This window comes from Medicago sativa, chromosome 1 (genome assembly GCF_051527215.1).
Source record: "Medicago sativa cultivar Bolivia chromosome 1, Bolivia_mono, whole genome shotgun sequence".
In the NCBI taxonomy this organism is placed as follows: Eukaryota; Viridiplantae; Streptophyta; class Magnoliopsida; order Fabales; family Fabaceae; genus Medicago; species Medicago sativa.
In genome coordinates, this window is record NC_140749.1 from 28,554,990 (window position 1) to 28,843,347 (window position 288,358).

A 288,358-nucleotide genomic window follows, 5' to 3' on the forward strand; every position below is an offset into this window, starting at 1 on the left:
GCTTCAATTTGTTGATTTCTTTTGCTCTTTATTTGTTCTTCAGTACCAATTAATGATGTAAAAATTTAACTATGGTCCTGTACACTTGAACAAATATTAGCTAGTCCAATTTACAATTTTTAATAACTTGTTATCATCAAAACTCATTAAGGTTCATTGTTAAACACATTTTGTTCCAACATAATAAAGGTGTTATGTAAACGATAATAATTTTTCCATTGAAATCAATTCAACTAATGATTTTGTTAAAAACCGCGTACAATTTAAAAACGACAATTAAAATAAGACGAAGTGAGTACTAAATTACTCTTTGTTATTAAATGTTGATATTTCATATATCAAGACAAATTGATACAAGTAATAAGAGATAATTTTGAAAAAAGAGTAATAAATGCACCTTAAAATTTATACATAGTTTTATTTTTAAGGATAAATTTTAACTTTTTTTCGAAAAAGATCTTACAATTAGGAATGGATGAATAAATATCTAATGTTTTGAGTCGTTTTAAAACGGTCATTTAAAAAATAATATCACGAATATGCCATATTTTTTTGAGATTTTTTTTTTAAGAAAAAAGAGATACTAAATCAACAAGTACACCACATGTAAAAGAGCTACATGTAAAAAAACAAGGGTTAATAGCGCTTTACCCCCTGTAATATAGGTCATTTTCGGTTTTCCCCCTGTAAAATATTTTTTTTGGATTTCGTCCTTTTAATTTGAAGATTTTTTGGTTTTGGACCTTCATGAAAAATTTCACCCCGTGTAATTTGAGCAAATTTAGGTTTATCCCTTGTTAATTTGAGCAAATTTCGGTTTACCCCCTACCATATCTTCGATTTTGTACAGTCAATATTCATGAAGGTCCAAAACAAAATATCTTCAAATTACAAGGACGAAATCCAAAAAAAATATTTTACAGAGGGTAAAACCGAAAATGACCTATATTGCAGGGGGGTAAAACACTATTAACCCAAAAAACAAACATGTAGAAAAAACTAGAACATAAGAGAGGATACTCCTCAATTTTAAAATAAATTGGGTCTTATTTATCCAACAAATGGGCAGCAAATTAAATTTTACTCTTTTGAATTAATCCCTAAATCCACTCGATGTCGCAGAAGTTAACTCACGTTGCTTTCTATTTACATCAGAACATCAACCGCTTCTGCAATTGTGTTTCAAAGGCCAAGCAAATCGAATGCGAATTTCATCAAACTCAACTAAACCAACTTCAACTTCTACTTCAATTACAAATACGTGCTTATGATCCTTTTGCATTACCTTTTTTTTTGTTTAAATGCTTGATTTTTTCGATAAAAGTTGTGAAATGTTAGGTTTTTAGGGTTGATGAAATTGTTTGATTTTTTGCATCTTAATGATGAAATTACTTAGAAATTGAATTCTTAATGTTGATTAGAGTAAGTTTGAGTGCAATGTGGTAGTTTAAAGATTGAAATAACACAATGAACTCATAATATTTATATTGAACTCTAGGAGTTTGATAAAATGTCTCAATGAAAAATTGATTTATTTTTTGCATGTTAGTGATGAAATTACTTATAAATTGGATTGTTAAGGTTAATAATAGTAAGTTTGAGTGAAATGTGGTACTTTAGAGATTGAAATGACACAATGAACTCATAATGTTTATGTTGCACTCTAAGTGTTTGATAAAATGTCTCAATGAAAAAAATTAATTTGTTTTTCATTGTTTTATGTTGTGTAGATTTGTCTGACAACCCAAACAGGATAAGACTATATAAGGAGACCATGGCCACCAGTGCACGGGAAGATAGACAAGTTGCGCGCCCTTTTACCAGATAGTGAACCCTACACAACATTATGCGGAGGACCCTCGCTAGTACGCTGCTCAGGAGCACTACTACGAGCAATCTCGGTATGAGCAGTCGGCTCCAGAGGAGGGAGAGGCTGACCCTAAGCAGCATGAGGTACCAGAGGTTGCACGTGGACCAGATGGTTTTCCCGAAAATTGCAGTGACATGTCGCTTCTACCGTCGTTCGGTACACATGTGGCGTGCTTGCTTTGGAACGACGTCGAAGTAAGTATAATTGTTTAATTTTATTTAATCAATGTTTTTTACGATTTAATAAAATAAAATAATTTATCTATTAATTTAACAACCAACTATAAGGTGAGTAGCTGAATTAAAAGTTTAAAATAGTATAATGTTATTTGTCAAAGGTGTAAACCCTTAAAATGTTAACATAATAATTAACATATTAATATTTATTATTAAAAAAATTATAATAGTTCACCCTCTGTGTCAACTAATTCAATTTCATTTAGAGTTAATAAAATATATTTGGATGAGACTAGTTCACCCTCCTCAAAAAGACTTAACCGGACTTTGATTTTTCAATTATAGCATAGATTGATTAATGGACTCCTTCACCACCACATACCAACCCAGTCTTATTTTCTACCAAAAAAAAAAAAAATCCAGTCTTATTAGTCATCGTCGTATACTCACTAGAGTTTACCTACGGTACTCTAGCAACGATTACGTGAAAAGATATGATAGTGGTATTATTAGAAAGGGAGAAGGATCGATGGGTGGTGAATGGTGATATATTTGGAAAATGCTAATAAATGTGGACAAGTATTCTTCTAATTAAGCGCTGGCATTGAAAATGAAGGAAACGGGAAAGAACCGTAGGAGGATGTTTCCTTTGACACACTAGTACTCCTTCATTCCAAATTGGTTTAAATGTGTAATTGGTCCCTGCACTTTTAACAGATTTTGGCATTGGTCCCTGCACTTTTTTTTTGTTTGGCATTGGTCCCTGCACTTTGTAAAAATATTGGCATTGGTCCCTGCACTTTTTTTTGTCTGGCATTGGTCCCTGCACTTTGTAAAAATATTGGTATTGGTCCCTGCACTTTGAAAAAATATTGGTATTGGTGCCACGTGGCATGAAATGATTGGGACCAATACCAATATTTTTCCAAAGTGCAGGGACCAACACCAATATTTTTACAAAGTGCAGGGACCAATGCCAAACAAAAAAAAGTACAGGGACCAATGCCAATAATTTTACAAAGTGCAGGGACCAATGCCAAACAAAAAAAAGTGCAGGGACCAATGCCAAAATCTGTTGAAAGTGCAGGGACCAATTACACATTTAAACCTTCCAAATTATACAATGTTTAGCATTTCCTTTCTTTTTTATATAAAAATAAACGATATTCATTCATTCAAATTGATAGAGTACATCGATACAATGAAAATTCGCTAAAAACAAAAAGGATGAACTTGTGAACAAACTCACAGCATGCATGTTAATATATAGCATAAAACGGAAAAGTACTAAAGTCTACACATATGACTATATTTAAGTCTCCGGAATACCCATGTCTCCGGATCTGCAACGTTGACGACTTCAAAGTCATTGATTTGATCTGCACTGGATCGAAGCCGATCTGACAATCTGAATTGAATAAATACCTAAATGAAACAAGAAAGACAAAAAAACGTCGCACAAAGACGACGAACAAAACAACTTCGCACTAAGACGACGAAATCACAATAGAAAAAACGAAATAGATATGAAAATCACTTATTTCAATAAAAGGAAAATAGAAAAACGAGATAGAGGGGTGATTTTGGGTCAAAAACCCTAAATCACCCCTCTTTGGTGGATGAAGGAGAATAAACTAGGGCTTTGTTGACAACTCACAATAGAGAACGGGAAGAGAGAGCAGGTTTTGAGGACACAATACTTCATGTAGCATTTCCCTTTTATAAATTAAGAAATGTAATTAATCTTTTATGAAAAAGAAATTATAAGTAATTTTATAAAAAAGTTTTTCTATCATGTGCAAATTTTAGAAAGTTAAAATAGCTAGTAACCAGTAAGTTTGTATTGCAAAGTACGCATTTTATATTAATAATATAACTTTTTAATAACATGTGTGATATTGCACATGTTAAACAAACTCTTAATAAAATTATCTTTCATTGATGGTATATGAAATATAAATTAAAGAATTGAAAGAAGTTGGAGTATTAAATATTTGACGGTATAGTAGGATAAATAGTATTTAATGTTTCATTGCTATTGTAAAGCGACTTATAATTTGAGACAAATTTTTCCTCCGAATGATATATAATTTGGTACAGAAGGAGTATTAATTATTGGGATAATTATATTGACCTCCCCTGAGGTTAATGTAAATACAACAAACACCCCCTCTATTTTCCGAAAAATCATTCACCTCCCTTACTGTAAGAACCATCCAACTTCCGTTAGAGAGAAATGGTTAAACATGTTGTTCTGGAAATGGTATTCCTCACTCTTCGAATGGAAAACCCAAAGGAAGTGAATCAATAAACACTCGAGTATATGGAACCAGGTCATCAAAAGCAATCTTTCATCCTTTTTCTCAAAAAACCAATCTTTAATCCTCTCAAATCAATCAACTGAAACAACCGAATCCACACTACCATTCACATCAATTGCTAAATTGAGTTGGAGCATAACATCTCAGATCACTGCAATTCAAAAAATTAATAGACAAACCAGTAATTCTTGCAAGATTCGCAGCCCTGTTAAGCTGATATTGGTAGATTTGAATAAAAGGATATTCAAATAATACTTGATTGAAATATGTAGATGATTTATATAAGATCTTAAACCTAAGGGCAGTCACTGTTAAGCAAATTAATTACTCAACAATTGAAAGAACACAACAATCTGTTCAATTCAAGTCGAATAACAATTCAAATTTTCCTTTTGTTAGTTTTCTAAGGAACCAACGGAAATAGGAATGCAGAAAAGGAACAACAACACAACCGTTCTTAGGAGCCAAGATCATACCTCTTTACATTGAGAAAAAGTATAATGGCAGTCAATTAACGGTGTTAGGCAAAGGGGGTCTCTCACATGATTTATCAAATAATAAGGGAGGTTTGTGCATAGTGAAAAAATAGAGGGGGTGTTTCTTACATTTGCATAAACTTTAGGGGAGGTTGATGTAATTTTCCCTTAATTATTTGTAGCCTAAATACTATATATTTTGGTCCCTTATTTTGATAAAACCACAATTTTGATCGCTTTAATTTTCAATTGCACAATTTTAATTTGGTCTCCAATTTCAATTTTCAACTAATCCATGATTTTGACAATCCAATCTTACTTACTAAAGTTTGTCAGGTCAAGCTAAACCTAACCCTAACCCTAAAGCTAGCATTTTCCCACTCATTTTAAAGCATTTATGTCGACGCTTGACCTCTCCACCTTTAATACACGACATAAAGTCAATTCATTACAGGCTGTAGTAGCTGCCATTTATAACATGATTGCATATTATTTTAATTTTTGAAATAGAATAACACACGATTGTTGTATTAATTGTCATCTCAAATTAGACCCGTGAATTTCGTACAAAATTGTATAATGGAAATAAAATAAGACACAATCAATTGTATATTGATTAGCATTAAAACCATACGTTTGAAAAGAAAAAAAAATAAAAACAAAAGAGGCCACACGGTTGCATTGTATAATGGAAATAAAATAAGACACAATCAATTGTATATTGATTAGCATTTAAACCACAAGGTTGAATTTTTTATAAAAAAAAACAAAAGAGGCCACACGGTTGCCTTGTATAATGGAAATAAAATAAGACACAGTCAATTGTATATTGATTAGCATTTAAACCACAAGGTTGAATTTTTTTAAAAAAAAACAAAAGAGGCCATACGGTTGCATTGTATAATGGAAATAAAATAAGACACAATCAATTGTATATTGATTAACATTAAAACCACAAGGTTGAATTTTTTTTAAAAAAACAAAAGAGGCCATACGGTTGCATTGTATAATGGAAATAAAATAAGACACAATCAATTGTATATTGATTAACATTAAAATCACAAGGTTGAATTTTTTTTTTAGAAAAACAAAAGAGGCCACACAGTTGCATATTTTAAAAAGCAGCACCTTTTGCATATTAAAAGAAAAGCACACGGTTTGCATAATGGAAATAAAATAACACCCAATGATCAATTGTACATTAACCAGCATTAAAACCACACGGTTGAAAATTTCTTTCAAAAAAAAAAGGGCCACACGGTTGCATATTATATAAAAAAAAAAGGTCTTGTTAACGAGTGCCCCCGGGGCATTCTTTAAGCATCCTATATTTAGAAATTATTCTTTAAAAAGTCAACTATTACAATTTCCAATGCATTCAATACACAACTTTTCATTAAAAACTTACTATATAAAGTGCTTAAAGAGTGCCCCGGGGCACTTGTTAACATTTTCCAAAAAAAAAAAACAGCACTGTTTGCAAGTTAAAAAAAAACACACAGTTTGCATATTAAAATCAGTCTATAAAATCAGTCTCCTTTCTCCTTCCATTATTCTATCGTTAATTCAAATGGAGAGCCGTGGTATTGAAACTCTGTTGTCCTATCACTGCTTGACAGGTAACTCTGCTGTCCATTAGCAAATAAAACAAGTACCGATGCAGTGGACGATGTTCACACACCTGAATTTCTCAACACAATAGTTGCGTCTGGACTTCCAAATCACAAGTTGCACTTAAAAGTAGGAGTTTCAGTGATGTTGTTGAGAAATATAGATCAGAGTTTGGGATTGTGCAACGGAACTAGGTTGGTCATTACAAGGATGGGTAAGTTTGTGCTTGAAGGACAAGTCATATCCGGCTCTAACATAAGTGATAAAGTTTTTATTCCAAGAATATCTTTGATACCGTATGATACTATAATTCCTTTCAAGTTTCAACAAAAGCAATTTCCGCTTACCATTTCTTTTGCAATGACTATAAACAAAAGCCAAGATCAATCTTTGAAACATGTTGGCGTATATTTTCCATCACCTATCTTCTCTCATGGTCAATTGTACGTGACTTTGTCAAGGGTTACTTCAAGAGAAGGTTTGAAGATATTAATATCTGATGATGATGGTGAAGACACTGATGTAACTTCTAATGTAGTTTATCACGAAGTTTTTCGCAATGTATCCTAAATTGTGTACTTGGAATGATTGACCAAAATTAAACTTCTTCATTGTTAATTATTTATGCTTGACAATTTTCCCTAGGTTGTGTACTTTCTATTATTTAACAAAATTAAAGTTATTCTATTCCTATGATTCATGGCTTGGAATGTATCATAAATTTTGTACCCTCTATATTTTACGACTTATTGTTATAATTATTATGACTTATTCTACTATGGTATGATATTGACTTAGGTAACATTGTGAGTTTCTACTTGAAAATAAGACCCGTGCGTCAGCACGGGTCATGGTTCTAGTTAATAATAAATTGTTCACTCTCAACTCCTATCATTTAATCTACGTTCTTTTAACTTTGTATGCTTGGCCACAACTCAATTTAACACCTAATATTTTGTTTCGTAATCAAATTATTTGATCAAAATTATGGATTGATCAATTTTTTTTAAATATGAGACTAATTTTGCGCAATTAAAAATATGGGGACAAATTTACGATTTTGGCAAAATTAAGGACCAAACTCGTGAGTCAATATTGCGTAGACATAGGAGCTAAATTGGTTTTTTTCTTTCTGAAATATAAGAATATTTACATTTAGTAACGTGGCATGTATTCTCCTCAGTCAAAAAGTGCAATTTGTTTGTCTGGTTTATAATAATATATCACGGGGTGCTTTTGAATTTTCTACTTGTGACACAGTTGAAGTTGCTAGCTACCAAGAAAACTCAGTCAACCAAGTCAATATTCTACAAGACTAAGACTAGTACAAAATTCCACAAGTAGAAAATGCTCCTCCCTCCGTCACGGAATATCTGACCCATTTACTAAAAAAAAGTGTCCTAAAATCACTGACTTATTTCAATTTTCAATACAACTTTCATCATTCTCAATACAATATAACTCTAATTAATACTACTTTCATCATTCCCAATACAATATATTCCACTTTTCCCTTTATTTATACATTTTTCTTAATCTGCGTAAAAAACCAAATTGGGCCAGATATTCTGGGACGGAGGGAGTATTGGTTAACGGAACAGAAGAAGATTTGTCAATTGAAATAGAAATACTTTTGGAAGGAACTTAAGATACATAAAAAGTCTTTTCTGTATTATTGTGTGGAATTTTTTTTATAACGTAACTCTGAAAATTGTCTTTTGATGTGTTTTATTAGCATTAATGGAGACAAACTTGCCAAACTATCTAGGCTCTAGCCGTGTATCGTGTATTTACAACGATAACCATTGATAAATAATACATTTATCTTATTTTTTTACAAGATAATGCATTTATTTTGGTCCCTAAGAAATACTCCTCACAATTCTTTTGATTTTTAAAAGATGAAAAATACCCCTTAAGAAATAAAAAAAAAATATCTCGTCAACAGAAGAAGACTTGGGTCCTTTGCAAACAAGTAGAAGACTTACGACGTCATAAAAAATACGTCACAAAAAAGAAAACTAAGGCGACGACAAAAGAAAAAAGAGAAGACTTATAGTCAACAAAAATAAAATAAAAAATACACGGAAATGCAAAAGGGAGAAACACACAGCAGTCCCTCAAAAATAAAAATAAAAAACTACGATATACACGTATCATCCATTTGAGCTGCAAGAGAGCAAGTATTTGATTAACAATGGACAAAACAAACAAAATAAGGTGAATTTAGAACCGCCTTTATTATTCTAAAAGTTAATATAAGAGAGGTAGGAGAGAGAGAGAGCGTGCAATGAGCGGGAGAGGAGAGAGATATAAAATATTGAAGACAATAGGAATTAGGTCAACTAGATCTTCTACCTGTGCTGCCGCACGGGCCATATATGTCTACCAATATACTTGAATAGATATATGTAATATACGTAAATGAAGTTGTCTACTCTATGAATGAATTAAGTCTAATCTATTATACGCTAAGGACGTATACGTAATGTAACGATATCACGGACAAAAAACATTAAACCTAAAATTGAAGATGGAGTAAGCAATAGTAGTGAACAACAATTAGCATTCTCAATTGCTACATATCAGACACAAAAACGTTGAACAAAAATTGAAGATGGTTTAAGCAATAGTAGTTATCAGCATTCTCAATTGCTACATACAAATGAAATGCAGCAAGAATAAAATAGGGCAGCTTCTTAATATAATCCTTGCCAACATAGATAGAATAAAGGACGTAGATGGGTCAGTATAATTGAAAACCTATGACAGACAGAAATACAGGAGATATTAAATCACGACAACCCACATGTTCAACGTTAAACTTCACCACGTAAGTCCTATACTTAATACGTAGCTCGATAACAATTTTGCCAATCTCTGAAGTTGGATTGGGATCCAACGGGGTTGGTACACAAACAATACAAAAGTGAGTCAGATAACGAAAAAAATAGAAGAAAGGAAAAACACAAATAGAGAGAGGTTATTACATATACATACTCACCAATCAAGCAGTGGTATGACAACAGTGCCTCGACGTTATTGACGTCCATTGATATTATGTGTGAGCTGAACTTAGTGTGAATGGCAAAAGCCATGAAGGACAGTAAATATATAGGCAGAAATGTGGAATACACACGGTCACAAAAGCATGGGAAATATTTTTCACATTAGCCAATGTATTATTTATGAGAGGTTACACTATCCATACATAATGATAGCAACAAAGGAGGGAGAAATGCATTTCAAATTTGAAACTAAACTTTTCATTGTGACTTGTGCACATTTGTTATGGCAAATTAAACCTAATTAGGTGGACCCACAATTGATTAGTGTTTTGGCGCCCTTGTAAGTATGATTAGGGTTGTGCAATTAAGCTAACAATGTATGTTAGGATTAGATATAAGTAAGATAAGGACCATGACATGGACACATCCCTTGACTGCGTTGGCTTGTAAGAAGAAAGTTGACTTGAGTGTTGGAGTGTCCTTATATGTACCACTCCCGTCATCCAAGAAGAAGGTTGTTTATGAAAGTTCTCCTTTCAAAGGTTATTCAACACCACCATTAAGAGATCTCATGCCCAGTATGATTAATGGCAACTTCAATGGGGATTGAAACTCAAACTAAGTTTTCCATTCCTTTTCAAACGAGATTCATGGTTAAAACAAGCCTTCATTCAACAGCCACTCGCAACCACCCCTTCCCTAATACCAATATGAGGGATGGAACTAGCACATCCCCCTCTCCTCCTGTTCCAAATCAGTGAAATCCTAGCAACATGATGATGTTCCAACCGCATCGCTCATTCCTAATTGTCGCCTGAACATCTGTGATACCCCCAAAAAATTTTCTTTATGTCCATAATGCCAAATTATGTGAACTCCATGACAACTCCCACCACCCCGAATTGGAACGCGGAAAGAGCAACGGGTGACCTCCTCTGTAACTTGATCGTTGTGTTCAAGAATCTGTCATAACTCAACGTGGCCCAAGGCAAGCGCATATCCCATGTTGAATCCGGTCAGTCCAGATTTAACCACATGAGAGATTCAAAACAACAGTCTCCTTCAGAACACATCCCTTAGGAGGTAAACTCAACCATCCTAATCCCCCTTAAGTTTGGGATCCATGCCTCACTACATCATGATGAAGAAAATTTACACTTTCAAAGGTCCCCTTCCAGGTCTGGTGGGAGAATATGAAACTAGGGAAATTGAGGTTGTGGGGGAAATGGAGGCCATGGGGACGTGGTTTAGGACACAACCGCGGGTTTTCCTCTCCTTTACCGCATATAGAAATGAGTTGGAACAACGGATTTCCCGTGTAACGACATCACTGATGAGGTAGTCCCAAGGAACTCATTCATGATGAGGATCAACAATTATATTGTATCTCGGTCCCTCCAGAAGTCGTTAGCTTTCCAAATTGGACAAAACATCAGACCCCGATGATTACAATAAAAAGGTCAACGCCTTACTCTCCTTTAGGGATGCTTGTGTTGACACTAGCTTAAAAAGTCATGAAGTGGTACAAAAACCTAACTTATCCATTGATTCTTGGACTGGAATTTGCATGAACGAGGTTCACATCCTACTTCACAACTTCTTGTAAACAACCCAACTTCGTTAACAACCTTGGAGCTTTTTGGCAAGGGAAGGGGAAAACAGAGAAGCAATCTAGGTGAAGGGGGAAGATAAAAAAATGAATACGTATTCGCTAAGGAAACGGTTGGAATGCATCAACGTGAAATTTAGGAGGAAGGTATCGAGTATCCATGTAAAGGCCACGATCGCCCCCAAAGTTATAAGATTTTTTTTTTGTTGCTCCCACTGTTGCCATTGGAACGTTACTGAATAATGTATCCATCTAAAGGTTGAGAAGATTTGAGTCATGTGATAATTAGCGAGGAACACGTGAAAAGAAACTATACCATCAATCCCTCCAAAGCAATTGGCCCGGCAGAAAATGTGGAGACTTCCATCGACAAAAAACAATCCCTTTCAGCTGTTGTGATAGACCAATGGGAAGATGTGCCTAAGACAACTATCATAGCAAAAGAACTATACCCGACATGCGAAAAGCTATCGGCGGTGTCCACGACCATTGAGGCATTCGTCACGAAATGGGATAATTTCTTGGTTGTAACTCCATCATTGGGAGTTTCCTTAAATTTGAAGGACCCACATCAAACTCTATCAAGAGGAAGTTGATGGAGATATTGGCCCCAACAGAGTGTAGCTCCGTGAACATCATCAAAAAGAAGAATTTTATTCTCACATCCCTACATATCATCTAATAGCAATGTTAATCAATCATAGCTTATTCACTTTACAAGGTTCATTCATTTCTCAAAATTTGTAAAGTTCGTCTCATTTTTACTTCATTTTCTAAACCAATTCATATTCAAAGTAAAACCGTATTAAATCACTCTTAGAAGTCTAATTACACTCTATCTAATTAGGTTTAGGTGTTTGGGAACCATTGATATACTTAAAAGTAGTCAAAACACGAAAAATCAGATTTTCCGAACATAGAAGGGCTAGCACGGCCGTGCCAATAGAGAACACGGTCGTGCCACCCAACCACGTGAAAACACGCATGACCGTGCCATAGGGGCTCATGCTCGTGCCACTCTAACATGCACAAAATTCTGATTTTTCGTTTTTTGTGTTTTCGTACGTACAATTCCAATTTTTGATCCGTTTTCGTCAAACGTTTCCCAAACACTTAGAACATTGATACACACTCAAAAACATAGTTTTACAACCCAAACCAACTTAATTTAACTCACCCCAAACACTTATTTCAAAAAAGTGCTTAAAACGACTTTTGACACAAAAACTCGATTTTCTCCCAAACGATTTCTCACCAAAACACATTGATTGAAAACATAAATTCCTCTCAAGTCAATTCATCATAACAACTTCATTAATCCATTCAAATTCATCAAAATCAAACTTCTCCACTTTTAACCTTTTTTCACAAAAGTGATAAAAACACAACAACTTAACCACAACAACACATTTAACATCACCCAATGCATGAATTATCATTGCCAACATATACCCAACAATATTCATAACGTATAATCATGAATTCATCAACAATTAACAACTACATCATTTTTATCATTTTAATCTAAATTCTCAAAGTATTCGCTTCAACTTATATCAATAATGAAAATTAAGCATCAACAACAAGTTTACCACAAATTTCACATACCCAAAATCATCAATCATTTGTGAGCACGAAAATTAACATTTCAAATCCTAAAAATCATAATTCATTCAAATCAATTATGACAGATAAGTGAAAAGTAGATTATAGCTTATTTAGTATAGCAAACCTAACCTAAGCTAATTCTTCAAGAATCTTCACCATTTGCAAGAATCCTAGCTTCCTCTTCAATTTTCTTCAAATGGGTTCTCCCTCTTCTCTTCTATTCTTCTCCTCTCTCTCAAATATATCTAGCCTCTCTATTGTGAAAGTGATCAATGTTCTAACTCTAATTTCCTCTCATGAGTTATCTTTTTATACTTCATTAATGGGCTAGGGTAACTATATTCATAATAGGCTTAACAATTCTCACCAATTAATTATAAAAAGTTACTACACATTTAATCTTTAAAACAACCCATTATTTTACCATCTCAAAATAATTACCACTAGTTACCTCTAACTTAGTAAAAATGAATATTCTCCCAAAATACTAAAAATAATCTTCCTACTAAAAATACTAGTTTACTCTTGCTCACCAAATGACCAAAATACCCTTAGTCCTAAAATGACTAAAATATCTTTCTAGGCTAAAAATCCACTAATCTCAAATCAAATACACCAACAAGCAATTAAACATGATGTTACAACTAACTCGACTCTATACGCATGTGGTACCAGTTTTTTGGATATTAGAGTTATGTTACTGATTAATCCCACATCGTCATATTAAATTGGGTATCAGAAGTATGTTACTGATTTTTGTCCCCATTGTCAAATCAGACTAACCATGAATGCATGGACACCAAGTAAAACTCGACAATTCACATTCACATATGACTCGATAATCAAGTTATATCATCACATTGTCATATCATCATATTGTTATATCATCACATATTTATAACAACACATTTTTATATCAACACATTGTCATATCAACACATCTTTATATCTACACGTCTTCATATATCGCAATTTCATATACGACAACTTTACATACACATTTCCAATTTCCACATCTTACAACTATCCATCATATTCACATCATTAAATATACATCATCAAATAACCATCACAATCCATCATTTACTGATTCGCCAATTCAATTCCTCATCTAATTTCCAACATTCACATTTGTCAAGTTTCCATGTTTGCACATACCCATTAACCATATACAATATTCATATATCCATTATCTTACTAGTTTTTCAATCACTATTATCAATCAAAAACCTTCCATGTTTATTCATCTTGATGTACTAGTTTAATCTAACAATTCAAGTCCATTTTCAAGTTTCATACCAACCTCAAAGTAACTATATATGATCAATTCATTGCAAGCACTCATCACTCATTATTAAATCATAAAAAAAGCAACAAAACAATGTCAAAGGAAGCCCAAGAATGCTTGAAACCCACCCCCTAAGCATCAAAACACACAAAACGGCTTAAGTTGTTACTCCCTTGGGCGCTAGGCGCCAAGAATTGACATTCTGGGGGGCCAGCTCACTGTAAGCAGGGAGTTGGGTGCCCCAGTTGCAGCGTAGCGTTGCGACTGTCACTAAAACCATGATTTTGGCCTCGGAAACACTCCAAAATCACCCCAAAATCCCAATTTTTGACCTCTTTCAACCTAAAAATGATAGATGAACATTACTCAATAGTTATTACACTTTAATTAAGCACTTATAACACATCAAAACATCAATCATGCATCAAATTTCATGAATTCCACTCATTTTAACATAAAACTCAAAAACACAACATCGACACAATTAAATCATGGATTTAGCATATTAACATCATGGATTCACAAATAATTACATACCCAACATCACACAGCAAAATAGAGCATGAATTTAACATTAATTCATCATAAGAACATGAAAATAAAAAGAATTACACAAACTCTTTTACTACCCATTTGATCATATAACCCATATGTGAATAGAAACTCCAACCTTTTGAGACACGCACATTATGGATTGGTGAAATATCATGTTAGGACAGAACATGCACAACCTAAACATCACCATCAAACGACACCATCCTTCAACATCCATCTCACATCACAAAATAAAATAATACAGATTAGGCCCTACCAAGTGGATGTTAAGTCTACCAAAAAAAAAAATGAATCATACACTCAAATTTCCTTTGAGTCCCTAATTTTACTTAGTGATGTTTTTACAAGGGCAGAACAAAGGTAAATATGATATATCGCATCTGGAGAAATGTGAACGGGACATAGCGCACAAAATCAAGCTATCACGCAAGCCAAACATCCTCTGGATACGCAAGTTGATCCCATACGGTCTCTTAAACGGGCCACAACTCCTTAACGAATCCTATTGCATTTAAGCCACGTAAAGGTCAGATCTCACATCATGGACCCATGCCGCACGGACCAACGATACCGATCACAACACAAATTTAAAGGCTTGATGATTAGAACAACACTTGGACAGCTTATACAGGCTGCACCTCATATGCCGAAAGCTCTGGAAGAAAGCTATTGCTTGACTACATCAACTAATAGCTTAGAGGCAACGACTCCAGTCTATGCAAAGGCCCAAACAAAGGTTGATTCCAAATTTCCATCAACATAGGTCTAGAAGAACCCTGAAATGGACATGTCCCTTGACCGCACTGGGATATTGATCCTCTTGGAACAATCTGGGTCGTCCAAAACAGATTCAAAGATGTCTCTTGTGATCTTATTATAGTTGTCCTTCAGGTAAAGGTTCATGGGGCCAAGACTCCAAACCTACACTATAAATACTAACTTAGGAGCATTGGTCCAATTTCACACACATTTTATCCTAAAACTAATTAATATATGCACGACGCTTACTCCCTTGAGTCTTGGAGTGTCTTTACAAGTACCACCCTCCTTCGTCCAAGAAGAAGGTTGTTGACGAAGGTCCACAACTTAAAGGCCACTCAAGACCACCATCCAGAGATATCAGGTCTAACATGATCAATTAGGTTGCACATCTAAACAACCTGAACTTTTGAAATTTACACCTATTATTAAATTTTATTCTATGTTGCACATCGTAAAAATTTTAAGAAGTCAAGTTTTGCATTAAAATTAACACTTTTTTAACTTTTAAAAAGTAGAATACACAATTTTCAATAGAATATTTCCTTTTATAATTACTTAACAAATGAGAAATGTCAACGTAATCTTTAAAAGCACATGTTAAAAAACTCAAATAATTTATCAAAAAATTTGAATATTTATTTTTAAAAAATTTTAAAATTGTTTCTTCAATATTTTGTCTTTCCCTTATTATTAAAACCTTCAACAAAAATTATGGTATTGTGAAAAATAATTGTTATAATAAATTTGTTAAAAAACTATGTTACTTTTTCATATTTATCCATAAAATTATTAATAGCATGAGAGAAACACAATATACGTTTTTTAAATGAATACTTCAAAAAGTTTTAGAAATAGTTTGATATCTTTATACTAACAATTTAGAGTTTTTCTAAATGCACTATTTCAAGAATCCTCTTCTCAAAGGATGTCCACATCATCAAAATATGACTTGACATTTGTTCCAAAAATTTCTCCTAATTTTTAATACATGTTTAATAATAATTATGATTAAAAAACCGTTTTTTATTTAAAATTAAATCGTGCATAAGATACATAGTCAGTTATAATCAAATAATTATTAATATAATTAGTGTTTCGATTAATATTTATATGATACATTAAAAATTTGGTAGGTTACAAAGTTGCAATAAATAATATAAAAACATTGTGTTTGGATTTTTGGTCTGTTAGACAACTTTTTTTGGTCCGTTACACAATTACAATAATATACTAATTAATTTTTTTAATGTTTTTTTAAAGAAATATATTTTGAACGGTTACAAACATATAATAATATTATAATTAATAATTTGTAGGTTAATATAAAAGATATATTTTTGAGAAAATAATATTAAAGATATTAACAATGTTGATTTTAAAACATTTAAATCAATAATTAATAGAAAATAAACGTTATGATATTATTTTTGTAGATAAATAGTAACATTTTGGGGTACAATGAATTCACAATCACAACAATTTTCTTATTCATCTATTTTATGGGTTTCTGTTGCAAAAAAAATGTCTATAAGACACGACTTCATTTCTGATATGTCACCTAAAAAACTATCCTGGACATTGGTTATGAGGGTTGTTCATGCTTGGTTGTAAGAAACTTCCATTTTCCATGAAGTTAGTTCTAATGGATCAAGAGGTATTTTTATTCATATCGTTTTAGTTTTTTGTATTTTTTTAATTTGAAATAGGAATTTTTTATCTGTTATGTAGGGTAACCAAAATAATGCTACTATAAGAAGAACATTGATTTACAAGTTCAAGAAGCAACTTCAAGAGGGAATGATGTACACAATTTTATCATTTGATGTTGGTTCCAACAATGGTTCGTATAGAACATCACGTAACAAATACAAACTGAATTTCACAATCAATAACAAAGTCAAAATATCTAAAACTATTTTAGTCCCTACAAACATGTATTCGTTTAGACTAACGTCTGATATTTTCATTGATTCTTACGACGACAACTATTTAGTTGGTAAGTGACTACCACTTTTTTCTTATCATTTTGATTATATATATTTACCCAAATACAATAATATATTACTTATTTTTTTTTGAAAATATTTTTTTAATATCATTTTTTTTTCATTGTGCTAATAGATTTCTGCTTATATAAATGAATGATTCTCCAAAAAAACTCAGTAGTATATTGATTAGAAATTGGGAACTATTATTATTCCGAAAACAATATATAAGTCGTATTTTTTAACATCATCCTATGTCATGTTCTCATTTTTCTCCATCAAATTTGTCATACACAACAACAATATTGAGCAAAGATAACTTCGAAAGTAGGAAGTGGCATATAAATTAGTTGTAAGTCTAACTATATTGCGTTCCAAAAATAAATATACAGTAACAAAATCAAATTTCAATTAAGTCAATTGTGTACAACTGATTTTAATTACGTTTTTGAAGAAGTCAAATTAACCCACCGAAATTGTCTCGAGGAGAATTGATTCTGAGAACTTGATAAAAGCACAATCCAAGGTCACAAACCAACACCATCAGACCAACCCAAGTGGGTTCTAATTTTTTTCTTAAAACCTTTTTCTATGTATAATTTTAATTCGGGGTCGATCCTTTGAATTTGGATGCCTTGGATAAATCATGAAATGGTGGCCCAATAAAAAAATTAACAAAAAATATACAAGGATAAAAGAATTGAACTTGGAGATTTGCACATTTTCATTTGACATTGTGCAAAAAGAACACGAGTATGGATCTTTGAAATGTGAACCAAGTGACTCTAAACTAGATTCATGCTCCAATAGCACATATGAATCATAATCTAATGTTTATATTCTTCATCCTCCTCCTTCTCTAAGAAATCGTTTGATTTTACTATTATATCATAAAAAAGAATTATATGAGTATTTAATAAATAAATAGATAATTTAAAACCTACTCTTAAGAGACCATTGTATCTTTACGACACTGACACTTATGTCCCGGCCCATGCTCAGGGCCACCCCTGTTTTAACTGACATGTGCTATGTGGCAAAATTTTCATCAAACCTTGAAAATATTTATTATTTACATGAAAATAATAATTATTAAGAAAACATTTCATTTATAAGTAAATAAATCTTACTTTAAAAACTTAGTTGGTTACAACCCAAGAACAATAAATATTCTAAACGGTTTCTTAAACTGTTGAATTAATAATTAATAAAAAAATAACTGTTACGTTATGATTTCAATATCAATAAATTGTGTTGTTGCATATAAATAATAGAGTTTTTGGGAGACTAAAATTCAATAACAAAATCATTTTTAAATTCATATATTCTTTGATATTTCCATACCTTTTTTTTAAAAAATGTATCTGAAACACGATTTCATTTCTGATGCATCTCTTGGAAAAATAATCATGGATATTGGTTCTGAGAGTTGTGCATGCATGCTTATTTTATTCATGACTACGAAAATAAGAAACTTCCATTTTTCATGGGGTCTGTTGTAATGGATCGAAAGATATTTTCTTTCATATCGTTTTGGTTTTTGTATTTTTTGTTTAAAATATGATGTTCGAATCTTTGCTATTTAGGGAGACCAAATTGATGCTTTTATATGAATAACATTGATCTACAAGTTTAAGAATCAACTCTAAGAGGAAATTGTGTACGAAATTTTCTCTTTTGATGTATTCATAAGGATATAATAGAGATTATATATATATATATATATATATATATATATATATATGAATTCTCCAGAGAAACCCGTGGAGATATGCAAGGACGGGGACAAGAGTGAAAATCTTCCTAACCCACTTGGGTTGACCTGGTGGTATTGGCTTGGGTCTTGGGAGTGTGCTCCTCCGCAAGGTCTCAGGTTCAATTCTTTCCGGTGCCAATTTAGGTGGGCTATTTAGCTTCTTCAAAAAAAAAAAGTGAAAATCTTCCTGTGGTGGAGAATGGGAGTGAAAAATATTTTGAAGGATTGCGATGGAGAGCGAGGATCACTCTCAATCTAGCCCTGTCAAACAACACAATTTGAATTTATTATCCGAAGTCAGTTTTCAAAATATTTTCTAGCACCGTTGATAATTGAAGCAAATAATTTTTACAGTTATATATATTGAATAAATTTATAATTTTTTGATAAATACTATACACATTATATATAAATATATGAAGAATATCAATCATTTTAACTTTCATCGTAAAAATAAACAAACTATATCATATGATACTTTAAAATAAACAAATTATTAAAAATATTAAAAATAAAAAATTATCCCGCGCATGGCGCGGGAACACACACTAGTTAAAAGACAAAGAAAAGTTTAAAAAGAATCTTATAATTAATGAAGGAGGGAAAACAAAATTTCTACGTTTGGATTATTTAAGAGGTACGTACACTTAGAAGTGAGAACACAAGTTAGCAACACTTTTTTCTATTTTCCCCATTAACTCCTCATATATCTTTAGGCAGCTCCCATTTTTTCCATGCCGGGAATGACTAGCGATGCAGAAAGAGACTTGACTGTCTTTTTCTAACGTGTTTCCCTGCCTGTAATTTTCCTCGAAGCCAAAAATGTCTTCCAAGGTTGACTCAAGTTTTGAGTTTATTACAAAATACTGCCAGTATGCCACTAAGCCATATTTTTGCATTGTGACCGTTTGATACGGATTAAAATAAAAGTGATTTTGACATAAAATAATTTAGAGATTATATTTTAGAGATTTTATGAAAAATCAGAATCTATTTTGCGTTTGTTTACCGTAATAAAAATCACTTTTTTTAAACAAATAATCTAGTTTGTTTGGATACAACTATATAAAAGGGATTTTTTGTTACAAAATTAGCTCATTCTTTTAAACAATATTTTCTCTCTCCTCTAAAAAAAATCTATTTTTTGAAAAGCTGCTCTTAACAGCTTCTCATTTGAAGCTGTTTTTAGATTTTTTTTTTTTTGGATTCTGATTTTTTTAAAAAGCTGTAACAAACGGATGCAAAACTCTTAAAAGTGATTATTTTTTTAAAATAAGTGATTTTTTTCTTAAAAAAGCTATAACAAACGGGCTATTATACTGTTTGTAAAAAAGAAATTCATAGTCTCTATTTCACAACGAGTGTCAATTTAATAAAAAAAAAATTAAAATAGATTTTGTTTATATTTTTTCATCAAAAAAATTAAAATGAATTTTATTTTCAGTATTCACTATAATATCATTTTCTTCTTTTCTTAAAAAAAAAAAAATTCTTCAATTAGATCCTTTAACTAATGCAACTTGCTTTACTTCCAAAGGAACATTGTATTTCACTTTGCATTTATAACAGAAAGAAACATACTAATAATCAATAAGATAGCTTGTACAATATTTCCCTTTTTTCTAATAATATATTTATATGAGTGAGTGGCAAATGATGGAAGTTTACGCTTCTCATTGATGTTCTTCTCACTCTTAGTTCACAAAAAATTTGTAAAATTACTATTCTTTTTTTTTTTGTCAAACTCTTTCCTCTATCTATTACAGTTATTAATATATGTGTAAAAATCATAAACAACATGTGTTTTGAAACAAAATGAGTATTTTTTTTTTACAAATTTCATTTCTCTTCCTTTCTTCTTTACTTTTTATCATACTTTAACAAGAATGTCGAAATTGTTGGGCTGAAAGTTGTGATCGACCTTCAAACTTCAGTTCCTCCACTTGTGTATGTGATTTTTTAGTGATTATTGTCATTTCGTTTATTTAAAAGAAATAGAAATATTAATTCCTTGTTAAAAAAAAGTTATTCTATTCTGATGAAAACATTTTTTAGTGATTATTTCACAATATTTTATAAAAAATTATTGCGAAAACTATTTATATTTGTCAAAAAAAAAATATTGATGTTGACTACATTCCATAAAATGAAATTTATTTGCCCCCTAGAACACGGAGTCATCTCTATAAATTAGTATAGTTCATTTGATGGATAACACAAATATATTTGCTTTGTTGAGGCTCCTAAAAAAAAATATTATGGCAATGGAAGAAGGCATGATTGGAAATGAGTACACAAAAGATGGAACTATTGATCTTAAAGGAAAATCTGTTCTCAGATCCAAGACAGGTGGTTGGAAAGCTTGCTCATTTCTTGTTGGTAACATTTCTCTCTCACACACTTTATGGTCATGATTTTCACTAGAAAAATGTTATTCGGACACTCATGCATCCACAGTACAATTTAATCTACCTATATATATTGTTCAATTATTCCTTAGTACAATTAACATATTTTTCTCTCAAAATAAGTACAATTAACATATTTTTCTCTCAAAAAAAAAATTAACATATTTTATTCACATGTCCTGTCCTAACTCAACCGAAAAAAATGCCAAAATTGTTTGGTCGGTCATATCGATATGACCGTGGATTATTTATAATCTTTACAATAAAAAATAAGAGACATTATGGTCATGATATAATATATATCAATTTTTTTAATTTGTAAGCAAAAACCTTAAGGAGACATTTGAGGATGGGTAGAATAAAAGAGAATAAGTTTACCATTTACTCTTATAGAGTGTAATTTAGAATATAAAATTAATATCTAATAAAATATAATGGTCACTTAGAGCAGTTGTGTCTCCTCTAATCTAAAATTTTATCTTTACCAACAAAGAAAATAATGGTCATTCAGTATAGAGCTCCAACTTTGCTTAAGATGATCAAAGCATGCTCATTAGGAAGTAAACCTTATATGTTGTTGATAAGCTTCTCATGCATTCAAACCATATTACCCATTGAATTGAATTGTTAATTTTGCTTGAATGAATTCATGTCTACTGCAGTGTATGGGATATTTGAAAGAATTGCTTATTTTGGAATATCATCAAATTTGTTTGTGTATTTGACAAAGAAGCTTCACCAAGGCACTGTCATCTCTTCCAACAATGTCAACAATTGGGTTGGCACTGTTTTTATGACTCCCATATTAGGTGCTTACATTGCTGATGCTCATCTTGGACGCTATTGGACTTTTGTCATTTCTGCCTTTGTTTATTTATCGGTATGTATGTCTCTTGATTACATTTCAATTTTAAACTACTATATTTTTTTTTTTTGTGTTAACCTCCCGATTTTATAAGAAAATGATCCTTATAATCCTGAGTTCGACGATGAGGTAAATATAATCTCACTAAAAATGTAATTTGTTTTTTCAATGAGCAAAATATATTGAAACGCCTAAGCCAATGGAGAAGGCGTGCCCGGATAAAGGGTAATAACTAAATTTTTAAAAGAAAAAGGTTAAACTATGTAATTATTATTTTATTATAATAATAACAATTATTATTATTATTATTGTTTCAAAAAAAAATTATTATTATTATTATTATTATTATTATTATTATTATTATTATTATATATCTACATCTAATCTTGTAAAGAAAAAATATATATCCACATCTAAATTCTATCACACTATATTTGTGCATGTTAGTCCTTTATTGTTAGGATATAAGACTTTTTTTGTAAATATCAAGTTTTCCAAATATAAAGCATATTTGATATATCTGGTATTTCAATACAAAACTAATTGTAATTAGAGAATCACCTAAATCATAAACTAATTTCACTTTTGTAAAATAACAATGAGAGAATGGGGAGTACAAAGGACAGAACTCTTGATTTGTGTTTATTTGTAGTTAAAACATATCTTGCTTCCTTTCAAAAAAAAAAAAAAAAACATATCTTGCTTAGTATATTGGATAAGGTCTTATAATAAGGGTTTTTTGGTGATGGTCGGGGTTTGAACCCTAGACCTTGCATATTTTATGCATTATCCATACCAACTGAGCTAAGCTCACGAGAACATAATAATAAGGGTTTTGCTAACGAGTGTTGTAAGGAAAATATTTAAGAATTTCAAATAAAAAAAAATTGTTCCAATACATTTAATTAAAAAGTCAAATATTTCAACCTTCAATACATTAAATACACACATTTATATAAAATCTTACTATTAAAAAATCTAAAAGTGCCTATTTCCTTTATAATACATTAAATACACACATTTGTATAAAATCTTACTATTTAAAAATCTAAAAGTGCCTATTTCCTTTATAATAATTTATTAGTTTTGGTTATTGGCAGGGTATGTGTCTACTTACACTATCTGTTTCCCTACCAAGCCTAAAGCCACCTAAATGCCATGAAATGGATGTTACAAAATGCAAGGAAGCTTCCACACAAACACTATTTGTGTTCTACACTGCCCTCTACATTATAGCAGTGGGAACAGGTGGGACCAAACCCAACATTTCAACCATTGGTGCTGACCAGTTTGACGATTTTGACCCTAAAGAAAAATCACTTAAGCTCTCATTCTTCAACTGGTGGATGTCTTGCATTGTCTTTGGGTCATTATTTGCATTCACAGTTATAGTGTATGTACAAGATAATGTGGGTTGGACTCTTGGATATGCTCTTCCAACTCTTGGACTTGCAATATCAATCATCACATTCTTGGCAGGCACACCTTTTTATAGACACAAATTGATTAAAGGGAGTCCATTTATTAGCATGGCTAAGGTCATTGTGGCAGCTATAAGGAAATTTGATGTAGTTGTTCCTGATGACCCTAAAGAATTATATGAGCTTAGTTTGGAAGAGTATACAAAGAAAGGCAAATTCAGGATTGATCTCACTCAAACATTCAAGTATATAAATCCTACCGTACTCACTTTTACTTGATCATTTGATTTTACAAGGAACACTCTTTCAAAAACTATAGGGTTAAATATGTTTTTGGTCCCTATAAATATGTCAATTTTTCGTTTTAGTCCCTCTAAATTTTTCCTTCAACATTTAGTCCCTATAAAATTTTCAATCACTACTTTTGGTCCCTATTTTTAATTTAATTTTTGTATTTTTAATGAAATTGTTCAGAAATGTGTAAAATATTCTAAAAAAAATTTCCTTAAAAAAATTATAATTTTTTAACATAACACAAATTAAATATGAATTTTTAACCGTAAAAAATATAAAAAATCATATTAAATTCATGTTTTGTTAAAAAATTCTGAATTTTTTTTGGAGTGATTCTTATAATATTTTTAACTTTTCTGGAAAATTTTATTAAATAATATGAATTCTACATATGAGTTTACTTTAAAAGAGGGACCAAAAGTGAATATTGAAAATTTTATAGGGACTAAAAGTTGAAGGAAAATTTTAGAGGGACTAAAACGAAAAGTTGACATATTTATAGGGACCAAAAACATATTTAACCCAAAACTATATATCTCTTTTACCGAGTGAAACTCATGTTTGTCACGTCACTTTAATATACGGTCCATTCCCAAAATAGTGGGACATGCATGAATTTCATTCTGAGTGTTAAAAACTACTACACAAACATAAATATAACCAAAAAAGAACATCTACCATTTTGCTTGGTCGAAAACGTGTCTTATATCCTGATACTTGATTACACTAAATTAATTCATTTTCGCAAACTACTGCTAGTGTCGACGTGTTAGTGTCAATGCCGTTCTCGGTGTTCGTGTTAGTATTAGAATTAATGCTTCATAAGTTAGAAAGAGAGTGTTAGACTAAGTATTGTATACATGTGCAGGTTCCTTAACAAGGCATGTGTGGACACTGGTTCAAGTACTAGTAACGAATGGATGTTATGCACAATAACACAAGTAGAGGAAACCAAACAAATCCTTAGCTTAATCCCTATTTGGGTTGCTACATTTATTCCAAGTGCAATGATTGCTCAAATAAATACCCTTTTCATAAAGCAAGGAACAACTCTTAACAGATCCCTTGGCAGCTTAAAAATTCCTCCAGCAAGTTTAACTGCATGTACAGTTTTGACCATGATTTTCACTTACATAATCTATGAAAGATTCATTGTCAAGATTATGCAAAAGTTGACCAAGAATCCTAGAGGTATTACACTTCTTCAAAGAATGAGTGTAGGGTTCATAATCCACATAGTGATAATGACAGTTGCATCCATGATTGAAAGACATAGACTTAGTGTGGCCAAAAAACATGAAGTTCCATTGAGCATATTCATTTTGCTTCCACAATTTATCCTTATGGGAGTGGCTGAAGCACTTTTGGAGGGTGCAAAAATGGAGTTTTTCTATGATCAAGCACCAGAAAGCATGAAGAGCCTTGGAACATCATACTCATTAACTACTACTGGAATTGGTAGTTTTCTCAGCACTTTTCTTCTTTCAACAGTTTCACATGTCACTGAGAAGCATGGTGGTCGAGGGTGGATTTTGAATAACTTGAATGCTTCTCATCTTGATTACTACTATGCATTTTTGGCCATACTAAATGTCTTGAACTTTGTCTTCTTTGTGGTTGTTTCCAAGTTCTATGTTTCCAGAGCTGAAGTTTCTAACTCTCTAAAAGTTCTTGGAACAAAACTTACAGAGAAGAAAGCAGGTATCAATTGATCGGAAATCAGAAACGAGAAGATTATACTACATCTTTGATGAGTGGCGGAGCTGGACGGAATTTAACGAAGGGGTAAAATATAAATATGAAATAAAATAAAATTTTAGGACTCTTAGGTTGACAATTTTCGTTGTCGACAAAATTATCTCTGGAGTAAGTTACTATAGATATTGAAAGTATCAAAATAAGGTTGACAATTTTCGTTGTCAACAAAATTATCTTGTAGTTACTATAGATATTCAAAGTATCAAAATAGAAAAAATAAATTTATCTATCAAGTGATAATTTTTTTGTCTTGTTTCTACATATTTTTAACAAATAGATTTATTAACTAAATATATTAAAAAATAAGTTTAAATAGCAAATGGTCCGTGCAAATATGGCTTGGTTGGATGTACTTTCTTGATGATATGGCAAATTTTTTACGATGTGCCATACGTATATTGGTTAAGTAGCATTTGACTCATTTCTACAATTAAAAAAATTGCATTATATCAAAATATAATTGTTTAATTTAATTGTTTTTCTCATATTTACATACAAAATATTTTAATTAAAACATCAAACCCTAAAAAGTATTCCCTTCTTTAACCTTCATCTTCAACACCAAATTCCTAATTTGCCAACAATTCATCACTCGTAAAAATTCATCAAACTCATATTTTCATTAACTCGTCTATGTTCTTTTCAATCCCAAACAACATATACACACCACATTAATCAATGTCATAATTTTAACTCCAGCTCCATATACATTTCATTAAAAAAAGAAAAAAAAAATCACAAAGAACTCATCCACCACCATCACGTTAGAATCCTTCTCTCATTTTACTTCCTCCATTCAAAAAAATTTCTCCAAAACCAAAACTATTCAACGCAACAAATTCATGTTTCTTGCTGATACGTTTTGTTTTAGTATTTACATACCACGTACTGCAATCATATATTATTCCTAGCCTATGGTTTATTTGGTTTTGTTAATTTCCTTCATTGCATTTTAACTTAGAACCGAAGATAGATTTGGTGAGGTGTCATTTGTGAGTGGATATAGTTGTAGAATTTTCCAATGGATCATTTTGTAACTACCTCAACTATATAATTAGGCCAATCAACTTGAATGGAACAACTCATATATTTCATAAAACTTATCTTCTTCTCTATAAACATTCTCTCTAGTAATTTTATGGTTGTTTCAAAGTTCTGTGTCCGGAGCTAAAGTTTATAATGAATCTTTTGCAACAAAAAATATAAAAAGAGAGATGTACTAATAATTAAAATGGCACACTTTATTTATTCTTCCAGGGCAACAAAAAATTTAGGACCGGCCTTGCGCCCCCGACTTTAAGTGTCATGGCTTGTACAAAGTCTCCGATTGTTTGACTGAATGGAAGCCAAATTAGGTGAAAAATAAATTTCTTGTGGTATATTCATTTAAAATGGTTTTCAATTTTCAACTAGTGTGAAGAAGTTTTTTATTCTTCATTTTAAATGTTTTTTTTAAGGAAGACTTCATTTTAAATGTTGAATGTCTTATCACCGATTATGAACATTTTTGCAAAGATGATGAACGAACATTGATTTATAAAATAAGAGGTTCAGCTAAATCAACATTTTAAGCTAAATGAATTGTTGGTTCTAACGAGACAATTTGGAAGCTCTAAATATTTTTTTTTAGATATACAAAATAGCAATAACCATTTGAAAACTCACATATATAAGTGAGTGAGATGTCATTCAAACCCCAGTTACTATAATAATATTTCTTCAATTTAACTAGTAAACTATGACCTATGGACAAAACCCTAGAGAATTTACCCTACACAAATAAAACTAACAAACTATGAAAGCATAACACCTCTAAGACTAGGCGTGTTTTGGTGTCCGACGTCAGTCAAAATTCATACAAATGTCCAATTTTGTTATTTTCTTAGCTTTGATTTCCATAGATCGGTGTTCGAACCCGTATCAGACAACTCAGACAAGTTTAAAAAATAATAATTTGCTTAGAGACTTGTTAAACATATCTCAACCACATCTATAAAGATTAAAAATGTTGATTGTTTAGTGATTAAAGATATTAAATTTAGCGATCAAAGATATTAAAATTGATTACAATATTTTTAGGTTTTTCAATTGTAGATGGGCAAATAAAAGGTCAAACACACTTGACTAGATCCACATACCCGTCACAGTCTACACATAGACGGACTATAACATGGACTCACCCTAGTCCGCACCAGAATAATGACCCCTCAGAGAGAACCATGTCGTTTATGATGGATCCAATTATAACTTTTTTTTAATCTACTTTTACGTGTCCCTTGAGAGTCATAGACCATTCACAAGGTAAAGACCCAATTAGACCCAACTCTTATCTCCATGGTATGCCTCATTCTAACACTAGCTACTCATCTCAATCACATATTGACTTGTGTGTTGGAGGTATGTCCCCCTTCATTCATCCATGGACCTCGGTCAAGCACCATCAACATATCATCATTCTTTCAACGGTTCCTCGTCTTTAGGTCTCACCGAATCTGATAAGATAAACATCTTGTTTTAATTTTTCTTTTAAATGAAATAAATTGTTCAAATATTTTGATTCTCAATTTTGATCTTTTATAAATTAATATATATGTAGAGGTGTCGGTGTCCAATGTTTTTTAAGTTAGCAATGTCGATGTGTCGGTGTCCATGTAAGAATCAAACAAGTGTCACACCAAATATGCACATCGGAAAAACTCATGTAAATCTGACATGGATATAACTCTTGTTCGACATATATATGATTCAAACCCCTGCCACAAGTGTCACACCAAATATGCACATCAGAAAACTCATACAAGTTCATATTGTGGGATTTACTTTCATGTCTTTCTCGTCCAAGTAAATAAAAAAAAAGTTAATAACTAATAAGCAAAAAAATGAGAAATTAATTTTTATTTTTTTATCGTTTTACACTCTTTTTTCATTTATTATTTTCTTAGTTCACTTTTAAATAGTTTCCAAATAGTACTTTTATAAAATAAAATATAAAGTAGACACAAATGCACAAACGATGTAATGTAAATTTCTTATGTCCAAAAAAGATGTATGTGAATTTCTATGATAGAAACCTGCATTTAAAGGTGGTCAGCTACAAAACTTCTTTAAAGAAAAAGTTATTCAATTTTCTTTTTTTTGTAGTTATTCCATTCTGGTGAAAACTTTTGTTAGTATAGTTGATTATATAACAATATTTTATAAAAACTTTTTATAAAAATTGATTACAGATACTTTTTATATTTGGCAACAAAAAAAAAAACAGTATTTTATTATTGTTGATTAGATCAAATATAAATTGACAGTTAATTGGCCTAAAGAACCTCAATCTATCTCTATAAATTAGTGTGGTTCCTTTGTTAGAGAAAACAAATTTATATTTGCTTTGTTGATGCTCCAAAATATTATTATGCCAATGGAAGAAGGCATTGCAACTGAGTACACACAAGATGGGACTATTGATCTTAATGGAAAACCTGTTCTAAGATCCAAGACAGGTCGTTGGAAAGCTTGCTCATTCCTTGTTGGTATACCATCTCTCTCTCTCTCTCACACACTTTTATGTTCATGATTTTCATTATGTCTTGTCAAATTATTTTCTTCATTGCATAACTTTTTCCCTTATTTTATTTCAAAACAATGAGAGTTAAGAAATTACAATCTAATCTACCTTTACAAGTTTTTTTTTTTTATTATACCTTGATATAATTAAGATGGTTTTTTACGAGATTGTTTGGAATGGAGTATTTATAATCTTTCTAATGAAAATAAGAGACTTCATGGTCATGATAAAAATATACATCAAATTTTTAATAGATAGATTTGAAGTTTGAACACTTTAATGGTAAGATTTTTTTCATTTCTATGAAAAACCTTAAGGATACGTTTGATGGTCGAGATAAAAGAAACATGTTTCAATCATGTCAATTAATCTATCATGTCTCTTTACTTAAACTAATGTGATAGAATGAAAAAACAATTCACCATTTACTCTTATAGAATATAATATAAAATATAAAATTTAATATCTTTTTTGGTGGCGGTCAGGGTTCGAACATATATTATGCATTGTTCATAACAACGGAGCTAAGCTCACGAGGACATAAAATTTAATATCTAATAAAATTTAATATATTTTAAATGAAAAATAAATGATTTTGGAGTAAAGAGAATACATGATTTTGGAGTAGCTTTTTCACTTCCAGATATACCTTTAAATAAAAAAAAATTAAAACACTATTAAATATAATTGAAAATAATCTATGAATTATAATATTTAAAACAAAAGAAAAATGTAATGAAATCTTATAATTTTAATTTGATATTTTTACAAATTAAATATAATTTTGTCACACATTGTAATTTTTCCATTTACATATCTATAATTATTTGTTTACGTAAAATATCTAATAGAACATTATATGGTATATTCTAATTTATCATCAGATACACATGAAAACATTAAGATAAGATAAAACATTGGATATAAACATTATATGTTTATATTATATCATTATCGCTAAAACATTTGTAAATGACTTTTAATAAAACTATATATGAAATTAATTATTATTTTTTTGAAAGATGAAATTAATTATTTAAATTGGTCATATTGGCATTATTTTTATAAAACAAATCTATAATTCACTTTCAAAAGACACAAAACATTTTCAAAAGACTTGTAATAAAATTAAATATAGTTTATATTATTTAAATAGGTAGTATGGACATTAACTTTTATGCTATTTTTTGACCAAATAAATTAGTGTTGTTTTTTACCAAATATACTAATCCCATTGTTCACATTCTTTTTGAGAAATCTATTAATGACTTTCCAAAGGTTAAAAAATTATTGTTTTTAGAATTTTATGCTTTCTTTACAATGATTCTTCAAAAGAAAGAACATGGTCAGCAACAAATAATAGAAAACATGACTATATTTCTTGTTCAAAAAAGAAAATATGACTATATTTTCTTGGAGAGAGAGAAGAGAGAGGAAAGGACAAATATAGAGGGAGGAGATTGATTTAGAGTTTCGTTAAAAAGCCCTTCCAACCCTAGATGTACACGAGATGTATTAGAAACAGTCTTCAAGAGTCAAACAACTATAATAGTTATGAGAAATAAAGCAGAAAAACTAAACATAGACATGCAATACAATTGCAACTAAGAAACAGAAGCTAGACACTGAAGAGGATGAGTCCTCCAGTTGTGGTAGTTGAAAACGAAAGTTGGGTATGTCGCTTTCAACCACCAGAACTCCTGAAGCTTAATTTTATCGCTTAAGGTTTGCATGCACTCCTCTTTGTGCTGAAAAATTCGCTTGTTTCTTTCTTTCTAAATAATCCAAACACTACTCAAGCCAAATAATATCAAAACCTCTCAGGATATTCTTAGAGAAACATGCTATAGAAGTGAAATGTCGAAACATCGAGCCCTTGATGCTCATAAACCTTATTTCCCAAATCATATATGGTCACATTCATCTTTAAATTTGCACCATCATATATTGTTTTTTTCCATAATTCACTATCATATATTGGTGATACGCTTCTCATATGTTCAAACCTTATTGGCATTGCCCATTGAATTGAATTGTTGTGGTTGAATAAATTCATGGCATGTCTCATGCAGTGTATGGCATATTTGAAAGAATGGCTTACTATGGAATATCATCAAATTTGTTCGTTTATTTGACAAAGAAGCTTCATCAAGGCACTGTCACCTCTTCTAACAATGTCACCAATTGGATTGGCACCATTTTTATATATGACTCCCATATTAGGTGCTTACATTGCTGATGCTCATCTTGGCCGCTATTGGACTTTTGTCATTTCCGCCCTTATCTATTTATCGGTACGTCGTTCGATTACAGTTGATGAATACAACAATGTGTTACAACTCATTAATCATCTACCGAGTACAATTTAGTATGATTTTGGCTGTCATTAACTAAAATGTTTTTTTTTTACCGAAACAAAGTTAACTATTATCATTAATCATCCAATGTTCAATACAAGAAGGATAAGAATCAAAAATACGGTGACTAGTCCAAGAACATCATTAACTAAAATGTTAGGTGTTCAAATATACATGTATTTATGAACCATTCAAAGTGTGTTCAAGTATACATGATTTTTAGGTTTTCAAATATACATGATACTTATTAACAATGTTTTTATTCAAATATACACTTGAAAATTATGGTTAATAGTATGAATTGTGGTTAATTGTGTGCTTGTGTTAAGTGAGTGTTAATGAATTATGATAGCTTGTTATATTAATTAATCATATACTTCAAGTAATCAACCAAATTTTTGTCAAATTTGTGTGTTCTTAGTATAAAGCATATTCGATATATGTGGTAGTCTTAGTATAAAACGAATTACTTAATGGAGAGTTACAAGTAAATCATAAAATTTACTTTGGAAAACTAACATGTGGTTGGTTTGAGTGTAAAGGATTCAGATACCTTAAGTAAATGGTCAAATGTTTGATCTCTGGCTCTAACATACGGAGAAAATAATCTAGTTAAGAAGAAAGGACACACTTTGTGTTCCCATCAGATTTTCAACGAAGATTAGTCACGAATAAACAAAGGCGAATATTTTGTACTTATCATTACTTTTGATGATTGGCAGGGTATGTGTCTGCTTACACTATCAGTTTCCCTTCCAAGCCTAAAGCCAGCTGAATGCCATGAAATGGATGTTACAAAATGCAATGAAGCTTCCACACAAACACTAGTTGTGTTCTATGCTGCACTCTACATTTTAGCAGTGGGAACAGGTGGAACCAAACCCAACATTTCCACAATTGGTGCTGACCAATTTGATGATTTTGACCCTAAAGAAAAAGCACTTAAGCTCTCATTCTTCAATTGGTGGATGTCCTACATTGTAATGGGGTCACTATTTGCATTTACAGTTATAGTGTATATACAAGATAATGTGAGTTGGAGTCTTGGTTATGCTGTTCCAACAATTGGCCTGGCAATATCAATCATCACATTCTTGATAGGAACACCTTTTTATAGACACAAATTGATTAAAGGGAGTCCTTTCATTAGCATGGCTAAGGTATTTGTGGCAGCTATAAGAAAATTTGATGTAGTTGTTCCTAATGACCCTAAAGAATTATTTGAGCTTAGTTTGGAAGAGTATACAAAGAAAGGGAAATTCAAGATTGATCTCACTCAAACATTCAGGTATAAATTCTAGCATACTTTCTCATCACTTGTTATATAGTGTGATTTTACTGCTAGCAACACCTACTCATGAACACTCTTTTCAATCATCTCTTTTAATGTGAGAAGTTTGTGTAGGCCTCATCACATTGTGTGAGAATGATTTCCAAAGTAGTGGGACTTACATGAATTTGACATATAATGTTAGAAATTATGAAGCACGGATACGGACAAGGACATCGGACATGACACGAACACTAAAACGCCGACAACGCTAATAGTTTGAGAAAATTACATAATTCGGTATAATCATGTGTGTCAGTGTCTTGTCGGTGTCGAACACCAACACGTGTCCAACACCAGGACACACCTAATCCGAGGAGTGTTCGTGCTTCATAGGTTCAAAACACACTATCTCTCTTACTGCGTAATTTATGTAGGTCTCATCTCATTATGTGAGAACGATTTCAAAAATAATTGGACCTACATGAATTTTATCCGGAATGTTAGAAACTTAATAGCACAAACACTTATGATCAAAGGCTTGTCTGATGTCCAAAATGTGTCGCAACAAGGCTTGTGTGGACATTGGTTCAAGTACTAGTCGTGTTAATGTCAATGTTCACATATTAGAGAGTGTTAGAGTGAGTGTTATTGTCACTCTTCTTACTATGAAATATTGATTCTTGTGTTTAGAATGCATATGCAGATTCCTTAACAAGGCATGTGTGGACACTGGTTCAACTTCAAGTGATAGTGATGAGTGGATGTTATGCACAATAACACAAGTGGAAGAAACCAAACAAATCCTTAGCTTAGTCCCTATTTGGATTGCAACATTTATTCCAAGTGCAATGATAGCTCAAATAAATACCCTTTTTGTAAAACAAGGAACTACTCTTAACAGATCAATTGGCAACTTCCATATTCCACCATCAAGTTTAGCTGCATTTACAATTTTGACCATGATTATCACTTACATACTCTATGAAAGTTTCATTGTCAAGATTATGCAAAAGTTTACTAAGAACCCTAGAGGTATTACACTTCTTCAAAGAATGAGCATAGGGTTCATAATCCACATAGTGATAATGATAGTTGCATTCATGATTGAAAGAAATAGACTTAGTGTGGTCAAAAAACATGAAGTTCCATTAAGCATATTCATTTTGCTGCCACAATTTATACTTATGGGAGTGGCTGAAGCACTTTTAGAGGGTGCAAAAATGGAGTTTTTCTATGATCAAGCACCAGAAAGCATGAAGAGCCTTGGAACATCGTATTCATTAACGACTACTGGAATTGGTAGTTTTCTCAGCACTTTTCTTCTCGCAACAGTTTCACATGTCACCGAGAAACATGGTCACCGAGGGTGGATTTTGAATAACTTGAATGCTTCTCATCTTGATTACTACTATGCATTTTTGGCTATACTAAATGTCATAAACTTTGTCTTCTTTGTGGTTGTTTCAAAGTTCTATGTGCATAGAGCTGAAGTTTCAAATTCTCTTAAAGTCCTTGAAGCGAAACTAACAGAGAAGAAAGCAAATTTCAATTGATTGGAAATCAGAAACAAGAGTATATACTGCAGCTTTAAGCAGTGGTGGAGCTAGCTGAAGTTTTACAAAGGGGTCAAATATAAAGTAAATACAAATTATATTTTTAGGAATCATATGTTGATAAATTGTTTTCCAAGATTCTATATGCATCTTATATCATTATGTATAAATTGACTCCTTCTGGTCATAGTTATTTTATTACTCTTGTTAATGATTTTAGTAGACCTTACTATCTGAAAGATTTTCATTGTGATCTCTTCAATGTCCCGAATGATTATCTTCGTTATTTGATGTGAATTTTTTCCAGTTCTTCACTAACCATAGATGGAGTAGATGCAATTTCATTACAAAGAGTGCGAAAAAGGAGATTTACCCTCTAAGTCGGATTACAATGATTCTACCATTTATTTCGTTAATAGCTGTAAGATATCAAACCATATTTTACCATGAAAAAGTTGCAATGGTTCCATCCATCGTGGATGTCTTCTATATCATATGCTACACTATTTAAGCACACTCCGATGTGATGTTCAATATCCATTTAACAAAAGATAGACATTTCGTACCCATCAAAATATAACTCAACCAACGTTATATAAATGACATTCATCCGTAGAACGACATTTTGATTTAATAAATAAAAGAAAAACATAACCAGAGAAAAGGAAATTTTTTAAATCAAAAATAAACCAAATTTTTTTTCTACATTAAGTCTAGTCATTTGGCAGTCTTAGAACACAGTTCTCAAGTAAGGCAAGAGAAGCATTAATACATTCAAAACCAATTTGATTACAAAAGTCAGAAACTCCATGATGACAGATAGGCAGGTAGCTTACAAAATTACCACTATTGACCTCTACTCTTTAACTTAACCAAGTGGCTTGCAAACATTTAGCTGACACTGCCATCTCCAATCAAATGTTTTTCTTCTTGTACTAAAACTGCATTCCCATGATCTGAACAGTGATGATGCAGCATTGATTTGCCTTTTGTTCGAGCACTGCGGCAAGGATTGAAAGGATCTTTGTGTGTCTGGATGCCTTTCTTTTTTTGTCTCTTTTGTACATGCAGGTATTCATTTGCTATACATTCCAATGCTCTAACTGTCAACGGTCTGTTTCTAGTGCTTTGTCTCCTAGGATTTATGTCAGGCTGAGGCTGTTTTTCCAAATAACCAACAGGCTCCTCAACTACTTCCTGAGTGGCATCTGTTAGACATGGATCTTTTGCCTTTAGGTGTTGCCCGCCTTCCTCCGCCATTGCCATCATTTTGCTATTTTCAGAAATCGACAGAACCTGAGGTATGTTGAAACTAAAAGATTCACATTTCGCAACTTTAGCACAAGAAACACTCACGCGTTGAGTACTGTCGTTGTGAATGCTTTCTTCATTATCCTCCTCTGCCAAGCTTCTGTCTGCTGAAGAAGCAGGTGAACTTCGATTCTGCTGATGACTAATTGGATCACAAACAATTGGGTTGGCAACTCGAAAGCTAGAAGACGGAGAAAATCCTAGATTATCTGATCCCAAACCTCCTGAAGAATTCTCAACAATGCGGCTTTTCTCTTCCTTGGCACAAGCAGTCAATCTCCTCCTTTTAATAGGAACAACTGTATGATTAGAGTCACCTGATCTTACTCTCCGATTGAACTGATGCTTTATGATCCTCTTCGGTCGATTATCATCGAACACACAGGCGTGTTGATTTCTCTGGTTTTCAACCATCTTATTTGCATCATTATCATATGCTTGTATTTTACTAGTAGCACCGCTGTTAGATACACCTCTGTGACTGTCGGTTTTATTGATTTTCTTTTTGCCACATATCAGCATTTTAGGTTCCACCATCTTTGGTGAATCATAAGTTGAAGAGCCACCCTTACTTTCTCTCCGAAGACCAGTAGTCGTTGTGGGAGCATCTTCTAATTCAACTGGCGGACTTTTCAGTTGTTTCAATTTAACCTTCAATACTTTTCCGTCAGAAAGTCGATTGGTATCAATAACTGTCAACGTTGTTGCATTCTGTTTAGGGCTTTTAGACATATCCGTGCTATGGTTTACTTTCCTCATATATTTTCGCCCTTTATATTTTTTACCAGCAGCATCTACATCAACTTTACTCACTGAATTAACAGGCATAGATTTCAATTCCCTTAGATCAGATGGCTTTCCACCATGTACCAAACTGGTATCAATAACCATGAACTTTATACAATCTTTATTGTAGGAAGAAGATCGGGGCTTGAGGTAACATTGACGATGATCGTCAGATACATCATCTTCATTTGATCCCTTTTCTGGCCCTTCCTCATTACAGCTACCAACTTTAGCTTCTTCCTCGAGCACGAGAATATTCGGTTCAGCTACTACTTTGCTCAAGACATCACTAACAGAATCAAAGTAATGATGACCTTTCACAAGTTTCCTCCTCGAAAACTTCTCAACGCCGGGAATAAGAAAAACCAAATAATCTTTGGAGGTAACATAGCCTCGATTCTTTGGTTGCTCAGAGTGCCAACCTCTTGCCAGTAAGCGGGGCCAAACAGCTTCCCAGAAGAGATCATTACATTTGGTTTTGCTCAGCCGAAACCCTCCAGTCAAAGATTGTATTATATCACTAAGTCCAAGAGAAGACAAACCTTTGCAAGTTGGTGCTAAAAACACCTTACGACTGTTCTTCACAGGCTCGATACCAAGCCTAGTAAGGTCTCCCTTCTCCTTACCAATACCTACTGCTTCCACAAGAACACCAACTCCAACAAAAGACTTCAAAGAAGATATGTATTCTTCTAGAGAAGTTCTTCCCTCCACATATGACTTAGAAACCTGAGTATAAATATATGCAAAGTGAGGACTGGAGCAAATGATATATATATATATATATATATATATATATATATATATATATATATATATATATATATATATATATATATAGCTGGTGTGATGTAATGAAAAAAAGGTACTGGCGTGGGCATAGAGGTTCAAATAATCATGATACATCACAATAAGATGCTTCAAAAATTAGTGAAGCTTTGACTTCGTATAAATGAAGGACTACACATGAGATGTAACAGTTGACTACCTGTAACAAAGCATCTTGTGATTCTTCAGAGACATGAGTAATCAAGCGGGACAAAAGTTCATGTTGCCTCGGTCCACTAAAAAGTTTCTGTCCTATCATACGTTTCCCCCCCTTTTTTTTCCTGCACTCTGACCATCTACGATATCCATCAGTTTTGTAAAACTTTCCATAGTAAAATGAGAGTATTTCCCCCATCCGTTTGTTATCTAAGAATCTTTTTATCTGCGTAAAATTCTTCCCAAAAATAAACAAACCAAGTAGAAAACTTTTTGTATCCACATCAGTCCAGGAGCTACTCAATCGGCCAGGGGCCAATTGACATGAATTGATGTCTCCATGATATCCACACTCTTCATCATGTATCCATGTGACTGCGATGGGTAAACCAATTGCAAAGGAAAGTGATTTATCATGCACAGATTCTGAATCACCAGGGTTCGTGCTAAGTGAAAGCTGCTCCGATTTCTTAAGCATGGAAGGAATTTCAGCTTGGTACTCATGACCTATTCTAGGATTCAAATCAAGGCCTTCGTGAGAAACGTGCTTCATGAAAATATCATCATCATTCTCCTCAAAGGACAACATCTGCCAAAAATATATATGGAAACAAAATCTGATAACTATAAACTCAAATCATGGCTTAAGAATAAATAAATTTTATAAAGAAAATGAGTGTTACTAAGAATAAATGTTATCTAATCATGGCAGTGAGTGTACAAAAGCTTTGCGGTTTCAATCAAATAAACGCCCTATATGTCACCAAACTACTGAGCAACTTATATAGATCAAGATAAACAATGGTGACCAATGACATCATTTTTCCCTGAAGGCAAGCTAAAGTACATAACTTTATTTTTACTTTTTTCACTTTATGTAAAGTGTAGTCAATAATCTGTTTATAGTTCATATGTATTGTAATCATTAATCAATAGAAAGTTAGATTCTGTGGTTTTCCTGCTGTTGACTGATATTGTACAGGTGATAATTGTGTTTTGGTCTGTGAGTGAAATTTAAGAGAGGATCATATGTATTGTAGATCTGGTTTGGTCACTGGAAAACCTCTTTGTATCACAAGATTATTAAAACATAAATGAACAAGTTTTACTTGTATCTTAGAGCATTCAATTGCTGCAATGTTCAGAAGTCTGTATTGCAAGGTTTTGTAATCAAATTAGTATACAGAAACTGCTTGTTTTTCATAACTTTACATGGATCGCTAAATAGCCAGAGTGAAATATTGAGGATACCATTACCAAACATGTGAATCATTCTATCATAAACATAGCCATAAACAAGTGATACTGATTTAATTACCTTTACCAAATGTTCGGTAGGATCACCTCAGCTTACCGCAGTAGTGCTGGTTTAGCTTTACCTCATTTGTTAATTGTTCCTACATAGATCACAATTCACAACAAACTCAGTAAGTGTTAGGAATTTGTTGAAAAAGTGTGATAGACGACAAGATTACAATGTTTGCATTAATTTTTGCACCTCGTCTATAACTGAAGAAAATTTGTGAATGATTGGAGAAATAAGTTTATTCCAAAACCTTACAACAATCAGCAAAATAGGGGATAATCTAGAATCTGGAATTGTGAATTAATGCACTTAAACCAAGAGAAAAGGTATTTAATCTGCAAATTATAATTTATACAGAAATGGAAGGCAAGCGGGCAACAAAATGCGCGCTAATCCTTTTTGAATGACAAAACCAATCCTCTTAAAAACAACTTCTCTAGACCTAGGTGACACAACATTGCTATGCATAACCCTATAAACTCTTTATAGAATGCTACCAAGGAGATATTATCAAATAATATCGTTACTAACATTTATTTGGATAATATCTTCATTGTATATTTCTAACATAATATCTTTACTAAGATTTATTTGGATAATATCTTTACTATATTTTTCTAATATAATATCTTTACTGAGATTTATTTAGAGGATATCTTATTCCTCTCTCCCTACCTCTTTCGCTCATAAAACCTCCAAATCTTGGGTCTCTCATCATTCATGGTCACTAAGACCTCCTCTTCATTACGATTCGGTCCACCTACTGCCCTATCTAAGTGTCAAACGCAGATGGTATAAACACAAATTGTGAGTGAATGATTGAATTGGTTAGTTTCAAATCAGAAGATTGTGCATCTGAGATGCAATTAGGGTTCCAAGATTAAAAGAAAAACTGATAGTGTGTCGAATCGCTGAAGCTAAAGGTTCACACTCGAAATGGTCCGCCGTCTCTTGATCTTATAACACATTATTTGTTAAGCCATGATTAGATAACCAACTAACTCAAATCATGTAGATTAGATAACATCATCAAGAAGCATACTTCAAACATGAGTTATTAATATAACTATGCCACTGGTTTCTCAAAGCATCATACTGATTGAAAGTAATTCAGAATAATAGCTATCCCTAAGGAATCTCTATATTATTATGACACGCAGATATAGGATAACAAAAACATGCAAGTTGAAGATGTTAAAGATTGTTGATAAGAGAGAAACGTGAATGAATGAATGAATATTTGTGTTGTTGAATGCTCTAAGGTTTTGTTTTCAAAGGGTGGGTGCATAGTAGTAACAAAGATAAATAAATAAACAAGACAATAAATAAATGGCTGAATATTTGAACGTAGGTGGAGAAAGGAAAAGGGAAAGAAAGAGAACCTGGTTATGTTTTATGACGAGAATGAATGAAACGACGAAGTGAATTTGCAAAACCATATGAAGAAAGCAACACAATACTTCTACTTATTTTATTTGCTTACTTTTTTATAACCAAGTCCGTGTGTTGTGGGTTAGACCCAAATTGAAACAAGAGTTTCTTCTTCTTTACTTTTTTTTTTTCTTTTATAATCAAAGGTTTAGGTTTAGGTGAGTTAAATTTTGGGACTCACCGGTTAAGATGGACCTCGAGGTTCAACGATTGTTTATAAATGTACTTATAGATTATTCATCAAAGGGGTCATCATATTGGCAATGAGAGTTGAATGTAAAATCTTGCATATCAGTTAACTTCTTACCAACTAAGTTGATTTTCATTGGTTAAACAAAAATTACTTATCACACCATGCTTCTCACATGCCCGTTGGTTTTCTCATTTTGTACTAGGTCAAATTCTATAATATGAAACTTAAGAATATGTTTCGGATTATAGAATCTGAATCGTACCAATATATATAGACACACTACTTAGCTACTTTTCGTTGTGTTCTACTCCCTCCGTTTCAAAATGAGTGTCACTTTAGCCAAAAAAAAATTGTTTCAAAATGAATGTCACTTTACATTTCCAATACAACTTTAATTTTTTTTCTTCCAACTTTACCCTCAATAAATACTCAAACTTTTCTCTCACACAATTTTCAATACAACTTTAAGTTTGTCTTTTTCTTATAAAGTAAGGGCAATTTAGTAAAAGTGTTATGTCTGATGATTATTTCATTTCATTCCTTAATCTGTGTGCAATTGGCTAAAGCGACACTCATTTTAAAACGGATGGAGTATTTTTTAAATTTAATCTAAAAAATTAAATAGTCCCTCATTGTGTCAAATTTTAACTAAATGTGGTCGAATCCTTTGAAGTTTAGATGTAACTACACAAGATCGGTTAGTGCACATTTTCTCAACATTTTGTGGGTTTGATTTTTTTTTTCCTTGTGGATTATTCATCATTCCAGTTTCAATAATTCAAAATGAGTTAAAATATGTTAATTTCTCTTTGATTTTGTCATTCTTTTAATGTGTTTGCCTTTGAGCTACATGATAATACCAAGATGACCCATGTATGAAGAGAACGAAGTCTACTACTCGTCATCATCTAGTGAAGAGCAGTGGCGGAGGACAACATGGGCAGAGGTGGGCCACGGCCCACCCCCAAAAAAAATCAAAAAAAATTTCTAGAGGGAAATTACAAAAATACCCTTGATTTGTTTTGTTTTTTTCCAACTGGCCCACCCAACCTCTTCAGTTCCTCTGTTAGATAACTAAACTACTCATTCTCTTCACACTCTTTCATTATTTTCTCATTCTCTTGTTTGTTGATCGTTGGTAATTGATAACTAAACTTCTCATTCTCTTCACTTCCTCTGTTTGATAACTAAACTTCTTTCATTATGCATATTGTAGTTCAATTTTTCTTCATTTTAGAAGTAGTTTATGTTTATGTTTAACTTCTGCATATAAGAAGGCTTTTTTTCAACTTATGCATATTGTAGTTTATGTTTAACTACGAAGGCTTTTCTTTATACTTGTTAGTTTTTTTTTTCCTTCTATAAACTTTTAATAATGTTTAATTTCTTTAATTTAGATTGTTATTGACTTGTTGAATTATTTGATTTTTTGAAAAAATCGATCATTTTTTAAGAGGAAAGTTTGTGGGAGTGAAAGAGATGAACAAGGAATAACTTATACATCTCAACCTGTTAAAGTTTCAAAAATTGAAGAAGTGGTAACTTCTACACCTAAAGGAACTAAGATCATGTTTGGTTGTAACTAAGATGAATAAAATTTACTTTTTGATTGAACAATTTTGTGCTTAGCGTTTATTACAACATAAATTTAATGTTTATCATATATTAGAGTTAATTTTGTTGGCCCACCCCAGATATATTTTCTGGCTCCGTCACTGGTGAAGAGGAATCCATTGTTTTCTTTTTTTTAATGGAAAATGTCAGTAATTAGTTTGTTATAATAATTTATCATATATTAGAGTTAATTTTGTTGGCCCACCCCAGATATATTTTCTGGCTCCGTCACTGGTGAAGAGGAATCCATTGTTTTCTTTTTTTTTAATGGAAAATGTCAGTAATTAGTTTGTTATAATAATTTTTCTCCTTCGTCCGGGTTTGAATCCAAGACCTCCAACTCTTTATCCCTTAGCTCAAATAAATTCAGCTTCTCCACTGTTATGTTGAATAAAGATGTTAGATCAAGAAAGGAATGTGTATAAGTTTTGAGATATCTTGCCAATCGCCTCCTCAAATAAAGGTTATTGTCCATATGAGATCACCACATACATTGACCATACTTCCTTTGACGGATCTTTCATCGCCTCTTTAAGATGAATATGAAGATGCAAGACTTCCTAAAGGTATATCTTTGAGTGGGTTCTCTCTGTCATAGGCATTTATTTTATTTTAATTATCTTGTTCTTCCTTCACAAGCACTCCATCAATTGAAGAAACTTGAGCAGTGTATATAAATCTTCTATGATATCGCCAACCTCAACAGAATCAATGGAAGAAGGCACACGATTTTAATAAGCCTTTTCTAGATCATAAACCTTATTTTAACAGCCAAAAATTAGCTAGGAGAGCCCTCCTCCTCGCTCAGTGAAAATGACAAAATTTTGAATATTGACGATTCTAGAACTTTCTACCTTGCTTTGGTCATCTAGCTCAAAAACCTATATAATTGAATGAAATTAGGCCAAAATAGATTTAAATGGCATCGTAAGTATAAGGAGTTTGTATCTGCATGATTTATGGGGTTTTGTTTGGTATTACTTATAAAACAAGTTAACAAGTGTCATGGATAGATATGTAAAAATAACTGAAATTTGGTACTTACCAGTAACCTTGCCCAGTCGTGGCAATTTGGAAAGTCATGAGTGACTATAAGTAGTCAGGGTAGTCTGCATAGACTCTAAAGACTAGAGCTCACTAGATGTGACAATACACAAGAAACTTATAAGTCTGGAGCATTACAATGGTAAAAGCACTCTGGATAAGGTGGACTGGAGTAGCTAGCAGGTTGATAGTGAACTAGGATAAATCAATCTCTCTCTCTCTCTCTCTCTCTCTCTCTCTCTCTCTCTCTCTCTCTCTCTCTCTCTCTCTCTCTCTCTCTCTCTCTCTCTCTCTCTCTCTCTCTCTCTCTCACACAAATTCACCTTGAAGTTAAATGTTTTGATTACAAACTATTGTGTTTAACCTTTTCTAAACTGGTTGCCTTAATGAAATCTACCTAGTTAAATAAATTGGCATTATCAATGGAGTGCTTGTAATTGTCTTTAACCAAATTAAAGCATATTTTTATGTCTTAAATATATTTTGGAATGATGAATATTTTAAAAGGAAAAGGAAATGTCTTATCATGATTCATTGACCCTAGTTGTATATTCTTATTTGATGTCTTAATTTATTATTGATTTTATTTCTTTGGTGTAGAAGATTAACCCTTACACTAAAATTTTAGGTATGGACGATTATGCCCAAATTTGATGTTAATTCGATGCGCTTGGAAATAAATCCATGGAATTTTAGGTCTTGAATGTTTTACAGTTGTAACATTGCATATTCTTCTTATTAAACTTCTTTCTTTCGTTCTTGTGACTTCCACCTTCATTCCTGCTTGTTCCTTCACCATGATTCTTTGAACCTTTGTTGGAAATTTTTGCATAACCCTTATTTTTACTCCATTTTTCTTTGCTATTATTTTATTGGCTTAATAGCAGTTTTGGCCCTCTATGTTTACAGAAGTTACGATTTTGGCCCCCTAACTAAAATAATTCGGTTTTGGCCCCCTATGTGTTTTCCCCCTTTGCCCTTTTGGCCCCCAAGGCCAATTTTGACCAAGTCAATGCTGACGTGGCGTGACATGTGTAAATTTTTTATTTTATATTTATATTTTTTTAATTAAAAAATTTTTAAAAATATATTTTTTAATTAAAAATTTAAAAAAAAAAGTTTTTTAATTAAAAAATAAAAAATACTTTTTTTATTTTTTTAATTAAAAAAGTTTTTTTAATAAATAAAAAAATTACACACGTGGCGCCACGTCAGCATTTACTTGGTCAAAATTGGCATGTGGGGCAAAACATAGGGGGCCAAAATCGAATTATTTTAGTTAGGGGGCCAAAATCGTAACTTCTTGAAATATAGGGGGCCAAAACTGCTATTAAGCCTATTTTATTTTACCTCCCTTCATCACCATTCACTTTCTTGTGCACTTTTGCTTGATTTGCTTGTTTGGTCACTCTCTTTTAGCTTATTTGCTTGACTCTCTATTCGCCTGCTTCCAAAGATCCTCCATTGTGTTTGTGCAAGATTCCTCAATTGCCACCACAATATGATCAAAAATATAATTCAAGGTTCTGAAAACCTTCTCTATGTTTATCACCTCGGTGATAGTTGCTCCACAAGATTTCATTTGATTCTTGTTTTGACATTTGAAGCATATCATATTGGCGACATAAAAGCTTGTAAATTTACCTTCTTTAGTTTGTCATCACCAATATACACTTTCTCAAGAGTATCCCAAAGTTGTTACCTCCTCAATGACCTTCTGAAAGATGTTTGGATCAACACAATGATGGGTTAGGAGTAGACCTTTTCCATCTTTCTTCCATTGCTCCCGCTTAATAGTTCTTTGCACCTCAATTTCATCTTTTGCAAACCCTCGAACAACATCATTCACAATTTCAAGCACATCTTGAAATCACAATATCACCTTCATTTGGGCGCACCAACGATAGTAGTTGTAACCTTTGGATATATGGGTAGTTATTTCAATTCTATTACTATTTACATGGGAACCTTTTATTCCACCCACTTCCATTGGGAATAAAATCATGGGTAAGTGGAAGTTATTATTTTCTTAAGAGTTTTTTATTCTTGTGAGTTAATTTTTTAACTTTGAAACGAACATAGGAGTCTATCATTGCAACCTCCACATTCCTGAAAATAATTTTTTAAACCAGGAAACAAACACCTCCATAGGAATATATCTTTTATGCTATCATATTTCCAGAAATCTCCAAATATGACTTGAAACAAACGCCCCCTAACTTTAACAAACTCATTACAACTAACTAACTAATACCTTACTTGATTGGCAAGTAAATTAATAAATATAACTTACATTGATTACTTGCCCTAGAATCAAAATAACAAACTAACTACTCCCTCCGTTCCTTTTTAAGTGTCTTTTTAGAAAATTAACATCAAAATAGCGATGTTTATTTTTCACATTTTCTTGCTATTATACTCTCATTTTTTTTTGTTTGACAAAAAGAAATTTTTATATATATACCCTCATTTTAGGCAAAGGCTACGGTAGGCAACCTCTTTAGGTCTCCTACCGTAGGAGACTTGACTCTTTTTTTTTTTTTTACAAAATTGATGTCAATCATTGGATGTACTTAAAAACTTTTGAAGACTATAGTATTATCATATTCTCTAAACATTAGATTATTTTTACACTATGTTCCATCATCTTTCTCTTTCCCCTCCATGTCTCTTACTCGCCCACCACCTCCACCACCACCAACAACAACATCAATCTCTTGTTCTTACTCCCACCATCATAATTCTCCTGACATATATGGAGTTACTTAATCTAAATTGAAATTGGGTTAATGATTTTCTGCAAGATTTAAATTTAATTACACTCTTTCATTTCTAATTTAATGTTTCCCTGGAGAAGAATCTAGCATGTGTTAGTCACATTTTTGGTTAGAATACAATAAATAAATAAATAAATAAATAAATGGGGATGGAAGGTTGGTTGGTGTCTTGAAGGAGGTTTGAAAATCCTTCTGTTTGGGTTCTCAAACAATGGAGGCTCTTTCTTCATTTTTCTCTTTTGAGTTTTTGCAAATAATTGAGATTGTACTTGTATATTCATATTATATTGGATTTTTAATCTTCAATCATTGTTCCTTAAGGGTTAATTGTTCTCCATTAAATTACAATGAGAAGAGCAACAACAACCAAATTGATACAGTACACGTCTCTCTCTTAGATCTACCAAATGAAAAAAATCTAGTGTGAAGAGATTATGATAAGATCGGTGTTCTTCGTCAATCTAACGGCAACACATGTCATTTTTTATTATAAAAAAAAATCAGTTTTTTTTAATGTCTCCTACGGCCGGAAACGGCACCCTCATTTTAACCCACCAATAAATTCCTATTTTTTTACACATATTTTATCTTTCTAATAAATTTAATATATTATCTTTCTCTCGTAACAATTGTAGTTATTATCTTTTTCTCCAACAAATTCCTTTTTTTTTTGCGCAGTCTCTCTCTCATAAACAAACAATTGTCAATTCTCTAAATATTGTGCACATTTTTTTTATTATTTTAAGTCAATATAAAAATTATTCCAATTTCACATTAATCAAAAGTTAAGCAAAAATTAACTTTCTTCCAACTCCTTTAATTAAAGTTAAGGCTTCAACTATGACTTCAACCAATGCTAGAGTCACACTTGAAATTTTTAACAATTGCGACTCATTTTATTTATAGAATTTTACCTCTTCTTGGAACCATTGTTTGGAATAAAATTTTGTTTAAATTTGAAGATAACAAGAAACAAACTTTGTTTAAAAAAAACCAACTTTGTTTAAAAAAAAAAAACAAACTTTAGTTTTCCAAATAGATAGCATTAATTAGTTTTATTGAAAAGGATAAAAGTAATTGACAAACAGTATAATTGACGAATCGTACCCTTAAAATACCAAAAAGACAGTTAAATAGGAACGAAAAACTCACCCTAAAAAAACACTTAAAAAGGAACGGATGGAGTAATTATCATCATTAACGAACTAACTTACTTAGTAGAAAAAAAAGTCAGATTTAAGAATATAAATAAACCTATGAGAGACCATAGGTTTTGGACTTTTTGACCACACAAAAGTCTTGCAAAATCTTAATCGGTCTAATTAATACTCACCTCTAATGATATTACTCATTGGGAAAAAAAAATTACTCTCTCCATTTTAAAATACATGTTGCAGTCAACCACTTCACACATGTCAATACACAACTATGATAGTTGATATCTTTAAGTACCAATAGTAAAAATTATAAAAAAAATTTAATATTATAAAAAAATATTTATCAAGACAAATCGAACAACATTTTACATGCTAACATTTGTATTTACATATAAGTTAAAAGATAGAGTCAAAGAAAGATATGTGAATAGTATACACTACACATTGTAAAAATGCGACATGTATTTTAGAACATAATGATTAATATACTTTGTCAAGAGCACGTGGATGTTATTGAAATAGCTATCATTACTCTCTAAAATGTATTTATATTTCATAGTTAACCACAATAAATATTTTTATATTTTAGCTTGTAAAAATTTCTCATAACATATATAGATTTTTTCCATTTAATCCTTTTAATAAGCCCCTCGATACAATGATAAGCCAAACACTAAATTTTATTGATTTTTTCTTGCTGACCAAATTTTATTGATGTTAATTAATAGATTCAAGATTGTCATTTGGCCTCTGGAACATGAAACCGTCGTATAAATATTATTACCATATATAGTTTTATTAATGGGAAAAAAAATGTAATAATTGGTTTGTTTGGTGATCCTCGAAAAAATTAATATGCCATTGGAGGAGAATATTGAGTACACACAAGATGGAACTGTTGATCTTAAAGGAAAACCTGTTCTCAGATCAAAAACAGGTGGCTGGAAAGCTTGCTCTTTCCTTGTTGGTAGCCTCTAGCTCTCTCTCTCTCTCTCATACACACTTTTAAAATTACATCACTTGTATATTAAGGAATTTTTATAAGAAAAATATGGATTTTTTATGACCATATATATAACTTAATTAGGATTGATCCGAGAGAATTCTCAAATGTTTTCACAAAAGTTTAGAACTAATCATGTCGGACCTGAGTACGGCACCTCTGTTGACAGTTGTCTTCTTCTCCGGACGAATGGGGGTGGTGTATATACATACACTCCGACGGTCAAGTCATTATAAGTGGCGTGGAACGATAGGTATATGTGAGTAAAGTGAGCGTACATGACCCAATATCTATGAGCTAGTATTTCTAGAGTAGGTTTAAAGGTTTTGATCCTTGTAACTTTACTCGGGCAGTAGTTCATGAAGGAAAATCGTTGTCCTTGAGAGACACTTATGAGTGTCTGGTCCCATGAGAGATTAATGTCGCGGACTAGGTTAGTTGTTCACTCTCGGCCTCATGTGTTGCATGTGCCACGGCCCCCAACAGCTCCTTGTGCGAGAGGCCCTTTGAGAAATGTGTGGTTGGGGTCGGCCCATATTGGAACAAGAACATTGTAAATATTTTTTTATCACGTATCTTATTGACTAGAATTTCGTGAATAAATGGGGGATTTGAGTTTCGAACTTCTACTGAGTTATGCTTAATCCATATAATAAATAATTACAATTATTACGAGTTTAAAATTGTAATCATTGTTTTATTTTTGTAAATTTTATTTAGTATTTGAGTAATTGAGATGACTTTGATAGGCTTAAAAGAAAATCATCGTGTATTTTTGGTCAGACTTAATCATCTTTTAAACCTTTTTGAGAGCTATCATCTCTTCAACTTAATCCCTAATATCAAATACTTTTTTTTTTGAAGGACCCTAATATCAAAACTTAAAATAAGTTTTTTTTTTTTTCTAGAATATTTTTAACGTGTTTTGTTCTTACTACATGTTTTTCGGGACACTTATCAAAAGCTCTCATCACATATTCACAGAGTTCTTTTAGCATGTTTTGTTCTTGTTTGCATGTTTTTCAAAACGCTTTCATCACATTAGTAACTCTAAGTAAAACACACTTAATTATGAAGTTCTTTTGTTTTATGCTCCCAAGATAAGATGCATATTAATATCATCAATTTTTATAGGCAATCCACATACACAACCTTAAGATCCCTATCATTTAGATTTTAAGTTCAATTCATCCATGGACCTATTCGCTTAAAAGTCAGCCAAGAGCCACTTTTATCAGCGTCTCGTGTTGCGACGATCACTTCTCATCCACCTCAGTCTTAGACATCATAATTTCACTATGACTATCCTTTTTTTTAAAAGCAATGATATTTAGACAAAAAAAACTGACATATACTCCTCCTCATCAAAATAAGAGCATATAGAGTTGTCTTATTTTTATTGTCTTATCGACAATATGCTCCTCCTCATCAAAATAAATCAACAATCTCATCAACAATGACTTTAATATCTTATTTTTATTTACACGACATATGCTCTTAGTAGTATGTATAAGAGATAGTGATATGCTCTTACTATTTTTTAATAAACATTTTTTCATATATACTCGACAGAGAATGTCTCTATCTCTTATACACATTACTAAGAGTATATGTTGTGCCCTAATTTAGTTGTGCTCTAATTTAGTTGTGAACTTGTGGGGTGCCCTTAATATGGTCCCTATTTTTAAGGGTGCATCCATGGTCCCCTCAAAATGACCTTCAATAGTAGGTAGCACAAAAAAATAATTGTTTTTTGTCCCACATAATAAAAAATTATATTTTAAAATAAGTTGAGTAATTACTTTTACGCCCTTTGATGTAAAGCCTTAAAATTCCAAGTGTAGAACAAAACCATTTTCCTCCTCTAGTCTCTATCTTCATCGCCCAAGAGCATTTTCTTCCTTCCACTCTCTATGTTAATTGCCAAACTCATCGGTCATGGCTATTTCTTCTATCAAATATTCACCTTCACCAATCACCACCCACACTACACCATTTAACCCATAACCCATATATTATTATTATATGAATTTCTTGTTGTACCTTTGTTGTTTTTTGTTCTATGTTTTTGATACTACTACTTATTGAGTTTGATTTTGGGAAATGATGAATAGGAAGATAAAGTGTCTACGGTTTGTTGGATATATGATACCATCATACCATGTACTTCATTGAAAAATGTTGACAACAAACTCAATAATTTTGATATTAAGTGGACATGTCCCTTTCCAATATAACTTGAATTGTTTTAAAGTAAAGAAACACGAATTGCAGAAGCACTGATAAGAAAAGAAACTTAATCCAGATGAATCAACTTGAAGAGAGAGAGGAGGAAAAAGCATCTTCACTTGGGGATTTTTTGCTTATACTAAAGGGTTTAAAAGTAATTATTCAAGTTCACTTTAAAAAATTAATTTTATGCTATGTGGGACCATAAAACAATCTTGTTTGTATAACCTGCTATTGAAGGTCATTTTGAAGGGACCATGGGTGGACCCTTAAAAATAGGGATCATATTAGGGGCACCCGAACTTGTGATATTCGATAGTTGTGTTTTTTAGGTTTCATTTGGATGATTTTGAGTTTTTATGATATTGTTGATTTTATCATGTCTCTCCTAACCAATCATTCTTTCTCTAATCAAAATAATTGATTTTGATCATTTATCTATCATTTTTTTTCATCAAAATACATTAAAATAATCAAAGTCATCGAAACTCAAAGTCATCCAAGTGTCTCGAAAAACGTACAAGTAAGAACAAAGCACGCTAAAAAATCTTTCAATGAAATGTTTTTTGAAATTATCGAATCAAAAGTTGGTAGGCATGTCACACTTGAGGGACATAAGTGGTCGTCCATGCATGCGACTCCTAGAATGCTTTTAGGTAAAGGGACATTTGAAGGAGGGCTTATCATAAATGATTGATACTACTTATGTCAACAAGATGCATTGTTTTAAGAAGGAAAAAAAAAACTTAGAAAGTAAGAATCGTATGGTTAAGTGTGTTTGATTTGGAGCACTTGTGCGATGGATGACCTTTTAAAAAGCTTCTTAGAAAACGTTTAGGTGAGGACAAAGTTTACTAAAACGATTCGTGCTCATTTATTGTGACAGACAACAATTTTAAAATTAGATTGAGATGTTATAGCACTCATCGAATGGAGAAAACTATTATCCCTAGGAAAACTATTATCCCCTATATATATACACACACAACATATGGATAAAATTTCAAATTATATGAAATTAGTCCTTCAAAATAAAAGTAATATGAAATGAGTAAGGTTTTCTTTATTTTTCATCAAAATATTGCAAAGATCTTGTTCCAAACTAGGCAAAATGATAGAGAAAAATTCCAACTTTCACATGACTAAAGCATCTGGTTAATACTCGTTAGGAAGTAAACTTACATATGGACACATTCATGCATAAATTAACACTGTCATGTATATGGACACATTCATGCATAAATTAACAATGTCATGTACTCCCTCCGTCTCATAAAAAGTGTCACATTTGCATTTTTTTCTGCCTCAATAATCATCACTTTATAATATCAATGCAACATTTTTTTTTCTCGTTAATCCACTCTAATTTATTGAGTTTCATTTCCCTTAACTACTTCAGTCACTATAATATTAATGCTAACATACTCTGATTTATTGAATTTTATCATTGAAATCAATCTAATTAATCAATTCCTTAAAAACCTTGATATGGTTGTGATATGTATAAACCTTGTTACACATTGAATTCAACTGTTTTGATCTAATGAGTTCATGACATGTGTCATGCAGTGTATGGGACATTTGAAAGAATGGCTTACTATGGGATATCATCAAATTTGATCCTATATCTGACGAAGAAACTTCACCAGGGCACTGTCACCTCTTCCAACAATGTCAACAATTGGGTTGGCACTGTTTTTATCACTCCCATATTAGGTGCTTACATTGCTGATGCTCACCTTGGCCGCTATTGGACTTTTGTCATTGCCTCACTTATATATTTATTGGTATGCCTTTCATTTACATTATTATGTGGAGGTTATAACTTTATTGATAGAACAAATTAGTTTTAGATCAAGCCTTGCTACTTGTTAGTATTTCTCTGATTCTTCTGGGTTGTTCATAATTCATGAGTTTTGGTGAATGGCAGGGTATGTGTCTACTTACACTATCAGTTTCTCTACCAAGCCTAAAGCCACCAGATTGCCATGAAATGGATGTGACAAAATGCAAAGAAGCTTCCACACTACAGCTAGTTGTGTTCTATGTTGCCCTCTACATTATAGCAGTGGGAACAGGTGGAACCAAACCCAACATTTCCACAATTGGTGCTGACCAGTTTGATGATTTTGACCCAAAACAGAAGGGACTTAAGCTCTCATTCTTCAATTGGTGGATGTCCTGCATTGTCTTTGGGTCACTATTTGCATTCACAGTTATAGTGTATATACAAGATAATGTGAGTTGGACTCTTGGTTATGCTCTTCAAACTGCTGGGTTTGCAATATCAATCATCACATTCTTGGCAGGCACACCTTTCTATAGACACAAATTGCTCTCAGGGAGTCCCATTAATAGAATGGTTAAGGTCATTGTGGCAGCTATAAGGAAATGGGGTGTAACTGTTCCTGAAGATCCAGAAGAACTATATGAGCTTAGTTTGGAAGAGTATACCAATAAAGGGAAGTTCAAGATTGATTCCACTCCAACATTCAGGTATAAGTTCTAGCCTACTTTCTCATACTTCTGATGTTTTACTAGGAAATGGTGATTCTTGTATTTACAAATGCATGTGCAGGTTCCTTAATAAGGCTTGTGTGGACAATGGTTCAGGTACTAGTAGTGAGTGGATGATATGCCCTATAACACAAGTAGAGGAGACCAAACAAATCCTAAGCTTAATCCCTATTTGGGTTGCTACATTTATTCCTAGTGCAATGATTGCTCAGATAAATACCCTGTTTGTAAAGCAAGGATCTACACTTGACAGAGCCATTGGCAACTTCGATATTCCTCCATCAAGCTTAATTGCAGTTACAATTTTGACAATGATTATCACGTATATAATCTATGAACGTTTCTTTGTCAAGATTATGCAGAGGTTGACTAAGAACCCTAGAGGGATTACTCTCCTTCAAAGAATGAGCATAGGATTCATAATCCATATAGTGATAATGATAGTTGCATATTTGGCTGAAAGACATAGACTATGTGTGGCCAAAGAATATGGGGTAATTGAAAATGGAGGACAAGTTCCATTGAGTATATTCATTTTGGCTCCACAATTTGTACTTATGGGAATAGCAGAAGCCCTCTTAGAGGGTGCCAAAATTGAGTTTTTCTATGACCAAGCCCCAGAAAGCATGAAGAGCCTTGGGAGTTCGTATTCCTTAACGACCACGGGCATTGGTAGTTACCTTAGCACTTTTCTTCTCTCAACAGTATCACATATCACAAAGAAACATAGTCACCAAGGGTGGATTTTGAACAACCTTAATGCCTCTCATCTTGATTACTACTACGCATTTTTGGCAATACTAAATGCCCTGAACTTCATCTTCTTCATGATTGTCTCAAAACTCTACGTCTACAGAGCTGAAGTTTCAGATTCTCTAAAAGTGCTTGAAACAGAGCTTAAAGAGAGGACAGCAGCTTTAAGTGTCAAAACAGATATTAGAAGATAATTTTGTGTTGTTAGTATATGAAGGGCAATAGGGTGTTTTAAACGTCACATTCATAAGAACAAATTTTGAAAATGTTATATAGCTTAACGATCATGTCTCTGATTATTTTTTATTTTCAACTGTAGTGTAAAAGTTTATTATCCTTCATCTGAACAATGTATTGATAATAGGGAATGTCCTATCGCTAATAATGAATACATTTTAGCTTATAGATTAATAGACTTCATAAAAGCAAGTTAAGATTGGTTGTTGAACATTGACATGCAAATAAACAAATAGTCAATCCAAATGAACAAGTTAAATCCCAAATCAAAGCCATTGCTATCCAGTGGACATTATCCCTCATCATTCATTGATAAATAACATACATAGACATGATATGCTTCTCAAAATTAATGACAGTATACAGATATTATTAACAAATTACATGAAAATGTGCCAAATGACAAGTTTAGGTAGCATAGTTTATACCTACCCAGATGATTCTCTGGTATTATCCAGCCATAATTGCTACGCAATAAAAGTAAAAAGAAGTAGCAATAAAGCCAAAGGAACCTGAGCCACCTATCTTTCGAAAATGACTGGCACTGCTTTATTTTGATTTTAGCTATCACCAGTACAGTCACACCCCTACACATAATACAGTACAAATGAAAAGAAAAATCAGGCATCAAACAAGCAGATCTTCCCTAGGAAAGATGAAATTTCCAGCATAATTGGTATTCAAATATAAAATTTTCTTTCAGATTTGAACATTTAGATGGATCAATCTGACCCAATAACAAAAATGGCAACATATTAAGAGAGAAAAACTATATCTATGAACCTGGCATTTAACCTAGCATTTTTCAGGCTAAAATTTTTGGTCAATAGCTAGAGTTTTGACACATGACAAAATTAAACAACCTAATAAACTACCAACAATGAACTCTAGCACAGCAAAAGATAGAAATCATTACATACTATATCTCAAAAAGGCCTAGCTTTTTTGGGTCAAAAGCTACTTTATAATTACTGCTAAAACAAGAGCTACTTTATAATTAATGCGAAAACAAGAACTGTAGAAACAAAGCCAATGTTTTGGTAAGTGTTATGTAGTTTTTTTTTTTTTTACAGTTGGAACTTTAGCTAAATAAAAAAATAGATAAGGTTATAAAAGGTCTCCTACTTGATTTGAAAAGCTCCTTTCAACTGATTTCTGAAAAAGTTCTTCACATCTAGTTTTTATACTTAAAAGAAAACCTCCTTTTATAATTAAGGATCTTTCAAAAATACAGTTTGGCCTAACTTTTTATTTTAAGGAGAGGAGAATTCAAAAATAGGTCAGGTCAAACACAATATTTCTTATCCACAAATATCTTTTTATATTAGAACATGTATTCCTATTAAAGCATGCCAAACAAACATGAATATATGAACAGCATGAGAAGTGAATGTTAAACAAATCAAAGCTATGAAAAGAGAATATCCAATTCAGCCAGCAGTATACGAATTTCTAAAACAATTCCAAATGAATAGAAATACAAGCCTCTAAACAAAAGAAATGTGTTTTTTTTTTTTTTTTTTTGGTTTTTGAACAAAAGAAATGTGTTACTAAGCTAAAATAGATCAATGGAATTTCATGTTATAATTTATTAAAAGCAGCTCTCCTAACAAAGCAAGACACAGTAAAAAAGTTCCAGGAACTACTTTCCACTCTTTCTCTCAAATCTTTGATTTTTTTTAAACTAACTTCCCAAAAAATTAACCAAACCCTTAAAACTTCCACTAAGCAGTCAAATTTAACAAGCTACATCCTTTTCTTTGACGGAACAAGTTGCACCCTTAAAATGAGATTTCAACACTAAATAAATTGTTGAGACTCAAGAGTCTCACGTTAGATGTGATATTGCCTAAACAATGTTTATAAGTGGGAGGCATCCCTTCCATTACTACTCGGGTTTGTGTGGTTGAGTTGAACTCGAGAGTCTGTCCTAAATCCATTCGGTCACCCGTTATCGGGCTACAAGGATCACGCTCTGGATGCGCAGACATGGTCGTGAGGGATGGTTTTGTTGAAAGTCCTGCATTGGATGTGATATGGCTTGAAAAGGTATTTATAAGGGGGAGACATATTTCACCTTACCAGCCGGCTTTGTGTGATTGTTAGGCCTAACCTAAATTTTAAGATACACATTCAACAGCTATGGTGTTTGTAAGGGGGAGAAATATTTCACCTTACCAGCCAGCTTTGTGTGATTGTTAGACCTAACCCAAATTCTAAGATAAATATTCAACAGCTATCACTTCATAGGAATAACATACTACCATAGTAACAAGCTCTCACATTTAAGTTTTCCAAAGGCATCTCTCATACCTATCTAAACAACTAACATATCAGTGTCTGATTCTTCAATTTAAGCTAAATATATTTTTTCATCTATATACCCATGTGTTTATTTATCAGCTACTTCTGTAAATGGGATTAAAAGCAAAATGAGGGTAAATAATTTAGTGAACAACCTTGGTCTAGGCCTCTAACCAGTGGCCTGCAGCAACTCCCTCTGTGCATTCTCTTTAATCCTTCTCTCAAGCTCGGGCCTGAAATGCCTGATAAGTCCCTGCACTGGCCATGCAGCAGCGTCACCCAAGGCACAAATAGTGTGCCCTTCAATTTGCTTAGTCACCTCCTGAAGCATATCAATTTCTTCTAGCTTGGCATTGCCAACTTTCATTCTTTCCATGATCATCCAAAGCCATCCTGTTCCCTCCCTGCATGGTGTGCACTGCCCACAGCTTTCATGCTTGTAGAAGTACGAGAGCCTTGCAATGGCATCCACAACATCAGTAGACTTATCCATCACAATCACAGCCGCAGTCCCCAAACCAGACCCGACAGCCTTCAACGCATCATAATCCATCAGAACATCATCACATACATGTTTTGGAATCAGTGGAACAGATGATCCTCCTGGAATAATAGCAAGTAAATTGTCCCATCCTCCTCTAACACCTCCACAGTGCCTCTCAATCAATTCCTTCAGTGGCATACTCATTTCCTCCTCAACAGTGCAAGGCTTGTTCACATGTCCAGACACACAATACAACTTCGTCCCAGCGTTGTTCTTCCTACCAAAACTGGCAAACCATTCTGGCCCACGCCTTAAAATGGTTGGAGAGACAGCTACGGTTTCCACATTTGTGACAGTGGTGGGACAACCATACAACCCTGCATTGGCTGGGAAAGGAGGCTTCAATCTTGGTTTACCTTGTTTCCCTTCAAGGCTCTCCAAGAGAGCTGTTTCCTCACCACAAATATAAGCTCCGGCACCATAATGGATATGAACATCAAAATCGTAGCCTGAGCCACAAGCATTCTTACCCAAAAGACCAGCTGCATATGCCTCTTTCCTAGCCTTTTCAAGATTTAAACGTTCATTCACATATTCACCCCTGATGTAGATGTAAGCAGCAGTAGCCCTCATTCCCACTCCAGCAATTAAGCAACCTTCTAACAACTTATGTGGGTCGTGGCGCATGATTTCCCTGTCTTTGCAAGTACCAGGTTCACTTTCATCAGCATTAACAACAAGGTAAGAAGGACGACCATCAGATACTTTTGGCATAAATGACCATTTAAGGCCAGAAGGAAAACCGGCACCACCACGCCCGCGGAGACCAGACTTCTTCATTTCATTAACGATCCAATCAGTACCCTTAATTACCAAATCTTTAGTGCGATGCCAGTCACCACGTTTCATGGCGCCTTTCAGGAAAGGATCATGCAGCCCATACAAGTTGGTAAAAATCCTGTCCTCATCCTTAAGTCCACCAAAATGGGTTTTCTCTGGAGGTGGAGGTGGTGGTGGAGGCTGCGGAGTACTTGCAGTTGAAGCACCCTGAGTGCTAAATAATCTAACACCAAGACCCAACTTTTCGCTATGTTGTCGAACCAACACTGCCCTCTTTAAAGAAAGAATGCCCCTCATGGTTATCCCACCTGAAAATAATTTCAAGTTTCCAAACAAAACATTTATGTTAACCAATGCAAACCAAATTGTCCAGAGCTAAAGATAGTCAAATAAAATAATGCTATAAAAATTGGCTATCAACTTTTGGGCTAACCAATAAAATCAGAGCATGTGAGTCAAAAAAACAAGTTTTCAAATAACCACTTAGGCCCTGTTTGGATAAAAAGTTTATAGCACAAGCACTTATCATGATAAGCGCTTATGTATATGCTATTTCTATAGCAAAAGATAAAATAAAGTTAAATTGTTTTCATATACGCTATCTTGGAGACCTTGCGAAAATAACTTTTGAACAATGTCATAAGTTCTCCCAAACAGTCTCACAAAACTTATGTCAGTGGATAAGCTCAAATAAGTCAATCCAAATAGGCCCTTAATCAATCCAAACCAAATAGTCCAAAGCTAAAGATAGTCAAACAAAACAACACTATTAAAATTGGGCTAGCCAGTAAAACCAAAGCACATGAATCAAACCTCAAAAGACAACCATTCAAATTACAAGCTATAAGTTGTTTTCATAAGCTATCTTGCACAATTTACAGACGTGTCATAAATTGTTTCGATAAGCTCACAAAATAGTCTCACAAGTTTTTTATGTTCGTAAATAAGCTCAAATAAGTCAATCCAAACCAGACCCAATTGAAAAAAAATTCAAAAGCATACAATCAAATCAGAAAATCCAATAAAACAAAACCCAATCCCAGTTCAATCAAATATAAAAAATTAAAAAAAAAAATACAATTTTGCAACTATGAATATTTCAACAAAATAATGTACACACAAAATTGAAAAATGAATACAAAAAATGGATTTTGGGAAAATTACTGAAACCCTAAAAAGAACAAAAAGCGTTATGGGTAATCTGTATCTACAAATCTAGGAAGAAATAAATTGTGGGTCAGATTGAAATGCATATGAATTGCAAGCTTAAGTGTTTTTAAACCAAAAATTGAATCAAAACTAAATTAAAATTATAACATAGATTTGAGTTTAAGCTTAAAAATAAAGAATTAGCGTAAATTAAGATAAGGATAAATGGATTAAGAATAAGATGAACAAAAGAATGTGAAGATATGAAATTGAAGATGAAGGATGTACCTGTGGAGATATGGTGGATCAGTTCAGTGGGATCTCGGAAGTGTTGGAAATGGAGAACCTTGTTGTTCTTCTTCTTCTTGTTTTGTTTTTTCGATTTAGCTTTTTTTTTGGTAGAAAGAAAGAAATAACACGAGTTGGGTTGTTTGAACTTTGGGCTTTTGTTTAGCCACGTTGCATACTTAGAAAAGAGGTTGTGGAGGTTTAAATTATGAAAGAGACATAAGCTTTTTGATTAGCAACCAACCACCAAAACAATTGATTAAGGGTCTGTTTGCTAAGGCCAACAAATTAGCTTATAGCGGATAGCGGATAGCTTATAAACTCATATGTCCAAAAAAGCTATGTTTTGTAAGCTTATAAGTTATTTTTCAGACGTTATTTCAAGTAGCGTTTGAGCTTATAGAATCAACTGTCGTTGTTTATAAGTTATTTTCAGCTTATTTTCATAAGTTATTTAAGATCATTTATGAGAATTGTTTAAGCTTATACGAAAAATAATTTAACTTTATTTTAGTAAAGAGTGCTAGCAATACTTTCTCTCACACTCATTTTCTTATTGGATGAAATGAGTCAATTAGTTTAAAAATGGGACTCGCAAAATGGTAAAACCAACATTGATTTCATATAATAAGAGAGTGACTGTTAAAAAGAATGTTGAAAAGAGTGTTGCTAACACTACTCTTAATTTAGTTTTTGTTATAAAAATAGTGTATATGTAAGTGTTAATACTGGTGTCAATTTCATCTTTGAATGTGGATCCCGCGGAGACTGTCCTATTTAGGGATCTGCAGGTGAAGAACTTTTCTTATAGTGCGGGGATGGGGACAAGGATCATACCCTTTGTCCTATGGGGATTTGCCCTCCAGCAATTCACTATAATACACATTTTATATTTGTATACATACATATTTCTTATGCTATATTTATTTGTCTTTTAAGACAATATGTGTAGAAAATTCTTTTAAATGTAAAGTTTATTATAATGTCTTAATAATATATTTGTTTTATGGTTAAATTTTAATTTTCTTAACCAATTACTGATTAAAATAATACAAATTTAATTATTTTTTATGTTGGTAGAGCTTCATTGGGATGAGGAGGAAAAATGGAGATGGTGAATAAAACTTAAAAACATGATGAAGATAAAATCAAAGGTTGTGGAAGGCCAATAATTAATTTTATTTGAACTCACGATCTCCATCCCCACCCTCTCTCTTCTCAATCATAGGAATATATCTCCCTCAATTGTTTACATTTGTTGTCATCGTGCTGAAGAAACCTTTCTTCATTGTGTGCAAGATTGTTCCTTCTCTATAGGTATCTGGCAGATTGTTGTTTTAATTATCTGGATATTTTCACCAGCATGGATGTGTGTGATTGTCTCAATGTTAGTTCTCTGGGTTCCCAAACCTTCTTATTCATTGCTTGCACTTGGTGAGCATGGCGTCATCCTAATTTTAATAATGAAACTTGATATCTTTCGCATATTCTTCAAAATTTAAAGTATGGGGATAGCCTCAAAATTTCCTTTTATGTTAATTCCAATCATATGTCTGGTGAAAGACTCGTTAAGTGGGACAATAGTAATCATTATTGCACCATTCTTAACACTGATGGTATGGTGGGGTTGTTAGAAATAGTGTTAGTTATTATTTATCGGGTTTTTTAGAATATAATCAATGCTCTCTTGACATCCTTCATGCTGAGTTATTTGCTATTTATCACGATCTCTTATCGGCATAAAATATGGGGATTGAAGAACTAGTCTGCTATTTCGACTCTCTTCATTGTACTAACCTTATCAAGGTCCCAACTTCCAAGTTTCATGTTTATGCCGTTAATGTTACTTCGCTTCAAATATTTTAAGAAAATTTAAAGAGGAAAATTCAAAATAGATGTTTTATATGGTATATTATTGTGTATCTCAAATTATTCCCTTCCAATTTAATGTTTTATTCCTGTTTTGTTTAACCTGCAGTTATACAATGTATTATTTGTAAGAGTTGTTGACATTCTTCTTGAAGTTGTGAAAATTACACCAATTTGATATGGAAAGAAATCGTGTACAAACATTGTGTTAGCTGATAAAAATTAATTAATTTTTCAAAGGATTAACTGTTTCAAGGAGTATTCTTAAAATAAAAATAAATTCATCACAACAAAGATAACCGAAAGGGCATTTAACAATAGAAATGTCTAAAAAAAAACCCAACAAAATAACACAAAGTAGTTTTTCTTTAGCGAAGAAAATACAACAGATAAGCAAACTTAAATACAAATCCAAAACAAAGGAATATATATATATATATATATATATATATATATATATATATATATATATAGTTTGCAAGCTGAGAAGCCTTCCTGGTCATCCACCCAACCAAACAAATCGTAAATAAGAAGCATCACAAAATCCCAATAAGGTAGTAAACATCAGTATCAAACAACACAAACAGAGCATCCCAATCTCCTTCATTGACACTCAAGGTAACTTTATACCTATAGGAATAACTTGATAAACATGTTTGTCACAACCTAAACAATAATAGGATCTAGAATCAGAAGTTACTTTTCGGTTACATTTGCAAGCAGAATAGCAAAACTCTCCACCATCCTCCAAAGCACGAACAATAACATATACAATAAACACACCATCTTCCATGCATTCTTTCAATCCAACTACAGTCTTTCTATGATACATCTTCAAAAAAATCATCCTCTTCTGAAATTCTAGCCCTAGGTTGAATGAGAACCACCTGATGTGTAGACTCAATTCCATGAACAACAATCCTAATGAATTAAAAAACACATCATCTTTCATCTCTCATCAAGACAATGTGACAAATACATGAATTTAGAACTCACCCATTTTTTAACTCAGCAACCTCAGGAATTTCTGGATTAATTAAAATCCTTGTAGTATTCATAACGTTTTGAGTAGATGCATTCTCTAAAGATTAAATTTTAGAAAGTTAGACAACATTATAAAATCTAAAACACAAAATATAAAATATTTAAAAAACTTAAATACAGATTATGATAACATTGGAATAGAATGAGTACATACCCCTAAAAACCTTAATCTTAGCAAATTGGACAACAATCACGGGCATTCCTTCTCTAGCATTCTCCATCAGCTTCTTCATGATATCCATGTAACACCCCGTTCTCCCAACAACGTAATATTAGTTAACTTAATCAGAGTAACCACACAACGGAGTGTCACACTACTAATCAAAAATTCATAAATAGGAAATATCTATTTATTCAAAATCAACGTTTAGAATATCTTAATAAACTGCAGCGGAATAATTCTTTAAAAATATAGTTTCAACCAAATTCAACCTCAATGAAAATCTTGGCACAAAGGCCTCAACATAATTCAACTTTATTTTCAACAACAGTAAGCTCCAATAACAAGTCTTTTCCAAAATATGTTATACATAAAAGAAATGAAGAAGACATTCGCGACGATCCCCATCCTAATATGTATCAGAGCCCTAGACACTTGAGCCAATCAACCTACAAGCCATCATTACCTGCACATTACCCACGGTCGAGGCAACATATACGCAGAAGGGGTGAGAAACTTATCCAATAATAATATATAATTCATCGAATTAATGAAAACAACAACATATCACAACATGCATCATTAATAAAGTATATAAATAAATACATGAGCAACAACATAATTATTTTCAGCAACAAGGTACAACAACAACAACAACATTATCCACAACGACACTGACAACTCGACAATTCGACAACGACAACAACTCGACAATGCTACAACGACAACAACGACTCAACAATGCTACGACAACAACAACTATGCATCATGTAGGTGGTACCAATCTACGCGCGTTGAATGCTAAGCATTCCAGGGCATAAGCCCCCAACAATTTGGATGGTTAAAGCATCCCAGGGCATAAGCCCCCAACAGGTGAATGATAAACATTCCAGGGCATAAGCCCCCAACGGTTTGAATGATGAACATTCCAGGGCATAAGCCCCCAACGAAACATGAGTATGCATATGGACTCGACTTGTGTAATCAACATACAACTCCAACAACGACTACAACAACAACATATGTGCCTACAACAATTATGACACACTCCCCAACTTCGACATTAGATGATACAACAACGTCAACAACGGAAAACAACAACATTAGCATATATATAAAATCAATTACATTCATCTCAAGGTTCAACACATCCTTCAAAAGCAATTAAGTTTGGATCAATAGAACATAAGCCAAATACCCATAAAACATCTCAACTAAATCCCTAACACTTAACTTTGAAGTTGGGAAACCAACCATAAGTTTTGAACCAACTTGGGAATAGTTATGCTAAGTTTTCTTAAATTTTTCTAAAGACCCACCTGGACTATTTTTATCATAACTCAAAATCTACAAATAATTTTCTAGTCACTCCGAAGCCATTAGAAAGCTAACTCAATTATCTACAACTTTCATGTTTACACCGAAGGCTAATTCAAAACAGAAACGGGCGAAAAAGTGAGTGTTTTCCAGTTTTGGCTGATAGGAAATCGGGGCCCGATTTCGGTAGTTCGGGGCCCGATTTTTCTCGAACCAAAGCTGAACAATCAGCTCAGAATTCGGGGCCCGATTTCGGCAGTTCGGGGCCCGATTTTGGACATTCACAGCTTACGGGAAAGACCAGTTTTCACTCCAAAAACCCAATTTTTGATCCCCCAATCACCCAAAATGAATTAGAACAATGTTTACAGGTTCTATATACAACATAACAACCAAAACCACATAGAAACATGCATCAAACAACACAGTCCATCATATTTTCCTCAATTAACCTAAAACTTCTAAACCTAAACCAAGAACACAACAATTCAGCAAATTTTCAGAATTATACATATCATTAGTGAAAGGAATCCCACCCTTACCTTATCTCAGCAAATTCTACAGCAAAAATTGGTTGGATCCTCTCTTCCTAGCTCTTCTCCTAGCTTTCTCTTCCTTCTCTCCAAAACCAGTTTTTCTAGAGTTTTCACGTGAAAATGTTTTTGTTTCTGACTTTCTGTTTTTACTGTAAACTAAAACCTCTCTTTTCTCTTAACTCCCTTAATTTCTATTAATTCCTCATTATTCCCCTTAAACCAAAATAAACACTATTTCTATATTATTTCTATTTCTCTTACTATCTTATCAAATAATAAAACAATATTCATTCAAATAAAACACAACTCCATAAATCATATAATAAAATAGCATCACAACATATATCACATAAAAATCATATAAAATATATATTTCACATAAAATCATATGTATAACAAATAAAGTCATATAAAAATATTCACACATCTACTAAAAATAATAGAATTAAAATGGGGTGTTACAATCCACGTATTCACCAAATAATGCACAATCAAACTTGCCACTGAAAAATAAACCATTCAAGACGACAATACAAACAATAAATCAACAAGTAAAAGAGGAACTCATGGTATTTTATATCAATCGAAACAACCTAACGATAATTGCTAAATACAACTGAAACTACAAAGAAAATAACTAGTATTTATAGCCATAAGTTATCTATAATCTATAACTTACAATAAAGACGTCCAGCTTCCGCATTAGATGTAATAACGACGCACAGACAATAAGACAAAAAAATCCACATCAGTTTCTCTCTTACATTAAGAAAAATCAAACCCTATAAGTTAACAAAGGCATAGACAAAACAATAAAATAAGATGTAGACATGACAAGAGTAAGTACATTATTAACATCGGTGTACAACAACCTCTTCACTCTAAGGCCAAAAGTGCCATCTAAATGGGTCTAACAAATCATCATTATAGTCTAAAATACTACGAAATCTTATCTTCCTCCTACCTATTAACCGCCTAAATGAACACCTAGGAACAGTACGACATTAATTACCCTACATTAGATGTCTAGTGAAGAGTTTAATTGGGCCACTCCCTAGTAAAAATTTCGGTAATTATTATAATCCACTTTAATCCTCAGATCTTGATTAAGGCTCTATAGTGTGAAACTTTTAAATGTAAAGATAAGTGTTTTGATTACGATAGAATATAAATAACATTATGATAAAAACATGTAGACTTAGTGATCGATAATAAAGGTTATTGAACTTTTTGGAATACTTCTTTGAATACAACATTTGTTGTACTGGTCATATCATGTCATAATTAAATAATGTTAGCGTGTAACAAACATTATAATATTTCACTATTCACCACTCATGTGGGTGTATGTGTTGTGCAGAGGGTAATTGACATAACTTAAAATATTTCAATGGGGTAAATAACAATAAGTGACAAATTTCAGGGGGTATTTTGCTTATTAACTCATATCATGTTTACTTAGTTTTTCAACATTGAGTTAATTTGTCACGGTGTAAGCATTAATCTATCATGTAAACATCACATCATAATGTAAGAATTAATATTTCATGTGTTAAATACCTTAAAGTATCATAAGCATTATGGCAAAACATTACATCATGACAAAATATTGTGTTCAGTTCATGTTATTAATAAATTACATTTTTATACGGTGGCGGTGAAAGAAGTTATTGTTACGAGATACGCAACATCATCCATAAAATGGTGGATATGAAAAATCCGAAGATGAATTTATCTTCTATCCAAGAACTACCACACATTGCATGAGTTTTTTTTTATGGCAAATACATATGTGTGTCTATATAAAAGAAAATTCCCCAAGAGAGCATAAGAAAATTTGTTTGTCACAAAGACTAATCTGCTTAATTATTATTATAAATTTCAAGGAGTGTTTTACACGTAAGTATAAAATTTCAGTTTTTTTTTGGGTGGGGTGGTTTGCTCATAACTGATTTAAAAAAATCAAGATTTTTTTTTTTCAATTTAAAAAAAAAAAGAAGCAAATACCCCCCCCCCCCCCCCCCCCCCCCCCAATGACATGTCAGACTACGTGGTAATGTCACATAGGCAGCAATCAATGACTATGTCATGGTTGAATTTAAGTTTAATTCTTGTTAGTTTGCTGAAGATGTTGGTATTGAAGTGTCTTATACTTAATGTAGTGATTTGCAGGCCTCTTTGAAAAGTTAAAAGATTAAGAGAACACAACATGTATTCTGCAGAATCAGCTATATAAGTTATCACATCGAATTCCTTTGTATATGATGAGTGTCACAGAAGGGAATGCACCTCTAAGAGGTTCTTTTGAGGTTGATCATGCTCCTCTGTCAATTGAAATTTGTCAGTTGACAGGGCAGTAAGATTAAGTTCAAAGCAACATCTTGGAATGCATTCCTTTATGTGATGACGGGAATGCACTTCTAAGAGGTTTCTTTGAATTGGATCATGCTCCTCTGTCAATTGAAACTTGTTAGTTGGCAGGGCAGTGAGATTCAATTCAGAGAAACCTCTTGGAATGCATTCCTTTATGTGATGACTCATCTTATATGAGGGAATTCGATGTGATAATCTATAGAGTTGATTTTGTACAATATATGTGTTGTGTTCTCTTCATTATATTTACTTTTCAATGGGCGCTACAAATCACTACGCTAAGTATAAGACACTTCAATGCCAACATTTTTGGCAAACTTTCAAGAATTTAATTTAAATCCAACATCATGATGATACCACATATATTTAGGGAGAATGTAATGTAGATGAAATTAAAACTAAATAAAATTGTGTATTTGTTTAATTGATTTTATGTAATTGTGTCACTTTATTCGAATTTATTTATTCAATACGCAATTTTTATTCGAATTCACGCTGGGTTAATTAGACTTTATTCAAATTTATTTATTCAATACACAACTTTTATTCGAATTCACGCTGAATTTAATTAATATTCGAAGACATTATATTATTTAGATGCCAAAATCATAAAATAAATGAAAATATAAACAAAAATAAATGAACAAAATTATAGCACATAAAATCTCATTTTATTAATATAATTGATACATTTACAATATTATATGTTTCTTGTCTAGGGAAGGGGGATTGAGGTAATAATAAATCTGCTTAAGAAGAATATGGAGGTGAAAGGGTAAAACAAAAATTTCTATTATAAGAAACCCTCGTGGGGTAAAACTAAATCTGCTTCTTTTTACTCCAAGAAGGTTGGTCCAACCTTCTTGTGGTAAAAAGAAATCAACCTAAAAAGAAACCCTCTTGGGGGTAAAGCAAAACCCTCTTGGGTAAGGTATGTTTCTTGTCTTATGTGAAAAAAGCCTTCGATATCAACCTTTTTTGCAGTGCGTTGCCATCTCCATTGACCGTTCATACAACCTCTAAAATTTTCAAAGAGGCCTCTTTCTGTGCAAGACCAAGGATGGAAAAACATTGTTGTTGTAGAACGGAGAGGAGGAGAGAGTGAGGATGAGAGAATGTGGGATGATGGTGTGAGAAATGGTCAAGGTTGGAAGAGTATTTATTAGGGGAATGACTTACATATGTTTTAACTACACTTAATGCAGTAAAAAAAACATGTAAAAACTTATAAAAAAACATGTAAAATCAATTGAGAAAACTTGACCACTGTCAAAAAAACATGTTTTTTGTGTATGAATCACCGGCCTAGTTGTATGAGTTAACTCACGAGACCAGACAAAGGTGCGTCGTGAGTTAACTCACACTGGATGCATAAGGTGCGTGAGTTAACGCACGCTGCGTGAGTTAACTAACGCGCAGATATATTATAGTCATTTCAGTTGAAAATGAGCGTTTTTGGTTAAGAGAAGAGCATAATTCTTACTCTCCTACCCTATCCTAACTCCTCGTAATGGGCATTGGACCCATAATATCAAAGTTTAAGACTTGTCTTTTTCCATTATAAATTAAAATTAAAACTACTATTATTTTTTATATTGAAAAGAATCTAAAGTTATCTTTTTTTTTTTTGAGTAAAGAATCTAAAGTTATAATTAATGTGTATATACTCACATTAAATTCTAACTATCATTAACTCTAACCTTGAATTTCTTATTTTGTAAAAATAAATAAATAAAGAAATACCTTGAATTTCTTAGTTGACAATACTATACTATATAAAAAAAAAAATAATACAATAATTTAATTTAATAATGATAATAGCACATACCACCACAATCATTCACACTTCCATTCTCATCCATTTTCCTTCTTTCCTACAAAATCTCTACAATTTCGGAACTCAGATCATTTCCTTCACCTCCACGCACAGATCCAAATCCTTACCCTTCTCTCTGCGTCAATATCGCTTCTCACCCATTAGATTTTTTTTTTTTTTTTTTTTTTTTTTTTTTTTGTATAAATTCATTTTCTGGAGTAGAACCAAGTAAAAGGGTTTTCTTTTCACAACCCAGATTTGTTCTTACTTCGATTCAACTAGTGATGGGTCTTTTTTAGTTTCTTCATTTTTCATCCTGTTTTTATAAAAATTGGATTTTTACTTTTTACAGTGGTTAAATTCTGAATTTTGGGGTGTTTTTTTTATTGGGTTTGTTATGATGGATCTTGTTATTGGTGGAAAATTCAAACTTGGGAGGAAAATTGGAAGTGGGTCATTTGGAGAAATTTATTTGGGTATGCACTGTATCTTTTTTTGTTTTTTTTTTTTTTTGACTTTTTGACTTTGTTAGTTATATTTGAATAATTTGGATTTGTTTGTTTCAGGTGTTAATGTGCAAACTCAAGAGGAAGTGGCTGTTAAGCTGGTGAGTGAAGTTGTTATGGATTCATGTTGCATGTTTTGCAGTTTTTATGTTTCATGTTGCTATGTTTTTGTTTTTTGATTTGTGAATGAATGATGCATTGTATTGTTGTTGTAGTGAAGTATTTGTATTGTGTTTTATACTTATGACCTGAATTGTGTTTTATAGTTTTGACCTGAATTGTGTTGGTGATTGCTTACTAGGTAGTTGACATTTAAATGGAAAATGTTAGTTGTTATTTTTGTTAGTGGGGATATTGAATCCATCATGATCTCCTTATTACTCCGATCACTATTTAACGATGATGATGAGTACTATTTAACGATGATGATGAGTAGAGTTTGGTAGGGTACAATAGTACTTTCTCTCTTACCCGCAATTGGACAATATACCTGTATCCACTGTAGCACAGACACTTTTGATCAAAGGCGTGTCCAGTGTCACATGTGATTACATTCAATTGTGTCCTTTTTTTTAAAAATAAACTTCGGTTTTGACATGTTCATATCTGTGTCAATGCTTCATTATCGGCATTGGTTGCAACTTCATTACATGCACTCGTAGCTACTAGTTACCTAAGTACCTGTACCCATACACATTACCTGCATTTTCAATATTCTGATCATTGGAATGTAGTTTATGTACTTATGTACTTATTTATGGAGTTTGCTTTCCCCTTGTGTCTATATGCATGACCACATGAGTCTGCTTAATTATGCACTCCCCTTCAGTTCTGTAAATGTTACTTAAGATATGAACTAAGTCGTTGGTTTGCATATTTTGATGTTCTATCCCTTGCTTCAAGATTTGTATACTTCTATTAGGCATGTGGTTGAAACTGGTACCACACAGAATTTATATATGAATAGTACTAGACTTTCATTGATAACTGCTCTGAAGAATGATTCTCAAAACAGAGGAAGTTGTAATACATATTACAAACACTCTCAATCTTGACAGAAATAGAATAAGGAAACAATGACAGCAATTTCCCACCAAGATGTTCAAGAGCTTGGTCTCTCTCAATCAAAATCTAATCCAAAATAAGTACCCACTGGCTTTTCATTCCATTTCCCTATTTATTCAATAACTGCTTAATAGTAACTGCTGCCTAATAATTTAATAAAAATACTAATAAGATGTCTAACATCATGCGCTATTAGCCAATGACACTGTCTCAAAGTTGGGTTACTTTAAAATATGCAAGTTTTGGCTTTGTGCTTTATGATGGTTATTTGTTGGTGTCCTAAGTTTTTTTCTCGAAGTGCATAACTTAATACATGCGCTAATACTTTTCTCTACGTTTTCATTGGCTTCTCAGGAACCTGTGAAGACAAAGCATCCTCAACTTCTCTACGAGTCCAAATTGTATATGCTTCTTCAAGGAGGAAGTAAGTTTTTGTTTTGCCTTCCTAATTTATATCGGTTCAATTTCTTTTGGTGCTGCCAAAAGCGTTGTTAAATAGCGGCTATAGCAGCGCTATAGTTTAGTGGAATTTGAACAGATCATTTTTTTTTTCTGAGATACACTATTTAGTTCAAAATGTTGTCAAACAGTGCTATAACGGCGCTATGGCACTATTGCGTAGCGGAAATCAAACAAATCACTATTTTCTGCGGTACGCAATTGACAGCACTGGCAGCCAGGATTTGCATCTGTTTACATTTATGAAGCAAACGTAATAGTTTGAGTTCATCTGATTAATGCGTTAATTTGTATTTTAAGCTGGAATACCTCATATAAAGTGGTCTGGAGTTGAGGGCGAGTACAATGTCATGGCCATTGACCTTCTTGGACCAAGTCTCGAAGACTTATTTAACTATTGTAGTAGAAAATTCTCTCTTAAGACAGTGTTGATGCTTGCTGATCAACTAGTAAGTATAGCTTTAATTTCAAGAAAACCATATTTTTAACATCATGCTAAAGCATTTTACTGATTTACCTTCAATGTGAATTACCACTTTACCTAGATAAACAGAGTAGAGTATATGCACTCTCGGGGTTTTCTGCATCGTGATATAAAGCCCGACAATTTTCTGATGGGTTTAGGCCGCAAGGCAAATCAGGTATCTAATGTATCACTTTTCTGCATTTATTGTTATTTAGGCGCATATCTGCCAGAGAATTTAAGCATGACATACCTCTCTAACTGGCATTCTTCAAGTTCTAGGAATCTGATTACGTTGTGAACATTTTTTATTTTCATTTTCTATTTCCGATGTCAATTACAGGAATAAAAAAATGTCACTTTGTCAGTTTATTTTTTTACCAAAAAACAAGAAATGGAAGTAGAAAATAGAAATGGAACCAAATAGGCCTTTATTTCTTTTGGCAGCACCATATAATCCCGTTCACTAAAATTTATTGTGCTCTTATGTATCCTATGTCAAGTTTTCCGATTTTCTTGTAATTATTACAGGTATACATTATTGACTACGGCCTTGCAAAAAAGTATCGTGATCTTCAGACACATAAGCATATACCATACAGGTACCTAATATGAAATTTGGTTGGGATTTCTAGCTTGTTTTCCTTTGATTCCTTGAGTATATTGTCCCTGTCTCATCTTTCTACAGTTACCTTTAAGTTTACATGTTTTTTATTTTATGCGTTTCCTTTGTATTTTTTTCCCTTTTGGATTTCTTAATTTTGAAGTTTACTGCTGTTAAGTGTCTAATTCCTGTGATATTTCATATCCAATTTTTCATCTCTTTACATTTTGTTTCAACTTGAAAGCCAGTTTTCATTGAGTTTTGTGCCAATGAATGTGCAATAACAGATATATCGACTTTTTCTAACTTGGCGTTGTTACTTGTAGAATTACATTTCTTCATTTTCTTTAAATTGAAACAATAATTACTGTCTTACACATTCTTCCACTCCTGTTACATGAATGGTTGCACTATTTTTCTTTCAATAGGGAAAACAAGAATCTCACTGGAACTGCTCGATATGCAAGTGTTAACACTCACCTTGGAGTTGGTGAGTGAGGCAGTTTATTTCAGAAACTCATGAATATAAGCTTTATTTTTTTTTTTCCATTAAAGTTCTAATTTAAATAAATTGGGTGTACATTTACATCTCTTCTGATTATCTTGCAGAGCAAAGCAGAAGAGATGATCTAGAATCACTTGGTTATGTACTCATGTACTTTTTGAGAGGAAGGTTAGTTGGACGCTGAGATTCTTGTTTATTTTATTGTCATCATTGTACTTTCTAACTTGGTATATAATTTCTTTTTCCAGCCTTCCATGGCAAGGAATGAAAGCTGGCACTAAAAAGCAGAAATACGACAAGATAAGTGAAAAGAAAATGCTTACTCCAATAGAGGTACTTCAATGCTTTTATGAAAAATAATACTCTACTTCGATGCTTTGGATAATTGGTTATGTCAGGATGAGGTCTTGTTTTCTACAGAAATTAGCCGCATTTCACAAGTATTATTATTTTTTTGACAAGAGTTCATAAGTATTATTTGTTTACCATTATGTTTCTGCATCATGCATAAATATTTATTTGTAAGAACCATATTTTTTACTTAAAATAAATTGTTTGAGCTGCAAACTAATCAATTAATTATTTTTCCAATTTTCATCTTTCACAATTTGCAAAGAATTTACAGTTTGGATTTCTGTAACAGGTATTGTGCAAGTCACATCCAACAGAATTCACATCATATTTCCACTATTGCCGATCATTGCGGTTTGAAGATAAACCCGATTATTCATATCTTAAGAGACTCTTCCGGGACCTATTCATTCGAGAAGGTTATCTTGTAGATGCATAAGCTTTATTGTTCCTTAGTTGAAAGTTATCCTAGCTTTGAAAGTACCTTACTAGAAATTGTGCATTTTTAGGTTATCAGTTTGACTATGTATTTGATTGGACTATATTGAAGTATCCACAAATTGGATCCAGTTCTAGAACACGGGTTAGTACTCCTATTAGTTTTCATCTTCATCTTTAAGTTTTGGTTCTTGTTCTTATTGATTTAATTTTACGTTGTATTTTCAACAGCCAAGTGTGAAACCAGTCTTAAACCCAGGACCATCTGGAGAGCGATTAGAACGGCCTTCAGGTTTATTCCTATTGCAAGTTCTGAAATCTATTTCATTCTGAAGCATTTCACTGCTATGCTGATAACACATTAAATAGTTTTGATTTCTGATTGATTCATCAGTCTTCAAGTTTCACTTTTCTGCATGTGTGCTCTTTATTAACCACTTGTTTAAATAATATGGATGTTTATATGATACACTGCAAAGGTTGTGCTATTTTAATTCTACGCTGTAAATGAAAAGACTCTGATCATTGGCTAACTCCTAATCCCTTTTATTTTAGTCGGACAAGAAATTCGAGATAGATTATCAGGTGCAGTGGGGGCATTTTCAAGAAGGAATGGGTCTGCGCAAGGACTGCAGCATAGGTCTCTAGATAATATGCCGTCTTCCAAAGATGTGGTTAGTGTTTCTTCACATGATTTTCTTTTTGTATGGTTTGTCTTTTGTTTTGTTTTTTGGTTCAGTTTTTAAATAAATAGCGACTGACTTCTAAATAATTTCTTGTTGTCCAACACTGGATCTTTGTAGCAACCTGATTCTGATAGGGCTCGCAGTTCTACTCGTAATGGCAGTGCTTCAAAAAGGCCTATGATATCAAGTAGCAGACCAAGCTCTTCTGGGGAACCTAGTGAAAGCCGGTCTAGTCGATTGATCTCGAGCAGTAGTCGTCTATCGACTACTCAGAGGGTTCAACCTGGTCTTGAATCCAAATCATCCTTCACCCGTACCGCAGGGACACGAGGTGGTCGCGATGATACACTCAAGAGCTTTGAGCTCCTGTCAATTGGTACCGGGAAAAGAAAATAAGCGAAAACTGTCGACGGTTGCATTGTCTTATCCTTTTTTTTTTTTGAGACATCCACCCTTCACACCTGTTCATTTTACTCAATATATTTCTATCCTGTGTTGTGGTCCATTCATGGCCAAAAGCTAATTGATATTTCTCAATGAAGCTTTGTCAGATCCCTCAAATGCTTCTTCAGATGCTCTTCCATGATTATCTAAGCTTGGTTCCATTCATGAAGAGTCTTTATCTTTAGGAATTTGTTTATACACGAGAGATGTTAATTTGTAATAAATACACATTCTCTACAATTTTTCAGTTGGACAAAAGGGTAAAAACTGCTAAGTCTAATATGCTTTGCAAGTTTTATCACCCTTCCATTGCATTTGGGACCCCTCTAATAGTGGGTGGCTCCTAATTTAGATTGGGGTAAAACATAAGACTGATGTGTATCAGTGAACAAGAATGTTTGGAGCCTCCTTAGGTTTTGAAGTTTTTGCTGGCATCTATGAAGTTGTTGTACTCTTTTAAGATAATGCTGATTATGTAATTGATATTAAATGTGATTCATAACTTCTGTATTAATGTTTAACTAGGCTTGTTTTGCCGTTTGTTAAACACACACTCCATATGTTCCATTTGTCTTCTACTCAATTGAAAGCTATATGTTTCTTAAGTTTGTCTCCAATTCTCGAACTCCCCATTTATTTTCTCTCGTCTCTTCAAGAAAGATAATATCCTTAAAAAATTAGGATGATGAAAAGTGTAACTAGTAGTTTACATCAAATAGATGTTTGAAATCGTTACTTGGTCAGTCGTATAGTTATCGGGAAATGCTCTATGGCCCTCCATACATATCTTCGATGGTCTGAATATAGATAGACTGATTCCATTTCTTTTCTACGCCTTCTCAAAATCAACGAAGACCACATTCATGTAAGTCTTTTCTGTCTCTGATATTGCTCCGTCTCTAATCGCAACAAGCAAATTGCTTCTATGGTTGACCTCCTGACATAAAATCAAATTGATTATCGATAGTTTTGGTTTCTTTTCTCTTATAATACAATACATCCTCTTCTCCATCATTCTCCTTGGGTTTTTAAAACCTGTTGTCTAATTTTTGTGTTGCAACAGCAGAAAACTCACATTGAAATCTTCAGGGTGAGTAACAAAATCTAGGTGAATGTCCAGAATATCGTTGGAAACATAGGAAAAACATAAGAGGGTTGTTTCGAAAACAACACTAGAAAAGAATGTGGATCAGTAATAAGCGAGTGGGGGAGTTGACTTAAAAATGTAGCGGCTACAATCAGAAGCCAAGGCGGCGTCAAAACATAATGCTGCAACCGTCACTAATTCGAATCCAGCACTTCACTTAAAGTAAGGTTCTGGTTTCCAATCTCGGAGGGAAAAGTAAAGTCCAAGTACGAAACCGGTACAAAGAGCTGAGAAAAGGCGGTTATTAAATAATACACGAGCGTGCCAAAAAGCATACCAAAGGTTAGCATCTTCTGTCTTGGGTTATATTTCTGTCACTCTTAATCTAATCCATGTTTAGACCTTCCATTTGGACAATCTTCATATTGCCAGTCACTAACAAGGCAAAAAGACTTGTATACCAACACATTCAGAACTGAACTGTGCATTCATTCATCCAAATTCAACCCTGAAGAATTTTTCATTATTTTGGTTTCTGACATGTTTTGTTTTGTTTTATTTGCTTCCTAAACTTTGAGTTTGTCGTGACTTATATTGTGATTTAAGGTAATTAAAGAAGGACAAAACTTAGATACAATTCTCTAGGTGCTTTTCGTATGGTTCTTAACTAAAAATACATCTTTGAGAAAATTATGGATTTAAGGAAATCATGGTGAATTTAGTTATGAACCATACGAAAAGCACCTAAGGAATTGTACCTAAGTTTTCTCCATTAAAGAATTCACTTATTTGTATGCTCATATATCATTTTTTAAAAATTTCAGTCTGAAGAGTATGAATTCACTTATCTGTAAAATCATGCCAGAGTTTAATTTCTTATCAATTGTGAATATTGATAAGGTATACATTTTTCTATTAAACTTTCAACTGGTTGATTGTAATTAGCTTCTGTTTTTTGATGTCTAATTTATAAAGTTACTTTATATGGTGTTTTGATTTTAACCTTGTGTATAATTTTATTTTCCAAGCCTTTGAATCACCAAAAACACACAAAATATGTGTTTCATTTCTTAGGAAGTATGCTTAGTAAGTACTTATGTCAGTAAATATATTCAAATAAGTCAATTCAAACAAGTCAATTCAAACAAGTTCTAAATATGAGTATGAATCTTCTATAGAAAACATTATTGGTTGTTTAAGTTCATAATTAATTGGCGAAATCAAATCGAGGTTACATTTATTTTTTATTCCGGTTAATTCAGTTGGAATTGCAAAGTCTTAATCACCGTGAATTTCTTAAATGATGTTCTGTGTTTGCAGTTCTGAAAAAGCCAAGGACAATTGAAATGGAAACATGAACATTTTCATGGTTTCTTTGTTCAATTTGAGTCCCATTCCGTGCTAAAATTGTGGTTTATTCCCTGTTCGGATGAAAATGAACAGATACTGTGCAGTAGATGTTGAACTTCAATCTGTATTCTGTGGTTAAGTAGCTCAAAATGACCAAAAAAAGTGATGGTTCAGAGGCTAGGCTCACCAGGCTTAATGGACCGAAAGTGCAGCAGCCTGTAATCCCTCCACTGTCAAGAGCTAGAGGTATTCGCTGCGAGTATGAATCTTCTATAGAAAACATTATTGGTTGTTTAAGTTCATAATTAATTGGCGAAATCAAATCGAGGTTACATTTATTTTTTATTCCGGTTAATTCAGTTGGAATTGCAAAGTCTTAATCACCGTGAATTTCTTAAATGATGTTCTGTGTTTGCAGTTCTGAAAAAGCCAAGGACAATTGAAATGGAAACATGAACATTTTCATGGTTTCTTTGTTCAATTTGAGTCCCATTCCGTGCTAAAATTGTGGTTTATTCCCTGTTCGGATGAAAATGAACAGATACTGTGCAGTAGATGTTGAACTTCAATCTGTATTCTGTGGTTAAGTAGCTCAAAATGACCAAAAAAAGTGATGGTTCAGAGGCTAGGCTCACCAGGCTTAATGGACCGATATTCTGTGGTTAAGTAGCTCAAAATGACCAAAAAAAGTGATGGTTCAGAGGCTAGGCTCACCAGGCTTAATGGACCGAAATTGAAATGGAAACATGAACATTTTCATGGTTTCTTTGTTCAATTTGAGTCCCATTCCGTGCTAAAATTGTGGTTTATTCCCTGTTCGGATGAAAATGAACAGATACTGTGCAGTAGATGTTGAACTTCAATCTGTATTCTGTGGTTAAGTAGCTCAAAATGACCAAAAAAAGTGATGGTTCAGAGGCTAGGCTCACCAGGCTTAATGGACCGATATTCTGTGGTTAAGTAGCTCAAAATGACCAAAAAAAGTGATGGTTCAGAGGCTAGGCTCACCAGGCTTAATGGACCGAAATTGAAATGGAAACATGAACATTTTCATGGTTTCTTTGTTCAATTTGAGTCCCATTCCGTGCTAAAATTGTGGTTTATTCCCTGTTCGGATGAAAATGAACAGATACTGTGCAGTAGATGTTGAACTTCAATCTGTATTCTGTGGTTAAGTAGCTCAAAATGACCAAAAAAAGTGATGGTTCAGAGGCTAGGCTCACCAGGCTTAATGGACCGATATTCTGTGGTTAAGTAGCTCAAAATGACCAAAAAAAGTGATGGTTCAGAGGCTAGGCTCACCAGGCTTAATGGACCGAAAGTGCAGCAGCCTGTAATCCCTCCACTGTCAAGAGCTAGAGGTATTCGCTGCTCTGTGAAACCAGCCTCACGCATTGCCCTCTCATCTAGGAACCAAGAGACAAAGGCCTTCGCCCATGTCCCTTGGCACAACTCTTAACTTGGAGCGGACAGGCCAGCACATTGCAGCTAACCGACCAGCCCAACAAGCCGTAGCCATATTCCATCACTTTAATGCTCCCACTTGGGTCACAAGCTGGCGCTACCCAACTCAGCGAACTGTCCTGCTTGTTAGATTGTTATATAGACTTGGTTTTGTTATAATATATCCGATGTGGGACATAATACTTGGACAAGTGAAGTAACTGATGCAAAATTTGCTGCTAGCTAACATTGGTCTAGACCATTAATGTTATTTGGTTCCACACTTTCTTTGTAATTAAAAACAAATCATGTATGCAAATTTCAATAAACCATTATCCATGTTGTGTTTTTTTATTTTATTCTGTTCTTATTATTCTCCAATAATAAGTTTTACAACCACTGCAGAATAGAACTGTATTAAGTTTCACATTAGAGTTTCATTTCAATTTGAGTCATATAGCAGGGCTTAATGCTTCACTACCTGTCCTTCCATCGTCAGGATTTGGTTATATAAGATAAACCACAACAACTCTCATTCTTGGATGCTGCTTCAGATCTCGGTTTGTGCAAACCTTGGCAAGCTGTGTCATCTGCTAGTGGGTTGAACAAAAATTCTTCCGAATGTATATATCGTGTTCTAAACATGCCTTTGTTATGTTTCATTTTCTGATAAGTTTTCAGTAACATTTGTACTTTTCATTGGGTAAATAAATTTCAATTAAGTTTTTAACAAACCACTTAGCTTGTTGGAAGCTACTTTGAGAGGTTTCAAAAGACATTTTAGTAGAAGCAATAAATGCTCGTTTTTGGTGAGGTTCTCCAGTGAAGAGTTAAGTAGTAACTCGATCAGGCTCATAGCGTAGGAACACTCTAGGTAAGGTTCCTGATTCAAATATTTAGGTAAAAAGACATAGTATATTAGTATTCCAACACATTCAGAACTGAACAGTGCATTCATTCATCATCCGAATTCAACACCGAAGACTTCTGTTTTTTGGTTTCTGAAATGCTCTGTTTAATTTGCTTCCTTTAACTCTGAGTTTGTCGTGACTTATATTGAAATTTAAGATAATTAAATAATTCACTTATTTGTATGCTCATATGTCATTTTAAAAAAATTTCACTCTTGATCCCGTGAAGTCTGCTGTAAAATCATGGCATGAAATTTCCTAACTGGATCCTACACTTTACGTCTTCTTGATAATGAAAAGACGCAGACCGTTGAGAATCTCACAATGGATAAGGCATATTCTATACTATTAAGTTTTCAAATGGTATTCATTATGTGGTTCACTTGGTTTTTATAATAGTTTCCTTTCTTTATATTATTTGATATCTAATTTCTAAAGTTCCCTTCTATATGGTATTTGATTTTTAATCTTGTGTTGATTTACATTTTACAGGCCTTTCAATCACCACAAACACACAGAAGCTGATTTTCACTTCTTAGGAAGTATGCTCAGGAGTCTTTCTCCAAAGCAGCTTGCGTAGTGACTGCCAAAAACATCACTACTTATCCACAGGTAACTTTTGGATAAACAACTTATTAAGCCTTTGTTGGATAAACAGCATAATTATGCATTAAGCCTCTGTTTGGGTAAAAAACTTAATTACGAATAAATGCTTAATGCATTATTAAAAAAGAGTGCGACTTTTCTAGAGAAGACAATATAAGTTGGAAGATTCAATTGGATGGCATTTTTCGGTTAATCGACTTTCTGTGTCTGCAGTTTTGGAAAAGCCAAGGACTATGGAAAAGGAAACATGAACATAATGATGGTTTCTTTGTTCAATATGAGTCTTTTTTCGGTTAATCGACTTAAGTGTTACAACAGCAGAAAACTCACAACCTGCACCTTTTTAATGTAAGTCCCCTCTTTTTACGTGTTTTGTACTTGATCTTTTCTATGGCTCCCCAAAATTTGAAATGAAGAGTCCGGTACTAACTCGACCAGGCTCAAGTTGGCTCTGTTCATTACCATCCCCGCTGACCGATGAGAGAATTTTCCTTTATATTTAACATCTTTGTTGTCTCCATCTTGATCTTAGAATATGTGTTCCTTAGACATATGTTCTAGACTCACAAAAAACAGCAAAATAGGAAGTTGTCAAATTAATGATTACCTACCTCAGTGGATGCTAGAGTTTAATTTCTTTTCGATAAAGAAAAGACACAGACCATTAAGTATCCCGCAATCGTACCAATTGTAAATATTGATAAGGTATATACTTTCCTATTAAATTTACAAATGGTTTTCATGCTGTGGTTCACTTGGTTGTTATCATTGTAATTACCTTTATGCTCTTTGATATTCAATTTATAAAGTTCCCTTACATGTGGTATTATGATTTTTAACCTTGTGTATCATTTCATTTTCCAGGCCTTTGAATCATAAAAAAACACAGAAGCTGTGTTTCATTTCTTAGGATGTATGCTGAGGATTCTTTCTACAAAGCAGCTTGCATTGTAACTGCCAAAAACATCAATGCTTATCCACAGGTAATTTTTCTTTCTGAATGCATTAAACCTCTGTTTGGACAAATAGCTTAATTAAGCACTTATTTGCATAAACACTTATCAAATAATTGCTTATGTGTAAGATGTTTCTTTAACAAAAGATGAAATAAAGTCAAACTGTTTTCATATAAGCTATAAGTTGTATTCTTAATCTATCATGGAGAGCTTATGAGAATAAGCTGAAACCAGCTTATTGACTTGCCATATGCTGTCTCCGTAAGCTCTCTCAAACAGTCTCGCAAGTACTAATGTCAGTAGATAAATTCAAACAAGTCCTAAATATGAGTGTGAATCTTATATAGAAGACAATATTGGTTGTTTAAGCTCACAATTAATTGGCAACTTCAAATCATGGTTACATTTAATTTTTCCCGTAAATTCAGTTGGAATTGCAAAGTCTTAATCACCGTGAAATTCTTAAGTGATGTTCTATGTTTGCGGTTCAGGAAAAGCCAAGGACAATTGAAATGGAAACATGAACAGTTTTAATGGTTTCTTTGTTCAGTTAGAGTCTCTATGCTTGACTGGTGTATATAAACATTTTTTGGACAATGAATAAAGTAAGATTCCTTTTTACCAATCATAAAAAAAATATTATTTGAAAAATTTGTGGCCATTATAATTTGAAAATTATTATATGAACAGTCATACACCCACTATACCTTGAGAGAGAAAGACGATGAGACATGTTGAAAATTGTTGTGAATTCGGACAAAATCACACCAATGAATAACAAAGATGTGCGGAGCAAAGGAAGCGGTAATCAATAGATAAATTGTCTCCAAGCAATAACAACAAAAACTGATCTAAATCTAAGTGTAGAGCAACACCACAAGCATAATCAAAGCAATAAAGATAAGCAATGAAAGAAAGGAACAAACACACCAAGATGGTAACCCAGTTCGGTCCAATATGACCTACTCTGGGGGAGAGAGCAGCCCTCCAATCCACTAAGATGAAAGTGATACAAATGGGTTACAAGAAATTAGCTTAAAAGCTCACAAAAGAACAAGACCTAATTTTTACCCATTTTCATGTCACCCACACTCACAATGAATCCTAAGAGAAAACACAAAAGGAAGCTTTTGATCCTTCCAATGGTGAAATCTCACTACCCAAGGTGTTTACAATGTTTCCCAACCCAAGAGATCCTCACTACAAAGACACTCAACCCTAAAGTTACCTCCTTTGTAATCCAAGTTTCTCTCTCTTCAAGCTCTCCTTCAAAATCTGCAAAGAAACACTTATATAGCAGTCTTCAGCTGTCAAAATCGTGTCACGTTTGTCCAAATCGTGACACGTTTGATACGTACGACCCAAGGTACGACCAACCTTATCCTGAAAACTTGCCCAACAAGCCGAAAATCGTGTCACGTTTTCCCAAAATCGTGACACGAATGAGCACTCAGAAAACCATGCTCACGGCCTAGAAAATCGTGACACGTTGAGGAAATCGTGTCATGATTCCTCTGTTTCTCTAAAACACAAATTTGAAGCCAAAAAACAACAAAAATAAAAAAAATGAGGTATTGAATGAGTGATGCTTCCCTTAACGAGCCCAAAATAATGACCACAAAAAAGTGATGGTTCAAAAGCTAGGCTCATCGGGTTTAATGGACTGTAAGTGCAGCAGCCTGTAATCCCTCCATTGTCAGGAGCCAGAGGTATTCACTGCTCTGTGAAACCAGCCTCACGCATTGCCCTCTCGTCTAGGAACCAAGAGACGTCGGCCTACACTCATGTCCCGTGGTTTATGATCATTCTTATCATTCTCATCTAAGATAGTCATTCTCATAATATACATACTCTCTCTCTCTCTCTCTCTCTCTCTCTCTCTCTATATATATATATATATATATATCATATTGTGTTTGTTACATTTGTTTTACTATTTAAATTTATTCTTATATATTTGTTACATGTGTTATTTGTATTGAAAATTGAAGGCATTTATGGAAAGAGAAAAAGACAGCCCAAAAGGGCTGAAATGAGTTGTTTTCTTTATATATAGTACTAGCGAAAAGACGGGCAAGTAAAGACTGACACTCATGTGACCGTCTTTCCGCTCTTTTTATTGCCCTAACGTTTGAAAATTATCAACGTTTTTTTTTTTTATGAAATATTGATTTGGATTAAAACTAAAAATATAAAAGTTTGTTGCTTTCAACTAATAAATAACAAACCAAACTAATCATGATTATTTATTTCAATGATATCAACAATATAACAAAAAAAAATCTAAATTCTTTTTTTAACACCAACAACGATATTTATTATAGAAAAAAAATTGTTTAAGGGTATAATAAGATAATGAAAAAACAAGTATAAACATACTCATCTAATTTGTTACACTTTTAAAATGTTAAAAGTAAAAAACAGACACACACACACACACACACACACACACACACACACACACACACACATATATATATATATATATATATATATATATTCATATCGTGTTTGTTACATTTTTTTAATATTTAAATTTATTTTTATCTATCTATTACATTTGTTATTTGTATTTAAAATTGAGGACATTTTTGAAAAGAAAAAAATCAGCCCAAAAGTGTTGAAAGAGTTATTTCTTTATATATAGTATAGATATAGAACATTATCATCCTTATAGTTTTCTACCCCCATGTAAACATTAAAAATAAATTATAAACTCGTGAGAAGTGACAATTACAAAACATAGCATTTTTAGTCGGATGAACTTATAAAACAATTTCAAAAATAGGTCTTATCAAACAAGCATCGTACCAGGTATCCACGAATATATGGATATGATAACAAATTAAGAGTACAAATATCATTTATATCCAACTTTTGTAAGTGTAACAAATGAGCACTATTGTAAGTTTGTGCCTTGCCTAAGTGTAAGTGTAACAAATTAATTTAAGAGCATATCGGTATCTCTCTTATTGTAAGTTGTGCCTTGCCTTTCTCGGAAGCTAAGTCGCTCGTACTGCTAATATTTTTTTATATAAGTAGTTGTGCAGGGCAACCTTTACTCATATTGAGATATTTGAGAATTTCACCTTTTCTATTAAATAAGAATTGTTTCTTATTTTTTCTGTGTGTTCTTCTCGAGTTTACAGAAATGGAGGGTCAAGAAACTAGTGTTGAGATATTTGAGAAGTTCACATGGAAGATTGAAAATTTTTCCCACTTGAATGTTGATAAGTTATACTCCGAGCCTTTCGTCCTTAGTGGATATCCATGGTAAGTTATTTGAATGAATCACAATTTCCACTGGTGGATATATATATTAATAGATTATACACTCTTTGACATGATTTATTACATTTGTGTTTTGATCTTATTTGGTTTTGTTGTAGGAGGATTCTTCTCTTCCCAAAGGGGAAGAGTAGTGCAGTCGACCAGTTACAAATATATTTGGAGGCTATAAAGACTGCTAATATGTCTGAGGGATGGAAGAGAGATGCGAAATTTAAGTTTGCTGTATTCAATCAAGTCGAGGACAACAGTACAATCACAGAAGGTTTTTTCTCTCCTCTTCCTCCGTCTTGCAAAATGATTAAATGTATGTTTGATATCATTATGGCTACGCTAGAATCATGGTGATCCACTAGGATTTTGCAAGTGAGAAAAAAATAAACTAAATTTTACTCTTATGCTTTATCTTGACAGAAACTAGCCACGAGTTCAGCGCAAGTGAGGATGACTGGGGATTTACTTCTTTCATGACATTAGCTGAGCTTAGTGATCCTGGAAGGGGGTTTATTGTGAATGATACTTGTATTATTGGTGTGGAAATTTTTGTTCGTAAGTCAACTCATGAGAAACGAATAAATCAAATCGTTAACATCCCTTCATCCCTTACGTTTGGTAGTCAAACTGGTTAAATGGAAGTGGAGCTCCCAACAGCAAAGCCTGAAGGTCGAGGCCCAAATATTGAAACTCTTTTACAAGTTTCTTCACTAGTTTCTACTGAAGCTACTAAAGATCCTGACGCAGAGTCGGTGTTTGCTGCATTAGGTAGAGTTATGTATTTCCTTAAGACTAGAAAAGCCAGAGACATGAACGAGCAAGCCTGTAAGGATCTTCAAGTTTTATGGGAGGAACTTGCAAAATTTAAATATGATATTACTTGGCTTGAATTGCATGTTCATTATGCTTTAGGGATAAAAAGATATGTGGAGAAAGCTTTGGAGGCTGAAAAGTTGAAGGACAGCATGGTAGTTCTGGAGCTCGAATTGGAAAGGCTAAAGGTCAAGTCGGTTGCAACTAAGATGAATCTTGACATAGAAAGAGACTTGTTGAAATCAAAAGGTTTCAAAGAAGTAGATTTAGATTCTGAATTGGGATGTGGGAGTTGTGGACCATAGATTTATAGCTAAATTTGGATTTATTTCGAAGTCTTTCAAGATTTATCTTCAAAATTATTATATGAAAATGTGTTTTCTAATCCAAAATATGATACCTTATTTTCCACCTGTAATGTGTTTTAAGTCCTTACTTGAAAATTACTATGCAAATATATGTGGGTTCACATGGGTCTGCATTTTTTTTTGCTTGATAGATAAAATTGATATTGTTCTTGGTCATCGTTACAAAAAGGATAAAGGCATTACTATTGGCGAGAGACATGAGTAAACTAAAGGTACAAAAAGTAGTCATAATCCAGGTTACCAACAAATAACAAACTCATAACATGAAAGCACAACAGCTCTCATTCATGGACGTCGTTTCGATCTCGATTTGTGCAAGCCTTTGCAAGCTATGCCATCTGCCAAAGGAAAAAAAAGGTAAATTAGAAACAGAAATGTTTATGATGCATAAATACCTTGTTAATGGAATCAATTGAATAGTCATCTCTTGGCCTGGGATCATCCGGTTTTCTTAGACCTATAGGATCTCCCTCCTTATCAATAAATTCATCAAACTTGCATAAACATCATAACTTTTTTATAACAAAAGCATAATATATATATGAGCATTGCTATTTATCTAGAGAGTTTTTATCAAGAACTGATCAAGAAAAGGTCTCAACCAATTAAATTTGTTCTTTGCCGGAAATCAAGGGAGGTAATGGTGTGTAATTAAGGAAAGGTGTTAACAAATACACTGTCTCGAAATTTTTTTAATACATTTTGTCATTGTATCTATCATTTCCCTATATATATATATATATATATATATATATATATATATACTCTTTTAAGATAATCCTAATCCGCATTGTAATACAATGCATTTTTTCTCCATTCTCTCGTGGGTTTTTAAAATTTGTTCTCTAGTTTCTAAGTGTTACAACAACTGCAGAAAACTCACAGCCTGCACCTTCTTAATGTAAATCTCCTCTTTTTACGTGTTTTGTACTTGGTCATTTCTACGGCTCCCAAAACTTAAATCTAGGGACTCATTTAAGAGTTATGTTAGTGAATAATTTGTTTTGGTGATTCAACTGAGCACTCAATTTTCAGTTTCCATGTGCCCCATTATCCAACCAGCTTATTGTGTCTGAATAATTTGTATCATAGCCTGTATTTCATTTTACATGTTCACGCTGATGAAATATAGTATATCCCACAAGAAGATGTAGAAAAATGATCAAATAATCAGAAGAAAAAAAAGTATTCTAAAATAATACATTCACATTATCACCATTTTTTTCCCTTATGATGTACAAAAATTAGATAAGGCGGCAACCACATAGCATACTAAGAATTTAATATCAGCTGTTGGAAAAGACTACTTCTAAGTCACAAATTGTAGAGTGGTAGATGTTGGTAACTTAACATAACGTGGCAACTGTCTGAGGACATGCCAATGCAAGTAACTGCTCCACACCTTTACATTTATACTCCGTCTCTTTTTACAGGTTTTGTTCTTGCGTCTTCTATCTACCTCTCCAATCTTGAAGGAAAAAGAAAAGACCTAGTACAAAACCGTTACAAAGAGCTGAGAAAAGGCTGTTATTAAATACACGGGCGTGCCAAAAAGCATACAAAAATTTAGCATCTTCTGTCTTGGGTTAGACCTTCCATTTCGACAACCTTCATATTGCCAGTCACTAATTTTATGGTGCATTCATTCATCCAAATTCAACCCTGAAGAACTTTTCAGTATTTTGGTTTCTTCAGTGGATGCTAGAGTTTAATTTCTTCTTGATAAAGAAAAGACACAGACCATCAAGTATCCGCAATCATACCAATTGTAAATATTGATAAGGTATATACTTTCCTATTAAATTTTCATATGGTTTACATGCTGTGGTTCACTTGGTTTTATCATTGTAATTATCTTTATGCTCTTTGATATCCAATTTATAAAGTTCCCTTATATGTGGTATTTTGATTTTTAACCTTGTGTATTGTTTCACTTTCCAGGCCTTTGAATCACCAAAAACACAGAAGCTGTGTTTCATTTCTTAGGAAATATGCTGAGGAGTCTTACTACAAAGCAGCTTGGTTAGTGACTGCCAAAAACATCGTTGTTATCCACATGTAATTTTTTTCTTTCTGAATTCATTAAACCTCTGTTTGGACAAATAACTTAATTAAGCACTTATTTGCATAAACACTTATCAAATAATTGCTTATGTATAAGATGTTTCTTTAACAAAAGATGAAATAAAGTCAAAACTGTTTTCATATAAGCTATAAGTTGTATTTACCTATCATGGAGAGCTTATGAGAATAAGCTGAAACTAGCTTATGGAGATGCCATATGATATTTCCGTAAGCTCTATCAAAGAGTCTCGTAAGTACTTATGTCAGTAAATATATTCAAATAAGTCAATTCAAACAAGTCCTAAATATGAGTGTGAATCTTCTATAGAAGACATTATTGGTTGTTTAAGTTCATAATTAATTGGCGAATTCAAATCGAGGTTACATTTTTGTTTTATTCCGGTTAATTCAGTTGGAATTGCAAAGTCTTAATCACCGTGAATTTCTTAAATGATGTTCTGTGTTTGCAGTTCTGGAAAAGCCAAGGACAACTGAAATGGAAAACATGAACGTTTTCATGGTTTCTTTGTTCAATTTAAGTCTTATTCCCTGTTTGGATGAAAATGAACAGATGCTGTGCAGTAGGTATAGATGTTGAACTTGAATCTGTGGTTGAATGATTGATATAATGTGTCTTATCCATCCATAATCCATATAAACCTCTCTTTTCCCAAAACTCTCTAGCTCATTATAGTGTTACTTCCCTTAAGTAGCCCAAAATGACCACAAAAAAGTGATGGTTCAGAGGCTAGGCTCACCGGGCTTAATGGACCGAAAGTGCAGCAGCCTGTAACCCCCCTCCACTGTCAGGAGCTAGAGGTATTCGCTGCTCTGTGAAACCAGCCTAACGCACTGCCCTCTCATCTAAGAGGCTAGGCTCACCGGGCTTAATGGACCGAAAGTGCAGCAGCCTGTAACCCCTCCACTGTCAGGAGCTAGAGGTATTCGCTGCTCTGTGAAACCAGCCTAACGCACTGCCCTCTCATCTAGGAACCAAGAGACAACGGCCTTCGCCTATGTCCCTTGGCACAACTCTCAACTTGGAGCGGGCAGGTCAGGAGCTAGAGGTATTCGCTGCTCTGTGAAACCAGCCTAACGCACTGCCCTCTCATCTAGGAACCAAGAGACAACGGCCTTCGCCAATGTCCCTTGGCACAACTCTCAACTTGGAGCGGGCAGGCCAGCATATTGCAGCTAACTGACCAGCCCAGCAGCCGTAACTGTGAAACCAGCCTAACGCACTGCCCTCTCATCTAGGAACCAAGAGACAACGGCCTTCGCCCATGTCCCTTGGCACGCACTGCCCTCTCATCTAGGAACCAAGAGACAACGGCCTTCGCCCATGTCCCTTGGCACAACTGTCAACTTGGAGCGGGCAGGCCAGCATATTGCAGCGACCAGCCCAGCAAGCCGTAACCATGTTCCATCACTTTAATGCTCCCACTTGGGTCACAAGCTGGCGCTACCCAACTCAGCGAACTGTCCTGCTTGTTAGATTGTTATATAGACTTGGTTTTGTTATAATATATCCGATGTGGGTCATAATACTTGGACAAGTGAAGTAACTGATGCAAAATTTGCTGCTAGCTAACATTGGTCTAGACCGTTAATGTTATTTGGTTCCACACTTTCTTTGTAATTAAAAACAAATCATGTCTGCAAATTACAAAAAACAATTATCCATGTTGTGTTTTTATTATTCTGTTCTTCGCATTCTTCTCTTATTATAAGTTTTACAACCATTACAGAATACAACTGTAATACTGTATTAAGTTTCACATTTGAGTTTCATTTCAATTTGAGCCATACTACATGTATATGTTTGAATCGTGTTATAAACATGCCTTTGTTATGTTTCATTTTCTGGATAAGCAAGGTTCCTGATTGAAATATTTGGGGTAAAGAAAAGAACATGTAAGGAACCTGTAAAAAGAGCTTCGAAAGGGGTGTCACATTAAGAAAAACACACACAAAAGTTTGCATCTTTTGTCTTGTGTTACGATATCACTTTATATTTCTATTTCCCTTAATCCAATTCAAGGTTGGACATACCATTTTGATGACCTTCATGCTACCAGTCATTTATATGGTAAAAAGGCATTGTATATCAAATTCACTAGTTTCTACTGAGGCTACTAAAGATCCTGACGCAGTATTGAACTTGAAAAAACTAAAAATGCATAACGATTTTGAGATCCTTCTCATCCAATGTGATAAAATGTGGCTTTGTCAAGCGAATGCACAATATGCAATGTATCTCTCCATAAATTTAAAAAAAAAAAATAAGGATAATTAATATGGAGGTGACAAATTACAATATCCTTTTACTTCATGAACCAAATATAATTACTTTTTTTTGGGGGAAAAAAAATTAATTGTTCTCAAAAAAATATAACTATTTGCAGTTGATCATAATCTCACCACAAAAAAAAAAGACAATAATCTTTTATTTGTAAACATATATTATCACAACTCTTACAACCTTGCTTGCTATTTAATTAAATTTTTAACAAATAAATGGATCGAATAAAGATTATAGACTGAAAAATTGGGTGGCCATTATTGTGTTCTTTCCTTAACGAGCGAAAATTGAGCACAAAAAAGTAATGGTTCAAAGGCTAGGCTCACCGGGCTTAGTGGTGTGGAAGTGCAGCAGCCTGTGGTCCCTCCACTGTTGGGAGCCAGAGGTATTCGCTGCTCTGTGAAACCAGCCTCACGCAGTTCCCTCTCGTCTAGGGACCAAGAGACATAGACCTTCGCCCATGTCCCGTGGCACAACTCTCAGCTTGGAGCGGGCAGGCCAGCATATTGCAGCTAACAGACCAGCCAAACAAGCCGTAGCCACGTTCCATCACTTTGGTGCTCCCACTTGGGTCACAAGTTGGCGCCACCCAACTCAGCAAACAATCAAGCCTGTTAGATTGTTATATAAACTTGATTTTTTTATGTTCTATCCGATGTGGGACATACAAATGCTTTGACCAGTCATGCTATTTCCTTCCCCAATTTGTTTGTAATTACAAACAAATCTTTTAAGCAAATTTCAATTAACCATTATCCATATTATTGTGTTCTTCTGTTCCTTTCCTTCTACTCTTATAATAAGTTTTACAACCAGTGCAGAATACAAATGTATTCATATTCACAATATAATTTACTTTCAATTTGAGTAACGCTCTATAAATATAGAATGCCTCAATGCTTCGTTATATATCCTACTTCCGTCATCATATACCATAATTGTGTTTAATAAGATAAACCATAACAACTCTCATACTTTGACAACGTTCCAGTGCTAAGTTTGGGTAAGACATGGCAAGCAATGCCATCTTCCAAAGGAAAAACAGGTACATCAAAAATAGAAGAAATCTTTATGATACAAAAATACATTGTTAATGGAATCAATTGAATAGTTATTTCATAGCCTTCGACCCATCATCTTTCTTAGACCTTCTAGAGGATCTCCCTCTTGATCAAAAAACTTCATCGAACTGCCATCCATATCATCAATTGTTTTTTATAATCAAAATACAACTTTATGAACACATATATAAGGTATTGAATTATTATGTGCGACTAACTATAAGGCTGCTAATTTTCTAAACACATTCGAATGGTACTGAATTATTTTTTGAATATAGTTGAATTGTTAGCACTAAAGAGAGAATTGAACTAATTCACGGCGGTTTAAGTCTTGCAAAACATATAGAATTCACCCACGTCACAAGATGTCGTAGCATGTGCACGAAATTCAACCTATCTCAAAGATTTTGATACCATGTGGTTTTAGGACTTTCAACTAACCAAATAAGAGTCGTAAAAGATGCAAAATGCTTTGATCACAACTGCTTTAGCATAAATTAGTTCTTAAAGAAAAACTCTTGAAGCATTTTATAATCCCTGTAACATTTCAGGATTTTGAATTTATTCTCTTACAATTTTATTTTCTTTGATTTTTAGACTATATAACATTGTAGGAGTTAAACATATTGAACTTGAAAAAACTAAAAATGAATAACGATTTTGAGATCCTTCTCATCCAAGTGATAAAATGTGGCTTTGTCAAGCCAATGCACAATATGCAATGTATCTGTCCATAAATTAAAAAAAAAATAACGATAATAAATATGGAGGTGACAAATTACAATATCCTTTTACTTCATGAACTAAATATAATTACTTTTTTTTTTGGGGGAAAATAATTAATTGTTCTCAAAAAAATATAATTATTTGCAGTAGATCATAATCTCACCACAAAAAAAAAAGACCATAATCTTTTATTTGTAAACATATATTATCACAACTCTAACAACCGTGCTTGCTATTTAATTAAATTTTGAACAAATAAATGGATTGAATAGAGATTATAGACTTAAAAATCGGGTGGCCATTAATGTTTTCTTTCCTTAACGAGCAAAAATTGAGCACAAAAAAGTATGATTTCCTTAACGAGCAAAAATTGAGCTCAAAAAAGTAATGGTTCAAAGGCTAGGTTCACCGGGCTTAGTGGTCTGGAAGTGCAGCAGCCTGTGGTCCCTCCACTTTTGGGAGCCAGAGGTATTCGCTGCTCTGTGAAACCAGCCTCACGCAGTTCCCTCTCGTATAGACCTTCGCCCATGTCCTGTGGCACAACTCTCAGCTTGGAGCGGGCAGGCCAGCATATTGCAGGTAACAGACCAGCCAAACAAGCCGTGGCCACGTTCCATCACTTTGGTGCTCCCACTTGGGTCACAAGTTGGCACCACCCAACTCAGCAAACAATCAAGCCTGTTAGATTGTTATATGGACTTGATTTTTTTATGTTCTATCCGATGTGGGACATACAAATGCTTTGACCAGTCATGCTATTTCCTTCCACAATTTGTTTGTAATTACAAACAAATCTTTTTAGCAAATTTCAATTAACCATTATCCATATTATTGTGTTCTTCTGTTCTTTTCCTTCTTCTCTTATAATAAGTTTTACAACCAGTGCAGAATACAAATGTATTCAGATTCACAATATAATTTACTTTCAATTTGAGTAACGCTCTATAAATATAGAATGCTTCAATGCTTCGTTATATATCCTACTTCCGTCATCATATACCATAATTGTGTTTAATAAGATAAACCATAACAACTCTCATACTTTGACAACGTTTGTTTTATCTTGGTTTTTCGGGTGTCAAACATTGATTACGTTTGAACCTTTTTAACCTTTGATATCTCATTTTTTCTTGGGAAGGGAAAAAATAAGCAAAACCCTTGAGAATCGAGGTACGGGAGTTGTTTTCGCTACGGGAAGGTGTTAGGCACCCATAACGACTATAGTATCCTATAGGAACCGTCTTTACTTTCTACGCGCGCGCTTTATTTTTAAATGCTATTTGAAAAATGATATTTACACCTAAGAGTTTACTAAGTGAAGAATTGGAGGGAGAAGAAGATGTTTGAATTTTTATTTTATTTGAATTGAAGGAATATTGGTTCCTTGCCTACGTACCCTTTTAAGGGATCAAATCCATCGTAGTTCTCTTCCAAAAATGTTTTTTGTTTTGTTGATTGATTTTAAGTTTGAAAATGGAATTTTGAAGAATAAGAGAGAGAGGCCTCAAGGGCATAAGATTGTGAAAATATGAGGTTGAATTAGTTATTTTGCAAAATGAAGTCTAAGTATTATTAGAATTCATTAAAGTTTTTGTTTAAGAAAATAGAGGTAAAATACAATGGGATTTTAATCCCAAGGTTTATTTGGAAAATGATTTGAGTGATATTGTTCATATTTTTTGAAAAGAGAATTTTTCTAAGTTTCAAAGTTCCTAAACATACATCTAAGCATACATTTCCTAAGCATACATCTAAAGTATCCATGTGATGTGTGTGCATGTGTCGGTGCTTGTGTCGGTGTACATCATTAGAGTCCATAGTCCTTTACATATATGCCCTAGTTTACATTCTATGGTCTTGCAAGAAATTAAAAGCATAAGGTAAAGTACAAAATCCCTAGGCTTTACATTCTAACTTTTGCACGAATTTTAAAGTGTAAGAAAATAAAGACTAAGAATATAAGATGGAGGATGAGATGCTTATGGAATGTATGAAACATGAAGTAAAGTGGTTAGTAGCATAAGACATGATAGAATGGAAATTAAAAGCACAAGAAACACTAAAAAAACTTGACAAAAGATAACAAGACTCTTAACCTAAAAGTAGCAAAATATGCCTAAAGTTTACCATAACATCAAAGCAATTATATGACCTATAATCCTCACATCATGACAATTTTCTAAAGGCTTTATTACAATCAATGATATGAGAATTATAAGAACACATGCAAGTCAAGAATCATGATATATTTTAGACATACTTGGCACTTTATTTTCACAAACAAACATTCACATGACTTGTAAAACAAGCAAACACATACAATATATTCACATGCAGTAAAAAAAACACTTCAAAACAGCAAGAAATTCATTACAAATTCACACTTCACAAATCAATATCATGTATCATGATTAGGGATCAAGAACATGCACTTTTCACAAATTTTTAATATAAAACATCTCAAAATAGCAAGAAAAGCATCACATTATTTTTTATCAATTTTTAATATGCAAAATCATCACAAAAATATCACAAAACTAACAAGAAATATACATGAATTTTTTTTAGAATTTTTAAAGGATTTTTAGACTCAAGAACATGCAAAACTTCACAAATTTTAACAAAAATAGTAAACAATTTGGCAAGAAATACCACATATATTTTCCCTCAGGTTTTAACACATAAAAATATCACAAAAATGTCAAGAAAATGTCAAGAACATGTAGAAAATTTTTAGGAATTTTTTTATCAAAGTTTTGAACACATAGAGGTGCAAACAGCAAGAAACAGTGTTGAAATAGCAAAAAATCAAAGGAAAACGCAAGAAACCCAAGCCAAAGCCCAAGCCCAAAGGGAAGGTGGATCCTGGATCCACAGGGAAGCAACAGAGGCCGTTGGATTGATCCACTTGGATCAAACCCTAGATCTAATGGCCAGGATGCAAGGCCAAGTGAACCAAGCCTGAACAAGACCGGTTCACCTGCTTATATAAAGGTTTTTGGACCGGTCCACTTCATTTCTCCCATTCGTTTCTCTCTCTATGTCTCAGACTTCTCTCCCTTCTCTCTAAAACTCCGTCGTCTTCTCCGGCGGACTTGACCACCGCCGGTGAAGATTCCGGTGACGGAACCCTAATCTTCTCCGATCTACATGGATCTAAACCCTAAACTAACCTACTTTTCATGCTGATTTCAAATATGAACTTAGATTTGAGAAATAAATGGTGAAACTCTGTAGATCTACATTTGATGTTTCGGTTTCTTATCTTTTTCAATCTTTTTCAATCTTTTTCGAAAGAACAAGTTCTGGAATTTGTTAACCTACTTCGTTTCACCGTTTATTTACATTTACGAACCTTCGATGATGATTTAAAACGAAAACAAGAAGGTTTCGTGAGTTTACCTGGATTTGAATGGAGATTTGAGTGAGAAGACGAAGAGAACCTTCGTGAACCTTCTTTGAGCTTCTGGTAAGTGCTTCGTTTGTTGTTCTCCTTCTTCTCCTCTGATTCACTTCGAATTCAATTTCTCTTCTTCTTTCTCTCAACACTTTCATTGCGATCGTGTTGAATTCGTCGTGATTTGACGAATTCACGCTTGAATTGCAAGGAAGAAAGTTCAGTGATGAAGATTATGCAAGTAATCACTGAGAACTTTCGCTAAATTCGAAAAGATTTTGTTGAATTGAACGTTTTGGCTTCGATCTTTGGAAATTTGCATTGATTTTGTGTTTTTGATGATGAACTTGTTGATTTGTGTTGGTTTTGGTGAATCTGGAAACGGTTAGGGTTTGTTAGATGATGAAGTTCTTCATGAGCTTCATCATGTTCTTGATGAAAAGTGGTTTTGATTCTGTTAGAGGAGAGAGAATGGGTGAAACGTGTTTGTTGAGTTGGCGAATTGTGATTGATGATCCTGTTGCAATGATTAGGTGGCCTTATATAGGCTGCCATGTGTTCTGATGCTCCAATAGGACGTTGACACCTGGATTGGACCTTAACAAACTCGGCCTTGGCTTAAAATTGACTTGAGGATTTTTCCGCAATTTTTGAGACTTGAGGAACTAATCTGCAATTTTGTTAAAAGGACTACAAAACAAATCTTAGAACAATAAAGGACTGGACTGCAAATTTTTAAGACTAAGGACTAAAATGTGAATTGAAAAAGACTTTAAAAGAAAAATAAAATGGAAAGAAGGACTAAAGTGCAATTTCTGAAAGTAAAAGGACAAAAATGAAAATAATAATAAAAAATGGAATAAAATTGGTAAAATGGACATAACGTAAAGTGAAACGATTAAAAATAACAAAACGGACTAAAATGAACCAACTACTAAATGAGGTACTTTAAAGTAACCTCTCTCTGTCAAAATTTTGTGTGAAATGACCAAAATGCCCCTAGGGACTAAAATGGCTCAAAATGACTCAGATGCAAGTTTTGAAATGGGTTTTAACATGGAATTGAAACAAAGGCTCATACAACAAATTAAAAAGACTCAGAGACAATTTTTCAGAGATTAAACAGAGTTTTAACACTGGAAATGACTAAAATGCCCTTGAGGACTAAACTGACTCAAAATGTCTCAGATGCAATTTTTTTGAAAGGGATTTTGACATGAATTAAATCAAGGACTTATACAAACAACATGAAATGACTCAAAGACAACTTTCAGGGATTTAAAATGAAGCTGGACACATGAAATGACTAAAATACCCCTTTGTTATGAATTTTGCAAATAATATTGAAATAAAGTGCAGAGAAACATGCAATTGATCAGAGACAACTTCAAAATGACTTGATATGCAAAAAAAACATTTGGATGGTTTTAAATGCAAGAAAACATAGACAAATACACAGTTGAAAAGATTTTTTTTTAAGCTAAATTGGGAGATAAAGCAAGGTAGAATATCAGTGTAAAATAATAGCAAATTGACAATCTTCCAAGAGTAATAGCCACATATCAAAGATAGAAAAACATTTTGAGCAAGTATTTTTAGGTCCAAAATTAGGGTATACCAACGTTCCAGTGCTAAGTTTGGGTAAGACATGGCGAGCAATGCCATCTTCCAAAGGAAAAATAGGTACATCAAAAATAGAAGAAATCTTTATGATACAAAAATACATTGTTAATGGAATCAATTGAATAGTTATTTCATAGCCTTCGACCCATCATCTTTCTTAGACCTTCTAGAGGATCTCCCTCTTGATCAAAAAACTTCATCGAACTGCCATACATATCATCAATTGTTTTTTATAATCAAAATACAACTTTTCGAACACATATATAAGGTATTGAATTATTATGTGCGACTAACTATAAGGCTGCTAATTTTCTAAACACATTCAAATGGTACTGAATTATTTTCTGAATATAGTTGAATTGTTAGCACTAAAGAGAGAATCGAACTAATTCACGGCGGTTTAAGTCTTGCAAAACATATAGAATTCACCCACGTCACAAGATGTCGTAGCATGTGCACGAAATTCAACCTATCTCAAAGATTTTGATACCATGTGGTTTTAGGACTTTCAACTAACCAAATAAGAGTCGTAAAAGATACAAAATGCTTTGATCACAACTGCTTTAGCATAAATTAGTTCTTAAAGAAAAACTCTTGAAGCTTTTTATAATCCCTGTAACATTTCAGGATTTTGAATTTATTCTCATACAATTTTATTTTCTTTGATTTTTAGACTATATAATATTGTAGGAGTTAAACATATTGAACTTGAAAAAACTAAAAATGCATAACGATTTTGAGATCCTTCTCATCCAATGTGATAAAATGTGGCTTTGTCAAGCCAAGGCACAATATGCAATGTATCTCTCCATAAATTAAAAAAAAGGATAATAAATATGGAGGTGACAAATTACAATATCGTTTTACTTCATGAACTAAATATAATTACTTTTTTTTGCGGGAAAATAATTAATTGTTTTCAAAAAAATATAATTATTTGCAGTTGATCATAATCTCACCACAAAAAAAAAAGACCATAATCTTTTATTTGTAAACATATATTATCACAACTCTAACAACCGTGCTTGCTATTTAATTAAATTTTTAACAAATAAATGGATTGAATAGAGATTATAGACTTAAAAATCGGGTGCCATTAATGTTTTCTTTCCTTAACGAGCAAAAATTTAGCACAAAAAAGTAATGGTTCAAAGGCTAGGCTCACCGGGCTTAGTGGTTTGGGAGTGCAGCAGCCTGTGGTCCCTCCACAAAAATTAAGCACAAAAAAGTATTCTTTCCTTAACGAGCAAAAATTGAGCACAAAAAAGTAATGGTTCAAAGGCTAGGTTCACCGGGCTTAGTGGTCTGGGAGTGCAGCAGCCTGTGGTCCCTCCACAAAAATTAAGCACAAAAAAGTATTCTTTCCTTAACGAGCAAAAATTGAGCACAAAAAAGTAATGGTTCAAAGGCTAGGTTCATCGGGCTTAGTGGTCTGGAAGTGCAGCAGCCTGTGGTCCCTCCACTGTTGGGAGCCAGAGGTATTCGCTGCTCTGTGAAACCAGCCTCACGCAGTTCCCTCTCGTCTAAGGACCAAGAGACATAGACCTTCGAACATGTCCCGTGGCACAACTCTCAGGTTGGAGCGGGCAGGCCAGCATATTGCAACTAACAGACCAGCCAAACAAGCCGTAGCCACGTTCCATCACTTTGGTGCTCCCACTCGGGTCACAAACTTGGGTCACAAGTTGGCGCCACCCAACTCAGCAAACAATCAAGCCTGTTAGATTGTTATATAGACTTGATTTTTTTATGTTCTATCCGATGTGGGACATACAAATGCTTTGACCAGTCATGCTATTTCCTTCCACAATTTGTTTGTAATTACAAACAAATCTTTTAAGCAAATTTCAATTAACCATTATCCATATTATTGTGTTCTTCTGTTCTTTTCCTTCTTCTCTTATAATAAGTTTTACAACCAGTGCAGAATACAAATGTATTCAGATTCACAATATAATTTACTTACAATTTGAGTAACGCTCTATAAATATAGAATGCCTCAATGCTTCGTTATATATCCTACTTCCGTCATCTTATACCATAATTGTGTTTAATAAGATAAACCATAACAACTCTCATACTTTGACAACGTTCCAGTGCTAAGTTTGGGTAAGACATGGCAAGCAATGCCATCTTCCAAAGGAAAAACAGGTACATCAAAAATAGAAGAAATCTTTATGATACATAAATACATTGTTAATGGAATCAATTGAATAGTTATTTCATAGCCTTCGACCCATCATCTTTCTTAGTCCTTCTAGAGGATCTCCCTCTTGATCAAAAAACTTCATCGAACTGCCATACATATCATCAATTGTTTTTTATAATCAAAATACAACTTTATGAACACATATATAAGGTATTGAATTATTATGTGCGACTAACTATAAGGCTGCTAATTTTCTAAACACATTCGAATGGTACTGAATTATTTTTTGAATATAGTTGAATTGTTAGCACTAAAGAGAGAATTGAACTAATTCACGGCGGTTTAAGTCTTGCAAAACATATAGAATTCACCCACGTCACAAGATGTCGTAGCATGTGCACAAAATTCAACCTATCTCAAAGATTTTGATACCATGTGGTTTTAGGACTTTCAACTAACCAAATAAGAGTCGTAAAAGATGCAAAATGCTTTGATCACAACTGCTTTAGCATAAATTAGTTCTTAAAGAAAAACTCTTGAAGCTTTTTATAATCCCTGTAACATTTCAGGATTTTGAATTTATTCTCTTACAATTTTATTTTCTTTGATTTTTAGACTATATAATATTGTAGGAGTTAAACATATTGAACTTGAAAAAACTAAAAATGCATAACGATTTTGAGATCCTTCTCATCCAATGTGATAAAATGTGGCTTTGTCAAGCCAATGCACAATATGCAATGTATCTCTCCATAAATTAAAAAAAAAAGGATAATAAATATGGAGGTGACAAATTACAATATCGTTTTACTTCATGAACTAAATATAATTACTTTTTTTTTGGGGGAAAATAATTAATTGTTTTCAAAAAAATATAATTATTTGCAGTTGATCATAATCCCACCACAAAAAAAAAGACCATAATCTTTTATTTGTAAACATATATTATCACAACTCTAACAACCGTGCTTGCTATTTAATTAAATTTTTAACAAATAAATGGATTGAATAGAGATTATAGACTTAAAAATCGGGTGGCCATTAATGTTTTCTTTCCATAACGAGCAAAAATTGGGCACAAAAAAGTATTCTTTCCTTAACGAGCAAAAATTGAGCACAAAAAAGTAAGGGTTCAAAGGCTAGGTTCACCGGGCTTAGTGGTCTGGAAGTGCAGCAGCCTGTGGTCCCTCCACTGTTGGGAGCCAGAGGTATTCGCTGCTCTGTGAAACCAGCCTCACGCAGTTCCCTCTCGTCTAAGGACCAAGAGACATAGACCTTCGAACATGTCCCGTGGCACAACTCTCAGGTTGGAGCGGGCAGACCAGCATATTGCAACTAAAAGACCAGCCGAACAAGCCGTAGCCACGTTCCATCACTTTGGTGCTCCCACTTGGGTCACAAGTTGGTGCCACCCAACTCAGCAAACAATCAAGCCTGTTAGATTGTTATATAGACTTGATTTTTTTATGTTCTATCCGATGTGGGACATACAAATGCTTTGACCAGTCATGCTATTTCCTTCCACAATTTGTTTGTAATTACAAACAAATCTTTTAAGCAAATTTCAATTAACCATTATCCATATTATTGTGTTCTTCTGTTCTTTTCCTTCTTCTCTTATAATAAGCTTTACAACCAGTGCAGAATACAAATGTATTCAGATTCACAATATAATTTACTTACAATTTGAGTAACGCTCTATAAATATAGAATGCCTCAATGCTTCGTTATATATCCTACTTCCGTCATCATATACCATAATTGTGTTTAATAAGATAAACCATAACAACTCTCATACTTTGACAACGTTCCAGTGCTAAGTTTGGGTAAGACATGGCCAGCAATGCCATCTTCCAAAGGAAAAACAGGTACATCAAAAATAGAAGAAATCTTTATGATACATAAATACATTGTTAATGGAATCAATTGAATAGTTATTTCATAGCCTTCGACCCATCATCTTTCTTAGTCCTTCTAGAGGATCTCCCTCTTGATCAAAAAACTTCATCGAACTGCCATACATATCATCAATTGTTTTTTATAATCAAAATACAACTTTATGAACACATATATAAGGTATTGAATTATTATGTGCGACTAACTATAAGGCTGCTAATTTTCTAAACACATTCGAATGGTACTGAATTATTTTTTGAATATAGTTGAATTGTTAGCACTAAAGAGAGAATTGAACTAATTCACGGCGGTTTAAGTCTTGCAAAACATATAGAATTCACCCACGTCACAAGATGTCGTAGCATGTGCACGAAATTCAACCTATCTCAAAGATTTTGATACCATGTGGTTTTAGGACTTTCAACTAACCAAATAAGAGTCGTAAAAGATACAAAATGCTTTGATCACAACTGCTTTAGCATAAATTAGTTCTTAAAGAAAAACTCTTGAAGCTTTTTATAATCCCTGTAACATTTCAGGATTTTGAATTTATTCTCATACAATTTTATTTTCTTTGATTTTTAGACTATATAATATTGTAGGAGTTAAACATATTGAACTTGAAAAAACTAAAAATGCATAACGATTTTGAGATCCTTCTCATCCAATGTGATAAAATGTGGCTTTGTCAAGCCAAGGCACAATATGCAATGTATCTCTCCATAAATTAAAAAAAAGGATAATAAATATGGAGGTGACAAATTACAATATCGTTTTACTTCATGAACTAAATATAATTACTTTTTTTTGCGGGAAAATAATTAATTGTTTTCAAAAAAATATAATTATTTGCAGTTGATCATAATCTCACCACAAAAAAAAAAGACCATAATCTTTTATTTGTAAACATATATTATCACAACTCTAACAACCGTGCTTGCTATTTAATTAAATTTTTAACAAATAAATGGATTGAATAGAGATTATAGACTTAAAAATCGGGTGCCATTAATGTTTTCTTTCCTTAACGAGCAAAAATTTAGCACAAAAAAGTAATGGTTCAAAGGCTAGGCTCACCGGGCTTAGTGGTCTGGGAGTGCAGCAGCCTGTGGTCCCTCCACAAAAATTAAGCACAAAAAAGTATTCTTTCCTTAACGAGCAAAAATTGAGCACAAAAAAGTAATGGTTCAAAGGCTAGGTTCACCGGGCTTAGTGGTCTGGGAGTGCAGCAGCCTGTGGTCCCTCCACAAAAATTAAGCACAAAAAAGTATTCTTTCCTTAACGAGCAAAAATTGAGCACAAAAAAGTAATGGTTCAAAGGCTAGGTTCACCGGGCTTAGTGGTCTGGAAGTGCAGCAGCCTGTGGTCCCTCCACTGTTGGGAGCCAGAGGTATTCGCTGCTCTGTGAAACCAGCCTCACGCAGTTCCCTCTCGTCTAAGGACCAAGAGACATAGACCTTCGAACATGTCCCGTGGCACAACTCTCAGCTTGGAGCGGGCAGGCCAGCATATTGCAACTAACAGACCAGCCAAACAAGCCGTAGCCACGTTCCATCACTTTGGTGCTCCCACTTGGGTCACAAACTTGGGTCACAAGTTGGCGCCACCCAACTCAGCAAACAATCAAGCCTGTTAGATTGTTATATAGACTTGATTTTTTTATGTTCTATCCGATGTGGGACATACAAATGCTTTGACCAGTCATGCTATTTCCTTCCACAATTTGTTTGTAATTACAAACAAATCTTTTAAGCAAATTTCAATTAACCATTATCCATATTATTGTGTTCTTCTGTTCTTTTCCTTCTTCTCTTATAATAAGTTTTACAACCAGTGCAGAATACAAATGTATTCAGATTCACAATATAATTTACTTACAATTTGAGTAACGCTCTATAAATATAGAATGCCTCAATGCTTCGTTATATATCCTACTTCCGTCATCTTATACCATAATTGTGTTTAATAAGATAAACCATAACAACTCTCATACTTTGACAACGTTCCAGTGCTAGGTTTGGGTAAGACATGGCAAGCAATACCATCTTCCAAAGGAAAAACAGGTACATCAAAAATAGAAGAAATCTTTATGATACATAAATACATTGTTAATGGAATCAATTGAATAGTTATTTCATAGCCTTCGACCCATCATCTTTCTTAGTCCTTCTAGAGGATCTCCCTCTTGATCAAAAAACTTCATCGAACTGCCATACATATCATCAATTGTTTTTTATAATCAAAATACAACTTTATGAACACATATATAAGGTATTGAATTATTATGTGCGACTAACTATAAGGCTGCTAATTTTCTAAACACATTCGAATGGTATTGAATTATTTTTTGAATATAGTTGAATTGTTAGCACTAAAGAGAGAATTGAACTAATTCACGGCGGTTTAAGTCTTGCAAAACATATAGAATTCACCCACGTCACAAGATGTCGTAGCATGTGCACAAAATTCAACCTATCTCAAAGATTTTGATACCATGTGGTTTTAGGACTTTCAACTAACCAAATAAGAGTCGTAAAAGATGCAAAATGCTTTGATCACAACTGCTTTAGCATAAATTAGTTCTTAAAGAAAAACTCTTGAAGCTTTTTATAATCCCTGTAACATTTCAGGATTTTGAATTTATTCTCTTACAATTTTATTTTCTTTGATTTTTAGACTATATAATATTGTAGGAGTTAAACATATTGAACTTGAAAAAACTAAAAATGCATAACGATTTTGAGATCCTTCTCATCCAATGTGATAAAATGTGGCTTTGTCAAGCCAATGCACAATATGCAATGTATCTCTCCATAAATTAAAAAAAAAAGGATAATAAATATGGAGGTGACAAATTACAATATCGTTTTACTTCATGAACTAAATATAATTACTTTTTTTTTGGGGGAAAATAATTAATTGTTTTCAAAAAAATATAATTATTTGCAGTTGATCATAATCCCACCACAAAAAAAAAGACCATAATCTTTTATTTGTAAACATATATTATCACAACTCTAACAACCGTGCTTGCTATTTAATTAAATTTTTAACAAATAAATGGATTGAATAGAGATTATAGACTTAAAAATCGGGTGGCCATTAATGTTTTCTTTCCATAACGAGCAAAAATTGGGCACAAAAAAGTATTCTTTCCTTAACGAGCAAAAATTGAGCACAAAAAAGTAAGGGTTCAAAGGCTAGGTTCACCGGGCTTAGTGGTCTGGAAGTGCAGCAGCCTGTGGTCCCTCCACTGTTGGGAGCCAGAGGTATTCGCTGCTCTGTGAAACCAGCCTCACGCAGTTCCCTCTCGTCTAAGGACCAAGAGACATAGACCTTCGAACATGTCCCGTGGCACAACTCTCAGGTTGGAGCGGGCAGACCAGCATATTGCAACTAAAAGACCAGCCGAACAAGCCGTAGCCACGTTCCATCACTTTGGTGCTCCCACTTGGGTCACAAGTTGGTGCCACCCAACTCAGCAAACAATCAAGCCTGTTAGATTGTTATATAGACTTGATTTTTTTATGTTCTATCCGATGTGGGACATACAAATGCTTTGACCAGTCATGCTATTTCCTTCCACAATTTGTTTGTAATTACAAACAAATCTTTTAAGCAAATTTCAATTAACCATTATCCATATTATTGTGTTCTTCTGTTCTTTTCCTTCTTCTCTTATAATAAGCTTTACAACCAGTGCAGAATACAAATGTATTCAGATTCACAATATAATTTACTTACAATTTGAGTAACGCTCTATAAATATAGAATGCCTCAATGCTTCGTTATATATCCTACTTCCGTCATCATATACCATAATTGTGTTTAATAAGATAAACCATAACAACTCTCATACTTTGACAACGTTCCAGTGCTAAGTTTGGGTAAGACATGGCCAGCAATGCCATCTTCCAAAGGAAAAACAGGTACATCAAAAATAGAAGAAATCTTTATGATACATAAATACATTGTTAATGGAATCAATTGAATAGTTATTTCATAGCCTTCGACCCATCATCTTTCTTAGTCCTTCTAGAGGATCTCCCTCTTGATCAAAAAACTTCATCGAACTGCCATACATATCATCAATTGTTTTTTATAATCAAAATACAACTTTATGAACACATATATAAGGTATTGAATTATTATGTGCGACTAACTATAAGGCTGCTAATTTTCTAAACACATTCGAATGGTACTGAATTATTTTTTGAATATAGTTGAATTGTTAGCACTAAAGAGAGAATTGAACTAATTCACGGCGGTTTAAGTCTTGCAAAACATATAGAATTCACCCACGTCACAAGATGTCGTAGCATGTGCACGAAATTCAACCTATCTCAAAGATTTTGATACCATGTGGTTTTAGGACTTTCAACTAACCAAATAAGAGTCGTAAAAGATACAAAATGCTTTGATCACAACTGCTTTAGCATAAATTAGTTCTTAAAGAAAAACTCTTGAAGCTTTTTATAATCCCTGTAACATTTCAGGATTTTGAATTTATTCTCATACAATTTTATTTTCTTTGATTTTTAGACTATATAATATTGTAGGAGTTAAACATATTGAACTTGAAAAAACTAAAAATGCATAACGATTTTGAGATCCTTCTCATCCAATGTGATAAAATGTGGCTTTGTCAAGCCAAGGCACAATATGCAATGTATCTCTCCATAAATTAAAAAAAAGGATAATAAATATGGAGGTGACAAATTACAATATCGTTTTACTTCATGAACTAAATATAATTACTTTTTTTTGCGGGAAAATAATTAATTGTTTTCAAAAAAATATAATTATTTGCAGTTGATCATAATCTCACCACAAAAAAAAAAGACCATAATCTTTTATTTGTAAACATATATTATCACAACTCTAACAACCGTGCTTGCTATTTAATTAAATTTTTAACAAATAAATGGATTGAATAGAGATTATAGACTTAAAAATCGGGTGCCATTAATGTTTTCTTTCCTTAACGAGCAAAAATTTAGCACAAAAAAGTAATGGTTCAAAGGCTAGGCTCACCGGGCTTAGTGGTCTGGGAGTGCAGCAGCCTGTGGTCCCTCCACAAAAATTAAGCACAAAAAAGTATTCTTTCCTTAACGAGCAAAAATTGAGCACAAAAAAGTAATGGTTCAAAGGCTAGGTTCACCGGGCTTAGTGGTCTGGGAGTGCAGCAGCCTGTGGTCCCTCCACAAAAATTAAGCACAAAAAAGTATTCTTTCCTTAACGAGCAAAAATTGAGCACAAAAAAGTAATGGTTCAAAGGCTAGGTTCACCGGGCTTAGTGGTCTGGAAGTGCAGCAGCCTGTGGTCCCTCCACTGTTGGGAGCCAGAGGTATTCGCTGCTCTGTGAAACCAGCCTCACGCAGTTCCCTCTCGTCTAAGGACCAAGAGACATAGACCTTCGAACATGTCCCGTGGCACAACTCTCAGCTTGGAGCGGGCAGGCCAGCATATTGCAACTAACAGACCAGCCAAACAAGCCGTAGCCACGTTCCATCACTTTGGTGCTCCCACTTGGGTCACAAACTTGGGTCACAAGTTGGCGCCACCCAACTCAGCAAACAATCAAGCCTGTTAGATTGTTATATAGACTTGATTTTTTTATGTTCTATCCGATGTGGGACATACAAATGCTTTGACCAGTCATGCTATTTCCTTCCACAATTTGTTTGTAATTACAAACAAATCTTTTAAGCAAATTTCAATTAACCATTATCCATATTATTGTGTTCTTCTGTTCTTTTCCTTCTTCTCTTATAATAAGTTTTACAACCAGTGCAGAATACAAATGTATTCAGATTCACAATATAATTTACTTACAATTTGAGTAACGCTCTATAAATATAGAATGCCTCAATGCTTCGTTATATATCCTACTTCCGTCATCTTATACCATAATTGTGTTTAATAAGATAAACCATAACAACTCTCATACTTTGACAACGTTCCAGTGCTAGGTTTGGGTAAGACATGGCAAGCAATACCATCTTCCAAAGGAAAAACAGGTACATCAAAAATAGAAGAAATCTTTATGATACATAAATACATTGTTAATGGAATCAATTGAATAGTTATTTCATAGCCTTCGACCCATCATCTTTCTTAGTCCTTCTAGAGGATCTCCCTCTTGATCAAAAAACTTCATCGAACTGCCATACATATCATCAATTGTTTTTTATAATCAAAATACAACTTTATGAACACATATATAAGGTATTGAATTATTATGTGCGACTAACTATAAGGCTGCTAATTTTCTAAACACATTCGAATGGTATTGAATTATTTTTTGAATATAGTTGAATTGTTAGCACTAAAGAGAGAATTGAACTAATTCACGGCGGTTTAAGTCTTGCAAAACATATAGAATTCACCCACGTCACAAGATGTCGTAGCATGTGCACAAAATTCAACCTATCTCAAAGATTTTGATACCATGTGGTTTTAGGACTTTCAACTAACCAAATAAGAGTCGTAAAAGATGCAAAATGCTTTGATCACAACTGCTTTAGCATAAATTAGTTCTTAAAGAAAAACTCTTGAAGCTTTTTATAATCCCTGTAACATTTCAGGATTTTGAATTTATTCTCTTACAATTTTATTTTCTTTGATTTTTAGACTATATAATATTGTAGGAGTTAAACATATTGAACTTGAAAAAACTAAAAATGCATAACGATTTTGAGATCCTTCTCATCCAATGTGATAAAATGTGGCTTTGTCAAGCCAATGCACAATATGCAATGTATCTCTCCATAAATTAAAAAAAAAGGATAATAAATATGGAGGTGACAAATTACAATATCGTTTTACTTCATGAACTAAATATAATTACTTTTTTTTGGGGGAAAATAATTAATTGTTTTCAAAAAAATATAATTATTTGCAGTTGATCATAATCTCACCACAAAAAAAAAGACCATAATCTTTTATTTGTAAACATATATTATCACAACTCTAACAACCGTGCTTGCTATTTAATTAAATTTTTAACAAATAAATGGATTGAATAGAGATTATAGACTTAAAAATCGGGTGGCCATTAATGTTTTCTTTCCTTAACGAGCAAAAATTGGGCACAAAAAAGTATTCTTTCCTTAACGAGCAAAAATTGAGCACAAAAAAGTAAGGGTTCAAAGGCTAGGTTCACCGGGCTTAGTGGTCTGGAAGTGCAGCAGCCTGTGGTCCCTCCACTGTTGGGAGCCAGAGGTATTCGCTGCTCTGTGAAACCAGCCTCACGCAGTTCCCTCTCGTCTAAGGACCAAGAGACATAGACCTTCGAACATGTCCCGTGGCACAACTCTCAGGTTGGAGCGGGCAGACCAGCATATTGCAACTAAAAGACCAGCCGAACAAGCCGTAGCCACGTTCCATCACTTTGGTGCTCCCACTTGGGTCTCAAGTTGGTGCCACCCAACTCAGCAAACAATCAAGCCTGTTAGATTGTTATATAGACTTGATTTTTTTATGTTCTATCCGATGTGGGACATACAAATGCTTTGACCAGTCATGCTATTTCCTTCCACAATTTGTTTGTAATTACAAACAAATCTTTTGAGCAAATTTCAATTAACCATTATCCATATTATTGTGTTCTTCTGTTCTTTTCCTTCTTATCTTATAATAAGCTTTACAACCAGTGCAGAATACAAATGTATTCAGATTCACAATATAATTTACTTACAATTTGAGTAACGCTCTATAAATATAGAATGCCTCAATGCTTCGTTATATATCCTACTTCCGTCATCATATACCATAATTGTGTTTAATAAGATAAACCATAACAACTCTCATACTTTGACAACGTTCCAGTGCTAAGTTTGGGTAAGACATGGCCAGCAATGCCATCTTCCAAAGGAAAAACAGGTACATCAAAAATAGAAGAAATCTTTATGATACATAAATACATTGTTAATGGAATCAATTGAATAGTTATTTCATAGCCTTCGACCCATCATCTTTCTTAGTCCTTCTAGAGGATCTCCCTCTTGATCAAAAAACTTCATCGAACTGCCATACATATCATCAATTGTTTTTTATAATCAAAATACAACTTTATGAACACATATATAAGGTATTGAATTATTATGTGCGACTAACTATAAGGCTGCTAATTTTCTAAACACATTCGAATGGTACTGAATTATTTTTTGAATATAGTTGAATTGTTAGCACTAAAGAGAGAATTGAACTAATTCACGGCGGTTTAAGTCTTGCAAAACATATAGAATTCACCCACGTCACAAGATGTCGTAGCATGTGCACAAAATTCAACCTATCTCAAAGATTTTGATACCATGTGGTTTTAGGACTTTCAACTAACCAAATAAGAGTCGTAAAAGATGCAAAATGCTTTGATCACAACTGCTTTAGCATAAATTAGTTCTTAAAGAAAAACTCTTGAAGCTTTTTATAATCCCTGTAACATTTCAGGATTTTGAATTTATTCTCTTACAATTTTATTTTCTTTGATTTTTAGACTATATAATATTGTAGGAGTTAAACATATTGAACTTGAAAAAACTAAAAATGCATAACGATTTTGAGATCCTTCTCATCCAATGTGATAAAATGTGGCTTTGTCAAGCCAATGCACAATATGCAATGTATCTCTCCATAAATTAAAAAAAAAAAGGATAATAAATATGGAGGTGACAAATTACAATATCGTTTTACTTCATGAACTAAATATAATTACTTTTCTTTGGGGGAAAATAATTAATTGTTTTCAAAAAAATATAATTATTTGCAGTTGATCATAATCTCACCACAAAAAAAAAAGACCATAATCTTTTATTTGTAAACATATATTATCACAACTCTAACAACCGTGCTTGCTATTTAATTAAATTTTTAACAAATAAATGGATTGAATAGAGATTATAGACTTAAAAATCGGGTGGCCATTAATGTTTTCTTTCCTTAACGAGCAAAAATTGGGCACAAAAAAGTATTCTTTCCTTAACGAGCAAAAATTGAGCACAAAAAAGTAAGGGTTCAAAGGCTAGGTTCACCGGGCTTAGTGGTCTGGAAGTGCAGCAGCCTGTGGTCCCTCCACTGTTGGGAGCCAGAGGTATTCGCTGCTCTGTGAAACCAGCCTCACGCAGTTCCCTCTCGTCTAAGGACCAAGAGACATAGACCTTCGAACATGTCCCGTGGCACAACTCTCAGCTTGGAGCGGGCAGGCCAGCATATTGCAGCTAACAGACCAGCCAAACAAGCCGTAGCCACGTTCCATCACTTTGGTTCTCCCACTTGGATCACAAGTTGGCGCCACCCAACTTAGCAAACAATCAAGCCTGTTAGATTGTTATATAGACTTGATTTTTTTTTGTTCTATCCGATGTGGGACATACAAATGTTTTGACCAGTCATGCTATTTCCTTCCACAATTTGTTTGTAATTACAAACAAATCTTTTAAGCAAATTTCAATTAACCATTATCCATATTATTGTGTTCTTCTGTTCTTTTCCTTCTTCTCTTATAATAAGTTTTACAACCAGTGCAGAATACAAATGTATTCAGATTCACAATATAATTTACTTTCAATTTGAGTAACGCTCTATAAATATAGAATGCCTCAATGCTTGGTTATATATCCTACTTCCGTCATCATATACCATAATTGTGTTTAATAAGATAAACCATAACAACTCTCATACTTTGACAACGTTCCAGTGCTAAGTTTGGGTAAGACATGGCAAGCAATGCCATCTTCCAAAGGAAAAACAGGAACATCAAAAATAGAAGAAATCTTTATGATACATAAATACATTGTTAATGGAATCAATTGAATAGTTATTTCATAGCCTTCGACCCATCATCTTTCTTAGACCTTCTAGAGGATCTCCCTCTTGATCAAAAAACTTCATCGAACTGCCATACATATCATCAATTGTTTTTTATAATCAAAATACAACTTTATGAACACATATATAAGGTATTGAATTATTATGTGCGACTAACTATAAGGCTGCTAATTTTCTAAACACATTCGAATGGTACTGAATTATTTTTTGAATATAGTTGAATTGTTAGCACTAAAGAGAGAATTGAACTAATTCACGGCGGTTTAAGTCTTGCAAAACATATAGAATTCACCCACGTCACAAGATGTCGTAGCATGTGCACGAAATTCAACCTATCTCAAAGATTTTGATACCATGTGGTTGTAGGACTTTCAACTAACCAAATAAGAGTCGTAAAAGATGCAAAATGCTTTGATCACAACTGCTTTAGCATAAATTAGTTCTTAAAGAAAAACTCTTGAAGCTTTTTATAATCCCTGTAACATTTCAGGATTTTGAATTTATTCTCTTACAATTTTATTTTCTTTGATTTTTAGACTATATAACATTGTAGGAGTTAAACATATTGAACTTGAAAAAACTAAAAATGCATAACGATTTTGAGATCCTTCTCATCCAATGTGATAAAATGTGGCTTTGTCAAGCCAATGCACAATATGCAATGTATCTCTCCATAAATTAAAAAAAAATAAGGATAATAAATATGGAGGTGACAAATTACAATATCGTTTTACTTCATGAACTAAATATAATTACTTTTTTTTGGGGAAAAAATAATTAATTTTTCTCAAAAAAATACAATTATTTGCAGTTGATCATAATCTCACCACAAAAAAAAAAGACCATAATCTTTTATTTGTAAACATATATTATCACAACTCTAACAACCGTGCTTGCTATTTAATTAAATTTTCAACAAATAAATGGATTGAATAGAGATTATAGACTTAAAAATCGGGTGCCATTAATGTTTTCTTTCCTTAACGAGCAAAAATTGAGCACAAAAAAGTAATGGTTCAAAGGCTAGGCTCACCGGGCTTAGTGGTCTGGAAGTGCAGCAGCCTGTGGTCCCTCCACATTTGTAAACATATATTATCACAACTCTAACAACCGTGCTTGCTATTTAATTAAATTTTTAACAAATAAATGGATTGAATAGAGATTACAGACTTAAAAATCGGGTGGCAATTAATGTTTTCTTTCCTTAACGAGCAAAAATGGAGCAAAAAAAGTATTCTTTCCTTAACGAGCAAAAATTGAGCACAAAAAAGTAATGGTTCAAAGGCTAGGTTCACCGGGCTTAGTGGTCTAGAAAATTGAGCACAAAAAAGTAATGGTTCAAAGGCTAGGTTCACCGGGCTTAGTGGTCTGGAAGTGCAGCAGCCTGTGGTCCCTCCACTGTTGGGAGCCAGAGGTATTCGCTGCTCTGTGAAACCAGCCTCACGCAGTTCCCTCTCGTCTAAGGACCAAGAGACATAGACCTTCGCCCATGTCCCGTGGCACAACTCTCAGCTTGGAGCGGGCAGGCCAGCATATTGCAGCTAACAGACCAGCCAAACAAGCCGTAGCCACGTTCCATCACTTTGGTTCTCCCACTTGGGTCACAAGTTGGCGCCACCCAACTCAGCAAACAATCAAGCCTGTTAGATTGTTATATAGACTTGATTTTTTTTTGTTCTATCCGATGTGGGACATACAAATGCTTTGACCAGTCATGCTATTTCCTTCCACAATTTGTATGTAATTACAAACAAATCTTTTAAGCAAATTTCAATTAACCATTATCCATATTATTGTGTTCTTCTGTTCTTTTCCTTCTTCTCTTATAATAAGTTTTACAACCAGTGCAGAATACAAATGTATTCAGATTCACAATATAATTTACTTTTAATTTGAGTAACGCTCTATAAATATAGAATGCCTCAATGCTTGGTTATATATCCTACTTCCGTCATCATATACCATAATTGTGTTTAATAAGATAAACCATAACAACTCTCATACTTTGACAACGTTCCAGTGCTAAGTTTGGGTAAGACATGGCAAGCAATGCCATCTTCCAAAGGAAAAACAGGAACATCAAAAATAGAAGAAATCTTTATGATACATAAATACATTGTTAATGGAATCAATTGAATAGTTATTTCATAGCCTTCGACCCATCATCTTTCTTAGACCTTCTAGAGGATCTCCCTCTTGATCAAAAAACTTCATCGAACTGCCATACATATCATCAATTGTTTTTTATAATCAAAATACAACTTTATGAACACATATATAAGGTATTGAATTATTATGTGCGACTAACTATAAGGCTGCTAATTTTCTAAACACATTCGAATGGTACTGAATTATTTTTTGAATATAGTTGAATTGTTAGCACTAAAGAGAGAATTGAACTAATTCACGGCGGTTTAAGTCTTGCAAAACATATAGAATTCACCCACGTCACAAGATGTCGTAGCATGTGCACGAAATTCAACCTATCTCAAAGATTTTGATACGATGTGGTTGTAGGACTTTCAACTAACCAAATAAGAGTCGTAAAAGATGCAAAATGCTTTGATCACAACTGCTTTAGAATAAATTAGTTCTTAAAGAAAAACTCTTGAAGCTTTTTATAATCCCTGTAACATTTCTGGATTTTGAATTTATTCTCTTACAATTTTATTTTCTTTGATTTTTAGACTATATAACATTGTAGGAGTTAAACATATTGAACTTGAAAAAACTAAAAATGCATAACGATTTTGAGTTCCTTCTCATCCAATGTGATAAAATGTGGCTTTGTCAAGCCAATGCACAATATGCAATGTATCTCTCCATAAATTAAAAAAAAAATAAGGATAATAAATATGGAGGTGACAAATTACAATATCGTTTTACTTCATGAACTAAATATAATTACTTTTTTTTGGGGAAAAAATAATTAATTTTTCTCAAAAAAATATAATTATTTGCAGTTGATCATAATCTCACCACAAAAAAAAAGATCATAATCTTTTATTTGTAAACATATATTATCACAACTCTAACAACCGTGCTTGCTATTTAATTAAATTTTCAACAAATAAATGGATTGAATAGAGATTATAGACTTAAAAATCGGGTGCCATTAATGTTTTCTTTCCTTAACGAGCAAAAATTGAGCACAAAAAAGTAATGGTTCAAAGGCTAGGCTCACCGGGCTTAGTGGTCTGGAAGTGCAGCAGCCTGTGGTCCCTCCACATTTGTAAACATATATTATCACAACTCTAACAACCGTGCTTGCTATTTAATTAAATTTTTAACAAATAAATGGATTGAATAGAGATTACAGACTTAAAAATCGGGTGGCAATTAATGTTTTCTATCCTTAACGAGCAAAAATTGAGCACAAAAAAGTATTCTTTCCTTAACGAGCAAAAATTGAGCACAAAAAAGTAAGGGTTCAAAGGCTAGGTTCACCGGGCTTAGTGGTCTAGAAAATTGAGCACAAAAAAGTAATGGTTCAAAGGCTAGGTTCACCGGGCTTAGTGGTCTGGAAGTGCAGCAGCCTGTGGTCCCTCCACTGTTGGGAGCCAGAGGTATTCGCTGCTCTGTGAAACCAGCCTCACGCAGTTCCCTCTCGTCTAAGGACCAAGAGACATAGACCTTCGCCCATGTCCCGTGGCACAACTCTCAGCTTGGAGCGGGCAGGCCAGCATATTGCAGCTAACAGACCAGCCAAACAAGCCGTAGCCACGTTCCATCACTTTGGTTCTCCCACTTGGGTCACAAGTTGGCGCCACCCAAGTCAGCAAACAATCAAGCCTGTTAGATTGTTATATAGACTTGATTTTTTTTTTGTTCTATCCGATGTGGGACATACAAATGCTTTGACCAGTCATGCTATTTCCTTCCACAATTTGTTTGTAATTACAAACAAATCTTTTAAGCAAATTTCAATTAACCATTATCCATATTATTGTGTTCTTCTGTTCTTTTCCTTCTTCTCTTATAATAAGTTTTACAACCAGTGCAGAATACAAATGTATTCATATTCACAATATAATTTACTTTCAATTTGAGTAACGCTCTATAAATATAGAATGCCTCAATGCTTCGTTATATATCCTACTTCCGTCATCATATACCATAATTGTGTTTAATAAGATAAACCATAACAACTCTCATACTTTGACAACGTTCCAGTGCTAAGTTTGGGTAAGACATGGCAAGCAATGCCATCTTCCAAAGGAAAAACAGGTACATCAAAAATAGAAGAAATCTTTATGATACATAAATACATTGTTAATGGAATCAATTGAATAGTTATTTCATAGCCTTTGACCCATCATCTTTCTTAGACCTTCTAGAGGATCTCCCTCTTGATCAAAAAACTTCATCGAACTGCCATACATATCATCAATTGTTTTTTATAATCAAAATACAACTTTATGAACACATATATAAGGTATTGAATTATTATGTGCGACTAACTATAAGGCTGCTAATTTTCTAAACACATTCGAATGGTACTGAATTATTTTTTGAATATAGTTGAATTGTTAGCACTAAAGAGAGAATTGAACTAATTCACGGCGGTTTAAGTCTTGCAAAACATATAGAATTCACCCACGTCACAAGATGTCGTAGCATGTGCACGAAATTCAACCTATCTCAAAGATTTTGATACCATGTGGTTGTAGGACTTTCAACTAACCAAATAAGAGTCGTAAAAGATGCAAAATGCTTTGATCACAACTGCTTTAGCATAAATTAGTTCTTAAAGAAAAACTCTTGAAGCTTTTTATAATCCCTGTAACATTTCAGGATTTTGAATTTATTCTCTTACAATTTTATTTTCTTTGATTTTTAGACTATATAATATTGTAGGAGTTAAACATATTGAACTTGAAAAAACTAAAAATGCATAACGATTTTGAGATCCTTCTCATCCAATGTGATAAAATGTGGCTTTGTCAAGCCAATGCACAATATGCAATGTATCTCTCCATAAATTAAAAAAAAAGGATAATAAATATGGAGGTGACAAATTACAATATCGTTTTACTCCATGAACTAAATATAATTACTTTTTTTTGGGGGAAAAATAATTAATTGTTCTCAAAAAAAATATAATTATTTGCAGTTGATCATAATCTCACCACGAAAAAAAAGACCATAATCTTTTATTTGTAAACATATATTATCACAACTCTAACAACCGTGCTTGCTATTTAATTAAATTTTCAACAAATAAATGGATTGAATAGAGATTATAGACTTAAAAATCGGGTGCCATTAATGTTTTCTTTCCTTAACGAGCAAAAATTGAGCACAAAAAAGTAATGGTTGAAAGGCTAGGCTCACCGGGCTTAGTGGTGTGGAAGTGCAGCAGCCTGTGGTCCCTCCACATTTGTAAACATATATTATCACAACTCTAACAACCGTGCTTGCTATTTAATTAAATTTTTAACAAATAAATGGATTGAATAGAGATTATAGACTTAAAAATCGGGTGGCCATTAATGTTTTCTTTCCTTAACGAGCAAAAACTGAGCACGAAAAAGTATTCTTTCCTTAACGAGCAAAAATTGAGCACAAAAAAGTAATGGTTCAAAGGCTAGGTTCACCGGGCTTAGTGGTCTGGAAGTGCAGCAGCCTGTGGTCCCACCACTGTTGGGAGCCAGAGGTATTCGCTGCTCTGTGAAACCAGCCTCACGCAGTTCCCTCTCGTCTAAGGACCAAGAGACATAGACCTTCGCCCATGTCCCGTGGCACAACTCTCAGCTTGGAGCGGGCAAGCCAGCATATTGCAGCTAACAGACCAGCCAAACAAGCCGTAGCCACGTTCCATCACTTTGGTGCTCCCACTTGGGTCACAAGTTGGCGCCACCCAACTCAGCAAACAATCAAGCCTGTTAGATTGTTATATAGACTTGATTTTTTTATGTTCTCTCCGATGTGGGACATACAAATGCTTTGACCAGTCATGCTATTTCCTTCCCCAATTTGTTTGTAATTACAAACAAATCTTTTAAGCAAATTTCAATTAACCATTATCCATATTATTGTGTTCTTCTGTTCCTTTCCTTCTACTCTTATAATAAGTTTTAAAACCAATGCAGAATACAAATGTATTCATATTCACAATATAATTTACTTTCAATTTGAGTAACGCTCTATAAATATAGAATGCCTCAATGCTTCGTTATATATCCTACTTCCGTCATCATATACCATAATTGTGTTTAATAAGATAAACCATAACAACTCTCATACTTTGACAACGTTCTAGTGCTAATTTTGGGTAAGACATGGCAAGCAATGCCATCTTCCAAAGGAAAAACAGGTACATCAAAAATAGAAGAAATCTTTATGATACAAAAATACATTGTTAATGGAATCAATTGAATAGTTATTTCATAGCCTTCGACCCATCATCTTTCTTAGACCTTCTAGAGGATCTCCCTCTTGATCAAAAAACTTCATCGAACTGCCATCCATATCATCAATTGTTTTTTATAATCAAAATACAACATTATGAACACATATATAAGGTATTGAATTATTATGTGCGACTAACTATAAGGCTGCTAATTTTCTAAACACATTCGAATGGTACTGAATTATTTTTTGAATATAGTTGAATTGTTAGCACTAAAGAGAGAATTGAACTAATTCACGGCGGTTTAAGTCTTGCAAAACATATAGAATTCACCCACGTCACAAGATGTCGTAGCATGTGCACGAAATTCAACCTATCTCAAAGATTTTGATACCATGTGGTTTTAGGACTTTCAACTAACCAAATAAGAGTCGTAAAAGATGCAAAATGCTTTGATCACAACTGCTTTAGCATAAATTAGTTCTTAAAGAAAAACTCTTGAAGCTTTTTATAATCCCTGTAACATTTCAGGATTTTGAATTTATTCTCATACAATTTTATTTTCTTTGATTTTTAGACTATATAATATTGTAGGAGTTAAACATATTGAACTTGAAAAAACTAAAAATGCATAACAATTTTGAGATCCTTCTCATCCAATGTGATAAAATGTGGCTTTGTCAAGCCAATGCACAATATGCAATGTATCTCTCCATAAATTAAAAAAAAAAAAATAAGGATAATAAATATGGAGGTGACAAATTACAATATCGTTTTACTTCACGAACTAAATATAATTACTTTTTTTTGGGGGAAAAATAATTAATTGTTCTCAAAAAAATATAATTATTTGCAGGTGATCATAATCTCACCACAAAAAAAGACCATAATGTTTTATTTGTAAACATATATTATCACAACTCTAACAACCGTGCTTGCTATTTAATTAAATTTTTAACAAATAAATGGATTGAATAGAGATTATAGACTTAAAAATCGGGTGCCATTAATGTTTTCTTTCCTTAACGAGCAAAAATTGAGCACAAAAAAGTAATGGTTCAAAGGCTAGGCTCACCGGGCTTTGTGGTGTGGAAGTGCAGCAGCCTGTGGTCCCTCCACATTTGTAAACATATATTATCACAACTCTAACAACCGTGCTTGCTATTTAATTAAATTTTTAACAAATAAATGGATTGAATAGAGATTATAGACTTAAAAATCGGGTGGCCATTAATGTTTTCTTTCCTTAACGAGCAAAAAATGAGCACGAAAAAGTATTCTTTCCTTAACGAGCAAAAATTGAGCACAAAAAAGTAATGGTTCAAAGGCTAGGTTCACCGGGCTTAGTGGTCTAGAAAATTGAGCACAAAAAAGTAATGGTTCAAAGGCTAGGTTCACCGGGCTTAGTGGTCTGGAAGTGCAGCAGCCTGTGGTCCCTCCACATTTGTAAACATATATTATCACAACTCTAACAACCGTGCTTGCTATTTAATTAAATTTTTAACAAATAAATGGATTGAATAGAGATTATAGACTTAAAAATCGGGTGGCCATTAATGTTTTCTTTCCTTAACGAGCAAAAAATGAGCACGAAAAAGTATTCTTTCCTTAACGAGCAAAAATTGAGCACAAAAAAGTAATGGTTCAAAGGCTAGGTTCACCGGGCTTAGTGGTCTGGAAGTGCAGCAGCCTGTGGTCCCTCCACTGTTGGGAGCCAGAGGTATTCGCTGCTCTGTGAAACCAGCCTCACGCAGTTCCCTCTCGTCTAAGGACCAAGAGACATAGACCTTCGCCCATGTCCCGTGGCACAACTCTCAGCTTGGAGCGGGCAGGCCAGCATATTGCAGCTAACAAACCAGCCAAACAAGCCGTAGCCACGTTCCATCACTTTGGTGCTCCCACTTGGGTCACAAGTTGGCGCCACCCAACTCAGAAAACAATCAAGCCTGTTAGATTGTTATATAAACTTGATTTTTTTATGTTCTATCCGATGTGGGACATACAAATGCTTTGACCAGTCATGCTATTTCCTTCCCCAATTTGTTTGTAATTACAAACTAATCTTTTAAGCAAATTTCAATTAACCATTATCCATATTATTGTGTTCTTCTGTTCCTTTCCTTCTACTCTTATAATAAGTTTTAAAACCAGTGCAGAATACAAATGTATTCATATTCACAATATAATTTACTTTCAATTTGAGTAACGCTCTATAAATATAGAATGCCTCAATGCTTCGTTATATATCCTACTTCCGTCATCATATACCATAATTGTGTTTAATAAGATAAACCATAACAACTCTCATACTTTGACAATGTTCCAGTGCTAAGTTTGGGTAAGACATGGCAAGCAATGCCATCTTCCAAAGGAAAAACAGGTACATCAAAAATAGAAGAAATCTTTATGATACAAAAATACATTGTTAATGGAATCAATTGAATATTTATTTCATAGCCTTCGACCCATCATCTTTCTTAGACCTTCTAGAGGATCTCCCTCTTGATCAAAAAACTTCATCGAACTGCCATACATATCATCAATTGTTTTTTATAATCAAAATACAACTTTATGAACACATATATAAGGTATTGAATTATTATGTGCGTCTAACTATAAGGCTGCTAATTTTCTAAACACATTCGAATGGTACTGAATTATTTTTCGAATATAGTTGAATTGTTATCACTAAAGAGAGAATTGAACTAATTCACGGCGGTTTAAGTCTTGCAAAACATATAGAATTCACCCACGTCACAAGATGTCGTAGCATGTGCACGAAATTCAACCTATCTCAAAGATTTTGATACCATGTGGTTTTAGGACTTTCAACTAACCAAATAAGAGTCGTAAAAGATGCAAAATGCTTTGATCACAACTGCTTTAGCATAAATTAGTTCTTAAAGAAAAACTCTTGAAGCTTTTTATAATCCCTGTAACATTTCAGGATTTTGAATTTATTCTCTTACAATTTTATTTTCTTTGATTTTTAGACTATATAATATTGTAGGAGTTAAACATATTGAACTTGAAAAAACTAAAAATGCATAACGATTTTGAGATCCCTCTCATCCAATGTGATAAAATGTGGCTTTGTCAAGCCAATGCACAATATGCAATGTATCTCTCCATAAATTAAAAAAAAATAAGGATAATAAATATGGAGGTGACAAATTACAATATCGTTTTACTTCATGAACTAAATATAATTACTTTTTTTTGGGGGAAAAATATTAATTGTTCTCAAAAAAATATAATTATTTGCAGTTGATCATAATCTCACCACAAAAAAAAGACCATAATCTTTTATTTGTAAACATATATTATCACAACTCTAACAACCGTGCTTGCTATTTAATTAAATTTTTAACAAATAAATGGATTGAATAGAGATTATAGACTTAAAAATCGGGTGGCCATTAATGTTTTCTTTCCTTAACGAGCAAAAACTGAGCACAAAAAAGTATTCTTTCCGTAACGAGCAAAAATTGAGCACAAAAAAGTAATGGTTCAAAGGCTAGGTTCACCGGGCTTAGTGGTCTGGAAGTGCAGCAGCCTGTGGTCCCTCCACTGTTGGGAGCCAGAGGTATTCGCTGCTCTGTGAAACTAGCCTCACGCAGTTCCCTCTCGTCTAAGGACCAAGAGACATAGACCTTCGCCCATGTCCCGTGGCACAACTCTCAGCTTGGAGCGGGCAGGCCAGCATATTGCAGCTAACAGACCAGCCAAACAAGCCGTAGCCCCGTTCCATCACTTTGGTGCTCCCACTTGGGTCACAAGTTGGCGCCACCCAACTCAGCAAACAATCAAGCCTGTTAGATTGTTATATAAACTTGATTTGTTTATGTTCTATCCGATGTGGGACATACAAATGCTTTGACCAGTCATGCTATTTCCTTCTCCAATTTGTTTGTAATTACAAACAAATCTTTTAAGAAAATTTCAATTAACCATTATCCATATTATTGTGTTCTTCTGTTCCTTTCCTTCTACTCTTATAATAAGTTTTACAACCAGTGCAGAATACAAATGTATTCATATTCACAGTATAATTTACTTTCAATTTGAGTAACGCTCTATAAATATAGAATGCCTCGATGCTTCGTTATATATCCTACTTCCGTCATCATATACCATAATTGTGTTTAATAAGATAAACCATAACAACTCTCATACTTTGACAACGTTCCAGTGCTAAGTTTGGGTAAGACATGGCAAGCAATGCCATCTTCCAAAGGAAAAACAGGTACATCAAAAATAGAAGAAATCTTTATGATACAAAAATACATTGTTAATGGAATCAATTGAATAGTTATTTCATAGCCTTCGACCCATCATCTTTCTTAGACCTTCTAGAGGATCTCCCTCTTGATCAAAAAACTTCATCGAACTGCCATACATATCATCAATTGTTTTTTATAATCAAAATACAACTTTATGAACACATATATAAGGTATTGAATTATTATGTGCGTCTAACTATAAGGCTGCTAATTTTCTAAACACATTCGAATGGTACTGAATTATTTTTCGAATATAGTTGAATTGTTAGCACTAAAGAGAGAATTGAACTAATTCACGGCGGTTTAAGTCTTGCAAAACATATAGAATTCACCCACGTCACAAGATGTCGTAGCATGTGCACGAAATTCAACCTATCTCAAAGATTTTGATACCATGTGGTTTTAGGACTTTCAACTAACCAAATAAGAGTCGTAAAAGATGCAAAATGCTTTGATCACAACTGCTTTAGCATAAATTAGTTCTTAAAGAAAAACTCTTGAAGCTTTTTATAATCCCTGTAACATTTCAGGATTTTGAATTTATTCTCTTACAATTTTATTTTCTTTGATTTTTAGACTATATAATATTGTAGGAGTTAAACATATTGAACTTGAAAAAACTAAAAATGCATAACGATTTTGAGATCCTTCTCATCCAATGTGATAAAATGTGGCTTTGTCAAGCCAATGCACAATATGCAATGTATCTCTCCATAATTAAAAAAAAATAAGGATAATAAATATGGAGGTGACAAATTACAATATCGTTTTACTTCATGAACTAAATATAATTACTTTTTTTTTTGGGGAAAAATATTAATTGTTCTTAAAAAAATATAATTATTTGCAGTTGATCATAATCTCACCACAAAAAAAAGACCATAATCTTTTATTTGTAAACATATATTATCACAACTCTAACAACCGTGCTTGCTATTTAATTAAATTTTTAACAAATAAATGGATTGAATAGAGATTATAGACTTAAAAATCGGGTGGCCATTAATGTTTCCTTTCCTTAACGAGCAAAAACTGAGCACCAAAAAGTATTCTTTCCGTAACGAGCAAAAATTGAGCACAAAAAAGTAATGGTTCAAAGGCTAGGCTCACCGGGCTTAGTGGTCTGGAAGTGCAGCAGCCTGTGGTCCCTCCACATTTGTAAACATATATTATCACAACTCTAACAACCGTGCTTGCTATTTAATTAAATTTTTAACAAATAAATGGATTGAATAGAGATTACAGACTTAAAAATCGGGTGGCAATTAATGTTTTCTTTCCTTAACGAGCAAAAATTGAGCACAAAAAAGTATTCTTTCCTTAACGAGCAAAAATTGAGCACAAAAAAGTAATGGTTCAAAGGCTAGGTTCACCGGGCTTAGTGGTCTGGAAAATTGAGCACAAAAAAGTAATGGTTCAAAGGCTAGGTTCACCGGGCTTAGTGGTCTGGAAGTGCAGCAGCCTGTGGTCCCTCCACTGTTGGGAGCCAGAGGTATTCGCTGCTCTGTGAAACCAGCCTCACGCAGTTCCCTCTTGTCTAAGGACCAAGAGACATAGACCTTCGCCCATGTCCCGTGGCACAACTCTCAGCTTGGAGCGGGCAGGCCAGCATATTGCAGCTAACAGACCAGCCAAACAAGCCGTAGCCACGTTCCATCACTTTGGTTCTCCCACTTGGGTCACAAGTTGGCGCCACCCAACTCAGCAAACAATCAAGCCTGTTAGATTGTTATATAAACTTGATTTTTTTATGTTCTATCCGATGTGGGACATACAAATGCTTTGACCAGTCATGCTATTTCCTTCCCCAATTTGTGTTCTTCTGTTCCTTTCCTTCTACTCTTACAATAAGTTTTACAACCAGTGTAGAATACAAATGTATTCATATTAACAATATAATTTACTTTCAATTTGAGTAACACTCTATAAATATAGAATGCCTCAATGCTTCGTTATATATCCTACTACCGTCATCATATACCATAATTGTGTTTAATAAGATAAACCATAACAACTCTCATACTTTGACAACGTTCCAGTGCTAAGTTTGGGTAAGACATGGCAAGCAATGCCATCTTCCAAAGGAAAAACAGGTACATCAAAAATAGAAGAAATCTTTATGATACATAAATACATTGTTAATGGAATCAATTGAATAGTTATTTCATAGCCTTCGACCCATCATCTTTATTAGTCCTTCTAGAGGATCTCCCTCTTGATCAAAAAACTTCATCGAACTGCCATACATATCATCAATTGTTTTTTATAATCAAAATACAACTTTATGAACACATATATAAGGTATTGAATTATTATGTGCGACTAACTATAAGGCTGCTAATTTTCTAAACACATTCGAATGGTACTGAGTTATTTTTTGAATATAGTTTAATTGTTAGCACTAAAGAGAGAATTGAACTAATTCACGGCGGTTTAAGTCTTGCAAAACATATAGAATTCACCCACGTCACAAGATTTCGTAGCATGTGCACGAAATTCAACCTATCTCAAAGATTTTGATACCATTTGGTTTTAGGACTTTCAACTAACCAAATAAGAGTCGTAAAAGATGCAAAATGCTTTGATCACAACTGCTTTAGCATAAATTAGTTCTTAAAGAAAAACTCTTGAAGCTTTTTATAATCCCTGTAACATTTCAGGATTTTGAATTTATTCTCATACAATTTTATTTTCTTTGATTTTTAGACTATATAATATTGTAGGAGTTAAACATATTGAACTTGAAAAAACTAAAAATGCATAACGATTTTGAGATCCTTCTCATCCAATGTGATAAAATGTGGCTTTGTCAAGCCAATGCACAATATGCAATGTATCTCTCCATAAATTAAAAAAAAATAAGGATAATAAATATGGAGGTGACAAATTACAATATCGTTTTACTTCATGAACTAAATATAATTACTTTTTTTTGGGGGAAAAATAATTAATTTTTCTCAAAAAAATATAATTATTTGCAGTTGATCATAATCTCACCACAAAAAAAGACCATAATCTTTTATTTGTAAACATATATTATCACAACTCTAACAACCGTGCTTGCTATTTAATTAAATTTTCAACAAATAAATGGATTGAATAGAGATTATAGACTTAAAAATCGGGTTCCATTAATGTTTTCTTTCCTTAACGAGCAAAAATTGAGCACTAAAAAGTAATGGTTCAAAGGCTAGGCTCACCGGGCTTAGTGGTCTGGAAGTGCAGCAGCCTGTGGTCCCTCCACATTTGTAAACATATATTATCACAACTCTAACAACCGTGCTTGCTATTTAATTAAATTTTTAACAAATAAATGGATTGAATAGAGATTACAGACTTAAAAATCGGGTGGCAATTAATGTTTTCTTTCCTTAACGAGCAAAAATTGAGCACAAAAAAGTATTCTTTCCTTAACGAGCAAAAATTGAGCACAAAAAAGTAATGGTTCAAAGGCTAGGTTCACCGGGCTTAGCGGTCTGGAAAATTGAGCACGAAAAAGTAATGGTTCAAAGGCTAGGTTCACCGGGCTTAGTGGTCTGGAAGTGCAGCAGCCTGTGGTCCCTCCACTGTTGGGAGCCAGAGGTATTCGCTGCTCTGTGAAACCAGCCTCACGCAGTTCCCTCTCGTCTAAGGACCAAGAGACATAGACCTTCGCCCATGTCCCGTGGCACAACTCTCAGGTTGGAGCGGGCAGGCCAGCATATTGCAGCTAACAGACCAGCCAAACAAGCCGTAGCCACGTTCCATCACTTTGGTGCTCCCACTAGGGTCACAAGTTGGCGCCACCCAACTCAGCAAACAATCAAGCCTGTTAGATTGTTATATAAACTTGATTTTTTTATGTTCTATCCGATGTGGGACATACAAATGCTTTGACCAGTCATGCTATTTCCTTCCCCAATTTGTTTGTAATTACAAACAAATCTTTTAAGAAAATTTCAATTAACCATTATCCATATTATTGTGTTCTTCTGTTCCTTTCCTTCTACTCTTATAATAAGTTTTACAACCAGTGCAGAATACAAATGTATTCATATTCATAATATAATTTACTTTCAATTTGAGTAACGCTCTATAAATATATAATGCCTCAATGCTTCGTTATATATCCTACTTCCGTCATCATATACCATAATTGTGTTTAATAAGATAAACCATAACAACTCTCATACTTTGACAACGTTCCAGTGCTAAGTTTGGGTAAGACATGGCAAGCAATGCCATCTTCCAAAGGAAAAACAGGTACATCAAAAATAGAAGAAATCTTTATGATACAAAAATACATTGTTAATGGAATCAATTGAATAGTTATTTCATAGCCTTCGACCCATCATCTTTCTTAGACCTTCTAGAGGATCTCCCTCTTGATCAAAAAACTTCATCGAACTGCCATACATATCATCAATTGTTTTTTATAATCAAAATACAACTTTATGAACACATATATAAGGTATTGAATTATTATGTGCGTCTAACTATAAGGCTGCTAATTTTCTAAACACATTCGAATGGTACTGAGTTATTTTTTGAATATAGTTGAATTGTTAGCACTAAAGAGAGAATTGAACTAATTCACGGCGGTTTAAGTCTTGCAAAACATATAGAATTCACCCACGTCACAAGATGTCGTAGCATGTGCACGAAATTCAACCTATCTCAAAGATTTTGATACCATGTGGTTTTAGGACTTTCAACTAACCAAATAAGAGTCGTAAAAGATGCAAAATGCTTTGATCACAACTGCTTTAGCATAAATTAGTTCTTAAAGAAAAACTCTTGAAGCTTTTTATAATCCCTGTAACATTTCAGGATTTTGAATTTATTCTCATACAATTTTATTTTCTTTGATTTTTAGACTATATAATATTGTAGGAGTTAAACATATTGAACTTGAAAAAACTAAAAATGCATAACGATTTTGAGATCCTTCTCATCCAATGTGATAAAATGTGGCTTTGTCAAGCCAATGCACAATATGCAATGTATCTCTCCATAAATTAAAAAAAAATAAGGATAATAAATATGGAGGTGACAAATTACAATATTGTTTTACTTCATGAACTAAATATAATTACTTTTTTTTGGGGGAAAAATAATTAATTTTTCTCAAAAAAATATAATTATTTGCAGTTGATCATAATCTCACCACAAAAAAAGACCATAATCTTTTATTTGTAAACATATATTATCACAACTCTAACAACCGTGCTTGCTATTTAATTAAATTTTCAACAAATAAATGGATTGAATAGAGATTATAGACTTAAAAATCGGGTTCCATTAATGTTTTCTTTCCTTAACGAGCAAAAATTGAGCACTAAAAAGTAATGGTTCAAAGGCTAGGCTCACCGGGCTTAGTGGTCTGGAAGTGCAGGAGCCTGTGGTCCCTCCACATTTGTAAACATATATTATCACAACTCTAACAACCGTGCTTGCTATTTAATTAAATTTTTAACAAATAAATGGATTGAATAGAGATTACAGACTTAAAAATCGGGTGGCAATTAATGTTTTCTTTCCTTAACGAGCAAAAATTGAGCACAAAAAAGTATTCTTTCCTTAACGAGCAAAAATTGAGCACAAAAAAGTAATGGTTCAAAGGCTAGGTTCACCGGGCTTAGTGGTCTGGAAAATTGAGCACAAAAAAGTAATGGTTCAAAGGCTAGGTTCACCGGGCTTAGTGGTCTGGAAGTGCAGCAGCCTGTGGTCCCTCCACTGTTGGGAGCCAGAGGTATTCGCTGCTCTGTGAAACCAGCCTCACGCAGTTCCCTCTCGTCTAAGGACCAAGAGACATAGACCTTCGCCCATGTCCCGTGGCACAACTCTCAGGTTGGAGCGGGCAGGCCAGCATATTGCAGCTAACAGACCAGCCAAACAAGCCGTAGCCACGTTCCATCACTTTGGTGCTCCCACTAGGGTCACAAGTTGGCGCCACCCAACTCAGCAAACAATCAAGCCTGTTAGATTGTTATATAAACTTGATTTTTTTATGTTCTATCCGATGTGGGACATACAAATGCTTTGACCAGTCATGCTATTTCCTTCCCCAATTTGTTTGTAATTACAAACAAATCTTTTAAGAAAATTTCAATTAACCATTATCCATATTATTGTGTTCTTCTGTTCCTTTCCTTCTACTCTTATAATAAGTTTTACAACCAGTGCAGAATACAAATGTATTCATATTCATAATATAATTTACTTTCAATTTGAGTAACGCTCTATAAATATAGAATGCCTCAATGCTTCGTTATATATCCTACTTCCGTCATCATATACCATAATTGTGTTTAATAAGATAAACCATAACAACTCTCATACTTTGACAACGTTCCAGTGCTAAGTTTGGGTAAGACATGGCAAGCAATGCCATCTTCCAAAGGAAAAACAGGTACATCAAAAATAGAAGAAATCTTTATGATACAAAAATACATTGTTAATGGAATCAATTGAATAGTTATTTCATAGCCTTCGACCCATCATCTTTCTTAGACCTTCTAGAGGATCTCCCTCTTGATCAAAAAACTTCATCGAACTGCCATACATATCATCAATTGTTTTTTATAATCAAAATACAACTTTATGAACACATATATAAGGTATTGAATTATTATGTGCGTCTAACTATAAGGCTGCTAATTTTCTAAACACATTCGAATGGTACTGAATTATTTTTCGAATATAGTTGAATTGTTATCACTAAAGAGAGAATTGAACTAATTCACGGCGGTTTAAGTCTTGCAAAACATATAGAATTCACCCACGTCACAAGATGTCGTAGCATGTGCACGAAATTCAACCTATCTCAAAGATTTTGATACCATGTGGTTTTAGGACTTTCAACTAACCAAATAAGAGTCGTAAAAGATGCAAAATGCTTTGATCACAACTGCTTTAGCATAAATTAGTTCTTAAAGAAAAACTCTTGAAGCTTTTTATAATCCCTGTAACATTTCAGGATTTTGAATTTATTCTCATACAATTTTATTTTCTTTGATTTTTAGACTATATAATATTGTAGGAGTTAAACATATTGAACTTGAAAAAACTAAAAATGCATAACGATTTTGAGATCCTTCTCATCCAATGTGATAAAATGTGGCTTTGTCAAGCCAATGCACAATATGCAATGTATCTCTCCATAAATTAAAAAAAAATAAGGATAATAAATATGGAGGTGACAAATTACAATATCGTTTTACTTCATGAACTAAATATAATTACTTTTTTTTGGGGGAAAAATAATTAATTTTTCTCAAAAAAATATAATTATTTGCAGTTGATCATAATCTCACCACAAAAAAAGACCATAATCTTTTATTTGTAAACATATATTATCACAACTCTAACAACCGTGCTTGCTATTTAATTAAATTTTCAACAAATAAATGGATTGAATAGAGATTATAGACTTAAAAATCGGGTTCCATTAATGTTTTCTTTCCTTAACGAGCAAAAATTGAGCACTAAAAAGTAATGGTTCAAAGGCTAGGCTCACCGGGCTTAGTGGTCTGGAAGTGCAGGAGCCTGTGGTCCCTCCACATTTGTAAACATATATTATCACAACTCTAACAACCGTGCTTGCTATTTAATTAAATTTTTAACAAATAAATGGATTGAATAGAGATTACAGACTTAAAAATCGGGTGGCAATTAATGTTTTCTTTCCTTAACGAGCAAAAATTGAGCACAAAAAAGTATTCTTTCCTTAACGAGCAAAAATTGAGCACAAAAAAGTAATGGTTCAAAGGCTAGGTTCACCGGGCTTAGTGGTCTGGAAAATTGAGCACAAAAAAGTAATGGTTCAAAGGCTAGGTTCATCGGGCTTAGTGGTCTGGAAGTGCAGCAGCCTGTGGTCCCTCCACTGTTGGGAGCCAGAGGTATTCGCTGCTCTGTGAAACCAGCCTCACGCAGTTCCCTCTCGTCTAAGGACCAAGAGACATAGACCTTCGCCCATGTCCCGTGGCACAACTCTCAGCTTGGAGCGGGCAGGCCAGCATATTGCAGCTAACAGACCAGCCAAACAAGCCGTAGCCACGTTCCATCACTTTGGTGCTCCCACTAGGGTCACAAGTTGGCGCCACCCAACTCAGCAAACAATCAAGCCTGTTAGATTGTTATATAAACTTGATTTTTTTATGTTCTATCCGATGTGGGACATACAAATGCTTTGACCAGTCATGCTATTTCCTTCCCCAATTTGTTTGTAATTACAAACAAATCTTTTAAGAAAATTTCAATTAACCATTATCCATATTATTGTGTTCTTCTGTTCCTTTCCTTCTACTCTTATAATAAGTTTTACAACCAGTGCAGAATACAAATGTATTCATATTCATAATATAATTTACTTTCAATTTGAGTAACGCTCTATAAATATAGAATGCCTCAATGCTTCGTTATATATCCTACTTCCGTCATCATATACCATAATTGTGTTTAATAAGATAAACCATAACAACTCTCATACTTTGACAACGTTCCAGTGCTAAGTTTGGGTAAGACATGGCAAGCAATGCCATCTTCCAAAGGAAAAACAGGTACATCAAAAATAGAAGAAATCTTTATGATACAAAAATACATTGTTAATGGAATCTATTGAATAGTTATTTCATAGCCTTCGACCCATCATCTTTCTTAGACCTTCTAGAGGATCTCCCTCTTGATCAAAAAACTTCATCGAACTGCCATACATATCATCAATTGTTTTTTATAATTCAAAATACAACTTTATGAACACATATATAAGGTATTGAATTATTATGTGCGTCTAACTATAAGGCTGCTAATTTTCTAAACACATTCGAATGGTACTGAATTATTTTTCGAATATAGTTGAATTGTTAGCACTAAAGAGAGAATTGAACTAATTCACGGCGGTTTAAGTCTTGCAAAACATATAGAATTCACCCACGTCACAAGATGTCGTAGCGTGTGCACGAAATTCAACCTATCTCAAAGATTTTGATACCATGTGGTTTTAGGACTTTCAACTAACCAAATAAGAGTCGTAAAAGATGCAAAATGCTTTGATCACAACTGCTTTAGCATAAATTAGTTCTTAAAGAAAAACTCTTGAAGCTTTTTATAATCCCTGTAACATTTCAGGATTTTGAATTTATTCTCATACAATTTTATTTTCTTTGATTTTTAGACTATATAATATTGTAGGAGTTAAACATATTGAACTTGAAAAAACTAAAAATGCATAACGATTTTGAGATCCTTCTCATCCAATGTGATAAAATGTGGCTTTGTCAAGCCAATGCACAATATGCAATGTATCTCTCCATAAATTAAAAAAAAATAAGGATAATAAATATGGAGGTGACAAATTACAATATCGTTTTACTTCATGAACTAAATATAATTACTTTTTTTTGGGGGAAAAATAATTAATTTTTCTCAAAAAAATATAATTATTTGCAGTTGATCATAATCTCACCACAAAAAAAGACCATAATCTTTTATTTGTAAACATATATTATCACAACTCTAACAACCGTGCTTGCTATTTAATTAAATTTTCAACAAATAAATGGATTGAGTAGAGATTATAGACTTAAAAATCGGGTTCCATTAATGTTTTCTTTCCTTAACGAGCAAAAATTGAGCACTAAAAAGTAATGGTTCAAAGGCTAGGCTCACCGGGCTTAGTGGTCTGGAAGTGCAGCAGCCTGTGGTCCCTCCACATTTGTAAACATATATTATCACAACTCTAACAACCGTGCTTGCTATTTAATTAAATTTTTAACAAATAAATGGATTGAATAGTGATTACAGACTTAAAAATCGGGTGGCAATTAATGTTTTCTTTCCTTAACGAGCAAAAATTGAGCACAAAAAAGTATTCTTTCCTTAACGAGCAAAAATTGAGCACAAAAAAGTAATGGTTCAAAGGCTAGGTTCACCGGGCTTAGTGGTCTGGAAAATTGAGCACAAAAAAGTAATGGTTCAAAGGCTAGGTTCACCGGGCTTAGTGGTCTGGAAATGCAGCAGCCTGTGGTCCCTCCACTGTTGGGAGCCAGAGGTATTCGCTGCTCTGTGAAACCAGTCTCACGCAGTTCCCTCTCGTCTAAGGACCAAGAGACATAGACCTTCGCCCATGTCCCGTGGCACAACTCTCAGCTTGGAGCGGGCAGGCCAGCATATTGCAGCTAACAGACCAGCCAAACAAGCCGTAGCCACGTTCCATCACTTTGGTTCTCCCACTTGGGTCACAAGTTGGCGCCACCCAACTCAGCAAACAATCAAGCCTGTTAGATTGTTATATAAACTTGATTTTTTTATGTTCTATCCGATGTGGGACATACAAATGCTTTCACCAGTCATGCTATTTCCTTCCCCAATTTGTTTGTAATTACAAACAATCTTTTAAGCAAATTTCAATTAACCATTATCCATATTATTGTGTTCTTCTGTTCCTTTCCTTCTACTCTTATAATAAGTTTTACAACCAGTGCAGAATACAAATGTATTCATATTCACAATATAATTTACTTTCAATTTGAGTAACGCTCTATAAATATAGAATGCCTCAATGCTTCGTTATATATCCTACTTCCGTCATCATATACCATAATTGTGTTTAATAAGATAAACCATAACAACTCTCATACTTTGACAACGTTCCAGTGCTAAGTTTGGGTAAGACATGGCAAGCAATGCCATCTTCCAAAGGAAAAACAGGTACATCAAAAATAGAAGAAATCTTTATGATACATAAATACATTGTTAATGGAATCAATTGAATAGTTATTTCATAGCCTTCGACCCATCATCTTTCTTAGTCCTTCTAGAGGATCTCCCTCTTGATCAAAAAACTTCATCGAACTGCCATACATATCATCAATTGTTTTTTATAATCAAAATACAACTTTATGAACACATATATAAGGTATTGAATTATTATGTGCGACTAACTATAAGGCTGCTAATTTTCTAAACACATTCGAATGGTACTGAGTTATTTTTTGAATATAGTTGAATTGTTAGCACTAAAGAGAGAATTGAACTAATTCACGGCGGTTTAAGTCTTGCAAAACATATAGAATTCACCCACGTCACAAGATGTCGTAGCATGTGCACGAAATTCAACCTATCTCAAAGATTTTGATACCATGTGGTTTTAGGACTTTCAACTAACCAAATAAGAGTCGTAAAAGATGCAAAATGCTTTGATCACAACTGCTTTAGCATAAATTAGTTCTTAAAGAAAAACTCTTGAAGCTTTTTATAATCCCTGTAACATTTCAGGATTTTGAATTTATTCTCATACAATTTTATTTTCTTTGATTTTTAGACTATATAATATTGTAGGAGTTAAACATATTGAACTTGAAAAAACTAAAAATGCATAACGATTTTGAGATCCTTCTCATCCAATGTGATAAAATGTGGCTTTGTCAAGCCAATGCACAATATGCAATGTATCTCTCCATAAATTAAAAAAAAATAAGGATAATAAATATGGAGGTGACAAATTACAATATCGTTTTACTTCATGAACTAAATATAATTACTTTTTTTTGGGGGAAAAATAATTAATTTTTCTCAAAAAAATATAATTATTTGCAGTTGATCATAATCTCACCACAAAAAAAGACCATAATCTTTTATTTGTAAACATATATTATCACAACTCTAACAACCGTGCTTGCTATTTAATTAAATTTTCAACAAATAAATGGATTGAGTAGAGATTATAGACTTAAAAATCGGGTTCCATTAATGTTTTCTTTCCTTAACGAGCAAAAATTGAGCACTAAAAAGTAATGGTTCAAAGGCTAGGCTCACCGGGCTTAGTGGTCTGGAAGTGCAGCAGCCTGTGGTCCCTCCACATTTGTAAACATATATTATCACAACTCTAACAACCGTGCTTGCTATTTAATTAAATTTTTAACAAATAAATGGATTGAATAGTGATTACAGACTTAAAAATCGGGTGGCAATTAATGTTTTCTTTCCTTAACGAGCAAAAATTGAGCACAAAAAAGTATTCTTTCCTTAACGAGCAAAAATTGAGCACAAAAAAGTAATGGTTCAAAGGCTAGGTTCACCGGGCTTAGTGGTCTGGAAAATTGAGCACAAAAAAGTAATGGTTCAAAGGCTAGGTTCACCGGGCTTAGTGGTCTGGAAATGCAGCAGCCTGTGGTCCCTCCACTGTTGGGAGCCAGAGGTATTCGCTGCTCTGTGAAACCAGTCTCACGCAGTTCCCTCTCGTCTAAGGACCAAGAGACATAGACCTTCGCCCATGTCCCGTGGCACAACTCTCAGCTTGGAGCGGGCAGGCCAGCATATTGCAGCTAACAGACCAGCCAAACAAGCCGTAGCCACGTTCCATCACTTTGGTTCTCCCACTTGGGTCACAAGTTGGCGCCACCCAACTCAGCAAACAATCAAGCCTGTTAGATTGTTATATAAACTTGATTTTTTTATGTTCTATCCGATGTGGGACATACAAATGCTTTCACCAGTCATGCTATTTCCTTCCCCAATTTGTTTGTAATTACAAACAATCTTTTAAGCAAATTTCAATTAACCATTATCCATATTATTGTGTTCTTCTGTTCCTTTCCTTCTACTCTTATAATAAGTTTTACAACCAGTGCAGAATACAAATGTATTCATATTCACAATATAATTTACTTTCAATTTGAGTAACGCTCTATAAATATAGAATGCCTCAATGCTTCGTTATATATCCTACTTCCGTCATCATATACCATAATTGTGTTTAATAAGATAAACCATAACAACTCTCATACTTTGACAACGTTCCAGTGCTAAGTTTGGGTAAGACATGGCAAGCAATGCCATCTTCCAAAGGAAAAACAGGTACATCAAAAATAGAAGAAATCTTTATGATACATAAATACATTGTTAATGGAATCAATTGAATAGTTATTTCATAGCCTTCGACCCATCATCTTTCTTAGTCCTTCTAGAGGATCTCCCTCTTGATCAAAAAACTTCATCGAACTGCCATACATATCATCAATTGTTTTTTATAATCAAAATACAACTTTATGAACACATATATAAGGTATTGAATTATTATGTGCGACTAACTATAAGGCTGCTAATTTTCTAAACACATTCGAATGGTACTGAGTTATTTTTTGAATATAGTTGAATTGTTAGCACTAAAGAGAGAATTGAACTAATTCACGGCGGTTTAAGTCTTGCAAAACATATAGAATTCACCCACGTCACAAGATGTCGTAGCATGTGCACGAAATTCAACCTATCTCAAAGATTTTGATACCATGTGGTTTTAGGACTTTCAACTAACCAAATAAGAGTCGTAAAAGATGCAAAATGCTTTGATCACAACTGCTTTAGCATAAATTAGTTCTTAAAGAAAAACTCTTGAAGCTTTTTATAATCCCTGTAACATTTCAGGATTTTGAATTTATTCTCATACAATTTTATTTTCTTTGATTTTTAGACTATATAATATTGTAGGAGTTAAACATATTGAACTTGAAAAAACTAAAAATGCATAACGATTTTGAGATCCTTCTCTTCCAATGTGATAAAATGTGGCTTTGTCAAGCCAATGCACAATATGCAATGTATCTCTCCATAAATTAAAAAAAAATAAGGATAATAAATATGGAGGTGACAAATTACAATATCGTTTTACTTCATGAACTAAATATAATTACTTTTTTTTGGGGGAAAAATAATTAATTTTTCTCAAAAAAATATAATTATTTGCAGTTGATCATAATCTCACCACAAAAAAAGACCATAATCTTTTATTTGTAAACATATATTATCACAACTCTAACAACCGTGCTTGCTATTTAATTAAATTTTCAACAAATAAATGGATTGAATAGAGATTATAGACTTAAAAATCGGGTTCCATTAATGTTTTCTTTCCTTAACGAGCAAAAATTGAGCACAAAAAAGTAATGGTTCAAAGGCTAGGCTCACCGGGCTTAGTGGTCTGGAAGTGCAGCAGACTGTGGTCCCTCCACATTTGTAAACATATATTATCACAACTCTAACAATCGTGCTTGCTATTTAATTAAATTTTTAACAAATAAATGGATTGAATAGAGATTACAGACTTAAAAATCGGGTGGCAATTAATGTTTTCTTTCCTTAACGAGCAAAAATTGAGCACAAAAAAGTATTCTTTCCTTAACGAGCAAAAATTGACACAAAAAAGTAATGGTTCAAAGGCTAGGTTCACCGGGCTTAGTGGTCTGGAAAATTGAGCACAAAAAAGTAATGGTTCAAAGGCTAGGTTCACCGGGCTTAGTGGTCTGGAAATGCAGCAGCCTGTGGTCCCTCCACTGTTGGGAGCCAGAGGTATTCGCTGCTCTGTGAAACCAGCCTCACGCAGTTCCCTCTCGTCTAAGGACCAAGAGACATAGACCTTCGCCCATGTCCCGTGGCACAACTCTCAGCTTGGAGCGGGCAGGCCAGCATATTGCAGCTAACAGACCAGCCAAACAAGCCGTAGCCACGTTCCATCACTTTGGTTCTCCCACTTGGGTCACAAGTTGGCGCCACCCAACTCAGCAAACAATCAAGCCTGTTAGATTGTTATATAAACTTGATTTTTTTATGTTCTATCTGATTTGGGACATACAAATGCTTTAACCAGTCATGCTATTTCCTTCCCCAATTTGTTTGTAATTACAAACAAATCTTTTAAGCAAATTTCAATTAACCATTATCCATATTATTGTGTTCTTCTGTTCCTTTCCTTCAACTCTTATAATAAGTTTTACAACCAGTGCAGAATACAAATGTATTCATATTCACAATATAATTTACTTTCAATTTGAGTAACGCTCTATAAATATAGAATGCCTCAATGCTTCGTTATATATCCTACTTCCGTCATCATATACCATAATTGTGTTTAATAAGATAAACCATAACAACTCTCATACTTTGACAACGTTCCAGTGCTAAGTTTGGGTAAGACATGGCAAGCAATGCCATCTTCCAAAGGAAAAACAGGTACATCAAAAATAGAAGAAATCTTTATGATACATAAATACATTGTTAATGGAATCAATTGAATAGTTATTTCATAGCCATCGACCCATCATCTTTCTTAGTCCTTCTAGAGGATCTCCCTCTTGATCAAAAAACTTCATCGAACTGCCATACATATCATCAATTGTTTTTTATAATCAAAATACAACTTTATGAACACATATATAAGGTATTGAATTATTATGTGCGACTAACTATAAGGCTGCTAATTTTCTAAACACATTCGAATGGTACTGAGTTATTTTTTGAATATAGTTGAATTGTTAGCACTAAAGAGAGAATTGAACTAATTCACGGCGGTTTAAGTCTTGCAAAACATATAGAATTCACCCACGTCACAAGATGTCGTAGCATGTGCACGAAATTCAACCTATCTCAAAGATTTTGATTCCATGTGGTTTTAGGACTTTCAACTAACCAAATAAGAGTCGTAAAAGATGCAAAATGCTTTGATCACAACTGCTTTAGCATAAATTAGTTCTTAAAGAAAAACTCTTGAAGCTTTTTATAATCCCTGTAACATTTCAAGATTTTGAATTTATTCTCATACAATTTTATTTTCTTTGATTTTTAGACTATATAATATTGTAGGAGTTAAACATATTGAACTTGAAAAAACTAAAAATGCATAACGATTTTGAGATCCTTCTCATCCAATGTGATAAAATGTGGCTTTGTCAAGCCAATGCACAATATGCAATGTATCTCTCCATAAATTAAAAAAAATAAGGATAATAAATATGGAGGTGACAAATTACAATATCGTTTTACTTCATGAACTAAATATAATTACTTTTTTTTGGGGGAAAAATAATTAATTTTTCTCAAAAAAATATAATTATTTGCAGTTGATCATAATCTCACCACAAAAAAAAAGACCATAATCTTTTATTTGTAAACATATATTATCACAACTCTAACAACCGTGCTTGCTATTTAATTAAATTTTCAACAAATAAATGGATTGAATAGAGATTATAGACTTAAAAATCGGGTGCCATTAATGTTTCCTTTCCTTAACGAGCAAAAATTGAGCACAAAAAAGTAATGGTTCAAAGGCTAGGCTCACCGGGCTTAGTGGTCTGGAAGTGCAGCAGCCTGTGGTCCCTCCACATTTGTAAACATATATTATCACAACTCTAACAACCGTGCTTGCTATTTAATTAAATTTTTAACAAATAAATGGATTGAATAGAGATTACAGACTTAAAAATCGGGTGGCAATTAATGTTTTCTTTCCTTAACGAGCAAAAATTGAGCACAAAAAAGTATTCTTTCCTTAACGAGCAAAAATTGAGCACAAAAAAGTAATGGTTCAAAGGCTAGGTTCACCGGGCTTAGTGGTCTAGAAAATTGAGCACAAAAAAGTAATGGTTCAAAGGCTAGGTTCACCGGGCTTAGTGGTCTGGAAGTGCAGCAGCCTGTGGTCCCTCCACTGTTGGGAGCCAGAGGTATTCGCTGCTCTGTGAAACCAGCCTCACGCAGTTCCCTCTCGTCTAAGGACCAAGAGACATAGACCTTCGCCCATGTCCCGTGGCACAACTCTCAGCTTGGAGCGGGCAGGCCAGCATATTGCAGCTAACAGACCAGCCAAACAAGCCGTAGCCACGTTCCATCACTTTGGTTCTCCCACTTGGGTCACAAGTTGGCGCCACCCAACTCAGCAAACAATCAAGCCTGTTAGATTGTTATATAAACTTGATTTTTTTATGTTCTATCCGATGTGGGACATACAAATGCTTTAACCAGTCATGCTATTTCCTTCCCCAATTTGTTTGTAATTACAAACAAATCTTTTAAGCAAATTTCAATTAACCATTATCCATATTATTGTGTTCTTCTGTTCCTTTCCTTCTACTCTTATAATAAGTTTTAAAACCAGTGCAGAATACAAATGTATTCATATTCACAATATAATTTACTTTCAATTTGAGTAACGCTCTATAAATATAGAATGCCTCAATGCTTCGTTATATATCCTACTTCCGTCATCATATACCATAATTGTGTTTAATAAGATAAACCATAACAACTCTCATACTTTGACAACGTTCCAGTGCTAAGTTTGGGTAAGACATGGCAAGCAATGCCGTCTTCCAAAGGAAAAACAGGTACATCAAACATAGAAGAAATCTTTATGATACATAAATACATTGTTAATGGAATCAATTGAATAGTTATTTCATAGCCTTCGACCCATCATCTTTCTTAGTCCTTCTAGAGGATCTCCCTCTTGATCAAAAAACTTCATCGAACTGCCATACATATCATCAATTGTTTTTTATAATCAAAATACAACTTTATGAACACATATATAAGGTATTGAATTATTATGTGGGACTAACTATAAGGCTGCTAATTTTCTTAACACATTCGAATGGTACTGAGTTATTTTTTGAATATAGTTGAATTGTTAGCACTAAAGAGAGAATTGAACTAATTCACGGCGGTTTAAGTATTGCAAAACATATAGAATTCACCCACGTCACAAGATGTCGTAGCATGTGCACGAAATTCAACCTATCTCAAAGATTTTGATACCATGTGGTTTTAGGACTTTCAACTAACCAAATAAGAGTCGTAAAAGATGCAAAATGCTTTGATCACAACTGCTTTAGCATAAATTAGTTCTTAAAGAAAAACTCTTGAAGCTTTTTATAATCCCTGTAACATTTCAGGATTTTGAATTTATTCTCATACAATTTTATTTTCTTTGATTGTTAGACTATATAATATTGTAGGAGTTAAACATATTGAACTTGAAAAAACTAAAAATGCATAACGATTTTGAGATCCTTCTCATCCAATGTGATAAAATGTGGCTTTGTCAAGCCAATGCACAATATGCAATGTATCTCTCCATAAATTAAAAAAAAATAAGGATAATAAATATGGAGGTGACAAATTACAATATCGTTTTACTTCATGAACTAAATATAATTACTTTTTTTTGGGGGAAAAATAATTAATTTTTCTCAAAAAAATATAATTATTTGCAGTTGATCATAATCTCACCACAAAAAAAAAGACCATAATCTTTTATTTGTAAACATATATTATCACAACTCTAACAACCGTGCTTGCTATTTAATTAAATTTTCAACAAATAAATGGATTGAATAGAGATTATAGACTTAAAAATCGGGTGCCATTAATGTTTCCTTTCCTTAACGAGCAAAAATTGAGCACAAAAAAGTAATGGTTCAAAGGCTAGGCTCACCGGGCTTAGTGGTCTGGAAGTGCAGCAGCCTGTGGTCCCTCCACATTTGTAAACATATATTATCACAACTCTAACAACCGTGCTTGCTATTTAATTAAATTTTTAACAAATAAATGGATTGAATAGAGATTACAGACTTAAAAATCGGGTGGCAATTAATGTTTTCTTTCCTTAACGAGCAAAAATTGAGCACAAAAAAGTATTCTTTCCTTAACGAGCAAAAATTGAGCACAAAAAAGTAATGGTTCAAAGGCTAGGTTCACCGGGCTTAGTGGTCTAGAAAATTGAGCACAAAAAAGTAATGGTTCAAAGGCTAGGTTCACCGGGCTTAGTGGTCTGGAAGTGCAGCAGCCTGTGGTCCCTCCACTGTTGGGAGCCAGAGGTATTCGCTGCTCTGTGAAACCAGCCTCACGCAGTTCCCTCTCGTCTAAGGACCAAGAGACATAGACCTTCGCCCATGTCCCGTGGCACAACTCTCAGCTTGGAGCGGGCAGGCCAGCATATTGCAGCTAACAGACCAGCCAAACAAGCCGTAGCCACGTTCCATCACTTTGGTTCTCCCACTTGGGTCACAAGTTGGCGCCACCCAACTCAGCAAACAATCAAGCCTGTTAGATTGTTATATAAACTTGATTTTTTTATGTTCTATCCGATGTGGGACATACAAATGCTTTAACCAGTCATGCTATTTCCTTCCCCAATTTGTTTGTAATTACAAACAAATCTTTTAAGCAAATTTCAATTAACCATTATCCATATTATTGTGTTCTTCTGTTCCTTTCCTTCTACTCTTATAATAAGTTTTAAAACCAGTGCAGAATACAAATGTATTCATATTCACAATATAATTTACTTTCAATTTGAGTAACGCTCTATAAATATAGAATGCCTCAATGCTTCGTTATATATCCTACTTCCGTCATCATATACCATAATTGTGTTTAATAAGATAAACCATAACAACTCTCATACTTTGACAACGTTCCAGTGCTAAGTTTGGGTAAGACATGGCAAGCAATGCCGTCTTCCAAAGGAAAAACAGGTACATCAAACATAGAAGAAATCTTTATGATACATAAATACATTGTTAATGGAATCAATTGAATAGTTATTTCATAGCCTTCGACCCATCATCTTTCTTAGTCCTTCTAGAGGATCTCCCTCTTGATCAAAAAACTTCATCGAACTGCCATACATATCATCAATTGTTTTTTATAATCAAAATACAACTTTATGAACACATATATAAGGTATTGAATTATTATGTGGGACTAACTATAAGGCTGCTAATTTTCTTAACACATTCGAATGGTACTGAGTTATTTTTTGAATATAGTTGAATTGTTAGCACTAAAGAGAGAATTGAACTAATTCACGGCGGTTTAAGTATTGCAAAACATATAGAATTCACCCACGTCACAAGATGTCGTAGCATGTGCACGAAATTCAACCTATCTCAAAGATTTTGATACCATGTGGTTTTAGGACTTTCAACTAACCAAATAAGAGTCGTAAAAGATGCAAAATGCTTTGATCACAACTGCTTTAGCATAAATTAGTTCTTAAAGAAAAACTCTTGAAGCTTTTTATAATCCCTATAACATTTCAGGATTTTGAATTTATTCTCATACAATTTTATTTTCTTTGATTGTTAGACTATATAATATTGTAGGAGTTAAACATATTGAACTTGAAAAAACTAAAAATGCATAACGATTTTGAGATCCTTCTCATCCAATGTGATAAAATGTGGCTTTGTCAAGCCAATGCACAATATGCAATGTATCTCTCCATAAATTAAAAAAAAATAAGGATAATAAATATGGAGGTGACAAATTACAATATCGTTTTACTTCATGAACTAAATATAATTACTTTTTTTTGGGGGAAAAATAATTAATTTTTCTCAAAAAAATATAATTATTTGCAGTTGATCATAATCTCACCACAAAAAAAAAGACCATAATCTTTTATTTGTAAACATATATTATCACAACTCTAACAAGCGTGCTTGCTATTTAATTAAATTTTCAACAAATAAATGGATTGAATAGAGATTATAGACTTAAAAATCGGGTGCCATTAATGTTTTCTTTCCTTAACGAGCAAAAATTGAGCACAAAAAAGTAGTGGTTCAAAGGCTAGGCTCACCGGGCTTAGTGGTCTGGAAGTGCAGCAGCCTGTGGTCCCTCCACATTTGTAAACATATATTATCACAACTCTAACAACCGTGCTTGCTATTTAATTAAATTTTTAACAAATAAATGGATTGAATAGAGATTACAGACTTAAAAATCGGGTGGCAATTAATGTTTTCTTTCCTTAACGAGCAAAAATTGAGCACAAAAAAGTATTCTTTCCTTAACGAGCAAAAATTGAGCACAAAAAAGTAATGGTTCAAAGGCTAGGTTCACCGGGCTTAGTGGTCTAGAAAATTGAGCACAAAAAAGTAATGGTTCGAAGGCTAGGTTCACCGGGCTTAGTGGTCTGGAAGTGCAGCAGCCTGTGGTCCCTCCACTGTTGGGAGCCAGAGGTATTCGCTGCTCTGTGAAACCAGCCTCACGCAGTTCCCTCTCGTCTAAGGACCAAGAAACATAGACCTTCGCCCATGTCCCGTGGCACAACTCTCAGCTTGGAGCGGGCAGGCCAGCATATTGCAGCTAACAGACCAGCCAAACAAGCCGTAGCCACGTTCCATCACTTTGGTGCTCCCACTTGGGTCACAAGTTGGCGCCACCCAACTCAGCAAACAATCAAGCCTGTTAGATTGTTATATAAACTTGATTTTTTTATGTTCTATCCGATGTGGGACATACAAATGCTTTGACCAGTCATGCTATTTCCTTCCCCAATTTGTTTGTAATTACAAACAAATCTTTTAAGCAAATTTCAATTAACCATTATCCATATTATTGTGTTCTTCTGTTCCTTTCCTTCTACTCTTATAATAAGTTTTACAACCAGTGCAGAATACAAATGTATTCATATTCACAATATAATTTACTTTCAATTTGAGTAACGCTCTATAAATATAGAATGCCTCAATGCTTCGTTATATATCCTACTTCCGTCATCATATACCATAATTGTGTTTAATAAGATAAACCATAACAACTCTCATACTTTGACAACGTTCCAGTGCTAAGTTTGGGTAAGACATGGCAAGCAATGCCTTCTTCCAAAGGAAAAACAGGTACATCAAAAATAGAAGAAATCTTTATGATACATAAATACATTGTTTATGGAATCAATTGAATAGTTATTTCATAGCCTTCGACCCATCATCTTTCTTAGTCCTTCTAGAGGATCTCCCTCTTGATCAAAAAACTTCATCGAACTGCCATACATATCATCAATTGTTTTTTATAATCAAAATACAACTTTATGAACACATATATAAGGTATTGAATTATTATGTGGGACTAACTATAAGGCTGCTAATTTTCTAAACACATTCGAATGGTACTGAGTTATTTTTTGAATATAGTTGAATTGTTAGCACTAAAGAGAGAATTGAACTAATTCACGGCGGTTTAAGTCTTGCAAAACATATAGAATTCACCCACGTCACAAGATGTCGTAGCATGTGCACGAAATTCAACCTATCTCAAAGATTTTGATACCATGTGGTTTTAGGACTTTCAACTAACCAAATAAGAGTCGTAAAAGATGCAAAATGCTTTGATCACAACTGCTTTAGCATAAATTAGTTCTTAAAGAAAAACTCTTGAAGCTTTTTATAATCCCTGTAACATTTCAGGATTTTGAATTTATTCTCATACAATTTTATTTTCTTTGATTTTTAGACTATATAATATTGTAGGAGTTAAACATATTGAACTTGAAAAAACTAAAAATGCATAACGATTTTGAGATCCTTCTCATCCAATGTGATAAAATGTGGCTTTGTCAAGCCAATGCACAATATGCAATGTATCTCTCCATAAATTAAAAAAAAAATAAGGATAATAAATATGGAGGTGACAAATTACAATATCGTTTTACTTCATGAACTAAATATAATTACTTTTTTTTGGGGGAAAAATAATTAATTGTTCTCAAAAAAATATAATTATTTGCAGGTGATCATAATCTCACCACTAAAAAAAGACCATAATGTTTTATTTCTAAACATATATTATCACAACTCTAACAACCGTGCTTGCTATTTAATTAAATTTTTAACAAATAAATGGATTGAATAGAGATTATAGACTTAAAAATCGGGTGGCCATTAATGTTTTCTTTCCTTAACGAGCAAATACTGAGCACAAAAAAGTATTCTTTCCGTAACGAGCAAAAATTGAGCACAAAAAAGTAATGGTTCAAAGGCTAGGTTCACCGGGCTTAGTGGTCTGGAAGTGCAGCAGCCTGTGGTCCCTCCACTGTTGGGAGCCAGAGGTATTCGCTGCTCTGTGAAACCAGCCTCACGCAGTTCCCTCTCGTCTAAGGACCAAGAGACATAGACCTTCGCCCATGTCCCGTGGCACAACTCTCAGCTTGGAGCGGGCAGGCCAGCATATTGCAGCTAACAGACCAGCCAAACAAGCCGTAGCCACGTTCCATCACTTTGGTGCTCCCACTTGGGTCACAAGTTGGCGCCACCCAACTCAGCAAACAATCAAGCCTGTTAGATTGTTATATAAACTTGATTTTTTTATGTTCTATCCGATGTGGGACATACAAATGCTTTGACCAGTCATGCTATTTCCTTCCCCAATTTGTTTGTAATTACAAACAAATCTTTTAAGCAAATTTCAATTAACCATTATCCATATTATTGTGTTCTTCTGTTCCTTTCCTTCTACTCTTATAATAAGTTTTACAACCAGTGCAGAATACAAATGTATTCATATTCACAATATAATTTACTTTCAATTTGAGTAACGCTCTATAAATATAGAATGCCTCAATGCTTCGTTATATATCCTACTTCCGTCATCATATACCCTAATTGTGTTTAATAAGATAAACCATAACAACTCTCATACTTTGACAACGTTCCAGTGCTAAGTTTGGGTAAGACATGGCAAGCAATGCCTTCTTCCAAAGGAAAAACAGGTACATCAAAAATAGAAGAAATCTTTATGATACATAAATACATTGTTAATGGAATCAATTGAATAGTTATTTCATAGCCTTCGACCCATCATCTTTCTTAGTCCTTCTAGAGGATCTCCCTCTTGATCAAAAAACTTCATCGAACTGCCATACATATCATCAATTGTTTTTTATAATCAAAATACAACTTTATGAACACATATATAAGGTATTGAATTATTATGTGGGACTAACTATAAGGCTGCTAATTTTCTAAACACATTCGAATGGTACTGAGTTATTTTTTGAATATAGTTGAATTGTTAGCACTAAAGAGAGAATTGAACTAATTTACGGCGGTTTAAGTCTTGCAAAACATATAGAATTCACCCACGTCACAAGATGTCGTAGCATGTGCACGAAATTCAACCTATCTCAAAGATTTTGATACCATGTGGTTTTAGGACTTTCAACTAACCAAATAAGAGTTGTAAAAGATGCAAAATGCTTTGATCACAACTGCTTTAGCATAAATTAGTTCTTAAAGAAAAACTCTTGAAGCTTTTTATAATCCCTGTAACATTTCAGGATTTTGAATTTATTCTCATACAATTTTATTTTCTTTGATTTTTAGACTATATAATATTGTAGGAGTTAAACATATTGAACTTGAAAAAACTAAAAATGCATAACGATTTTGAGATCCTTCTCATCCAATGTGATAAAATGTGGCTTTGTCAAGCCAATGCACAATATGCAATGTATCTCTCCATAAATTAAAAAAAAAAAATAAGGATAATAAATATGGAGGTGACAAATTACAATATCGTTTTACTTCATGAACTAAATATAATTACTTTTTTTTGGGGGAAAAATAATTAATTGTTCTCAAAAAAATATAATTATTTGCAGGTGATCATAATCTCACCACTAAAAAAAGACCATAATGTTTTATTTCTAAACATATATTATCACAACTCTAACAACCGTGCTTGCTATTTAATTAAATTTTTAACAAATAAATGGATTGAATAGAGATTATAGACTTAAAAATCGGGTGGCCATTAATGTTTTCTTTCCTTAACGAGCAAATACTGAGCACAAAAAAGTATTCTTTCCGTAACGAGCAAAAATTGAGCACAAAAAAGTAATGGTTCAAAGGCTAGGTTCACCGGGCTTAGTGGTCTGGAAGTGCAGCAGCCTGTGGTCCCTCCACTGTTGGGAGCCAGAGGTATTCGCTGCTCTGTGAAACCAGCCTCACGCAGTTCCCTCTCGTCTAAGGACCAAGAGACATAGACCTTCGCCCATGTCCCGTGGCACAACTCTCAGCTTGGAGCGGGCAGGCCAGCATATTGCAGCTAACAGACCAGCCAAACAAGCCGTAGCCACGTTCCATCACTTTGGTGCTCCCACTTGGGTCACAAGTTGGCGCCACCCAACTCAGCAAACAATCAGGCCTGTTAGATTGTTATATAAACTTGATTTTTTTATGTTCTATCCGATGTGGGACATACAAATGCTTTGACCAGTCATGCTATTTCCTTCCCCAATTTGTTTGTAATTACAAACAAATCTTTTAAGCAAATTTCAATTAACCATTATCCATATTATTGTGTTTTTCTGTTCCTTTCCTTCAACTCTTATAATAAGTTTTACAACCAGTGCAGAATACAAATGTATTCATATTCACAATATAATTTACTTTCAATTTGAGTAACGCTCTATAAATATAGAATGCCTCAATGCTTCGTTATATATCCTACTTCCGTCATCATATACCATAATTGTGTTTAATAAGATAAACCATAACAACTCTCATACTTTGACAACGTTCCAGTGCTAAGTTTGGGTAAGACATGGCAAGCAATGCCATCTTCCAAAGGAAAAACAGGTACATCAAAAATAGAAGAAATCTTTATGATACAAAAATACATTGTTAATGGAATCAATTGAATAGTTATTTCATAGCCTTCGACCCATCATCTTTCTTAGACCTTCTAGAGGATCTCCCTCTTGATCAAAAAACTTCATCGAAATGCCATACATATCATCAATTGTTTTTTATAATCAAAATACAACTTTATGAACACATATATAAGGTATTGAATTATTATGTGCGTCTAACTATAAGGCTGCTAATTTTCTAAATACATTTGAATGGTACTGAATTATTTTTTGATATAGTTGAATTGTTTTCACTAAAGAGATAATTGAACTAATTCATGGCGGTTTAAGTCTTGCAAAACATATAGAATTCACCCACGTCACAAGATGTCGTAGCATGTGCACGAAATTCAACCTATCTCAAAGATTTTGATAGCATGTGGTTTTAGGACTTTCAACTAACCAAATAAGAGTCGTAAAAGATGCAAAATGCTTTGATCACAACTGCTTTAGCATAAATTAGTTCTTAAAGAAAAACTCTTGAAGCTTTTTATAATCCCTGTAACATTTCAGGATTTTGAATTTATTCTCATACAATTTTATTTTCTTTGATTTTTAGACTATATAATATTGTAGGAGTTAAACATATTGAACTTGAAAAAACTAAAAATGCCTAACGATTTTGAGATCCTTCTCATCCAATGTGATAAAATGTGGCTTTGTCAAGCCAATGCACAATATGCAATGTATCTCTCCATAAATTAAAAAAAAAAATAAGGATAATAAATATGGAGGTGACAAATTACAATATCGTTTTACTTCATGAACTAAATATAATTACTTTTTTTTGGGGGAAAAATAATTAATTGTTCTCAAAAAAATATAATTATTTGCAGGTGATCATAATCTCACCACTAAAAAAAGACCATAATGTTTTATTTCTAAACATATATTATCACAACTCTAACAACCGTGCTTGCTATTTAATTAAATTTTTAACAAATAAATGGATTGAATAGAGATTATAGACTTAAAAATCGGGTGGCCATTAATGTTTTCTTTCCTTAACGAGCAAATACTGAGCACAAAAAAGTATTCTTTCCGTAACGAGCAAAAATTGAGCACAAAAAAGTAATGGTTCAAAGGCTAGGTTCACCGGGCTTAGTGGTCTGGAAGTGCAGCAGCCTGTGGTCCCTCCACTGTTGGGAGCCAGAGGTATTCGCTGCACTGTGAAACCAGCCTCACGCAGTTCCCTCTCGTCTAAGGACCAAGAGACATAGACCTTCACCCATGTCCCGTGGCACAACTCTCAGCTTGGAGCGGGCAGGCCAGCATATTGCAGCTAACAGACCAGCCAAACAAGCCGTAGCCACGTTCCATCACTTTGGTGCTCCCACTTGGGTCACAAGTTGGCGCCACCCAACTCAGCAAACAATCAGGCCTGTTAGATTGTTATATAAACTTGATTTTTTTATGTTCTATCCGATGTGGGACATACAAATGCTTTGACCAGTCATGCTATTTCCTTCCCCAATTTGTTTGTAATTTCAAACAAATCTTTTAAGCAAATTTCAATTAACCATCATCCATATTATTGTGTTCTTCTGTTCCTTTCCTTCTACTCTTATAATAAGTTTTACAACCAGTGCAGAATACAAATGTATTCATATTCACAATATAATTTACTTTCAATTTGAGTAACGCTCTATAAATATAGAATGCCTCAATGCGTCGTTATATATCCTACTTCCGTCATCATATACCATAATTGTGTTTAATAAGATAAACCATAACAACTCTCATACTTTGACAACGTTCCAGTGCTAAGTTTGGGTAAGACATGGCAAGCAATGCCATCTTCCAAAGGAAAAACAGGTACATCAAAAATAGAAGAAATCTTTATGATACAAAAATACATTGTTAATGGAATCAATTGAATAGTTATTTCATAGCCTTCGACCCATCATCTTTCTTAGACCTTCTAGAGGATCTCCCTCTTGATCAAAAAACTTCATCGAACTGCCATACATATCATCAATTGTTTTTTATAATCAAAATACAACTTTATGAACACATATATATAAGGTATTGAATTATTATGTGCGTCTAACTATAAGGCTGCTAATTTTCTAAACACATTCGAATGGTACTGAATTATTTTTTGATATAGTTGAATTGTTTGCACTAAAGAGATAATTGAACTAATTCATGGCGGTTTAAGTCTTGCAAAACATATAGAATTCACCCACGTCACAAGATGTCGTAGCATGTGCACGAAATTCAACCTATCTCAAAGATTTTGATACCATGTGGTTTTAGGACTTTCAACTAACCAAATAAGAGTCGTAAAAGATGCAAAATGCTTTGATCACAACTGCTTTAGCATAAATTAGTTCTTAAAGAAAAACTCTTGAAGCTTTTTATAATCCCTGTAACATTTCAGGATTTCGAATTTATTCTCTTACAATTTTATTTTCTTTGATTTTTAGACTATATAATATTGTAGGAGTTAAACATATTGAACTTGAAAAAACTAAAAATTCATAACGATTTTGAGATCCTTCTCATCCAATGTGATAAAATGTGGCTTTGTCAAGCCAATGCACAATATGCAATGTATCTCTCCATAAATTAAAAAAAAATAAGGATAATAAATATGGAGGTGACAAATTACAATATCGTCTTACTTCATGAACTAAATATAATTACTTTTTTTTGGGGGAAAAATAATTAATTGTTCTCAAAAAAATATAATTATTTGCAGTTGATCATAATCTCACCACAAAAAAAAGACCATAATCTTTTATTTGTAAACATATATTATCACAACTCTAACAACCGTGCTTGCTATTTAATTAAATTTTCAACAAATAAATGGATTGAATAGAGATTATAGACTTAAAAATCGGGTGCCATTAATGTTTTCTTTCCTTAACGAGCAAAAATTGAGCACAAAAAAGTAATGGTTCAAAGGCTAGGCTCACCGGGCTTAGTGGTCTGGAAGTGCAGCAGCCTGTGGTCCCTCCACATTTGTAAACATATATTATCACAACTCTAACAACCGTGCTTGCCATTTAATTAAATTTTTAACAAATAAATGGATTGAATAGAGATTACAGACTTAAAAATCGGGTGGCAATTAATGTTTTCTTTCCTTAACGAGCAAAAATTGAGCACAAAAAAGAATTCTTTCCTTAACGAGCAAAAATTGAGCACAAAAAAGTAATGGTTCAAAGGCTAGGTTCACCGGGCTTAGTGGTCTGGAAAATTGAGCACAAAAAAGTAATGGTTCAAAGGCTAGGTTCACCGGGCTTAGTGGTCTGGAAGTGCAGCAGCCTGTGGTCCCTCCACTGTTGGGAGCCAGAGTTATTCGCTGCTCTGTGAAACCAGCCTCACGCAGTTCCCTCTCGTCTAAGGACCAAGAGACATAGACCTTCGCCCATGTCCCGTGGCACAACTCTCAGCTTGGAGCGGGCAGGCCAGCATATTGCAGCTAACAGACCAGCCAAACAAGTCGTAGCCACGTTCCATCACTTTGGTGCTCCCACTTGGGTCACAAGTTGGCGCCACCCAACTCATCAAACAATCAAGCCTGTTAGATTGTTATATAAACTTAATTTTTTTATGTTCTATCCGATGTGGGACATACAAATGCTTTGACCAGTCATGCTATTTCCTTCCCCAATTTGTTTGTAATTACAAACAAATCTTTTAAGCAAATTTCAATTAACCATTATCCATATTATTGTGTTCTTCTATTCCTTTCCTTCTACTCTTATAATAAGTTTTACAACCAGTGCAGAATACAAATGTATTCATATTCACAATATAATTTACTTTCAATTTGAGTAACGCTCTATAAATATAGAATGCCTCAATGCTTCGTTATATATCCTACTTCCGTCATCATATACCATAATTGTGTTTAATAAGATAAACCATAACAACTCTCATACTTTGACAACGTTCCAGTGCTAAGTTTGGGTAAGACATGGCAAGCAATGCCATCTTCCAAAGGAAAAACAGGTACATCAAAAATAGAAGAAATCTTTATGATACAAAAATACATTGTTAATGGAATCAATTGAATAGTTATTTCATAGCCTTCGACCCATCATCTTTCTTAGACCTTCTAGAGGATCTCCCTCTTGATCAAAAAACTTCATCGAAATGCCATACATATCATCAATTGTTTTTTATAATCAAAATACAACTTTATGAACACATATATAAGGTATTGAATTATTATGTGCGTCTAACTATAAGGCTGCTAATTTTCTAAATACATTTGAATGGTACTGAATTATTTTTTGATATAGTTGAATTGTTTTCACTAAAGAGATAATTGAACTAATTCATGGCGGTTTAAGTCTTGCAAAACATATAGAATTCACCCACGTCACAAGATGTCGTAGCATGTGCACGAAATTCAACCTATCTCAAAGATTTTGATAGCATGTGGTTTTAGGACTTTCAACTAACCAAATAAGAGTCGTAAAAGATGCAAAATGCTTTGATCACAACTGCTTTAGCATAAATTAGTTCTTAAAGAAAAACTCTTGAAGCTTTTTATAATCCCTGTAACATTTCAGGATTTTGAATTTATTCTCATACAATTTTATTTTCTTTGATTTTTAGACTATATAATATTGTAGGAGTTAAACATATTGAACTTGAAAAAACTAAAAATGCCTAACGATTTTGAGATCCTTTTCATCCAATGTGATAAAATGTGGCTTTGTCAAGCCAATGCACAATATGCAATGTATCTCTCCATAAATTAAAAAAAAAAATAAGGATAATAAATATGGAGGTGACAAATTACAATATCGTTTTACTTCATGAACTAAATATAATTACTTTTTTTTGGGGGAAAAATAATTAATTGTTCTCAAAAAAATATAATTATTTGCAGGTGATCATAATCTCACCACTAAAAAAAGACCATAATGTTTTATTTCTAAACATATATTATCACAACTCTAACAACCGTGCTTGCTATTTAATTAAATTTTTAACAAATAAATGGATTGAATAGAGATTATAGACTTAAAAATCGGGTGGCCATTAATGTTTTCTTTCCTTAACGAGCAAATACTGAGCACAAAAAAGTATTCTTTCCGTAACGAGCAAAAATTGAGCACAAAAAAGTAATGGTTCAAAGGCTAGGTTCACCGGGCTTAGTGGTCTGGAAGTGCAGCAGCCTGTGGTCCCTCCACTGTTGGGAGCCAGAGGTATTCGCTGCACTGTGAAACCAGCCTCACGCAGTTCCCTCTCGTCTAAGGACCAAGAGACATAGACCTTCACCCATGTCCCGTGGCACAACTCTCAGCTTGGAGCGGGCAGGCCAGCATATTGCAGCTAACAGACCAGCCAAACAAGCCGTAGCCACGTTCCATCACTTTGGTGCTCCCACTTGGGTCACAAGTTGGCGCCACCCAACTCAGCAAACAATCAGGCCTGTTAGATTGTTATATAAACTTGATTTTTTTATGTTCTATCCGATGTGGGACATACAAATGCTTTGACCAGTCATGCTATTTCCTTCCCCAATTTGTTTGTAATTTCAAACAAATCTTTTAAGCAAATTTCAATTAACCATCATCCATATTATTGTGTTCTTCTGTTCCTTTCCTTCTACTCTTATAATAAGTTTTACAACCAGTGCAGAATACAAATGTATTCATATTCACAATATAATTTACTTTCAATTTGAGTAACGCTCTATAAATATAGAATGCCTCAATGCGTCGTTATATATCCTACTTCCGTCATCATATACCATAATTGTGTTTAATAAGATAAACCATAACAACTCTCATACTTTGACAACGTTCCAGTGCTAAGTTTGGGTAAGACATGGCAAGCAATGCCATCTTCCAAAGGAAAAACAGGTACATCAAAAATAGAAGAAATCTTTATGATACAAAAATACATTGTTAATGGAATCAATTGAATAGTTATTTCATAGCCTTCGACCCATCATCTTTCTTAGACCTTCTAGAGGATCTCCCTCTTGATCAAAAAACTTCATCGAACTGCCATACATATCATCAATTGTTTTTTATAATCAAAATACAACTTTATGAACACATATATATAAGGTATTGAATTATTATGTGCGTCTAACTATAAGGCTGCTAATTTTCTAAACACATTCGAATGGTACTGAATTATTTTTTGATATAGTTGAATTGTTTGCACTAAAGAGATAATTGAACTAATTCATGGCGGTTTAAGTCTTGCAAAACATATAGAATTCACCCACGTCACAAGATGTCGTAGCATGTGCACGAAATTCAACCTATCTCAAAGATTTTGATACCATGTGGTTTTAGGACTTTCAACTAACCAAATAAGAGTCGTAAAAGATGCAAAATGCTTTGATCACAACTGCTTTAGCATAAATTAGTTCTTAAAGAAAAACTCTTGAAGCTTTTTATAATCCCTGTAACATTTCAGGATTTCGAATTTATTCTCTTACAATTTTATTTTCTTTGATTTTTAGACTATATAATATTGTAGGAGTTAAACATATTGAACTTGAAAAAACTAAAAATTCATAACGATTTTGAGATCCTTCTCATCCAATGTGATAAAATGTGGCTTTGTCAAGCCAATGCACAATATGCAATGTATCTCTCCATAAATTAAAAAAAAATAAGGATAATAAATATGGAGGTGACAAATTACAATATCGTCTTACTTCATGAACTAAATATAATTACTTTTTTTTGGGGGAAAAATAATTAATTGTTCTCAAAAAAATATAATTATTTGCAGTTGATCATAATCTCACCACAAAAAAAAGACCATAATCTTTTATTTGTAAACATATATTATCACAACTCTAACAACCGTGCTTGCTATTTAATTAAATTTTCAACAAATAAATGGATTGAATAGAGATTATAGACTTAAAAATCGGGTGCCATTAATGTTTTCTTTCCTTAACGAGCAAAAATTGAGCACAAAAAAGTAATGGTTCAAAGGCTAGGCTCACCGGGCTTAGTGGTCTGGAAGTGCAGCAGCCTGTGGTCCCTCCACATTTGTAAACATATATTATCACAACTCTAACAACCGTGCTTGCCATTTAATTAAATTTTTAACAAATAAATGGATTGAATAGAGATTACAGACTTAAAAATCGGGTGGCAATTAATGTTTTCTTTCCTTAACGAGCAAAAATTGAGCACAAAAAAGAATTCTTTCCTTAACGAGCAAAAATTGAGCACAAAAAAGTAATGGTTCAAAGGCTAGGTTCACCGGGCTTAGTGGTCTGGAAAATTGAGCACAAAAAAGTAATGGTTCAAAGGCTAGGTTCACCGGGCTTAGTGGTCTGGAAGTGCAGCAGCCTGTGGTCCCTCCACTGTTGGGAGCCAGAGTTATTCGCTGCTCTGTGAAACCAGCCTCACGCAGTTCCCTCTCGTCTAAGGACCAAGAGACATAGACCTTCGCCCATGTCCCGTGGCACAACTCTCAGCTTGGAGCGGGCAGGCCAGCATATTGCAGCTAACAGACCAGCCAAACAAGTCGTAGCCACGTTCCATCACTTTGGTGCTCCCACTTGGGTCACAAGTTGGCGCCACCCAACTCATCAAACAATCAAGCCTGTTAGATTGTTATATAAACTTGATTTTTTTATGTTCTATCCGATGTGGGACATACAAATGCTTTGACCAGTCATGCTATTTCCTTCCCCAATTTGTTTGTAATTACAAACAAATCTTTTAAGCAAATTTCAATTAACCATTATCCATATTATTGTGTTCTTCTATTCCTTTCCTTCTACTCTTATAATAAGTTTTACAACCAGTGCAGAATACAAATGTATTCATATTCACAATATAATTTACTTTCAATTTGAGTAACGCTCTATAAATATAGAATGCCTCAATGCTTCGTTATATATCCTACTTCCGTCATCATATACCATAATTGTGTTTAATAAGATAAACCATAACAACTCTCATACTTTGACAACGTTCCAGTGCTAAGTTTGGGTAAGACATGGCAAGCAATGCCATCTTCCAAAGGAAAAACAGGTACATCAAAAATAGAAGAAATCTTTATGATACAAAAATACATTGTTAATGGAATCAATTGAATAGTTATTTCATAGCCTTCGACCCATCATCTTTCTTAGACCTTCTAGAGGTTCTCCCTCTTGATCAAAAAACTTCATCGAACTGCCATACATATCATCAATTGTTTTTTATAATCAAAATACAACTTTATGAACACATATATAAGGTATTGAATTATTATGTGCGTCTAACTATAAGGCTGCTAATTTTCTAAACACATTCGAATGGTACTGAATTATTTTTTGATATAGTTGAATTGTTTGAACTAAAGAGATAATTGAACTAATTCATGGCGGTTTAAGTCTTGCAAAACATATAGAATTCACCCACGTCACAAGATGTCGTAGCATGTGCACGAAATTCAACCTATCTCAAAGATTTTGATACCATGTGGTTTTAGGACTTTCAACTAACCAAATAAGAGTCGTAAAAGATGCAAAATGCTTTGATCACAACTGCTTTAGCATAAATTAGTTCTTAAAGAAAAACTCTTGAAGCTTTTTATAATCCCTGTAACATTTCAGGATTTTGAATTTATTCTCTTACAATTTTATTTTCTTTGATTTTTAGACTATATAATATTGTAGGAGTTAAACATATTGAACTTGAAAAAACTAAAAATTCATAACGATTTTGAGATCCTTCTCATCCAATGTGATAAAATGTGGCTTTGTCAAGCCAATGCACAATATGCAATGTATCTCTCCATAAATTAAAAAAAAATAAGGATAATAAATATGGAGGTGACAAATTACAATATCGTCTTACTTCATGAACTAAATATAATTACTTTTTTTTGGGGGAAAAATAATTAATTGTTCTCAAAAAAATATAATTATTTGCAGTTGATCATAATCTCACCACAAAAAAAAGACCATAATCTTTTATTTGTAAACATATATTATCACAACTCTAACAACCGTGCTTGCTATTTAATTAAATTTTCAACAAATAAATGGATTGAATAGAGATTATAGACTTAAAAATCGGGTGCCATTAATGTTTTCTTTCCTTAACGAGCAAAAATTGAGCACAAAAAAGTAATGGTTCAAAGGCTAGGCTCACCGGGCTTAGTGGTCTGGAAGTGCAGCAGCCTGTGGTCCCTCCACATTTGTAAACATATATTATCACAACTCTAACAACCGTGCTTGCCATTTAATTAAATTTTTAACAAATAAATGGATTGAATAGAGATTACAGACTTAAAAATCGGGTGGCAATTAATGTTTTCTTTCCTTAACGAGCAAAAATTGAGCACAAAAAAGAATTCTTTCCTTAACGAGCAAAAATTGAGCACAAAAAAGTAATGGTTCAAAGGCTAGGTTCACCGGGCTTAGTGGTCTGGAAAATTGAGCACAAAAAAGTAATGGTTCAAAGGCTAGGTTCACCGGGCTTAGTGGTCTGGAAGTGCAGCAGCCTGTGGTCCCTCCACTGTTGGGAGCCAGAGTTATTCGCTGCTCTGTGAAACCAGCCTCACGCAGTTCCCTCTCGTCTAAGGACCAAGAGACATAGACCTTCGCCCATGTCCCGTGGCACAACTCTCAGCTTGGAGCGGGCAGGCCAGCATATTGCAGCTAACAGACCAGCCAAACAAGTCGTAGCCACGTTCCATCACTTTGGTGCTCCCACTTGGGTCACAAGTTGGCGCCACCCAACTCATCAAACAATCAAGCCTGTTAGATTGTTATATAAACTTGATTTTTTTATGTTCTATCCGATGTGGGACATACAAATGCTTTGACCAGTCATGCTATTTCCTTCCCCAATTTGTTTGTAATTACAAACAAATCTTTTAAGCAAATTTCAATTAACCATTATCCATATTATTGTGTTCTTCTATTCCTTTCCTTCTACTCTTATAATAAGTTTTACAACCAGTGCAGAATACAAATGTATTCATATTCACAATATAATTTACTTTCAATTTGAGTAACGCTCTATAAATATAGAATGCCTCAATGCTTCGTTATATATCCTACTTCCGTCATCATATACCATAATTGTGTTTAATAAGATAAACCATAACAACTCTCATACTTTGACAACGTTCCAGTGCTAAGTTTGGGTAAGACATGGCAAGCAATGCCATCTTCCAAAGGAAAAACAGGTACATCAAAAATAGAAGAAATCTTTATGATACAAAAATACATTGTTAATGGAATCAATTGAATAGTTATTTCATAGCCTTCGACCCATCATCTTTCTTAGACCTTCTAGAGGATCTCCCTCTTGATCAAAAAACTTCATCGAACTGCCATACATATCATCAATTGTTTTTTATAATCAAAATACAACTTTATGAACACATATATAAGGTATTGAATTATTATGTGCGTCTAACTATAAGGCTGCTAATTTTCTAAACACATTCGAATGGTACTGAATTATTTTTTGATATAGTTGAATTGTTTGCACTAAAGAGATAATTGAACTAATTCATGGCGGTTTAAGTCCTGCAAAACATATAGAATTCACCCACGTCACAAGATGTCGTAGCATGTGCACGAAATTCAACCTATCTCAAAGATTTTGATACCATGTGGTTTTAGGACTTTCAACTAACCAAATAAGAGTCGTAAAAGATGCAAAATGCTTTGATCACAACTGCTTTAGCATAAATTAGTTCTTAAAGAAAAACTCTTGAAGCTTTTTATAATCCCTGTAACATTTCAGGATTTCGAATTTATTCTCTTACAATTTTATTTTCTTTGATTTTTAGACTATATAATATTGTAGGAGTTAAACATATTGAACTTGAAAAAACTAAAAATTCATAACGATTTTGAGATCCTTCTTATCCAATGTGATAAAATGTGGCTTTGTCAAGCCAATGCACAATATGCAATGTATCTCTCCATAAATTAAAAAAAAATAAGGATAATAAATATGGAGGTGACAAATTACAATATCGTCTTACTTCATGAACTAAATATAATTACTTTTTTTTGGGGGAAAAATAATTAATTGTTCTCAAAAAAATATAATTATTTGCAGTTGATCATAATCTCACCACAAAAAAAAGACCATAATCTTTTATTTGTAAACATATATTATCACAACTCTAACAACCGTGCTTGCTATTTAATTAAATTTTCAACAAATAAATGGATTGAATAAAGATTATAGACTTAAAAATCGGGTGCCATTAATGTTTTCTTTCCTTAACGAGCAAAAATTGAGCACAAAAAAGTAATGGTTCAAAGGCTAGGCTCACCGGGCTTAGTGGTCTGGAAGTGCAGCAGCCTGTGGTCCCTCCACATTTGTAAACATATATTATCACAACTCTAACAACCGTGCTTGCCATTTAATTAAATTTTTAACAAATAAATGGATTGAATAGAGATTACAGACTTAAAAATCGGGTGGCAATTAATGTTTTCTTTCCTTAACGAGCAAAAATTGAGCACAAAAAAGAATTCTTTCCTTAACGAGCAAAAATTGAGCACAAAAAAGTAATGGTTCAAAGGCTAGGTTCACCGGGCTTAGTGGTCTGGAAAATTGAGCACAAAAAAGTAATGGTTCAAAGGCTAGGTTCACCGGGCTTAGTGGTCTGGAAGTGCAGCAGCCTGTGGTCCCTCCACTGTTACGAGCCAGAGTTATTCGCTGCTCTGTGAAACCAGCCTCACGCAGTTCCCTCTCGTCTAAGGACCAAGAGACATAGACCTTCGCCCATGTCCCGTGGCACAACTCTCAGCTTGGAGCGGGCAGGCCAGCATATTGCAGCTAACAGACCAGCCAAACAAGTCGTAGCCACGTTCCATCACTTTGGTGCTCCCACTTGGGTCACAAGTTGGCCCCACCCAACTCATCAAACAATCAAGCCTGTTAGATTGTTATATAAACTTGATTTTTTTATGTTCTATCCGATGTGGGACATACAAATGCTTTGACCAGTCATGCTATTTCCTTCCCCAATTTGTTTGTAATTACAAACAAATCTTTTAAGCAAATTTCAATTAACCATTATCCATATTATTGTGTTCTTCTGTTCCTTTCCTTCTACTCTTATAATAAGTTTTACAACCAGTGCAGAATACAAATGTATTCATATTCACAATATAATTTACTTTCAATTTGAGTAACGCTCTATAAATATAGAATGCCTCAATGCTTCGTTATATATCCTACTTCCGTCATCATATACCATAATTGTGTTTAATAAGATAAACCATAACAACTCTCATACTTTGACAACGTTCCAGTGCTAAGTTTGGGTAAGACATGGCAAGCAATGCCATCTTCCAAAGGAAAAACAGGTACATCAAAAATAGAAGAAATCTTTATGATACAAAAATACATTGTTAATGGAATCAATTGAATAGTTATTTCATAGCCTTCGACCCATCATCTTTCTTAGACCTTCTAGAGGATCTCCCTCTTGATCAAAAAACTTCATCGAACTGCCATACATATCATCAATTGTTTTTTATAATCAAAATACAACTTTATGAACACATATATAAGGTATTGAATTATTATGTGCGTCTAACTATAAGGCTGCTAATTTTCTAAACACATTCGAATGGTACTGAATTATTTTTTGATATAGTTGAATTGTTTGCACTAAAGAGATAATTGAACTAATTCATGGCGGTTTAAGTCCTGCAAAACATATAGAATTCACCCACGTCACAAGATGTCGTAGCATGTGCACGAAATTCAACCTATCTCAAAGATTTTGATACCATGTGGTTTTAGGACTTTCAACTAACCAAATAAGAGTCGTAAAAGATGCAAAATGCTTTGATCACAACTGCTTTAGCATAAATTAGTTCTTAAAGAAAAACTCTTGAAGCTTTTTATAATCCCTGTAACATTTCAGGATTTCGAATTTATTCTCTTACAATTTTATTTTCTTTGATTTTTAGACTATATAATATTGTAGGAGTTAAACATATTGAACTTGAAAAAACTAAAAATTCATAACGATTTTGAGATCCTTCTTATCCAATGTGATAAAATGTGGCTTTGTCAAGCCAATGCACAATATGCAATGTATCTCTCCATAAATTAAAAAAAAATAAGGATAATAAATATGGAGGTGACAAATTACAATATCGTCTTACTTCATGAACTAAATATAATTACTTTTTTTTGGGGGAAAAATAATTAATTGTTCTCAAAAAAATATAATTATTTGCAGTTGATCATAATCTCACCACAAAAAAAAGACCATAATCTTTTATTTGTAAACATATATTATCACAACTCTAACAACCGTGCTTGCTATTTAATTAAATTTTCAACAAATAAATGGATTGAATAAAGATTATAGACTTAAAAATCGGGTGCCATTAATGTTTTCTTTCCTTAACGAGCAAAAATTGAGCACAAAAAAGTAATGGTTCAAAGGCTAGGCTCACCGGGCTTAGTGGTCTGGAAGTGCAGCAGCCTGTGGTCCCTCCACATTTGTAAACATATATTATCACAACTCTAACAACCGTGCTTGCCATTTAATTAAATTTTTAACAAATAAATGGATTGAATAGAGATTACAGACTTAAAAATCGGGTGGCAATTAATGTTTTCTTTCCTTAACGAGCAAAAATTGAGCACAAAAAAGAATTCTTTCCTTAACGAGCAAAAATTGAGCACAAAAAAGTAATGGTTCAAAGGCTAGGTTCACCGGGCTTAGTGGTCTGGAAAATTGAGCACAAAAAAGTAATGGTTCAAAGGCTAGGTTCACCGGGCTTAGTGGTCTGGAAGTGCAGCAGCCTGTGGTCCCTCCACTGTTAGGAGCCAGAGTTATTCGCTGCTCTGTGAAACCAGCCTCACGCAGTTCCCTCTCGTCTAAGGACCAAGAGACATAGACCTTCGCCCATGTCCCGTGGCACAACTCTCAGCTTGGAGCGGGCAGGCCAGCATATTGCAGCTAACAGACCAGCCAAACAAGTCGTAGCCACGTTCCATCACTTTGGTGCTCCCACTTGGGTCACAAGTTGGCCCCACCCAACTCATCAAACAATCAAGCCTGTTAGATTGTTATATAAACTTGATTTTTTTATGTTCTATCCGATGTGGGACATACAAATGCTTTGACCAGTCATGCTATTTCCTTCCCCAATTTGTTTGTAATTACAAACAAATCTTTTAAGCAAATTTCAATTAACCATTATCCATATTATTGTGTTCTTCTGTTCCTTTCCTTCTATTCTTATAATAAGTTTTACAACCAGTGCAGAATACAAATGTATTCATATTCACAATATAATTTACTTTCAATTTGAGTAACGCTCTATAAATATAGAATGCCTCAATGCTTCGTTATATATCCTACTTCCGTCATCATATACCATAATTGTGTTTAATAAGATAAACCATAACAACTCTCATACTTTGACAACGTTCCAGTGCTAAGTTTGGGTAAGACATGGCAAGCAATGCCATCTTCCAAAGGAAAAACAGGTACATCAAAAATAGAAGAAATCTTTATGATACAAAAATACATTGTTAATGGAATCAATTGAATAGTTATTTCATAGCCTTCGACCCATCATCTTTCTTAGACCTTCTAGAGGATCTCCCTCTTGATCAAAAAACTTCATCGAACTGCCATACATATCATCAATTGTTTTTTATAATCAAAATACAACTTTATGAACACATATATAAGGTATTGAATTATTATGTGCGTCTAACTATAAGGCTGCTAATTTTCTAAACACATTCGAATGGTACTGAATTATTTTTTGATATAGTTGAATTGTTTGCACTAAAGAGATAATTGAACTAATTCATGGCGGTTTAAGTCTTGCAAAACATATAGAATTCACCCACGTCACAAGATGTCGTAGCATGTGCACGAAATTCAACCTATCTCAATGATTTTGATACCATGTGGTTTTAGGACTTTCAACTAACCAAATAAGAGTCGTAAAAGATGCAAAATTCTTTGATCACAACTGCTTTAGCATAAATTAGTTCTTAAAGAAAAACTCTTGAAGCTTTTTATAATCCCTGTAACATTTCAGGATTTCGAATTTATTCTCTTACAATTTTATTTTCTTTGATTTTTAGACTATATAATATTGTAGGAGTTAAACATATTGAACTTGAAAAAACTAAAAATTCATAACGATTTTGAGATCCTTCTCATCCAATGTGATAAAATGTGGCTTTGTCAAGCCAATGCACAATATGCAATGTATCTCTCCATAAATTAAAAAAAAATAAGGATAATAAATATGGAGGTGACAAATTACAATATCGTCTTACTTCATGAACTAAATATAATTACTTTTTTTTGGGGGAAAAATAATTAATTGTTCTCAAAAAAATATAATTATTTGCAGTTGATCATAATCTCACCACAAAAAAAAGACCATAATCTTTTATTTGTAAACATATATTATCACAACTCTAACAACCGTGCTTGCTATTTAATTAAATTTTCAACAAATAAATGGATTGAATAAAGATTATAGACTTAAAAATCGGGTGCCATTAATGTTTTCTTTCCTTAACGAGCAAAAATTGAGCACAAAAAAGTAATGGTTCAAAGGCTAGGCTCACCGGGCTTAGTGGTCTGGAAGTGCAGCAGCCTGTGGTCCCTCCACATTTGTAAACATATATTATCACAACTCTAACAACCGTGCTTGCCATTTAATTAAATTTTTAACAAATAAATGGATTGAATAGAGATTACAGACTTAAAAATCGGGTGGCAATTAATGTTTTCTTTCCTTAACGAGCAAAAATTGAGCACAAAAAAGAATTCTTTCCTTAACGAGCAAAAATTGAGCACAAAAAAGTAATGGTTCAAAGGCTAGGTTCACCGGGCTTAGTGGTCTGGAAAATTGAGCACAAAAAAGTAATGGTTCAAAGGCTAGGTTCACCGGGCTTAGTGGTCTGGAAGTGCAGCAGCCTGTGGTCCCTCCACTGTTAGGAGCCAGAGTTATTCGCTGCTCTGTGAAACCAGCCTCACGCAGTTCCCTCTCGTCTAAGGACCAAGAGACATAGACCTTCGCCCATGTCCCGTGGCACAACTCTCAGCTTGGAGCGGGCAGGCCAGCATATTGCAGCTAACAGACCAGCCAAACAAGTCGTAGCCACGTTCCATCACTTTGGTGCTCCCACTTGGGTCACAAGTTGGCCCCACCCAACTCATCAAACAATCAAGCCTGTTAGATTGTTATATAAACTTGATTTTTTTATGTTCTATCCGATGTGGGACATACAAATGCTTTGACCAGTCATGCTATTTCCTTCCCCAATTTGTTTGTAATTACAAACAAATCTTTTAAGCAAATTTCAATTAACCATTATCCATATTATTGTGTTCTTCTGTTCCTTTCCTTCTATTCTTATAATAAGTTTTACAACCAGTGCAGAATACAAATGTATTCATATTCACAATATAATTTACTTTCAATTTGAGTAACGCTCTATAAATATAGAATGCCTCAATGCTTCGTTATATATCCTACTTCCGTCATCATATACCATAATTGTGTTTAATAAGATAAACCATAACAACTCTCATACTTTGACAACGTTCCAGTGCTAAGTTTGGGTAAGACATGGCAAGCAATGCCATCTTCCAAAGGAAAAACAGGTACATCAAAAATAGAAGAAATCTTTATGATACAAAAATACATTGTTAATGGAATCAATTGAATAGTTATTTCATAGCCTTCGACCCATCATCTTTCTTAGACCTTCTAGAGGATCTCCCTCTTGATCAAAAAACTTCATCGAACTGCCATACATATCATCAATTGTTTTTTATAATCAAAATACAACTTTATGAACACATATATAAGGTATTGAATTATTATGTGCGTCTAACTATAAGGCTGCTAATTTTCTAAACACATTCGAATGGTACTGAATTATTTTTTGATATAGTTGAATTGTTTGCACTAAAGAGATAATTGAACTAATTCATGGCGGTTTAAGTCTTGCAAAACATATAGAATTCACCCACGTCACAAGATGTCGTAGCATGTGCACGAAATTCAACCTATCTCAATGATTTTGATACCATGTGGTTTTAGGACTTTCAACTAACCAAATAAGAGTCGTAAAAGATGCAAAATTCTTTGATCACAACTGCTTTAGCATAAATTAGTTCTTAAAGAAAAACTCTTGAAGCTTTTTATAATCCCTGTAACATTTCAGGATTTCGAATTTATTCTCTTACAATTTTATTTTCTTTGATTTTTAGACTATATAATATTGTAGGAGTTAAACATATTGAACTTGAAAAAACTAAAAATTCATAACGATTTTGAGATCCTTCTCATCCAATGTGATAAAATGTGGCTTTGTCAAGCCAATGCACAATATGCAATGTATCTCTCCATAAATTAAAAAAAAATAAGGATAATAAATATGGAGGTGACAAATTACAATATCGTCTTACTTCATGAACTAAATATAATTACTTTTTTTTGGGGGAAAAATAATTAATTGTTCTCAAAAAAATATAATTATTTGCAGTTGATCATAATCTCACCACAAAAAAAAGACCATAATCTTTTATTTGTAAACATATATTATCACAACTCTAACAACCGTGCTTGCTATTTAATTAAATTTTCAACAAATAAATGGATTGAATAGAGATTATAGACTTAAAAATCGGGTGCCATTAATGTTTTCTTTCCTTAACGAGCAAAAATTGAGCACAAAAAAGTAATGGTTCAAAGGCTAGGCTCACCGGGCTTAGTGGTCTGGAAGCGCAACAGCCTATGGTCCCTCCACATTTGTAAACATATATTATCACAACTCTAACAACCGTGCTTGCTATTTAATTAAATTTTTAACAAATAAATGGATTGAATAGAGATTACAGACTTAAAAATCGGGTGGCAATTAATGTTTTCTTTCCTTAACGAGCAAAAATTGAGCACAAAAAAGTAATGGTTCAAAGGCTAGGCTCACCGGGCTTAGTGGTCTGGAAGTGCAGCAGCCTGTGGTCCGTCCACATTTGTAAACATATATTATCACAACTCTAACAACCGCGCTTGCTATTTAATTAAATTTTTAACAAATAAATGGATTGAATAGAGATTACAGACTTAAAAATCGGGTGGCAATTAATGTTTTCTTTCCTTAACGAGCAAAAATTGAGCACAAAAAAGTATTCTTTCCTTAACGAGCAAAAATTGAGCACAAAAAAGTAATGGTTCAAAGGCTAGGTTCACCGGGCTTAGTGGTCTGGAAAATTGAGCACAAAAAAGTAATGGTTCAAAGGCTAGGTTCACCGGGCTTAGTGGTCTGGAAGTGCAGCAGCCTGTGGTCCCTCCACTGTTGGGAGCCAGAGTTATTCGCTGCTCTGTGAAACCAGCCTCACGCAGTTCCCTCTCGTCTAAGGACCAAGAGACATAGACCTTCGCCCATGTCCCGTGGCACAACTCTCAGCTTGGAGCGGGCAGGCCAGCATATTGCAGCTAACAGACCAGCCAAACAAGTCGTAGCCACGTTCCATCACTTTGGTGCTCCCACTTGGGTCACAAGTTGGCCCCACCCAACTCATCAAACAATCAAGCCTGTTAGATTGTTATATAAACTTGATTTTTTTATGTTCTATCCGATGTGGGACATACAAATGCTTTGACCAGTCATGCTATTTCCTTCCCCAATTTGTTTGTAATTACAAACAAATCTTTTAAGCAAATTTCAATTAACCATTATCCATATTATTGTGTTCTTCTGTTCCTTTCCTTCTACTCTTATAATAAGTTTTACAACCAGTGCAGAATACAAATGTATTCATATTCACAATATAATTTACTTTCAATTTGAGTAACGCTCTATAAATATAGAATGCCTCAATGCTTCGTTATATATCCTACTTCCGTCATCATATACCATAATTGTGTTTAATAAGATAAACCATAACAACTCTCATACTTTGACAACGTTCCAGTGCTAAGTTTGGGTAAGACATGGCAAGCAATGCCATCTTCCAAAGGAAAAACAGGTACATCAAAAATAGAAGAAATCTTTATGATACAAAAATACATTGTTAATGGAATCAATTGAATAGTTATTTCATAGCCTTCGACCCATCATCTTTCTTAGACCTTCTAGAGGATCTCCCTCTTGATCAAAAAACTTCATCGAACTGCCATACATATCATCAATTGTTTTTTATAATCAAAATACAACTTTATGAACACATATATAAGGTATTGAATTATTATGTGCGTCTAACTATAAGGCTGCTAATTTTCTAAACACATTCGAATGGTACTGAATTATTTTTTGATATAGTTGAATTGTTTGCACTAAAGAGATAATTGAACTAATTCATGGCGGTTTAAGTCTTGCAAAACATATAGAATTCACCCACGTCACAAGATGTCCTAGCATGTGCACGAAATTCAACCTATCTCAATGATTTTGATACGATGTGGTTTTAGGACTTTCAACTAACCAAATAAGAGTCGTAAAAGATGCAAAATGCTTTGATCACAACTGCTTTAGCATAAATTAGTTCTTAAAGAAAAACTCTTGAAGCTTTTTATAATCCCTGTAACATTTCAGGATTTTGAATTTATTCTCTTACAATTTTATTTTCTTTGATTTTTAGACTATATAATATTGTAGGAGTTAAACATATTGAACTTGAAAAAACTAAAAATTCATAACGATTTTGAGATCCTTCTCATCCAATGTGATAAAATGTGGCTTTGTCAAGCCAATGCACAATATGCAATGTATCTCTCCATAAATTAAAAAAAAATAAGGATAATAAATATGGAGGTGACAAATTACAATATCGTCTTACTTCATGAACTAAATATAATTACTTTTTTTTGGGGGAAAAATAATTAATTGTTCTCAAAAAAATATAATTATTTGCAGTTGATCATAATCTCACCACAAAAAAAAGACCATAATCTTTTATTTGTAAACATATATTATCACAACTCTAACAACCGTGCTTGCTATTTAATTAAATTTTCAACAAATAAATGGATTGAATAGAGATTATAGACTTAAAAATCGGGTGCCATTAATGTTTTCTTTCCTTAACGAGCAAAAATTGAGCACAAAAAAGTAATGGTTCAAAGGCTAGGCTCACCGGGCTTAGTGGTCTGGAAGTGCAGCAGCCTATGGTCTCTCCACATTTGTAAACATAAATTATCACAACTCTAAAAACCGTGATTGCTATTTAATTAAATTTTTAACAAATAAATGGATTGAATAGAGATTACAGACTTAAAAATCGGGTGGCAATTAATGTTTTCTTTCCTTAACGAGCAAAAATTGAGCACAAAAAAGTAATGGTTCAAAGGCTAGGCTCACCGGGCTTAGTGGTCTGGAAGTGCAGCAGCCTGTGGTCCCTCCACATTTGTAAACATATATTATCACAACTCTAACAACCGCGCTTGCTATTTAATTAAATTTTTAACAAATAAATGGATTGAATAGAGATTACAGACTTAAAAATCGGGTGGCAATTAATGTTTTCTTTCCTTAACGAGCAAAAATTGAGCACAAAAAAGTATTCTTTCCTTAACGAGCAAAAATTGAGCACAAAAAAGTAATGGTTCAAAGGCTAGGTTCACCGGGCTTAGTGGTCTGGAAAATTGAGCACAAAAAAGTAATGGTTCAAAGGCTAGGTTCACCGGGCTTAGTGGTCTGGAAGTGCAGCAGCCTGTGGTCCCTCCACTGTTGGGAGCCAGAGTTATTCGCTGCTCTGTGAAACCAGCCTCACGCAGTTCCCTCTCGTCTAAGGACCAAGAGACATAGACCTTCGCCCATGTCCCGTGGCACAACTCTCAGCTTGGAGCGGGCAGGCCAGCATATTGCAGCTAACAGACCAGCCAAACAAGTCGTAGCCACGTTCCATCACTTTGGTGCTCCCACTTGGGTCACAAGTTGGCCCCACCCAACTCATCAAACAATCAAGCCTGTTAGATTGTTATATAAACTTGATTTTTTTATGTTCTATCCGATGTGGGACATACAAATGCTTTGACCAGTCATGCTATTTCCTTCCCCAATTTGTTTGTAATTACAAACAAATCTTTTAAGCAAATTTCAATTAACCATTATCCATATTATTGTGTTCTTCTGTTCCTTTCCTTCTACTCTTATAATAAGTTTTACAACCAGTGCAGAATACAAATGTATTCATATTCACAATATAATTTACTTTCAATTTGAGTAACGCTCTATAAATATAGAATGCCTCAATGCTTCGTTATATATCCTACTTCCGTCATCATATACCATAATTGTGTTTAATAAGATAAACCATAACAACTCTCATACTTTGACAACGTTCCAGTGCTAAGTTTGGGTAAGACATGGCAAGCAATGCCATCTTCCAAAGGAAAAACAGGTACATCAAAAATAGAAGAAATCTTTATGATACAAAAATACATTGTTAATGGAATCAATTGAATAGTTATTTCATAGCCTTCGACCCATCATCTTTCTTAGACCTTCTAGAGGATCTCCCTCTTGATCAAAAAACTTCATCGAACTGCCATACATATCATCAATTGTTTTTTATAATCAAAATACAACTTTATGAACACATATATAAGGTATTGAATTATTATGTGCGTCTAACTATAAGGCTGCTAATTTTCTAAACACATTCGAATGGTACTGAATTATTTTTTGATATAGTTGAATTGTTTGCACTAAAGAGATAATTGAACTAATTCATGGCGGTTTAAGTCTTGCAAAACATATAGAATTCACCCACGTCACAAGATGTCGTAGCATGTGCACGAAATTCAACCTATCTCAATGATTTTGATACCATGTGGTTTTAGGACTTTCAACTAACCAAATAAGAGTCGTAAAAGATGCAAAATGCTTTGATCACAACTGCTTTAGCATAAATTAGTTCTTAAAGAAAAACTCTTGAAGCTTTTTATAATCCCTGTAACATTTCAGGATTTTGAATTTATTCTCTTACAATTTTATTTTCTTTGATTTTTAGACTATATAATATTGTAGGAGTTAAACATATTGAACTTGAAAAAACTAAAAATTCATAACGATTTTGAGATCCTTCTCATCCAATGTGATAAAATGTGGCTTTGTCAAGCCAATGCACAATATGCAATGTATCTCTCCATAAATTAAAAAAAAATAAGGATAATAAATATGGAGGTGACAAATTACAATATCGTCTTACTTCATGAACTAAATATAATTACTTTTTTTTGGGGGAAAAATAATTAATTGTTCTCAAAAAAATATAATTATTTGCAGTTGATCATAATCTCACCACAAAAAAAAGACCATAATCTTTTATTTGTAAACATATATTATCACAACTCTAACAACCGTGCTTGCTATTTAATTAAATTTTCAACAAATAAATGGATTGAATAGAGATTATAGACTTAAAAATCGGGTGCCATTAATGTTTTCTTTCCTTAACGAGCAAAAATTGAGCACAAAAAAGTAATGGTTCAAAGGCTAGGCTCACCGGGCTTAGTGGTCTGGAAGTGCAGCAGCCTATGGTCTCTCCACATTTGTAAACATAAATTATCACAACTCTAAAAACCGTGATTGCTATTTAATTAAATTTTTAACAAATAAATGGATTGAATAGAGATTACAGACTTAAAAATCGGGTGGCAATTAATGTTTTCTTTCCTTAACGAGCAAAAATTGAGCACAAAAAAGTAATGGTTCAAAGGCTAGGCTCACCGGGCTTAGTGGTCTGGAAGTGCAGCAGCCTGTGGTCCCTCCACATTTGTAAACATATATTATCACAACTCTAACAACCGCGCTTGCTATTTAATTAAATTTTTAACAAATAAATGGATTGAATAGAGATTACAGACTTAAAAATCGGGTGGCAATTAATGTTTTCTTTCCTTAACGAGCAAAAATTGAGCACAAAAAAGTATTCTTTCCTTAACGAGCAAAAATTGAGCACAAAAAAGTAATGGTTCAAAGGCTAGGTTCACCGGGCTTAGTGGTCTGGAAAATTGAGCACAAAAAAGTAATGGTTCAAAGGCTAGGTTCACCGGGCTTAGTGGTCTGGAAGTGCAGCAGCCTGTGGTCCCTCCACTGTTGGGAGCCAGAGTTATTCGCTGCTCTGTGAAACCAGCCTCACGCAGTTCCCTCTTGTCTAAGGACCAAGAGACATAGACCTTCGCCCATGTCCCGTGGCACAACTCTCAGCTTGGAGCGGGCAGGCCAGCATATTGCCGCTAACAGACCAGCCAAACAAGTCGTAGCCACGTTCCATCACTTTGGTGCTCCCACTTGGGTCACAAGTTGGCCCCACCCAACTCATCAAACAATCAAGCCTGTTAGATTGTTATATAAACTTGATTTTTTTATGTTCTATCCGATGTGGGACATACAAATGCTTTGACCAGTCATGCTATTTCCTTCCCCAATTTGTTTGTAATTACAAACAAATCTTTTAAGCAAATTTCAATTAACCATTATCCATATTATTGTGTTCTTCTGTTCCTTTCCTTCTACTCTTATAATAAGTTTTACAACCAGTGCAGAATACAAATGTATTCATATTCACAATATAATTTACTTTCAATTTGAGTAACGCTCTATAAATATAGAATGCCTCAATGCTTCGTTATATATCCTACTTCCGTCATCATATACCATAATTGTGTTTAATAAGATAAACCATAACAACTCTCATACTTTGACAACGTTCCAGTGCTAAGTTTGGGTAAGACATGGCAAGCAATGCCATCTTCCAAAGGAAAAACAGGTACATCAAAAATAGAAGAAATCTTTATGATACAAAAATACATTGTTAATGGAATCAATTGAATAGTTATTTCATAGCCTTCGACCCATCATCTTTCTTAGACCTTCTAGAGGATCTCCCTCTTGATCAAAAAACTTCATCGAACTGCCATACATATCATCAATTGTTTTTTATAATCAAAATACAACTTTATGAACACATATATAAGGTATTGAATTATTATGTGCGTCTAACTATAAGGCTGCTAATTTTCTAAACACATTCGAATGGTACTGAATTATTTTTTGATATAGTTGAATTGTTTGCACTAAAGAGATAATTGAACTAATTCATGGCGGTTTAAGTCTTGCAAAACATATAGAATTCACCCACGTCACAAGATGTCGTAGCATGTGCACGAAATTCAACCTATCTCAATGATTTTGATACCATGTGGTTTTAGGACTTTCAACTAACCAAATAAGAGTCGTAAAAGATGCAAAATGCTTTGATCACAACTGCTTTAGCATAAATTAGTTCTTAAAGAAAAACTCTTGAAGCTTTTTATAATCCCTGTAACATTTCAGGATTTTGAATTTATTCTCTTACAATTTTATTTTCTTTGATTTTTAGACTATATAATATTGTAGGAGTTAAACATATTGAACTTGAAAAAACTAAAAATTCATAACGATTTTGAGATCCTTCTCATCCAATGTGATAAAATGTGGCTTTGTCAAGCCAATGCACAATATGCAATGTATCTCTCCATAAATTAAAAAAAAATAAGGATAATAAATATGGAGGTGACAAATTACAATATCGTCTTACTTCATGAACTAAATATAATTACTTTTTTTTGGGGGAAAAATAATTAATTGTTCTCAAAAAAATATAATTATTTGCAGTTGATCATAATCTCACCACAAAAAAAAGACCATAATCTTTTATTTGTAAACATATATTATCACAACTCTAACAACCGTGCTTGCTATTTAATTAAATTTTCAACAAATAAATGGATTGAATAGAGATTATAGACTTAAAAATCGGGTGCCATTAATGTTTTCTTTCCTTAACGAGCAAAAATTGAGCACAAAAAAGTAATGGTTCAAAGGCTAGGTTCACCGGGCTTAGTGGTCTGGAAAATTGAGCACAAAAAAGTAATGGTTCAAAGGCTAGGTTCACCGGGCTTAGTGGTCTGGAAGTGCAGCAGCCTGTGGTCCCTCCACTGTTGGGAGCCAGAGTTATTCGCTGCTCTGTGAAACCAGCCTCACGCAGTTCCCTCTTGTCTAAGGACCAAGAGACATAGACCTTCGCCCATGTCCCGTGGCACAACTCTCAGCTTGGAGCGGGCAGGCCAGCATATTGCCGCTAACAGACCAGCCAAACAAGTCGTAGCCACGTTCCATCACTTTGGTGCTCCCACTTGGGTCACAAGTTGGCCCCACCCAACTCATCAAACAATCAAGCCTGTTAGATTGTTATATAAACTTGATTTTTTTATGTTCTATCCGATGTGGGACATACAAATGCTTTGACCAGTCATGCTATTTCCTTCCCCAATTTGTTTGTAATTACAAACAAATCTTTTAAGCAAATTTCAATTAACCATTATCCATATTATTGTGTTCTTCTGTTCCTTTCCTTCTACTCTTATAATAAGTTTTACAACCAGTGCAGAATACAAATGTATTCATATTCACAATATAATTTACTTTCAATTTGAGTAACGCTCTATAAATATAGAATGCCTCAATGCTTCGTTATATATCCTACTTCCGTCATCATATACCATAATTGTGTTTAATAAGATAAACCATAACAACTCTCATACTTTGACAACGTTCCAGTGCTAAGTTTGGGTAAGACATGGCAAGCAATGCCATCTTCCAAAGGAAAAACAGGTACATCAAAAATAGAAGAAATCTTTATGATACAAAAATACATTGTTAATGGAATCAATTGAATAGTTATTTCATAGCCTTCGACCCATCATCTTTCTTAGACCTTCTAGAGGATCTCCCTCTTGATCAAAAAACTTCATCGAACTGCCATACATATCATCAATTGTTTTTTATAATCAAAATACAACTTTATGAACACATATATAAGGTATTGAATTATTATGTGCGTCTAACTATAAGGCTGCTAATTTTCTAAACACATTCGAATGGTACTGAATTATTTTTTGATATAGTTGAATTGTTTGCACTAAAGAGATAATTGAACTAATTCATGGCGGTTTAAGTCTTGCAAAACATATAGAATTCACCCACGTCACAAGATGTCGTAGCATGTGCACGAAATTCAACCTATCTCAATGATTTTGATACCATGTGGTTTTAGGACTTTCAACTAACCAAATAAGAGTCGTAAAAGATGCAAAATGCTTTGATCACAACTGCTTTAGCATAAATTAGTTCTTAAAGAAAAACTCTTGAAGCTTTTTATAATCCCTGTAACATTTCAGGATTTTGAATTTATTCTCTTACAATTTTATTTTCTTTGATTTTTAGACTATATAATATTGTAGGAGTTAAACATATTGAACTTGAAAAAACTAAAAATTCATAACGATTTTGAGATCCTTCTCATCCAATGTGATAAAATGTGGCTTTGTCAAGCCAATGCACAATATGCAATGTATCTCTCCATAAATTAAAAAAAAATAAGGATAATAAATATGGAGGTGACAAATTACAATATCGTCTTACTTCATGAACTAAATATAATTACTTTTTTTTGGGGGAAAAATAATTAATTGTTCTCAAAAAAATATAATTATTTGCAGTTGATCATAATCTCACCACAAAAAAAAGACCATAATCTTTTATTTGTAAACATATATTATCACAACTCTAACAACCGTGCTTGCTATTTAATTAAATTTTCAACAAATAAATGGATTGAATAGAGATTATAGACTTAAAAATCGGGTGCCATTAATGTTTTCTTTCCTTAACGAGCAAAAATTGAGCACAAAAAAGTAATGGTTCAAAGGCTAGGCTCACCGGGCTTAGTGGTCTGGAAGTGCAGCAGCCTATGGTCTCTCCACATTTGTAAACATAAATTATCACAACTCTAACAACCGTGCTTGCTATTTAATTAAATTTTTAACAAATAAATGGATTGAATAGAGATTACAGACTTAAAAATCGGGTGGCAATTAATGTTTTCTTTCCTTAACGAGCAAAAATTGAGCACAAAAAAGTAATGGTTCAAAGGCTAGGCTCACCGGGCTTAGTGGTCTGGAAGTGCAGCAGCCTGTGGTCCCTCCACATTTGTAAACATATATTATCACAACTCTAACAACCGCGCTTGCTATTTAATTAAATTTTTAACAAATAAATGGATTGAATAGAGATTACAGACTTTAAAATCGGGTGGCAATTAATGTTTTCTTTCCTTAACGAGCAAAAATTGAGCACAAAAAAGTATTCTTTCCTTAACGAGCAAAAATTGAGCACAAAAAAGTAATGGTTCAAAGGCTAGGTTCACTGGGCTTAGTGGTCTGGAAAATTGAGCACAAAAAAGTAATGGTTCAAAGGCTAGGTTCACCGGGCTTAGTGGTCTGGAAGTGCAGCAGCCTGTGGTCCCTCCACTGTTGGGAGCCAGAGTTATTCGCTGCTCTGTGAAACCAGCCTCACGCAGTTCCCTCTCGTCTAAGGACCAAGAGACATAGACCTTCGCCCATGTCCCGTGGCACAACTCTCAGCTTGGAGCGGGCAGGCCAGCATATTGCAGCTAACAGACCAGCCAAACAAGTCGTAGCCACGTTCCATCACTTTGGTGCTCCCACTTGGGTCACAAGTTGGCCCCACCCAACTCATCAAACAATCAAGCCTGTTAGATTGTTATATAAACTTGATTTTTTTATGTTCTATCCGATGTGGGACATACAAATGCTTTGACCAGTCATGCTATTTCCTTCCCCAATTTGTTTGTAATTACAAACAAATCTTTTAAGCAAATTTCAATTAACCATTATCCATATTATTGTGTTCTTATGTTCCTTTCCTTCTACTCTTATAATAAGTTTTACAACCAGTGCAGAATACAAATGTATTCATATTCACAATATAATTTACTTTCAATTTGAGTAACGCTCTATAAATATAGAATGCCTCAATGCTTCGTTATATATCCTACTTCCGTCATCATATACCATAATTGTGTTTAATAAGATAAACCATAACAACTCTCATACTTTGACAACGTTCCAGTGCTAAGTTTGGGTAAGACATGGCAAGCAATGCCATCTTCCAAAGGAAAAACAGGTACATCAAAAATAGAAGAAATCTTTATGATACAAAAATACATTGTTAATGGAATCAATTGAATAGTTATTTCATAGCCTTCGACCCATCATCTTTCTTAGACCTTCTAGAGGATCTCCCTCTTGATCAAAAAACTTCATCGAACTGCCATACATATCATCAATTGTTTTTTATAATCAAAATACAACTTTATGAACACATATATAAGGTATTGAATTATTATGTGCGTCTAACTATAAGGCTGCTAATTTTCTAAACATATTCGAATGGTACTGAATTATTTTTTGATATAGTTGAATTGTTTGCACTAAAGAGATAATTGAACTAATTCATGGCGGTTTAAGTCTTGCAAAACATATAGAATTCACCCACGTCACAAGATGTCGTAGCATGTGCACGAAATTCAACCTATCTCAATGATTTTGATACCATGTGGTTTTAGGACTTTCAACTAACCAAATAAGAGTCGTAAAAGATGCAAAATGCTTTGATCACAACTGCTTTAGCATAAATTAGTTCTTAAAGAAAAACTCTTGAAGCTTTTTATAATCCCTGTAACATTTCAGGATTTTGAATTTATTCTCTTACAATTTTATTTTCTTTGATTTTTAGACTATATAATATTGTAGGAGTTAAACATATTGAACTTGAAAAAACTAAAAATTCATAACGATTTTGAGATCCTTCTCATCCAATGTGATAAAATGTGGCTTTGTCAAGCCAATGCACAATATGCAATGTATCTCTCCATAAATTAAAAAAAAAATAAGGATAATAAATATGGAGGTGACAAATTACAATATCGTCTTACTTCATGAACTAAATATAATTACTTTTTTTTGGGGGAAAAATAATTAATTGTCTCAAAAAAATATAATTATTTGCAGTTGATCATAATCTCACCACAAAAAAAAGACCATAATCTTTTATTTGTAAACATATATTATCACAACTCTAACAACCGTGCTTGCTATTTAATTAAATTTTCAACAAATAAATGGATTGAATAGAGATTATAGACTTAAAAATCGGGTGCCATTAATGTTTCCTTTCCTTAACGAGCAAAAATTGAGCACAAAAAAGTAATGGTTCAAAGGCTAGGCTCACCGGGCTTAGTGGTCTGGAAGCGCAACAGCCTGTGGTCCCTCCACATTTGTAAACATATATTATCACAACTCTAACAACCGTGCTTGCTATTTAATTAAATTTTTAACAAATAAATGGATTGAATAGAGATTACAGACTTAAAAATCGGGTGGCAATTAATGTTTTCTTTCCTTAACGAGCAAAAATTGAGGACAAAAAAGTAATGGTTCAAAGGCTAGGCTCACCGGGCTTAGTGGTCTGGAAGTGCAGCAGCCTGTGGTCCGTCCACATTTGTAAACATATATTATCACAACTCTAACAACCGCGCTTGCTATTTAATTAAATTTTTAACAAATAAATGGATTGAATAGAGATTACAGACTTAAAAATCGGGTGGCAATTAATGTTTTCTTTCCTTAACGAGCAAAAATTGAGCACAAAAAAGTATTCTTTCCTTAACGAGCAAAAATTGAGCACAAAAAAGTAATGGTTCAAAGGCTAGGTTCACCGGGCTTAGTGGTCTGGAAAATTGAGCACAAAAAAGTAATGGTTCAAAGGCTAGGTTCATCGGGCTTAGTGGTCTGGAAGTGCAGCAGCCTGTGGTCCCTCCACTGTTGGGAGCCAGAGTTATTCGCTGCTCTGTGAAACCAGCCTCACGCAGTTCCCTCTCGTCTAAGGACCAAGAGACATAGACCTTCGCCCATGTCCCGTGGCACAACTCTCAGCTTGGAGCGGGCAGGCCAGCATATTGCAGCTAACAGACCAGCCAAACAAGTCGTAGCCACGTTCCATCACTTTGGTGCTCCCACTTGGGTCACAAGTTGGCCCCACCCAACTCATCAAACAATCAAGCCTGTTAGATTGTTATATAAACTTGATTTTTTTATGTTCTATCCGATGTGGGACATACAAATGCTTTGACCAGTCATGCTATTTCCTTCCCCAATTTGTTTGTAATTACAAACAAATCTTTTAAGCAAATTTCAATTAACCATTATCCATATTATTGTGTTCTTCTGTTCCTTTCCTTCTACTCTTATAATAAGTTTTACAACCAGTGCAGAATACAAATGTATTCATATTCACAATATAATTTACTTTCAATTTGAGTAACGCTCTATAAATATAGAATGCCTCAATGCTTCGTTATATATCCTACTTCCGTCATCATATACCATAATTGTGTTTAATAAGATAAACCATAACAACTCTCATACTTTGACAACGTTCCAGTGCTAAGTTTGGGTAAGACATGGCAAGCAATGCCATCTTCCAAAGGAAAAACAGGTACATCAAAAATAGAAGAAATCTTTATGATACAAAAATACATTGTTAATGGAATCAATTGAATAGTTATTTCATAGCCTTCGACCCATCATCTTTCTTAGACCTTCTAGAGGATCTCCCTCTTGATCAAAAAACTTCATCGAACTGCCATACATATCATCAATTGTTTTTTATAATCAAAATACAACTTTATGAACACATATATAAGGTATTGAATTATTATGTGCGTCTAACTATAAGGCTGCTAATTTTCTAAACACATTCGAATGGTACTGAATTATTTTTTGATATAGTTGAATTGTTTGCACTAAAGAGATAATTGAACTAATTCATGGCGGTTTAAGTCTTGCAAAACATATAGAATTCACCCACGTCACAAGATGTCGTAGCATGTGCACGAAATTCAACCTATCTCAATGATTTTGATACCATGTGGTTTTAGGACTTTCAACTAACCAAATAAGAGTCGTAAAAGATGCAAAATGCTTTGATCACAACTGCTTTAGCATAAATTAGTTCTTAAAGAAAAACTCTTGAAGCTTTTTATAATCCCTGTAACATTTCAGGATTTTGAATTTATTCTCTTACAATTTTATTTTCTTTGATTTTTAGACTATATAATATTGTAGGAGTTAAACATATTGAACTTGAAAAAACTAAAAATTCATAACGATTTTGAGATCCTTCTCATCCAATGTGATAAAATGTGGCTTTGTCAAGCCAATGCACAATATGCAATGTATCTCTCCATAAATTAAAAAAAAATAAGGATAATAAATATGGAGGTGACAAATTACAATATCGTCTTACTTCATGAACTAAATATAATTACTTTTTTTTGGGGGAAAAATAATTAATTGTTCTCAAAAAAATATAATTATTTGCAGTTGATCATAATCTCACCACAAAAAAAAGACCATAATCTTTTATTTGTAAACATATATTATCACAACTCTAACAACCGTGCTTGCTATTTAATTAAATTTTCAACAAATAAATGGATTGAATAGAGATTATAGACTTAAAAATCGGGTGCCATTAATGTTTTCTTTCCTTAACGAGCAAAAATTGAGCACAAAAAAGTAATGGTTCAAAGGCAGGCTCACCGGGCTTAGTGGTCTGGAAGTGCAGCAGCCTGTGGTCCCTCCACATTTGTAAACATATATTATCACAACTCTAACAACCGCGCTTGCTATTTAATTAAATTTTTAACAAATAAATGGATTGAATAGAGATTACAGACTTAAAAATCGGGTGGCAATTAATGTTTTCTTTCCTTAACGAGCAAAAATTGAGCACAAAAAAGTATTCTTTCCTTAACGAGCAAAAATTGAGCACAAAAAAGTAATGGTTCAAAGGCTAGGTTCACCGGGCTTAGTGGTCTGGAAAATTGAGCACAAAAAAGTAATGGTTCAAAGGCTAGGTTCACCGGGCTTAGTGGTCTGGAAGTGCAGCAGCCTGTGGTCCCTCCACTGTTGGGAGCCAGAGTTATTCGCTGCTCTGTGAAACCAGCCTCACGCAGTTCCCTCTCGTCTAAGGACCAAGAGACATAGACCTTCGCCCATGTCCCGTGGCACAACTCTCAGCTTGGAGCGGGCAGGCCAGCATATTGCAGCTAACAGACCAGCCAAACAAGTCGTAGCCACGTTCCATCACTTTGGTGCTCCCACTTGGGTCACAAGTTGGCCCCACCCAACTCATCAAACAATCAAGCCTGTTAGATTGTTATATAAACTTGATTTTTTTATGTTCTATCCGATGTGGGACATACAAATGCTTTGACCAGTCATGCTATTTCCTTCCCCAATTTGTTTGTAATTACAAACAAATCTTTTAAGCAAATTTCAATTAACCATTATCCATATTATTGTGTTCTTCTGTTCCTTTCCTTCTACTCTTATAATAAGTTTTACAACCAGTGCAGAATACAAATGTATTCATATTCACAATATAATTTACTTTCAATTTGAGTAACGCTCTATAAATATAGAATGCCTCAATGCTTCGTTATATATCCTACTTCCGTCATCATATACCATAATTGTGTTTAATAAGATAAACCATAACAACTCTCATACTTTGACAACGTTCCAGTGCTAAGTTTGGGTAAGACATGGCAAGCAATGCCATCTTCCAAAGGAAAAACAGGTACATCAAAAATAGAAGAAATCTTTATGATACAAAAATACATTGTTAATGGAATCAATTGAATAGTTATTTCATAGCCTTCGACCCATCATCTTTCTTAGACCTTCTAGAGGATCTCCCTCTTGATCAAAAAACTTCATCGAACTGCCATACATATCATAAATTGTTTTTTATAATCAAAATACAACTTTATGAACACATATATAAGGTATTGAATTATTATGTGCGTCTAACTATAAGGCTGCTAATTTTCTAAACACATTCGAATGGTACTGAATTATTTTTTGATATAGTTGAATTGTTTGCACTAAAGAGATAATTGAACTAATTCATGGCGGTTTAAGTCTTGCAAAACATATAGAATTCACCCACGTCACAAGATGTCGTAGCATGTGCACGAAATTCAACCTATCTCAATGATTTTGATACCATGTGGTTTTAGGACTTTCAACTAACCAAATAAGAGTCGTAAAAGATGCAAAATGCTTTGATCACAACTGCTTTAGCATAAATTAGTTCTTAAAGAAAAACTCTTGAAGCTTTTTATAATCCCTGTAACATTTCAGGATTTTGAATTTATTCTCTTACAATTTTATTTTCTTTGATTTTTAGACTATATAATATTGTAGGAGTTAAACATATTGAACTTGAAAAAACTAAAAATTCATAACGATTTTGAGATCCTTCTCATCCAATGTGATAAAATGTGGCTTTGTCAAGCCAATGCACAATATGCAATGTATCTCTCCATAAATTAAAAAAAAATAAGGATAATAAATATGGAGGTGACAAATTACAATATCGTCTTACTTCATGAACTAAATATAATTACTTTTTTTTGGGGGAAAAATAATTAATTGTTCTCAAAAAAATATAATTATTTGCAGTTGATCATAATCTCACCACAAAAAAAAGACCATAATCTTTTATTTGTAAACATATATTATCACAACTCTAACAACCGTGCTTGCTATTTAATTAAATTTTCAACAAATAAATGGATTGAATAGAGATTATAGACTTAAAAATCGGGTGCCATTAATGTTTTCTTTCCTTAACGAGCAAAAATTGAGCACAAAAAAGTAATGGTTCAAAGGCTAGGCTCACCGGGCTTAGTGGTCTGGAAGTGCAGCAGCCTGTGGTCCCTCCACATTTGTAAACATATATTATCACAACTCTAACAACCGTGCTTGCTATTTAATTAAATTTTTAACAAATAAATGGATTTAATAGAGATTACAGACTTAAAAATCGGGTGGCAATTAATGTTTTCTTTCCTTAACGAGCAAAAATTGAGCACAAAAAAGTATTCTTTCCTTAACGAGCAAAAATTGAGCACAAAAAAGTAATGGTTCAAAGGCTAGGTTCACCGGGCTTAGTGGTCTTGAAAATTGAGCACAAAAAAGTAATGGTTCAAAGGCTAGGTTCACCGGGCTTAGTGGTCTTGAACTTAGTGGTCTTGAAAATTGAGCACAAAAAAGTAATGGTTCAAAGGCTAGGTTCACCGGGCTTAGTGGTCTGGAAGTGCAGCAGCCTGTGGTCCCTCCACTGTTGGGAGCCAGAAAAATATAATTATTTGCAGTTGATCATAATCTCACCACAAAAAAAAGACCATAATCTTTTATTTGTAAACATATATTATCACAACTCTAACAACCGTGCTTGCTATTTAATTAAATTTTCAACAAATAAATGGATTGAATAGAGATTATAGACTTAAAAATTGGGTGCCATTAATGTTTTCTTTCCTTAACGAGCAAAAATTGAGCACAAAAAAGTAATGGTTCAAAGGCTAGGCTCACCGGGCTTAGTGGTCTGGAAGTGCAGCAGCCTGTGGTCCCTCCACATTTGTAAACATATATTATCACAACTCTAACAACCGTGCTTGCTATTTAATTAAATTTTTAACAAATAAATGGATTGAATAGAGATTACAGACTTAAAAATCGGGTGGCAATTAATGTTTTCTTTCCTTAACGAGCAAAAATTGAGCACAAAAAAGTATTCTTTCCTTAACGAGCAAAAATTGAGCACAAAAAAGTAATGGTTCAAAGGCTAGGTTCACCGGGCTTAGTGGTCTTGAAAATTGAGCACAAAAAAGTAATGGTTCAAAGGCTAGGTTCACCGGGCTTAGTGGTCTTGAAAATTGAGCACAAAAAAGTAATGGTTCAAAGGCTAGGTTCACCGGGCTTAGTGGTCTGGAAGTGCAGCAGCCTGTGGTCCCTCCACTGTTGGGAGCCAGAGTTATTCGCTGCTCTGTGAAACCAGCCTCACGCAGTTCCCTCTCGTCTAAGGACCAAGAGACATAGACCTTCGCCCATGTCCCGTGGCACAACTCTCAGCTTGGAGCGGGCAGGCCAGCATATTGCAGCTAACAGACCAGCCAAACAAGTCGTAGCCACGTTCCATCACTTTGGTGCTCCCACTTGGGTCACAAGTTGGCCCCACCCAACTCATCAAACAATCAAGCCTGTTAGATTGTTATATAAACTTGATTTTTTTATGTTCTATCCGATGTGGGACATACAAATGCTTTGACCAGTCATGCTATTTCCTTCCCCAATTTGTTTGTAATTACAAACAAATCTTTTAAGCAAATTTCAATTAACCATTATCCATATTATTGTGTTCTTCTGTTCCTTTCCTTCTACTCTTATAATAAGTTTTACAACCAGTGCAGAATACAAATGTATTCATATTCACAATATAATTTACTTTCAATTTGAGTAACGCTCTATAAATATAGAATGCCTCAATGCTTCGTTATATATCCTACTTCCGTCATCATATACCATAATTGTGTTTAATAAGATAAACCATAACAACTCTCATACTTTGACAACGTTCCAGTGCTAAGTTTGGGTAAGACATGGCAAGCAATGCCATCTTCCAAAGGAAAAACAGGTACATCAAAAATAGAAGAAATCTTTATGATACAAAAATACATTGTTAATGGAATCAATTGAATAGTTATTTCATAGCCTTCGACCCATCATCTTTCTTAGACCTTCTAGAGGATCTCCCTCTTGATCAAAAAACTTCATCGAACTGCCATACATATCATCAATTGTTTTTTATAATCAAAATACAACTTTATGAACACATATATAAGGTATTGAATTATTATGTGCGTCTAACTATAAGGCTGCTAATTTTCTAAACACATTCGAATGGTACTGAATTATTTTTTGATATAGTTGAATTGTTTGCACTAAAGAGATAATTGAACTAATTCATGGCGGTTTAAGTCTTGCAAAACATATAGAATTCACCCACGTCACAAGATGTCGTAGCATGTGCACGAAATTCAACCTATCTCAATGATTTTGATACCATGTGGTTTTAGGACTTTCAACTAACCAAATAAGAGTCGTAAAAGATGCAAAATGCTTTGATCACAACTGCTTTAGCATAAATTAGTTCTTAAAGAAAAACTCTTGAAGCTTTTTATAATCCCTGTAACATTTCAGGATTTTGAATTTATTCTCTTACAATTTTATTTTCTTTGATTTTTAGACTATATAATATTGTAGGAGTTAAACATATTGAACTTGAAAAAACTAAAAATTCATAACGATTTTGAGATCCTTCTCATCCAATGTGATAAAATGTGGCTTTGTCAAGCCAATGCACAATATGCAATGTATCTCTCCATAAATTAAAAAAAAATAAGGATAATAAATATGGAGGTGACAAATTACAATATCGTCTTACTTCATGAACTAAATATAATTACTTTTTTTTGGGGGAAAAATAATTAATTGTTCTCAAAAAAATATAATTATTTGCAGTTGATCATAATCTCACCACAAAAAAAAGACCATAATCTTTTATTTGTAAACATATATTATCACAACTCTAACAACCGTGCTTGCTATTTAATTAAATTTTCAACAAATAAATGGATTGAATAGAGATTATAGACTTAAAAATCGGGTGCCATTAATGTTTTCTTTCCTTAACGAGCAAAAATTGAGCACAAAAAAGTAATGGTTCAAAGGCAGGCTCACCGGGCTTAGTGGTCTGGAAGTGCAGCAGCCTGTGGTCCCTCCACATTTGTAAACATATATTATCACAACTCTAACAACCGCGCTTGCTATTTAATTAAATTTTTAACAAATAAATGGATTGAATAGAGATTACAGACTTAAAAATCGGGTGGCAATTAATGTTTTCTTTCCTTAACGAGCAAAAATTGAGCACAAAAAAGTATTCTTTCCTTAACGAGCAAAAATTGAGCACAAAAAAGTAATGGTTCAAAGGCTAGGTTCACCGGGCTTAGTGGTCTGGAAAATTGAGCACAAAAAAGTAATGGTTCAAAGGCTAGGTTCACCGGGCTTAGTGGTCTGGAAGTGCAGCAGCCTGTGGTCCCTCCACTGTTGGGAGCCAGAGTTATTCGCTGCTCTGTGAAACCAGCCTCACGCAGTTCCCTCTCGTCTAAGGACCAAGAGACATAGACCTTCGCCCATGTCCCGTGGCACAACTCTCAGCTTGGAGCGGGCAGGCCAGCATATTGCAGCTAACAGACCAGCCAAACAAGTCGTAGCCACGTTCCATCACTTTGGTGCTCCCACTTGGGTCACAAGTTGGCCCCACCCAACTCATCAAACAATCAAGCCTGTTAGATTGTTATATAAACTTGATTTTTTTATGTTCTATCCGATGTGGGACATACAAATGCTTTGACCAGTCATGCTATTTCCTTCCCCAATTTGTTTGTAATTACAAACAAATCTTTTAAGCAAATTTCAATTAACCATTATCCATATTATTGTGTTCTTCTGTTCCTTTCCTTCTACTCTTATAATAAGTTTTACAACCAGTGCAGAATACAAATGTATTCATATTCACAATATAATTTACTTTCAATTTGAGTAACGCTCTATAAATATAGAATGCCTCAATGCTTCGTTATATATCCTACTTCCGTCATCATATACCATAATTGTGTTTAATAAGATAAACCATAACAACTCTCATACTTTGACAACGTTCCAGTGCTAAGTTTGGGTAAGACATGGCAAGCAATGCCATCTTCCAAAGGAAAAACAGGTACATCAAAAATAGAAGAAATCTTTATGATACAAAAATACATTGTTAATGGAATCAATTGAATAGTTATTTCATAGCCTTCGACCCATCATCTTTCTTAGACCTTCTAGAGGATCTCCCTCTTGATCAAAAAACTTCATCGAACTGCCATACATATCATCAATTGTTTTTTATAATCAAAATACAACTTTATGAACACATATATAAGGTATTGAATTATTATGTGCGTCTAACTATAAGGCTGCTAATTTTCTAAACACATTCGAATGGTACTGAATTATTTTTTGATATAGTTGAATTGTTTGCACTAAAGAGATAATTGAACTAATTCATGGCGGTTTAAGTCTTGCAAAACATATAGAATTCACCCACGTCACAAGATGTCGTAGCATGTGCACGAAATTCAACCTATCTCAATGATTTTGATACCATGTGGTTTTAGGACTTTCAACTAACCAAATAAGAGTCGTAAAAGATGCAAAATGCTTTGATCACAACTGCTTTAGCATAAATTAGTTCTTAAAGAAAAACTCTTGAAGCTTTTTATAATCCCTGTAACATTTCAGGATTTTGAATTTATTCTCTTACAATTTTATTTTCTTTGATTTTTAGACTATATAATATTGTAGGAGTTAAACATATTGAACTTGAAAAAACTAAAAATTCATAACGATTTTGAGATCCTTCTCATCCAATGTGATAAAATGTGGCTTTGTCAAGCCAATGCACAATATGCAATGTATCTCTCCATAAATTAAAAAAAAATAAGGATAATAAATATGGAGGTGACAAATTACAATATCGTCTTACTTCATGAACTAAATATAATTACTTTTTTTTGGGGGAAAAATAATTAATTGTTCTCAAAAAAATATAATTATTTGCAGTTGATCATAATCTCACCACAAAAAAAAGACCATAATCTTTTATTTGTAAACATATATTATCACAACTCTAACAACCGTGCTTGCTATTTAATTAAATTTTCAACAAATAAATGGATTGAATAGAGATTATAGACTTAAAAATCGGGTGCCATTAATGTTTTCTTTCCTTAACGAGCAAAAATTGAGCACAAAAAAGTAATGGTTCAAAGGCAGGCTCACCGGGCTTAGTGGTCTGGAAGTGCAGCAGCCTGTGGTCCCTCCACATTTGTAAACATATATTATCACAACTCTAACAACCGCGCTTGCTATTTAATTAAATTTTTAACAAATAAATGGATTGAATAGAGATTACAGACTTAAAAATCGGGTGGCAATTAATGTTTTCTTTCCTTAACGAGCAAAAATTGAGCACAAAAAAGTATTCTTTCCTTAACGAGCAAAAATTGAGCACAAAAAAGTAATGGTTCAAAGGCTAGGTTCACCGGGCTTAGTGGTCTGGAAAATTGAGCACAAAAAAGTAATGGTTCAAAGGCTAGGTTCACCGGGCTTAGTGGTCTGGAAGTGCAGCAGCCTGTGGTCCCTCCACTGTTGGGAGCCAGAGTTATTCGCTGCTCTGTGAAACCAGCCTCACGCAGTTCCCTCTCGTCTAAGGACCAAGAGACATAGACCTTCGCCCATGTCCCGTGGCACAACTCTCAGCTTGGAGCGGGCAGGCCAGCATATTGCAGCTAACAGACCAGCCAAACAAGTCGTAGCCACGTTCCATCACTTTGGTGCTCCCACTTGGGTCACAAGTTGGCCCCACCCAACTCATCAAACAATCAAGCCTGTTAGATTGTTATATAAACTTGATTTTTTTATGTTCTATCCGATGTGGGACATACAAATGCTTTGACCAGTCATGCTATTTCCTTCCCCAATTTGTTTGTAATTACAAACAAATCTTTTAAGCAAATTTCAATTAACCATTATCCATATTATTGTGTTCTTCTGTTCCTTTCCTTCTACTCTTATAATAAGTTTTACAACCAGTGCAGAATACAAATGTATTCATATTCACAATATAATTTACTTTCAATTTGAGTAACGCTCTATAAATATAGAATGCCTCAATGCTTCGTTATATATCCTACTTCCGTCATCATATACCATAATTGTGTTTAATAAGATAAACCATAACAACTCTCATACTTTGACAACGTTCCAGTGCTAAGTTTGGGTAAGACATGGCAAGCAATGCCATCTTCCAAAGGAAAAACAGGTACATCAAAAATAGAAGAAATCTTTATGATACAAAAATACATTGTTAATGGAATCAATTGAATAGTTATTTCATAGCCTTCGACCCATCATCTTTCTTAGACCTTCTAGAGGATCTCCCTCTTGATCAAAAAACTTCATCGAACTGCCATACATATCATAAATTGTTTTTTATAATCAAAATACAACTTTATGAACACATATATAAGGTATTGAATTATTATGTGCGTCTAACTATAAGGCTGCTAATTTTCTAAACACATTCGAATGGTACTGAATTATTTTTTGATATAGTTGAATTGTTTGCACTAAAGAGATAATTGAACTAATTCATGGCGGTTTAAGTCTTGCAAAACATATAGAATTCACCCACGTCACAAGATGTCGTAGCATGTGCACGAAATTCAACCTATCTCAATGATTTTGATACCATGTGGTTTTAGGACTTTCAACTAACCAAATAAGAGTCGTAAAAGATGCAAAATGCTTTGATCACAACTGCTTTAGCATAAATTAGTTCTTAAAGAAAAACTCTTGAAGCTTTTTATAATCCCTGTAACATTTCAGGATTTTGAATTTATTCTCTTACAATTTTATTTTCTTTGATTTTTAGACTATATAATATTGTAGGAGTTAAACATATTGAACTTGAAAAAACTAAAAATTCATAACGATTTTGAGATCCTTCTCATCCAATGTGATAAAATGTGGCTTTGTCAAGCCAATGCACAATATGCAATGTATCTCTCCATAAATTAAAAAAAAATAAGGATAATAAATATGGAGGTGACAAATTACAATATCGTCTTACTTCATGAACTAAATATAATTACTTTTTTTTGGGGGAAAAATAATTAATTGTTCTCAAAAAAATATAATTATTTGCAGTTGATCATAATCTCACCACAAAAAAAAGACCATAATCTTTTATTTGTAAACATATATTATCACAACTCTAACAACCGTGCTTGCTATTTAATTAAATTTTCAACAAATAAATGGATTGAATAGAGATTATAGACTTAAAAATCGGGTGCCATTAATGTTTTCTTTCCTTAACGAGCAAAAATTGAGCACAAAAAAGTAATGGTTCAAAGGCTAGGCTCACCGGGCTTAGTGGTCTGGAAGTGCAGCAGCCTGTGGTCCCTCCACATTTGTAAACATATATTATCACAACTCTAACAACCGTGCTTGCTATTTAATTAAATTTTTAACAAATAAATGGATTGAATAGAGATTACAGACTTAAAAATCGGGTGGCAATTAATGTTTTTTTTCCTTAACGAGCAAAAATTGAGCACAAAAAAGTATTCTTTCCTTAACGAGCAAAAATTGAGCACAAAAAAGTAATGGTTCAAAGGCTAGGTTCACCGGGCTTAGTGGTCTTGAAAATTGAGCACAAAAAAGTAATGGTTCAAAGGCTAGGTTCACCGGGCTTAGTGGTCTTGAACTTAGTGGTCTTGAAAATTGAGCACAAAAAAGTAATGGTTCAAAGGCTAGGTTCACCGGGCTTAGTGGTCTGGAAGTGCAGCAGCCTGTGGTCCCTCCACTGTTGGGAGCCAGAAAAATATAATTATTTGCAGTTGATCATAATCTCACCACAAAAAAAAGACCATAATCTTTTATTTGTAAACATATATTATCACAACTCTAACAACCGTGCTTGCTATTTAATTAAATTTTCAACAAATAAATGGATTGAATAGAGATTATAGACTTAAAAATTGGGTGCCATTAATGTTTTCTTTCCTTAACGAGCAAAAATTGAGCACAAAAAAGTAATGGTTCAAAGGCTAGGCTCACCGGGCTTAGTGGTCTGGAAGTGCAGCAGCCTGTGGTCCCTCCACATTTGTAAACATATATTATCACAACTCTAACAACCGCGCTTGCTATTTAATTAAATTTTTAACAAATAAATGGATTGAATAGAGATTACAGACTTAAAAATCGGGTGGCAATTAATGTTTTCTTTCCTTAACGAGCAAAAATTGAGCACAAAAAAGTATTCTTTCCTTAACGAGCAAAAATTGAGCACAAAAAAGTAATGGTTCAAAGGCTAGGTTCACCGGGCTTAGTGGTCTGGAAAATTGAGCACAAAAAAGTAATGGTTCAAAGGCTAGGTTCACCGGGCTTAGTGGTCTGGAAGTGCAGCAGCCTGTGGTCCCTCCACTGTTGGGAGCCAGAGTTATTCGCTGCTCTGTGAAACCAGCCTCACGCAGTTCCCTCTCGTCTAAGGACCAAGAGACATAGACCTTCGCCCATGTCCCGTGGCACAACTCTCAGCTTGGAGCGGGCAGGCCAGCATATTGCAGCTAACAGACCAGCCAAACAAGTCGTAGCCACGTTCCATCACTTTGGTGCTCCCACTTGGGTCACAAGTTGGCCCCACCCAACTCATCAAACAATCAAGCCTGTTAGATTGTTATATAAACTTGATTTTTTTATGTTCTATCCGATGTGGGACATACAAATGCTTTGACCAGTCATGCTATTTCCTTCCCCAATTTGTTTGTAATTACAAACAAATCTTTTAAGCAAATTTCAATTAACCATTATCCATATTATTGTGTTCTTCTGTTCCTTTCCTTCTACTCTTATAATAAGTTTTACAACCAGTGCAGAATACAAATGTATTCATATTCACAATATAATTTACTTTCAATTTGAGTAACGCTCTATAAATATAGAATGCCTCAATGCTTCGTTATATATCCTACTTCCGTCATCATATACCATAATTGTGTTTAATAAGATAAACCATAACAACTCTCATACTTTGACAACGTTCCAGTGCTAAGTTTGGGTAAGACATGGCAAGCAATGCCATCTTCCAAAGGAAAAACAGGTACATCAAAAATAGAAGAAATCTTTATGATACAAAAATACATTGTTAATGGAATCAATTGAATAGTTATTTCATAGCCTTCGACCCATCATCTTTCTTAGACCTTCTAGAGGATCTCCCTCTTGATCAAAAAACTTCATCGAACTGCCATACATATCATAAATTGTTTTTTATAATCAAAATACAACTTTATGAACACATATATAAGGTATTGAATTATTATGTGCGTCTAACTATAAGGCTGCTAATTTTCTAAACACATTCGAATGGTACTGAATTATTTTTTGATATAGTTGAATTGTTTGCACTAAAGAGATAATTGAACTAATTCATGGCGGTTTAAGTCTTGCAAAACATATAGAATTCACCCACGTCACAAGATGTCGTAGCATGTGCACGAAATTCAACCTATCTCAATGATTTTGATACCATGTGGTTTTAGGACTTTCAACTAACCAAATAAGAGTCGTAAAAGATGCAAAATGCTTTGATCACAACTGCTTTAGCATAAATTAGTTCTTAAAGAAAAACTCTTGAAGCTTTTTATAATCCCTGTAACATTTCAGGATTTTGAATTTATTCTCTTACAATTTTATTTTCTTTGATTTTTAGACTATATAATATTGTAGGAGTTAAACATATTGAACTTGAAAAAACTAAAAATTCATAACGATTTTGAGATCCTTCTCATCCAATGTGATAAAATGTGGCTTTGTCAAGCCAATGCACAATATGCAATGTATCTCTCCATAAATTAAAAAAAAATAAGGATAATAAATATGGAGGTGACAAATTACAATATCGTCTTACTTCATGAACTAAATATAATTACTTTTTTTTGGGGGAAAAATAATTAATTGTTCTCAAAAAAATATAATTATTTGCAGTTGATCATAATCTCACCACAAAAAAAAGACCATAATCTTTTATTTGTAAACATATATTATCACAACTCTAACAACCGTGCTTGCTATTTAATTAAATTTTCAACAAATAAATGGATTGAATAGAGATTATAGACTTAAAAATCGGGTGCCATTAATGTTTTCTTTCCTTAACGAGCAAAAATTGAGCACAAAAAAGTAATGGTTCAAAGGCTAGGCTCACCGGGCTTAGTGGTCTGGAAGTGCAGCAGCCTGTGGTCCCTCCACATTTGTAAACATATATTATCACAACTCTAACAACCGTGCTTGCTATTTAATTAAATTTTTAACAAATAAATGGATTGAATAGAGATTACAGACTTAAAAATCGGGTGGCAATTAATGTTTTCTTTCCTTAACGAGCAAAAATTGAGCACAAAAAAGTATTCTTTCCTTAACGAGCAAAAATTGAGCACAAAAAAGTAATGGTTCAAAGGCTAGGTTCACCGGGCTTAGTGGTCTTGAAAATTGAGCACAAAAAAGTAATGGTTCAAAGGCTAGGTTCACCGGGCTTAGTGGTCTTGAACTTAGTGGTCTTGAAAATTGAGCACAAAAAAGTAATGGTTCAAAGGCTAGGTTCACCGGGCTTAGTGGTCTGGAAGTGCAGCAGCCTGTGGTCCCTCCACTGTTGGGAGCCAGAAAAATATAATTATTTGCAGTTGATCATAATCTCACCACAAAAAAAAGACCATAATCTTTTATTTGTAAACATATATTATCACAACTCTAACAACCGTGCTTGCTATTTAATTAAATTTTCAACAAATAAATGGATTGAATAGAGATTATAGACTTAAAAATTGGGTGCCATTAATGTTTTCTTTCCTTAACGAGCAAAAATTGAGCACAAAAAAGTAATGGTTCAAAGGCTAGGCTCACCGGGCTTAGTGGTCTGGAAGTGCAGCAGCCTGTGGTCCCTCCACATTTGTAAACATATATTATCACAACTCTAACAACCGTGCTTGCTATTTAATTAAATTTTTAACAAATAAATGGATTGAATAGAGATTACAGACTTAAAAATCGGGTGGCAATTAATGTTTTCTTTCCTTAACGAGCAAAAATTGAGCACAAAAAAGTATTCTTTCCTTAACGAGCAAAAATTGAGCACAAAAAAGTAATGGTTCAAAGGCTAGGTTCACCGGGCTTAGTGGTCTTGAAAATTGAGCACAAAAAAGTAATGGTTCAAAGGCTAGGTTCACCGGGCTTAGTGGTCTTGAAAATTGAGCACAAAAAAGTAATGGTTCAAAGGCTAGGTTCACCGGGCTTAGTGGTCTGGAAGTGCAGCAGCCTGTGGTCCCTCCACTGTTGGGAGCCAGAAAAATATAATTATTTGCAGTTGATCATAATCTCACCACAAAAAAAAGACCATAATCTTTTATTTGTAAACATATATTATCACAACTCTAACAACCGTGCTTGCTATTTAATTAAATTTTCAACAAATAAATGGATTGAATAGAGATTATAGACTTAAAAATTGGGTGCCATTAATGTTTTCTTTCCTTAACGAGCAAAAATTGAGCACAAAAAAGTAATGGTTCAAAGGCTAGGCTCACCGGGCTTAGTGGTCTGGAAGTGCAGCAGCCTGTGGTCCCTCCACATTTGTAAACATATATTATCACAACTCTAACAACCGTGCTTGCTATTTAATTAAATTTTTAACAAATAAATGGATTGAATAGAGATTACAGACTTAAAAATCGGGTGGCAATTAATGTTTTCTTTCCTTAACGAGCAAAAATTGAGCACAAAAAAGTATTCTTTCCTTAACGAGCAAAAATTGAGCACAAAAAAGTAATGGTTCAAAGGCTAGGTTCACCGGGCTTAGTGGTCTTGAAAATTGAGCACAAAAAAGTAATGGTTCAAAGGCTAGGTTCACCGGGCTTAGTGGTCTTGAAAATTGAGCACAAAAAAGTAATGGTTCAAAGGCTAGGTTCACCGGGCTTAGTGGTCTGGAAGTGCAGCAGCCTGTGGTCCCTCCACTGTTGGGAGCCAGAGTTATTCGCTGCTCTGTGAAACCAGCCTCACGCAGTTCCCTCTCGTCTAAGGACCAAGAGACATAGACCTTCGCCCATGTCCCGTGGCACAACTCTCAGCTTGGAGCGGGCAGGCCAGCATATTGCAGCTAACAGACCAGCCAAACAAGTCGTAGCCACGTTCCATCACTTTGGTGCTCCCACTTGGGTCACAAGTTGGCCCCACCCAACTCATCAAACAATCAAGCCTGTTAGATTGTTATATAAACTTGATTTTTTTATGTTCTATCCGATGTGGGACATACAAATGCTTTGACCAGTCATGCTATTTCCTTCCCCAATTTGTTTGTAATTACAAACAAATCTTTTAAGCAAATTTCAATTAACCATTATCCATATTATTGTGTTCTTCTGTTCCTTTCCTTCTACTCTTATAATAAGTTTTACAACCAGTGCAGAATACAAATGTATTCATATTCACAATATAATTTACTTTCAATTTGAGTAACGCTCTATAAATATAGAATGCCTCAATGCTTCGTTATATATCCTACTTCCGTCATCATATACCATAATTGTGTTTAATAAGATAAACCATAACAACTCTCATACTTTGACAACGTTCCAGTGCTAAGTTTGGGTAAGACATGGCAAGCAATGCCATCTTCCAAAGGAAAAACAGGTACATCAAAAATAGAAGAAATCTTTATGATACAAAAATACATTGTTAATGGAATCAATTGAATAGTTATTTCATAGCCTTCGACCCATCATCTTTCTTAGACCTTCTAGAGGATCTCCCTCTTGATCAAAAAACTTCATCGAACTGCCATACATATCATCAATTGTTTTTTATAATCAAAATACAACTTTATGAACACATATATAAGGTATTGAATTATTATGTGCGTCTAACTATAAGGCTGCTAATTTTCTAAACACATTCGAATGGTACTGAATTATTTTTTGATATAGTTGAATTGTTTGCACTAAAGAGATAATTGAACTAATTCATGGCGGTTTAAGTCTTGCAAAACATATAGAATTCACCCACGTCACAAGATGTCGTAGCATGTGCACGAAATTCAACCTATCTCAATGATTTTGATACCATGTGGTTTTAGGACTTTCAACTAACCAAATAAGAGTCGTAAAAGATGCAAAATGCTTTGATCACAACTGCTTTAGCATAAATTAGTTCTTAAAGAAAAACTCTTGAAGCTTTTTATAATCCCTGTAACATTTCAGGATTTTGAATTTATTCTCTTACAATTTTATTTTCTTTGATTTTTAGACTATATAATATTGTAGGAGTTAAACATATTGAACTTGAAAAAACTAAAAATTCATAACGATTTTGAGATCCTTCTCATCCAATGTGATAAAATGTGGCTTTGTCAAGCCAATGCACAATATGCAATGTATCTCTCCATAAATTAAAAAAAAATAAGGATAATAAATATGGAGGTGACAAATTACAATATCGTCTTACTTCATGAACTAAATATAATTACTTTTTTTTGGGGGAAAAATAATTAATTGTTCTCAAAAAAATATAATTATTTGCAGTTGATCATAATCTCACCACAAAAAAAAGACCATAATCTTTTATTTGTAAACATATATTATCACAACTCTAACAACCGTGCTTGCTATTTAATTAAATTTTCAACAAATAAATGGATTGAATAGAGATTATAGACTTAAAAATCGGGTGCCATTAATGTTTTCTTTCCTTAACGAGCAAAAATTGAGCACAAAAAAGTAATGGTTCAAAGGCTAGGCTCACCGGGCTTAGTGGTCTGGAAGTGCAGCAGCCTGTGGTCCCTCCACATTTGTAAACATATATTATCACAACTCTAACAACCGTGCTTGCTATTTAATTAAATTTTTAACAAATAAATGGATTGAATAGAGATTACAGACTTAAAAATCGGGTGGCAATTAATGTTTTCTTTCCTTAACGAGCAAAAATTGAGCACAAAAAAGTATTCTTTCCTTAACGAGCAAAAATTGAGCACAAAAAAGTAATGGTTCAAAGGCTAGGTTCACCGGGCTTAGTGGTCTTGAAAATTGAGCACAAAAAAGTAATGGTTCAAAGGCTAGGTTCACCGGGCTTAGTGGTCTTGAACTTAGTGGTCTTGAAAATTGAGCACAAAAAAGTAATGGTTCAAAGGCTAGGTTCACCGGGCTTAGTGGTCTGGAAGTGCAGCAGCCTGTGGTCCCTCCACTGTTGGGAGCCAGAAAAATATAATTATTTGCAGTTGATCATAATCTCACCACAAAAAAAAGACCATAATCTTTTATTTGTAAACATATATTATCACAACTCTAACAACCGTGCTTGCTATTTAATTAAATTTTCAACAAATAAATGGATTGAATAGAGATTATAGACTTAAAAATTGGGTGCCATTAATGTTTTCTTTCCTTAACGAGCAAAAATTGAGCACAAAAAAGTAATGGTTCAAAGGCTAGGCTCACCGGGCTTAGTGGTCTGGAAGTGCAGCAGCCTGTGGTCCCTCCACATTTGTAAACATATATTATCACAACTCTAACAACCGTGCTTGCTATTTAATTAAATTTTTAACAAATAAATGGATTGAATAGAGATTACAGACTTAAAAATCGGGTGGCAATTAATGTTTTCTTTCCTTAACGAGCAAAAATTGAGCACAAAAAAGTATTCTTTCCTTAACGAGCAAAAATTGAGCACAAAAAAGTAATGGTTCAAAGGCTAGGTTCACCGGGCTTAGTGGTCTTGAAAATTGAGCACAAAAAAGTAATGGTTCAAAGGCTAGGTTCACCGGGCTTAGTGGTCTTGAAAATTGAGCACAAAAAAGTAATGGTTCAAAGGCTAGGTTCACCGGGCTTAGTGGTCTGGAAGTGCAGCAGCCTGTGGTCCCTCCACTGTTGGGAGCCAGAAAAATATAATTATTTGCAGTTGATCATAATCTCACCACAAAAAAAAGACCATAATCTTTTATTTGTAAACATATATTATCACAACTCTAACAACCGTGCTTGCTATTTAATTAAATTTTCAACAAATAAATGGATTGAATAGAGATTATAGACTTAAAAATTGGGTGCCATTAATGTTTTCTTTCCTTAACGAGCAAAAATTGAGCACAAAAAAGTAATGGTTCAAAGGCTAGGCTCACCGGGCTTAGTGGTCTGGAAGTGCAGCAGCCTGTGGTCCCTCCACATTTGTAAACATATATTATCACAACTCTAACAACCGTGCTTGCTATTTAATTAAATTTTTAACAAATAAATGGATTGAATAGAGATTACAGACTTAAAAATCGGGTGGCAATTAATGTTTTCTTTCCTTAACGAGCAAAAATTGAGCACAAAAAAGTATTCTTTCCTTAACGAGCAAAAATTGAGCACAAAAAAGTAATGGTTCAAAGGCTAGGTTCACCGGGCTTAGTGGTCTTGAAAATTGAGCACAAAAAAGTAATGGTTCAAAGGCTAGGTTCACCGGGCTTAGTGGTCTTGAAAATTGAGCACAAAAAAGTAATGGTTCAAAGGCTAGGTTCACCGGGCTTAGTGGTCTGGAAGTGCAGCAGCCTGTGGTCCCTCCACTGTTGGGAGCCAGAGTTATTCGCTGCTCTGTGAAACCAGCCTCACGCAGTTCCCTCTCGTCTAAGGACCAAGAGACATAGACCTTCGCCCATGTCCCGTGGCACAACTCTCAGCTTGGAGCGGGCAGGCCAGCATATTGCAGCTAACAGACCAGCCAAACAAGTCGTAGCCACGTTCCATCACTTTGGTGCTCCCACTTGGGTCACAAGTTGGCCCCACCCAACTCATCAAACAATCAAGCCTGTTAGATTGTTATATAAACTTGATTTTTTTATGTTCTATCCGATGTGGGACATACAAATGCTTTGACCAGTCATGCTATTTCCTTCCCCAATTTGTTTGTAATTACAAACAAATCTTTTAAGCAAATTTCAATTAACCATTATCCATATTATTGTGTTCTTCTGTTCCTTTCCTTCTACTCTTATAATAAGTTTTACAACCAGTGCAGAATACAAATGTATTCATATTCACAATATAATTTACTTTCAATTTGAGTAACGCTCTATAAATATAGAATGCCTCAATGCTTCGTTATATATCCTACTTCCGTCATCATATACCATAATTGTGTTTAATAAGATAAACCATAACAACTCTCATACTTTGACAACGTTCCAGTGCTAAGTTTGGGTAAGACATGGCAAGCAATGCCATCTTCCAAAGGAAAAACAGGTACATCAAAAATAGAAGAAATCTTTATGATACAAAAATACATTGTTAATGGAATCAATTGAATAGTTATTTCATAGCCTTCGACCCATCATCTTTCTTAGACCTTCTAGAGGATCTCCCTCTTGATCAAAAAAACTTCATCGAACTGCCATACATATCATCAATTATTTTTTATAATCAAAATACAACTTTATGAACACATATATAAGGTATTGAATTATTATGTGCGACTAACTATAAGGCTGCTAATTTTCTAAACACATTCGAATGGTACTGAGTTATTTTTTGAATATAGTTGAATTGTTAGCACTAAAGAGAGAATTGAACTAATTCACGGCGGTTTAAGTCTTGCAAAACATATAGAATTCACCCACGTCACAAAATGTCGTAGCATGTGCATGAAATTCAACCTATCTCAAAGATTTTGATACCATGTTGTTTTAGGACTTTCAACTAACCAAATAAGAGTCGTAAAAGATGCAAAATGCTTTGATCACAACTGCTTTAGCATAAATTAGTTCTTAAAGAAAAACTCTTGAAGCTTTTTATAATCCCTGTAACATTTCAGGATTTTGAATTTATTCTCTTACAATTTTATTTTCTTTGATTTTTAGACTATATAATATTGTCGGAGTTAAACATATTGAACTTGAAAAAACTAAAAATGCATAACGATTTTGAGATCCTTCTCATCCAATGTGATAAAATGTGGCTTTGTCAAGCCAATGCACAATATGCAATGTATCTCTCCATAAATTAAAAAAGAAATAAGGATAATAAATATGGAGGTGGCAAATTACAATATCGTTTTACTTCATGAACTAAATATAATTACTTTTTTTTGGGGGAAAAATAATTAATTGTTCTCAAAAAAATATAATTATTTGCAGGTGATCATAATCTCGCCACAAAAAAAAAGACCATAATGTTTTATTTGTAAACATATATTATCACAACTCTAACAACCGTGCTTGCTATTTAATTAAATTTTTAACAAATAAATGGATTGAATAGAGATTATAGACTTAAAAATCGGGTGGCCATTAATGTTTTCTTTCCTTAACGAGCAAAAACTGAGCACAAAAAAGTATTCTTTCCTTAACGAGCAAAAATTGAGCACAAAAAAGTAATGGTTCAAAGGCTAGGTTCACCGGGCTTAGTGGTCTGGAAGTGCAGCAGCCTGTGGTCCCTCCACTGTTGGGAGCCAGAGGTATTCGCTGCTCTGTGAAACCAGCCTCACGCAGTTCCCTCTCGTCTAAGGACCAAGAGACATAGACCTTCGCCCATGTCCCGTGGCACAACTCTCAGCTTGGAGCGGGCAGGCCAGCATATTGCAGCTAACAGACCAGCCAAACAAGCCGTAGCCACGTTCCATCACTTTGGTGCTCCCACTTGGGTCACAAGTTGGCGCCATCCAACTCAGCAAACAATCAAGCCTGTTAGATTGTTATATAAACTTGATTTTTTTATGTTCTATCCGATGTGGGACATACAAATGCTTTGACCAGTCATGCTATTTCCTTCCCCAATTTGTTTGTAATTACAAACAAATCTTTTAAGCAAATTTCAATTAACCATTATCCATATTATTGTGTTCTTCTGTTCCTTTCCTTCTACTCTTATAATAAGTTTTACAACCAGTGCAGAATACAAATGTATTCATATTCACAATATAATTTACTTTCAATTTGAGTAACGCTCTATAAATATAGAATGCCTCAATGCTTCGTTATATATCCTACTTCCGTTATCATATACCATAATTGTGTTTAATAAGATAAACCATAACAACTCTCATACTTTGACAACGTTCCAGTGCTAAGTTTGGGTAAGACATGGCAAGCAATGCCATCTTCCAAAGGAAAAACAGGTACATCAAAAATAGAAGAAATCTTTATGATACAAAAATACATTGTTAATGGAATCAATTGAATAGTTATTTCATAGCCTTCGACCCATCATCTTTCTTAGACCTTCTAGAAGATCTCCCTCTTGATCAAAAAACTTCATCGAACTGCCATACATATCATCAATTGTTTTTTATAATCAAAATACAACTTTATGAACACATATATAAGGTATTGAATTATTATGTGCGACTAACTATAAGGCTGCTAATTTTCTAAACATATTCGAATGGTACTGAATTATTTTTTGAATATAGTTGAATTGTTAGCACTAAAGAGAGAATTGAACTAATTCACGGCGGTTTAAGTCTTGCAAAACATATAGAATTCACCCACATCACAAGATGTCGTAGCATGTGCACGAAATTCAACCTATCTCAAAGATTTTGATACCATGTGGTTTTAGGACTTTCAACTAACCAAATAAGAGTCGTAAAAGATGCAAAATGCTTTGATCACAGCTGCTTTAGCATAAATTAGTTCTTAAAGAAAAACTCTTGAAGCTTTTTATAATCCCTGTAACATTTCAGGATTTTGAATTTATTCTCTTACAATTTATTTTCTTTGATTTTTAGACTATATAATATTGTAGGAGTTAAACATATTGAACTTGAAAAAACTAAAAATGCATAACGATTTTGAGATCCTTCTCATCCAATGTGATAAAATGTGGCTTTGTCAAGCCAATGCACAATATGCAATGTATCTCTCCATAAATTAAAAAAAAAATAAGGATAATAAATATGGAGGTGACAAATTACAATATCGTTTTACTTCATGAACTAAATATAATTACTTTTTTTTGGGGGAAAAATAATTAATTGTTCTCAAAAAAATATAATTATTTGCAGTTGATCATAATCTCACCACAAAAAAAAAGACCATAATCTTTTATTTGTAAACATATATTATCACAACTCTAACAACCGTGCTTGCTATTTAATTAAATTTTCAACAAATAAATGGATTGAATAGAGATTATAGACTTAAAAATCGGGTGCCATTAATGTTTTCTTTCCTTAACGAGCAAAAATTGAGCACAAAAAAGTAATGGTTCAAAGGCTAGGCTCACCGGGCTTAGTGGTCTGGAAGTGCAGCAGCCTGTGGTCCCTCCACAATAGTAAACATATATTATCACAACTCTAACAACCGTGCTTGCTATTTAATTAAATTTTTAACAAATAAATGGATTGAATAGAGATTACAGACTTAAAAATCGGGTGCCATTAATGTTTTCTTTCCTTAACGAGCAAAAATTGAGCACAAAAAAGTAATGGTTCAAAGGCTAGGCTCACCAGGCTTAGTGGTCTTGAAGTGCAGCAGCCTGTGGTCCCTCCACTGTTGGGAGCCAGAGGTAGTCGCTGCTCTGTGAAACCAGCCTCACGTAGTTCCCTCTCGTCTAGGGACCAAGAGACATACACCTTTGCCCATGTACCGTGGCACCGTGGCACAACTCTCAGTCGCTGCTCTGTGAAACCAGCCTCACGTAGTTCCCTCTCGTCTAGGGACCAAGAGACATACACCTTTGCCCATGTACCGTGGCACCGTGGCACAACTCTCAGCTTGGAGCGGGCAGGCCAGCATATTGCAGCTAATAGACCAGCCAAACAAGTCGTAGCCACGTTCCATCACTTTGGTGCTCCCACTTGGGCACAAGTTGGCGCTACCTAACTCAGCAAACAATCAAGCCTGTTAGATTGTTATATAGACTTGATTTTTTTATATTCTATCCGATGTGGGACATACAAATGCTTCGACCAGTCATGCTATTTCTTTCCACAATTTGTTTGTAATTACAAACAAATCTTTTAAGAAAATTTCAATTAACCATTATCCATATTATTGTGATCTTCAGTTCTTTTCCTTCTTCTCTTATAATAAGTTTTATAACCAGTGCAGAATACAAATGTATTCAGATTCACAATATAATTTCATTTCAATTTGAGTAACGCTCCATAAATATAGAATGCCTCAATGCTACGTTATATATCTTACTTCCGTCATCATATACCATAATTGAGTTTCATAAGATAAACCATAACAACTCTCATGCTTTGACAACGTTCCAGAGCTATGTTTGGGTAAGACATGGCAAGCAATGCCATCTGCCAAAGGAAAAACAGGTACATCAAAAATAGAAGAAATCTTTATGATACATAAATACATTGTTAATGGAATCAATTGAATAGTTATTTCATAGCCTTCGACCCATCATCTTTCTTAGACCTTCTAATAATTATATAGTTCTGATATACTGCATTGAAAGTTAAAAAGAGAATGCAATTGTTGAGTCAATATATGCATTAGAATATGAATGGAAATATAAATAGATATTGAATGCATACAGCTGGTAGTGCGGATACAGCTGGTAGTCCAATCTTATGGGAAAATAAACTCAGCAAAACAAAATCCTAAGAAATGGAATTTTATTCCATTGAGATAATCTACTAATTAACGTAAAAATTAAAACGTACTTTCTCTGTTTGAAAATGTGCGTCGTTTTAAATAAAAAAAATGGTTTCAAAATGAATGTCACTTTCAGTTTTCAATGCAATAATAACTTTTTCTTTTTAATTGTATCCTTCAATTAATATTTGATCGTACCTGATCAGAAGGAGACTGCCGGTGCTTTGAATGCAGTGGTTGTGACGGTGGTGGAACGCGTCAGGATGCTTCTTGGAGCAGATGGGGGGTGTGTACCTGCAGGCACTCTGACGCTCAAGTCAGTAGAGATCAGAGAGTGAGGGTTTTAGAGGGAGATAGAGTTCTACCTTGGGGACTGCGGTGAGTCCCCTATTTATAGAGGTGGAGGGCTGCAGAGCCGTTAAGGAGGCACACCTGGCTCTGGCGGTTACGAAATCGTAGGAAGTGTAACCGCCAGAGATTTTATTGCGGGAACGTGCACAACGTGCAAGAGAGACGTTGGGGTTCGTTTGAACCGGTCTCTTTGCTTCGTGCACCCCCCTTCAGGCGAGGGGGTACGTTGTGAGCAATGATGCCAAACGTGGAGTTTGGGCTTTGAATGATATTGGGCCTAAGTAAATGGGCCAAGAATCTCTTTGGCCGGTTCAGAACAGTAGCCCCCCAAGTCATTGCTCTTAATAAAGAGTGATGACTTAAGTGCGGGCGTTTTGCTCGTAAGGAGCCGATCTCAAAGGAAATTCAGTTGGTATGTACTCCCGTGCTAGAGGTAGAGATGGATCTCGTTAGCGGACTTATGTGTGCCTTGATTTAGGGGATCATTTGCGAGGCGGACTGAGAATGCTGAGGCTTTGGGCCAGATAGGCTCGCCTGTCTCGAAGCACTTGTTCTCCCTCTAACGATGTAAGTTCGCCTGTCAATGTGGCAGAGTCCGGTGTACGTATGTTCGGCGGTGAGATCGGATGGAAAGATTCCCTCGTCGGGCAGTTTGGTCGGATGTCATTCCGTAATTAATGCCAGCATCTCGAGGAAGAAGTTGAGGGGACATGACCTTTAGTTTCTGAGTGACACGTGTGTAGGCTGTTAGTAGCACTTGAGTGCCTATAGTTTCCAGCGTGTTCTTGGGTTGTATTTCCGAGGTGCCATCATCACCGTTGATTGGATCCTGATGTTTGGAGAAATGTAGTGAAGGATCATAGCCCTTGGATGAAGGGGTATGATTGAATCTGGGCCGTCGAAGCAGTGCTTTAGAGGAGGAGTAGTGAGTGAAGGGATGCACCAGATAGACTTTGTGACTTTTGGGTTGTTCGTGCAACGAGTATAAATAGCTCCACTGTTGTTTTGGAGAGTCACTGTATTTTCAAATTTCTCAGAGACTTAGAGATTTCTCACAGTTTCCACAGGCAAAGTTCTTTCGAGTTTTCGCATCCCAACCGCAACTTCAATCTCTTCTTCCTCACAGGTAGAGTTCTGAGACTCATTTCTTTTACTTTTGTATTTTAGTTTCTGTTCTGCTTTAAGAAACCGTAGGAATGCATGCTTCTTAGGGCAGGAGTAGTTTGACTCGGTGGTTTCCGCCGTTGGTTCAGGCGTTTTCCACCGTGCATCAAAGAGTTTGTAGGTATGCTGTCTGTTTTCTGTTTAGTGTTTAGAGAAACATTGGCGGCAGGCTTGTGCTTCTAGGGTTAGGGTTAGCCGTAGCGTAGGCCTTTTTCACTGTTTTAGAGTGCCCCTGGACCTTCTAGAATTTTTCTTTGCGATTGAACCCCTTTAGCTTCGGAGAAGACGATATTGACCTTCTCCCTGTTTTCCTCCTTCCAGGTTTGATCGAGGTGAAAACTTAAGGGACACAGGAGCAATGTTCGTTGATTCTTGGATAAGCGGGGAGATCTTAAGGGCGGCATCCCACTTTGCGGTAGACGGCGCTGGGGTGGTTCCGCATTGTCCAATAGGGAGGAAAGAAGATTGGGAGATCCTCCTCCCCAAGGCTGCGGACCGAGTATACTCGCGTTTCCCAAGAGATCGTTTCCCCATGTATGAAGCGACTTTTAAGGAAGTGGGTTTTAGGCTTCTCTTTTCCTCTTTCCAGACCGGTGTTCTAGAGTGGCTGGAGGTGTGTCCCTCCTAATTGAGACCCGACTGCTTCGCCTATAAGTCAGTTTTGAGTTGGTGTGTCGCTTCCTCCGACTTTCTGCCTCGAGAGACCTCTTCTTTGCTATCTTCGCTGTCCGACAGAATCTGGACACAGATGGCGGTTGCAGCTGGGTGTCGTTTTGTCAGCGCACCTCTCTCTTTGAGGTTTTTGGTGCCGGTGTTGCCGAGTTTTGTGAGAGGTTCTTCCTGGTGAGGCCTCGAACGGAAACATCGCTTCAGAGCGTCTCGAAGATGGTCGATAGGCCCCGCGGGGGGGTCGGTGTCGCGCCTGCGCGCGTCCCTCGAATCCGTTATAACTGGAGTCGTGACCATCTGAAGCATGAGCCCACCATGTATAGGATTAGTTATGACAAGTTGACCGAGCGGGATAAAGATAGTTTCGCCAAACTAGTGGGGTTTGTGAACTTTTTTCTCGATCGGTGGTGGTCGATGATGGCGGCGATCCGGTGATGGATTTGCGAGGAAATCCTGTTACCAAGCCCCGATTGATTGATACCCGTTCTTTGGTGTTTTCCAAGGATCCTCTAGCTTTTCTAGGTATGCTAGCGCTGATGTGTTTTTCTTTACCGCTTTGAGTTCCTGACTAATGATTCGTCCTTGTTTTTCACGTGCAGGAAAGATGTCCCATATCCGTTCCCTAGTGAACAAGGCTAACCAGAAAGTGACCGGTCAAGGTAGTGGCAGCAGAAGAAGAGATGAGCAGCGAGAGAGGACGGCGGATGCGTGGTTCCCTGCTCGTTTGACAGATGATCCGGCGGAGGAGGAGGAAGTCCCCTTGAAGAGGAGGAGGACTGCTGCCCTTGACAAGGGTAAGCAGGTTTAAGTTCAGGACGTTGCTCCTTCCCGGGGTGTTCCTCCTGCTGACGAGGGCTTGTTTCAGCTACCGAAGGTGTGGTCCCAGTCAGATCGCTTTGGTCCTCGGGCTTCTATGTACCTTGGCGATTCTGAGCTGAAGGCCATTCGTGACTTGGGCACTGCTGGCCGGACTCGTGCTGTGATCGAAGGGGTTGTTGGTGCTATGAGGGCCTTGGAGGTCGCCGTCTTTCTCAACAACTCATCCATGGAGGAAGCTGTTCGAGCAGATGCTCTTGCTCGCGAGCGGGAGGTGACGACCAAGAGAATAGCTGATCTTGAGGCGGAGGTGGCCGCGCTGAAAGCGAGCGCCTCCGAGAATGGCAAGATAATAGCCTTTCTAGAGGAGAAAGCTGAAGTGTGGTCCCGCTGCCGTCGTGAGCTGACCGAGGTCCGTACCAAGTTCGCTGCAGAGAAAAGGGCTCTGGAAGATGCTCTTCGTGACGCAACTCAGCCTGGTGAGGATGAGACAGAGGATACGGCAGTGCTGGGTCGTCCTGCCTTGGTGTACAGGCAAGAAGAACTGGAGAGGAACCTTGTAGGTGCTGCTCGTCATGGTTTTGACAATGCTATCGAGCAACTCAAGGTAGTGAACCCTGGCGTACAGCTCTGTGAGGACGAGCTTAGCTTTCTGAAGTATGTGCGGAATGGTGAGATTGTCGACCAAGACGACGAGGGGCATGTCTGAAAAGCCCGGGCTTTGTGTTGCCCTGTAATATATTTTGCTTTCTCTTGACTGGCCTTCGTACCTCTGACATTATACAATCCTTTGTGGCTTGTACGTTTATTTTCCCTTTAAACATTTGTTTCCGAAATGCATGATTTATTTTCTGGTATGATGTTTTGAATTTTGCATGCTCGTTGTGTGAGGCTTTATTACTGTTTGAAGTATTTGTTGAGAGCAAATTATCTATCTATCTTGTATGTTTGACAGACTGTAATAATTCGTACGCTCTTAGCTGCTGTCGAGAGCGGATTATCTATCTGCCTTGTGTTTTTGACAGATTGCAATAATTCGTGTGCTCTTAGTTGTTCAACTTTCGAACTTGTCTGCTTTTGGATCGCAAAGCTCTTTAAGTTGAGTATAGCGGGACAGGCTACCCACCCACGGTCATTATTTCGACGAAGTGACTTAATGACTGGAGAGTCTTGTACGCCCGCCCGGCGTTTGGTAGCTTTGACTTGATGAAATCAAAGTTGTGCCTTTTGCTTTCCAGGTAATAATTCACTTCGCTTGGAAAGTTTTTACCTTTGCGTAGTTTTGCAAGGAAGAGCTCAAGCAAGAAGTTTTCTAACCGTTTACGCGGAGTATTAGTTAGAAGTGTTTGCACATCCAAGAGATTGTTTATCTGAATGTGTGTCCAAAGTTATGGACGTGTAACAGCGGATGAACGAGAGAAATTTTTCTAAGTTCCCTCCACTGAGGCGTGAAACACCCATCGCGAGCTGGGGTTCTACCTAACATGCCGAGCAGTGATGTCGCAGCGGTAAGCGTACATACTGAGGAGTAAGAGAATTTGTTATGTAAAATCCTCTCATCCTTTTTCTTTTTGGATTCGGAGTGGCACGACTTTCCTCTTCCGTTTATTTGCTCGACGGGGAGCGATGAGTTCGTTGTATCGAACTAAGTACATACATTAGAGTGAGTTGTCGTTGTTTGCCATCTAAGTGTAGTACTTTTTGAGTTTTTCTGCATTCCAAGTCCTTGGAATTGCATTTTGATGGAGGTCTTCGAGTCCGTAAGCTCCAGTCCTGGTCTTCATCCGGATCCTGAAGGGGCCGTCCCAGTTGGCGGCGAGTTTCCCTTCTTCGGAGTCCTTCTGGTTTCGCCGGAGGACGAGGTCGCCTACTTCGAATTCTCTTTTGATGACTTTCTTGCTGTGGCGAGCATCTATTTTCTGTTTTAGTGCTGCCTCTCACAAGGTTACCCCTATCCTAACTTCGTCGACGAATTCGAGTTCTTCACGTAGATTTGTCGTGTTGGCCGGGAAGTTAGTGCTGGCGTCCGTACGCCATGTGAGTTCGGTTAGCTCAATGGGTAAGACCGCTTCCGTCCCGTACGTGAGTCGAAAAGGTGACTCGCCAGTTGTGGAATGGGGAGTAGTTCTGTAGGCCCAGAGGACTGCGTGTAATTCCTCCGCCCACTGTGTTTTGGCCGCGTCTAGCCTCCTTCGTATTCCTCGCAGAACTACCCTGTTTGCAACCTCAGCGAGGCCGTTGGCTTGAGGGTGTTCGACGGAGGTGAAGCTTTGCTTGATGCCGATATTCCTTAGGTAGTCCTGGAACCGTTGGTCCATGAACTGTGTACCATTGTCGGATATCACTAATGCTGGCACTCCGAATCTTGCTAAGATGTTTCTCTTGAAGAAGCGGAGTATAATTTTAGCTGTGATTTTGGCCAACGGTTCTGCTTTGATCCATTTGGTTGAGTAGTCGATTGCGACGACCAGATATTTTAGTTGCCCAGCGGCTTTGGGGAATGGTCCCAGAAGGTCGGTCGATGCCCCACCATGCGAAAGGCCAAGGTGAGACCAAGGACGTTAGCTCAACAGGGGGTGCTAGGTGCATGTCCCCGTGTCGCTGGCATTTATCGCAGAGGTTCACGTAGTCTTGGGCGTCTTTCAGCATGGTAGGCCAGTAGTATCCTGCTCGTAGGGCCTTTTTTGCGAGAGCTTTTGCACCAAGATGTTGTCCGCAGATGCCGTCGTGGATGTCGGCAAGGACTTCTTGGGTCTCATTGGGTCCTAGGCACTTGATTAGTGGAATATTGAAACCTCTTTTGTACAAGGTTCCTTCCACTAAAGTGAATGAGCAGGCCTTCCGTTTCAACCTTGTCTGTTCTTACTGATCGGTCGGGAGCTCGCCATTCTCTATGTATCGAGAGATGGTCCCCTCCAATCGTCCAGTCCGATGATCGAGTTGACCTCTTGATGCAGAGTCCCTCTATTCTGGATGCTTGGCTCGCCGAGGACCTCTTGTATTACTGTCTTGTTTCCGTTCGCAGTTCGTGTACTTGCGAGTTTCGAAAGAATGTCTGCCCGAGTATTCTGTTCGCAGGCAACGTGAATTACTTCTACGGCGTCGAATTCTTTCATTTTCTCTAGTACTAACTGGACGTACTTTTGGAGGTGGTCTTCTTTTACCTGGAACTCTCCTGTGACTTGGGAAGCCACTAGTTATGAGTCGGTAAAGATTTTCACCCTTGTGGCCCCCATGTCTTTGGCGGTTCGCAAGCCAGCTAGGAAGGCTTCGTACTCTACAGTGTTATTGGTAACAGTAAAAGACAAAGCGAGGGAAATTTCGACAACGATACCTTTGTTGTCTTCGATGATTATTCTGGCTCCGCTTCCCTTGGCGTTAGATGATCCATCTACAAAGACGGTCCATTCTTCAGGGCTTTCCTCAGCTGGGAAAGTCATTTCAGCGAGAAAATTGGCGAACACCTGAGCCTTTAGTGCCTTTCTGGATTCGTAATGAATGTCGAACTCGGATAGCTCGAGTGACCATTTCATCATCCGACCAGCCACGTCTGGACGACCCAGGATCTGCCTGATGGGTAAGTCCGTCCGGACTACCACCGTGTGCGCTAGGAAGTACTGCCTTAGTCTTCTGGCTGCGGTGAGGAGTGCGAGGGCCACCCTTTCAATCCTTTGGTACCTTGTTTCAGGCCCCAACAATAATTTGCTGGTGAAGTATACTGGTTTCTGCCCCTCCGTCGTTTCTCTGATGAGGACGGCGCTTACCGCGTCAGAGGAAACAGAGAGATATAGGTACAGTACTTCACCTTGATCTGGTCGTGATAGCACTGGTGGCGCAGAAAGCGTTTCTTTGAGGTGCTGTAAGGCAGCTTCGCACTCGTCAGTCCATTCGAACTTCGTTTCTATCCTCAAGAGTTTGAAGAAAGGAAGTGCGTGTTGAGCGGACTTGGCCACGAACCTGGAGAGAGCGGTCAGCATTCCGTTGAGTGTTTGGATGCACTTTTTGGAGTGGGGTGTTGGAAGCTCAGTAAATGCGCGGCATTTGTCTGGATTTGCTTCAATTCCTCTTTCTTTAAGATAGAAACCGAGGAATTTACCCGCTTGGACTCCGAACGTGCATTTTTTTGGGTTGAGTCTCATGTTGTATTTCCAAGTTTTCTCGAACACTCTTTTGAGATGAGCGGCATGATCCACCTCTTGTTGGGATTTTACGATCATGTCGTCCATGTAAACCTCTAGAATGTTGCCCAGAAGTGCCTTGTCGTAATCTTTGTTCATCATCCGTTGATAAGTAGCCCCCGCGTTTCGTAGACCGAAGGGCATTATGTTGTAGTAATAGTTCCCTGATTCGGTCATGAAGGCTGTTTTCATTTTATCTTCTTCAGCCATGGGTATCTGGTTGTACCCAGAATAGGCGTCCATGAAGGATAAAAGTATATAGCCAGAGGAATTATCAACGAGTTTGTCGATGTTAGGAAGAGGATATGCGTCTTTAGGGCAGACCTTATTAAGATCGGTATAGTCAACACACATACGCCATTTTCCACTATATTTTTTGACAAGTACAACATTGGAGAGCCAGGTAGTGTATTTTGCCTCGGAAATAAACTTTGCCTCTAGGAGGTCTTTTACAGCTTTTTCTGCAGCCTCTGACTTCTCGGGAGACTGCTTCCTACGATGCTGGGCTACAACGCTAACTCCGGGATCCACCGTAAGATGGTGACAGGCGATGCTAGGGTCGATTCCGAGCATGTCAGCTGCGCTCCAAGCGAACAGGTCAGCGTTTTCCCTGAGGCAGGCGACCAGCTGGTTCTTGACAAGTTCGGGGAGATCCTTGCCAATCTTGAAGTTCTTCGAGGGATCGTTGCCGAACGGGACCAGCTCGAATTCACCATCAGGAACAGGTCGAAGAAGTTTCGCGTTGAGCGGATCCTTCTTCTCCCGTTTTTGTTCCTTCAGGTCCTCCTTGGTGAACCTGGGGTCAAGTTCGACCAAGTTGGCGTCCAGGGTACTCACAGCAGCTTTCCCTTTGTCCTCAACAGGTTGACTGGGTTGGGAAACCGAGTTCTGGGTTTTGTTGGCTTGGAGGAAACATCTTCTTGCAGCTTCGATATCTCCACTGAGTGAGGTGATGATGTCGTCTTTCGCATGGTATTTCAACTTCAGATGAGCGGTTGAACATGCGGCCCCTAATTGCGCGAGCCCAGTTCTCCCTATAATTCAGTTGTAGAGAGACTGGCAGTCGATCACCAGGAATGGGATCTTTATTGTCTTTTTGGCCTCCTCTTCGCCGAAGGTGACCAGTAGCTCCACGTACCCCCATGGTTGAGTGGATGAGCTGTTGAAGCCATAGAGTTCATCCCCAAGGTAAGGAGAAAGGTTTTTCTCCGTCAGTTGGAGAGTTCTGAACAGGCTGGTGTACATGATATCGCATGAGGCCCCTGTGTCTATCAGGACCCGTCGTACATCTGCATTGGCCATCGATGCTCGCACGAGCAAAGGGATGGCAGAATTTGAAGCTCCACCAGGCAGTTCGGAGTCATAGAAAGCCAAGGGTGGCCTCCCTCCTCGGATGGATGGGGCCATGGTGTTGACGTCCATGAGCTCCTGGAACTTCCTCTTCATGCTGCCCATGGAAATGTTCAGCGTCCCTCCAGTGACGATGTTGGCGATAGGAAACTGTTCCCAGGTGCAAGAATAGGGGGTGATTTCCACGTTGTCTGGGAAATCACCTAGATGTTCCACGGACATGGCGATGGTTCGGCCAGGTTCGGAACTGTCACCGACGAGATCGACAGCTTTCCTTTCTGATTCTGGATTTTTCACGTATTGTTTGAGTCGACCCCTTTGGATGAGGAGTTCGATGTCGTCCTTCAGATGGATACAGTCGTCGGTTGTGTGTCCGTGGCACTTGTGGAACCGACAGTATTTTGTTTTGTCGACTCCCTTCCTCTCCTGAGTTGGAGCCTTTGGCGGCTTAATGCCGACTTCTGTTAGATCGGCTACAGCGATCTCAGAGAGGATTTTCTCCCTTGACATAGCCAGTGGAGTGTACTCGGTGAAGTGACCGTTTGGTCTCTTGCTTTCGCGAGCAGCTTTGCCTTCCCTCTTTTTCTCATGGAAGGGCTTTTTGGAGGATCCAGCAGCAGGTTCCTCCTTCCTGACCTTGTTGAGGTTGTCCGCGTACAAAGCCTCTTCGTAGGCGATGTAGATCTTGGCGATCGCTAGAAACTCGTTGAGAGTCCTTGGGCGATCCAGGAGGACAGCTTTCTTGACGTCCGTCTCGTCGCGTAGGCCTTTGGCAATGAGGTATAGCTCCATTGTCTCATTTGCGCCCCGAACCTGGATGACTTCTTTGTTGAACCTCTCGATGTAGTCTTGGAGAGGTACGCTTCTTCCTTGGACGATGGCTTCGAGGGAAGCCACCGTTTTTGGTTGCGTCCTTGACGCGGTGAAATGGGTGGTGAACTCGTTGCAGAGGTCACTCCAAGAGTCGATGGAGTTTCTCCTCAAGTTCTTGAACCACGTAACGGCTCCTCGCCTCAGAGTAGTGACGAAGAGCTTGCATTTAACGGCGCCCCGCACCGATCGATAAGTGAGAACTGCTTCGATGTTCTCAATGTGCTCATCCGGATTGGTAGTTCCGTCGTACGAGTCCATTTGCGGCGGCTTTTCCAGTCCGCGAGGGATAGGAGCTTCCCGGATACGCCGTGTGAACGGACCGTAAGCATTACGATCGGTTCGGGTATCACGGGTATCCAGTGAACTGGAAGGTGACCGGGAGAATCTATTGCGCCTGGGTGGTGACCTCCTAGGTGGAGTGCGACGCATAGGGGATCTTCGCGACGGGGCCCTTCTGGGAGGGGATCTCCTTGGTGGAGACCGTCGGGTGGGACCTTCTTGTCGACCTTCGGGAGTAGGATGGAGATCCGATGCTCGCCGAATGTCGAGGGGATCTGGAACGTGACCGGCCGGGGCTCCCTCCTCTTCTGTTATGCATTGGGGAGAGATCGTCGGGTTTGGACTGTCGGACGTGCTTGTTCCAGATCCATCAGCCGGCGGTTCTGTTCCTCGATTAACGACGTTTGTCGTTGAACCGTGCGGATCAGGTTGCTGATGAGTACGCCGGTTGACGCTGCGTCTTCTGGCGTCTCTGTAGGGCGGATGGGACCTAGCAGAGGCCTTTGTTGGATAGGAAGTACCTGAGTTGGGTCCTCCCTGGGTGTATCCACAGGTGAAGGTGAGGATGTTACACTATCCTGTTGAGGGATACGCACCTCACTTCGTAGCTGGGATTTGGCACCGTTGGCAGCCATGCTAGTTTTTTGTGAAAGCTTTGGTTTTTAGGGATAAAAACGGGGAAGCTTGTGATTTCCCACAGACGGCGCCACTGATCGTACCTGATCAGAAGGAGACTGCCGGTGCTTTGAATGCGGTGGTTGTGACGGTGGTGGAACGCGTCAAGATGCTTCTTGGAGCGGATGGGGGGTGTGTACCTGCAGGCACTCCGACGCTCAAGTCAGTAGAGATCAGAGAGTGAGGGTTTTAGAGGGAGATAGAGTTCTACCTTGGGGACTGCGGTGAGTCCTCTATTTATAGAGGTGGAGGGCTGCAGAGCCGTTAAGGAGGCACACCTGGCTCTGGCGGTTACGAAATCGTGAGAAGTGTAATCGCCAGAGATTTTATTACGGGAACGTGCACAACGTGCAAGAGAGACGTTGGGGTTCGTTTGAACCGGTCTCTTTGCTTCGTGCACCCCCTTCAGGCGAGGGGGTACGTTGTGAGCAATGATGCCAAACGTGGAATTTGGGCTTTGAATGATATTGTGCCTAAGTAAATGGGCCAAGAATCTCTTTGGCCGGTCCAGAACAATATTATATACACTACTTCCAAAGTATTATTTTTTCTTTAATGACAAACAAACCAATAGTTGATTAGGATAATTTCTTAAAATAACATTTCTTTTTCTTTGAATTAATGTATTTTTTAATATGTGTGTAAAAACCTTAAACGACATTCATTTTGAAACGGAAGGAGTAAGAAGAAATGGGAGGAAGATAATAAGTATAATGAGTTGTTACTAATCTTAATATATATATAAATATAAATGTTAGACAATCTCCAATCAATCCTGTATAACCCTAATCCCGTCCTTTTTGGCAGGTCTAAATAATTTTTATGAAAAAAAAAAAAGGTTTGTTGGGAATAAATAATTTTTATGAAAAAAAAAAGGTTTGTTGGGAATTGAACCGCCTACCCATTTTTTGGCAGGTCTAAATAATTTTCATGAAAAAAAAGGTTTGTTGGGTAAATAATTTTTATGAAAAAAAAGGTTTGCTGGTTTTATGAAAAAAAAGGTTTGTTGGGCATTGAACCGCCTACCCATAACAACACCTTAGAGCTTTTACCACTAAACCACTAACATTTTTATTGAAATATTGTTGCTTCTAAAATGGATATGTAATCCTAAAAGCCTTTTTTTAAGAGCCGCTACTCATTTTTATTGTGTTTATTTCCATGTTTGATTACTTTCACATAATTTAATTTATGACTTTGATTCCATATTCATTTTTGTTGATGCAAACTAATGTTTTTAATTTTCTTTTTTGAGATTTTGCATGTCGACCACTCTCAATCATCACTTAGTTTTGGTTGTTTCTATGACTTTAAATGTAACTCTAAATTTAATAATATAGTCACTTTGATACTTACATATGAAACTCAACAAAACCCGTACATCGTACGGGTTAGAGTCTAGTTGAGGGAAAATGAAAGGGTTGATGGTGGTTTGTAACTAACCGATGGAATAGAAGTTTTGTAGTTCAAACAAACAAAGAAACCAATAAATGAAATGGAATGGGAAGAATTAACAACATACACCATCCGGTCACTATCATAAGCAAAAATTCATATTTTAGATTCATTAATTAAATGATGTATATATAATCTTTATTATAGACAACATACATCATTTAATGAATGAATCTAAAATGTTGATTTTTGCTTATAATAGTGAATTAATTCATTGAGGGAATAATTTTTGTTGAAGGACTGATTCATCCGATCTTTTAAGGGTTAATATTAAAATGTTGATGTGTTCTCTTTTATTTTGGACAAATTTTGGCTTGATTGTTTCTAAAAAATAAACATTTCTGAATTCGGACCATTTTCTCATTTTTGTAAAAGAAACTCCATCAGATGTAATTTTCCTGATCCTTTTTATTTATCAGGAGCCTTTTGAGACTACTAATTGGATAGCTTATAATCTATAGAAATACGTTTATAATAGTATCATACCTATATCAATAAGTGAATAACTAATGTAAAAAAAAGTGAATAAAAAATAAATAACTCTAATTGCATGAAACCTTGTTCAAAACAATTCAATCTATATAGTTTGGAATGAGAAAGAAAACATGAACCCTAGACAATGCATTGTTATATGTAGGAATCGATATTCAACCCTCAGACACCTTACTTATTCATTATTTTAAAAAGTAAATTCTAACCACTAAACTACTTGAAAAAAAGGGAAAAAAAACATGAAACAATGAAATTCACACATTACTCCAATGTAGCTGCCGCTTCTTGAAATTGTAACAACAAATCCAACCTTTTCCTCATTGACCATGCAAGTATCAATATCATTCAGCCAACCCTCTAGCAGTAAAATGGTAAAGGCAAAAGGAGAAACTTTAATTTCAAAATATCCATTTGAAATATATTTAAAAAAAGTATTGCATGTATTGTGTTTGTATGGAAAGTATGATAAAAATATCATCGTGAGTTTAACTTAGTTGGCAAGGATAATGCATAAAATATGTAAGGTCCGGGGTTCGAACCTCGGCCACCACAAAAAAAAGAAAGTATGATAAAATAAAAAAAATGTTCTAAAAAAGGTAGAAATGGTAAAAACAAATATGATGGCAATCGAATAAAATTACCATGATGGCAATCGAATAAAATTACCTTCAAAAATAGGGAATGATCATGTCCTTTTCTATGGAGAAAATAGTAACTTTGAATGAAACTTTTTCTTTGCATTTGTTTAGCCTAAAAACACATACATCACCAAATTTAACATTATGGTCAGCACGGAATTTACTCCAACCCCCATTTATTCTGAATTGTTTAGTTGGAGTGAGTTTCAAATTAACATCCCATTTTCTATCTTTGTCATCAAAAAGCGTAACTCTTCTTCCTTCCATCCTTTGCAGATGCCTCGTAGCAAAATTATTTGGTATGACCTGTTTTGGATTATGTGTTTTCAAATAAAATAATCAATAACTCAACTTCCAAAACCAAAATAAAATGACTAAATGGATGCAATTTCTAACTTTCAATCATATGAATGAATGGATTTTTTTGTATGAACTATCTTTGTAAATACTCTTTACACATGCAATCAATCACAATCCATCATGTAGATTAGGCATGGTCAATGGGTGAGGTGGAGACGAGTTTTACCTTCCCTATTTTTATCCTCAATTCTCATATACTTACTCGTTACCCTAGTCATACTCAACGAGGATGAGAAATTGAATCTCACCCCGTCCCTATGGGTTCGGGCATCCCTGTCTCATCCCCATACCCGTAGTGAATATTTTTTTTATTCGTAAAAAGTTATATTATCCCATAGAGAAGTAATTTCATAGTCAAGGTCACATAATTGACCAACATAAATAAGATTAAAATTAAGTGATATGTGTTGGGTAGACTTAAATTAGACTGGGAGATAGAACATGTATGACTTAAGTTATGGTATGAAAAATCAAATGGTGTATATTTGCAGGGACTGAATGGTTATTTTAGCTTTTTTTTTAATACAAAAAGTTGTTTTTTTTTTCCAGCTCCAAGGGCACTATTGTAATGCAAAAGAGAGAAGCCGAAGGTATGAGCCGTGGAAGGAAAATAGAGAACTCAAGTAAGTGCATACACCAGAGTGACATCCAGGGACGAGTTTGGATATGAGTTCGGGGTTGGTACTAGGTACCTATATCCTATTATTGGTCCTGTATCTATGTTTTAAAATCGGTGAAAATTAAAACTCAGACCCAAACTCAGTCAAAGCAGGGAAAACTCGTCAAATCTGGGTGGGTTCGGTCGGGTAACGAATATGGGTTTTGTTGTCATGCCTAATGTAGATATCAATGCACAACTGTTCAAAGAAATATTATTACAAAGTGGCATTAATTTATGGTATAATTCAATGGAATTTTATGTATGTAATCAAATAGTATGTTGCCATATTCACCAAAAAAAAGTAGTATATGTTACCAAGAGATCATTTTCCATGTATGCCTTTTGCATCATACATGCGAAGCAATCTTTATCAGGGTAGAATTTTTGCTCCACTTTCTCGTAAAACTCTATGCTTCTCTTCTTAAGATCATCGAAACTAGTTCTTCCTGAATATTTTCACCAAAAAAAAAGTATTAATTAGCAACACCAGGAATAAGAGAAAATTTAGAAAAAAGAAACATACTAAAATTATAGAATTAAACCAACCTTTGTGAATATCCTTAAAATTATGAAATGTTGCATGTGCTTGGACTTTTCTCTTCTCAAGGTTAGATTCTTTATGCTCTTTTAGGTTGATTTTCATCTTCTTATAAACTTTTGAAGACGGTGATGAAGATTTTGGTCTTTTGCCTCGCGAAGATGAAGGATCCTCAACAACTATAAGAGAACTATCGCTCTCTTCAACTTCTTCAGATTCTTCACTAATTTCTCTTGAAGGGTATTTTATCTCTAATCCACATTTACAGAGTACAATCACATTGAAGAGAGAATTTTCATTAAATTTAAATACCAAAAGTTGTGAATCACTCAGAGACACATAATTAGCAAATTCTTTCCAACCATTGCAAAACCAAACATCATAATCACTAGTTTTCTCCCAATAAACTTTCTTTTCAGTAATATTAGGAAGTCGTAGAGTAACTGGGTTTGTTATTCCTTGCCAATGTCTTCTCACAAAACTTGCGGGAACTCTCTGTCACACACACACAAATCAGCAAAAAAAAACATCAATAGATGAAAAATAATCTTAGCACTGCAACCGACATAAACTATGAACGATTAATATGTCATTAATATGAACGATTCTTTAATAACACAATGAATAGAAACCCTAGCAGAGAGCGTGATAGGGTCAATGAAAAAAAAATGTTTGAAAAAAAAAACATTATTACCAGTTTTCCTTCTTGAAGGGTACTTTCAAGAATAATCTTGAAAAAGTGGACACCATGATCAGGTTCATGAGAAGACATACTTCTAACTTTTGGTGTGAAAGAGAATTTACAGTAAATTATATAGGTACGTGGCAAGTTATTTTTATTTTTTTGGTAACCTAGCCTCTCAATACTTTTAGGGAGAGATACATACGATTTTTTATACTAAAAATACGGAAAAGCAATCATAAATAGGATATTTTTTCGTATCCCAATCAATTAGTAAGATTCTATTGTTTAATATCCTTTATTTTATAGGATCAATCAAGCAGATTTTGTTTAAGTAAGTTTTTTCATAAATATTTGTTTATATCAATCAATAGAGTAGTGCTATATGGCACGACAAGTTTGTCGCACCATTTGCACGAAGACCTTTACCACTTGTTTATTCACGGCTCAGGCTAGATGCTTAACAACTTCTTAACACAAGTAAAATAAAATATTGATTTTTTGACACAAGTAGAATAAAAGTAAACTAAATTATTTAATTTTTCACAATATGAAATGTTTGTTATCTATTACTACAAAATATTCTGCACCAACCGCTTGCACCAATTCTCCATGTAGTTTGAAGCGGTGCTTCTGTGACATAACAGCCTGAAGTGGTATAAAACTAGGTCGGTTATATGTAGCATCATCCTTTGAATCTATTGTAGCGTGAATTCAACAAAGCAACACCATCAAGGTACTCACTGTGCAGTGTATCACATAGTGATTTCATTGTTCTACTATCAAAGGTATGTGCAGTAACCAAAGCTTAATGTTCTACTACTCAATTAGTATTTAAATTAAATGGAGTAGAAGTAGGAGAGATGGATGGAATTGGACTTCATGTGTCGTGCATATGGTACGACAAAAGTTGTCGTGTCATAAAGCATTTTCCCAATCAATATTGCCGGTGTTTGATGTATTATTTTGCTCGAACTATTATTTTGCCGGTGTATTATTTTTCATAAATATCAAGCAGATTTCCGTTCGCTAAACTTCATTTTTTTTTATAAAGAAAATGTGCTTATAGCATTCATTAATAATAATATCAGTAATACAATCAGGGATATTAAAATAAGTATTGGGATTAGCTGATAACACGGCCTCTCCAGCTAAAGCATAAGTTACCGCATTTGCTTGTCGTCTATTGAACTCCACTTGAGAGTTTCTGAACTGTGAATGAAAGAACCATTGACACCCTGATATGATATGACCAAATTTGGAGACATTATGTTTGTTATAGTGAAAAGCATCACCGGTTGTTTTAAAATCCACCACAAAGTCAATATTGTCCATCTGCATGTCGCTAAACCATTCAATAGCATTAAACACCTAAAGTTTCACTGGCATGAACATAACATATAGGAGAAAAACTCATTATTTTCGCGCATAAGTTACCGCATTTTCTTGTCATCTATTGAACTCCACTTGAGAGTTTCTGAACTGTGAATGAAAGAACCACTGACACCCTGATATGATATGACCAAATTCAGAGACATTATGTTTGTTATAGTGAAAAGCATCATCGGTTGTTTTAAAATCCACCACAAAGTCAATATTGTCCATCTGCATGTCGCTAAACCATTCAATAGCATTAAACACCTAAAGTTTCACTGACATGAACATAACATATAGGAGAAAAACTCATTATTTTCGCAAGAACAAATGCTCCATCACCATCGCGCACACATATACCAATTCATGTACGAATCAGAGACTACAAAAAAGAAGGATCAATACTGCACTTAAGTCGTCCAGGGGCCGGCCTTTGCCATTGAACATCACGGTCTGCGTTTGACGAGGAACTTAATGGTAGGAGTAGCCCCATGTGTGAAGCATGAGTGGTTTGCTGATGGCCACTCACATTATGAATGATATTAGCATCCTGCCAGTCTTCAATGAGATGGCGCGCTTTGTCAACCATAAAGTTCAATCTCGTTCTTCCAAAGTTTAAGGTTACGATGCTTCCATAAACTCCAACAAATGGTTGCCAATCACTACGCATGTTCCTAGGATAGAATTTGTAACAAAGAAAAAATAGCATCTATGGTTCGCTAGACTTCATGTAGGTCCAATGAATTCACCTCAAAGATGTTAGTCGACATGCACATGCCACTTGACTTGAAGATGTTCTAAACAAGAATTAAAGTACGTACAATACACACACTTTTGGAGGGCTTTACATGTTTTAACTTGACTTAGGTAAGGGTGGATATATTTGTGAAAGTATTTTTATATTTGGAGTTAGATATCTACTGCTTTTCATTGTATTATGCATTCCAACAATTACCATGAAATTGTGCCTTCCAAGTAAATTCAAAACGGGTAAAAGGAGATATTTTTCATTTATTTTTACGATGAGACCTATTTTTGAAATTTTTGTGGTCCTATTTGTTGGAATATTTTATTATTTATTATATTCCAATATAATCATGTGGGCAAATATCGTAACAATAATTATATCAGCTATTTATCAATTGCGAGCCTTAGTTGATTAGTGATTAAATTAAGTAATAAGGCTATTAGATTTGTAATTGGATAATTAATTAAATATTTAATTAGTTGATATGGACTCAATGAGTGGATGTCCGGATGGCCCATTAACGGAATAATGGGAAACCCTAATGGCCATCCAATATAAAAGAGGCTATGGTCCCCAATACACCGTACACAGCAAACTCTCTCTTCTTCCCATCTGAAGAGAACTTGAGGCATAAAGGTACCGGTTGAGGAAGAACCAAATCAGCCGCCGCTAATCCCTTCTGTTTGTTTCAGATTACCTCTCTCTGTTTATCGCTGTTATTGAGAGGGCTGCCATCTAAAGCTTCATCCAAGTATTCCTGATACCTAATTCTTAATATCCTTGATAAATCAAACTTGTCGTAGATCCGATCATAATCATGTTCAATGTTTTGTTTGCTTCCGCTATTGATTCATGATTATTGAACATGCTTTATGAAATCTGTTTTATTAAGACCTAAATTTCTAACAAGTGGTATCGGAGCAGGTCTCCATGTTTGATTTATTAAGATTTTTGAGTTCTTCCAATTTTTGTTAAGGATTCTTCAATTTGTTTGTATCGTATATGCCCTAAAATTCTAATTTGGGGATTTTGTCGATCTTAAGTTCCACGGTTTGATCGTTTTATGTGTATGTACAAACTACCATAAAATTTCTTTTCATTGTGATCGTCGCTCCCTTATTATTTATTAACATTAATCATGCGAGTTCTCCGATTCATTCTTACGAATAAACCCCTTCTTCTTATGTTTTATTTGGGGATTTATTTTGTTTTTTTTTTTGTTACAATGCTAACAAAAAGAGACAAACAGAGACAGAAAAACAATAAAAAAGTGAAAGCCAAAAACATAAAAAAGAAAATCTGTGACTTTTCTCTCCTCAGGCTTGTCCAAATTCTTAGACAATTCCTTTGTGAGTGTTTTGATTGTCGATGCGATTAATCTTGGCATTAATCTGATCGTTTTTTATGTTGCCTTGAGTCTGATATTGGATTGTACCTTGTTTTGATTTGTCATTTACTGCCATCAGATCCAATGGGATAACAATGGGTCAAGGAGAATCAACTTGGTCCATGAGGAAGTTTTATTTACGAAGTGTATTGTGTGTGTGGATCTTTAGCTTTCATGATTGGATTCTAAAGGACTGGAGACAGGAAGAGGTCAACACAAAGTTTCCTTTTCTGAAGATATTCCAGAATCAATGTAAGGAGCAAATGTTAATGGGGTTGAATTTTGTGGCTGACTTTGAAGATCAGGAAGACAACAAAATCCTTTCTTGTGGGATATGTGGCTCAAAGGGATCTGGAATCATGATGGGAGATCCGGGTATAGCGTCTGGGTCAATTCGGATAAATTATTTGTGGAACCTTCTGATAGTAGTTCTTTATCTCATTTATGGAAGGATACTGCAAGATCAGATTCAGAATGAAGTCAACCAAAAAAGCCCTCTTTGGTGTGGTACGTACATGTTATTTAAGGAGTGTAGATATTGTTATGCAGGATTTGTTTTTAATAATCAAACCAAAGGACATATCAGAAGGATTTATTGTGGAATCTGGTCTCTGATACAGTGTAGAAGACTTTTGTTAATCTTAATGGTAATGAAGGGAAGGATTATGGATGGAGATACCTTGTACAATACTGATTGGGGAAACATAGTATTTAAAGGGAGTATGGAGGAGGCTTTTAGTCATCGTTTCCAACTCATGCATCCTAATTATATAATTCTCCTGATATTTGTGTCTGTCTGAATTTTGTTACTAACAGTATGGAAAATTTCAATGTCAATCTCAATGGTTCACCAAATGGATCCTCAACTGGGTCCTCTAAAATATCACATGAAGCACTGCTTGAACTCTGTGTTGTAGGCACAGTGCTCACTGACAAGCCTATCCGCCTCCAGTTCATGGAGGAAAGATTACCATCAATTTCGCGACCTGGTCAGGGGGTTACTATCACTCAAGCTGGCGAGAACCAGTTCCATTTTCAGTTCTATCATGAATGGGACTTGGAAAGAGTTCTACAAAACGGTCTTTGGACTTTTGATGGATTTTTGCTGGTCTTTAAGAAGCTAGAGATAGGCGAGGCTATCTCTGAGGTGGTCTTCAATGAAGTTGAAGTCTGGGCTCAGGTTTTTAATCTTCCCCATGGTTACATGAACGAGTATGTTGGTATGCTCATGGGGTGTCATATTGGCAGGTTTGTTCATTTTGATGAAAGCAATTTTTATGGTCCTTGGCGAATGTATATGAGGATACGGGTGGCTCTCAACATTGCTGAACCGTTGAAGCGAAGCATGGTGTTCGAGAAAGAGGATGGTACGGCTGTTCATGTCTCCTTCAAATACGAAAGGTTGGGAGTATTTTGCTACATCTGTGGCATAATGGGACACACCGATGCTTTCTGCCCAAGGAGACTTGAACCAGGTTATGTTGATGGAACTAGAGGATGGGGTCATTTTCTGAATGCTGGGGGTCGCAATGTTGGCGGTAATGTTACAGTGAACAAGTGGCTTAGAGGAGGAAGAGTGGCGGCGCGTGGAGGTCGTACGGGCGGTAGGGCAGGTTCTGATGGCATTAATGATCCTCAGGAACATCACAATAATGTTGTTGTTATGGCGCAATCAAGTGAGCATGCTTTGTTTGAGCGTGTCCGAATTTTGCGCGGAGGAGGGTTTACTTTTCATAGAATGGTTACTAATATCATTGGCCATAATGGAGGAGGTGAAGGACAGTGGGTTCCTTTTGAATTAACTGCTACTAACATAGCTAATCAAATAACTATTATGCAGTTAGTCAATGGTATGGGAGTCCCAAATACTAGGAGCAACAATAGCAACAATAGCAACAATTCAGGCGTGACAGTTACTGCGGGAGGAATAATAGCTGGAAGTTAACAAGGAGCAGCTGTTCTGACAGAGAATGAGTTGCAGCAGATCCAAGGCTTTGAGGGGACCCAAATGCTGAATGGGTGCAATCAAGAGACAGGGCAGATTCTAAGTATTTGTAGAGCAGATTTTAATAATAATAACATGATGGGTGAGACTTCAGAGGTGGGACGTGTGGCTTGTGCTAAAAAGAAAGATAAAACTCTGCCTATAAGGCCTATGGTGCAGGGTCCACTTGTTATTAGAGAAAGAGGTGCTGATGCTATTACTGACAAACCAAAGGAACTGCCAAGTAATGACAAAGGTAAGGGGAAAATGGAAGATGGTCCAGCTACAAAAATGAAGAAAAGAACAAGGTCTAATGTTGTGCAGGTTGCTAGTAACAATGTTGGAGGAGCAGCTGAACAAGGTTCTGTGCGTATGAATATTGATACCGGGAATGAAGGTGCTGGTGTGGGAAGCAATTCTGCTTCTGTTCATAACAATCCTTTATTTTCTGAAAATGTTGTAATGGCGGAGGATGAGAATCAGCCCCGCCAAGAGCCATGAAAATGATTAGTTGGAATTGTAGAGGTTTAGGTAGCCCTCGTACAATTCCTAGTTTAAAATACCTCGTCCAAGTTTATAAACCGGATGTCCTCTTTCTTTGTGAGACTATTTCTAATGCTAATAAAACGGAGGAATTAAAATATGTGCTGGATTTTGATTGTTGTTTTACTGTTGATCGCCAAGGTCGGAGTGGTGGTCTTGTTCTTTATTGGAAGTCATCTACTAAATGTTCAATATCAAGTTATTCAAATAATCACATTGATTTTGAAGTTATAGATGATAACAAAGGAAAGTGGCGAGCTACCGGTTACTATGGTTTTCCATCACATGGGAGGCGGAGAGATGCATGGAACTTTCTTAGGCAGCTTGCAAACTCATCAAATTTACCTTGGTGCATCCTTGGTGACTTTAATGATATACTTTCGCCTAATGAAAAGAAAGGAAAAAAATGAAAGAGCGAATTGGTTAATAAATGGTTTTCGTAATGCAGTGACCGATGCGGGTTTATCAGATGTTCACACTGAAGGTTATTTGTATACTTGGTTCAAATGTCTTGGAACTAGCCGAGCTGTAGAAGAGAGACTTGATCGCGCCCTTGCAACAGATGCATGGCAAAGACAATTTCCAGATGCAGTGTTGGAAAATTTACCAGCACCTTCCTCTGATCACTATCCAATCATGTTACTTTGTGAACCGGGTCCGAGGCAGAAACGTAATCACTCTCGGTTCAGGTTCGAGAATGCCTTGCTTTTTGATCCAGAGTTCAAAAATTTTGTTAATAATAAGTGGAATTCATATGGTAGCTATCCTATTGTTGATAAGCTTGAGCTATGTGCGGCTGACCTTACTGTTTGGAATCAAAATCACTTTCAGCAACTTAAAAAGGAAATTAATGACTGTCGCAAACAGATTGAAACTTTGCGTGTACAGGTTGACAGTAGTAACATTTTGTATTTTAACAGTCCGAAAAATCGTATGAACAGATTGTTGATCCAAGAAGATGCTTTTTGGAGACAAAGGGCGAAAACTCATTGGCTACGTGACGGCGATCTTAACACAAAGTTTTTCCACGCCACCGCAACTTCAAGAAGAAAGGTGAATCGAATTATTTCTTTGGTGGATAGAAATGATGCGCAGGTAACAGATGAAGAGCAGTTGTGTTCAGTGGCTAAAGATTATTTTGTAAATCTCTTTCTACCGCAATCAAGCGACACGACACCTGTTATTGAAGCTATACGTGAATCCATCACAGTGGAGGATAATAATTTACTTGTAGCACCTTTTGTCATTGAAGAGTTTAAAACAGCAATATTCTCTATGAAGCCAGACAAGTGTGCAGGACCTGATGGGTTTAATCCGAGATTTTTTCAAAAGTTTTGGCCAATTTGTGGTGAGGAGCTATTTACTCAATGTTGTGATTGGTTAGCAACAGGTACTTTCCCTTCTTCGTTAAATTCAACAAATATTGCATTTATTCCAAAGGGAGATACTCAGATATCCATGAAAGATTGGAGGCCGATAGCGTTATGCAATGTAATGTATAAGGTAGTAGCTAAAGTTCTAGCAAACCGGCTGAAAGTTGTGTTAGATAAATGCATCTCAGAATTCCAGTCGGCTTTTGTTTCGGGGCGCTTTATTTTGGATAATGCTATGGCTGCCATAGAGATCATTCACCATATGAAGATAAAAGTTAAAGGTAATGTGGGAGAAGTGGCTCTTAAGCTTGATATTAGTAAAGCCTATGACAGGATTGAATGGAATTACCTTCGAGAGATTATGGAAAAAATGGGCTTTTCACTACTACAAAATACCCCCCTTAATAGCACTTATTTTGGCTCTTAATAGCGCTTCTCAAGCACTAAGAAAGCCCCCGCTATAAAAGGTCAGGAGCCTATAATAGCGCTTTCCAAACGCTATTAAATAGCAACGTTTCAATAGCGCTTTCTGAAAAGCGCTAATAAAGCCTCATTTTAGGTGCTATTTTTAACTGATGTTTCTTAGCGCTTTCAGAAAAGCGCTAATATAGCTTTATTTTTGTGCTATTTTTAACTGATGTTTCTTAGCGTTTTACATAAAGCGCTAATAAAAGTCCCTATTTTTATTTTATTTTTTTAAATGAAATCTACAGCCAAAAGCATTATAATAAAATGTTGATCAGACAATACAACAAAATAATGATTAGAAACACTAGTAATCCATTAATCCATTGATAGAAATAAACACTTGTAATTTGTTGATCAGAAACTTACTTACAAATGTCATAAATATTAATCAATCCTAAATGACATCTAATGTACACTTGCATAAAAATGAAAGTTCGTGCACAACATATATAAGATAAAAGTAGCCACAACCACAAAAAAAAACACCAAACATTGAGAGGACTCGTGACAAGCGATCAAAATTACTCAATAGATCTACCTCGAGCATATTCTCCTGTGTCGTATGGAATGAAAAATTAATCAAGTATCATTCAATTTCCAGCATAGCCAACAGTTTAAAATAACTCAAAGGATTCTAAAGTGCATATAGAATCCACTTAAAATCAAAAGAATCTCAGTTGACAAACAATACAATACAATACATCCAAACATTATGTAATTCACTGTTTGTCTATTAACCTGTCAAACTATCCAGTTCCAATACAAAAATTCCAACAGCCTAATCTTGTGAAATCTAACTTAATTTTTAACATCCAGGCATAACTATTTCAAATTACATTAAAAACGAAAATGATGAAAAAGAAAAAAGAAACTCACTAATATAGTTGGCCATGAAGGAACAAGGAACAAGTATAGAAAATCAAAGAGACATAAGGCCATTAGGCCTAGAGGTGATCCTATCCATAGTCACACAGTTTGCAATTCGTTTGGGTACGTGGTTCGGGTTTGGGTACGCAGTTCTTAAATTTCAAAGAATTTGGACAGGCGATGTTTTATAGTAATATAGGCAGCTAGCATATGTGTTTTATCTAACATAGAAAAATAGCAAGTCCCACATTGGAAGGTTATCTAACATTGTTAGGTAAGTAATTCTATAAATACAGACAACACATTCTGCCTCTAACACACCTGTCCACTACCAAGTGTAGTACATTAAATTGTTGGGCCAGATAAATTAGTCTAAATTTTTACATTGTTTGTTAATGATTGTATGGTTCTCCGATACTCACTTTTCAGTGAAATTCATGTGTGAATTATCACGTACCAATACGAAAACGAATTATGATTCGGTTCGAAAGAGAATTAAGAATGTATACCTTTAAAAATACATTCACCAAAAGCGCGATTGAGCGGTAGGGTGGGATAAGTCGAACATCAACCAGTGAACCAATTCAAGGTGATCTTTTTTGTGACCAATTTGATGCTCTGCAAATGATGAAACAATACACATTATTCCCCTATAACCACAAGTAACATACACTAAAATCTGGGACAAAAAGAAGAATGCAAATGGAAAAATATATAAGCTTGAGTATCAATCAATGGTAACAAACATGAAAGCACACAAATGAATTGTATTCCTGAAAACCAGTATCCAGTGCCACATTTCAGTGTTACTAAACGTATTAGAAATAATTCAAGCATTGCACTTATCGGAAATAAAAACGAAGCTCACAAATATAGCATTTAAGCTCCTCAAAGTTATATTAAGATTTTTCCATGAAAATTGGAACAAATTCATATTCAAAAAGATGCAGGAGAAAACACAATAAGCCACTCAAATCCTATCACCATTTACTGCATTACCAAGAAAATATCTTCAAAGCCATACACACCACTTTCAAGTCAACACCAAGAAATATCACTACTCCCTTAAACAAAACTAAACTTTGATGTCAAATAGTCATACCAGCCCTTAACACTACCAATAGTCTACAAAGACATTTAAAACTCAAACACTAGAAAAAGTTATAAATTTCAATAGAACCAAGCATAATTCATTAACAGGAAGAAACATGCATGAATATTTGTTGAAAACCATTATAGTTGAATTAATGCCACTATCTCAAACACAAATCAAAAGTACCAAGGAAGAGAATAAGCTACCTGTTGGGAACCATGGATTCTTCAAGTGGAGCACATACCCCTACATCACGAAGCACACACCCTTGTTAATACTAACGTTCTTTTGAATAAACATTGACCAACTTTAAGAGCATGGTAAATAACATCATACCACAGACTTTGAAATAGCAAAGAAAACTCATTAAATTATTACTAGATATCAATGACTACAGTTTTGTTGTGGTAGTACTTAGCGTGTGTCTGTTATAGAGTTGAATTTGACGCAGCCATGCGTTTAAAGAGAAGCTTGCATTTCTAATTAAACAAAACCATGGCAATAGTTGCATTGGGACGCAATAAGTTAACTTGAACACAAAACCAACCATGCCATTACTATTTGTTCATCATTTATGCAGAAGTTTTCTCTGGTTTGTTATTCCTATTGTGGACAATAATCAAAAGGATGAGCTAATGTGATGCACTCAAAGGATGGTAATTATTCCGTCAAAACAGGATATAATGCTATTCAAAATTGGATTAATAATGATCATCCTGGCTCTTCTAATCAGGATTTTATGAACTCAGTATAGAAGAATTTATGGGTCCTGAAAACAATTCCTAACATTAAAACCTTGCATGCGAATTATTCATAAGGCAATCCCTGTAAATCAGGAATTGATCAAAAGAGGGGTGAACTGCTCAACTTTTGTGTCCCAGATGTGGTACTCATGTTGAAACGGTGGATCATGTCTTTAAAGAGTGCAAAAAAGTTCCTAATGTGTGGAAATTCTACAATTTGGGTGGTGATCTGTGTCCTAATCCTAAAATTAGCTATACAGAGTGGCTGGTTAAATCCTTAAAAGAGCTAGACAATAAGACTAGCATTCAAATTCTAGCAATTATATACAACGTTAGGCATGCCAGAAATCAAGCCAATTTTGAGAAGGTCGACATACCCGATGAGATTGTTGTATCTCGAGCTTTTAACAGCACTGAAGAACTTGTGTTTTACTTGCGGCTGATCCCCCACTTTTAACACTCGCGCCTGATCCCCCACTTGATTCCCTTGCGTTGGGAACAGAGGAACCATCTTGTGTTTTACTTTCCTGAGAAGAACTTTCCGATCTCCCATCCTAACACAATTCAAGCGCATGATTTTAACATTTACTGGTCTAATACAAAATATGCATAGTATGAAACATGTATAGGTATAATTGGAGAAGCAACATATAACTAATAGACCCAAGAAAATTTGACACGATTGACTAAAAGTATAATCAACTTATACAATAGAATACTTAAGTGGAATATCATCAGTTTCCTAGCTGGGTGCCTTATAGATGAAGCTTAGGTAGTTACTAGTTACAAACATTCCTCTGACAAGTTTCCAGTGGCCAATAAGGGTAGCAAGCGTACACCCCAAATTAGGTGCGCATCTTAGAAGCCACCAGTAACTATACAGATGTAATAATGCTTAATGCAGTTAGAGAAACATACATGATTAGCATTAGTTGTTGTAACTAGTCTGCCAGCCGTGCAAACTGAGACTGACTGCTCTCTTGAACCTATATAAGATTGATACTATCAAACAACCAGCTTAAATTTATTGCTTCCTCTTCCTTCACTACTTTTGTTGCTGCTTCCCACACCTGAAGCACAAACATTCAAGATATCAGTTATTTTTTATAAGGTATTTGACAATACTCATTGATATTTTTGTGTATCAAATCTTCCATACTCATTCATTTAATTAATGCTCTACATAGGGAGTATTTGGTTATACTGCATCCACATGGATATACTGTGCTCACCTTCTTAATGGGAACACATTACTGAAAAAAGCAAACGAAAAATAAAGGAACAAGGACTAGCAAATCAATTCATTTGTTATTCACACAAACAATGATTCAGAGATCTTATTTTATTGAATAAATTAATCTTAGTTCAACAAATAAAGTAACGCAGGAAGGGGAAAGCAATTTACGTAAATTATAGAAAACCTCCATTTAGTTCTTAAGACTGATCACTAATGTGCTTAAAAATATTATCAGCAATTAATGTGATCATCATTGAGTAAGAAAGTATCTTGATGCACTGTCCAACTTTATTCACTAAATATGAATGATAAATGTGTACAACGTGCCAGACAAAATAAAAATGCATACTATTAACAAATACCTCTTAAAAGGCATGCATCATAAATGTGTACAATGTGTATCCAACTAAAAAGGCATGCATCATAGATTGTATTGATATTTATAATACCTCTTGAAAAAATAGAGAACCAAATTGACTAGAAAAATCTATATTTGATAAATTCTTACGTATTCACTATTTCTATGACACGAAAACTGAAATAAAATTAAAATTTTTTCACATAAGCTAGAAGTTATTTTTCATTTGCTATTTTGGAGAGCTTATGAAAATAATTTGAAAACAGCTTATAAAAATAAATTGTTTTCTTAAGTTCCAAACAATATTCCAAGTGCTTATGCAAGTCAACAAGCTCAAATAAGTCAATCCAAACATGTCTCATAGTATTCATTTAACATATTAAGCATTCAGAACAATGATTCACCTGTGATCCCCAACCGATATAACACCAATCTACTTAATCCCCAACCAATAACACCCTTCATTTCCACAACATAAAATCAAAACCAAAAATGAAAGATACCTTAGCCGTAGATATCTCTCTTCTTAGAAGTCTGATAAACAAGCTTTCCACCTACATTTCCACAGCACAAAATCAAAACCAAAAATTAAATGCAAAAAACAAAATATAATAAAAAATCTGAGATTCAAAATCAAAGAAAATTAAACTGAGATTTACCATAATCTAATCTTAGGGTTTCAATAGATTTCAGGTTTCAAACAACGGGTTCCAAGAATTTGAAGGATTCTATTTTCAATCGATGAGTGAGAGTGATTACTGAACGATTGGGTTAGTTCGACGGAGGTGGGTGCGTGAGATGAAGAGTAGGACAGTTGTGGCTGAGTTAAAACGAAGGATAGAGGAAGGTTTTGGGTGATTGAAAACGAAGGTGGAGGAAGGTTCTGGAGAGAGGACGGTGGTGGTTGATGAGTTCGATGGTGGTGAGTTGAGACAGAGAGGACGATGGTGGCTGGTGAGTTCGACGGTGGCGGATTGAAAACGGAGAGTCTGTGTGTGTGTGTGTGAGAGAGAGAGAGAGAGAGAGAGAGAGAGAGAGAGAGGAGTGAGTGAAAGAGGGTTTGGAGAGTGGTGGGTGGATTTGGTGAGTTCGACGGTGGTGGTTTGGTGACGAAAGTCTATGAGAGAGGAAGAAGGTTCCGAGAGAGAGAAGAGTATTTTGGATGTGAGCCAAAATGAAAAACTTTGGCCGCTTTTTTTTTTATTATTCTTTTTTTTTAATAAAGGTCAACAATAGCGTGTTTCTCAAAACGCTAACTTAGGGATAGTAGGTTAATAGCGTTTCTTTAGAAGCGTTATCCAAGTGAGGTAAAATTATAGCGTTTCGCAAAAAGCGCTATCCAATCCAAATTCTGTGCACCCTATAATAGCACTCGACCAGGAGCGCTATAACATATCTAAATTTTGCCCTTTTAATAGCATTTTTGTGAAAGCGCTATTACATTGGTGCTATAAAAAGCCAAATTTGTAGTAGTGTTTCTCAACAATGGATTAAATGGATCATGTTGTGCGTCGAAACCGTTGACTATTCTGTTCTTGTCAATGGTAATGTTACTGGCCCTATCATTCCGGGTAGAGGATTGAGGCAAGGTGACCCTTTATCCCCGTATTTGTTTATTATTTGTGCAGAAGGGCTATCGGCACTCATTCGAAAAGCTGAAGCAAGAGGGGAAATTAATGGTGTGAAGGTTTGTAATAATGCTCCCATAATTTCACATCTCCTCTTCGCCGACGATTGTTTCTTATTTTTTCATGCTACTTCAAATCAAGCACAAAAAATGAGAAATATTTTGTCAGTTTATGAGAAAGCGTCAGGGCAGGCTGTTAATCTCCAAAAGTCAGAAATTTTTTGTAGCAGGAATGTTTCATCGGCTGATCATAATAATATAGCTAGCATCCTTGGAGTAAAAGCTGTTTTGGGTACAGGTAAATACCTAGGATTACCTTCTATGATCGGACGAAGCAAGAAAGCTACTTTTAATTTCATCAAAGATAGGGTGTGGAAGAAAATCAACTCTTGGAGCAGTAAATGCCTCTCTAAGGCTGGAAGAGAAGTGTTAATAAAATCTGTTCTTCAATCAATTCCGACGTATTTCATGAGTTTATTTACTCTCCCTTCGTCGTTGTGTGATGAAATTGAGAAAATGATGAACTCTTTTTGTGGGGTCACTCAGGATCACATAAGAAAGGTATACATTGGATGTCTTGGGACAAATTATCTATGCATAAAAAAGATGGAGGCATGAGCTTTAAAAATCTTGGAACGTTTAATCTGGCGATGTTGGGAAAACAAGGCTGGAGAATTTTGACACAACCGAACACTCTCATTGCTAGAATATATAAAGCTAGATATTTTCCGCGGTGCAATTTTCTTGAGTCCGAACTAGGCCACAATCCAAGTTTTGTCTGGAGAAGTCTCTGTAAGACAAAATTCATTCTTAAAGCAACTAGCAGATGGAAAATTGGTGATGGCAGATCCATTTCAGTCTGGAACAATTATTGGATGAAAGACAATGTAACCATATTCCCACTTGATGATGTTGCAGCTACTTTGGCGAACTTGCGGGTCTCAGATTGCATTATGCCAAATCAAAAGAGCTGGAATGTTCCCTTGTTAAATTCCATTTTTAATGAACAAATTGTGGAACATATTGTCACAACACCTTTATATCCTTCTGTGCGTGAAGATAGGCTCGTTTGGAAAAAGGAGAGTAACGGTGAATACTCAGTTCGCAGTGCTTATCGTTTATGCATGAATGAATTACTGGATACCTCTCATTTCAAAGTAGAAGGCGCTTCGGATTTGATTTGGAGGCTGAAGGCACCACCGCGAGTTAGAAGTCTTATTTGGCGTATTTGCAGGAATTGTCTTCCGACACGTACAAGGCTGCATGATAAGGGAGTTAACTGTACTACTGTTTGTGCTCTATGTACTGAGGATGAAGAGGATAGTGTGCACCTTATGTTCAGATGTCCAGGAAGCAGGAACATTTGGAGTATGTGGAATGCTTTTTCTGCTGTTAGCCATATATTCGACCAGTATCAAAATATTAAGGACATCATTTTTGAAACACTTAAAGTACTGTCAAATGGAGATAAATCAATGTTTGGTTGTATTATATGGAGCATATGGAAGCAAAGAAATAATAAAATATGGAAAGAAGTGACTGATGCACAAGGATTTGTTTTTGACCGAGCCAAAACATTGTTGCAGGATTGGATTTCAGCAAAAATGATACAGGAAAATTCTGTCAACATTGAGCAGCCAGCAAGCATTGCAAAATGGATAAAACCAGGTCTAGGTCGTTATAAGTGTAATATTGACGCTGCATTTTCAGAATCGACTAATCTGGTTGGCATCGGTATGTGTATTAGAGATGAAAACGGGCATTTTGTACTGGCTAGAACAGACTGTTTCAGACCCATCTGTGAAGTCCATATTGGAGAAGCGTTGGGACTTTTATCTGCTATGGACTGGGTTCATTTGCTTCAATTAGGAGCGGTGGATTTTGAGATGGATGCGAAGAAAGTAGTTGATAGCTTTCATTCCCGTCATAATTAAGTCACAGAGTTCGGGAACATAATTGATAATTGTAAATCTCTCTTTCGACAATTTTATGAAAACTCTCGTGTTGAGTTTGTGCGGAGGCAATCAAATGAGGTTGCTCATAGTTTAGCTAAAGCGGCCTTATCATCAGCTAGCTCCCAAATATTGGTAGAAATACCGCATTGTATTGAACACATTCTATTTAATGAAATGCAATAGTTTTCTTCTCTTCAAAAAAAAAACAGAGACAGAAAAACAGAAAAAAAGAAACTAACGCCTTAAATAAAGCGTCCCTAAACCATCCGATTGCAGCAAAGGGAGAAGACCCTCTGGGGGATTTATTTTGTTTGATTTGGTGACGCAACCATTTATTGCTATTTTGCTTTATTTGTGATGATTCGTTGATCCAGTAAATATGGTTGCTATTATTCTGTATACTTTTGCGGTAATATATATTATGGATCCATATGCTGTGCAGCTTTGGTAATTTTGCTTTGTTGAAGTTTGGCTAGAAACTCTTACTTTGATTTCCAAATATTTTGTGTTTAAAATTACTTTTTATGAATTGCTTTAAACAAATATATAAAGGGTATTAATTTGGTTATAATACGTATTTGCCTTCGTACTATTTGAATTGGAAATTGATTTAAAGTCTGCATCGATTCTAGTCTTTGGATTATGTATATTTTGGATCCAGATTATATTACTTTGTTAGCTTGCACATGCTTGGCAAATAAAATAACACATGTGGATGTCCAGCTAACTTGTTATTTTAGATAAGAATATATGATCGGTATGAAATTTATAACAGAGTTCACCATTTTGGTAACCGATCACACTTGTAAGCCTATATTTTGAAAAAAATATTTTTCTTCAATGTTGCAAGTCGCGAAGAACTGGTCAAATGAACTTTTCGCATTTGACATAGTTAAATCTATTTTAAGTTTCAGAAGTTTTGGAATTAAGGAGTTTAATATGAATATGATTTGGTTGAATCTTTAATCTTTTCAAATCGAATATTTAGTTTTGACTTATTTATAAAGTTTTTTTGTATTGTTATATCTTTCAGGTAGCAGATATAGCAAATATAAATGTGTTGTTAACAAATAAGTATTTGGATTTTATTTGACATGATTTTCAAATATCATTATCATATCTTGCAGCTTAATTTCCATTTGAAATTAGTTTTTTGATTCATGAAGATTTTGTACATAAAGTTTATTTTGAGAGAACTAAGCAAATAAAGATTAAAATATGTTTGTGATATATTTGTTGCCTTTTAATAACGAATCTCAAAATATTATGAATAAATTTTTGGTACAAAAAGTAAGAATTTGATTCTTTAAAGTTTTGAAAATAATAATTCTAGTTTTGTTTGTTTATTTATAAACGTAAAGTATATTTCCTTATTTAGGAAATAATTGAGTCTAGAGTTATTCACTATTTTATTTAAAGAATCATTGATATATGTGAATCAATTGTGGCATGAATATTTTGGTGTATATAAGATTCAATTTTCTTTTGGTTTGAAATTGAATATTTTTCTTATAGCATGATTATGATGTTAGAGTTTATTGTTATTAAGTTTTCTACAATAATATTTTGTCTTATCATGCATTTTGAATATATTCCATGACATGTTTGTTGTTGCTTTTATGCGATATATGTAAATGTATTGTCATACACACATTGGTGTGATTTGTGACTTGCATCTTCTTTCAAATTTGTGAGTTTGTCTTCACACTTAAGTATTGTCATACATACACACATTGGTGTGATTTGTGACTTTCATCTTCTTTCAAATTCGTGAATTTGTCTTCACACTTAAGGGTTGTCGAGTGACCTTATGGTTACTTGGCAGCATAATGAACTAATTCGGCCGACATTATGTCGGTAGTGCCTTGTAAATTTAAGACATTTCCCATTTGAATTGTAAAATTAAGACCATTCCTATTTAAATTCATTTATTGAATTGTCTAGTAATTGCGGTTGTTTTGGTTGAAACAACAAGTTGCAAAAGTAACCCCTGTTGCATAGATTTGATTCAATTGGAATTACAAAAGATGTAGTGTGGAATTGTTTATGCGAGCTGTTTTAGTCGGCCAAAAGGAAGACACAGCTTGGCCAGATAATTACATACTTGCGATGGTAAATATGAGGTAATTATTAAGTTTTCCATGTGGATAATGAGGATGTCAAAAGGAACCCATTATCTGACAGGAATTCTTAAGTTTTATCCATGTGGATAATGAGGATGTCAAAAGGCACCCATTGTCTGACCGGACTTATTACCGTATTTGATCATTGTATTGAGATTACCGTTGGCAATTAATTCTTAGCAGTCAAAAGATTGTGTTTTAATGGTGCTTTGGCATCTTGTTTTTGGGTCTTTTAATTTACAACTTGTGATGATAAATATGTGGTAATTCTTAAATTTTCATGTGGGTAATGAGGATGTCAAAAGGCACCCATTATCTGACAAGACTTATTATGTTTTTCCATGTGGGTAATGAGGATGTCAAAAGACACCCATTATCTGACAGGACTTATTACCAATATTTGATCATTGCACTGAGAGTACCGCTTGCAATTAATTCTTAGCAGTCAAAAGATTGTGTTTTAATGGTGCGTTTGGTATCTTGTTTTTGTCTTTTAATTTAAAAATAAAGAGAAATTGTGCATGTCTTATAATTGATATTTTTACATGTCCACTAATGTTGTGTGAGTGTAAACTCATTTAAGTATTTAAGAGTTTACATCCACACCTGTGATGGTAAACATTTGACAATTATAAGAATTTATTCTTTGTCAAAGTAAATTGTCATTGTTTGAACAATGTTGTAAAATACCGCTAGCAATTGATATTATTGTTTAAAGACTATATATTGATAGTGCACTAGGTATTTTGGTGAGTACATTTGACTACTCTTGTTCTCTTTAAACTAATATAGTTTGTGTATCTGCTAATTTGAGTTAATTTTTTTTTTTTTAACTCTTAAAATTCTAATTTTTAGGATTTAAAGAACATTGATATTGTTCTTGGATCTAGACCTTAAATATGGATGGTGAAACTCACATTCTCTCACAAATTCAGTACCTAATATGAGAATCAAGTTTGACAAGTGAGTATACACCAAATTCCATAGGTCACGTGTGATCATAAAGCTAAAATATCATATATATTAGAGGTGTTGTTTAAGATGACAAATCTTTTTTTTTTGTCATATTTCCTTTGCTTAAACTAAGGTGTTTTTGAAGCAATACAGAGAAAGACAAGCTCTCATTGGAGAGTGAGTATTCTATTAAGATTGTTAGGCAAAGAAAATGTTAGGAGCACATTATGTAAATATTTAATCTTGCTGAAACTATAATTTCGACTATCAGGTGACTTGTTCGAAAATTCAGTAATTTCGACTATCATATGACTTGTTCGAGAATTCAGTATTTAGTATTCTCTTTGCACAATTAAGTTTATAACTATTACAGTTAGAAATGATCATTTAAATGATCAATTCATAAAGTGTGCAAATAAGGAAAGGCTGAAGCAAGAGAAAATAAAATAGTGTTCATTCGGAAAATACCTCAAAAGATAAGGGCAAGTAAAGAAAGATAGTCTTGACTGACTTATGTCCAATGATGTTGAAAGATATATCAATTTAGAATGGACAAAGTCGACAAAGATTTCTTTATTCAATTTTTGAACCAATTTTAGATTGTCGTTACTACATTTTTTTTGTATTTAAAAGACAATTTGGTGAATCATCGTTTGAATTTTTTTTTCTTTCTTTTTTCTGTTTGAATAAGTCAAGATATTTTGAGTTCTTTTTACAAATGATGATTCAATGTGTCTTTTAAGTTCAATTATTAGAGTCAATTCAGTTATGACTTGTGACATTCTATATTGTTTAAGGTTTTGAATACTATAAGTTTTTCGTCCCACAAATTAGGAAATGTTTTGAGACATAAATTGTTAAGCTTTCTTGAGGATTTTGAGTTTGGGGGAGAGATATGGTTTTAGAAACAAAATTGAATGAGGAAGAATTAGTTCTAAACTAATTCATATAGTTTCTATTATTATAGTATATTTGGATCCTCATGAGGACATTATTGTGCTTCCTCTCAATCAAGTTAGGAAATTATTTCAAGAACTAGGGATTCTAGTGTCATTAAGAATTGACTGAAAAGAGAAATTCTATTTAGTTTAATTGAAAGACTCTATTAGGACAGTCTTGATACTAGTTTGCTTATTATAATTTTGTAGCTGCATAAGATGGATTTCAATATAGTGTTTCTTAATGGTGACATTAATAATACAATATGGTGCTGTTAAATAAAACTTTTGTGTCAATTGATACAAAGTAAATGGTTTGCAAAGTCATGAAATCCACTTATAAGTTAAGAAATTTGTCTCTTTAGTGTTACCATAAATTCTCATTAAGTAATTGTCTCATTTGGTTTTGAGATAATATTATGGAGAATTGTGGATTTAGTAAGCTCAGTGGGAGTAAATTTATATTTTGAGTCTAATATGTCAATTTTATTTTATTTAGTCAACGATGATATATGTTTGTTATGTGAAACCAAGGAAATCTCTAACAAAAGTTAGTGATGAAAGATCCTGGGGACACCTCTTTTGTATTAGGCATTTCAATACTTAGAGAATCTTCTCAAGGTATTATTCGGATATCACAAAAGAGTTATATCAATAAAGTTGAAAATGAAATGACATAATTTTTGGATGACCTTAATCACCTAGAGAGACTTTTCAGTCTCAAATATTGCCCATTAGGAAATTTATGAATTCAGAAATTTAAGTATTTTCCTACACTTTGCCTATAGGATTTTTATGTATGATTTTATTATACACATTTGGAAATAACGTATATAATAAGATTGTTTGGCAGATACTTGAGCAATTCAAAGTTTGAATTGTTGAAAAGGCAACCATAAAGATTATTAAAGAGAACAGGAGAGTTATTACTCATATTAGAAATCTGACAATTTGGAGATTATTAGTGTGTCAGACTCTTGCTTTTGGATGTTTGTATATAATACACATCCAACTCAGGAAATTACTGTAAGTATTTATGTCACTTGGTTGTATATTGTTAAAGGTATTGAAAGACCACTCAAGTTATATAGTGACATAATTCAGTTGTATATTTATTTGATAATAAAGTTTATAAGGTTCATTACCTTTGTTGTTAAATGATAGAACACATAGAGACAAACTTTATGCTAGCTATACCACTAATCAAAGACTTGACACATAAGGTCTTTCATATGGTTGTTGTCATTAAGGATGTCTTGGATTAGTGGGAGTCTCTTTTATTTTATGTTCTATACTTTGTTTTAGTATCGATACAGACTTTATGTTATGATTTTCTGCAGAAATAAAGTTCATAAGGTTATTTTTGTTATAACCATTTTTGTATCATTTTGTGCAAATATTGAATTTGCAAACTTCAGTTTGATCTCACTAAAGTTTTCAGTTGGATCAGTTGGAAATAGACATGATTTAGAGATCACATTACATGAAATTTCCATGCCACTCATCCATGTCGATCTATGTCATCAAGTGCTTGCAATATTGATATGGTGGTCGTCGGGGTTCCGTCACGTTATACGTCAGTGGCGACAGCCGCGGTGGTCCCATTATTAATGTATGAGGTGGACCAGATTGTAAAGTTGAAATCTAAAGATAAATAGCATTCAGTTGCGCGCCTAAAGAATTCTGATATAATTATTAAGATATGTAGCCCAAGTGGGAGATTGTTGGCATATTTTATTATTTATTATATTCCAATATAACCATGTGGGCAAATATCGTAACAATAATTATATCAGCTATTTATCAATTGCGAGCCTTAGTTGATTAGTGATTAAATTAAGTAATAAGGCTATTAGATTTGTAATTGGATAATTAATTCAATATTTAATTAGTTGATATGGACTCAATGAGTGGATGTCCGGATGGCCCATTAACGGAATAATGGGAAACCCTAATGGCCATCCAATATAAAAGAGGCTATGGTCCCCAATACACCGTACACAGCGAACTCTCTCTTCTCCCCATCTGAAGAGAACTTGAGGCATAAAGGTACCGGTTGAGGAAGAACCAAATCAGCTGCCGCTAATCCCTTCTGTTTGTTTCAGATTACCTCTCTCTGTTTATCGCTGTTATTGAGAGGGCTGCCATCTAAAGCTTCATCCAGGTATTCCTGATACCTAATTCTTAATATCCTTGATAAATCAAACATGTCGTAGATCCGATCATAATCATGTTCAATGTTTTGTTTGCTTCCGCTATTGATTCATGATTATTGAACATGCTTTATGAAATCTGTTTTATTAAGACCTAAATTTCTAACACTATTTCCTTCGTTTCTTTCATATTTTGTTTTGTTTCTGAGAGACTTGTTTTGATGGTGTCTCTTAGTTCTCTTGTACTCCACCTAGACTTAGAAATGTTGCTAATTTCTGAAGTAACCCCAAACTTAATATCAAACCTAAGAAAGTATTTTAATGCTTTTACCTAACTCCATATAAGGTAAACAATATTAAAACGATTATGAAGATCTAATTGGCTTATATTGTTGTTTGTGACCGAAAGAAAGGGGCTATGCATGAAATCTCAAAGTGGTTAGCATATGATATTACTATAAAGGGTTGCTTGAAAAAGGCTTTAGTTACCAATGAAATTGCCTCAATGTGTGTATGTACGACCAATGAGAATGTAGAGAATGAATGCAAGCTCAAGAAATGAACACATGGATGGAACCCAATTTGCAAGAAAGATATAGTAGACAACGTAAGAGGAGACAATGGAATATATACATACATACATAGATACATACTACATATATGGGCTTAAAGATTTTACTGGTCATGATTTGGTGAAGGTTATGCTAGCTAACACATAAGATGGGTGAAGGTTCAACATATATGAGTTGGTGATGGTTCGTTTGAACTGAAGTTGAACTAAGTTCATCCGGTTCAACCAAAGTACTTTGAACTATGTGTAAATGTACTTTAAATTGAGTACTTAAATGTACTTGGACCGTGTTTTTGTAAGATCTAGAAAGTAGAAACTCATAATTTAAAGGCGGTAGTTTAATTGAGTTTATGTAAAGACCTAGTCAAACCGAGTTTCTTAAGATCTAGTAACTCAGAAGTTAAAGGATGTACATTAACTTCGTACTGAATTGACTTTACGTAAACATATTACCTGTTATGCATTGACAGCCACATCCATTATGCGAGATATAGAATTCAAAGAAAGATCAATGTTACTAAACCATATATCATAAAATTTAAAGGATAAGTTACTGAACACAAACAAACAATCTCAAGACTGAAAATGAATTTGCAAAGTAGCGTCTCGGATTACAATGTCTGTGACGAGCTTAAGTCTGCTATTGCACGCTTGCTGTATTCATTATCATTCAAATAAATAAAAGTTGACATGTGATTGACTTCCTTGGGCACAAATATAATTCCATGAACATTTGGAGCTTTGTATTTGTATCTAAGAATTCAGCACTCTGAATTTTCATGGTGCGTAATATTCTTGAATTCTGCATGATATATCTTGCAAATGGAAGCTCACAATTTATGCGACTGTAATTTCTAAGTGAACATGTTGTAAGATGAGATAAATGACATCTTGGAACAACGTTTGGGTCTTTCCATTCTTTGTCACCGAAATTGTGTCCTATATCAACCTGACAATTATACACAATTGAATTGTTTTTAAAAAAAATATATAATAGAGCCTAAAAAATAAAGGGAAATGGAAATGGAAATGCATAAGATTAAAAACCTCCTCAATGATAAGAGTTTGAAGTTTGGGGAAATTTTCAAGCAGTTTCATTAGCCAGCTCCACTTCAACGACCCAGATGAATGCATAAAGTTGAATATAAGCTCAAAGTGGATCAAATTGTGAAACATGCAATCTAATACAATCTGTCTTGTCTGCATGAGTTACAAATACTTAATATAGCAAAGATGTGGAGGAAAATGTAAGTGTGAAATTAATTAATCATTAAACTAATTAACTTTTTGAATTGAAGAGACTAAAAATCAAGTAGTATATTTAAGTTTCTAGATTATTCTACTAAAGCCTACACCTAGTAGATATTTCTAGAATAATGCAAAACACATAAGTGTATAAACTTCTACCTAGAACTCTTTAAAGAACATATAGCCAACATGTCAGGCCTATAAATAGGCTATTTGCTATCCATTTTAGAGCATGCCAAAGCTAGCTATCTTCTAACACTACAAAGTATATTACTCTTGTTCAAGTTAATATAATTCAAGTTCTCCACAAATTCAATTTTCACTACTTCAACTATTTCTACTAAACTATAATCCTTATTATCCATTTCTAAAAAACTAACAGGGACATCAAAGCTATGTTCGATCATATATTGGGTGTAAAACATTTATCCACCTATTTCCAGCCAAACCCTCCTTATATCATTCAATCATCATCTATGACTATCCCTACTTTCAATGGTGAAAACTATGATTTTCGGAGCATTAAAATGAAGACATTGTTTTTCTCTCAAGATTTATCGAAGATTGTAGATGTAGGATTTACTATTTCCACAGACACTTCAACTCTCAATGCAGCTGAGAAAAATGAGTTGAAGGAAAATAAACAGAAAGATTCAAAGGCATTGTTCTTTCTACAACAAGCGGTAGCAGACAATATCTTTCGAAGAATAATGGGAGCTACTAGTGCCAAAGATGTGTGGGGTACAATAAAGGAGGAGTTTCAAGGAAGTGATAAGGTACGCTCCATTAAACTTCAAACTTTAAGACTTGAGTTTGAGCTAATAAAAATGAAAGAGTCTGAGATCGTACAAGACTATTATACCAAGATAAAAGAATTGGTAAGTCAAATGAGAACTTACGGTGATAATATTCTCGACAAAAGAATTGCTGAGAAAATTCTAATTTCTATTCATCGTAAGTATGATGCAACTGTTACCACAATTGAGCAAAGCAAAGATATGTCTACTTTGTTAGTGATAAAATTAATAAGCTCATTAGAAGCTTATGCGCAAAGATTGAGTAGACATGATGATGATACAATTGAAAATGTCTTTCAATCAAAGCTCAAATTACAGTCTTAAAATAAAGGATTTGAGGGAAACAAAAAAAGTGGAGAAAATTCTAGAAACAAAGAGATTTCTAGAAATTTCTCAAAGAAAAATAAAGATCAGTATCCTCGATGTGACATATGTGAGAAGACAAATCATGACGAGAAATATTGTCGATGGCGTGGAAAACCACAATGTGGACACCGTAAAAAATTTGGACATGTGGAAAAGAATTGCTACAGCAAAAATAAGCCTCAAGCAAATTTCATTGAAGAACATGAGTGTAAGAAGGACGAACATGACTATGAGCAACATTTTTTTTATGCTACCCAAATTTCAAATGATGAATTGAGTAGAAATTGGTACGTGGATAGTGGTTGTAGCAATCACATGGCCAAAGATGAGAGCATCTTCAAGGATATTGATGACTCTGTCAAAGTAAAGGTTCAACTGGGAAATGGCTCATTCTTGGAATCTAAAGGCAAAGGTGTTGTGATGGTGAAGACTAAGAAAGGTGCGACACTCAAAGATGTCTTACTAGTTCCCAATCTTAAAGATATTTTTTTAGTATTGGTCAAATGTTGGAGAAAGGATATACTATACACTTTGAAGGAGACACATGCTCAATATATGACAACAATCACAAAAGGCAAGTGATAGCCAAAATAAAAATGGAGAAAAGAAATATAAGCTTTCCAATAAGCTTTAACTTTACTACTAACATTGCCTTGAAAGTCCAAGTTGATGATTCATGGCTATGGCATCGGAGATTTGGGCACTTCAACACTCAAGCGTTGAAGATGTTATATCAGAAGAATATGATAAGAGATCTTCCACACTTCAAGGAAAATAATGAAGCTTGTGAAGGATGTCTTCTCGGAAAGCAGCACCGACTGAAATTTCCAAAAGGAGAGACTTGGAGAGCTAAAGACTTTATACAGTTGATACACATTGATGTTTGTGGACCAATGAGGACACCGTTACTCCACAAACATGTATTTCATCCTCTTCATTGATGATTTTTTTAGAATGGTTTGGGTCTACTTCATGAAAGAAAAATAAGAAGTTTTTGGAATATTCAAAAAGTTTAGAACCTTTGTCGAAAAACAAAGTGGGAATTGTATTAAAGTTCTCATAAGTGATCGTGGCAAAGAGTACAACTCCGACGAATTTGATAAATTTTGTGAAATGAAGGCATTGCCAAGAGTCAAGTTTGAGCTATTGCGGAGCATGCTCGGAATTTCTAAAACTTGTATCAAGGAAGACTGTTGAAATATGCTACAAATTTCTAGCTTATTCTAGTTTCTAGATTATTCTACTAAAGCCTACACCTAGTAAATATTTCTAGAATAATGTAAAATACATAAGTGTAGAAACTTCTTCCTATAACTCTCTAAAGAACATATAGCCAACATGTCAATCCTATAAAGAGGCTACTTGCTATCCATTTTAGAGCAAGCCACAAGCTATAGATATCTTCTAACACTACAAAGTGTACTACTGTTGTTCAAGTTAATATAATTCAAGTTCTCTACAAATTCCATTTTCACTATTTCTACTAAACTAAACCTTACTATCCATTTCTAAAAAATTAACAATATTTTATAAGTTTGAACGACTGATTTGCATAGATACACACATACATATATACCTGTCGTATGCGCAGATGCTGCGCCATATGAAGCCAATCATATTGAGTAAGATTATCATAAATGTTAGCTCTTACTAAATTGGGTAGGCTTAGAACCACCTTTTGAACTACAGAAAGTTCCTTTATGATTAAATCATTTGTTTCCAATTCATGTAGAATGGGACAGCCTGATAGAAGTTTGGTCATATATTCAAAATGTGTGAAAGTGACAGATTCTTAGTGAAGAACTTTGAGCGACGGAAGATGAACATGTAGAAATTGGTCCAATGTTAGCCTCTTCAATTAATACTATGTTACACTACTTTCAAAGTATTATTTTTTCTTTAATGAAAAACAAACCAATAGTTGATTAGGATAATTTGGTAAAATTGTTATGACATTTGACTACTTTATTTCATTCCTTAATCTGTGTGCAATTGGCTAAAGCGACACTCATTTTGAAACGGAGGGAGTAATAGTCTCAATACAAGTGGGTATTTCATAATAAACGGCGGGACTAGCTGAACATGTGGCCTCTCGTGCAAGAGTATGAGCCACCGCGTTGGCTTGTCGCCTAACAAACTCTACCCTAAAGTTAGAAAATAAATTGCGAAACAAAGAACAACAGGAAGAAATAATGCAACCAAATTCAGACAAGTCGTTCCTAGTAGAAAGGAAGGCATCAACTATTAATTTAGAGTCTGTTGCAAAGTCCGCGTTATCAAACTGCATATCACTCAACCATTGCAAAGCAGCGTGCAGCCCTAAAGCTTCACCCACATCCACCAAAACAGTACAAGGATATGTAAAAGTATATACCCAATTGTTATTTTCTTTGATTTGTAACAAAAAAATAAAAAACATATATACCTTCCCTCAAAAAAAAAAAAAAAAAACACATATACCCAAACACCCAACTATATTGAATCTTTGATTATAAATGAAATTTTTTTTTTTGTGGTAGCCGGGTTCGAACCCCATGCATTGTCCAAACCAACTGAGCTATGCTCACACGGACTATAAATGAAATGTTATAAGCATCTTTCTTTCAAATAAATATATATATATATATATTTTGAGGGGGACGTGTATATCTTTTTGATATCGTGAACAAAAATAAAAAGTATTTTTTCAATAAACAAGAATAAAATGTATTGAAATTGTTCATATATGATTCGACTTTATTTATCAACACACTCTTTTGTTTTTTTGTCTTGATGTCTGTTCTGGACCACTCACACGGCTACACGTGTATAATAATACGCTGCCTTAAGGCTTCACACTCAAAGGAGCACGCCAACATGCCTGCGCCGTGCCACATTGGAGCACACCTCCTTGCCGGGATCACGCTATACGTGTCCACTCCCGCTCCTAATCACACGCCGCATAAATCGGAGACGGTTATGCCACGAGCGTACCTATATAAGAGTGAATTTGTTTCACCCTCAGGGTACACAACACTTTTCATAACTAGGCCATGTGTTTCGATCTGATATGATTGTCACGTTATTTGTATATCTATACTATATATAAAGAAAATAACTCATTTCAACTCTTTCGGGATGACTTTTTCTCTTTTCAAAAATACCCTCAATTTTCAATTCAAATAACACACGTAACAAATAGATAAGAATAAATTAAAATATTTAAAAAATGTAACAAACACGATGTGAATATATATATATATATGTATGTATGGTTTTTTTCTTTATTATTTAAAAAGTGTAACTAGTTAAAAAGTGTAACTAGATGTGTATATTTATACTTACTTTTTCATTATTCCAATTATGCCCTTAAACAATTTTTTTTATAATAAAACTAGTTGTCAACCCGTGCTTCGCACGGGGTGGATTGCTTTTTTTTCGGATAATTTTGTTGGCAATCGCATTTGTTAACGGTTAAAAGTGAACTGATTTTAAGGAGTATTGTTGAAATCATAGAGCACTATTGTCCTTCTCAAATATGGAAATGAACTAACATAGCAACTAACATAGCAACCATTGTTATTGCACATATAGTGTACTGCAGTCAAAATATAGATGTTGCGATATAGTCAAAAACCTATTTAAGTTTGATTACCAAAAAAGGGTTGGATTATTATATCCAAACTATCGTTTCAACACATAGTCATCGAAATATTATACAAATTGTACATTGTTAACACATTTGCAGAAGTGCAGCTCCCAGCGAGATCCAAATCATTTTTAGCATAAGCAGAGAGAGATTCCTGTTGCAATAAAGAGAGGACAGAATAATGTATAAGCAAATAGATTTGCAATCCTAACACCAAAGAAACATGTTTCTTTCAAAAGTAATCAGTGCCTTTTGTTGTTTATTGGCCGCGGATGTGTCTGACATACATTTTGGTTGGTGGATCCTCCAAATCAAAGATCAATCTATCACCCTCTTGTAAGTCGCGGTCTACGACGAAGTTAAACCATTCACCACCTAAATTTTTCTCAGCATTCCCTTTGCCAGCAGTCCTAACCTTGCAATTATATGTCTTGTGTGTTTCCAAATCTTCTAAAGTCATCCTTAGATACTTTCTTTTCAAGACTTTTTTGGATATTTGATTTGGAAAATGCTATATGAAATAAAAAATGGAACTGTAAAGGCACATAGATTGCTTGAATAGAAACTATTTCTTTAAGGTTGATGTTATGAGACATTAATATATTACAATTATAACACCCTCTGAATTTAATGTAACAGAGGATATGTGGTAAGTTTGCATAGTCTTATTCTACGTGTTATTTGTTATTTTTAATAGATTGACATATTTATTTTACAATAGTAGATGATGCTAGATTTATTAAGAATGGTTTTTGACGTACCAAGGCTTGTTGTTTTTCAATGGAGGTTAAAGTTGCTGCCACATCCTTCTCAAAGTGATGATAATGCACCGCATTAGTTCTTTGCAAATTGTTGACATGACCAGCATTTGGATGAATTTGATTATTAGTTCTTGCTTCATCCTCACCATTTGTTTGTTCAGTGTCAGTGTCATCGTCTGAAATGATTTCAATGGGTTCTTGTTTAACTCGTGCGGGGAAAACAGTTGGAATGTAAATTGGTCCTAGTTGTGTCAGCTTATACATGTTTTTGATGCCCTCGTAGTCAAGCCTAATCTTGGTTGGAACCAAAAATCCAAACTCTTTGGCAATTTTGATTCCATTACCCATGTACACCCCTATGTCATCCTTGCCAAAGTGTGTGACATAGTTAATTCCTTCATCAGAAAGAAGCAATCCAGGAGAGTTGAAGTTGATTTCTTTGCGGTGTTGATTGTTTGATTGTAGTAGTGTTGTTTGTTGAAATTTGGGGCCTAACTCATCCTTACAAAACCGGCTTGTAAGGTAAGGAGTGCCTCCTCTTTATAAACTCGGATCAAGCTTCCAATCTAACTGATGTGGGACTAAATCCACCCCCTCAAAGACAAGCCAACATAAGGCAACTTGGGGCAGATCGCATCGCAATTTTAAGGTGGAATTACCAACCCACCCCCTCACATTCGGGCCGGGATTTCCAACGCACCTGAGGTGGAATTACCAACCCACCCCTTCATATTCGGGGCGGGATTTCCAACACACCCCCTCACGCTCAGGCCCAGGCCCAATGGGCATGAAGCGTGGCAATGCGGAATCCCGACAACGGTAGATCCTAGATAGGCTCTGATACCATGTTGAAATTTGGGGCCTAACTCATCCTTACAAAACCGGCTTGTAAGGTGAGGAGTGCCTCCTCTTTATAAACTCTGATCAAACTTCCAATCTAACCGATGTGGGACTAAATCCACCCCCTCAAAGACAAGCCAACATAAGGCAACTTGGGGCAGATCACATCGCAATTTTAAGGTGGAATTACCAACCCACCCCCTTCATATTCGGGGTGGGATTTCCAACATTGTTGAATACAGACTCTAGCCTACATTGACGTAAAAAAGGGTTAAGTTAAGTTGGATTTGAACAATAGTAGAACTAAACTGTAATTTAACGATTAAGAAACTATATCAGTTTTTAACATCTTAGATGTAACATTCAGAATTCTTATAATGCAGAATTTAACTCCAACAATTGGCTTTATACTCTGTATATACAACAAAACCAGAAAATCAAGCAAACTTAGATATAAGCACTTATTTGAGTCAAAAACCATAAACAGAAAACAACAGCTATAACGGTATTAAATTAGCAAGTATATTCACCTAAATAAATTACCAATAATCTTACTGGTTTCAAAAAGAAATAAGAAAATCATGATTGAATAGCAAACAAAAATAACACAAATAGAAACATAGTTAGTTAGTGATGAAGCAAATGATATCCATGACCATCTTTAACATAAATTCATCACTAACTCTAATCCAAATGCTTTAAAATCTTTTTATATAGTATTTTAAATCGTAACAAAGTTCCATAGTCAACATGCATACAATTTTAAATTTAATCTAACTTGAAAAAGATATTTTTGAATCTCAGATATCAGCAGATTTTCCAAAATAGCTTAACTACAGTTATTGCTTTTGTTTCAAGATTTTACGATTGTCACAAACAGAGACCCAAAAACACATAAACATATAAACCGATAGGTTTTCAGATAAGCTTCAACATATATAAATCCTTTCACATGATCTACAGCAAAGGCAGATATTAACTGCAATTTAGTATCCAGTTCTTTCAGGTGAACAAACTTCTGCATCAGACAGATAGCTGAAAGCCTCTCTACCTAATTTATATCATTTTGTGTTTTAGCTTCAACGTATATAAATCTTTTCACATGATCTACAACAAAGGCTAGGGATGTCAATGGATACCCATGGGTATGGATAATATGATACATGTCCCCGCACCGTTGGATAAATATGATACTCGTGCCCGCCCCGTATCCTCGTGGGTACCCGTGGGTATTGAGGTATCCATGGGTACCCATGGAGTTTTGAATTTATTTATTTTTTGGTACAAATAATAAATTTTTTTAATTACCAAAAAACTTCAACTTTTAAACATCCATACATAATCCACTTAAAATTTCATAAATCATACATAATTCATAGAAAATTCATGATTCTTATATAATCTATATGTTTTATGATGTGAATGAAGTGGAAACGGTGAACTTAATAAGATGAATTAAAAAAATTTAAAATAAAAATAGGTTATTATTGAGGATTTTTAGATGGGCGGTAAAATTTTCTTCAATAAGGTACCAACTTTAAGTAATAAGATATGATATATAAAGATATATTAGTAATTTACTTAATTTATTATCGGGTATGGGTACCCGTGGGTATGGATACAATCCAATCCGTGTCTGTGTCCATATAATAATGGGTAGTCAAATACCCGTTTATTATACCCGTGGATACCCGTTTAGCTACCCGCTCCATACCCGTGACGGATTTTACCCACGGGTACCCGTGGGCATGGGTATTTTTGCCACCCCTAGCAAAGGCAGATATTAACTGCAATTTAGTACCACGTATATAAATCCTTTCACATGATTTACAACAAAGGTAAATATTAACTGCAATTTAGTATCCAGTCCTTTCAGGTGAACAAACTTCTGAATCAGACAGATAGTTGAATGCCTCTCTACTTGATTTATATCATTTTGCCTTTCAGTTTCAACGTATATAAATCATTTCACATGATCTACAGTAAAGGCATATATTAACTGCAATTTAGTATCGAGTCCTTTCATGTGAATTATACGCACTTTTAAAAAACTTGTTTTAAAGGAGAGATGTTCAAATTACGGAATATTACCATTCTTCGTAAATTTGAGAATGAAGGTCGCATAATCCAAATATTTGTGATGCATGGTCTAAGGCATGGGGTTCAGTAACGTATTTTGTAAAAAAAATGTTCCGAAGGAAAAATGATCAAATTAATAAATATTGCACAAAAATTATAAATCTTTATCAAAATATTTATGAAAGCTTTATCAAGAGCAGGAAAACATCATAAATTACATATTAGTTAAAATTATAAAAGTGAGCGCTACTGCCATAGAGTTACCAAAAAGGGATTAATACCAATATTTACATGACACAAAATGAACGAAAGAAACACATTAAACTCTTTAGCGTCTTGTGTAGGAACTTGGTTATTAATAATTTGACCGTTAAAAAATAAAAAATCTCTTTGACGTCAAAAAAGTAATATCAGTTGAGCAATATTCAGTCTCTTCACATATGCTTAGTAATATTCAGTCTGGAAGATTACATTGAAAGGATAGATGGTAAAATGACGGATAATTGTGAATCATTGTAATATGTCAAAATATAAACCTTAAAAACCATGAACCATCAACTTAGTTTTAAATAATTAAAAATAAAAAATTGTAAAATAGTTAAAAGTTTTTAAAAATATAAAAATTGGAAAATAGTTAAAAAAAAATTGGTGAGGTAGCACTCAACCAAGCAACACTAAAAAAATTATATGCATTAGGGTAACAAAAAAAAAGACAGACGGACATAAAATATTACTCTAAACGTTAATAAATGTATATAATCGCGAGGATGAAGAAAGGAGATAAAAATATTTGGGATCATTAAATGACAGCGTGAATAAAAATATTTGTGAGATTGTGATGATTAAACGATATTGAAATTAAATATATAAGTGATAAAAAGATAATAAAATTCCTTTGAAAAAAAGCTAATAAAATTAAATGGAATCTCCTTAAAAAATTAATGGAACGGTAAAAAAAAAAGTTAAATGGAAGAAAAAAAACATATTGAAATATAATATTAAAAAATAAAGAAAAGGTTCCCAGCGTGGGTTGAAAAGAGGTGCTTGTGAAATAAATTGTCGATAAGTAGTTTTTTAAAGTAACATTCAACAACTTCTGGTCAAAGTTCATTCCATTCAATTTTATGCGTTCAAAAAAAGTACTTTTTTAGTAAGTACTTAATTGATATTGTATTCGGCCTAACTTCTCCTTAAAAATGTAGAGAAAGTTGAAAAAAGTCGGGTCAAACGATACCTTAATCTCCCACAACGGCAATGTAGAAGCAACTGAATTTGGGAGAAAAAAATTGAAAAATAGTTAAAAATATAAAAATTGGAAAATAATTAAAAGTTATTAAAAATATAAAAATTAGAAAATAATTAAAAAAAAAATTGGTTAGAGGCAAAAATGGAATTTCATAGGCCATTGGTTTCAAAAAAAAAAACTCACTAATAATTAAATTACCAAAATGCCCCTAATAGGGGCAAAATGGTAATTTCAAGGGACATTAATTTTCCTATATAATAAAGTAGATTGTTGTTTGTAACACCCACAACGTGGCTTTCGATATCCCGCCAGTTAGATACGAAAGGTTCCCGCCAGTTGGAACGGGCACTATCCGTAAGGATGACCCCACGTTAATAAGAGGAACCGAATCACATCGGAATGAGAGGGATCCGGAGGCCGTGTAGGTATGGGACTACATGGTTGAAGGAAGGCTTATAAGAATTGTTAGGTACTACCCATATCAACAAGATGCATCTTCTTTTCGGTAGCTCATTCCATAAGAACTCCACAGTTAAGCGTGCTTGACTTAGAGTAGTCTTATGATGGGTGACCTACCGGGAAGTTTCCCGGTAAGCATGTGAGTGAGGACAAAGCATGCTGAAAAGACTCGTGTTGGTTTGTGGGGTTAGTCGGCAATCCTGAAAGCAGTCTGGGATGTTACAAAATGGTATCAGAGCAGACCTCTCCCAGTACGGTGTGGTTCGGGGACGAACCAGGCGGAAGCTGGTGGGCATGTAACACCCACAACGTGGATTTCGATATCCCGCCAGTTAGATACGAAAGGTTCCCGCCAGTTGGAACGGGCACTATCCGTAAGGATGACCCCACGTTAATAAGAGGAACCGAATCACATCGGAATGAGAGGGATCCGGAGGCCGTGTAGGTATGGGACTACATGATTGAAGGAAGGCTTATAAGAATTGTTAGGTACTACCCATATCAACAAGATGCATCTTCTTTTCGGTAGCTCATTCCATAAGAACTCCACAGTTAAGCGTGCTTGACTTGGAGTAGTCTTATGATGGGTGACCTACCGGGAAGTTTCCCACATGGGTGACCTACCGGGAAGTTTCCCGGTAAGCATGTGAGTGAGGACAAAGCATGCTGAAAAGACTCGTGTTGGTTTGTGGGGTTAGTCGGCAATCCTGAAAGCAGTCTGGGATGTTACATTGTTTGTGTCATTGAAAAAAGAATTAGATTTTTTTTGTTATATTGTATTATTATTGGTGTCGTTTAAATAGATAATCAAGTTCAGTTTGATTTTTTATAACCTTAAAGCAACAAACATTTATATATTTTTAGTTTTAATCAAAATACAAATTAATAAAAAAACATCATTCATAATTTTTAAACGTTAGTGCGATAAAACAAGCGGAAAGACGAGCGCCCCTACTTTCGCTAGTATTAACAATTTACATGCATTATGTAAAATAAAAAATATTTTTTGTCCTAAATTTTGAAGTCCCGATTAAGTAGAGTTGTTTGCACCCCTTAGAACAGCCTTGATAACAAATAAAACACTATAATTTTCCATATAGATTATTTTCGCAAAGAGAAATTCTTACATGAACTCTTACCTAAGTGATCATTCTTACACCCAACCAATTAAAATCAAACATCTCATTAAAATAATAAAAATAATTAATATCCTAATTTTTTCTAATTATTTTTAATATTTCTCTCTCCTTTTTCCACTTTCTTTAACCAACAAAAACCACCCACCACCATTTATGTTTCCATTTTCTTAATTAAAAGCACATTTTTTTTAAAGTTAATAACATGTGTCATATTTTTACTGGTTGGGTGTAAAAATAATCTCTTAGATAAGAGTTCATGCAAGAATATCTCTTTGGCAAAACCCATTCATGTGGGGTGGTGTGGTGTGGTGTGCATTGCAAGAATTGATCAGTCTAAAAAAAACATGAATCTTTTTGTTCAAATCATCACAAAATATCCACAAAATCTTTTTTTTTTTGACAAAATAAAAGATATCCATTCATTCAAATTGAAAGAGTACATCGAAATAATGCAAATTCGCTAAAAATAAAAAGGATGAATCTGTGAACAGGCTCACAGCATCCATGTTAATAGCATAAAATGGCAAAGTACAAATGCCTACACATATGACTATATTTAAATCTCCGAAATGACCATGTTTCCGGATCTGCAACGTGGATGACGCCAAAGTCATTGATTGGATCTGCACTGGATCGAAGCTGATCTGACAATCTGAAGCGATCAAATACCTGAGAGAAATAGGAAAAACAAACAACGTCGCACAAAGACGACGAACAACCAACGTCGCACGAAGACTACGAAATCACAAAATAAAACGAAATAGATGTGAAAATCACTTATTTCAATAAAAGGGAAATAGAAAAACGAGTTAGAGGGGTGATTTTGGGTCAAAAATTGACCCTAAATCACCCCTCTTTGGTGGATGAAGGAGAAGAAACTAGGGTTTTTGCGGCGGCTCACGAGAGAGAAAGGAAAAAGAGAGAGAGAGAGAGAGAGTTGGTAATAAATTATATTCCTATATAATCTATTATTATATCCACAAAATCTTTCTTATTCATTTTTTGTTGCTATATATAAAATCTCTACAATTTCGGAGCTCATAACTCCTCTCTCAATATGGGGTTTGCTTTACGCGTTTCTATCTTTTTCTTTTTTCTCTATAAATACCTTTTTCTTTTTCGGAGAAGAACCAAGCTAGGGCTTCTTTTTCACGACCAGAAAAAATAAAATTCTGATTTTCACGGCCATAAAGAAAAATTCTGAATATTGGTTATGATGGATATTGTTATTGGTGGAAAATTCAAGCTTGGCAGCAAACTTGGGAGTGGAGCATTTGGGGAGCTTTATTTGGGTATGCACTTTATCAATTTTTTTAATCTTTTTTTATCGTTGTATGTTTTCTTTGAATAATTTGGACTTGTTTGTTTCAGGTGTTGATGTGAAAACTCAAGAGGAAGTGGCTCTTAAACTGGTGAGTGAAGTTGTTATGGACTCTTGTCACTCCAATTTCTATGTAGGGATGGCGATGGGTAGGGTTTTGGTAGATACTATACCTGTCTGTTCCCTTGCACGTAGTTGGACAAAATATGGTAGCAACTTCATTGATTGTACCATGATTTTAAATTGCGGTCGGCATCTGCAATTGCGTCTAAAATATTGTTGATGCGGTGGCCACCGTAACCGCAAAGGCACCGTAATTGCGATGTGAACTTTGAAACCCTAAATTCCAATGTTTTAGATATAGTGAAAAAATATTTCTTTAACAGTCTCTTAAGCTTGTATTTCAAGCATTTTCCAATTAGTATTTACGGACCAAAGTCAGACTCTACTATAGGGAATAAATTGTGTAGTAGCATGCTAGTGTCGCTTTATATAGTTTTTGAAAATTTAAAATTATTTCACGCTGCAACAACCTTAATGCGAGTCGCATCAGTGCAATGATAGTAATCAGAACGGTCACATCCGTGACTAGAACCGCAATTTAAGGCCATGACTCTTACCCATACACATATACCTATACACATCACCTGCCCTTTCAATAAAATAACTCAACATATTTACTTGTCGGGATTTTTATTTGTGTGTTACACTATTATGAAAATAATGTATTATGAGCTTTAACTCTGAAGTGAGTTATCACTTGCAAGTTGCAACTTTCTGAAGTATTTGTAATGTTCTGAAACAATAGAAGACTTTCGCTTGTATAGATCCTTCATGTGAAATACAATCTTTCCTCTTTTACTCTTCTTTTCATAATCACTCTTTTTTCTACATTTTCATTGGCATCTCAGGAACATGTGAAGACAAAGCATCCTCAACTTCTGTATGAGTCTAAATTGTATAGGCTTCTTCAAGGAGGAAGTAAGTTTTTTGAAGTACCTGTTCAGCTTCTTTTCATGCAGCCGACAATTTTGTTAATAAGCGGCTATAGCAGAGCTCTAGCCTAGTGGAAATAAAACAAATTGCTAGTGTTTCGTGATATGATTTTTGTACAAAATATTATTAAATATTGGCTATTCAAGAAGCAAACCTAATAGTTTGAGTATTTAATGTGCTAATTTTTATTTGAAGCCGGCATACCTCATATAAAGTGGTATGGAGTCGAGGGTGACTACAATGTGATGGCTATTGACCTTCTTGGACCAAGTCTTGAAGACTTATTTAACTATTGCAATAGAAAATTCTCCTTAAAAACAGTATTGATGCTTGCTGATCAACTAGTAAGTATAACCTTAATGTTTAATTTTAAGAAAACCATATTTTTAGCATGAAGCAAAAGTATTTTACGGATTTACCTTCAATGTTTACTATTTGACGTAGATAAACAGAGTAGCGTATATGCACTATCGTGGATTTCTGCATCGTGATGTAAAGCCCGAGAATTTTCTAATGGGTTCAGGCAGCAAGATCAATCAGGTATCTAATGTATCACTTTCTTGCATTTAATGTAATTTAGGCACATATCTTCTAAGGAGATTAACCATAACTTACATCTATCACCAGCATTTTTCAAGTTCAAAGAATCTGTTGTCTGATTATATTTGGAAATGTTTTTAGTTTCATTTATTATTTCCTATTTCAAATACAAGAATGGAAAACGTCACTTTGTTAAATGGAAGTAGAAAAATACAAACGGAAACCATATAGGCCTTATGTTAAATTTTATGATTTCCATTTAATTATTACAGGTGTACATTATTGACTATGGCCTTGCAAAAAAGTATTGTGATCTTAAAACACAAAGGCACATACCATACAGGTACCTAATATACAATTTTGTTTGGGATGTCCAACTTGTTTTCCTTTCTACAGTTACATTTAAGTTTGTGTTTTGCTGCATTTCCTTTGTATTTTGTTCCCTTTACGTTTTGTTTCAACTTTAAAGCTGGTTTTTCATTTTCTTCATTTTCTTTAAATTAAAACCATAATTACTCTCAACAGGGAAAACAAGAATCTCATTGGAACTGCTCAATATGCAAGTTTTAACACTCACCTTGGAATTGGTAATTTGTGCAATTTATTTAACATACTCATGAAGAAGCTCTTTCATTTTTTTATTTATTAAATTTCTTATTTAAATAAATTGGATGTACATTTACATCTCTTGTTTTGATTATCTTGCAGAACAAAGCAGAAGAGATGATCTAGAATCGCTTGGTTATGTACTAATGTACTTTTTGAGAGGAAGGTTGGTTGGACGCGCGATTCTTGCTTCTTTCCTTGTACTCGTCATTATACATTCTAACTTGCTATAGCAATTTTGTTATAGTCTTCCATGGCATGGTCACGGCATGAAAGCTGTCACTAAAGAGAAGAAATATGAATGGATAAGGGAAAAAAAGAAGCTAACTCCAATAGAGGTACCAATATTTAGTTTCAAGAAGCTCTTTTAGGATGATTATTGTTTGTATACCCTTATTTTTCTGCATCATGTTTAAATATGTCCTTTTAATCCCCAAATCTTTAGTTTAATTAAATTGATTGAGCAAACTAATCAATTTTCCAAATTTCATCTGTTGAAAATTTTTAATTTCTTAAACAGGTCTTGTGCAAGTCACATCCAACAGAGTTCACGTCATATTTCCACTATTGTCGATCATTGCGGTTTGAAGATAAACCTGATTATTCATATCTTAAGAAACTCTTTCGGGAACTATTCATTAGAGAAGGTTATCTTCTTGTAGATATATAAGCTTTATTGTTCCTCATTTGAAAATTCTTGCAAATCTCGAAAATTAATTTATTACAAATGGCGCTTTTGCAGGTTATCAGTTTGACTTTGTATTTGATTGGACTAAATTGAAGGATCCACAAAGTGGTTCCAGTTCTAAAACAAGTGTGAGTACTTCTTATAATAGTTTTCATCTTCATCTATAAGTAATAGTTCTTGTTCTCGCTGATTTAATTTTATGTTACATTTTCAACAGCCAAATGTGAAACCAGTCTTAAACACAGGACCATATGAAGAGAGATTAGAACGGCCTACAGGTTTATAACTATCACAAGTTTTGGAATCTTTTAATTTCTGAAGCATTTCACTCCTATGCTGATAATTTAATAAATGGTTTATCTTTTCTATTTATTAACCACTTGTTTAAATAATATGCATGTTTATATGATACACTGCAAAGTTGGTGTTATTTTAATTCTAGGATAGGTATTTGAAAAGTCGTTGATCATAGGCTAACTCCTAATAAATTTTATTTTAGTCGGAGAAGAGATTCGAGATAGATTATGAGGTGAGGTTGGGGCATTTTTAGGAAGAAATAATGGCTCTGGGGACAGACTGCAGCATAGGTCTTTGGCAGATCCGCCGTATGCACCTTCAGATGTTCTTCCATGATTTTCTAAGCTTGGATCCGTTCATGAAGAGTCTTTATCTTTTGGAATTTATTTATACAATTTTTCTACAATTTTTAATAGATACACATTCTCTACAATTTTTCTGTTGAACAAAAGAAAAAAACTGAAAATTCTAATATGCTTTGTAAGTTTTTGCACCATTCAGTTGCATCATTGGGTAGCTACTAATTTAGATTTAGGAAAACATGAGACTAATGTGTAACCGTGTAGAAGTGGGAAACATTGTATGGAGCCTCCTTAGGTTTAAAGTTTTTGCAACCAGTTATGAAGTAGTTGTCCTATTTTGTGATAATTATGTAAGAGGAATGCTAGCAACACTCACTTTTTAACACTTTCTAGCACTCACTCTTTTATTGGATGAAATCAATGCATGTCCCACCACTTTGTGTGAGTTCAATTTTAAAAGTGTAGACTCACAATGATTTAAACCAATAAGAGAATGATATTATAATTGCTTTATAACTTCTGTATTAATGTTTAGAACTAGGGGTGTTTCGACTTTTGTTTTGCTAAATACGACCTATAAAAAACATGCATCTATGTGTTGGCTCTTGATTGTCTTTGTATGTATAACCAAGATTAAGGTAGAAAGATAGGAAAACCTCTAGTTTTACCCTCGTAATTTCAATTTGCACTTCCAAGTTCTAAAAAAGTTCAAATTAACAAAATCATCTTTACCTCCTTACCAAATTTTTAAATCTTGCATAAAAGTGCTTGTATTGAGTTTGTGTAAACTAATTTTTCGATATAAAGTCATTTGCAATTCAGAGCAAGGACTTATATTTTTGGAGATTCCGATGACACATTTGAAGCATTGGATCTAGGATTTTAGTGGTGGCTTGCCATCAAGCTCTTAGTTGTTCTCATCACATGTAATGTCTTCTTTTGATATAGTTATTTATTTGTTAGCCATGAGTAGAAATTTTATTTTGATTATATCATAGATGATTCTAGTTCCTATTTGAAACATGTGTTGATTTAGTTGTTTGGCCAATTGTGTTGGTTTCATTAGATGTTCCAGAGCAGACAAATCAAAATAAGATCCCCTTGTAAAATATCATAAAAATTGAATATTAGGCAAAAAAAAAATTATAGATTGTTTGTTGTACACTTTTAGTAGACATCCTTTACAAAAAAAAAGATCATATTAGAATTTTATATTATATAAAGATTAAAAATATTTATACAACAAAGTTGTTGGCTTCAATCATGTCGGAATATGATTTCTTAAAAAATCTAAATTTTAATGATAATTATTTCGCTAGTATTAATAATAATAATTTGATGATTGTAACCGGTTATATATTTTACAAATTAAATTTTAAATAAAAAAAGGTTTTTTTCCTTCAAAAAAAATAAAAAAAGGTTTTTTAATAATAGTAATTATTAAGTATGTATTAAAAATTAGGAGAAATTTTTGGAAAAAATATCAAGTAAGATTAGTATGATTTTTATAATTAATTGTAATAAATAAATATGTTTATATATTTATGATCCAACCTTTGCCACGTGTAATTTTTCCTTTATATTTAGTCTTGATAAGACATGTGTACTTGTTCATTTTAGTGATCCTCAAATGTATGTATAGATGATAGATGATTTTGTTAAAAAAAAAATGCATGTATAAAGGATAGATGATATACTATGACTAAAATAAAGCAGTATTATTTAAAGGTTAATAACAATTAGTGGGAGGAATTGACATTTTAGCCATTCCTAGTATTCTAGTGAGAGAAACTCCAATTTCTCTTTAAACTTTATTTCTCTTTCATTCATCAGGAGGGGTGGTTTTAGGTCATTTTTTGACCTAGAATCACCCCTATACTTCTTTTTCTCCTTTTCTTTCAATTTAAATAACTGGTTTTCACATATATCAAGTGTTTCCTTTTGTGTTTTTCGTGATTTTGTCATCTAAGTGGGACGTTATGTTGTTCGTCGTCTTATGCGGCGTTTGATTTCGCGTCTTGTCGCGGTGTTAGTTTAGTTCCTATTGAAAGATCGACATCAATCAATTACAATTTCAATCAATGATTCGAGCATCAACGTTGCAGATCCGGAAGCATGAGTAGTTCGGTGACTTAGGTTTTATCATATTATTTGTAGACATTTTGTCTTCGTATGCTATTAACTTGGGTGTTTTGAGTTTGTTTGCAGTTTCACCCTTTACGTTTTTAGCGATATTTCTATCTGAGGTAATTTATCAATTTGAATGAATGAATATCGTTTTGTTTTTGTCAAAAAAATAAATAATTGTGGGAGTAAATTATTACTTATTCCTTCACCTACAAAATATATAAAATAGGTAATAAAATAGAGAAGTCTCTAGCCGTCATTCCTTTCTTCTTCTTCTTTTCAGAGGGGTTATTTAGGGTCAATTTAGACCCAAAAATCACCCCTCCGAATTGTTTTTCCTTTTATCCTAATTGAATAAGTGATTTCACATATTTTATGTTTTCTTTCGTTTGTTTTTGTGATTTCGTCGTCTCTGAACGACTTTGTTTGTTTTGATTTCCCGTCTTAGTGCGGTGTGTTTATGATTTCCCGTCTTAATGCGGTGTTTATTTGATTCGGGTTGAAAGATTAGCTTTGAACAAGTGCAGATTCGATCAATGACAATGACTTTGGCGTCGTCAACGTTGCAGATCCGAAGACATGAGTATTTTGGAGACATGAATATAGTCATATTTAATTTTTAGTCATAGGTACTTTGCCGTTTTATGCTATTAACATGGATGTTGTGAGTTTGTTCACACATTCATCCTTTTTGTTTTCATTGAATTTGGATTTGTATTGTATCGATGTACTCTATCAATTTGAATGAAAGAATATCGTTTATTTTTGTAAAAAAAAAAAAAAAAAGAGAAGTCTAACAAATACGAAGGAGTCTACTCCCACTTTAGGAAAAAGTTAGCAACCATACTCTCACAACCTTATTACCAAAAAACCAACTTTTATTATTTAAATCAATATTATGTATAAGGGTTTATATGTAAATTTCTTTTAATTAATTAAAAAAACATAAACATTTCTAAAACCTCTTTCTATCTTCTACCAAAAAGAAAACCCTTTCAACAAAACGCAGTGTTCCGTCGCCGCTGCTCTCTGTCATGCAATCGCCGTCGCCATCTCTAATCATCGTCCCTTCGTCTGTCTTCCTCGGAAGGTCACAAATAGGTTAGTTCTCTTTAATTGTTTGAATGTTTAGTTGCTTCCCTTCTCTTGTTATGCAACATATTGATTTGTATATTGCTTCACAGATATTCATTAATACAAACTGGATTCTATTAAAAAAAAATTGCGAAATGATTATTAAATTGTGTGGATTGTGTGCTTTCTTCAGTCTTCACTGATATTGATAATTGTGTTTAGGAGTTTTATAAAGGTTTTAACCAAAACGAAAGCAAAAGGACACAATATATTGAGAGATGTTGTTTGATATAACGCATCAGCCCAGTACAAATTTAAAGGAAATATGTTTTAATTTACGGTACAATCTTCATAGCCTGTCTTTGTGTGTGTAGTACATTCACTGACAGAAATTGGTTGCTCTGCGACAATTGCAGTTGCAGAAACTTGTTCAGATTTACTAGAGGAGCTTTGGGAGCGCATCTTCAAATACCTAATCGACGACAACAACACTTTCAAGTCTCTCTCGGAGGTCTCCAAACAGTTTCTCTCCGTCACCAACCGTCTCCGATTCTCCCTCAAAATCATAGATCAAACAATCCCTTTCATTCCTAACCTCTTCCAAAGGTTCCCTAACCTAACATCCCTCGACCTAACCCACTTCTCTGGAGACAGTACCCTCGAAGCGATTCTTACCAAAATCTCCAGTTTCCCTTCAAACATCAAGTCGCTCAATGTCTGCCACAGAGTCCCCCTTCGTCAAAATGGGTTGCGAGTTCCGTCCCAAAATTTTCAAAATTTATTAAAATCTTTCAATTGCACGATAATGACTGCCAGTTTCAAGATGGATCTCTTATTCATCGCTAATTGTTTCCCTTTACTCAAAGAACTCAACCTCGATTATCATTACTATCATGGTACTAAGAATAATTTTGTGCTGAACATTGATAATCAATACTTGCCACTTCCCAAACTTCGCAAGATTAATTTATCTTGTGATTTTGATCTTTTCCATCGAATATGTGCATGGAAGAATTCTGAGCTCGCCGCTCGTGGAGTTGGCAAAATGGAAAAAATGGGCGGTGTCTTTTAATTTAGAGTATGCTTTTGTCTATTTACCAATATAGAGACTAATGGTGGGTTCTTCCAGCAGATATATGTATTGAATTGTATTATTATTATTTTTGTTGAACTATTGCGTTAGATATTTATCCAACTAAACATTTAGTGTTTTCTTTGAGTGTTGAAAACATATTCCTTGTGTCTATTGGATATGAAAAGCATGTAAATGCATTTTAATTGGACATATTCCTTCTTACTTAAAATACATAAACACATTGGATGCATGTTTGAATTGGAAGCTTGCCATGAGTTTCCCTGTTAAAAAGACATTCCTTCTTTTTATGGCCGTCGATACTGGTTTTTTTAATGAAGCCAAGTTTGTTTCTTTTTAGTCTCTACTAAAAGCATTATCTGTCTCGTAGACCTCTATCCAATACGGTAAACATGGTTCATTTGAAAGCTTATCAATCAAAGAGTCTTGTCCGGTGCAGAACAGAGAAGTTTGAATCAGGACGAAGGGAACAAACGGATAACAGAAGTTTGAAAAGTCTCTGAAGCAGGAAGATGAATCGAAAAGCTCAAAAAGTAAAGAGAAGTTTTCTCACAATAGTAACGGAAGGAGGTTTGAAAGTTTGAAAAAGGAAATATGAGGGAGTTTTTCCCTAAAATATTTCTGATGCTTGGTTCCCTAATATGTTTCAGATATAATGAAAAGTTATTTCTTTAACAGTCTATCAAGAGTGTATTTCAAGGATTTTCCAATTAGTATTTACCGAGCAAAGTCGGACTCTACTATAGTGCATAAATTGTGTAGAAGCATGTTGTTGTCGCTTTATATACTTGTGACTTTCGGAAGTATTTGTATTGTTCTAGAAAAACAAATGAGTTTTGCTTGTTTCGACCCTTCACGTGAAATACAATCTTCTAATAGATGTTTTAGACCCTTCGCTTTAAATTGATAAATGGTTTAACTTTTCTGCATGTGTGCTATTTATTAACAACTTGTTTATATAATATGGATGCTTATATAAACAGAGGTATTTTAATTCTAGCAGAGGTATTTGAAATGAATTTGATCATAGGCTAACTCATACTAAATTTTATCTTAAGAAATTTGTTTATACAATTTTTTTACAATTTGTAATAAATTCACATTCTCTACAATATTTTGTTGTACAAAAGAAAAAAACCTGAAAATTCTAATATACTTTGCAAGTTTTTTCACCATTCAATTGTATCATTGGGACCCCTCTGTTAGAAAAACATGAGACTGATGTGTAACAGTGCACAAGTGGGAAACATTGTTTGGAGCCAGTTATGAAGTAGTTGTACTCTTTTGAGATAATGATAATTATGTCATTGATATTAAAATTGCTTTATAACTTCTGTATTAATGTTTAGAACAACATGTTTTTTTACTTTTACTAAACATACATTCCATATATTCTATTCATTATCTTGCTTTTGCTCAATATATTCAAGTTGCACCTCCAGGTTTTAAAAACGTTCAAATTGACAAAATCATCTTTACCTCCTTATCAAATTTTTGAATATTTCATACAAGTGCTTGTATTGAGTTTCTGTAAGATTTAGAAACTCACAATTTATTGGCAGTTCATAAACTAAGTTTATTTATACGTAGTTGAGTGAGACCACCCAAAAGGTTCAACCATTGCTACATGCACCAGTGCCGCCAAACGAGCATCAATAGCACAACTGCACCCAACACCTCCTAAGCTAACAGTTGCTTCGGACAAAACATGTAAGGCAACCACCAAGATGATCGAATTACCGCCAAAACAAGAATAGGATCCAATGACAGCAACCATCACCGATGAGAACACCTGAAAAGACCAAACTAGATTGCCGGAGGAATCAAGCCAAAACCCACCAACACACCACTATCGAACCAAATCCGACACCTCGGTTTGACCCAAACAAAACAACTTTTCTTGATTTGGTCATCCACCGCGAACCACAAGACGACAACATCGCCGGGAAAAGAACACCAATGAGCTGGTTGATAAGTGTTTAAAAGTGATATATTTCATATAGGAGTTTAGGCATTTTAGTGACTTGTTTTGCAAGATTCTCTATGGAAAACTCCAATTATTGTGTAAATATGTCATTTATGCTTTTAAACCTTATTCTACCCTTTTTGTGCAGGAAAATACAAGCAAGGAGCAAAAAACGTCAAAGTTCAAGGTCCCACGCTATTAGCGTGTCCTACGCTATTAGCGTGATGAAGAAATGGCCAAGGTCAGAGAGATACGCCATTAGCGTACCTGGGGCGTAGGATCTGGAGCACTCTTGAAGGCTACGCTATTAGCGTATACTGCGCTATTAGCGTACATTGTCCAGAGAGCTACGCCATATGCGTACCTGGAGCGTAGCAACCATGAAGAACTACGCTATTGGCGTAACCTACGCTATTAGCGTAAATACTCCAGAGAGCTACGCTAATGGCGTGGCTGGAGCGTAGCATCAGGGCAAGGCCAACGTGGCACACTCCTATTGGCCAGAAAATAGGCCGCCTTACCACGCTATTAGCGTGAGTTGCGCTATTAGCGCAGGTGCATAAATGCAGGCCCATTTAAATAGCATTCTTCCCTCTCTCTAACATTATTCACTATTCCATTGAAACATTTTATACATTTCTAGAGAGAGGTTAGAGCTATTTCATAGAGAGAAACACAAAGCAAGTGATTAAGGAGTAGATTCAACCCTAGATTCATTGAGACATCAAGGATCTTGGCATGGAATCTTCATCTTTCCTTCATTCCTTGCATTAGTTTACATGTCTATGTGTAACTATCACCTTCTTTGTAGTATTGAGGTAACTATCAAGCTATTATGTAATCTTTTGATCTTTTAATATATAAGGTTCTAGCTTAATGATTCAATATTGTTGTTATTCTTGCTTTTGATGCTTTCAAAGAGATTCAAGATGATTTGGACACAAACTCTTGAATCTAGAACTAGAATAACAATCTATCTTATGTTATATCACTCTTGACAAGCTTGTAAACCTTTGATAATTACTTTTAATCAAGATTTTAATGCTTTCGGATACTTAATCAGGCTGGACACGGTCGATTAAGTTATCCGATCGACTTTGTTATCGTTTAAGGAATTTGGACACGAATGTTTAAACGCTAACTTGGAAATAACGATGTCGCTTTGGACACGAAGGATATTGTAGAAATGATTGTAATAATATTGGTTATAAAGCTAGAGTCTGTTAATCGATCGAGAGATTGCTGCTGTTATGCTTGCTCGTTATCTTATACCGCAAGCGAAATAGTTCGATCCCCTCTCGTTTTTACTTTAGTGTCAAATATGGATATAGTGTTACAAACAAACAAATTATATCCAAACCCTTAATGTGAACGATTGTGTAAATGCTTATGATTAAACGTAACTCCCTGTGGAAACGATCCTATATATACTCACGTGTACATAGTTATATGACATGTAGGAAAAATCTTACATCAAAATGGCGCCGTTGCCGGGGAGTAACGGAAATTTTTGTCAAAAGTGTTGAAACAATTTTGTCATGTTAAGTCAATTTTGCACAAAATTCTTTCATGCATATACTTATACACATATATCATTCATTATTTTTTATGCTAACCACTTGGTATAGTCTTGGTGAACTTTGTTTATGCGAGGTACCGTTGCTCACGAAGACCTACAATTTGATCCAGAGATTGAGAAAACTGCTAGGTTACTTAGGAAGCAAGCAAAGGAAGCTAGGAGATTAGCCAGGCTGGCTCAGCCGGAATCTTTACTTTTTATTCCTTCTCCGTCAGGTTTGGTGCATACTATATCACTAGGTGATTCTTCACATTCTTCTGCACATTCATCTCCGAGGAGTGAACCAGAAGTAGACATGGCTAATGAAGATGAGAATGCTCTACCTATGTGGGTTAGTCCGAGGAGGCTAGCTAATCTTGGCAATCGTAATGCCAAATCAATTGAGCTGAAGTCGGGGTTGATAAACTTGATAACTCATAACCAGTTTACCGGTATGGATCATGAGGATCCATATAAACATCTTACCAACTTCTATGTTACCGCCGGTACACTTGGTATGAAGGAAGATGAGGAAGAGGGTGTGTTTGTGCAATTGTTTCCTCATTCTTTGATCGGGAAGGCTAAGGAGTGGTATCTTGATCAACCAACTTCTTTGATGGAAAATTGGGGTGAGCTAGAGAAAGCATTTCAAGAAAGGTTCTTTCCGGAAGATAGGCATCTTGAGGCTAAAACTTCAATTACAACTTTTGCTCAAGGCCAAAGTGAGACTCTTTGTGAAGCTTGGGAGCGTTATAAATCATTGCTAAGGAATTGTCCAAAGCATGGTTTTGATAGCCAAATGCAACTATATCTTTTTCGTCAAGGGCTTCAAGACATGTCCAAGACGATGCTAGATGCAAGTGCTGGAGGTTCTATTGCTTTGAAAAACCCAGCTGAAGCTGTCAAAATCATTAACCAAATGGCTCTCAACACAAGAAAATCCTCTCACAACCGGAATCCTAATCAAAGGAAAGTCGGTATTCTGGAACTAGAAGCAAATGATGCGGTCTTAGCTCAAAATAAGCTCCTCACTCAACAAATAGAAGCTATGCAAAAGGAGATGAGAGCTATGCCTAAACAAATTCTTGAATCTCTCAAGCAAGAAGGAGGAACCGCTCAAGTCAATACTTGTGGACTTTGTACGGGGGATCATCCAACCGGCTATTGTCCCGAACCCGGTTCTTTTGAAGAGGAAGAGGTCAACTATGTGGGAAACCAACAAAGGCCTAACCAAACACAATAAGCCGGAACCTCACAACAAAATCCGGGTACTTCCAACTTCCAAGGAAGGTATCCGGCCAACCAAAACCAACAAAGACCGTGGAGAACACCTTACAACAATAACTACCAATATCCTCAATCAAATTTCTACCAACAACCTTTCCCCCAATTCCAACAACCCTTCAATAATCAATACCAATTCCCACCACCAAATAACCCCCAACAACCTAACAATTCCCAAAGCACCGAGGAGGTCTTGAAACAATTCATGCAAGTGTCCATGGCTAACCAGAAAAATACCGACGCGTCGATCAAAGGCCTTGAGACACAAGTTGGTCAGTTAGCACAACAAATGGCTCAAGGTCCTCCGCAAGTGGGAACTTTCACCGCAAACACTCAACCAAATCCTAAGGAGCACCACAAGGCATAGCAGTCAAAAGCTATAGCTACAAGGAGTGGGAGAGTAGTAGGTAAAGGGGTAGGTGATGATATTGTTGTTGAAGAGAAGGATGATGAAGTTGTTAACGAGGAGGAAAAAGAGGAGTTCGAGGAGGATAGTGTAGAGATAGAGGAGGAAGTGTATATAAAGAATAAAGAAGCATTAGTTGAAAAAGAAAAAAATCAAAAAAGAGATCTTGAGGTACAAGTGGAGATGGAGAGGAAGAATAAAGATAAAGGGAAGAAACAAGTAGTTGAGAAGCAAGTGGTGGCTCAACGCTTACCATACCCACATGCTCCATCGAAGAAAGACAAAGAGCGGCAATACGCAAGGTTTCTTGAACTCTTCAAGAAGTTGCAAATTGATATACCATTCTCAGAAGCCTTGGAGCAAATGCCGGTCTATGCGAAGTTCATGAAAGATATCCTTTCCAAGAAAAGAAGAATCAACGATGAAGAGACGATCCAAATCGATGCCAATTGTAGTGCTATTATTCAAAGAACGTTGCCTAAGAAAGAGCAAGATCCGGGAAGAGTCACTCTACCGGTAGCTATTGGCACAACACATGTAGGTAAAGCACTACTTGATCTTGGATCAAGCATCAATCTCATGCCTTTGTCCGTTGCCAAAAGAGTTGGTGACCTTTGTATAAAGCGGACTAGGATGATGTTGCAATTGGCCGACAAATCCTTTGCAAAACCATTAGGTATGGCCGAAGATGTTCTTGTAAAAGTGGACAAATTTATTTTTCCGGCTGATTTTGTGGTTATGGATGTCGAAGAAGATGAGGATGTGCCTATCTTAATGGGAAGGAATTTCATGCAAACGGCTCGGATGATGATTGATCTTGATGATAATATCATGAAGGTCAAGGTAAATGATGAAGAGGTTACCTTCAACATTCGAGAAGCTTTGAAGTACTCGAAAGACAAGGGTGCGTGTTTCAAAATGGATGCAACCGAAGAAGTCATCTTGACTACTCGGAAGCAAATGCACAATAGAACACCCCTTGAGAGTGCTTTGGTGGACGCACTCAATGCTATTGATGAAGACGAAGCAAGTGCCATTGAAGAGTGTTTGAAGGAGCTAGATTCCTTGAAGGAGGTTCTTCCTAATCAAGCCATACTTGAAGATTTGAAAGAACAATCCAAGGAAGAAGCCAAAGTTGATGACACCAAGGTAGAATTAAATGTTTTACCATCTAATTTGAAATATGTTTTTCTTGAGAAAGATGGTACAAAACCGGTGATCATTAGTAGCTCCTTGTCCATCGATGAAGAAACAAAGTTGGTAGAGGTTCTCAAGGCCAACAAGGAAGCGATAGGGTGGAAGTTATCCGACTTGAAAGGGATAAGTCCATCTTATTGTATGCACAAGATTATGATGGAAGAAAACTTCAAGCCGGTAGCACAACCACAACGCCGCTTAAATCCAAACATGAAAGAGGTGGTGCGAAAGGAAGTATTGAAGTTACTTGAAGCCGGCATGATCTATCCTATCTCGGATAGTGCTTGGGTAAGCCCGGTTCAAGTAGTTCCCAAGAAAGGAGGAATGACGGTGATCACTAATGATAAAGATGAGTTGATCCCAACTAGAACCGTCACCGGATGGAGGATGTGTATAGATTATAGAAGACTCAATCAAGCAACAAGGAAGGATCACTTTCCCTTGCCCTTCATGGATCAAATGCTTGAAAGACTCTCCGGTCAATCCTTTTATTGCTTCCTAGATGGTTACTCCGGTTACAATCAAATCGCCATGAACCCAGATGATCACGAGAAGACGGCTTTCACTTGCCCCTTTGGTATTTTTGCTTATCGAAGAATGCCATTTGGCTTGTGTAATGCACCCGCAACTTTTCAACGGTGTGTTCAAGCAATCTTCTCCAAACTTATTGGAAAATGCATGGAGGTGTTCATGGATGATTTCTCGGTTTTCGGTTCGTCATTTGATATGTGTTTGAATAGCTTGGATACCGTGCTGAAGCGGTGTATTGAAACTAGCTTGGTGCTCAATTGGGAGAAATGTCACTTCGTGGTTACCGAGGGTATTGTCCTTGGTCATAAGATTTCTGCTAAGGGTATCGAGGTAGACCAAGCAAAGGTCGATGTCATAGGAAAGCTTCCTCCACCGGTAAATGTCAAAGGTGTGCGGAGTTTTCTTGGTCATGCCGGTTTCTACCGGAGGTTCATCAAAGACTTCTCAAAGATTGCAAAGCCTATGAGCAACTTGCTCAACAAAGATAAGTCTTTTGTTTTTGATAATGAATGTCTTGATGCATTTGAATCTTTAAAAGAAAAGTTGACCACCGCACCAATAATCAATGCTCCTAATTGGGATTTAAATTTTGAATTAATGTGTGATGCAAGTGATTATGCTGTTGGTGCGGTCTTGGGTCAACGTAAGGACAAAATTTTTCATGCTATTCACTATGCAAGTAAGGTTTTAAATGAGGCACAAATTAATTATGCCACAACTGAAAAAGAGTTACTTGCAATAGTTTATGCAATGGAGAAATTTCGTTCTTACTTTGTAGGTTCCAAAATTGTTGTTTACACTGACCATGCAGCTATCAAGTATCTCCTTACTAAGTCCGACTCAAAGCCAAGGCTCATCCGTTGGATGTTGTTGCTTCAAGAGTTTGACTTAGAGATCAAGGATAAGAAAGGCACGGAGAATCTTGTAGCTGATCACCTTTCAAGGTTGACAAACAATGAGGTAACCAAGAATGAACCGGAGGTTCGTGAAGAATTTCCAGATGAACGGTTGCTAGCAATCAATGTGAGACCGTGGTTTGCCGACATGGTAAACTACAAAGCAACCGGGTTCATTCCGGAAGATTTTGAATGGCAACAACGCAAGAAGTTCCTTCATGATGCTAACCACTTTGTGTGGGATGAGCCTTATTTGTTCAAAATTGGAGCGGACAATCTCTTGCGTAGGTGTGTGGATGATGAAGAGGCAAAGAAGATCCTATGGCAATGTCATAATTCGCCCTATGGAGGTCACTTCAACGGGGAGAGAACAGCCGCAAAGGTACTTCAATCCGGGTTCTATTGGCCAACTTTATTCAAAGATGCCAATTTACATTGCAAGTATTGTGATGAATGCCAAAGAACCGGATCAATGTCAAAAAGAAATGAGATGCCTCTACAACTCATCCTTGAAGTGGAAGTGTTTGATTGTTGGGGTATAGATTTTGTTGGCCCTTTTCCTTCATCATATTCAAATGAGTACATCTTGGTAGCTGTTGATTATGTTTCAAAGTGGGTGGAAGCCGTAGCATCGCCTAAAGCCGATAGCAAGACGGTAGTGAAGTTCCTAAAAAAGAATATTTTCACCCGGTTTGGTACACCAAGAGTTCTCATTAGTGATGGAGGGTCACACTTTTGCAACACACAACTTGCCAAGGCCCTAGATCATTATGGAGTCAAGCACAAAGTAGCATCACCGTATCATCCGCAAACGAATGGACAAGTCGAAGTTTCTAACCGGGAGGTCAAACGCATACTTGAGAAGACGGTCTCTACATCTCGGAAGGATTGGTCGGCTAAACTTGATGAAGCTTTGTGGGCATATAGGACTGCATACAAGTCTCCTATAGGCCTCACTCCTTTCCAAATGGTCTATGGCAAATCTTGTCATTTACCGGTCGAGCTCGAACATAAAGCCTTTTGGGCATTGAAGTTCCTAAACTTTGATCAAGAGAAGGCCGGTGAAAGAAGAAAAGTTCAAATGCATGAGCTTGAAGAATTGTGAAATCAAGCTTATGAATCTTCAAAGCTCTACAAAGAAAGGACCAAGAAGTATCATGACAAGAAGATCATTCTGAGACAATTCATGCCGGGACAAATGGTATTACTTTTCAATTCAAGACTGAGGTTGTTTCCGGGAAAATTGAAGTCTAAGTGGTCCGGACCTTTCATGGTTAAAGAGGTCAAACCATACGGAGCTGTTGAACTTGAGGACCCAGTCACCAAAGCCAACTGGACTGTTAATGGGCAAAGGCTTAAGCCCTACTTCGGTGGTGAAATTGATCGGTGTTTGACGACGATTTCACAAATCGAGCCATGATTTCTTCAAAATGCGTCAAGCTAAGGACGTAAAACAAGCTCTTGCTGGGAGGCACACCCAGTTTTGTAAGTATTTTTATGTTTATTGCATATAGTAGTAGTACATAAGCATTTAACAAGCAGAAATGAAAACTTCGAAAAACTGATCCTGAAGCCTCACGCTATTAGCGTATTTTTCGCTATTAGCGTGAGAGCTCCAGAGAGCCACGCTATTAGCGTGAGTTTGGCGTGGGAGAAAAAAAAATTGTGGGCCCAGGGGATTAACTCCCCTTAACTTCCCACAACCCCTCATTTTCCCCTTTTACGGTTTCATTACTTCATTTTCTCAAAACCACAAACAAAAACTTCTCTCCCACTCACTAACCCTAGAAATCAAACCCTCTTTTCAATTGGTTTCAAGCATCCATTTTTGCATCATTTCTTCTTGCATTTGTGTTGCTTCTCTCTGCATTAACAAGGTTTGATCTTCTCTTCCTATCTTTGTTCTTGAATTTAAAAAATCCATGTTTTTGACATGATTAGAGATGGTTAGGTTAGGGTTAGAGTTTTGATTTGTGAATAGAGATTGTTCTTCATTGATAATAGTTGGAAAAGGAACAATAATCATAACCCACATGCAACAAACATTCATCTTTTGATTTTGACCCATTTTGTAAATTTGAAAAATAAGGGTTTTGAATGATTTGTGTACCAATGTTGTGATTCTGATTCCTTTTCATGATTCTATTGTGTTTTAGAGACATAGGATGAAACCTAGGGTTGAAATTTGTTGGTTGGTGTTGTGAAATTGCAGGAACAAAGATTTTGAAAATTTGAAAATTGCAGGTACGAAGAACTACGCTAATAGCGAAATATACGCTAATAGCGCAACTTTTCCAGAAAAATTTCGCTAATAGCGTACCCTACGCTAATAGCGAAAGTTTTCCAGAAAAATTTCGCTATTAGCGTGGCAGGCGCTAATAGCGTAGATCTTCATACTTGCCCAGATTTTCAAAATTTTTGATGTTTTTAAATAACCAATTCTGCTTTGTGCTAATATTTTCTATGCAATATGTTGATGTTTCCTGGTTTTGTTGCAGATGGCACCGAAAAATGTTGAAAAAACTACCGGGACCAAACGTCCAAGAGGCAAAGGTGCCTCTACCTCTGCTGCACCTGCAATCCCAAACCGTTTCCCCACCCCTGTCCACTCTGCCAGGTTTAAGAAGATGGCACAGTACAAAACCTGGCACGAGAAAACCTTTGACATTCACCCTAGTGGTGAGCATGCTGATATGCTCCACATTTTCACTGGTCGCAAATGGACCAAACTCCTTGTGCCCGCAACTGAGATTAACACCGACCTAATCAGGGAGTTCTATTGTAATGATGTCCCTGATGCCTCACCCGCTACCTTTGCTGAGACTTTCTCTTGGACTTCTTATGTCCGAGGAAAGTAAATCCCATTTGATAGGGATGCAATCAATGATTTCCTTGAAAATGCCTTAAACCTTGAACCATCTGAGGACCCCACAATGCCCACCTTGTGTACCTATGCTAAGAGAAACGCTCAAGGCAATTGGAAATTTCAGCAAATTGAGCGTGATATCATGAACAAGGGTAGGTGCTTTGTAAAGAATGACAAGGGAGAGATTAGGCATGCACTTACCAAGGAGATGACCGCTACTGCCCGCTTAGTTTTCCAATTCCTTGTCCACAATGCCCTTCCTAGAGCCCATACATCCGATGCCCCAAAAGCCGTTCTACCACTCATCTGGTGCATTATGAAAGAAGTGCCTGTTGATATTGCTCGCATCATAGCCAATGAGATGAAGGCTGTGGCTTTGAAAGTTGCCACGGGTGCTAAGAAGGTGGCATTGTTCTACCCGGGTTTGATTATGGGATTGCTTAAGGCTAATGGAGTGCCCATTTCTGGACCCTATGATGAAGATATTGAAGGGGCCATTACTGACACTCATATTCGCACCTGGGAGAAATCAGAGCAGAGGGCAGCCCAATACCATTTCTCTGATGATGAAGGTGGCCCATCTGAGGGTGCTGGTTCTTTTGACTTTTCAGGTTTGCAGACCTTTATGCTGGAGCAGCAGATGCATAACCAGTACGTGAGGGACCAGAACAACTTCTTAATGGATCAGAATGAGGCAATTTGGAGGAGCAACATGGGCATACACCAGGACCTCTACAATGCTCACATGCATCCGGGAAATGCTGAGTACCCGGTTATGACTCCTGAGCAGTACCAGGCTTATGTTCATTGGCCTGAGGGCAGGCCAAATCCTTATGTGGGGGTGGCTGATGCTGTTGATGATGAGGCGACACCTGATGATGCTGGAGTTGTGGGTGATGATGATGTGTACCAGGATCTTGATATGGATGATGCTGGAGAGGATGATCAGTGATCTGGGTTTTTAGTGATGTTTTTTCTTTCTGCTTTCTAACTCTATGTTTTTATTTCATGTTGGAACAGTTGTTTATTTGGTTGTATTTTGTACTCTTCAAGCACTGTGGTTTTAGTGCTTGATTTGTTACTTTGTTACTTTATATTTGGTTTAATAACTTAGCTTTTTGGTTTAATAACTTATGCTTTGGATGAAATTTTTGTTTACATCTTGCTTGTGTCTCTCAAAAGAAAATTGCTCATGAACAATAAATTTTAAAGTGCTCCATGGAGCCATGTTTGAGCAAAAGCAGGTGAGTGATAATGATATTACTTGTGATAAAGCGTAAGGCCAAGGTATTGGTTTCCTGTTATTCTAGGTTTTTAATAAGAATTTGAAACTTGTACTTTGCACAAAATATATATCATGTAAGTCTTTTCATAAACATAAATATCTTTGAACCACTTAGTACTTAACCTAAATGTGAGGTAGCTTCAATCTGTTGTATATATGCTGGAGACCGATAATCATCGTCTAACTTGTTTTAGTTATGTTAAATCTGATAATTATTTTGAATTGTTTGAAAGCATGGAAAGGATCAAGGCACTTTTTGAATTGAGAGTAACCTACTTGACCACATAAAGCCTACCTGTGAGAAGAGCGAGTATCCGATACCCCAATCTGAGCCAAATGAATCAAGTCCTCAAACATGAACTGTCAATATTCATAAGCACAATGCTTGTTGAATTTGCCTGAAATTTTTCAAAAATCCAGTTCATGGTTGAATCTTATAGGACTTTGATAATTTTACTTTGTTGAACCCTTAACCTTTTTGTACTTTGTCCCTTGCCTTAGGATAGGGGAACATTCAATTAGAGTTTTGTTGTATTCAAGTTGGGGAGGAAAAGGAGGCATTATATGTTAAGTTATGGTGAAATTGTAAAATAACCTGACAACATTGAATCAAAGAAAAAAAAATTGTACATTTGAAAAAGAAAAGAAAAGAAAAGAAAAAGAAAGAGAAAAATCAAAAAGAGAATAAGTTGTCAAGGTTATAAGTTTGATTGTTAATCACCAAAGGTTTTAATTCTTGGTAGGGAAGTATATGGATTTCAAGTTGTGATACAAAAAAAAAATGTTCCTCTTTGATAGGCTTTCTGATCAATTGTCCCACATATGACATTTCTTTTGTAGCCCGGCCAAGTTATAACCCTTGCAAGACCTTTTGATCCATGCTTTTATGCTTTTTGAGACGATATTTGGATGGACACCTAACTTAAATAGGATGTTAGCATGATTGTTGGATGTGTGTTCATTACCTCATTCATTGTTATCATTATATTGCATTTACTTTCAAAGAAGTGTGTTAGGTGTGGTTCACAGATAGATATGTTTATGTTTTGAAGTTTATGATGTATAGTTTGTGCTTAGGACATTTTTCGCATTCTTAGTTTGAACCTAGAGTAGCGGAGGACTTCATGCTTATCCACGCGATCATATTTGAATCACCATTTGTTTATTTTTGTTTTGAATTGTTTGACACCATGTTGAAAACCTTGTCCAAAGCCTTGTTAGTTTCCTTTTCAATTGATTTGTTTGAGGACAAACAAAAAGCCAAGTTGGGGAGAGTTTGATAAGTGTTTAAAAGTGATATATTTCATATAGGAGTTTAGGCATTTTAGTGACTTGTTTTGCAAGATTCTCTATGGAAAACTCCAATTATTGTGTAAATATGTCATTTATGCTTTTAAACCTTATTCTACCCTTTTTGTGCAGGAAAATACAAGCAAGGAGCAAGAAACGTCAAAGTTCAAGGTCCCACGCTATTAGCGTGTCCTACGCTATTAGCGTGATGAAGAAATGGCCAAGGTCAGAGAGATACGCCATTAGCGTACCTGGGGCGTAGGATCTGGAGCACTCTTGAAGGCTACGCTATTAGCGTATACTGCGCTATTAGCGTACATTGTCCAGAGAGCTACGCCATATGCGTACCTGGAGCGTAGCAACCATGAAGAACTACGCTATTGGCGTAACCTACGCTATTAGCGTAAATACTCCAGAGAGCTACGCTAATGGCGTGGCTGGAGCGTAGCATCAGGGCAAGGCCAACGTGGCACACTCCTATTGGCCAGAAAATAGGCCGCCTTACCACGCTATTAGCGTGAGTTGCGCTATTAGCGCAGGTGCATAAATGCAGGCCCATTTAAATAGCATTCTTCCCTCTCTCTAACATTATTCACTATTCCATTGAAACATTTTATACATTTCTAGAGAGAGGTTAGAGCTATTTCATAGAGAGAAACACAAAGCAAGTGATTAAGGAGTAGATTCAACCCTAGATTCATTGAGACATCAAGGATCTTGGCATGGAATCTTCATCTTTCCTTCATTCCTTGCATTAGTTTACATGTCTATGTGTAACTATCACCTTCTTTGTAGTATTGAGGTAACTATCAAGCTATTATGTAATCTTTTGATCTTTTAATATATAAGGTTCTAGCTTAATGATTCAATATTGTTGTTATTCTTGCTTTTAATGCTTTCAAAGAGATTCAAGATGATTTGGACACAAACTCTTGAATCTAGAACTAGAATAACAATCTATCTTATGTTATATCACTCTTGACAAGCTTGTAAACCTTTGATAATTACTTTTAATCAAGATTTTAATGCTTTCGGATACTTAATCAGGCTGGACACGGTCGATTAAGTTATCCGATCGACTTTGTTATCGTTTAAGGAATTTGGACACGAATGTTTAAACGCTAACTTGGAAATAACGATGTCGCTTTGGACACGAAGGATATTGTAGAAATGATTGTAATAATATTGGTTATAAAGCTAGAGTCTGTTAATCGATCGAGAGATTGCTGCTGTTATGCTTGCTCGTTATCTTATACCGCAAGCGAAATAGTTCGATCCCCTCTCGTTTTTACTTTAGTGTCAAATATGGATATAGTGTTACAAACAAACAAATTATATCCAAACCCTTAATGTGAACGATTGTGTAAATGCTTATGATTAAACGTAACTCCCTGTGGAAACGATCCTATATATACTCACGTGTACATAGTTATATGACATGTAGGAAAAATCTTACATCACTGGTCGAAAAACTACGCAACCAACCGGCCCATCCACACGGCAAAGTTGGCCCATACATTAAAGAGATCAACAATGAGTCAAGCACCACCATCATGAACTGGTCTCCCATGAACACCCTCCATAACCAAATATAAAGCCTAAAAACCAGAAAAACTAAAAACGAACCACCTGAGAAGACACCCGACGACGATTCATGACCAACCCACGAAAACACTGCAAAGAAACCGGTCGCGGTGGAGAAAAACTGACTACCAGGGGCGGAGCCCTTCATGGGTTGGGGTGGGCCACAACCCACTCGAAAAAATTAAAATTTAACGAGTGTAGCTCTATTTTACGAGGTTTTAAACAATTTTGTTGTGATTTTAGTGTTCGAGAGATCTAAATCCCCATTGATAGTGTAGTGGCCCACCTAAAAAATTAAAAATCACAGGTCTATTGTACAATTATTTAAGCAATTTTTCAACGTTTTGGGTTTTCGGCCATTCTAAAAGTGACATGTGATTTTTGTCATGCTTATACTTGGGTCGATAATGGAAGTTACCAACCTTCTAATTTGTTAGGGTTTTAAATCTTCTTTATATAGTCTTGTCAACTGAAAATTCCTGCAATCATCGGTTGTATTGTAAAACAAAATAATAGTAATTTATAGTGGTAGTAAACTATGTAATTTATTTTTTAAAATTACCCATTCTTTTTAGTCAAACTTTTAGTGACCACCCAAACTATTTGTTCTGTCTCCGCCACTGCCGACTACTAGTGGGTGGTGCAGCCTAGACGGCGAAACGCACCACCACCAATCAAATTCTCATGGTGAGCTATGGGATTTGGATTTAGAAGGGAGGTTTAGCGGCGGCGGTAAGCGCTGGTCCTTTTTGTCCAACTACTAGTTCTTCGTAAAATTTGTATGTTTATTCCCTCCCATCAAAATATAGTAATGTAACAAATCTCTTATTTATGAGAAATATATTTGATTTGTTTGGAATGATCTAGTTGATGATAAACAAAGACGCTGTTGTGTTATTATATTAATATTAATATTAAGAACAAAACAATCTCTAATTACTGTTGTGTGTATAGTATTCTGTTTGTGTGTTAAGTGAAGGACTGCTTTAAGCTTAAGTGATCCACAACTAATATTTGCATATACTTACTACTCACCTATCCCTCTGTCATCATATGAAATTTGTGCGATGAAGAGAAGAGCTTCATTAAAAGGAAATTAATGACAATTACATATGAATATTTTTTGGTACGAACATAGGAAACATTTGTTAAGCCTTATATACCAAACTAAAAAAGAAATAAAGCATTCTACCAAAAACCAATTAAAGAGTTTTATAAGCCCTTCTAACTTCTAAGGAATCACCAATGAGATAGCGCGCGCACGTACTTCATAAAAGGAATATTTTGGATTTCTTCCGTTTCTATTGTTGGTAAATATTTGGGCAATTGTGAACCAAAATATTCTTCGTCAGTCCAATCTGAATATTGATTTAGGCCAATTGTGTAGCCCTCGGCGCCTATAAAAAAACAAGAAAATACAGAAAAAAAAATATTAACAATATATACAACTCATTGTTGACTAGGTCAGAAATTAATCTATAGAGGAAAATATATAATCTTTTTTTTTTTTTTTTTGACAAATGAGGAAAATATATAATCAAATATTAAGTATAATATATTACCAGCTTTGTTAAACTTCTTTACGTATTTCAACTCCTCCTTGAATATTTCTCTGCGTTTGTTCATCTCGGTGGTGTTTGAATATGTTCGACCATATTCAAGGATCCATTGTTGAAAAGCTTTATTAACAGAGGAGGATGATTTTCTTGAGAGTTTTCGAGACATGGCTGCAGGGTATGAACATGCCAACAAGATGATGATGATGTAAACTGTAACAAGCTTCATTGTATTATTTTTAATAGTAGGGTAACCGATTGCACAAGCTTATTCTATAGAACTTTATGAATAGCAAAGGATGTTAATTTGAGAATATGGATGGGATAAGGGTTATTTATAATGTCAATATAAAAGTTTTTGGGCTTATATAGCGGCAATTCTCATTAGGTAACAATATTAAGGTAACAACAATAAGATTATGCAACCATGAACGAGTCAACAACATTTTAGATAAAGAGAAAAATAAATAATTGACAAAAGATTGAGGTAAGTTTGTAACAAAATAAAATCGCTTTTATATAGTTATATTCAAACAAATAAATTATTTTTAAAAAAATATTATTGTTACGATAAACAAACATAAAATAGATTTTAATTTTAAAAAAAATATCTAACTTATTAAATATCAAAATCATTTTTATTTTGGTGCTATTCCGACTCAAAGCTAGCAATAAAGTTAATTTCTGAACCAGTTAACACTTGGCATCATTATGCAGCTATCCTCCATAATATTCAGGAGCTTTTAGCTAGGGACTGGCAAGTCCATTTATTGCATACTCTTCGGGAAGGCAACGCGTGTGCTGACTACCTTGCTAAGATGGGAGCTCGCAATCTCGAGGCTTATAACCCAATCATTGCTCCACCAGTTGGGATTAGTCTCCTCCTACTAGCTGACGCTAGTGGGGTTTCTTTTATTAGATAATCCTTTTTGTTTTATTTTTTTCTTTCTTTCTCTCCTTGTACCAAAAAAAAATCATTTTTATTTTAATCTGTAACAAACAAATCTTATGAAGCAGTTTGTTATAAAATATCAAGAATTTTTTTCTTAAGAAAATAAACTACTTGATATGCATTGTATCCGTTTGTTATAGTTTAAGAAAATTTGAATTTACATAAAAAAAACTAAAAACAACTTCAAAAGGGATACACAATTTTGGATTAGTAACATCCAGTTAATGTCATATATTTCTCCATAACAAAATAATTGTGACTTACTCTCCCTTTTTCCAACAAGTTCCCTTTTTTATACATATTATTTTATTTTATTAATCAACTTTTATTTTATTTTGCAATTGAAATATTTAATAAAGTTACCGATCTTATTTATAGAATTAGAACTCTTCATGAAACTTCCTTCAAAAAAAATTTCTTCATAGGTAACAAAATTTTGTTTAAATTTGCAGTTAACAAGATACAAACTTTTTGTTTTAAAAAAACAAACTTGAGTTTTCCAAATAGATAACATTAATTTAGTTTCATGCATGGAAAAAGAGTAAGGTACCGTTTGACCCGACTTTTTTCTACTTCTCTATATTTTTAAGGAAAAGGTAGACCAAACACAATATCAATTAAGTAGTTGCTAAAAAAAGTACTTTTTCAAGAATGCATAAAATTGAATGAAATGAGCTTTGGCCAAAAGTTGTTGAATACTACTTTAGAACTATTTGTTAGTAACAAACTATACATATCCTTTTCTTATTAAAAAAAAACTATACATATCTTTTTCAATGACACCAACAATGTAACAAATATAATATCATATAAAATAAATTCTTATCTTTTTGAAAGACACCAAAAATATAGTATTCTTATAACCAAATTTGTTAGAGTATTACTTTTCCCACCCTATGGCTTTCCTCGCGCGCCCTATTTTTTTCCAATTTTACCCCTTGTCCGGATTCCGTAATCCGGAATTTATTGTTAGTAATTTTCAGATGTCTCCGGATTATAAAATCCGGATATGTATTTTAGCAGAACTTTTGCAATTTTAAGCTCTACAATTCGTAAAATAAAATGCGAATAAAATAAAAAACATTAATAAAAAGACACAAACATAAAAACAACTCATTTTATTAATATATGAACAATACATTACAATAATTTTCAAGCTTTTTAAACTTATTACATAACATCCTAAATCTATTTCTAATCTCCTAAAAGCCTATTTCTAATCTCCTAAGAGCCTAATTCTAATCTCCTAAGAGCTTAACCACTGCTATGTGATCGGACATAGCAGTAACTTGGCTATTGGAGGAAAACCGGAGGAGGAGGGAAGAGGGTGCTCACACTTACGCCCAGGCAGGCGAAGCTAATAACCACACTGACCCACATGACCCTCAGATGAACCGCGCTTTGTTGCAGCGCGGTTCCATCCTCATTGACCGTTCATACAAACCCTGAAAATTTTCAACGAGGCCCTTATCTATGAAAGGCCAACGATGGAAAACCATGGTTGTAGAAGGAAGAAGAGGAGGAGAGGGATGGTGTGAGAAATGGTGGGGTTTGGAAGGGTATTTATAGGGAGGGGTGGGTGAAAAACGGTTGGGAAGGAATAAATGCAGTCAAAAAACGTGGTAAAACACGTTTTTGACTTGACCACAGTAAAAAACGCGTGTGGCAGACCACCGGCCATGGCACTAAGGGGTTCCGGAATATACAATCCGGAATGATCCATCAAATTCCAGAATATATTTTCCGGATTAGTGCGATTATGGTGCTCTTATGGTGAACGAGGGGAACGTTTGCACTTCTTTGTAGGGCGAAGGACATTCCGGATTGTATAATCCGGAATGCTTCAGCATTGGCTTCTTTTGAAAGATTGCTTGGCTTCTTTTGAAAGAGTGTCATCAATTAGTGGTTGGACGGTTACAACCACTAACACGTTTTCATTGACTGTATTAATGACCTAGGACTTGTTTAAGGCTATAAATAGGCTTCCATCTTCAACAAACACCATCATTCTTCACTTCACCTATTTTCTTCCATTCTCTTCAAATTTTTTAAGTTTTGTAGGAGTGTTTGTGGTGTCATGGTCATTGTTGACCGTTCCTATGAACCCTGCAATTGCATTGCAGCTTGTGTGGGGTTCATATAACGGTCAACAGAGACCTTTGACATCAAAGAAAGACACAAAAAAGTGTATAGCATCTGGTCCGGATTCTGTTTTCCGGAACACACTTCACCACTTTTCTTCAATTTTCGTCGTATGTATTTAGTTTTTTACGAGATTTGTGGTGTCATGGTCATTGTTGACCGCTCATACGACCCCTGCAATTGCTTTTCAGCTTATGCGGGGGTCGTATAACGGTCAACAGAGACACTTGACATCAAAGAAAGACACAAAATATGCCTATCGAATTGGTCCGGATTGTATAATCCGGAAACTCTAACAATCTTGTCCGGAAAATGTAATCCGGACCAGGGGTATTTTTGGAATTTTCACAGGGCGCGCGAGGAGGCCATAGGGTGGGAAAAGTAATACTCAATTTGTTATAGGATATAATTGAAATTGAAAAAACCAATTATTAGATTCAAAGCTTTATACAATATTTTGCCAAACAACTTTTAACTTAAAAATAATTGTAAAACTAAAAATAATAAAGTAACCAAACAACTTTAACTTCTTTCTTAAAGCCCTTAATTTTAACTTTGTTTTAAAGTAGGTTTTAGACTGTAAAAAAGCCAGGCCAAATGATGGCTTAGTAACACTAATTGAAAAATGATATAATTGACATATTTTACCCTTAAATTGTCAAAATGACCGTTAAATATGAATGCTAAATTCGTACTTAAACGACACTTTAAAAGAAACAAATGGAGAATTATTTAAATCTTTAATTAAAAAATTATTTAAATATCATTTTTTTAGCAAAGTCAAATTTAGTGCATTTCATTCATAACTAAAGAGTACATAGTAGATGGTACATCATTGAAAACCTAGGGGTTAGGGCGAGATACGGATACTCTAGCAATACTATGAGAAACCTTATTAACTTGCCTTAACAAACGACACTGTAAAGTCGTAATTAGTAGATAAAAGGAGTTAAATATCATGACAATAGGAACATACGGAAAATCTTTCTCCGACTATAATATTTCAAAAAAGTTATAACCAAATACGATAAAATAAGCATAGAGTTACGTGTGATAGAATGGAAAAGCAATATAAAAGGAGAAAGACAGGCACATTACTTCCCTGTCTTGTCGCTACTAGTAGTAATAATAATATTAATAAAAATATTTTATTAATTATAAATAAGGATTGGGAGGAAATTTGGATGCATCGGCGATAGCAATTTTATTAATTAGAATTATTTTACTTTAATATAGATGATAGAGTGGAGAAAAATACAAATAAGTAATTTACATCTTATAATGAACAAAAGTGTATGCAAGAGTCTCTGTTTATCTCATTACTTATTGGTTAAGAGATGATAAGCAAGATTTACTCTTCGATCCAACTTAAAAACAAGTTGTTAGTGCATTTTACCCAAACAAAAACACAAGTGTGCATGGCCAAAAGCGCAGGGGTGCATGAGGGAGTCCCCGAGCCTCTGAAAAGCGCAGGGGCTCATGGGGCATCTTACAGGGTGCGAATGTAGCAGTTTTCTTTTCATTTTTCGAGCGTTCTTCCTTCTTAAAATGCCTTGAAACTTGGGATGAATTTTCTCAAACTTGTATTGTCTTCAAAACCTTCTTAGTACCATTGAAATTCATTCTTCACATCCCTTGATCCATCATATGGTATCTTGCTTTGCCAATTTACATGATTTCTCAATAAAAATACTCAAAACACATATGTTTTTGTTCTTTTTCGAGCATTCTTCCTTGTCTAAATGCCTTGGAACTGGTGATGAATTTATACAAACTTGTATTGTCTTCAAAAACCTTCTAAATATCATTGGTCTTCATTCTTCATATCCCTTGTGTTGATCTATATGACAAGGTAATATGCGCTAGAGGGGGGTGAATAGCATTTTAAAAGTTTATCGAGTTCATAGCAAAAGCTATTTTTGAAAACAAAGATGACTTATTGGAGTTATGCTTGAATCAATGGCAATGACAAAAGTAATAAGACTATGTAGTAATAATAAGATTCAATAAGATTGAGAGATTCAATGTAAAATCTTAACACAATTTAAGATTGATAATTCTCATACAATGTACAATGCTGGACAAATCTCAAACCAAACCTAAGAGTAATTAAACAATTATACTAATGAACACAAGGTATATGTGTTTGATAAATTGACACTAGATTGAATTCAAATGTCATCAATGTGGATTAGAAGTAAAAACCTAACTCAATGAAATATTAAGCAAAGTTTAACAAATTGAAACTAGATCACATTCAATTATATTCTATTAATTTATCAAAAAAGCATACACACAATTAAACGAAATTAAAGAGGTCAAGGAAGAGAAAACAAATTGAGATTTATAGTGGTTCTCCCTTTCATCCTAGCTTCAGGATACCTCCACTTGATAGAAAACGCCTTTATCTTCAAATACCCTTTGAAATTGGTGCTTCTAGAAGTCTTCGAATCCTCAATCACTCGTGCAATCCATGAAGCTCATCACTCAAACTCTTCTTTGCTACGTCCGGTGACTGGATCGCCTTCAACTCAAGAACTTTAGAAAGAACCCCCAATACCCTTGGAGGTCGAATGAAATTACTCAATTCACTTTTGATCCTTTATTCCCAATCAATATCCTTGAAAGTAATCAACTTACAATCCTTATATCACCGTAGACATATCTATGACTAAAAAGACCACAACGATTCTTAGAAAAAGTGTTTAATCTTAAGAACAAATGGACAACGAGGTTCGGAGACTCTAGGGAGAATAGATGCAAATGATTCAGTGATTTGGGAGTTGTGAGGATGATACTATATATAGAAATGAGTGGGAAGTACAAAAATTCGCCCAAAAACAATTGAGTGAATCAAATCACTAAAGGTTGAATCGATTTAGACACCAGGATTTAGGAAATCAGAAATCAGAACAATGCAGATTGATATGAATCAACCTATATGTGAATCGATTCAAATGAGCCCAATGAAGGTTGATACGAATCATAAAACTTTGAATCGAATCACACAGACAAAGAATAAGGTCCAAACATAAACAATGATATGAATCACTACAATTTGTATCAGTTTTAATAGATAATTGCCAATGAAGGTTGGCCGTTGGTAAAGAATTGACTCACATGTAAGGTCGTGAGATCAATTTGAGTTGTCCATGTGATGGCATCTTTGGTGGGTGATCTCTAACTACCTACGTAAACGCTCTTTGAGCTTGAGGCATGTCCTGATACTTGTGAGCATCTGATGCTCACATAAGCTTTTTACAACTAAATTTTTTAAATAGATAATTTATTTCTTGAGTTTTTCACTTGACAGGGGAAATTTAAAATAATTATTTGATTGAAATTAAATTATTTATTTAATCAATTTTATATACGAAGAAATATATGTGTCTATTCTATTCATTCTAACACATGTTCTTGATTATTATTTCAACTTGTACAACTAGGACCGACTTATTTTAGGTAGACGTTAATTTTTTTTTCTTGATTATTATTTCAACTTGTACAACTAGGACCGACTTATTTTAGGTAGACGTTAATTTTTTTTTTTTTGGTAGAAGTAGATTTTATGAGTTAATTTAACAAATTATGGGTTATAATGTGAGTAATATTTCTTCTTTTATTATTTATTAGATATATAAATTTTATAAAAGATATTGTATATATATAACCCGAACAAATATCATGTATGTAAACAAGGAAATACACTAGTTTATTAAAAAAATTATAAAAGATATTGTATATATAACCCGAACAAATATCATGTATGTAAACAAGGAAATACACTAGTTTATTAGAGAGAGAGAGAGAGAGAGAGAGAGAGAGAGAGAGAGAGAGAGAGAGAGAGAGAGAGAGAGAGAGAGAGAGAGAGAGAGTGCGCAAAACAAATACTCCTATTAGTTTAATGGTAAATTGAATGGGGCTATAATAGGAAAATAAATGCTTAAATATCTTTTTTGAAGATTTTAGATTTAAATATATTTTAGATTTAAATAAAATATTATTAAGATTCTTTCAAAAAATAAATATTATTATTTCAAAAAATAAATATTATTAATTAAGATAACATTAAAATTTATAATTTATATTTCTATTCATAATATTTTTAAAATTTGATTTTTATTTAAATATATATTTTAGAAATATAGAGTCATAGCAATAGAATTTTAAATAGGAAAAAAGTTTTTTCCACACAAAAACCCCATCACAAGAAACCTTTCAGTTATTTATTTTAATAAGGATCAAACCCTAATTGTGATTGAAGAAGTATGAAGGTCAAGTGTTGTGACGGCGTTGTGTTGGAGCTTGAAGATGCTTTGGTGTATGCATCTTCGACTGTCCGAAAATTGATAGAAGAAAATATATCTAGTAGAGGATGCATTAGTGTATGCCTCTTCGGTGGCAGTCAGGGCAAGAATTGTGAGATCAGTTTTGCAGAAGAGATATCCAGCAAAACTCTGTTGAAGATCAATGAGTACGTAAAGAAGCATGAAGATGCTAGAGATAATGAAAAAAGTCTCCGTATTTGGGATCAAGAGTTCATCAAAGTTGATCACCGTACATTGTTTGCCATAGTCTTGGTTAGTTATTTTTGCTTCTCTCATGTCATACTTATTTTTTTACATGTAACAGTATGATGATATAGCGTAAGTATTTTAGAGTTAAAATTTTACACCTAACATTATGATGATGATATAGTTTATGTATTTTGGAGTTAAAATTTAGATTTAGTTTGCAATGTGAAATTTATATCGAGATAGAATTAATATCCTAACTTGGATGGTTGAAGTAATTTAGATTCTGGTACTTACTCATGATATTAATTACGAACAATTAGTGTCTTCTGGTCTTTAACCCTTTAGCTCTCAACAAAAATATCAAGAAATAAAAAATAACATTGAAAAATCATAGTTTGGTCATAACTCATAAGCTAAATAAAGTTAGTCAAATATTGTTTTAGTTTGGATCAAACTTGGATACCCCGAGTATAATTGCATAATTGAACGTCTCAAGTAGTTAGTGAACCAAGGGACCATAAAGGAACTTTAAGCAAGGTGGTGTAGGGTTCAAACTCAAACCATAACAACAAACTTGTTTATTCCATCAAACAAATTTAAGCAAGGAGGTTTAGGAAATTTATCTGATATAGTTTGGATGTGTTTGACAGCTTTTATAGACTATGCTATATATGCTACGCTATCTCTAGTTTGCGGTATTATTGTTTCGATGTAATCTGTAAACTGTTATATTTCTTTGCTCTTTTCTGGTTTTTTATATTGTCATATAACTTGGCTTCACTGGTTTTTCAGGCAGCATACTATCTCAAAATTAGGGACCTTATCAATTTGTCATGTGAGACTGTGATGGCAATGAATAATATGACTCCTCAGGAAGAAGAGGAGTATCAAGACCAAACAATTGGGAAAGAGAAAGGAAAAAGTATAATAAGTGAAGAGGTGTTGGGTCAGCAGTGTATTATAGAAGAAAGAGGGAGGTTCCAAAGAGCAAATCTGATAAAAGGAGGGAGCTCAAAATGGGCAAAGGAAGGTGATTTGTTTTCAAGCAAACCTGCCTTGAAATTACACTTAGAAAACATAAGGGTTAAAAGACTCACTGATGTAGAAGTTGCACAGCTGGCCAGAGACTATAAAGCTTGCTTAACCCAACAATGTCTAGCCACAGTCCACAAGCCAATGAAGAACGAAACGAGGCGTAAAAGAAGGCGTGTGCAAACAGTAACAAACCGAAATAAGAAGCAGAAAATGATTTTTACGAAGTCTGATCGATTTGTGAAGGCTGCAAGAGGGGGTCCTTACCGTAAAAGGATTGTAAGGCGGAGGAAAAAACTCCAGCAACAGTCTTTTTAATATAATTTTCCATTAAAAATGAAAAGAGTCATACATGGAAATTTAAGCTTGTGGTTTTGTTCTTATTCATAAAAGATCCTACTAACTCCCATTGATGTCATAGTACAATGCATTGGATGGCATTTGCTTAGTATTTATTCATGTCTGCAATTTGATTACTTTTCTTGTTTTCTAAATTCTATATCGATATCTTTTTAACTGAAATTCCTAATGGAGCAACACTATGCCTTGTTTGTTTTGGAAAAGATGTGGTTGGCTTGAGTTCATGATAACATTTTATATGGAATTTATTCAGGAACAAAATTGAAGGTAGTTATAATTTTTAACGCTTTACTATATAGAAGAATGCAATTATATTTTGTACGAGTTCGTTGAGATGGGACATTATTTATATTTGCATTATGTGCTTAAAGACATGCCTAGTTTTTGCTATGCTTAGGAAGTTCACCACCATACAATTCATTATATTATAGTCCAGACGGGCACTCTATGTTCGTTTGTCCACTCTTTTTAATGTGTTACTATGTTATACACACTCTATGGGTAGCGTCGTCAATCCTATAGGGTCTGTATGCCTATGTAAGCTTGTTAGAGGTAGGCCTTACTCTCTCAGAATTAATTGAAACATAAAAGAATTGAAATTCTTAAATTATCATTTAAAGGTTCCAACTTCGTCTATGAATCTTAGAACCCTTTCTTACCTTAGTAGTTCAGCAAACGGATAGCCCTATGTCGTGTATCTTACCAACGAGAGAAAATAAATTTAATTAATAATGCAACGTGCATAATGTTTATAATGCAATGTTCGGAAAAGAGTGACCAAAGATGTCAGCCCATAATTACCATATGCGCTCCCGTTTCTATGTTCAACTAAAATTCACTAGGTATGTCACACTCAATCCTAAAGGCATTAAGATTTTTGCATATAAAAATTAAATGAATCTCAACATATATGAATAAAAGACTTGAATAAAATTGATCCACAAACAAGTAAAGATTCATCTTATAACCCTATCCAATCAGGGTTTAGTTACTCATATGGTAACCAAAGAAAAATTACAAAATAAATAAAATATACTCTAGAGAAAGGTTGAGGAAAGACTCATCCCTTGATGCTCCTAGAGCTTGCCTTCCTCTTAAAGTATTTCATTCTGAATGAGAATTTGTGAATGACCAAAATTGTATTTACATACTGATTTTCAAGTGGATTTGGGCTGAAAATCTGGACTTCTTTCTCAAATCCACAGTGAAAAACAGTAAAATGTTGTTTTTTTTTTTAGGTACACACGCCTCATGCATGTTTTTGTAAAAATAGTGCTTTTCAACACTGTTTTCACACCTGGAGCACGTGGCAGCACATCTGGGGCACATAATACTTGTTTCCAACGTGTTTTTGCCTTTTTCTTTATCTTTTCTAGTGCTTTCTTCATCCAAACTTTTTTTGAGACTTGGGATATAATTTTCTATACTTGTTATCTCTTGAGAGGCCTATTTAATCTTCATTCATTATCTTCCCAAATTCTTCATGAGGTGTTCTCTTTTTCGAATTACATGATTATTCAATGAAATACAACAAAAACATCTAAGAATTGCTTGATTTAGGAAAAATTAGAATTACATGACTCAATATGAAAACATTAGAAAATGTCCCATAAACCATATGCAATTGTTCTAAAACTCCTCTAATTTAGGTCAAATCGTAACGAAAATGACTGGAAAAATATGCTAAAAATAATGTAAGATAACTTATCCTCATAATTCACTATTATAAAACATTTTTAGACGAATGGTAACCATACCTTGGACTTTGCATGCCGTAGTGTTTCTGAAGTGAAAGCCTCCACCTTCCTTCAGCTCCAAAGTCTCAAAATACTCCTTTTTGTGACACATGTGATAAGAGCAATTTGAGTCTAAGATGTCATTCTAAAGGTCATTCTAAAGTTTATATTTTAAGTACTTGTTAGAAGAATCCGACCTAATTCCGTTGGTTAAATTTAGAGTAGATTTGTTTCCTGTTGATAAACTTTATATAATGATATTATTAAGAGCTTCGCATTGGATAAAAGATGGCCTAAAGAAATGTTTCTAAGTGGGGGAAAACCTCCCCTTACAAGATGGTTTTATAAGGATGAGTTAAGCCCAATATCAAAACTTATGAGATATCATTTCTCACAACTTTTTCTACCACATGCATAAGAAAAAAGGAAAAGAAAAAAAAAGGTAATAAGGAGGGGTGCCTCGTGTTTAAATTTAACTTTGAGAATATCTATGATAGATTGGATTGAAATTTTTGCATTTACTCTTCGGCATTTTGGATTTCCTCCTTCTATTATTAATCATATAAGTTGTATTACATCTTCTTCTCTTTATCCTAAATGGAAGTGAAAAGATGGATATGGCTTCACTCCTACTAGAGTTTTAAGACAAGGAGATAGGTTTCCCTATCTCTTTGTTCTCTGTTGTATGGAGAAGCCAATACTTTTAATTCAAGAGAAAGTTTGTGCTAATAATTAGCATCTAGATATTTCAAAGAACGAACCAGCCATTAGTCATCTATTCTTTGCAAATGATTGCATCCTCTTCAAGTGTAACAAACCTTTCACTCAGCCTCAGAATTGCTCATTGATATTCACAATTTAAAGTTCTTATTTTCTAGAAATGCGATTATGCAGAAAGTGTCCAAGTTTAAACCTATTGTTCATATCAAGCATACTCTTCATCTTGGAAAATACCTCTGTATGGAGGAGGAAAACTTGTCATTGGTTTAATTGGGAGAATGTTAATTTGGCTAAGAATAAAGGCGAGACTTGCTAATATTGCCTTGGGAAACATGTATGGGATATTTTGCACCGTCATGGTGAGAGTCTTATCAAAATTAATGTGGATAGCAATTCTTTTGGTGATCTTGGGAGAACAAGCAGGTTTTGAGGGTCTCTTGAAGAATCATCTGGGTGAATGGCTATTTGATTTTTCATGCCCTTGTGGCATTGCATCTAATTTATTTGCTAGGTTGATGGCTATTTTTTAGTGTTTGCATGTAGCTCACGATATAAGCTATAGTAACATTTTGATTGAATCTGATTCCAAATCAGTCTTGAATCTTATCTTGGAGGCTTCCTCCTTCCACCCTCATGCTTCCATCATCATCTACAGAGAAAATTGCAACCGCTTCCTTGGTGTTCTCATCCGGCATATCCTTGGTGAGGATAGTGGCTGATTTGATGAAGCATTTGCAGCTTAATCCTTCCTTTCGTGATAAGTTTTTACTTGCTAATGTTCTGGGAATTGTTTCTTTAAGACCTTGGATATTCCTGACTCCGTCTTTTCTTTATTATGGATAAAAAAACAATAATAAAAAGAGAAATCCATATGTAACTGAATGTAGAAAAAATTCTTCATTTGTAGTATTGCCAAAATATAGTTATATGCAAGAAAGATATATGTTACTATATCTTGGACTAAATCAGTAAAAATAAGTTCATGAAAATAATTAGGACAATATAAGGCCTAGAGGCTTTTGGAAGACTTTGTACTTCAAAAATAATACGATGCACTTGACATTATAAAGAAATCTCATAAAGGAAAAGATGTGATGAAGTTCTTATTTATATTGCAGATTTATTCTCAATGAAGTTGCTTAATTTTGCTACTATAAAAGTTAAATACTAAATTATAAAAATGAAGGGAGGAAAGTTTGAACTCTAAAATGAAACAATTTTTAGTTAGACTTTACTTGTTTTTTGGCTAAACTCCAGATGATCAAGGTATTTTTCCTGAGAACTACGGGTTAAGTAAAAAAAATCATAAAGGGAAAAAATGGCTAAAATTCGAAAGCAAGATTTGAGGGGTAATGTATAGGGCTTGTAAGTTGAAACCATTTAGGAGAGTATGTTATCCTATAAGTACATACCAATAACCAATCTCTATATATAGCACAAAAATGTGCACCATACCAAAGAAGAAATAATATTATAAAAATTATTTGAATAAATTGCAGATTTTTATCAGCACTTCACCAATAGCAGTTACAATAAATTAAACTATATTGAATAAATTGTAGCTTCATAAAAGATTTCTCTAAACCATAAATATCCCAGTAAGCCAACAAAAAAAAAAAAACAAGCTATCCATAACAAGAAGTTTTCAGAACCAAACAAACAAAGAATGTACTATACAACAGAAGTCATGAGCATTTGGTCATAGCCTACTTGAAAACCTGTAAAATATATTAATTTGGATCATTGTGATTCAATTTTCTTTCCCTCTAGCTGGTTGATGAGAAGAAGCTGCCTTAGCTGATTCATCCTCTGTATCATACAACAAAACTAATTTATACACTGACATTGTATATCGATTGAACCCATATTTTTTTGGATAGAAGATAGGAAGCTAATAAAGAATAAAGAAT

The 288,358-nt window shown here is 34.5% G+C and overlaps 10 protein-coding genes, 3 long non-coding RNA genes, 48 other non-coding genes and 5 pseudogenes across 63 annotated transcripts in view; 8 read left to right on the forward strand and 58 right to left on the reverse strand.

Moving 5' to 3' along the window:
• Positions 1–21,244: 21,244 nt before the first annotated feature.
• On the forward strand, positions 21,245–26,011 carry LOC146954007 (protein NRT1/ PTR FAMILY 5.2-like). The gene is made up of 4 exons (XM_085713276.1): positions 21,245–21,404; positions 22,096–22,313; positions 23,399–23,964; positions 24,882–26,011. Exons 1-4 carry the CDS (start codon positions 21,284–21,286, stop codon positions 25,723–25,725), a joined length of 1,749 nt encoding a protein of 582 aa, XP_085569402.1. The 5' UTR covers positions 21,245–21,283; the 3' UTR covers positions 25,726–26,011.
• A 6,381-nt stretch (positions 26,012–32,392) lies between these two features.
• Positions 32,393–34,557, forward strand: LOC146954008 (protein NRT1/ PTR FAMILY 5.2-like). The gene is made up of 2 exons (XM_085713292.1): positions 32,393–32,975; positions 33,664–34,557. Exons 1-2 carry the CDS (start codon positions 32,413–32,415, stop codon positions 34,511–34,513), a joined length of 1,413 nt encoding a protein of 470 aa, XP_085569418.1. The 5' UTR covers positions 32,393–32,412; the 3' UTR covers positions 34,514–34,557.
• Positions 34,558–35,254: 697 nt separating this feature from the next.
• LOC146954009 (uncharacterized) lies at positions 35,255–40,527 on the reverse strand. The gene is made up of 4 exons (XM_085713284.1): positions 40,283–40,527; positions 38,913–38,991; positions 37,599–38,183; positions 35,255–37,339 (listed from the first exon to the last, which is right to left on the reverse strand). Exons 3-4 carry the CDS (start codon positions 38,181–38,183, stop codon positions 35,405–35,407), a joined length of 2,520 nt encoding a protein of 839 aa, XP_085569410.1. The 5' UTR covers positions 38,913–38,991; positions 40,283–40,527; the 3' UTR covers positions 35,255–35,404.
• A 7,346-nt stretch (positions 40,528–47,873) lies between these two features.
• On the forward strand, positions 47,874–54,029 carry LOC146954010 (protein NRT1/ PTR FAMILY 5.2-like). Of its 2 annotated transcripts, none has more exons than XM_085713302.1 (4): positions 47,874–48,083; positions 51,918–52,135; positions 52,279–52,844; positions 52,927–54,029. In XM_085713302.1, the coding sequence occupies exons 1-4, from the start codon at positions 47,972–47,974 to the stop codon at positions 53,810–53,812; spliced, it is 1,782 nt and encodes a 593-aa protein (XP_085569428.1). In that variant the 5' UTR covers positions 47,874–47,971; the 3' UTR covers positions 53,813–54,029. The 2 variants fall into 2 exon arrangements, with proteins under 2 accessions (XP_085569428.1, XP_085569434.1); XM_085713308.1 differs by having other exon boundaries at positions 47,917–48,079.
• Positions 54,030–54,088: 59 nt separating this feature from the next.
• CI51 (51 kDa subunit of complex I) lies at positions 54,089–59,051 on the reverse strand. Its single transcript, XM_085713321.1, has 3 exons — positions 58,921–59,051; positions 56,315–57,791; positions 54,089–54,442 (listed from the first exon to the last, which is right to left on the reverse strand). The coding sequence occupies exon 2, from the start codon at positions 57,778–57,780 to the stop codon at positions 56,329–56,331; it is 1,452 nt and encodes a 483-aa protein (XP_085569447.1). The 5' UTR covers positions 57,781–57,791; positions 58,921–59,051; the 3' UTR covers positions 54,089–54,442; positions 56,315–56,328.
• A 3,197-nt stretch (positions 59,052–62,248) lies between these two features.
• On the reverse strand, positions 62,249–64,201 carry LOC146954012 (uncharacterized). The gene is made up of 2 exons (XR_015030829.1): positions 63,853–64,201; positions 62,249–62,459 (listed from the first exon to the last, which is right to left on the reverse strand). It is a non-coding gene; the product is annotated as an uncharacterized LOC146954012 (long non-coding RNA).
• A 3,856-nt stretch (positions 64,202–68,057) lies between these two features.
• On the forward strand, positions 68,058–74,103 carry LOC146954013 (casein kinase 1-like protein 10). Its single transcript, XM_085713333.1, has 14 exons — positions 68,058–68,511; positions 68,602–68,642; positions 69,961–70,030; positions 70,366–70,514; positions 70,611–70,706; positions 71,060–71,130; positions 71,561–71,622; positions 71,742–71,805; positions 71,886–71,970; positions 72,281–72,407; positions 72,498–72,571; positions 72,658–72,718; positions 72,982–73,100; positions 73,230–74,103. Exons 1-14 carry the CDS (start codon positions 68,433–68,435, stop codon positions 73,506–73,508), a joined length of 1,377 nt encoding a protein of 458 aa, XP_085569459.1. The 5' UTR covers positions 68,058–68,432; the 3' UTR covers positions 73,509–74,103.
• Positions 74,104–77,266: 3,163 nt separating this feature from the next.
• LOC146954014 (signal recognition particle RNA) lies at positions 77,267–77,568 on the reverse strand. Its single transcript, XR_015025252.1, has one exon.
• A 5,402-nt stretch (positions 77,569–82,970) lies between these two features.
• On the forward strand, positions 82,971–84,396 carry LOC146954015 (MATH domain and coiled-coil domain-containing protein At3g58360-like; annotated as a pseudogene). Its single transcript, XR_015011633.1, has 3 exons — positions 82,971–83,182; positions 83,299–83,462; positions 83,612–84,396. The product of XR_015011633.1 is annotated as an MATH domain and coiled-coil domain-containing protein At3g58360-like (transcript).
• Positions 84,397–89,035: 4,639 nt separating this feature from the next.
• On the reverse strand, positions 89,036–89,337 carry LOC146954016 (signal recognition particle RNA). The gene has a single exon (XR_015025311.1).
• Positions 89,338–90,905: 1,568 nt separating this feature from the next.
• On the reverse strand, positions 90,906–91,191 carry LOC146954017 (signal recognition particle RNA; annotated as a pseudogene).
• Positions 91,192–96,935: 5,744 nt separating this feature from the next.
• LOC146954018 (signal recognition particle RNA) lies at positions 96,936–97,250 on the reverse strand. The gene has a single exon (XR_015025059.1).
• A 1,564-nt stretch (positions 97,251–98,814) lies between these two features.
• LOC146954019 (signal recognition particle RNA) lies at positions 98,815–99,116 on the reverse strand. Its single transcript, XR_015025057.1, has one exon.
• Positions 99,117–100,892: 1,776 nt separating this feature from the next.
• Positions 100,893–101,207, reverse strand: LOC146954020 (signal recognition particle RNA). The gene has a single exon (XR_015025052.1).
• A 1,564-nt stretch (positions 101,208–102,771) lies between these two features.
• On the reverse strand, positions 102,772–103,073 carry LOC146954021 (signal recognition particle RNA). The gene has a single exon (XR_015025058.1).
• Positions 103,074–104,849: 1,776 nt separating this feature from the next.
• Positions 104,850–105,164, reverse strand: LOC146954022 (signal recognition particle RNA). The gene has a single exon (XR_015025053.1).
• A 1,562-nt stretch (positions 105,165–106,726) lies between these two features.
• LOC146954023 (signal recognition particle RNA) lies at positions 106,727–107,028 on the reverse strand. Its single transcript, XR_015025060.1, has one exon.
• Positions 107,029–108,593: 1,565 nt separating this feature from the next.
• Positions 108,594–108,895, reverse strand: LOC146954024 (signal recognition particle RNA). The gene has a single exon (XR_015025056.1).
• A 1,849-nt stretch (positions 108,896–110,744) lies between these two features.
• On the reverse strand, positions 110,745–111,046 carry LOC146954025 (signal recognition particle RNA). The gene has a single exon (XR_015025335.1).
• A 1,850-nt stretch (positions 111,047–112,896) lies between these two features.
• Positions 112,897–113,198, reverse strand: LOC146954026 (signal recognition particle RNA). The gene has a single exon (XR_015025034.1).
• A 1,788-nt stretch (positions 113,199–114,986) lies between these two features.
• On the reverse strand, positions 114,987–115,288 carry LOC146954027 (signal recognition particle RNA). The gene has a single exon (XR_015025340.1).
• A 2,114-nt stretch (positions 115,289–117,402) lies between these two features.
• On the reverse strand, positions 117,403–117,704 carry LOC146954028 (signal recognition particle RNA). Its single transcript, XR_015025339.1, has one exon.
• Positions 117,705–119,268: 1,564 nt separating this feature from the next.
• Positions 119,269–119,570, reverse strand: LOC146954029 (signal recognition particle RNA). The gene has a single exon (XR_015025321.1).
• Positions 119,571–121,457: 1,887 nt separating this feature from the next.
• Positions 121,458–121,759, reverse strand: LOC146954030 (signal recognition particle RNA). The gene has a single exon (XR_015025331.1).
• A 1,788-nt stretch (positions 121,760–123,547) lies between these two features.
• Positions 123,548–123,849, reverse strand: LOC146954031 (signal recognition particle RNA). Its single transcript, XR_015025031.1, has one exon.
• A 1,847-nt stretch (positions 123,850–125,696) lies between these two features.
• On the reverse strand, positions 125,697–125,998 carry LOC146954032 (signal recognition particle RNA). The gene has a single exon (XR_015025032.1).
• Positions 125,999–127,845: 1,847 nt separating this feature from the next.
• Positions 127,846–128,147, reverse strand: LOC146954033 (signal recognition particle RNA). The gene has a single exon (XR_015025300.1).
• Positions 128,148–129,995: 1,848 nt separating this feature from the next.
• Positions 129,996–130,297, reverse strand: LOC146954034 (signal recognition particle RNA). Its single transcript, XR_015025341.1, has one exon.
• Positions 130,298–132,143: 1,846 nt separating this feature from the next.
• Positions 132,144–132,445, reverse strand: LOC146954035 (signal recognition particle RNA). Its single transcript, XR_015025342.1, has one exon.
• A 1,845-nt stretch (positions 132,446–134,290) lies between these two features.
• On the reverse strand, positions 134,291–134,592 carry LOC146954036 (signal recognition particle RNA). Its single transcript, XR_015025334.1, has one exon.
• A 1,848-nt stretch (positions 134,593–136,440) lies between these two features.
• On the reverse strand, positions 136,441–136,742 carry LOC146954037 (signal recognition particle RNA). Its single transcript, XR_015025336.1, has one exon.
• Positions 136,743–138,591: 1,849 nt separating this feature from the next.
• Positions 138,592–138,893, reverse strand: LOC146954038 (signal recognition particle RNA). Its single transcript, XR_015025338.1, has one exon.
• Positions 138,894–140,742: 1,849 nt separating this feature from the next.
• Positions 140,743–141,044, reverse strand: LOC146954039 (signal recognition particle RNA). Its single transcript, XR_015025263.1, has one exon.
• A 1,566-nt stretch (positions 141,045–142,610) lies between these two features.
• On the reverse strand, positions 142,611–142,912 carry LOC146954040 (signal recognition particle RNA). Its single transcript, XR_015025273.1, has one exon.
• A 1,568-nt stretch (positions 142,913–144,480) lies between these two features.
• Positions 144,481–144,782, reverse strand: LOC146954041 (signal recognition particle RNA). The gene has a single exon (XR_015025279.1).
• A 1,566-nt stretch (positions 144,783–146,348) lies between these two features.
• Positions 146,349–146,650, reverse strand: LOC146954042 (signal recognition particle RNA). The gene has a single exon (XR_015025332.1).
• A 1,849-nt stretch (positions 146,651–148,499) lies between these two features.
• On the reverse strand, positions 148,500–148,801 carry LOC146954043 (signal recognition particle RNA). Its single transcript, XR_015025028.1, has one exon.
• Positions 148,802–150,367: 1,566 nt separating this feature from the next.
• Positions 150,368–150,669, reverse strand: LOC146954044 (signal recognition particle RNA). Its single transcript, XR_015025333.1, has one exon.
• Positions 150,670–152,518: 1,849 nt separating this feature from the next.
• On the reverse strand, positions 152,519–152,820 carry LOC146954045 (signal recognition particle RNA). The gene has a single exon (XR_015025029.1).
• A 1,847-nt stretch (positions 152,821–154,667) lies between these two features.
• On the reverse strand, positions 154,668–154,969 carry LOC146954046 (signal recognition particle RNA). Its single transcript, XR_015025030.1, has one exon.
• A 1,847-nt stretch (positions 154,970–156,816) lies between these two features.
• LOC146954047 (signal recognition particle RNA) lies at positions 156,817–157,118 on the reverse strand. Its single transcript, XR_015025054.1, has one exon.
• A 1,847-nt stretch (positions 157,119–158,965) lies between these two features.
• Positions 158,966–159,267, reverse strand: LOC146954048 (signal recognition particle RNA). The gene has a single exon (XR_015025048.1).
• Positions 159,268–161,114: 1,847 nt separating this feature from the next.
• LOC146954049 (signal recognition particle RNA) lies at positions 161,115–161,416 on the reverse strand. The gene has a single exon (XR_015025049.1).
• Positions 161,417–163,487: 2,071 nt separating this feature from the next.
• On the reverse strand, positions 163,488–163,789 carry LOC146954050 (signal recognition particle RNA). The gene has a single exon (XR_015025037.1).
• Positions 163,790–165,860: 2,071 nt separating this feature from the next.
• LOC146954051 (signal recognition particle RNA) lies at positions 165,861–166,162 on the reverse strand. Its single transcript, XR_015025038.1, has one exon.
• A 2,071-nt stretch (positions 166,163–168,233) lies between these two features.
• On the reverse strand, positions 168,234–168,535 carry LOC146954052 (signal recognition particle RNA). Its single transcript, XR_015025050.1, has one exon.
• A 1,584-nt stretch (positions 168,536–170,119) lies between these two features.
• On the reverse strand, positions 170,120–170,421 carry LOC146954053 (signal recognition particle RNA). Its single transcript, XR_015025051.1, has one exon.
• Positions 170,422–172,492: 2,071 nt separating this feature from the next.
• Positions 172,493–172,794, reverse strand: LOC146954054 (signal recognition particle RNA). The gene has a single exon (XR_015025039.1).
• Positions 172,795–174,865: 2,071 nt separating this feature from the next.
• On the reverse strand, positions 174,866–175,167 carry LOC146954055 (signal recognition particle RNA). The gene has a single exon (XR_015025036.1).
• A 1,846-nt stretch (positions 175,168–177,013) lies between these two features.
• On the reverse strand, positions 177,014–177,315 carry LOC146954056 (signal recognition particle RNA). Its single transcript, XR_015025040.1, has one exon.
• Positions 177,316–179,917: 2,602 nt separating this feature from the next.
• Positions 179,918–180,219, reverse strand: LOC146954057 (signal recognition particle RNA). The gene has a single exon (XR_015025041.1).
• A 1,846-nt stretch (positions 180,220–182,065) lies between these two features.
• On the reverse strand, positions 182,066–182,367 carry LOC146954058 (signal recognition particle RNA). The gene has a single exon (XR_015025042.1).
• A 1,846-nt stretch (positions 182,368–184,213) lies between these two features.
• On the reverse strand, positions 184,214–184,515 carry LOC146954059 (signal recognition particle RNA). Its single transcript, XR_015025043.1, has one exon.
• Positions 184,516–187,057: 2,542 nt separating this feature from the next.
• LOC146954060 (signal recognition particle RNA) lies at positions 187,058–187,359 on the reverse strand. Its single transcript, XR_015025045.1, has one exon.
• A 3,282-nt stretch (positions 187,360–190,641) lies between these two features.
• Positions 190,642–190,943, reverse strand: LOC146954061 (signal recognition particle RNA). Its single transcript, XR_015025046.1, has one exon.
• A 3,282-nt stretch (positions 190,944–194,225) lies between these two features.
• Positions 194,226–194,527, reverse strand: LOC146954062 (signal recognition particle RNA). Its single transcript, XR_015025047.1, has one exon.
• Positions 194,528–196,095: 1,568 nt separating this feature from the next.
• LOC146954063 (signal recognition particle RNA) lies at positions 196,096–196,397 on the reverse strand. Its single transcript, XR_015025289.1, has one exon.
• Positions 196,398–198,146: 1,749 nt separating this feature from the next.
• Positions 198,147–198,557, reverse strand: LOC146954064 (signal recognition particle RNA; annotated as a pseudogene).
• A 13,699-nt stretch (positions 198,558–212,256) lies between these two features.
• On the reverse strand, positions 212,257–214,557 carry LOC146954065 (B3 domain-containing transcription factor VRN1-like). The gene is made up of 4 exons (XM_085751595.1): positions 214,480–214,557; positions 213,794–214,280; positions 213,563–213,693; positions 212,257–212,532 (listed from the first exon to the last, which is right to left on the reverse strand). Exons 1-4 carry the CDS (start codon positions 214,555–214,557, stop codon positions 212,257–212,259), a joined length of 972 nt encoding a protein of 323 aa, XP_085607721.1.
• Positions 214,558–220,773: 6,216 nt separating this feature from the next.
• LOC146954066 (uncharacterized) lies at positions 220,774–230,407 on the forward strand (annotated as a pseudogene).
• On the reverse strand, positions 222,637–228,071 carry LOC146954067 (uncharacterized). The gene is made up of 7 exons (XR_015011636.1): positions 227,302–228,071; positions 227,146–227,196; positions 225,966–226,117; positions 225,425–225,601; positions 224,511–224,550; positions 223,721–223,829; positions 222,637–222,897 (listed from the first exon to the last, which is right to left on the reverse strand). It is a non-coding gene; the product is annotated as an uncharacterized LOC146954067 (long non-coding RNA).
• A 7,225-nt stretch (positions 230,408–237,632) lies between the features above and the next one.
• On the reverse strand, positions 237,633–241,432 carry LOC146954068 (FBD-associated F-box protein At3g52670-like; annotated as a pseudogene).
• A 1,483-nt stretch (positions 241,433–242,915) lies between these two features.
• Positions 242,916–243,611, reverse strand: LOC146954069 (uncharacterized). The gene is made up of 2 exons (XR_015011641.1): positions 243,252–243,611; positions 242,916–243,156 (listed from the first exon to the last, which is right to left on the reverse strand). It is a non-coding gene; the product is annotated as an uncharacterized LOC146954069 (long non-coding RNA).
• Positions 243,612–250,742: 7,131 nt separating this feature from the next.
• Positions 250,743–258,549, forward strand: LOC146954070 (uncharacterized). The gene is made up of 13 exons (XM_085743508.1): positions 250,743–250,818; positions 250,898–251,022; positions 251,759–251,828; positions 252,039–252,187; positions 252,288–252,383; positions 252,656–252,726; positions 252,909–252,970; positions 253,092–253,155; positions 253,237–253,327; positions 253,510–253,636; positions 253,732–253,805; positions 253,895–253,955; positions 257,852–258,549. Exons 1-13 carry the CDS (start codon positions 250,743–250,745, stop codon positions 258,547–258,549), a joined length of 1,764 nt encoding a protein of 587 aa, XP_085599634.1.
• Positions 258,550–282,351: 23,802 nt separating this feature from the next.
• LOC146954071 (uncharacterized) lies at positions 282,352–283,950 on the forward strand. Its single transcript, XM_085713375.1, has 2 exons — positions 282,352–282,663; positions 283,393–283,950. The coding sequence occupies exons 1-2, from the start codon at positions 282,352–282,354 to the stop codon at positions 283,948–283,950; spliced, it is 870 nt and encodes a 289-aa protein (XP_085569501.1).
• A 4,011-nt stretch (positions 283,951–287,961) lies between these two features.
• Positions 287,962–288,358, reverse strand: part of LOC146954072 (uncharacterized) — a 4,796-nt gene continuing 4,399 nt past the window's right edge. The window contains exon 13 of the mRNA XM_085713366.1: positions 287,962–288,257. Coding sequence (XP_085569492.1) covers positions 288,199–288,257 — 59 coding nt within the window. The 3' untranslated portion in view covers positions 287,962–288,198. The remainder of the gene's footprint in view (positions 288,258–288,358) is intronic.

Coding starts and splice junctions, on each gene's coding strand:
- LOC146954013 (XM_085713333.1), top strand. CDS start 68,433: ATGATGGATCTTGTTATTGGTGGAAAATTCAAACTTGGGAGGAAAATT. Junction 70,031..70,365: donor TATGCTTCTTCAAGGAGGAA/GTAAGTTTTTGT, acceptor TTGTATTTTAAG/CTGGAATACCTCATATAAAG. Junction 71,623..71,741: donor TAACACTCACCTTGGAGTTG/GTGAGTGAGGCA, acceptor ATTATCTTGCAG/AGCAAAGCAGAAGAGATGAT.
- LOC146954009 (XM_085713284.1), bottom strand. CDS start 38,183: ATGTTGTCCTTTGAGGAGAATGATGATGATATTTTCATGAAGCACGTT. Junction 37,340..37,598: donor CACAAGATGCTTTGTTACAG/GTAGTCAACTGT, acceptor ATTTATACTCAG/GTTTCTAAGTCATATGTGGA.
- LOC146954070 (XM_085743508.1), top strand. CDS start 250,743: ATGGATATTGTTATTGGTGGAAAATTCAAGCTTGGCAGCAAACTTGGG. Junction 252,971..253,091: donor TAACACTCACCTTGGAATTG/GTAATTTGTGCA, acceptor ATTATCTTGCAG/AACAAAGCAGAAGAGATGAT. Junction 253,156..253,236: donor ATGTACTTTTTGAGAGGAAG/GTTGGTTGGACG, acceptor ATTTTGTTATAG/TCTTCCATGGCATGGTCACG.
- CI51 (XM_085713321.1), bottom strand. CDS start 57,780: ATGAGGGGCATTCTTTCTTTAAAGAGGGCAGTGTTGGTTCGACAACAT.
- LOC146954010 (XM_085713302.1), top strand. CDS start 47,972: ATGCCATTGGAGGAGAATATTGAGTACACACAAGATGGAACTGTTGAT. Junction 52,136..52,278: donor CCTCACTTATATATTTATTG/GTATGCCTTTCA, acceptor GGTGAATGGCAG/GGTATGTGTCTACTTACACT. Junction 52,845..52,926: donor GATTCCACTCCAACATTCAG/GTATAAGTTCTA, acceptor ATGCATGTGCAG/GTTCCTTAATAAGGCTTGTG.
- LOC146954065 (XM_085751595.1), bottom strand. CDS start 214,557: ATGTCTTCTCATGAACCTGATCATGGTGTCCACTTTTTCAAGATTATT. Junction 213,694..213,793: donor TTTTAAGGATATTCACAAAG/GTTGGTTTAATT, acceptor GAAAATATTCAG/GAAGAACTAGTTTCGATGAT. Junction 212,533..213,562: donor ACATGGAAAATGATCTCTTG/GTAACATATACT, acceptor AATCCAAAACAG/GTCATACCAAATAATTTTGC.
- LOC146954071 (XM_085713375.1), top strand. CDS start 282,352: ATGAAGGTCAAGTGTTGTGACGGCGTTGTGTTGGAGCTTGAAGATGCT. Junction 282,664..283,392: donor CATTGTTTGCCATAGTCTTG/GTTAGTTATTTT, acceptor CTGGTTTTTCAG/GCAGCATACTATCTCAAAAT.
- LOC146954008 (XM_085713292.1), top strand. CDS start 32,413: ATGTGTCTGCTTACACTATCAGTTTCCCTTCCAAGCCTAAAGCCAGCT. Junction 32,976..33,663: donor GATCTCACTCAAACATTCAG/GTATAAATTCTA, acceptor ATGCATATGCAG/ATTCCTTAACAAGGCATGTG.
- LOC146954007 (XM_085713276.1), top strand. CDS start 21,284: ATGGCAATGGAAGAAGGCATGATTGGAAATGAGTACACAAAAGATGGA. Junction 21,405..22,095: donor AGCTTGCTCATTTCTTGTTG/GTAACATTTCTC, acceptor TGTCTACTGCAG/TGTATGGGATATTTGAAAGA. Junction 22,314..23,398: donor CTGCCTTTGTTTATTTATCG/GTATGTATGTCT, acceptor GGTTATTGGCAG/GGTATGTGTCTACTTACACT.